Source organism: Labrus mixtus, chromosome 5, assembly GCF_963584025.1.
Source record: "Labrus mixtus chromosome 5, fLabMix1.1, whole genome shotgun sequence".
NCBI lineage: Eukaryota > Metazoa > Chordata > Actinopteri > Labriformes > Labridae > Labrus > Labrus mixtus.
This window is the reverse complement of record NC_083616.1, coordinates 12,309,557-12,597,914: the sequence shown is the minus strand read 5'-3', so window position 1 is coordinate 12,597,914 and position 288,358 is coordinate 12,309,557. Positions and strand designations below refer to the sequence as shown.

The 288,358-nt window shown below is 40.3% G+C and overlaps 12 protein-coding genes and 1 long non-coding RNA gene across 17 annotated transcripts; 4 read left to right on the top strand and 9 right to left on the bottom strand.

Moving 5' to 3' along the window:
- Positions 1 to 1,503: 1,503 nt before the first annotated feature.
- On the bottom strand, positions 1,504 to 12,967 carry LOC132974093 (versican core protein-like). Its single transcript, XM_061037901.1, has 8 exons — positions 8,670 to 12,967; positions 8,456 to 8,569; positions 8,193 to 8,306; positions 6,446 to 6,604; positions 6,105 to 6,187; positions 3,913 to 4,057; positions 3,629 to 3,811; positions 1,504 to 3,519 (listed from the first exon to the last, which is right to left on the bottom strand). The coding sequence occupies exons 1-8, from the start codon at positions 12,889 to 12,891 to the stop codon at positions 3,368 to 3,370; spliced, it is 5,172 nt and encodes a 1,723-aa protein (XP_060893884.1). The 5' UTR covers positions 12,892 to 12,967; the 3' UTR covers positions 1,504 to 3,367.
- A 27,855-nt stretch (positions 12,968 to 40,822) lies between these two features.
- On the bottom strand, positions 40,823 to 56,952 carry LOC132974774 (versican core protein-like). Its single transcript, XM_061039048.1, has 10 exons — positions 56,786 to 56,952; positions 55,275 to 55,338; positions 53,515 to 53,898; positions 52,303 to 52,477; positions 52,059 to 52,186; positions 50,319 to 50,612; positions 46,248 to 47,372; positions 42,456 to 42,656; positions 42,124 to 42,260; positions 40,823 to 40,942 (listed from the first exon to the last, which is right to left on the bottom strand). Exons 2-10 carry the CDS (start codon positions 55,336 to 55,338, stop codon positions 40,823 to 40,825), a joined length of 2,628 nt encoding a protein of 875 aa, XP_060895031.1. The 5' UTR covers positions 56,786 to 56,952.
- Positions 56,953 to 63,366: 6,414 nt separating this feature from the next.
- LOC132974097 (DNA repair protein XRCC4-like) lies at positions 63,367 to 92,989 on the bottom strand. Of its 2 annotated transcripts, none has more exons than XM_061037905.1 (8): positions 92,855 to 92,989; positions 88,536 to 88,677; positions 87,238 to 87,440; positions 71,576 to 71,742; positions 70,820 to 70,984; positions 70,440 to 70,540; positions 67,678 to 67,819; positions 63,367 to 64,134 (listed from the first exon to the last, which is right to left on the bottom strand). In XM_061037905.1, the coding sequence occupies exons 2-7, from the start codon at positions 88,672 to 88,674 to the stop codon at positions 67,686 to 67,688; spliced, it is 909 nt and encodes a 302-aa protein (XP_060893888.1). In that variant the 5' UTR covers positions 88,675 to 88,677; positions 92,855 to 92,989; the 3' UTR covers positions 63,367 to 64,134; positions 67,678 to 67,685. The 2 variants fall into 2 exon arrangements, with proteins under 2 accessions (XP_060893888.1, XP_060893887.1); XM_061037904.1 differs by having other exon boundaries at positions 63,367 to 64,032.
- Positions 92,990 to 92,995: 6 nt separating this feature from the next.
- tmem167a (transmembrane protein 167A) lies at positions 92,996 to 97,217 on the top strand. Its single transcript, XM_061037909.1, has 4 exons — positions 92,996 to 93,126; positions 94,777 to 94,886; positions 96,280 to 96,314; positions 96,427 to 97,217. The coding sequence occupies exons 1-4, from the start codon at positions 93,124 to 93,126 to the stop codon at positions 96,495 to 96,497; spliced, it is 219 nt and encodes a 72-aa protein (XP_060893892.1). The 5' UTR covers positions 92,996 to 93,123; the 3' UTR covers positions 96,498 to 97,217.
- Positions 97,218 to 113,201: 15,984 nt separating this feature from the next.
- On the top strand, positions 113,202 to 115,238 carry LOC132974772 (piggyBac transposable element-derived protein 4-like). The gene has a single exon (XM_061039047.1). It carries the CDS (start codon positions 113,202 to 113,204, stop codon positions 115,236 to 115,238), a length of 2,037 nt encoding a protein of 678 aa, XP_060895030.1.
- A 2,029-nt stretch (positions 115,239 to 117,267) lies between these two features.
- Positions 117,268 to 118,761, top strand: LOC132974976 (uncharacterized). 2 transcript variants are annotated; one of them, XR_009673175.1, is made up of 3 exons: positions 117,268 to 118,151; positions 118,196 to 118,568; positions 118,601 to 118,761. It is a non-coding gene; the product is annotated as an uncharacterized LOC132974976 (long non-coding RNA). The 2 variants fall into 2 exon arrangements; XR_009673174.1 differs by having other exon boundaries at positions 118,196 to 118,761.
- Positions 118,762 to 119,213: 452 nt separating this feature from the next.
- On the bottom strand, positions 119,214 to 121,923 carry LOC132974092 (arrestin domain-containing protein 3-like). 3 transcript variants are annotated; one of them, XM_061037900.1, is made up of 6 exons: positions 121,106 to 121,923; positions 120,946 to 121,006; positions 120,661 to 120,832; positions 120,389 to 120,476; positions 120,033 to 120,289; positions 119,214 to 119,586 (listed from the first exon to the last, which is right to left on the bottom strand). In XM_061037900.1, the coding sequence occupies exons 1-6, from the start codon at positions 121,362 to 121,364 to the stop codon at positions 119,458 to 119,460; spliced, it is 966 nt and encodes a 321-aa protein (XP_060893883.1). In that variant the 5' UTR covers positions 121,365 to 121,923; the 3' UTR covers positions 119,214 to 119,457. The 3 variants fall into 3 exon arrangements, with proteins under 3 accessions (XP_060893883.1, XP_060893882.1, XP_060893881.1); XM_061037899.1 differs by having other exon boundaries at positions 120,946 to 121,280; positions 121,422 to 121,923; XM_061037898.1 differs by having other exon boundaries at positions 120,946 to 121,923.
- A 330-nt stretch (positions 121,924 to 122,253) lies between these two features.
- LOC132974091 (arrestin domain-containing protein 3-like) lies at positions 122,254 to 126,402 on the bottom strand. Its single transcript, XM_061037897.1, has 6 exons — positions 125,721 to 126,402; positions 125,531 to 125,591; positions 125,285 to 125,432; positions 125,081 to 125,177; positions 123,516 to 123,772; positions 122,254 to 122,872 (listed from the first exon to the last, which is right to left on the bottom strand). Exons 1-6 carry the CDS (start codon positions 125,977 to 125,979, stop codon positions 122,606 to 122,608), a joined length of 1,089 nt encoding a protein of 362 aa, XP_060893880.1. The 5' UTR covers positions 125,980 to 126,402; the 3' UTR covers positions 122,254 to 122,605.
- Positions 126,403 to 127,743: 1,341 nt separating this feature from the next.
- On the bottom strand, positions 127,744 to 133,011 carry LOC132974090 (thioredoxin-interacting protein-like). Its single transcript, XM_061037896.1, has 7 exons — positions 132,699 to 133,011; positions 132,047 to 132,091; positions 131,843 to 131,903; positions 131,548 to 131,698; positions 130,306 to 130,402; positions 129,970 to 130,226; positions 127,744 to 128,741 (listed from the first exon to the last, which is right to left on the bottom strand). Exons 1-7 carry the CDS (start codon positions 132,958 to 132,960, stop codon positions 128,469 to 128,471), a joined length of 1,146 nt encoding a protein of 381 aa, XP_060893879.1. The 5' UTR covers positions 132,961 to 133,011; the 3' UTR covers positions 127,744 to 128,468.
- Positions 133,012 to 134,286: 1,275 nt separating this feature from the next.
- Positions 134,287 to 137,413, bottom strand: LOC132974089 (arrestin domain-containing protein 3-like). Its single transcript, XM_061037895.1, has 6 exons — positions 137,120 to 137,413; positions 136,599 to 136,659; positions 136,267 to 136,417; positions 136,058 to 136,154; positions 135,095 to 135,351; positions 134,287 to 135,012 (listed from the first exon to the last, which is right to left on the bottom strand). Exons 1-6 carry the CDS (start codon positions 137,370 to 137,372, stop codon positions 134,755 to 134,757), a joined length of 1,077 nt encoding a protein of 358 aa, XP_060893878.1. The 5' UTR covers positions 137,373 to 137,413; the 3' UTR covers positions 134,287 to 134,754.
- A 6,080-nt stretch (positions 137,414 to 143,493) lies between these two features.
- fam219ab (family with sequence similarity 219 member Ab) lies at positions 143,494 to 150,550 on the top strand. Its single transcript, XM_061037908.1, has 6 exons — positions 143,494 to 143,778; positions 144,982 to 145,081; positions 146,787 to 146,892; positions 147,404 to 147,484; positions 147,573 to 147,627; positions 148,785 to 150,550. The coding sequence occupies exons 1-6, from the start codon at positions 143,701 to 143,703 to the stop codon at positions 148,941 to 148,943; spliced, it is 579 nt and encodes a 192-aa protein (XP_060893891.1). The 5' UTR covers positions 143,494 to 143,700; the 3' UTR covers positions 148,944 to 150,550.
- Positions 150,551 to 151,486: 936 nt separating this feature from the next.
- klf9 (Kruppel like factor 9) lies at positions 151,487 to 155,154 on the bottom strand. The gene is made up of 2 exons (XM_061037907.1): positions 154,330 to 155,154; positions 151,487 to 152,621 (listed from the first exon to the last, which is right to left on the bottom strand). Exons 1-2 carry the CDS (start codon positions 154,730 to 154,732, stop codon positions 152,341 to 152,343), a joined length of 684 nt encoding a protein of 227 aa, XP_060893890.1. The 5' UTR covers positions 154,733 to 155,154; the 3' UTR covers positions 151,487 to 152,340.
- Positions 155,155 to 160,815: 5,661 nt separating this feature from the next.
- On the bottom strand, positions 160,816 to 274,178 carry trpm3 (transient receptor potential cation channel, subfamily M, member 3). The gene is made up of 25 exons (XM_061037893.1): positions 273,172 to 274,178; positions 225,766 to 225,845; positions 224,080 to 224,281; positions 222,491 to 222,704; positions 219,344 to 219,468; positions 218,052 to 218,223; positions 204,993 to 205,167; positions 204,329 to 204,452; positions 196,008 to 196,080; positions 191,254 to 191,354; positions 190,647 to 190,781; positions 190,336 to 190,386; positions 187,119 to 187,259; positions 185,627 to 185,656; positions 183,827 to 184,119; positions 181,978 to 182,206; positions 178,989 to 179,156; positions 175,943 to 176,083; positions 173,404 to 173,532; positions 172,550 to 172,801; positions 171,225 to 171,399; positions 168,955 to 169,105; positions 168,080 to 168,273; positions 167,801 to 167,933; positions 160,816 to 166,869 (listed from the first exon to the last, which is right to left on the bottom strand). Exons 1-25 carry the CDS (start codon positions 273,259 to 273,261, stop codon positions 165,249 to 165,251), a joined length of 5,199 nt encoding a protein of 1,732 aa, XP_060893876.1. The 5' UTR covers positions 273,262 to 274,178; the 3' UTR covers positions 160,816 to 165,248.
- Between the last annotated feature and the right edge of the window lie 14,180 nt (positions 274,179 to 288,358).

Below are 288,358 nucleotides of genomic sequence, written 5' to 3'. Positions count from 1 at the left end.
TCTACAAAATACATGAATGTGCCTGAAAATGTATGGCATACAATGAGCCTCACTTAGTTTTTGAGCTTGTTTCAGCTTGAAGCCATTATGTAGATAAGAAATTGAGACAACCACTGTGAGTTGCATTCTTGATTTTGCAGGAATAATGCTGAAAATTTACTTTGGTCTGCTTGTATGTTTTGAACCAATCAAATGCTGTTCTGAGTTTTAGCCAGTGTAATGATGCTACATCCCATAAACTTGTCAATCAATAGTATCCAGAGAGGGTAACTTGACTAGAGAAAAAAGTGAATGGTACACACTGCATCAGACAACAACATAATCTGAGGGGCCTGTCAAGCCAAAGCAGCAATCAGGAGCCAGGTTACCTTTAATTTCCAAAACAAACCTAGAAAGCTTGTTAAATCCCCTGGTTGAGAAGTTGAGGTTTTTCCGCTGATCACCATTAAGACATCTGCATTGCATGAGTCAAGAATGTGGGTAGACTCTTGCTGGCTTATCCAGGAGCTGCCTTTAATCACAAGCCAAGTCTTCTCTAATGACAGAATGGGCAGTCACTGTGAAAACCACAGCAACCTAACCTACATACAGATTATATCTACCGACTTCATGTAATTACCCTGGTAACAGTGCTTTATGCTATTAGGCTGGGATCTTTTTACTGCCATATACGGAGGCCCACTCGGAACTTGTTGAAATTCTATGCACTTCCGAAGCCTCTGTTTTTACACCAAGGTATTTCATCTGCTTCTTTAAGCACAGCCATATATGCATACCAAGTATTAGACATTCAAGAGGAGCCACCTGAGGCCATGCTACTGAGAAACATGTACTGTGATATAGTAATGGAGGTCCACATTTATGCAGCATCAGATGTACCATCCTATGTATTACTTTCCTCTAATCCTAAACCCATTTGTTGTGATTCACATTCACATGTAATATTTGCTTCTCCTGAAAGAACTACTGTGGCTTGTACAGCATGTCTGGTAAGGTTTTTCTGAATTCTGGTAAACATGCAAAACACTGCTATACTGAAAATTATACTCTGCTATGATGTATAATTGTAATACACAGAGTTGTGTTAATGTTTGTCACTGATTGCAGAGTTTTCATGAGTTTTATGAATATGTGAGTGCTTTGCAGAAGAAAAGAAAATATTTACCCTGCAACTAACACAAGCTTATAACTTAGTCAGACAGCACAACCTGCTGGTGAAACTACAGCACTACCTACTCATTAGTGTAAGCGGACACCTTCTGACTTGCATTAAAGAAATATGTATTGAAAGATTGTTACTCAATCAGAGCACCACAAAAAGACAGTCAAAGATTGAGAATCTAGATGCAGTCCGGCCAAACACGCATATCTTTGGAAATTCAAAGGAAACCACAACATACTGAGAAAACCTACACAATCTCAAGGAGTACATAAACAACACTGAAAAACTGTATAGCGCTGCCAACGCCTTTCTAAACATTTTTGTAAAAAGTACAGATTAAATATGATTTGTATATCATATCAATATATTTATTTTATTTCTTTGGTGATTTTAAGCAGGAAAATACAGTTTATCTTATCAAAAAATCCCAAACATTCACATTTTAAAATAAAAACTGTTATAAATATAAAATGATATTATATGCACATTGAGGCTTAAACACACACATAGACATTCACAGGCAGAGCGAAATCATTTTTCGATCAAAAAACAAACAAACAAACAGGAGACATACATAACCATCCACAATTTAAAAAAAAGTTAAAGTAACAGAGAATTATTGCAGCCAATTGGGCCCTCTATATTCTTTGGTCCACTGTTGGCATTAAAGGTGTAAAAATACATAAATCCATCGTATCATCTTCCCTTTCAACCAGTCTGTGACCGTGGCTGGTCTCCTGTTGTGCATACAATAAAAAAATACGTGAAGAGCACTGCTGGGCCAGTTGACAGCATCATATTTTAAATGTGAGTATTATCCAACTGAGGAGATGAAGAGCAGCTTGAAAATAAATTATATGCATCCTTGCCAAAACAGGCCTTACGTTCAAGTCTTTTGGTTTTGTTTCACAAAATACATTCTCTCACTGCTTGATTCCAATTAACTACAATAACAGATATGTAAAGTTTGCAGAAGAAGAAAACCATCATAAGCCAAAGAGCATTAGACGAGAGCAAGACTCTTTGATTCATTAATAAAAAAAACAGCATTACATGTGTTGTAAACATGCTGTAGAAACTAGTTTTAAGTTATGCACGGAACATACAAAAGCATAAAACACAGGCTTCTTGAGCCACACATCCCTTCTTTTATAAAAAAAAAAAGACAGACATCTTTTTTTATTTGACGATAGAGGCTTATCTCGTGTTTGATTGCTAAAAAATCCTACAAAGTTATATCAATAAATTTTAGATCGTGTTTATAGGAATCTATCATTGAACATTCATCCATTGGCAAAACTTTGATTAGGTGATCGTATAAGAGATGTTATTTGGACTTCCAGAGCTGCCAATCTACAATAATAAACTGAGTGATTTGGTGAGACTTCCCAAGACTTCAATGTGTTCGGGTCTGGAATGTGAATAACTTTCACCAAAAAAGCTATGAAACAATGATCCAGAAAAAATGGATTTCCATCTCTGCTGATGAGGCTTAAACTAGAGAGAGGAAGACATTAAGGTGTGCAGTTTGATAGGCTGTAGAAAATAAAAAAAAAGGCAAATGTAAACTGTGAGTCTTTGCATAATCCATCACTGCCACTGATGCCTCTTTGTGTTTTCAGATGCCATAACTGAATCTCTTGACATAGAATAAACAGTTGGAAAAATTAGGACTTCAATAGACATTTGCATGCATGACCATGACAGTTAAAGAGAGTTCAGCTTAAAACAGCAAACAACACAATGAGTTTCTTTACATAAAATAAGCGCTATAATTTCACAACCTTTTTCTCTAGGACTATGAACAGTTATGATGACTTTAAATAGCACAGTCAAAGTACAAAGATATTAGACAACAATCATGGTTGTATTTCTTGATGAGCAAAGGACAGAAAAGGAACTCTGCAGAAAGAAAAAAGAATTATTTTTTTTCCAGTAGCCAGCTGAAAGTATTTGATCCTCATTGGCACTGCACTGCCCCGTGAGAAGAAAAGTCATCAAAAGTATCAATATATATTTTTTTTTTTACTAAAAGGCACTTCATAAAGTTCCATCGTCATCCAAGATGCAAGAAAACTGCAGATCCATTTGGTTTCTTTTGTGAGTTTTCTCTTGTGCTTTTCCTTTGAAATCCTTTTTCTCTTTTCACACAAGCATCAACTTTGTGTCCTCGTTTCAATGAAGCTGTTCCATGTTTATTGGCACTCAGTGTCTCTTCCGCCTATGTTGAGTTCTATCTCTCCTTCCTCTGTAAAGCTGTAAGCGGAAGGCCTCATCTGGCCATCTCTTGAAGTTGTTGATGCTGTAGAGACTATTATGTTGATGTCTTCTGATAAAAGTCCTCTGATAGCTCGATGCTGTCAATGAACAAATATTAGATTTATAACAGTGATGGTGCTTTTTAAGGCTCATACAGTGATAGAGCAAAGTGTACTGTATGTAATCAAAACAAAACTCTATACTTACGGTTCATACAGCTGATTTTAGGGTCATCCCACTGACCATTCCCACGACAACGGATAGTTGGGACATGTCTCTGAATAAAGCCTGTCCGGCACTGGTACCTCACCAGTGAGTTGATCTCATATCTCTCACGCTTCTTTCCAAAGGTGCGTGCATTCTCCACAAGAGGAGGCTGGCTACAGGCCACTGAAAAACACAAGTGTGAATATTAGAGGGAGTATTTCTAAAGTAAATGAAGTATCTGTTGCATGTGTACTTTTTCTATCAAACTCTATTTGTCCTTTTACCTGTGCCCTTCTTGCAGGTGTAGGTGAGGTGGTAGTTGCAAGGAACATCATTCCATTGGCCATCTTCATGCCATATCATCACTACACAGTCCTCGCCAGAGGAGAAGAAGCTGTCAGGCTGGTTGGGCCTCCAGTTTTCATATTGCTAAAATAAGAGCAAGACATGATAATAAGTTGTGTGTCCTCAAGAGGACACTCTTTGAATCTAAATGTATATTATTATAATAAAACAGACATTCAAACCCTTAAAATCAAGATCAATGTATTTTGTTATTTTATAATCTCTCTAAGAAACAATGGTTATATGTTATATGTATCTAGCTTGCTGGGGAAAGTGCACGAAACCACACTCATGATGCTAAGAAGGGTGTTGGGCTTAACAAGTTTACATTGCTTTTTAAATGTGGCCTGTATCAGACTCCTGTGAGAATCCATTTATGAAAGTGGCCAAAATGTGATCGGAGTCACATAGGAGCAAAGAAATCAGGTCACTTTTGTCTGCAGTGTAAATACAGCCTTATTCATGGGATTCACTCAAGAAGAAGCTACATCATGTTCTATGTTGCCAATTTAAATTCACCAACTTACTGAACTCGTCCATACTATTTAAAGAGGGACCCATGCTCAAAATGACTAACACAAGGCAGAAATAACTTGTTTGACATGGGTCTATAATCTTTGCTCAGATAAGAGCCAGCTTACTGTGCTGTCAATGCAACCAGTGAGTAGGGTTTTTAATCAAGATTTGAAATCACATTGTTTCCCACTGCATGTTTTTAAAGTTTATTAATAAGCATCAATAGTTACTCAACAATACCACTGTATAAGAATGAAACAATCTTGGATATGCTACAAGTACTGGACTGGAGGTCAATTTAAAAGTTACCTTAAAACTACGGTTTATATCATAACCTCACACAGTAATCATTCCTAGCATTACACATTTAAGTCTGCAAGCACAAAAATCCACATGCACACACACAGATCCAGATTTACACATCAATACAGTATACACACAGCTGTAGTATTGTGGGGCATTTAGCCAGGAATTGATGCTACCAAAAGTCTTTCAGCATATTCTAGGTTCAAACAGGCCCTTCAACACTGTGATCCCTCACCCCCTTCCCCAAACTCACGCCCCAAGGCTCTGCTAGTCTGTCATTATGGTTAACAAACACACAGCCACTTCCTGTTCAGCTTACTCCAACTTAACAAATGAGTGACCTGTCAACAACAAAGCAGGCCTGTATCCTCCTAAAATAATCAAACAAACTTTGATCCCCCACACATAATCAAAAACACAACAGAAATTGGGTATTTCAGTCCTGATGTGATTCAAACTAATAACTTTTCTTTCAAAATCTCCAAAGGTAATTTTTTTTTACTTTTTTTTTTTTTTTTAACTCTAGTCTGGTTCATGATTATATTTTAATCCACTGGAGGTGACCACCCACCCAGACTCCCTGGGCTGCTTCTATCAACTGTTTCTCCAAGCACAGGTGCTGTCCATCTGTGTGTCTGCCTGCCTGGTGGCCATTCCCCCCGGGTGGCCCTGCCGGCTGGACCTTCTGATACATGTTAGGGTAGTCGGGGGATCATACCTGTCTACGCCTGCAAAATTCCCCTTTACAGCGTCACTCACACCCTCATCACCCCTCTATCTCTCAGCTAAGCAAGGATCTCCATAGGCTGCCTGTGCTTGCTTCTAACCCCAGGGCTGTCTCCATATCTCCCTTATCTCTGTTCCTGGACGATTATCTTTGAAGTGATACAAGCACATAGTAATTTGCCACTTTCCTGTCTTTTGAGGAAGCTGCAATCATTAAAGCAAACACACTTCCACTTCTCTGCTGTCTTTTAACTGTATTTATTAACAGTTTATATGTATCTCCCTTGCCCAGTCCTTTTCATAGGATTTTCGATCTTTGTGCGTTGTTACTGCACATAGATTTCTTCTGCTGGGCTCATATTGACTAAACAGCAAGTTCTACAGTACACTATGAACTGAGCCGTCACCCACCATGCTGTAGTGATATGAAGCAGAGGCATGTACATCGTGAGAAGGTCCCTCTAGCCCAGGAAAATAATTAATTAGCTTAGATGACTGCCTTTGTCATCAGCATCTTGTCCAAACACTATTTCTGTGTCATCTTTGTTAAGACATAAGAATGTGAGAAAGCAGCCTGTCTTACCATAGGCCTGCCATCAGTCCAGCGGAAGTCACTGTCATACATCTTATCATTCAGGCCGATCCATTGATAGTCCTGTCCAAGACCTGTCATACAGGATAGAGTTAAACACAGCAGAACAAGTTTCTTTGTTATACCATATGCAATTTTAAGGACTGGCTACAGAAAGTGCAAGGGGAAGATAAAGAGAGCAATGGCATTATACATGCCTGAATTATTATCGTGCATTGACAATATAACAACCTCTGGGTATTTTATATAGTTTATGTTAAATGTTTAAATCTTCTTCAGGTTAAAATAAGTTCATGTTCTTAGGATCGATGATGTAGTGCAATCAAACATACGGTTAACAAAGTGTTGCTCCTCATGGGAGAGAATGCTGGTGAGATGAGCCCCGTGCATGCGACACTCTCTCTCCGCTGTGTCCCAGTTTCTTCTTTGGGGGAAGTACTTGTAGCAGTGGCCCTGAAACTTGTGCCAGCCATAGTCACATGTCTCCGTATCTGATGGATCAGAAAAATAGGGAAAATGAGGATCAACGGACAACCTGATCAGAAACAGTTTAACATACATGAAATGGAAGGTTTTTTTAAAATGCAATAACTTTAAGCTGTAACTTGAATCCATGCATAACGAACCATAAAATAATCTTATTCTAACACATAAAACAACCAAACAGGCTACTGTTATCTCTGAATAATAACTCTACTCGGTATGAAAAAATACAAGTTGGATTATATCTTCAAGGCGCTAACAACAGCACTATGGATGCAAATATTATATTATACAGTAATATAATAAATTAAGCACCAGTGACAACTACAAGCTGTTTTATGCATAATCTGGTGTTGCTGTCCACATTTTGACATGACAAAATTCCAAATTCAATTGAATATGAGCTTAAGAGACTTAAGAGAAGATGGTATTTATAAGGGATCTGAACATAGTCAAGGTATCCTTGTCAGATAATAATAAAAACCACACCTAACCCTACGAATGTCTTGCAATTACAGAAACTCAGATAACTGTATGTTTATTTCCCTTCTCAATCAAGTATCCAAAGAATAACAGAAAAAAATACTTTTTCCAATGCTATTCCTCTTAAAGTTATTCTTACTGAGTCCTGGCAAATGTTTTAGTATAGTGGCTGAGTTCACAATCCACAAAAATTGGAATTAAAGTGAAGCACGACTTGCAAATCAAAGAAGTATTGTTATATGGGAACTAAATTCTGGAATGCCTTTATCTTGTATCTTTAACTGAGTGTCCTAAATGAATATTAAAAGATGTGACATAAAGTCTACCATAATTGCAGTACAGTATACACCACATCTGATGCAAAATTAAGTGCTAAATATCTCATGTGCCTACTGTCTGTGTGTCTAAAACTTAAAGAAAATTAAAGTTAAGGATGTTTGGTCCGCCTCCCACAGACTAAGGTTGAGTGATTGTTTTAAGTGTAAAAGCAAATTAAAGGAGATCTATTATGCTGATCCATTTTGAAATACATACATACGATGTTACAATGTTGGATAGCCATACTAAACCTATGCAAAGTTTCACAAGATACACAGTTGATCGGTATGATCCCCGAATGTGGTTTCCTGAAGCTCTGAATGAAATGTTACGGGAACTTCACGAGACTTGGCCAGAATGTGACATCAGGGTCTGCTGAAGTATTAGAGCAAAGCATGGAGAAAAGCTGTAGGACATACCTACAGCTCTTTCAAGAACAAGCCCACCCCAAAGCACACTCAAATTTCCCTGCAACTGCAAACAGAGCTGGCCAATTGGAGGAAAGTGGGCATGTGGGGAGGGGGGCCTTAAAGAGACAGCAGCTGAAAAAAGCCGTTTCTGAAATGAGGGGTTTTACTTTCACAAGTATTAGATAAATAAGGATGTTTTAGAGCAACAGATCTATCAACACTACTCAATAGGTGTACCAGACTGACATAATTCATTGTGAAAGTGAGTTTAATAGATCTCCTTTAACATGTGCAAGACCAGCTGTTTAATCAAGCTTTCATCAATCTGAACTAGAATACTCAGAAATATATGATCGAGAATCTATCAGATAAACAACAAACTTACCCTCCTCACAAAACAGCCCAGTGTAGCTAGGGAGACACACACATGTGATGGAAGCCAGCCCATCAACACATGTACCTCCGTTGAGGCAAGGGTTTGAGTGGCACTCATCAATATCTGCATGAGAAACACAGAACATGAGAAAAGACAAAAGCAAAAATAAATCCTCATCTATACCATATTAAAAGAAGTTTAATTGAATGCCTCTGAGGTGACAATTAAAGCAATGAGGTATGATGAGAAATTCCTATTTCACAATATCCTACCTGTTTCACAGCGATCACCACTGTACCCAGGAGCACAGCTACATGTGTAGATGCTTCCACTCTGGTAGCAAGATCCTCCATTCAGACAAATGTTTTCAGAACATGTGTTACCTTCTGTGTAGATTGAAAAAACACACAAAAGAAGTTATTATTAAATAATTTACTTCTTGTGCATTTTAATGGGTTCCATAGATAGTAATTTAAAGAAAAGTACCTGGAATTTCAACAGTTTCGCCAAAAACAGTGTGCCCCAATCCAATGTTCGGCTGCGCAGTTGTTTCCTCTGTTCTCAGGGGTGATTCTTCTCCAGTGAGTGATGGAAGTGCAGGTATGTCATGGTTCAATTTATTATTCCCCTCAGAAAAAGAAGATTGAGTTGAGGCTATGTCTGCAACCGACATCGTCCGACTGGGTTCCTGAGTCACTGTTGTTGTGAACTCTGTATGAGGCCTTATGGGTAATTCAGAGGGATGAGTTATATCTCCCTTACTAACAGAATCCATCTTTGAAGCTGTGGTAACATCTATCTTGTATACAGTCTTGATTTCACTCGGGGAAAGAGTTTGTTCCTCCATACTGTTTAGCTTTGGTTCATTTGTTGTTGACATCTCTTCAGACAAAATCTCAGAGCTGACGGATGTGCTTTCAGAACTGAACTTAGTGCTGAAATAATCGGAAGGTGATCTAGTTGTGACAGATAAATGTTTAGAAGTAATGTTCTCAACCTCATTGCCATTCAGTTTAACAGTGTCTGCTGTGGACATACTTTTTTCTGAGCTGCTGGTGCTTTTTGAACCACTCTCCAAACTAGAGGAGGATGCAACACTGATGGGAGCTGAGGCAGAAGGCAACAAATTGATGGCTTCTGCTGCCACTACAGGTAACTGTGTTTTATTTTCTTCTGAGCTACTGTCAATGCTACTCACTGATTCAACAGGATAACTCTCAGATCTTTGCAAAACAACAGGTGGGATGGTAGTAGAAACTCCTTCTGTTCTTGGTTTTGTATTTTCATTGAACTGTGGAGTTTCTTCTAATAAAATGTTTGGTGAGTCATAATCTGGGGGGTTATCCATATCATAGTCTTCAGAGGAAAGTTCTGTATCTGGAGTTGCTTCAAGCCTTATACCACTTGACACGGTTGATGCTGGAATGACTTTAGCTTCCATGGAGATTGGAATTGTTGTTGTCTTCCATGATGGTTCAACGGAAGTTTCTGAAGAGGTTTCAGCTGAGCCTACGTCTGTAGAAGATGAAGGCACAACAGCAGCAGTTTCTTCTTTCTTAGTCAAGTTGTAATTTTCAAGTTTTGGAGTAATGTATTCAACCCCAGGAAGCAATGTTCCTTTGGAATATTCTGATACATCTGTTGTTTTTGAAGGTTTTGCCACATCAGTTGATGTTTTAAGGACCTCACTGCCTTTGTTTGTGCTACCTTCAGCATAAGTTGAATCTTCTATAGTTACAGGTGCTTGGCTTGGTGCCTCAGCTGTCTTTTTTTCTTCTGACAGGGTTTCAACTCCGATATGGGTAGTTAAATCATTAGGGTTCACATGCATGCTTGTCTCCTCGCTGTGTACCATTGGGTTGGTTGTTGACAAGACATTTTTCTCATTGACGTTAATGTTGGGATGAAGAGTGAATGTGATCTCCGATCTGGCTTGTTGGAACAACTCAGATGGTGTAGTATCTGGTTCTGGAACAAAGGTGGTGACAAACTGAACCATGACATCAGGCTTTGCAGTGCTTTGTGAAAAAACAACTGGTGATGTAGAAATAAATGTTTTGTTAGAAGTGATTTGGTCCTTTGAGTTTAGTTCATGGGCTGGGGCTGATGTTGTGCCATCAAAATGAGATGGAGCTTTTACAGATGATGATGCTTTCTCTGTCTCTGAGGTTATCTCACTCTTTTCGGTTTCTTCCTCTTGTGTCATTGTGAGGGGGGTTTGTGTGGTGAACAGTGGGGCTGATATGGCTGTGGATGGAGAGGACATGGATTTTTCTCTTTTAGCTGTGCTGACCATATACTCTTCACTGGACACCAGAGTAACTGAGCTTGTGTCTAATTTTTCCATTAAGGTTTGAGAAGGAAAAGATGAGGAAGTGGTGAGCTCAGTGACAGACTTAGTGCCATCATCAGTGTCCTCGTGTGATAAATCAACCGGTCCTGGTTTGGTACTCGTCTCAACAGGGAAAACTCTCTGTGGTGTAGTAGAATCAGAGCTTGAGTTTGTAGACACAGCAGTAGTTGGGGTGGCCTGCAGTGTGATTGTCTCTTCACTGGATGTCTCCATACTAGAAACAGTGGATGGTTTTGTGGTGGACAGTAAATATTTAGAGGATGTTGATGTTGATCCTAATGACAAATCCATTGCTGGACTTGCATTTAAAGTTACTGGTGTAGGACCAGCTTTATCAGTCCCTGAACCCTCTGGTTCTTCTGTTACAATAAACGTTTGTGTCATTGTAACTGCTGTGACACCTCCAGCTTCCTCTCTCTGGATAGTGGGGTAAAATGAAGAAGATGGAACTATGACCATAGTATCTGCATCAATCATAGTATTATCCTTGATGACAAGCTCTGGAGTGGGGCTACCTTGCGTTATAGTGCCGGTAACTGTTGAGAATAGGTCACCTTCATTTTTTGCTTCCTCTGTAAATATGATGCTTTTGCTTGTTGATGGTTTAGACACATGCAGGACCATGGTGGGTGTTTGTTCAGATAAGTCAGTCTTTGCATGGCTGCCACTGGGGGTAATGATCATAACCTGTTGGTCTGTTACACTATGATATACAATTGAGGGTATTGGGGTGGACATTCCTGTGAATCCATCTTGCTTCTGTTTGCTGCTGGAACTTATGTTGATGAAGTCACTAGGGTGTTCACTAACTGAAGCTTCGGTTGTAAGGGGGGACATAGTTGTATAGGGCGATTGCATTATATGATCAGCTACAATACCGTCATTTTTACCCGTTTTCAAAACAGTAGCCTCTGTCATGTCAGAAGTAATGGGGCTCTCAGTATCCATAGTACTTATAGCCTCCTGTAAAGAAATATTCTCATCAGAGGTTGGGATAATAGAAACTATGGTTTCAGTTTCACCAGTTGCTTCTCCAAATGAGGTGTTCTCTTCCACTGATGGCTTTGCAGTAAAAATCTCAGTAGTTTGGTGAACCAAGCTCTTTCCTACTGTAAAAGTAGGGCCTGGAATAGTGGTTGATATTTCAGTTGCAGATATAGATGTGCTAACTGACTGGATAGGTGTGACTGCATATGCCACAGTCATATTTGGCATCTCACTGTTGTAGACAGAAGAAGCAGTTATAACAGAGTTTTGAATATCAGATATACCATCTTCATGTGATGCTGTTGTTTTAGGTTTCTGTGTGGTAAAAATAGTAGAAGTACTTGTGACTGGTACAAATGCAGTTGACCCATTTGAAAAATCTATATCTGCACTTTCTACCTCGTCTGCAGTGTCATCTGGGAAGACTCCACTACCCTGTTCACTAATGGAATTTTTAGTGCTTGTCATATGCGGTGATTGGGTTGATGACATGAATTCCTTAGTAAGCAGTGTACTGGCAAGGGTCGAGGATACAGTGTTTAGCATGCCTGATGTTCTGCCATTCTCATATATTTCAGTCTCTTCTGTGTTCACAACAAATTCTTTGACAGTATCAACTGATCCCTCTGCACCAGATCCATCTGTACTTGACTCAAAATCATACCCTTCATGTGAGTCACCTGAATTCTCGCTGTCAATGAAGGTAGAGGTTTCCTTTGAGGTAAACACTGTGACACTAGGGATTACAATGGGTTGCAAGGCTTTGATTGTATTGGAATTTGTGACGCTTAAAAATTCTTTAGTAACAGCAATTTTGTCCTTGACAAATGTGGCTGTAATTAATGGTTTAAAAGTGGGGGTGATTAATGTTGTTGTTTGCACAGAGGGTCCCTCAGTACCTGTTGTTTCTTGGGAAGTTACATCTGAAAATGGAGACGTGTAATCAACTTCAATAGAATCACCACGTCCAGAGTCAGGTACTGATACTGTCATAGTTTCAAATGAAGACTCCTCTGTTTCAAACAGCAGTGAGGATTGGGTCGATGAATGTCGATCAGGCTGGAATGTGTTAATCTTTGTTGTTATAATATCTATTGGGGCCTCGGTGCTGTCAACTGAAGATTTAGCTGTAACGTGGGAGGTTGTAGAGAACATGGTGACTGGTAATGTTGGTTGCTCTGTGCTAAACAATGAGGAGGCTGTTGGAGCTATAATGTCTGCAACTGAATCCTCAGATCTATTTTCTCCTGAACTCTCTTGCTCGGTTGTTGAAATGGTAGAACTCAACATCGATGTAGAGGACATTTTCTCTATCTGACTTGTGGTTGCAAAAACCTCTGTTTTAGTTGACGTTGAGGTTGGTTTCATACCGCTGGTGGTTGATGAGGCTGCAGGTAGAGTGTTTTTTGGAGAACCACGTGTTTCATACTCGAGTGATGCTGTTGCTGATGGTGCCTCAGTGCTATAGAGTGAAGATTTAGCTGTAACATGGGAGGTGGGAGAGAACATGTTTTGGCTTTGGTCATCTGAGATATCTTCCACTGTTGCTGTCATTAGAGAGCTTTGCTCAATCTTTCCAGAAAAAGGTGTTACTGCAGGACTTTCTGTACCATCTACTTCAGTACTGTCTTGTCCAGCAACTGGCAATGCTGTTGGTTTCTCTGTGCTGAACAATGAGGAGGCTGTTGAAGTTGTAGTGACTGCAACTGAGACCTCAGTTGTGTGATCACCTGAGCTCTCTTCCTCTGTTGTTAGAATGGTAGAACTCAACATCGAAATAGATGACATTTTCTCTGTCTGACTTGTGGTCGCGAAAACCCCTGTTTTGGTTGACATTGGGGTTGGTTTCACACTGCTGGTGGTTGATGAGGGTACAGGTACAGTGGCTTTTGGAGAACCACTTATTCCAGACTCCATTGATGCTGTGGGTGATGGTGACACAGTGCTTGATAAAGAGGAGACAGTTGTTGCTGAGATAAGTAACTCATCCGTGATATTAGTAGTGCTGTCTCCAGAACTCTCAATATCAGTGGTAGAAAGGAAATATGCTGATTCAGATTTTGTTGTTGAGTCACTGAATGAAGAACTTGATTGCATTGTTGTAGTTTCACCACTGCTACTTATATATTCTTCCTCTGAAACATCAGATGCTGTAATAGATGAAGTTGTTGTTGGTGCCTGAGTGCTATAGAGTGAAGATTTAGCTGTAACATGGGAGGTGGTAGAGAACATGGTTTGGCTTTGGTCATCTGAGATATCGTCCACTGTTTCTGTCATTAGAGAGCTTTGCTCAATCTTTCCAGAAAAAGGTGTTACTGCAGGACTTTCTGTACCATCTACTTCAGTACTGTCTTGTCCAGCAACTGGCAATGCTGTTGGTTTCTCTGTGCTGAACAATGAGGAGGCTGTTGAAGTTGTAGTGACTGCAACTGAGGCCTCAGTTGTGTGATCACCTGAGCTCTCTTCCTCTGTTGTTAGAATGGTAGAACTCAACATCGAAATAGATGACATTTTCTCTGTCTGACTTGTGGTCGCGAAAACCTCTGTTTTGGTTGACATTGGGGTTGGTTTCACACTGCTGGTGGTTGATGATGGTACAGGTACAGTGGCTTTTGGAGAACCACTTATTCCAGACTCCATTGATGCTGTGGGTGATGGTGACACAGTGCTTGATAAAGAGGAGACAGTTGTTGCTGAGATAAGTAACTCATCCGTGACACCAGTAGTGCTGTCTCCAGAACTCTCAATATCAGTGGTAGAAAGGAAATATGCTGATTCAGATTTCGTTGTTGAGTCACTGAATGAAGAACTTGATTGCATTGTTGTAGTTTCACCACTTATACTAATATATTCTTCCTCTGAAACATCAGATACTGTAATAGATGAAGTTGTTGTTGGTGCCTCAGTGCTATAGAGTGAAGATTTAGCTGTAACATGGGAGGTGGGAGAGAACATGGTTTGGCTTTGGTCATCTGAGATATCTTCCACTGTTGCTGTCATTAGAGAGCTTTGCTCAATCTTTCCAGAAAAAGGTGTTACTGCAGGACTTTCTGTACCATCTACTTCAGTACTGTCTTGTCCAGCAACTGGCAATGCTGTTGGTTTCTCTGTGCTGAACAATGAGGAGGCTGTTGAAGTTGTAGTGACTGCAACTGAGACCTCAGTTGTGTGATCACCTGAGCTCTCTTCCTCTGTTGTTAGAATGGTAGAACTCAACATCGAAATAGATGACATTTTCTCTGTCTGACTTGTGGTCGCGAAAACCTCTGTTTTGGTTGACATTGGGGTTGGTTTCACACTGCTGGTGGTTGATGAGGGTACAGGTACAGTGGCTTTTGGAGAACCACTTATTCCAGACTCCATTGATGCTGTGGGTGATGGTGACACAGTGCTTGATAAAGAGGAGACAGTTGTTGCTGAGATAAGTAACTCATCCGTGACACCAGTAGTGCTGTCTCCAGAACTCTCAATATCAGTGGTAGAAAGGAAATATGCTGATTCAGATTTCGTTGTTGAGTCACTGAATGAAGAACTTGATTGCATTGTTGTAGTTTCACCACTTATACTAATATATTCTTCCTCTGAAACATCAGATGCTGTAATAGATGAAGTTGTTGTTGGTGCCTCAGTGCTATAGAGTGAAGATTTAGCTGTAACATGGGAGGTGGTAGAGAACATGGTTTGGCTTTGGTCATCTGAGATATCTTCCACTGTTGCTGTCATTAGAGAGCTTTGCTCAATCTTTCCAGAAAAAGGTGTTACTGCAGGACTTTCTGTACCATCTACTTCAGTACTGTCTTGTCCAGCAACTGGCAATGCTGTTGGTTTCTCTGTGCTGAACAATGAGGAGGCTGTTGAAGTTGTAGTGACTGCAACTGAGACCTCAGTTGTGTGATCACCTGAGCTCTCTTCCTCTGTTGTTAGAATGGTAGAACTCAACATCGAAATAGATGACATTTTCTCTGTCTGACTTGTGGTCGCGAAAACCTCTGTTTTGGTTGACATTGGGGTTGGTTTCACACTGCTGGTGGTTGATGAGGGTACAGGTACAGTGGCTTTTGGAGAACCACTTATTCCAGACTCCATTGATGCTGTGGGTGATGGTGACACAGTGCTTGATAAAGAGGAAACAGTTGTTGCTGAGATAAGTAACTCATCCGTGACACCAGTAGTGCTGTCTCCAGAACTCTCAATATCAGTGGTAGAAAGGAAATATGCTGATTCAGATTTTGTTGTTGAGTCACTGAATGAAGAACTTGATTGCATTGTTGTAGTTTCACCACTTATACTAATATATTCTTCCTCTGAAACATCAGATACTGTAATAGATGAAGTTGTTGTTGGTGCCTCAGTGCTATAGAGTGAAGATTTAGCTGTAACATGGGAGGTGGTAGAGAACATGGTTTGGCTTTGGTCATCTGAGATATCTTCCACTGTTGCTGTCATTAGAGAGCTTTGCTCAATCTTTCCAGAAAAAGGTGTTACTGCAGGACTTTCTGTACCATCTACTTCAGTACTGTCTTGTCCAGCAACTGGCAATGCTGTTGGTTTCTCTGTGCTGAACAATGAGGAGGCTGTTGAAGTTGTAGTGACTGCAACTGAGACCTCAGTTGTGTGATCACCTGAGCTCCCTTCCTCTGTTGTTAGAATGGTAGAACTCAACATCGAAATAGATGACATTTTCTCTGTCTGACTTGTGGTCGCGAAAACCTCTGTTTTGGTTGACATTGGGGTTGGTTTCACACTGCTGGTGGTTGATGAGGGTACAGGTACAGTGGCTTTTGGAGAACCACTTATTCCAGACTCCATTGATGCTGTGGGTGATGGTGACACAGTGCTTGATAAAGAGGAGACAGTTGTTGCTGAGATAAGTAACTCATCCGTGACACCAGTAGTGCTGTCTCCAGAACTCTCAATATCAGTGGTAGAAAGGAAATATGCTGATTCAGATTTTGTTGTTGAGTCACTGAATGAAGAACTTGATTGCATTGTTGTAGTTTCACCACTTATACTAATATATTCTTCCTCTGAAACATCAGATACTGTAATAGATGAAGTTGTTGTTGGTGCCTCAGTGCTATAGAGTGAAGATTTAGCTGTAACATGGGAGGTGGTAGAGAACATGGTTTGGCTTTGGTCATCTGAGATATCTTCCACTGTTGCTGTCATTAGAGAGCTTTGCTCAATCTTTCCAGAAAAAGGTGTTACTGCAGGACTTTCTGTACCATCTACTTCAGTACTGTCTTGTCCAGCAACTGGCAATGCTGTTGGTTTCTCTGTGCTGAACAATGAGGAGGCTGTTGAAGTTGTAGTGACTGCAACTGAGACCTCAGTTGTGTGATCACCTGAGCTCTCTTCCTCTGTTGTTAGAATGGTAGAACTCAACATCGAAATAGATGACATTTTCTCTGTCTGACTTGTGGTCGCGAAAACCTCTGTTTTGGTTGACATTGGGGTTGGTTTCACACTGCTGGTGGTTGATGAGGGTACAGGTACAGTGGCTTTTGGAGAACCACTTATTCCAGACTCCATTGATGCTGTGGGTGATGGTGACACAGTGCTTGATAAAGAGGAGACAGTTGTTGCTGAGATAAGTAACTCATCCGTGACACCAGTAGTGCAGTCTCCAGAACTCTCAATATCAGTGGTAGAAAGGAAATATGCTGATTCAGATTTTGTTGTTGAGTCACTGAATGAAGAACTTGATTGCATTGTTGTAGTTTCACCACTGCTACTTATATATTCTTCCTCTGAAACATCAGATGCTGTAATAGATGAAGTTGTTGTTGGTGCCTCAGTGCTATAGAGTGAAGATTTAGCTGTAACATGGGAGGTGGTAGAGAACATGGTTTGGCTTTGGTCATCTGAGATATCTTCCACTGTTGCTGTCATTAGAGAGCTTTGCTCAATCTTTCCAGAAAAAGGTGTTACTGCAGGACTTTCTGTACCATCTGCTTCAGTACTGTCTTGTCCAGCAACTGGCAATGCTGTTGGTTTCTCTGTGCTGAACAATGAGGAGGCTGTTGAAGTTGTAGTGACTGCAACTGAGACCTCAGTTGTGCGATCACCTGAGCTCTCTTCCTCTGTTGTTAGAATGGTAGAACTCAACATCGAAATAGATGACATTTTCTCTGTCTGACTTGTGGTCGCGAAAACCTCTGTTTTGGTTGACATTGGGGTTGGTTTCACACTGCTGGTGGTTGATGAGGGTACAGGTACAGTGGCTTTTGGAGAACCACTTATTCCAGACTCCATTGATGCTGTGGGTGATGGTGACACAGTGCTTGATAAAGAGGAGACAGTTGTTGCTGAGATAAGTAACTCATCCGTGACACCAGTAGTGCTGTCTCCAGAACTCTCAATATCAGTGGTAGAAAGGAAATATGCTGATTCAGATTTTGTTGTTGAGTCACTGAATGAAGAACTTGATTGCATTGTTGTAGTTTCACCACTTATACTAATATATTCTTCCTCTGAAACATCAGATGCTGTAATAGATGAAGTTGTTGTTGGTGCCTCAGTGCTATAGAGTGAAGATTTAGCTGTAACATGGGAGGTGGTAGAGAACATGGTTTGGCTTTGGTCATCTGAGATATCTTCCACTGTTGCTGTCATTAGAGAGCTTTGCTCAATCTTTCCAGAAAAAGGTGTTACTGCAGGACTTTCTGTACCATCTACTTCAGTACTGTCCTGTCCAGCAACTGGCAATGCTGTTGGTTTCTCTGTGCTGAACAATGAGGAGGCTGTTGAAGTTGTAGTGACTGCAACTGAGACCTCAGTTGTGTGATCACCTGAGCTCTCTTCCTCTGTTGTTAGAATGGTAGAACTCAACATCGAAATAGATGACATTTTCTCTGTCTGACTTGTGGTCGCGAAAACCTCTGTTTTGGTTGACATTGGGGTTGGTTTCACACTGCTGGTGGTTGATGAGGGTACAGGTACAGTGGCTTTTGGAGAACCACTTATTCCAGACTCCATTGATGCTGTGGGTGATGGTGACACAGTGCTTGATAAAGAGGAAACAGTTGTTGCTGAGATAAGTAACTCATCCGTGACACCAGTAGTGCTGTCTCCAGAACTCTCAATATCAGTGGTAGAAAGGAAATATGCTGATTCAGATTTTGTTGTTGAGTCACTGAATGAAGAACTTGATTGCATTGTTGTAGTTTCACCACTTATACTAATATATTCTTCCTCTGAAACATCAGATACTGTAATAGATGAAGTTGTTGTTGGTGCCTCAGTGCTATAGAGTGAAGATTTAGCTGTAACATGGGAGGTGGGAGAGAACATGGTTTGGCTTTGGTCATCTGAGATATCTTCCACTGTTGCTGTCATTAGAGAGCTTTGCTCAGTCTTTCCAGAAAAAGGTGTTACTGCAGGACTTTCTGTACCATCTACTTCAGTACTGTCTTGTCCAGCAACTGGCAATGCTGTTGGTTTCTCTGTGCTGAACAATGAGGAGGCTGTTGAAGTTGTAGTGACTGCAACTGAGACCTCAGTTGTGTGATCACCTGAGCTCTCTTCCTCTGTTGTTAGAATGGTAGAACTCAACATCGAAATAGATGACATTTTCTCTGTCTGACTTGTGGTCGCGAAAACCTCTGTTTTGGTTGACATTGGGGTTGGTTTCACACTGCTGGTGGTTGATGAGGGTACAGGTACAGTGGCTTTTGGAGAACCACTTATTCCAGACTCCATTGATGCTGTGGGTGATGGTGACACAGTGCTTGATAAAGAGGAGACAGTTGTTGCTGAGATAAGTAACTCATCCGTGACACCAGTAGTGCTGTCTCCAGAACTCTCAATATCAGTGGTAGAAAGGAAATATGCTGATTCAGATTTTGTTGTTGAGTCACTGAATGAAGAACTTGATTGCATTGTTGTAGTTTCACCACTTATACTAATATATTCTTCCTCTGAAACATCAGATACTGTAATAGATGAAGTTGTTGTTGGTGCCTCAGTGCTATAGAGTGAAGATTTAGCTGTAACATGGGAGGTGGTAGAGAACATGGTTTGGCTTTGGTCATCTGAGATATCTTCCACTGTTGCTGTCATTAGAGAGCTTTGCTCAATCTTTCCAGAAAAAGGTGTTACTGCAGGACTTTCTGTACCATCTACTTCAGTACTGTCTTGTCCAGCAACTGGCAATGCTGTTGGTTTCTCTGTGCTGAACAATGAGGAGGCTGTTGAAGTTGTAGTGACTGCAACTGAGACCTCAGTTGTGTGATCACCTGAGCTCTCTTCCTCTGTTGTTAGAATGGTAGAACTCAACATCGAAATAGATGACATTTTCTCTGTCTGACTTGTGGTCGCGAAAACCTCTGTTTTGGTTGACATTGGGGTTGGTTTCACACTGCTGGTGGTTGATGAGGGTACAGGTACAGTGGCTTTTGGAGAACCACTTATTCCAGACTCCATTGATGCTGTGGGTGATGGTGACACAGTGCTTGATAAAGAGGAGACAGTTGTTGCTGAGATAAGTAACTCATCCGTGACACCAGTAGTGCTGTCTCCAGAACTCTCAATATCAGTGGTAGAAAGGAAATATGCTGATTCATATTTTGCTGTTGAGTCACTGAATGAAGAACTTGATTGCATTGTTGTAGTTTCACCACTTATACTTATATATTCTTCCTCTGAAACATCAGATGCTGTAATAGATGAAGTTGTTGTTGGTGCCTCAGTGCTATAGAGTGAAGATTTAGCTGTAACATGGGAGGTGGGAGAGAACATGGTTTGGCTTTGGTCATCTGAGATATCTTCCACTGTTGCTGTCATTAGAGAGCTTTGCTCAATCTTTCCAGAAAAAGGTGTTACTGCAGGACTTTCTGTACCATCTACTTCAGTACTGTCTTGTCCAGCAACTGGCAATGCTGTTGGTTTCTCTGTGCTGAACAATGAGGAGGCTGTTGAAGTTGTAGTGACTGCAACTGAGACCTCAGTTGTGTGATCACCTGAGCTCTCTTCCTCTGTTGTTAGAATGGTAGAACTCAACATCGAAATAGATGACATTTTCTCTGTCTGACTTGTGGTCGCGAAAACCTCTGTTTTGGTTGACATTGGGGTTGGTTTCACACTGCTGGTGGTTGATGAGGGTACAGGTACAGTGGCTTTTGGAGAACCACTTATTCCAGACTCCATTGATGCTGTGGGTGATGGTGACACAGTGCTTGATAAAGAGGAGACAGTTGTTGCTGAGATAAGTAACTCATCCGTGACACCAGTAGTGCTGTCTCCAGAACTCTCAATATCAGTGGTAGAAAGGAAATATGCTGATTCAGATTTTGTTGTTGAGTCACTGAATGAAGAACTTGATTGCATTGTTGTAGTTTCACCACTTATACTAATATATTCTTCCTCTGAAACATCAGATACTGTAATAGATGAAGTTGTTGTTGGTGCCTCAGTGCTATAGAGTGAAGATTTAGCTGTAACATGGGAGGTGGTAGAGAACATGGTTTGGCTTTGGTCATCTGAGATATCTTCCACTGTTGCTGTCATTAGAGAGCTTTGCTCAATCTTTCCAGAAAAAGGTGTTACTGCAGGACTTTCTGTACCATCTATTTCAGTACTGTCTTGTCCAGCAACTGGCAATGCTGTTGGTTTCTCTGTGCTGAACAATGAGGAGGCTGTTGAAGTTGTAGTGACTGCAACTGAGACCTCAGTTGTGTGATCACCTGAGCTCTCTTCCTCTGTTGTTAGAATGGTAGAACTCAACATCGAAATAGATGACATTTTCTCTGTCTGACTTGTGGTCGCGAAAACCTCTGTTTTGGTTGACATTGGGGTTGGTTTCACACTGCTGGTGGTTGATGAGGGTACAGGTACAGTGGCTTTTGGAGAACCACTTATTCCAGACTCCATTGATGCTGTGGGTGATGGTGACACAGTGCTTGATAAAGAGGAGACAGTTGTTGCTGAGATAAGTAACTCATCCGTGACACCAGTAGTGCTGTCTCCAGAACTCTCAATATCAGTGGTAGAAAGGAAATATGCTGATTCATATTTTGTTGTTGAGTCACTGAATGAAGAACTTGATTGCATTGTTGTAGTTTCACCACTTATACTAATATATTCTTCCTCTGAAACATCAGATACTGTAATAGATGAAGTTGTTGTTGGTGCCTCAGTGCTATAGAGTGAAGATTTAGCTGTAACATGGGAGGTGGGAGAGAACATGGTTTGGCTTTGGTCATCTGAGATATCTTCCACTGTTGCTGTCATTAGAGAGCTTTGCTCAATCTTTCCAGAAAAAGGTGTTACTGCAGGACTTTCTGTACCATCTACTTCAGTACTGTCTTGTCCAGCAACTGGCAATGCTGTTGGTTTCTCTGTGCTGAACAATGAGGAGGCTGTTGAAGTTGTAGTGACTGCAACTGAGACCTCAGTTGTGTGATCACCTGAGCTCTCTTCCTCTGTTGTTAGAATGGTAGAACTCAACATCGAAATAGATGACATTTTCTCTGTCTGACTTGTGGTCGCGAAAACCTCTGTTTTGGTTGACATTGGGGTTGGTTTCACACTGCTGGTGGTTGATGAGGGTACAGGTACAGTGGCTTTTGGAGAACCACTTATTCCAGACTCCATTGATGCTGTGGGTGATGGTGACACAGTGCTTGATAAAGAGGAGACAGTTGTTGCTGAGATAAGTAACTCATCCGTGACACCAGTAGTGCAGTCTCCAGAACTCTCAATATCAGTGGTAGAAAGGAAATATGCTGATTCAGATTTCGTTGTTGAGTCACTGAATGAAGAACTTGATTGCATTGTTGTAGTTTCACCACTGCTACTTATATATTCTTCCTCTGAAACATCAGATGCTGTAATAGATGAAGTTGTTGTTGGTGCCTCAGTGCTATAGAGTGAAGATTTAGCTGTAACATGGGAGGTGGTAGAGAACATGGTTTGGCTTTGGTCATCTGAGATATCTTCCACTGTTGCTGTCATTAGAGAGCTTTGCTCAATCTTTCCAGAAAAAGGTGTTACTGCAGGACTTTCTGTACCATCTACTTCAGTACTGTCTTGTCCAGCAACTGGCAATGCTGTTGGTTTCTCTGTGCTGAACAATGAGGAGGCTGTTGAAGTTTTAGTGACTGCAACTGAGACCTCAGTTGTGTGATCACCTGAGCTCTCTTCCTCTGTTGTTAGAATGGTAGAACTCAACATCGAAATAGATGACATTTTCTCTGTCTGACTTGTGGTCGCGAAAACCTCTGTTTTGGTTGACATTGGGGTTGGTTTCACACTGCTGGTGGTTGATGAGGGTACAGGTACAGTGGCTTTTGGAGAACCACTTATTCCAGACTCCATTGATGCTGTGGGTGATGGTGACACAGTGCTTGATAAAGAGGAGACAGTTGTTGCTGAGATAAGTAACTCATCCGTGACACCAGTAGTGCTGTCTCCAGAACTCTCAATATCAGTGGTAGAAAGGAAATATGCTGATTCATATTTTGTTGTTGAGTCACTGAATGAAGAACTTGATTGCATTGTTGTAGTTTCACCACTTATACTAATATATTCTTCCTCTGAAACATCAGATACTGTAATAGATGAAGTTGTTGTTGGTGCCTCAGTGCTATAGAGTGAAGATTTAGCTGTAACATGGGAGGTGGGAGAGAACATGGTTTGGCTTTGGTCATCTGAGATATCTTCCACTGTTGCTGTCATTAGAGAGCTTTGCTCAATCTTTCCAGAAAAAGGTGTTACTGCAGGACTTTCTGTACCATCTACTTCAGTACTGTCTTGTCCAGCAACTGGCAATGCTGTTGGTTTCTCTGTGCTGAACAATGAGGAGGCTGTTGAAGTTGTAGTGACTGCAACTGAGACCTCAGTTGTGTGATCACCTGAGCTCTCTTCCTCTGTTGTTAGAATGGTAGAACTCAACATCGAAATAGATGACATTTTCTCTGTCTGACTTGTGGTCGCGAAAACCTCTGTTTTGGTTGACATTGGGGTTGGTTTCACACTGCTGGTGGTTGATGAGGGTACAGGTACAGTGGCTTTTGGAGAACCACTTATTCCAGACTCCATTGATGCTGTGGGTGATGGTGACACAGTGCTTGATAAAGAGGAGACAGTTGTTGCTGAGATAAGTAACTCATCCGTGACACCAGTAGTGCTGTCTCCAGAACTCTCAATATCAGTGGTAGAAAGGAAATATGCTGATTCAGATTTTGTTGTTGAGTCACTGAATGAAGAACTTGATTGCATTGTTGTAGTTTCACCACTTATACTAATATATTCTTCCTCTGAAACATCAGATACTGTAATAGATGAAGTTGTTGTTGGTGCCTCAGTGCTATAGAGTGAAGATTTAGCTGTAACATGGGAGGTGGGAGAGAACATGGTTTGGCTTTGGTCATCTGAGATATCTTCCACTGTTGCTGTCATTAGAGAGCTTTGCTCAATCTTTCCAGAAAAAGGTGTTACTGCAGGACTTTCTGTACCATCTACTTCAGTACTGTCTTGTCCAGCAACTGGCAATGCTGTTGGTTTCTCTGTGCTGAACAATGAGGAGGCTGTTGAAGTTGTAGTGACTGCAACTGAGACCTCAGTTGTGTGATCACCTGAGCTCTCTTCCTCTGTTGTTAGAATGGTAGAACTCAACATCGAAATAGATGACATTTTCTCTGTCTGACTTGTGGTCGCGAAAACCTCTGTTTTGGTTGACATTGGGGTTGGTTTCACACTGCTGGTGGTTGATGAGGGTACAGGTACAGTGGCTTTTGGAGAACCACTTATTCCAGACTCCATTGATGCTGTGGGTGATGGTGACACAGTGCTTGATAAAGAGGAGACAGTTGTTGCTGAGATAAGTAACTCATCCGTGACACCAGTAGTGCTGTCTCCAGAACTCTCAATATCAGTGGTAGAAAGGAAATATGCTGATTCAGATTTTGTTGTTGAGTCACTGAATGAAGAACTTGATTGCATTGTTGTAGTTTCACCACTTATACTAATATATTCTTCCTCTGAAACATCAGATACTGTAATAGATGAAGTTGTTGTTGGTGCCTCAGTGCTATAGAGTGAAGATTTAGCTGTAACATGGGAGGTGGTAGAGAACATGGTTTGGCTTTGGTCATCTGAGATATCTTCCACTGTTGCTGTCATTAGAGAGCTTTGCTCAATCTTTCCAGAAAAAGGTGTTACTGCAGGACTTTCTGTACCATCTATTTCAGTACTGTCTTGTCCAGCAACTGGCAATGCTGTTGGTTTCTCTGTGCTGAACAATGAGGAGGCTGTTGAAGTTGTAGTGACTGCAACTGAGACCTCAGTTGTGTGATCACCTGAGCTCTCTTCCTCTGTTGTTAGAATGGTAGAACTCAACATCGAAATAGATGACATTTTCTCTGTCTGACTTGTGGTCGCGAAAACCTCTGTTTTGGTTGACATTGGGGTTGGTTTCACACTGCTGGTGGTTGATGAGGGTACAGGTACAGTGGCTTTTGGAGAACCACTTATTCCAGACTCCATTGATGCTGTGGGTGATGGTGACACAGTGCTTGATAAAGAGGAGACAGTTGTTGCTGAGATAAGTAACTCATCCGTGACACCAGTAGTGCTGTCTCCAGAACTCTCAATATCAGTGGTAGAAAGGAAATATGCTGATTCATATTTTGTTGTTGAGTCACTGAATGAAGAACTTGATTGCATTGTTGTAGTTTCACCACTTATACTAATATATTCTTCCTCTGAAACATCAGATACTGTAATAGATGAAGTTGTTGTTGGTGCCTCAGTGCTATAGAGTGAAGATTTAGCTGTAACATGGGAGGTGGGAGAGAACATGGTTTGGCTTTGGTCATCTGAGATATCTTCCACTGTTGCTGTCATTAGAGAGCTTTGCTCAATCTTTCCAGAAAAAGGTGTTACTGCAGGACTTTCTGTACCATCTACTTCAGTACTGTCTTGTCCAGCAACTGGCAATGCTGTTGGTTTCTCTGTGCTGAACAATGAGGAGGCTGTTGAAGTTGTAGTGACTGCAACTGAGACCTCAGTTGTGTGATCACCTGAGCTCTCTTCCTCTGTTGTTAGAATGGTAGAACTCAACATCGAAATAGATGACATTTTCTCTGTCTGACTTGTGGTCGCGAAAACCTCTGTTTTGGTTGACATTGGGGTTGGTTTCACACTGCTGGTGGTTGATGAGGGTACAGGTACAGTGGCTTTTGGAGAACCACTTATTCCAGACTCCATTGATGCTGTGGGTGATGGTGACACAGTGCTTGATAAAGAGGAGACAGTTGTTGCTGAGATAAGTAACTCATCCGTGACACCAGTAGTGCTGTCTCCAGAACTCTCAATATCAGTGGTAGAAAGGAAATATGCTGATTCAGATTTTGTTGTTGAGTCACTGAATGAAGAACTTGATTGCATTGTTGTAGTTTCACCACTTATACTAATATATTCTTCCTCTGAAACATCAGATACTGTAATAGATGAAGTTGTTGTTGGTGCCTCAGTGCTATAGAGTGAAGATTTAGCTGTAACATGGGAGGTGGTAGAGAACATGGTTTGGCTTTGGTCATCTGAGATATCTTCCACTGTTGCTGTCATTAGAGAGCTTTGCTCAATCTTTCCAGAAAAAGGTGTTACTGCAGGACTTTCTGTACCATCTACTTCAGTACTGTCTTGTCCAGCAACTGGCAATGCTGTTGGTTTCTCTGTGCTGAACAATGAGGAGGCTGTTGAAGTTGTAGTGACTGCAACTGAGACCTCAGTTGTGTGATCACCTGAGCTCTCTTCCTCTGTTGTTAGAATGGTAGAACTCAACATCGAAATAGATGACATTTTCTCTGTCTGACTTGTGGTCGCGAAAACCTCTGTTTTGGTTGACATTGGGGTTGGTTTCACACTGCTGGTGGTTGATGAGGGTACAGGTACAGTGGCTTTTGGAGAACCACTTATTCCAGACTCCATTGATGCTGTGGGTGATGGTGACACAGTGCTTGATAAAGAGGAGACAGTTGTTGCTGAGATAAGTAACTCATCCGTGACACCAGTAGTGCTGTCTCCAGAACTCTCAATATCAGTGGTAGAAAGGAAATATGCTGATTCATATTTTGTTGTTGAGTCACTGAATGAAGAACTTGATTGCATTGTTGTAGTTTCACCACTTATACTAATATATTCTTCCTCTGAAACATCAGATACTGTAATAGATGAAGTTGTTGTTGGTGCCTCAGTGCTATAGAGTGAAGATTTAGCTGTAACATGGGAGGTGGGAGAGAACATGGTTTGGCTTTGGTCATCTGAGATATCTTCCACTGTTGCTGTCATTAGAGAGCTTTGCTCAATCTTTCCAGAAAAAGGTGTTACTGCAGGACTTTCTGTACCATCTACTTCAGTACTGTCTTGTCCAGCAACTGGCAATGCTGTTGGTTTCTCTGTGCTGAACAATGAGGAGGCTGTTGAAGTTGTAGTGACTGCAACTGAGACCTCAGTTGTGTGATCACCTGAGCTCTCTTCCTCTGTTGTTAGAATGGTAGAACTCAACATCGAAATAGATGACATTTTCTCTGTCTGACTTGTGGTCGCGAAAACCTCTGTTTTGGTTGACATTGGGGTTGGTTTCACACTGCTGGTGGTTGATGAGGGTACAGGTACAGTGGCTTTTGGAGAACCACTTATTCCAGACTCCATTGATGCTGTGGGTGATGGTGACACAGTGCTTGATAAAGAGGAGACAGTTGTTGCTGAGATAAGTAACTCATCCGTGACACCAGTAGTGCTGTCTCCAGAACTCTCAATATCAGTGGTAGAAAGGAAATATGCTGATTCAGATTTTGTTGTTGAGTCACTGAATGAAGAACTTGATTGCATTGTTGTAGTTTCACCACTTATACTAATATATTCTTCCTCTGAAACATCAGATACTGTAATAGATGAAGTTGTTGTTGGTGCCTCAGTGCTATAGAGTGAAGATTTAGCTGTAACATGGGAGGTGGTAGAGAACATGGTTTGGCTTTGGTCATCTGAGATATCTTCCACTGTTGCTGTCATTAGAGAGCTTTGCTCAATCTTTCCAGAAAAAGGTGTTACTGCAGGACTTTCTGTACCATCTACTTCAGTACTGTCTTGTCCAGCAACTGGCAATGCTGTTGGTTTCTCTGTGCTGAACAATGAGGAGGCTGTTGAAGTTGTAGTGACTGCAACTGAGACCTCAGTTGTGTGATCACCTGAGCTCTCTTCCTCTGTTGTTAGAATGGTAGAACTCAACATCGAAATAGATGACATTTTCTCTGTCTGACTTGTGGTCGCGAAAACCTCTGTTTTGGTTGACATTGGGGTTGGTTTCACACTGCTGGTGGTTGATGAGGGTACAGGTACAGTGGCTTTTGGAGAACCACTTATTCCAGACTCCATTGATGCTGTGGGTGATGGTGACACAGTGCTTGATAAAGAGGAGACAGTTGTTGCTGAGATAAGTAACTCATCCGTGACACCAGTAGTGCAGTCTCCAGAACTCTCAATATCAGTGGTAGAAAGGAAATATGCTGATTCAGATTTCGTTGTTGAGTCACTGAATGAAGAACTTGATTGCATTGTTGTAGTTTCACCACTGCTACTTATATATTCTTCCTCTGAAACATCAGATGCTGTAATAGATGAAGTTGTTGTTGGTGCCTCAGTGCTATAGAGTGAAGATTTAGCTGTAACATGGGAGGTGGTAGAGAACATGGTTTGGCTTTGGTCATCTGAGATATCTTCCACTGTTGCTGTCATTAGAGAGCCTTGCTCAATCTTTCCAGAAAAAGGTGTTACTGCAGGACTTTCTGTACCATCTACTTCAGTACTGTCTTGTCCAGCAACTGGCAATGCTGTTGGTTTCTCTGTGCTGAACAATGAGGAGGCTGTTGAAGTTGTAGTGACTGCAACTGAGACCTCAGTTGTGTGATCACCTGAGCTCTCTTCCTCTGTTGTTAGAATGGTAGAACTCAACATCGAAATAGATGACATTTTCTCTGTCTGACTTGTGGTCGCGAAAACCTCTGTTTTGGTTGACATTGGGGTTGGTTTCACACTGCTGGTGGTTGATGAGGGTACAGGTACAGTGGCTTTTGGAGAACCACTTATTCCAGACTCCATTGATGCTGTGGGTGATGGTGACACAGTGCTTGATAAAGAGGAGACAGTTGTTGCTGAGATAAGTAACTCATCCGTGACACCAGTAGTGCTGTCTCCAGAACTCTCAATATCAGTGGTAGCAAGGAAATATGCTGATTCAGATTTTGTTGTTGAGTCACTGAATGAAGAACTTGATTGCATTGTTGTAGTTTCACCACTTATACTAATATATTCTTCCTCTGAAACATCATATACTGTAATAGATGAAGTTGTTGTTGGTGCCTCAGTGCTATAGAGTGAAGATTTAGCTGTAACATGGGAGGTGGGAGAGAACATGGTTTGGCTTTGGTCATCTGAGATATCTTCCACTGTTGCTGTCATTAGAGAGCTTTGCTCAATCTTTCCAGAAAAAGGTGTTACTGCAGGACTTTCTGTACCATCTACTTCAGTACTGTCTTGTCCAGCAACTGGTAATGCTGTTGGTTTCTCTGTGCTGAACAATGAGGAGGCTGTTGAAGTTGTAGTGACTGCAACTGAGACCTCAGTTGTGTGATCACCTGAGCTCTCTTCCTCTGTTGTTAGAATGGTAGAACTCAACATCGAAATAGATGACATTTTCTCTGTCTGACTTGTGGTCGCGAAAACCTCTGTTTTGGTTGACATTGGGGTTGGTTTCACACTGCTGGTGGTTGATGAGGGTACAGGTACAGTGGCTTTTGGAGAACCACTTATTCCAGACTCCATTGATGCTGTGGGTGATGGTGACACAGTGCTTGATAAAGAGGAGACAGTTGTTGCTGAGATAAGTAACTCATCCGTGACACCAGTAGTGCTGTCTCCAGAACTCTCAATATCAGTGGTAGCAAGGAAATATGCTGATTCAGATTTTGTTGTTGAGTCACTGAATGAAGAACTTGATTGCATTGTTGTAGTTTCACCACTTATACTAATATATTCTTCCTCTGAAACATCATATACTGTAATAGATGAAGTTGTTGTTGGTGCCTCAGTGCTATAGAGTGAAGATTTAGCTGTAACATGGGAGGTGGGAGAGAACATGGTTTGGCTTTGGTCATCTGAGATATCTTCCACTGTTGCTGTCATTAGAGAGCTTTGCTCAATCTTTCCAGAAAAAGGTGTTACTGCAGGACTTTCTGTACCATCTACTTCAGTACTGTCTTGTCCAGCAACTGGTAATGCTGTTGGTTTCTCTGTGCTGAACAATGAGGAGGCTGTTGAAGTTGTAGTGACTGCAACTGAGACCTCAGTTGTGTGATCACCTGAGCTCTCTTCCTCTGTTGTTAGAATGGTAGAACTCAACATCGAAATAGATGACATTTTCTCTGTCTGACTTGTGGTCGCGAAAACCTCTGTTTTGGTTGACATTGGGGTTGGTTTCACACTGCTGGTGGTTGATGAGGGTACAGGTACAGTGGCTTTTGGAGAACCACTTATTCCAGACTCCATTGATGCTGTGGGTGATGGTGACACAGTGCTTGATAAAGAGGAGACAGTTGTTGCTGAGATAAGTAACTCATCCGTGACACCAGTAGTGCTGTCTCCAGAACTCTCAATATCAGTGGTAGAAAGGAAATATGCTGATTCAGATTTTGTTGTTGAGTCACTGAATGAAGAACTTGATTGCATTGTTGTAGTTTCACCACTTATACTAATATATTCTTCCTCTGAAACATCAGATGCTGTAATAGATGAAGTTGTTGTTGGTGCCTCAGTGCTATAGAGTGAAGATTTAGCTGTAACATGGGAGGTGGTAGAGAACATGGTTTGGCTTTGGTCATCTGAGATATCTTCCACTGTTGCTGTCATTAGAGAGCTTTGCTCAATCTTTCCAGAAAAAGGTGTTACTGCAGGACTTTCTGTACCATCTACTTCAGTACTGTCTTGTCCAGCAACTGGCAATGCTGTTGGTTTCTCTGTGCTGAACAATGAGGAGGCTGTTGAAGTTGTAGTGACTGCAACTGAGACCTCAGTTGTGTGATCACCTGAGCTCTCTTCCTCTGTTGTTAGAATGGTAGAACTCAACATCGAAATAGATGACATTTTCTCTGTCTGACTTGTGGTCGCGAAAACCTCTGTTTTGGTTGACATTGGGGTTGGTTTCACACTGCTGGTGGTTGATGAGGGTACAGGTACAGTGGCTTTTGGAGAACCACTTATTCCAGACTCCATTGATGCTGTGGGTGATGGTGACACAGTGCTTGATAAAGAGGAGACAGTTGTTGCTGAGATAAGTAACTCATCCGTGACACCAGTAGTGCTGTCTCCAGAACTCTCAATATCAGTGGTAGCAAGGAAATATGCTGATTCAGATTTTGTTGTTGAGTCACTGAATGAAGAACTTGATTGCATTGTTGTAGTTTCACCACTTATACTAATATATTCTTCCTCTGAAACATCAGATACTGTAATAGATGAAGTTGTTGTTGGTGCCTCAGTGCTATAGAGTGAAGATTTAGCTGTAACATGGGAGGTGGGAGAGAACATGGTTTGGCTTTGGTCATCTGAGATATCTTCCACTGTTGCTGTCATTAGAGAGCTTTGCTCAATCTTTCCAGAAAAAGGTGTTACTGCAGGACTTTCTGTACCATCTACTTCAGTACTGTCTTGTCCAGCAACTGGCAATGCTGTTGGTTTCTCTGTGCTGAACAATGAGGAGGCTGTTGAAGTTGTAGTGACTGCAACTGAGACCTCAGTTGTGTGATCACCTGAGCTCTCTTCCTCTGTTGTTAGAATGGTAGAACTCAACATCGAAATAGATGACATTTTCTCTGTCTGACTTGTGGTCGCGAAAACCTCTGTTTTGGTTGACATTGGGGTTGGTTTCACACTGCTGGTGGTTGATGAGGGTACAGGTACAGTGGCTTTTGGAGAACCACTTATTCCAGACTCCATTGATGCTGTGGGTGATGGTGACACAGTGCTTGATAAAGAGGAGACAGTTGTTGCTGAGATAAGTAACTCATCCGTGACACCAGTAGTGCTGTCTCCAGAACTCTCAATATCAGTGGTAGAAAGGAAATATGCTGATTCAGATTTCGTTGTTGAGTCACTGAATGAAGAACTTGATTGCATTGTTATAGTTTCACCACTGCTACTTATATATTCTTCCTCTGAAACATCAGATGCTGTAATAGATGAAGTTGTTGTTGGTGCCTCAGTGCTATAGAGTGAAGATTTAGCTGTAACATGGGAGGTGGTAGAGAACATGGTTTGGCTTTGGTCATCTGAGATATCTTCCACTGTTGCTGTCATTAGAGAGCTTTGCTCAATCTTTCCAGAAAAAGGTGTTACTGCAGGACTTTCTGTACCATCTACTTCAGTACTGTCTTGTCCAGCAACTGGCAATGCTGTTGGTTTCTCTGTGCTGAACAATGAGGAGGCTGTTGAAGTTGTAGTGACTGCAACTGAGACCTCAGTTGTGTGATCACCTGAGCTCTCTTCCTCTGTTGTTAGAATGGTAGAACTCAACATCGAAATAGATGACATTTTCTCTGTCTGACTTGTGGTCGCGAAAACCTCTGTTTTGGTTGACATTGGGGTTGGTTTCACACTGCTGGTGGTTGATGAGGGTACAGGTACAGTGGCTTTTGGAGAACCACTTATTCCAGACTCCATTGATGCTGTGGGTGATGGTGACACAGTGCTTGATAAAGAGGAGACAGTTGTTGCTGAGATAAGTAACTCATCCGTGACACCAGTAGTGCTGTCTCCAGAACTCTCAATATCAGTGGTAGCAAGGAAATATGCTGATTCAGATTTTGTTGTTGAGTCACTGAATGAAGAACTTGATTGCATTGTTGTAGTTTCACCACTTATACTAATATATTCTTCCTCTGAAACATCAGATACTGTAATAGATGAAGTTGTTGTTGGTGCCTCAGTGCTATAGAGTGAAGATTTAGCTGTAACATGGGAGGTGGGAGAGAACATGGTTTGGCTTTGGTCATCTGAGATATCTTCCACTGTTGCTGTCATTAGAGAGCTTTGCTCAATCTTTCCAGAAAAAGGTGTTACTGCAGGACTTTCTGTACCATCTACTTCAGTACTGTCTTGTCCAGCAACTGGCAATGCTGTTGGTTTCTCTGTGCTGAACAATGAGGAGGCTGTTGAAGTTGTAGTGACTGCAACTGAGACCTCAGTTGTGTGATCACCTGAGCTCTCTTCCTCTGTTGTTAGAATGGTAGAACTCAACATCGAAATAGATGACATTTTCTCTGTCTGACTTGTGGTCGCGAAAACCTCTGTTTTGGTTGACATTGGGGTTGGTTTCACACTGCTGGTGGTTGATGAGGGTACAGGTACAGTGGCTTTTGGAGAACCACTTATTCCAGACTCCATTGATGCTGTGGGTGATGGTGACACAGTGCTTGATAAAGAGGAGACAGTTGTTGCTGAGATAAGTAACTCATCCGTGACACCAGTAGTGCTGTCTCCAGAACTCTCAATATCAGTGGTAGAAAGGAAATATGCTGATTCAGATTTTGTTGTTGAGTCACTGAATGAAGAACTTGATTGCATTGTTGTAGTTTCACCACTTATACTAATATATTCTTCCTCTGAAACATCAGATGCTGTAATAGATGAAGTTGTTGTTGGTGCCTCAGTGCTATAGAGTGAAGATTTAGCTGTAACATGGGAGGTGGGAGAGAACATGGTTTGGCTTTGGTCATCTGAGATATCTTCCACTGTTGCTGTCATTAGAGAGCTTTGCTCAATCTTTCCAGAAAAAGGTGTTACTGCAGGACTTTCTGTACCATCTACTTCAGTACTGTCTTGTCCAGCAACTGGCAATGCTGTTGGTTTCTCTGTGCTGAACAATGAGGAGGCTGTTGAAGTTGTAGTGACTGCAACTGAGACCTCAGTTGTGTGATCACCTGAGCTCTCTTCCTCTGTTGTTAGAATGGTAGAACTCAACATCGAAATAGATGACATTTTCTCTGTCTGACTTGTGGTCGCGAAAACCTCTGTTTTGGTTGACATTGGGGTTGGTTTCACACTGCTGGTGGTTGATGAGGGTACAGGTACAGTGGCTTTTGGAGAACCACTTATTCCAGACTCCATTGATGCTGTGGGTGATGGTGACACAGTGCTTGATAAAGAGGAGACAGTTGTTGCTGAGATAAGTAACTCATCCGTGACACCAGTAGTGCTGTCTCCAGAACTCTCAATATCAGTGGTAGAAAGGAAATATGCTGATTCAGATTTCGTTGTTGAGTCACTGAATGAAGAACTTGATTGCATTGTTGTAGTTTCACCACTGCTACTTATATATTCTTCCTCTGAAACATCAGATGCTGTAATAGATGAAGTTGTTGTTGGTGCCTCAGTGCTATAGAGTGAAGATTTAGCTGTAACATGGGAGGTGGTAGAGAACATGGTTTGGCTTTGGTCATCTGAGATATCTTCCACTGTTGCTGTCATTAGAGAGCTTTGCTCAATCTTTCCAGAAAAAGTTGTTACTGCAGGACTTTCTGTACCATCTACTTCAGTACTGTCTTGTCCAGCAACTGGCAATGCTGTTGGTTTCTCTGTGCTGAACAATGAGGAGGCTGTTGAAGTTGTAGTGACTGCAACTGAGACCTCAGTTGTGTGATCACCTGAGCTCTCTTCCTCTGTTGTTAGAATGGTAGAACTCAACATCGAAATAGATGACATTTTCTCTGTCTGACTTGTGGTCGCGAAAACCTCTGTTTTGGTTGACATTGGGGTTGGTTTCACACTGCTGGTGGTTGATGAGGGTACAGGTACAGTGGCTTTTGGAGAACCACTTATTCCAGACTCCATTGATGCTGTGGGTGATGGTGACACAGTGCTTGATAAAGAGGAGACAGTTGTTGCTGAGATAAGTAACTCATCCGTGACACCAGTAGTGCTGTCTCCAGAACTCTCAATATCAGTGGTAGAAAGGAAATATGCTGATTCAGATTTCGTTGTTGAGTCACTGAATGAAGAACTTGATTGCATTGTTGTAGTTTCACCACTGCTACTTATATATTCTTCCTCTGAAACATCAGATGCTGTAATAGATGAAGTTGTTGTTGGTGCCTCAGTGCTATAGAGTGAAGATTTAGCTGTAACATGGGAGGTGGTAGAGAACATGGTTTGGCTTTGGTCATCTGAGATATCTTCCACTGTTGCTGTCATTAGAGAGCTTTGCTCAATCTTTCCAGAAAAAGGTGTTACTGCAGGACTTTCTGTACCATCTACTTCAGTACTGTCTTGTCCAGCAACTGGCAATGCTGTTGGTTTCTCTGTGCTGAACAATGAGGAGGCTGTTGAAGTTGTAGTGACTGCAACTGAGACCTCAGTTGTGTGATCACCTGAGCTCTCTTCCTCTGTTGTTAGAATGGTAGAACTCAACATCGAAATAGATGACATTTTCTCTGTCTGACTTGTGGTCGCGAAAACCTCTGTTTTGGTTGACATTGGGGTTGGTTTCACACTGCTGGTGGTTGATGAGGGTACAGGTACAGTGGCTTTTGGAGAACCACTTATTCCAGACTCCATTGATGCTGTGGGTGATGGTGACACAGTGCTTGATAAAGAGGAGACAGTTGTTGCTGAGATAAGTAACTCATCCGTGACACCAGTAGTGCTGTCTCCAGAACTCTCAATATCAGTGGTAGAAAGGAAATATGCTGATTCAGATTTCGTTGTTGAGTCACTGAATGAAGAACTTGATTGCATTGTTGTAGTTTCACCACTGCTACTTATATATTCTTCCTCTGAAACATCAGATGCTGTAATAGATGAAGTTGTTGTTGGTGCCTCAGTGCTATAGAGTGAAGATTTAGCTGTAACATGGGAGGTGGTAGAGAACATGGTTTGGCTTTGGTCATCTGAGATATCTTCCACTGTTGCTGTCATTAGAGAGCTTTGCTCAATCTTTCCAGAAAAAGTTGTTACTGCAGGACTTTCTGTACCATCTACTTCAGTACTGTCTTGTCCAGCAACTGGCAATGCTGTTGGTTTCTCTGTGCTGAACAATGAGGAGGCTGTTGAAGTTGTAGTGACTGCAACTGAGACCTCAGTTGTGTGATCACCTGAGCTCTCTTCCTCTGTTGTTAGAATGGTAGAACTCAACATCGAAATAGATGACATTTTCTCTGTCTGACTTGTGGTCGCGAAAACCTCTGTTTTGGTTGACATTGGGGTTGGTTTCACACTGCTGGTGGTTGATGAGGGTACAGGTACAGTGGCTTTTGGAGAACCACTTATTCCAGACTCCATTGATGCTGTGGGTGATGGTGACACAGTGCTTGATAAAGAGGAGACAGTTGTTGCTGAGATAAGTAACTCATCCGTGACACCAGTAGTGCTGTCTCCAGAACTCTCAATATCAGTGGTAGAAAGGAAATATGCTGATTCAGATTTCGTTGTTGAGTCACTGAATGAAGAACTTGATTGCATTGTTGTAGTTTCACCACTGCTACTTATATATTCTTCCTCTGAAACATCAGATGCTGTAATAGATGAAGTTGTTGTTGGTGCCTCAGTGCTATAGAGTGAAGATTTAGCTGTAACATGGGAGGTGGTAGAGAACATGGTTTGGCTTTGGTCATCTGAGATATCTTCCACTGTTGCTGTCATTAGAGAGCTTTGCTCAATCTTTCCAGAAAAAGGTGTTACTGCAGGACTTTCTGTACCATCTACTTCAGTACTGTCTTGTCCAGCAACTGGCAATGCTGTTGGTTTCTCTGTGCTGAACAATGAGGAGGCTGTTGAAGTTGTAGTGACTGCAACTGAGACCTCAGTTGTGTGATCACCTGAGCTCTCTTCCTCTGTTGTTAGAATGGTAGAACTCAACATCGAAATAGATGACATTTTCTCTGTCTGACTTGTGGTCGCGAAAACCTCTGTTTTGGTTGACATTGGGGTTGGTTTCACACTGCTGGTGGTTGATGAGGGTACAGGTACAGTGGCTTTTGGAGAACCACTTATTCCAGACTCCATTGATGCTGTGGGTGATGGTGACACAGTGCTTGATAAAGAGGAGACAGTTGTTGCTGAGATAAGTAACTCATCCGTGACACCAGTAGTGCTGTCTCCAGAACTCTCAATATCAGTGGTAGAAAGGAAATATGCTGATTCAGATTTTGTTGTTGAGTCACTGAATGAAGAACTTGATTGCACTGTTGTAGTTTCACCACTTATACTAATATATTCTTCCTCTGAAACATTAGATACTGTAATAGATGAAGTTGGTGTTGGTGCCTCAGTGCTATAGAGTGAAGATTTAGCTGTAACATGGGAGGTGGGAGAGAACATGGTTTGGCTTTGGTCATCTGAGATATCTTCCACTGTTGCTGTCATTAGAGAGCTTTGCTCAATCTTTCCAGAAAAAGGTGTTACTGCAGGACTTTCTGTACCATCTACTTCAGTACTGTCTTGTCCAGCAACTGGCAATGCTGTTGGTTTCTTTGTGCTGAACAATGAGGAGGCTGTTGAAGTTGTAGTGACTGCAACTGAGACCTCAGTTGTGTGATCACCTGAGCTCTCTTCCTCTGTTGTTAGAATGGTAGAACTCAACATCGAAATAGATGACATTTTCTCTGTCTGACTTGTGGTCGCGAAAACCTCTGTTTTGGTTGACATTGGGGTTGGTTTCACACTGCTGGTGGTTGATGAGGGTACAGGTACAGTGGCTTTTGGAGAACCACTTATTCCAGACTCCATTGATGCTGTGGGTGATGGTGACACAGTGCTTGATAAAGAGGAGACAGTTGTTGCTGAGATAAGTAACTCATCCGTGACACCAGTAGTGCTGTCTCCAGAACTCTCAATATCAGTGGTAGAAAGGAAATATGCTGATTCAGATTTCGTTGTTGAGTCACTGAATGAAGAACTTGATTGCATTGTTGTAGTTTCACCACTGCTACTTATATATTCTTCCTCTGAAACATCAGATGCTGTAATAGATGAAGTTGTTGTTGGTGCCTCAGTGCTATAGAGTGAAGATTTAGCTGTAACATGGGAGGTGGTAGAGAACATGGTTTGGCTTTGGTCATCTGAGATATCTTCCACTGTTGCTGTCATTAGAGAGCTTTGCTCAATCTTTCCAGAAAAAGTTGTTACTGCAGGACTTTCTGTACCATCTACTTCAGTACTGTCTTGTCCAGCAACTGGCAATGCTGTTGGTTTCTCTGTGCTGAACAATGAGGAGGCTGTTGAAGTTGTAGTGACTGCAACTGAGACCTCAGTTGTGTGATCACCTGAGCTCTCTTCCTCTGTTGTTAGAATGGTAGAACTCAACATCGAAATAGATGACATTTTCTCGGTCTGACTTGTGGTCGCGAAAACCTCTGTTTTGGTTGACATTGGGGTTGGTTTCACACTGCTGGTGGTTGATGAGGGTACAGGTACAGTGGCTTTTGGAGAACCACTTATTCCAGACTCCATTGATGCTGTGGGTGATGGTGACACAGTGCTTGATAAAGAGGAGACAGTTGTTGCTGAGATAAGTAACTCATCCGTGACACCAGTAGTGCTGCCTCCAGAACTCTCAATATCAGTGGTAGAAAGGAAATATGCTGATTCAGATTTCGTTGTTGAGTCACTGAATGAAGAACTTGATTGCATTGTTGTAGTTTCACCACTGCTACTTATATATTCTTCCTCTGAAACATCAGATACTGTAATAGATGAAGTTGTTGTTGGTGCCTCAGTGCTATAGAGTGAAGATTTAGCTGTAACATGGGAGGTGGGAGAGAACATGGTTTGGCTTTGGTCATCTGAGATATCTTCCACTGTTGCTGTCATTAGAGAGCTTTGCTCAATCTTTCCAGAAAAAGGTGTTACTGCAGGACTTTCTGTACCATCTACTTCAGTACTGTCTTGTCCAGCAACTGGTAATGCTGTTGGTTTCTCTGTGCTGAACAATGAGGAGGCTGTTGAAGTTGTAGTGACTGCAACTGAGACCTCAGTTGTGTGATCACCTGAGCTCTCTTCCTCTGTTGTTAGAATGGTAGAACTCAACATCGAAATAGATGACATTTTCTCTGTCTGACTTGTGGTCGCGAAAACCTCTGTTTTGGTTGACATTGGGGTTGGTTTCACACTGCTGGTGGTTGATGAGGGTACAGGTACAGTGGCTTTTGGAGAACCACTTATTCCAGACTCCATTGATGCTGTGGGTGATGGTGACACAGTGCTTGATAAAGAGGAGACAGTTGTTGCTGAGATAAGTAACTCATCCGTGACACCAGTAGTGCTGTCTCCAGAACTCTCAATATCAGTGGTAGAAAGGAAATATGCTGATTCAGATTTTGTTGTTGAGTCACTGAATGAAGAACTTGATTGCACTGTTGTAGTTTCACCACTTATACTAATATATTCTTCCTCTGAAACATTAGATACTGTAATAGATGAAGTTGGTGTTGGTGCCTCAGTGCTATAGAGTGAAGATTTAGCTGTAACATGGGAGGTGGGAGAGAACATGGTTTGGCTTTGGTCATCTGAGATATCTTCCACTGTTGCTGTCATTAGAGAGCTTTGCTCAATCTTTCCAGAAAAAGGTGTTACTGCAGGACTTTCTGTACCATCTACTTCAGTACTGTCTTGTCCAGCAACTGGCAATGCTGTTGGTTTCTTTGTGCTGAACAATGAGGAGGCTGTTGAAGTTGTAGTGACTGCAACTGAGACCTCAGTTGTGTGATCACCTGAGCTCTCTTCCTCTGTTGTTGGAATGGTAGAACTCAACATCGAAATAGATGACATTTTCTCTGTCTGACTTGTGGTCGCGAAAACCTCTGTTTTGGTTGACATTGGGGTTGGTTTCACACTGCTGGTGGTTGATGAGGGTACAGGTACAGTGGCTTTTGGAGAACCACTTATTCCAGACTCCATTGATGCTGTGGGTGATGGTGACACAGTGCTTGATAAAGAGGAGACAGTTGTTGCTGAGATAATTAACTCATCCGTGACACCAGTAGTGCTGTCTCCAGAACTCTCAATATCAGTGGTAGAAAGGAAATATGCTGATTCAGATTTCGTTGTTGAGTCACTGAATGAAGAACTTGATTGCATTGTTGTAGTTTCACCACTGCTACTTATATATTCTTCCTCTGAAACATCAGATGCTGTAATAGATGAAGTTGTTGTTGGTGCCTCAGTGCTATAGAGTGAAGATTTAGCTGTAACATGGGAGGTGGTAGAGAACATGGTTTGGCTTTGGTCATCTGAGATATCTTCCACTGTTGCTGTCATTAGAGAGCTTTGCTCAATCTTTCCAGAAAAAGTTGTTACTGCAGGACTTTCTGTACCATCTACTTCAGTACTGTCTTGTCCAGCAACTGGCAATGCTGTTGGTTTCTCTGTGCTGAACAATGAGGAGGCTGTTGAAGTTGTAGTGACTGCAACTGAGACCTCAGTTGTGTGATCACCTGAGCTCTCTTCCTCTGTTGTTAGAATGGTAGAACTCAACATCGAAATAGATGACATTTTCTCTGTCTGACTTGTGGTCGCGAAAACCTCTGTTTTGGTTGACATTGGGGTTGGTTTCACACTGCTGGTGGTTGATGAGGGTACAGGTACAGTGGCTTTTGGAGAACCACTTATTCCAGACTCCATTGATGCTGTGGGTGATGGTGACACAGTGCTTGATAAAGAGGAGACAGTTGTTGCTGAGATAAGTAACTCATCCGTGACACCAGTAGTGCTGTCTCCAGAACTCTCAATATCAGTGGTAGAAAGGAAATATGCTGATTCAGATTTTGTTGTTGAGTCACTGAATGAAGAACTTGATTGCATTGTTGTAGTTTCACCACTTATACTTCTACTTTCTTCCTCTGAAACATCAGATGATGTAATAGATGAAGTTGTTGTTGGTGCCTCAGTGCTATAGAGTGAAGATTTAGCTGTAACATGGGAGGTGGGAGAGAACATGGTTTGGCTTTGGTCATCTGAGATATCGTCCACTGTTGCTGTCATTAGAGAGCTTTGCTCAATCTTTCCAGAAAAAGGTGTTACTGCAGGACTTTCTGTACCATCTACTTCAGTACTGTCTTGTCCAGCAACTGGCAATGCTGTTGGTTTCTCTGTGCTGAACAATGAGGAGGCTGTTGAAGTTGTAGTGACTGCAACTGAGACCTCAGTTGTGTGATCTCCTGAGCTCTCTTCCGCTGTTGTTGGAATGGTAGAACTCAACATCGAAATAGATGACATTTTCTCTGTCTGACTTGTGGTTGCAAAAACCTCTGCTTTAGTTGACATTGGGGTTCGTTTCATACTGCTGGTGGTTGATGAGGGTGCAGGTACAGAGGTTTTTGGAGAACCACTTGTTCCAGACTCCAGTGATGCTGTGGCCGTTGGTGACACAGTGCTTGATATAGAGTAGACAGTTGTTGCTGGAATAAGGGACTCAGCAGTGATATCTGTTGGAGTCATTAGAGAGCTTTTTTGAGTCTTTCCAGAAAAAGGTTTTACAGAGGGACTTTCTGTACTATCTGTTAAAGCTTTTTTTGTCGATAATTTTATTTTAGTTTCATATGATGTCACTAACGGTACACCAGTAGTTCCAGCTGTGGAACTAGAAGTTGTTTCATATTGGGATTTTTCTATTGTTGATTTTTCGGTACTCAGAATAGTATTGTCTGTTGTAGTTACTTTTGATGCCACAAAAGAAAGTTGACTAACATATTCAGTAATTGAGGCCATTGTTGACTTCATAACTTCGAAAGCAATGTCCAAGGTGGATGCAGTGATTGCAATGGATTTTGAAGAGGGAGTAGTCTCATCTTTTTTCCAGTCCTTCTTGGTAGGTGGTGATGTTTGTTTAGACTCACCAGTGACTGGGGTTGATGTTTTATATGTGCCTTCTTTTTGTTCTGTTTGCAAAATTATGTCACCCCCTAATGTAGCTTGATCTGTTACACTTAAACTTGACAATGATGTCCCAGTTCCTGTAGAGGTATATGTTTTTGGACTGGTAAAAATCTTAACAGCTGAAACCTCCTCCTCTGCTGTAGACATCAGACCAGCTGCAACTGTCTCTGTAGGTGTAATGGAAGGCATTTTGCTGTTTGCAATATCTCCCTGATGTGCAACTGTAGCCTCTGATGTTTGGATCTCTCTACCTCCATCCACATCTTGAGTTGAGCTCTGTGAGTCACTAGTTGTTGATGTCTTCCCATCACCATCATCAGAAGAGGGAGTGAACACAGTCTGTAACATGGGCCAAGTGGTGTCTTCAGCAGCAGGAGTAGCAGATGTCCGCAATGATTCCCCTGTGCTTTCCGCTTTATCTCTGACTGTGTAAAGTTTGGTTGAAGAAGTAACAGAGGTTTGGTCCTCAGCCAACTCTGTCTGAGTCACTTCTGACTCATTTTTGACATAAGTCGGAGTCCTCCCTGTCTCGCCCACCTCTTCTTGTATGGTGTTGATGATAGTGGAAGTTTTCTCAGCCTTTGTGGTTTGGGTTTCTCTAGGTGCTGTGGTGATCTGTGGCTCAGCTGGTGTAATTGTAAGTACCAAGTCAGCAGTGATAGCCGTGATATTACTCACACCCTCTTTGGCATCAGTGGCTGTTGGACCAGCTTCAGTGGTTTTTGCTGGAGCGGTGTCCTCCACTGTCGAGGCTGGTCCAGAGGTTAGTTCTTTCTGTGTTGGACCAGATTTGGGAAGCTCATCTACCTCAGGGCCTTTGTGATGAGTTGATGATTCAACAATTGGGATCATATCATCTGGGTTATATTTTTCAAAATCTATGATCTCTGTAGAGGTCAGTATTGATTCAGTGGAGCTATTAACAGGGAGATTGGTAAAACTATAATCAAATATTGTGGTAATTTCATTGCTTGCCCCCAAAGATGTCACATTAATCAAAACTTGGGTACCTTTGGCTTCCTTTTCCTCTTGACTCTTTGGCTCCAGTGTGATTTCATGTTTACCATTGATAAAGCTAACAGTTGGAGTGATGGTTGCAGCAGTTTGGGAGTGAACGTCTGGGTCGGCCCCATCAGCTATGGAGGGAGTTGGATCATCAGGCACATCAGGTATGGTATGAGACTGAGAATCTTGTGCTACAGCCTGGTCAACTGAAAGTCAAAATAAATACAAAATAAAGATTGGGTTGCAAAACAATAAAATAACTTCTGGCTAAGAATCATGTTAGATAAAGTTGGATTTAGGAATTCTGTCTCAGAAAACTTTTTAAATTGTAATAAATATTTTGTGAGAACTTTTGCCATTCCACACCATATCCTAAACAATGTTAGTTGATAAATGTGAACACTGCATATTACAAAAAACCTTTACAACATTAAGATATTAGAAGGTTTTAATCAAAACATAATTTTAAGCATGACTGTTCTATTATGTGAGCATTTTAATGTAAAATGTTTCATGTTGGGGCATCCACTCCCAGCATGATGTTTAAGTAGAAGTCCACAGACTGATTTCTGATAACACCAGCTGTCTGCTCCTTATTACAAGTCAAACGCAGAAGCCCCTTTCAGTTCTATTTACAACATACAACAAAAAATAAATAAAGGATTATTTTAAGGATGAAATACTAGGATGGACAGTTCCTGTACAAATTGCAGTGTGAGAGCTGGCAGCTGTGAGATTCAGCGTCTGCTGTTACGCATCTGCCTCCTGCAAGCTGCTGCTAAAGAAATCTATAAATCCTTGAGCACCACTTAACAGGGAAAATTATACCAACTGGTACAGACTTACATAGCAACCCTGTCAGTAAAATATTGCAGAATGTTGGTCACTGTGAAATAGTGTGTTTTCCAAAAAGCCAAAAAGAGGGTTTTTTTGCACCATGCTTGAATTTGTCAGGGAAATGCTGATAAGGATCGTGTTTATCGAGTTTCATTTGAAACAAGTCAATAGAGTTCTTCAATTAGCATGTTTAAATTTTAATTCAGTTCCCTCCTGTGGGGTAAATGGTATGTACACTTTCCCTTTCCTTTTCACTAAATAATCACTCAAAACAAACACCAACTGGGCCATAGTTACAAGAAATATCTCACATGATTTAGAAACATCAACTTTCAAACTTTCTCCCATTGATATCCAATTCTTTACTTTACATAAATTCTCTGATATGTTAGCATTAAGAAGAATAGCCTACATCTCCTGAAAGACCCGTACTTTGTGCACAGGAGAAGATCTGCACAAAAAGAATGTGTATGCAGCACAATGATTTTTGGCAGCCTAAAAATTGTCCAGACAAAAATGGACAATGGACATTCATCTCTGAAAATCATATGCTTCTTCCCGTTTATCACTCATTCTAATGCATTCCAGTTTTCATGCAATCACAAATGAGCAGTTTGTTCTAGGTTGTCCTAAATTGTTTGCCAGAGTTTTCATTATGTAGTAGAAGCATAGATGAGAATAGAGTAAAGCACACAGCAACATGATGTCTGTTGGTATACAAATTATAACTCTTCCCATCTTCTTTCTCTCTCTGCCCTTTGTCCCCTCTCTGTGTTTCCAACAAATGGTTATTAAGAAAGATTATTAGTTGCAAACAAGAACACCTGCACCAGTTCAGCTCTGCAGAAAGACATCTGTTTGAAACACAGGAAAGGCATGGGAACTCAGGCAATCGTCCCATCTGACTGGCCCTGTCGTCCATAATCCTCATAATTTCTACTTCTATTTGTCCCTCTCTCTCTCTCTCTCTCTCTCTCTATGTCACTCACTGACTCACTCACTCACTTGCTCACTCACTCTCTCTCTCACACACACACACACACACACACACACACACGCATGCACATACACTCGCAGTAGTATTGTATTGTATGCTCATTCTGTTAATTGCTATATGACATTTGTGGTTGAAAAACCTGAGTTTCAATATGTAAGTTACATTGACAAGTTGTATTGACACTTTTAACTAGTATATTCAATTATTTTCTATTAATAAGCAACATAACTCATGGATTTGTTTTCAGCATCCTTGTAATTTGCAGCCAGACAACACACTTTTGTCTGCTCTACCATATTTTCCAAAAACTTTCCCCCCACACACTGGGAGGGCAGAGAGAGACCTGGGTGTCTCAGCTGAGCCACATCACATGATGTAGCAGTGAAATTAGCTTTAATCACTCGCTTAAGCCAGGCCTCCAGCAATGCTAACAGAGAGGGAGCCTCTGTCTGAGTGATGACATCACCATTTTTGTTGGTGTCCAGTCCATGCAAAAGACAGGCAACTGTGCTTTCTCAGGTAGTCTGCCAACACAACTTTTTTATTGCCAGCCAAGCTGTCAGTAAGCTTGTGCAGTACATTTAAGACAAGGTATTAAGCCAGGTATTAAGAAACGTCTATTTTGTATTCCCCTACCCGTACAGTAATGTATATACATATTATACATAACTGCTAATTATTTTTATATAATGATGCAGATAATCATAACCTCATCATCATCATCATCATCATCATCATTTTTTATAATAATTTTTTAACTTGTATGTTTTCCAATTGTCCAATTTATCAGATCTATTCTTTGCATCAATGACACAGTATTGTAGCAACCATGGCAGTGTGAAGCAGTAAAGAAAATATGCAGCTGCCATTTGCACATGACATCATGTGCTGTTGACCTTAAAATCAAGGCCTGAATTTGTGTTTTATTTTCTCAATTTGGATATCTTGTCTTAAATAACACTATTTAAATAGACTGAAATGAGCATTTTAGCCATTCCTGGGTCAGGTCAAGTAAGCAAGAAGCACAGTACTAGTTAATGTCAATATAATGTAGAAATCACATCAATGAACTGTCAATCTAGATGTTTTGAAACTATATTCTTGCATAGATGGCCTGTGATTGAAAGCTTTGAAAGAAAATTAAGGTTGTCATTTCAATATTTAAAACTAAGATATTTGCTTCAAGTGTTCAATTTCCTTTTTTTTTGTGTTTTATCTTGAGTTTCTAAACGTATGTCTCTCAGATTTTCTAATTTGGTTATGACCCTATCAACACTCTCGCTACAACCATCTCCACGTGCATCTCTTTCCCTTTCTCTATCCCAACTTCTTAAAATGACTCTGCTTAGCTGGACTGACTGAGGAGACTTAAGAATCTTCAACTTGGTTCATGGTGGAAGAACTTACAAATGACTCACCATGAAAATACAAGTACTAGCACACGTAAGTGCTTATCAAATGAAAAATGAGGAGGAACAATCGTAAAAAATATATTTTTGTTGGAGGTCCTAATTTAAGATGAATTGATATAAATAAAGTTTTTTAAACTACCCAGCTGCAGAGCCACTTTAAAATACTTACTCTACTTTAATATGACCTCAGTCTACTTCCACCACTTTACATCGTCATTGGCAGAGGATCAAAAATACTTCTCTTGGCTTCATTTCAGCAACCTGGACAGCAGCCCCCCACCGCACCCCACCCCAACTCCAAGTTCAAATAATGAATAAATAAAAATTAAGAGACTTATCTCTCTGAGTATTTACCACACAACTGGTGTGACATCAATACTTTTTTCCTCTTTATGGTCGTTAAATGAAATCAAGACATAGCTTCTCATATTTGCACAGTTTCATGTACAGTATGATAATCCTTTGAATTGACTGTGCCAAGTGTGTGTGTCCAAGGTATTATGTCTTACCTGATACATTATGCATTGGCAAGCCAGAGGTCAATCGTTCACCAGGGCCCACTGTCTGTGAAGCTGTGGTCCTGACAGCTGAAACCACTGGAGCCGATGTAAAGAACTCTGTATCAATCTCTGCTTTGGTGCTGTCCTCTGTCGCATTGTCACTGCCATGCTCTGGTACTTCAGACTCATCAAAGACGTGTACACCTGTTGATGATGTACTCTCTGGCGGTTCTGTGGTGCTTATCTCCACCTCACTGCCCATGTGGCACATAAAGGTTGTGTCAGTGGTTATGTCAGTGGGAAAAGTTGTGTCAGTGGGAATTGTTGAGGGGATTGCTGAGGGGATTGCTGTTTCCTCAAAAACACCAGTGCTATCTGAGGGGCCGGGTGAGAAGACCTGTGTGGGCAGCTGAGCAGGTGGCAGACCCTCCGGAGCGTAATCAATGTCAATCTCTTCAATGCTGTGATCGTAGTCTGGGAACGATGTTGTTGAATGAAGCCCAGTGGTTGAGGGTGTGGTTTCTGAGGAGCTTAATGCTTCTTCGCTGGTCAGGTCAGTTGAATCTGTTGGTGTGTTGGTGAGGTCAGAGTCCATTGCTGTGGTAATCCCAGAATCAGGAATAGTTTCTTCAGTCTTTCCCTCAGCAAACATTGGCTCTGTGATTAGAGACTCATCTGGTTTTGGGACATCAGGTTGGATAGTTTTTATCTCAATTATAGAGTGATCGTCTGGCTCCTCCATGGGCTTGGAAACAGAATCTGTGGTATCACTGCTTTCTGTTGGGCTTTGGGGTGTTGTGAATGTGTCACCACGATAGGGAACAAATTCTTTATCAGTTACATTTTTGCTTAAGAAGTCATTAATGTCAAAGTCTGGTGGAACTGTGACATCATCAGCATCCTCTTCCTCTTTGATGGTGGGAGCAACTGTGGTTATTAACTCTTCTTTTTGGCCTGCTGGTGTGGGGCGTGGTGGAGACATACTAGTAGAGAACATAGATGGAACTGGAGAGTCTGGAGACTCTTCTGCCTCTGTTACAGTATCAGATGTTGGGCTTAGTGTAGTGGTAGTGCTCTCTAGTAATGGGATGGAGGTAGTGGGGCTGATGCTGGTGGTGGTGGTTTCTTCCACAGACACATCAACAAAAGAAGTCTGGTTGAACATCCATCTCCTTCCTAAAATAAACATGTTGACATATATTAATATGACATTTTCAGAAAGCTTTCTGACACATCACTGAGCCAGATATCTAGGATTCATCGTTGTTACACTTCCTGCTAGCAAAGATGCCACAATTCGATGAAGATACAACAGATAAAATGTGTTTTTATTCTAACTTAACAACGTTTACATATTCATGGCATCACGGCAAGCATATACAATTATAACCAGAAATACTAGTATACCTTGTAAGTCTGTGAAACAGACAGTGTGTAAGACAGGAGTCTGGCAGTCGAGGAGCAATATGCTACAGCTGCAATTACCGTGTGACACTTAACATTTGAGTTCAAAGTTTCTGGGACATTTTTTACTCTTTAAGTTGTTGATTACCAGCATTAAAATTAATTCCCGCAGTGTTTTTAAACACAGTACAAGCATTGCTTAATATGAAATAAAATTTTAATCTGCACATAATAACCTAAATTATCTAAAAGTATCAGTAAGGCCAATAATATCATGATTATCTCCCATCTGATAGCCTGTCTCCCATAACTGAAAAACAGATGTTTGTCAATGCCTTGCAAAATGTAGCAATCTTCAAAAGTTTTCAATTTCCTGTGAAACACCAATTGCACTTTGAATGTTTCTCTAAACATCTTCTAATTTTCCTGAAAGGGTTCACCTGATTGAAACAGACTAATTAAACAGCTCATAAGCAGAGAGGAACCTAGTGTTGTGTTTTTTAGAGTTGCCCTGATAACGCTTGACTTCTCATCAAGTCACCCTGTTCACCGTCTCTCCTTAAACAGTTCTTTACTGCAGCATTTACTTTTAGTTTGTCTTGAGCAACAGTCCTTGAATTCATCTTTTTATATCTCCTTGGTGGTCTTTAAATGCTGACTTGTTAAGTTTTTCTTAAAGTTTGATTAATTAATAAATTAACTAAATAAACTCAGTTTTCTCTTGAATCTGCCTTTTCATACACGCCCTTATGTCCTTCCATGATCCCTAATTCACTCACACCCATAAAAAACAGCATTACAGCTTCAGAAAGCTTTCCTCACTAGTGCAGACAGAATGTTTAAAAGCCAGCTGTTGACCATTACGTACTAGCCCCCTTTTCTTCATGAAACTATCTCTGATGTAAGGTGTGAGACACGTTTTTTCCTAACAGGAAAAGTAGGTCCTGCTCTCAAAGAGAGTGCATTATCTCACTGATGGATGTGAGCTGTTGCTGTTACAGAGACTTTAGTTTCCTTCAGGGCAACCAAGAGACCAATCAGAAACAATTATTCTAATATTCCCTCTACACCAACCTTCTGTCCCCCTGTCTTTCTGTGCAGTCTAACTGATATATATATATTTTTTAAATACATTAGGAGTGGGAAATCTTAAAAAAGATTGGATTGAGTCCGCCCAAACAAGGGTACTTGAAAGGCACTTAGATGGGGGCGTTAATACAACAGGACTGAGAGAGCTGACATGGAATACACAAAGCAGGAGATGAGGGTGGCCTGTTTGTGCGGCCTCTGAACTCCATGTATACTTATCAGTGCAAGAGTTAGCATAGCTCAGGGGCAGTAAATGGCCAGTCAGTGGCTGGCTTATCTGGTCAACCCCTCATTTGTAAAGATGGAAAGGCCAGGTCAGGGGTCATCGAGGATGACTGAATTTAGAATTCCAGCAGTAGCTTTGTCCATTATCCAAACGTCTGCTCTGATAAGTACAAGTGAGAATGACAGAGGGCAAACTCTGACAGCGGAAATAAGGTGAGAAAGGAAAAAGGGTGTTAGATAGTGAGACTAAAAAGGCTGACAGGTGTGTAATTAGTTACTTCTGCTCCATCTTTAAATGGCAACTGTCAACTGTCATGTTGTTTTGCCTGAGAGACACTGAGAAGTTAGGAACCCTCACATTTTAAAGGACTTATCCTGATTCTATTAAATTCCATTGAACCATGAAGTGTCATTACTTACGAGGATTGATAGCTATATATTCCCCTCCTCCCATGGTCAGCAATCAATGTGGTTTGCAACAAAACGCAAACCCATACCTATGTGGGTCTGGCGCTGCAAGTATGTAGAAGGTGGAATAAATGACAAATTTCAACACCTCCAACAACTTATCTAAGCTGATTTATTTCAAATCTGTAATTACTGTTTATAATATTGTCTAAAACGAAAAACTTAATATTTGGAAGAGCACTCAAGTGTATGAACTGTTTTTCTTAGTTTCCCATTAACACTTAGGTTAACTAAGGATAAAGCTTGAGGAGCCATTAACAGTCCAGCTGAAAGTAATAAAGAGGAGAAAGAAACACAGATATACTGACAGTTCAATAACTCTCCTGAAAACTATTGCTCATTAATCTCCCCATTAGAGTAAGATCTGCCATGTCCATTACTTTAAAGTAAACAGGATTTACTCTGATTATTTTTTTCTCCTTTTGGCAAATTTTGTGGCCAGAGAAATGGGTGGGTAACTTAAATGAGACAGTGAGGTCAGCTGGACTCTGCAATCTGTTTGACTAGTCTGGCACACAACATGGGCTACTCAGACGGTAATGACTCCTCTGCTTCTTACGACTGCTATTCCTGTTGTTCATGTCATTGGAACTTTGCAACCATATAGCAAAAAAAAAAAAAAAAAGTTGAGACAGGAGACAGTAAACATTTAAAATGCTGCTCTTGTTCAGATGTGGGAATGTGTACAGTGCAGTAAAGAAGCAGAAAGTCAAAGGGTGGAGGAGCAGAGTCGAAAAAGGGATGAGATCATAGCTGCTTACAGTAGAGGCCTGGTTTGACAGGGAATAGTCTGTGCCTTCAATCCCTGTCTCTAACTTTTTAAACCAAAATATAAACATCTGTACCATATGACCTAGCATATGCAAGTAACATATTGCTCCATGACATACAATAAATAAACGCAATACCAACAACGAGACCCTGTGAATAGTTTACCTTGAAAACAGTAAGCTCCAAGCTTCTTAGTTGGTTCTGGGAAGCCGGTCTGGTTTCTGTAACGGTACATGGTCCTGACACCTATCAGGCCTCCACCACACTGCAGTCGGGGTACTGCAACAGGATGCCGTGCACTTCCATCAGAAAGCCAGCCATAGTCACACTTGTCCAGACCATGTCGCCAAGCAGCATGGAGCTGACCAGGACTTGCCAGGACAGCTTTCCTCTTCTTACACTCTTCACTGGCCTCCTCAAAGGTCATCTTACGGGTCACAGGAGCATAGAACACTTCACCTAAAATACAGAGAGCAAAGTGCAACAATGACTTAGCAATAAGCACAATCATCAGTGAGCATGGTTAAAAACAATCTCAGAGGGTTCACTTGCAGTCTTAGCCAATTCCGAACATTGGCATGAATCACAGCTGGATCACTAACAGATGAATATATTTTCCATATTTTAAATATTTGCATTGAAAGAGAGGCTACACAGCCTATCATTTGGAGTAATTTCAAGCACATTGTGACATCAACTTGACCTTTCAAAATAGACTTAGCACAAAAAAAGCTGACAAAAGCCACAGCTGTGCAGGGCATGGACCCAAAACATCTCCCACCAATCATATTTAGGACAACAGTAGTTCATTCATTTTATTATTCTGAGGTGGGATAGCAATGCTGACAATGTGCCTGACCGGTCAATGAATGTGTCTGTTTTTCAGGGCACGGATTTCCCCTTCTGTCGAGTGATTCATATTACTTAATATGTAGCTTATATTTCCTTCCCTAACTTTGTTTATGTTAGGAACTTGTCATCCAAAAGGTAACGGCATTATTCCTGATTATGAAAATGTCTCTTTGTCTACAGGGTAACATCTCTGAAAGACTACAGAGAGAAAATATCTTAACTGAAACCACACAAAATCAAAACCGAGTTTGATTGGCAGACTACATGTTCTCAGCTAGTTGGGTGTAACTTTTTTATGTATCCCAAGTTGGTTTGATCACACTGATTAACTGTGACATTAAGATGAGGAGATGCTTTCCACCCAGTTCAATAACATGGTCAGTCACTTTGGCACAGTCTCTTTTTATTTGACATTAGGTTTGTTATTGGTAAACTCAAGTTTTACAACAACTCTTCTTGGCTGTATGTGTATACCCAATAACTTTAACTGTTAAGTAACCTACAATGTGTTTGTTTATTAAGAAAGGATCTACTCTTCCTGTACAATATGGTTTGGGTTGACATTCCCTGGTTAACAGCACAATTCTCAAAATATTATTAGATATCTTTATAATATCTTACAAATCAAATCAAACCTACAGAGGGCTGAAAAAAAGTTAAAATGTGTGAAGGTGGATGGTAATAAAGTAGTCAATAGATATAAAAATAAAAAGGCTGGGGTTGAGAATTGTGGACTTCTTATAGCCTGTGCCAAAAACATTTAAAACCCCAATTATCACATTTTTGTTGACTAACTCTTCTTTACACTCGATTCCTTACACCTGGTCTACAATGCAAGACATTGTTTGGTACAACAAATCATATAAAGCCCATACAATGTCCCCAATACAGAATTCAATACCACAACTGAATGAGTTATCACAGCGCTGTTATAATCAATTTCCTTTGGCAGTGTGATAATGTGAAGGGCTCACTATTTCAGCCAAAGGATGGGCCTCTAAATTAAACCTCATTACTTAGAAATAGAGAATCCTAATTCTGTGGTTGACTTACCATCAAGTTTGTCTGCATAACAGTAAACGTCATAGGTGTCCGTGGGCTTCCTGGTACCATACGTCCTAACACCAGGTTTTGTCTTCAGGTTACCATAGCAACCCTTCCTTGGCTTTGTAATTGGGTATCTGCACATTTAGACAACATGTATGTCATATCATTTAAAATACTCTGTACATGAATGAGTTGTAGCTTTGTTCATAAAGAATTAACCTCTCATCAGAAAATCTATATCAAGCCTCACCTCACTGTCTGGTCTGCAATCCAGCCAGCATCACATTGATCAAAGCCATCCTCGTAGGCTGCTTTCAGTTGTTCATAAGTAGCAATGGTTGCTCCAATATTCCGACAAGTTTGAATCGCCTTATGGTAGTCCAGAGTGTACCTGCTGGTGCTTGCCCGGTAGTGAAAAACCACACCTGGTCAACAAACAAACTCATTTTAGGGGGGTATTAAAAAATGTAACATAAGTAAGTTTTGTATAAACACATGAACATAGTGATCTGGGATTCATCAGTATAACTACACTGCTATAAATTATGGCAAATGTCTTAAAAGCACACACCACGACTCACTAATTGGGACTATCAGTTTCTTTGGAAAGGGATGAACTTTGCAATCAACCCAAAGGATAAACGAAATACTCAATACAGTTCACCACAAATGAACGAGAAAACTGCAGATGATGCCATGGCCCTTAAATCCCCATATTTGTGGACAGTAAACATACGCAGTAGATTTGATTGATGGCCCTAATTAACATTGCAGATAGTTGGAAAAGAGGTCGTGCAGATTGTAAACCAGAAAAAACCAAAACTATCCCAGCATCCCCCCACCCCACCCATGTTTTCTACATCCCCAAAACATGAGTTATAGCTCCCAGAATACTTCTTAAGTGAAATATCCCCCCAAACCCATCCACAAGGAGACTTTAACTTTTGGCTTGGATATTGGCATTACCGTATCCATAATTTAGCAATTGTGTGCATTTGATGAGTGATATTGAGGAAAACTGTTTAAAGACAAGTAAGAAAAAAACTTGATAGATTCCTCAAAATGCCCCACTGAGAGACAATTCTCCACTGACAAGGTGGCTCCCTATATGACAGTGATGGATAAGGTTATAACAGCTTTTGTTTTTCCTTTAACAATGTTGGACTACAATCCATATTTAGGCTCCAATGGCAGACAAAGTTAGCTGAAAGAACACTGGAACAAAAACATTGCATCATTTGGTATGGACAGGGACCTGATGTCTCATTGTGCCTTTTTTAAGAGTGCATTGCCTCTAAAATAAGAACTAAAAACTGTGGTTAGTCTGCATAACAACCAAGTAAGCAGAAGGGTGCCCAAAGTTCTCTTATGCAGTTTACATTTCCGTCACCACTTGCATTGCATTTCACTGTTATTAAGTCCATGCATCATCCTCCCTCTACATTCAAGGATTGTGTCTTACCATTGACATCAAGGTTAACTGTGTCCTGGGTGTCCTCGATGCCGTACATGACCTCACAGCGATAAGTACCTGCATCACTGGCACGCAGCTTGACCATTGTCAGTGAGGCATCGCCTACATCCTCGGGGTGACTGGGCACTGATACACGATTCCTGTAGATGGAGCCTATTTTGATCACCCCATTTTGTGCCACCAGCACCGTGGATTCTACTCCTCCTTCTATTTTGGTCCATTTGATACGCAAGTAATCTCTGCTGTAAATGGCTGTTCCATTGGGACTGATGACTGGTGCTGAGGTTGGGATGGTGGAGAAGAAGCAGGGAAGGTTCACCTTCCCTGAAAGGGACCCAGTGACTGGTTTTATTATTGATAATGTATTGAGGGCTGTAAGACAAAAAAAAAGGGTTTAATGCATTTCCAATTCATATGAATTTATTTGCTAGTGATACTTGTGTTTAATTTTTCTATTCAAACTCATGTCCCCCCCCCCTCCCATTCTGACCAGTTAAAGTTGACACTACGAACTGACCATTTCATTTACATTGACAGGGTGTTACAACTACACCCTGCCGAATAAAAAATAACATGCATCATGGCCTTAAAATGGCTCTTGGAAAGTCAAACCACCTCCTTAAAACGATGACTGAAGGAACATATTCCACACAGCATGTAGTGTATGTGCACTATGTTTGAATGAAGTTACAGAAAAGTGGCTAAAGTCATGGCTGCATTACTTCACATAATGCTACCGCTAATCATGTGCATGTTAGTTTCAGTCCTAAATTGATCTCTCCATCATTTCATCATAGTTCCTCATCAAGAACTAACTGATGATGACATGTAGAGAAAAAAAGGTGGGGGCAATTATCAGCATGCTGCACACTAGACAATAATCTTAATCACACTCACATTGGATCACAGGGTTGTTTTATGGTACATTTTACAACATTTTGAACATTGTAAACATTGAACGTTAAAAAGTAACACCACGGCTAAACCTTGCATTAACTTTTTTTTTTTTAAAGCAGACACCAGACAGGATGCCAGACAAAATAGAATAGCAACAGGCTGAATCACATGTAGCGCTTGTGGAGAGAAAGATGATTAACCACTTTGCTTTTTTTGTTTTTGTGAGTGTGTGAATGTGGATGGGTGGGTTTGGGGGTGGGGGTTCACAAGGAACAATGTGGGAATTGCTCTGGAAACAGTGCTGGGACAGCCCCAGAGGCATGAGTGTGTGTGCTTTAACACAGGGCCTTATTAGGATAAGGGGTGAAACCAGCTGTTGTTTCCCATCTAATTGAAAGGTGTCCCTCCATACTCAGAGACAAGGCCAGGGACAAGGGTGTAGCAGAGCCAGGGGGGCCAGAGGGGCCCAGGGGGCAAACCAAAGTTGCCAACACTGTTACCTTCACCCTTGAGTAAAGTCTTGAAGGTTTCAAAAAGAGAAGAATTGAAGGGTCTTATCACAGTTTGCTACATTAAGAGCAGAGTGAAGCCATAATGCTATGAGGCACCACTGACACATGAGCAAGTTTGCTGTAGATAAGCTGTAGAGTACAGACGCCAGTCATATGTGACTATGTCAAAAGACTTGTGGTAGGTTGCTTCACAGTGAGATGGACAGAGGAAAAGAATGCATGAAGGATAGGGAGATAAGGTACAAAAGAAACAGGGGGAGATGGGGAAAGGGGTAGGCACAGAGGAGGGACTCACAGAGACAGAGGTTGAAGGGAAAGACTTCACTTATTCAAACTTACCTGTTGCAGTCGCAGCTTCACAGACACAGTAAATCCACAGGATATGTTTTATATTTAGAATCATCTGAAGGAATAAAAAATATATTTTAGGAAACATCCCATACAATGTCTTTACCAATATACATTTGTTGAGGTAGAATAGATAGGTCTGCTTAAGATTGTTTCTATCATGTGTGAGATTAAATCATATTGTGTTATGATCTATTTTCTACATAAAATTGCAATATATATAGAAATACTGAAACGTGTATTTAGTGCATATAACAAACCAATGATTCACATATGTAACGATACATTAACTTGAAAGTATTTTTCTGGATAGCAAAGCACATTGATCTCACTCTCTATAAAAGCCTCTTCCAAACTTTGGAAAGACTTGGAATTTTACAGTTACCTGATATATCATATCCCCAGGGATATTATTTTAAACTGGTTTTTCCATTGATGGGCTTTTAAGACAAAAAATAATAATTCAATGATCAAGGCTCATGTTTTCAGGAAATTAGTGGGTGGCAGGGCTAAGATAAAAAGCTTCATGAGAGTTTTTGGAGACAGGCAGCAGCAGTGAGCCCCCTGTCCTTATTTCCACCCCACTGTATAAACACTAGTGGTGGGTCGCAGCGGGGGCTGCAATTTTCGCCCTATAAAAACGAGACACTCGTTTTATAATGACAATAGGCAATGAAAAAAAAATCCTCTTCTTAAATATATCTGGATGGGTATGATAGTGATTTAATGCCAGCACTCCCAAAAGTTTATCCCGAGTCAACGGACCCACCCTAATTGAAATTAATAATGAGACTTTGGGGAGTCGTTAAGAGAAATACTTCCAGGACCGATTATTTTTCATATGCTTCATATTTGTCTCAAATTTGGGAAGAAAACAACAGTCGGGGTGTGTTCATGGGATCACGTGGATTTCTAGGAAATTGAAGAAATTATAATTGACTTTTAAGCATTACACAGGCGTTTATCTTTTTTATTTTTAACGAGTGTCTTGTATATGTAGCTCTAGTTGTTCACTGTCACTACACGACATGATTTATGCAACTGGGAGCTGTAATCATATTGTAAAAAGGAGTTTAAAACGACTTGCTTTAGTGCCAATTTCATGATGTTTTCATAAACACCTGTTGCCCGTGGACTCTAAAAGACTAGCGGGTATGATAACATAATATTGATTAACATTTCAATATGAACTTTTAAAATCAGTGGAGTAATATAAAATCCGCAGCGCTATATTGTGAAAATGTGCATGCCTCAGTGAGTAGCGGGACACTCAGGTTATCTGAGGACAACGCGGCATCACTGGGTGCGTTCCACTTAAACTACAAGTAAACTGAGAAGTTTACAGACATAGTTTGATTTGTTTCGTTGTTCTTACATTTCAGCGATATGTATGACATATTGTAAAAAGAATCAGCAAACATTGCATCAATGATATGTCAATTGAGAAAAATGTTGTGTCAATACTACGATCAAGTCAAACAAAATTGTTTTTTTAAACTCACGTTTTAAGTTGTTTTATTCCATAAAATACACAAAAATCGAAGATGTCCTTAATTCCAGTTTGTCCCAGTGCGTAACATGCGTGCGTAAAAAGAGCCCAAATATGTCCACTCCACAAAACCGCGCAACAGCACTTATCTCCCCGGTGCGCCGTCCTCGTTTTGATGCTCCAGAGTTGTAGAGTCCCGCTCCGGGATGATCCTGGTTCTAAACAGCACGACAGAAACAGTGAAGTGCTGGCAAGCAACAATTTCAATTTTGCCTAACACCCTGTTGTTTTGTCACTGTGAGAGAGGAGGGGCAGAGTGCCCATCCGAAAAGTGAATGAGACACCTTGGGGAGGAGGGAAAAAACTTAATTTGGTCCTGTGCCAGAGAGGTACAGCCTCATCCAATCAGACCGCTGTGGAATCACGTGGGTTCTTTTTTGCAGGTAAAACATCTCTCAGTTTGGCCTGAGTGCATTTTCATTTCAGACCACATAACATGAGGTAGTAAACAGAAAAATCAAATAAAAACACATTAATACAAATTCAGACTTTTATTTAATTTGGGCAATATTAATCTCGCTTGCTGCTAAGGGCACCATATATCATCAACTTTCTTCGATAATGAAGTCTCTTGTTGATGCCATGTGTATAGCGCACCAGCCATATCCAAGGGTGCGCAATGGAAACAGGGTGGTGCAAATATGTCTCTGGTTGATTTTGAGTCACAACCCTCTGTTTGTTCCAACAACACATTTCTGTTAATATTTTTGGTGAGCTTCTTTTCTCTGAACGTTATATGAGCTGCAGATCTTAATGGAAGTTGATTTCAAAATGGCACAGAAAAACAGGTTTCAGGTAGCTCTCAGGTTTGCCTGAAGAATACACTGTTGCATTTTTACACACATTAGCTGAAGCGTGGCTGGAACCTCTGTGCTTTGCTTTTGCAGATGGGGGAGAGGCTGGACCAGTTTATCAGCTCCTTACTAATAATCACCCAGATTGGTTACTGTCAGATAAGAAGGACAGCCAAGCCTGGTGAGCTATAGTTGTCTGTGTGTATTTGTGGTTGAATGATGTATTTTGAATGATCTCTCTAAGCTGTATTCAATTGTACATGGGAATTGTATAGCATAGGCTATAACTTGTAACTTTCAAGGCCAAGAGATAATGTTTATTTTTCAATTCGTAGTTTCTCTTTTTTATGAGAGATGGAACAATTATTCCTTTTCCTCAGCATACCATTGTTTAAGCGTTCCTTTATTGAAAGCATCTTAAGACCAAAGCTTCTTCACATTAATTAAAACTGACATGTAGGTCTGGTTGCTGACTCTAGTGGGATGGACCATTTGTTTAAAATCATGGTGTTGCCTTCTGAAGATACTTACACCAGCTGAGACAGGAGCAGAGGTGATAAGCCTCTGACAGAGTTGATTGCTCCTGAAGCCCAAGGGCCCTTGTAAAAAGTCTTAGGTGCGTTTTCCCTACCTGCGTGCATTGTAATCATTTCAGGCTTCAGCTACCCACAGTACATCTTTCCTGTGCATGGCTGGACTGGTTTGGACAGCCGGACTGTGAGAAAGAGAGGAAGTGGGGAAGCAAAGGTTAGACAGAAGGAGAAGACTGGAATCTCCTAGATCTCCTATGTACAACTAGCCACTTATTCTCTTTTAAAAAAATTAAATAGAGACATAACAAGAATATGAATGATCCTCAATCTTTGCATTTTGAGACATTGGCCTCCAAAAAGACAGAGGACAGAAGTATCTATGTACTGCAATCAATAACAGACTGACACAGACAAATTGCATTCTGATGTCAAAACACAAGCAAAAAGGCATCATGATTTAATTAAAAAACTTGACAAAGAGCTCCAGCTGACCCAATTCTGGGTGGAATTTGCCACCTGATCCCAAAAATAATAAATAACTACTCAGTTTTAGAGATTCGGGAATCATTCGATAATTTTACAGCTTTGCCTCCTTAACTGAGTCATCGTTAAGTTGAAAGTTGCAAGTCACTTACTGCTGTGTAAAATGTCTCTACTGTATGTCTAACTGTGGAAGTCCTGCTGCCTTTCATTGCCCATAAATCAATGAGTCAGAGAACCAATCAAAGAGTGTTTGATCCTGGTGATCTGCTGTGAAGGCCCAAGGATAATCCACATATCACATGACCTATAAAGGTGGTCTACCTCCGGCCCCATGCCATCACAGACAACATAAAAAACAGGCATTCAATTTATTTGACCCCAAGGGATCTTCCCCACTGAAACGCACTACCCTAAAGCTGTTCTGATTTTAAACTGTTTTATTAATTGTATGAAGGACAGCTTTTACATGTCCAAAAAAAAAAACTTCAAACTTTGAACACTGAAACTTTGAGCTTGCTCTCAGATCAGGTTTTTTAGGGGAAGTTAAAAAATATCAAATATCTACAAGTATAAGCAGTTTTCAAGACTTGGATCACTGCAAAGTCATCGGACACATTTGACGATATATTTATTTCTGTTTCAATGAACTCAAATACAACATCCAACAAATGGTACATATCAAGTAAGAAAAAAAAATACTCGTACTCTTCTCACATATGCCTGGAAGAAAAATACATTTAACAAGCTAGGCTAAGTGTTACACAAACTGCGACCTGTCACATAAATAAACTGAGGATACAGAAAAACCCCGCCACACTTACTATTGATGTATGTGTTTTTTTGAGTGACCCTCCTGTTAAGAGCAGAAAATGAGAGAAAATGAAGTCCCTCTGGTCAGACATGAACCTTGATCATTTGGAACCAAGTGTGGAGGCCCCAGACTACCATGGCTGATCTTTTCAGCTTTAGTGAGAGGCCAAGAGAGGTAAGAGACAGCATAGGAACAGATTTTAAATGTTTCTGTAGACCAAAAGCAGGTCAATGTATGTTTGACTTCTTTAATTACAAACCTTTTTTTTTTTTTACAGATACAGATATAGATTTGATTTTTAAAAAGTGACGGTAAAAATAGTCAATCGTCTGGTTCTACATTTTGAAAAGAAAGCACTGAAGTTCTTCATGGAGGAAAAAAGATGCATTATTAGTATCATCCAATTATAATTTCTAGCCATGTTTGCTTGCATTGAGACATCAAAGTCATTATTTGATTGTGTGGTTGATATATGGACATGTAGGAAGGATATTTTACAGTTAACCATAAACATTATACATCAACATGACATGAGCTGTAAAATGAGCGTACACCTTTGAGAGTAAACCTTCAGTACCGAAAAATTCAAAATACTGCACATGCTACTCATATGTATGTGCCAAAATCAGGGATCAAGATTTGTATATCTGTATAGAACATGTAGAATATAAAACACTGGTTAGGTTCTGAAGGGGGCCCTTTTTCTGATGAAAAATTAAACTTTTATCTATGTTTTAGAAGAAGCACAAGAAGAGAGCAGCCATAGATTACTACCCTTTCCTCTCAGCCAAACCACACCCACTTGTTTCTACGACTTCCGAACAGCATACAAATAATTGGAAGGAAACAGAAAGAAGAAAAGCCTTCACACTGCCATTGTGAGGATAACTGCTCAAGTGGCACAACGGTCTGGAGTCCTAGGGTCCCAAGTGTCAATCAGGTGGGCACCAGGTGTCAGTCAACAGGCAGCTGTCAGTCATGGCAAGGACATCTGGTGGACTGTCTGTCGGTCTGAGGAGTGTTACGAAGATACAGAGGTTTGCCCTGCTGTCCACTAATTGGTGCCTCCAGTGAGAGCCATGAAACGGCTTCGCTTTATTTATTTCACCAGGTGTGCCCATTTTCACAGCACACTTATGTCTTCCCATTTTTACATCCCAGACTTTGTCTCAATGTTAGAAAATTAGCGTCTAATGTTCTAATATAGGTCTACGAGAGATAGCAGGCTGGATCCCAGTTGGGATCAAAATGATTGTTGACAAGTGTCTCCCTCAGGTACCACAGGTCAAATGTGGGCTGTGAAAGGTGAAATCAGAGCCCGGGAATCACTAATATAATGAGGCCCATCTCTTATTCTTAAATAAGACCTAAAAGACATGAATAAATCTTCCATGAGACTCAAACATGATTCCTGATGAAGATTTGATCAGATTGAGATTAAGCCAAACATCAGAGCAAAGCTCTTGTTTAAGGGTCTAGTTCCAGTGGTAACTTTATGAATCACTGCTTGCCCACCTTCTAGCAAACCACTTTAATCTGAGAAAATGGCAATGGATCAAAGAGAGAGGAAGTAAGAGAAGGGGGGGGGGGGGGCAGGGTTGATAATCAGAAACAGACCGCTCCCACGTCACAGACAACATATTGCAGGATTGTGGGAAGCATTTAATTCTGCAACCTCATCATTTTTGCTGTAATCAGCCTATACACGACCCCTAGGGACTATAGGTTCAATTAGGTTTTGGTAAGTGTCATAGTTGTCAACTTAGCACCAAGGTATTTAAACATGTGTGATCTGTGGCGTCTGTGCAGAAGATGTGTTCATTTAGTCCCCATCGTAAAAATTCCCAGGGCAGCCCTGCTTCTCACTGTACTTCAGCCAAAAGAGGGTGTGAGACAGTCAGTTATCAAGCCCTTCAACGATGAGGCCAACACGACAGAAGGCAATGTGGACAGCTTGCTGGTCCTTTGGTCTCAGACCAAGAGGAAGTCAAGATATGATCACATAATGCATTCCCAGACATGGGAGAAAATCAAGTCATCTGTAGAGTCATTTTGGTTTCTTTGGTTCCAATTAGCATTATAAATGATGTTTTGATAAATCTGCATTCAAATACTTTTCAGGTCATCCATTTAAATACTTGGGTGGCATACACATAATTAGAATTTCTTAGTGGTTGTAGTACATTACTGTACATTTCGATAGCATTTTCTGGTCATGCTTAAACATGAAAGCATGGGATGTTGATACAAGCCAACAAACCCAAAAGCATAATTTATTCATCTTAACAAGCCAAAATGTAAGTAGGATTTCAACCTTCTTACACTTAACTTAACCTTCTCTCATAAAATGAGTGGTGAGCTTTATTGTCAAATCTTAGTAGAATACTTCTATCCACTCATCAGTAACTGTGGAGGGATGGAGCAAAGGGAGGAAACACATATTTATGTAGATCACACTTAACAAGCGTCATGTGAAAAAAGAGAAAGTCTCCCTGCAGCCACTCCGCAGCAGGTCGTCATTATCATACACTTAATGTTCAACTGCCATCCTCTTATAAAAGCCGCAGAGCAATTGCTTTAATCCAAATAATGAGGCCAAACAATTTCACACCACCATCTCAAAGAGAAACCGCTCGTTATTTGTAACGATCAAAAGGCTGTTTTAATGATTGGGTTGAAAAAAAAAAAAGCAGATACTCCTTGCCACTGGCAAAACTTGTAGACCAGTGCAGAAAACACTTCATGACTGGAAGTGAAGAAACCACTAAATGTGATCGTCAAGTCTTTCAAGTAAGTTTATGAGTATTATTATCAGTGGCTATTACCAACGTATAAAATCAAATGCTGTGAGCACTTCACACTGGATTCTTTTAACATGGGGGGCAGATTGTTTATTACACCTCTGATCATAATTCTATATATCCCCAAATCTGTTTGATTCACACAACAAGAAGTAAGGCAACAATCAAAAGTACCTGTACAAGTCAACAGTTTGTCTAATATGTCTGAAGAGCAAACTGTCACATAACAAGAGTATTTTATGAAATATTCCCCAATACGCAGAAATCCTCCGTTTTCAAACATAACTTGTGTAAGGCCAAGTTGTTTCAGACATTACACTGTAAGGTGGGCAGCAGTGAGAGCAGAGTGCAGACGAAAATCACACAAAGGCCACTCTGTCTCACTGCAGGTCTTCGGCGGGAGAGCAGGAAGACTCCTGTCATTTCCCTCAATGTTGGGAATCCTACAGGTGCAGGTAGTAAGTGAATGACGATGATAAGCAAGAGACTGTATGTTTAATTTCAGCTTGGCATCGCCATCATCGCTCTTTCACAAACAGGTATTAACCTTTTATTCAGATGCAAGGGCTGCTTTACATGCAGGTGATCTAACCAGTGGTTCTCAACTGGAAGGTTGTTCCACAGTCTTGGAGCGTAAACGCTGAAAGCGTTGGAATAACTAAGAGAGGAGCTGGAGGATCTGAGGGGCCGTCCTGCTTCATAAACTAAAATCATCTCTGAGAGGCAGTCTGGTGCGAGGTCATGTAGTGCTTTATAAACTAACCAAATAATTTTAAAATCAACACAAAAACTAACAGGCAGCCAGTGTAAAGATTTCAAAACAGGTGTGATGTGTGATAGAAATCATATTTTTCCTATTTTATTTCCCTATAATTCTATTCATTCGAGGACTTATTTTTAACATTTCTTCATTCCAAATTCTCCTCTGTCCATCCATTTAAGACCTCTCACAAGTGAATGATATAACGTAAAAACATTTATTTTGACACATTACGGCCTCAACTTGAATTCTCTGCTCACTCTTCTTATCACAGTAGATGCTTATTGTGGAGGTAATCTTGTTTATATCGTGTGTGATCATGTGAGGTTAACAAAATGCTGAAGGCAAAGAAAACATTTCAATGTAACACATTTATTTTTGAAAGATTGAATTAACAGGACATCTTATGTCTCATCAGGCATTTCACAACGGATAACATTTACAGAATTGCACAAAATAGAGTATTCTTTTCATCTTCACATTTTTATAATATATTTCTTTACATTTATAAAAAAAATGAGTAGTTTATTTGGTCTTGAGTCATAACACTAAAATCTACTCATTGGAATTGATACATATGAAGTATCAAAAATGCAATCTCGTCAAGTTCATTCAAATAAGGACACAAAATAAACAAACATGTTATAGAACATTCTATATTTATTTATAAGACATGCTATTGTGGCAGTCTGAATGTCAAAAGACTGAAATATTCAGTACAAACTACCCTTATCCTCCCTCATGTGTTGCCATGCTTATCTAGTTATCTCAAGAAACTGATTTGGTCTTGGAGAAAGTGTGACATTCCTGCGGGGATTACAATACCAGCAAGCGCGTGTTGTGGGATTATCCTGGTGGCCACCCGTGGTCTTCAGCAGACATATAGGTATCATCAAAATCATAAAAGACAGCAGGAGGGTCCAGAAGTCAAAGGTAGAATGGTCAGACGGAGACCCTGAGTAGGTCCCCATAGGTTCATTACTGTCAGTGTGAAGACACACTGTGATGACCTCAGGACCTAAAAGTGGTAGCAGAGGCAGAGGAAGAGGTGAGGAGGTGAAGATGCAATCCTATTAACCTTCTGTGAAACACCCTTCAGGTGGTTTGGTCCATAGAACATCTACAAAACAAAAGGACAGATGAAAATGAGCGAGAAAGAGGGAAGTTCAATTATTGCAGACTAAATTCTAGTGTGGAAAGTGGAGATGAAAGAGCTGGGCTATAGTTTGATTTCATAATGAAAAGAGGGAGGAAAACACAAGTACGACATGATGAATAAGCAGCAGCAACCAAGCAGTTTGACTTCTCTGTGACACCCTGTTTTTCTGGGTGTAACCTGTTGTCCCTCAGTAGTTGTTACTCTTTCTTAAGTCGCAAAACAGATCCAAGGGGGCTTGGCAGGCCAATTCGAGCTGTGGGCGATCTCTTCAGAAATTGCTTCCATACTCCTGATCCAGATCCTTTATAGCTATCTCCAAGTCATTACCAGCAACGCAATCCATTCCTGGGGAAGCATTAAGTCTTGCCAACGTAACGCTCATAATCGAGTGTTTGAGAAATGTAAAGCAACATTATGTAGGAATTTGGTTTAGTGCTCTTTGGCGCCCACCGAAGGTATTTGAGTGTGACTGCACTGTCGTAAGAAAAAAACAGAGTGCTGTGATGCCTCACCCACTACTCCCCATCACAGACGACGTGCATTTGTTGACGAGAGAGTTGTGAGAAGTTAAAGACTCATAGCGACCGACAGGGTTCAGTATCATTACAGGATATGTTACAAATATGACTGAGCTAGCAGTTCCAGCCTGCCAACTTTTGGGGTAAAATTGATTTATTAATGTATTTTGTTTGTATGTAAGCCTGAGACTCTGTTGGGTAAGATGACTTTCTGCACCCAGTAACGTTACGTCCCAATCTGCTATGAAGTATATCTGCAGGGATGTACATCCAGCTTCTTGCTCGGTCACTCTCTCTTTTTCTCTTCTTAGCTTCATTCGTCACTGTTAATCTGCCAGTTGAAAGTGGTTGTACTATATGATTTAAAACCATTTAAAGATGGAAAAGTGACTTATTGCTTCTTTAAGCATGATTAATTGTTCATCTTTTTGTCTGAAAGACAAGAGACATGCAGCGAGTCTCTCATGAGAGTTGTTGCAGGCAGTCTTCACAGTTGAAGCAAAGCAGAAGGGATTGTCATGTATGGTCTCACTTTCTAGAAATAGCTTTCACAACCTGGGCATATCCAGGGTAACCCCTTCAGGACACTGTTGCCTGGCTGTCACTGTTTTGGTGTTGTGTATAAAGGTGAGGGTTGACTCGCCGAATGCAGCGTGCCACTTAGCTGTAGCGGGATCCCAAAAAAACTGTTCATTGACGAAGCCTTCAATTTAGGGCTTGAATCATGTACATGATGATTGTGGATGTCATCTACTCAGTGAGGAGGAGGACACAGACAAGACAGGGAGGAAGAAAGGTAAAAACAAGAATAAGCAGACAGACATGAGAGGAGAAAGTTAGTGTTGATATATAAGACTTTTACTCAAAAAATACATTTACATTTTTTTTTTATATATATATAGATTTACTATTTCCTGATTTCACTTGAATCAAAGCTGAAATAGTTTAGCATGTATTCCACCCAAGAAGCCAATGTTAGTTTTTTGGAGGGAGAAAATCTATGTTTGCATTGAAAGAATTCAAAGACAATAATGCAAATGAAAAAAAGAAGAGCATGTTTCTGGTGAACTGAAAGTTAGATTAGTCTGTGCTTAGTTGGACACAACGACGCTCCACACTGCAGTCATTTTCTGTTCTGTTTATTCGACAGCCAACACCCAGATGTAAGCTGTGGGAGGATGTTATGATGTTTTTAGATTTAAAGGAAATGTCTCAACAACAAATGTAGGAGAGGTGATCAAATGAATATCAAATAGACTGAAAGATTGATGACAACTGGGGGATGATATTATGTTCATAATGCAACCAGTGAATCAGGAGATGTTATTCTTTGCGGTTCCAAAAATTACTTTAGTATTTATTTTCGGACTAAATATGAAGCACATTATAATATGATAAATGTTGCTCTACAGACCCTTGTTTTAGTAGCTGGAGCATAAAAACAATGTGGAATGTTAGTCCGAACACATTTATGTGAGTCGGTACAGAATTAGATATCGTGCAGCTCTTGAATGAGATCCGACCTAACCACAGTCCATGTTTGTATGTGTGTTTGTTCAGTAGACACTTCTGCAAATCTAAACATTAACTGAAGCAGATAATCTCTTAAACTCTGGCAGACCCACCAGGCAGTCCACAACTAGAATATCCCGCTGCAGAGATGTTAATTCTATCTGGATGCCAAGGAAAAATCTGAAATGTAAAAGTAGTTATGTGCCAAAGATGATGTGGTGAAAATCAGAATTTGTACATTTTGTTTTAAGGCCAATTACATTTTTGACAGACCCAAAATGTCTCCTAACCTTTAACCTTTATGCCAAATAACCATAGAATGTAAATATTAATAGACGAAGCCTGAGTGATGTCACCCATCTGTTACTTCGGGAGGCTTGGGGTCTCATCGATGGCATTAGCCATGCTGGATATCCTGTCTCTAACTTTCAGTTAACCTTACGACAGACTGAGAGCTGGAGCTGAGGCTGGTTTTAAACATCACACCCAACTGTCAATCAAAAAAACTGATGAGATATCACAAAACCCTCACCCGTATAGTGTGTCGATAAAGACATGATCTAATCAGACCTATTTTGTTTTTTAAACCAGGCTGTAAACATGTTGATTTGTGCTGTAAAAACAGACTTTTAGACTGGGTGTGTATGTGACTTCAAATGCTTCTGCAGCCAGCCTCAAGCGGACATTGGACAAACTGCAGGATTTTGCATTGGCTTCTTTTTTCAACACTGGAGGTTTCCACTTAAAATCCATCCAAAAAATCCATCTTTTCTATAGCATATTGAGACCAGCTTCCCAGCTGAGACCAGTACTGTCGTCAGAGGGAGAAGGAGGAATGCTGGATGTCCTTAATGAGTAATGCAGACAATACTGCAAGATGTCAGATGGGTAAAACTAATTGCATAATTATGCAGAAATACGCTGGAACCTGAGCTGACTGTTAGATGCTGGGAAGTTAGCATGTCTAGAGGTTTTTCTGTTTCATTGATTATGACGACAAAGTGATGATTCAACCCTCTTTGAATCCGAGCAGTGGAGGGAATGGGAGATAAACATTTATTGGGGAACCCCACATCTGGTACTGTGGTGGTTCTTCAGAAGTTTGTCTGGGCGCAAATCAAGTTCAATGAAAGTTGAGGGGAAAATGTTTTACAGGGTCATTAAACTGTGCTTGAAATGATTGGCTTGCATGTTGTTTAACTATAGTTCGAGGCTACATGGAGCAGATTATTATTAAACTGAAAAAAAAAGAATGGAGAGGCATTGTGTGACATGATAAGTCTTTGTAAAATACAATTGTTTAAATCTTCCAATCTTTTCTATGTTTACATCTTGTTGTGCTGCTGCACATGAAGAGAGGCTCCAGAAAACAAGCTTCATTTCAAAATTTAAGTTATTCAGCGGAATACCTGAGCAAGAGCAATTTTGATTCCAAATATGGAAATGCATGGGTTGCCTTGGTGATGCGACTAACCTGTGGTTTTACTTCGATATGGAAGGTTCTGGGCTCGGCGTGTGAATAATCCTCCGCTTCCGACTTGGCTGTTCATCATCATCCTCATCCTCATCAGAAAAAGTGCGGTCCAGAGAGATGCCCTGGCACACCAGATTACGACCTGCACACAGGACAGCACATATCCACACAGGTAGAGGTAAAAATACAGAACATTTGACAGATCTTCCACTGATACCCGGGTCGTCCAATGCTCATTTCATATCAACAGTGACCCTTGACTGCTGGACTATAAATTCCTCAAATGCCTCTCTACACCTCTAAACTCTTAACAACCCTGATGTCTTGTCTGTTTCCAAATGTTTGGGGTTAATTTAGTGGTTTCATTGAAAAGGACCAAATTCTTTATCTTTATTGCTTAAACCAATTGCTCCATCTGTGTCATTTGTACACACTTGTGTCAGTTTTGAAGCATACTGCCTCATAACCTTTGCTAACCCTTGACAGCTCCACACCGAATTTCCTGTGAACTTTATCGGAAGAGATCTAGCATTCCACACGAGCCCTGTTCCCCTCGGATACAATCATTTATATACAGACAGATACACTTAACACACCTGTTTGCCCTTTAACACTGCTGCTAGCCTGTTCAAATTCAAAGATCTACAGATTGAGCAGATGTGCTAGATAAAATACATAGTTGAGCAGCTGATTGATGAGGAGATACCATTTTAGTGCAGATGCTACAATTAACTATACTGTAGATGGTTAGTATGATGAAGAGAAGTTAATTCAGCCTTGGATTACAGTCTATCCATCAGTTAAAAAGGCTGTATGTCATTGTATCTATCATCAATCAGACTCTCCCCCATCCTCTCTATCATACGGTCTCCTGCCTCTCGTTTCATTCTTCCTCCTCCATCTCTTATCTTGTCACCTTTCCTGACTGGTATGCTTCTTTTTTACAATCAGGTGGAAAACCTGGAGGAAAAGGTCAAAAGAGAGTTTCTTCTTTTTGTCTTTTATTCTGCGCTGTCATTGCTATCTCATATCAAGGCCATCTCATATGAAAACACACCCCGAGGCATCAGGGTTAACTGGGGCCAAGCATGTCAAAGGAGGATTGTGTAACACACTTTGTCAGTAGTTTGGGTACATTTGTAAATGCAGAAAAATAACACTAATTTGGTATAGTGCACACAGTTTCTGAACTGGGTCAAACTTTGCAAAAGCCAAATGGGTGTGGACTCTAACTAAACCCAACAAATGTCAGTGACGTCTAGAATTCACTGGAGTTTACTTGATTTAATTCCTGTATATGTTTACTAAAATTCTAAACACAAAAACTGACTGTATATTTCATGTCCTCATCAGGAAGATGGCCATGATTAATTGGTTGCTAGGGTTACAAACTTATGGCCAAGAGAGAAAAGGCCAAAGACTCTTTTTTGTTTAAGAGCTGACACAGAGTGAACAGATTTTTTTTTGAGCTGACTCAGAGTGAACAGATTTTTTTTTGGAAAACACACCGATAAAGTAAAAAAAAAAAAAACGACAATACGAGGGGAACATAGGGAACAATTAATCAAGGCTCAAAGATAAGAGATAAGTGCCAGGTAATTTTCACTCACAAGTGTAAAAGACAATAAAGCTTTGTGAAACTTTTTTGGACGGCTAACATTGAAGTGTGTGAGCCAGGACCCACACTGAGCAATCTACAATCTCCATCCATCTTCACGGAGGCCAGGATGGAAGCATGACAGGGTGTGTGTACATGTGTGCGTGTGTTATTGAGAGAAACAACAGAATATGACGATGCCACTACAACATCAACGTATTCTGCAACTATATTATCCTATCGGGAGGGCTTTAGTTTGGCTCTGAACACAAACACGACCATTGATGAGCCACTGCTGGGTTATCCCAGCAGACTGCAGCGCTGTTGTGCGGGGTGGGGGATATTATTGATGTGACATCAAGCCTGCTCTGCACAACGCAGGAAGGGAGACCACCTCACGGTCAGCCGTGTTGAAGCAATTGCAGCAGACTTCTCTGGGTGGGTGACTCACTGATGAGTGTTTTCCCAGAACCTGGCCACCCGAGGGTATACACTCTGCTTGTGTGTGCTTTAAAGTTAATGTTAAAACCCCCTGCTTACATCATCAATTACATTCAACTGTCAGGTTTATTAGACAGTAAAATCAGTTCAAGGAAAGCTAGAACTCAGGAGTTACACTTAAGAGTGTGTATCAAAACTGAGTCACATCTTGACCTATGAAGTCACAGCGAGTACCAGGAATGGGCGAAAGTTTGCCATATTCAATACGTTCACTCCCTGCTCCACCAAAACACTTAGCATGTGAATGTTAGTAGAATACCGTATGTACTCAAGTTAAATATGCAGCAAAAGAATACTAATGTGAAGCTTACACTACCATCAAACTCATGCACATTTGTTTGGTTAACAAATACAAAGCTTACTGCCAATTCTCATTATCTTATGAAGAGCATTTGTTGGGTCCTGCCTTCCCTCCTGGGGAAACCCTTTGATTTAAAATTCTGCAGAATTAAGGATGGATTGGATCTGGTTTTTATAACTGATATTAGTGTTGCAACATATGACCAGGATGAAAACACTCAACTTTTCTTTTTTTTTGCATTTGTTTTTCCCAACTGTTCATTCTATAGTAGGTTGATAATGTATTTTTAATTGGTTTGTTAGCAGTGTTACCCCTCTGAATAAAAAACAGCAACAAATGCACTGAAACACTAAACGTCCAAACCTGTGATGAGGATAGTGGGCTCCTGAGACGGATGAATGCTCTGGAGTGACTCGGCTGTGCGGTCCTGACTCTCATCTTCACCAGCACTTATGTCATTATCACTAAAGGAACAAAGCATTTCATGTAGAAAATCAGTGTACAGAGGACCGTTTGTTAATTTAGCTGCCTCAAAAATGTAATCATATGAGTTGGAAAGCACACTACTTGAATAAACTGTTAATGTCTATATGTTGAGGTAACATCGGGTAGCATTTCATCAGACAAGTTCTGTAATTACAACACATTATAAAAGCCAATTCTGTGTATGAGGCACATTAAAGAAAACATATTTCCCTGATCCACTTGAATATTAAAGTTGTAAAGCTAGCTGACCGACTAACCTTTGTCTCGCCTCCTCCTCTCTCTGCTGGTCATCAGCCTGCTGGAGGTGCTGCAGAGAATCCTGCAGGCCTCTGATCTTGGCCTTCTTCTCGTTCAGCACCATGACAAAATGTGAGTACAGCTCCCTTTCCAACAACTCCTTATCTTGAACATGCTTCTTCAGCCTGGTGGGAAAATCACAACAGCAAGTGCCAAGACATACATTGGACTCCCACTTAAACATACATATATATAGACCAACGCATGTTTCAAACGTGTATGGTTCTTTGTTTTCATTCTGAGAGCAATGATTGATGAGACTGATGCTGATGTCTCCACCCTGTACAGGCACAAGTCATTTTCATCCCTGGCAAAACACCAGTCATTAGACATGAATGAACAATCCCATTTGAAAAGAGGTCAAGAACCAGGGATGTATAAAATGAGAGAATTAGGAGTGAAGCATCTGATGTTAGTTCCCAGAATCACAGGCTGACTTTGCAAGACTGGGTGGAACCCTCAAAAGTCTCAAACCAGTGATGATGTCATACTGGGTGACTGCTGTGCATATAAACAGCTGCAAGCACAACAAAGGGAGTTTGCATGCAAACAAGATAAACAACAAACAAAAAAATCAGCTCTGAACATCTTGAGAAAATAATTAGATTCTGTCCGGGTTTTTTCCGAATAAGCTTGACATTTGCTCTGCAACACATTATCTTTCCCAAATACAAGTGAAACAAATCTCAGGGCGGCTGTCCTCAATGCGCTCTTACTGTCTAAGAATTCTCTGGTGCTCCTGTTTCAGTCGATGATTCTCCTCCAGCAGCTGGCAGTTGTCTGACTCCAGATCCTTGCTGTGCTTTAGGGACTGGCCAATCATCTCCCGGTTCAGCTGTAAAGGGTCTGGAGCTGGCTGGAGCGCCACAGAACCCAAGTGCACCTGAAGAGAGGAGGAGCAGAAGGGAAGTAGAAAATAAAATGCATATTGAGAGATTAAATCAACTGGACTTGTAAAATGTCAGTGGCATGGGAATCAGTGCATGTTTATTGCAATACAAAAATCTTCTCAGCAGATTGTCTGGCTTTATTATTCATTAACCACCACAGTGTAGCAGAGAAAGGCACCAAAAACCCTTTCTTTCTATCTTTGAAAATCCAACTTTTAACTCATTCACCAAATGTCAAGTGATGGACAGCAAAAGAATGAGCTGTTTCCATTTTTAGTTTTTTTAGCTCAGTATTATCTCATTTCCTCAGGATTACTGTTAAGTGATCACATAATCATATATAATAATGTAAACTAATGGGACATATCATGGAAATTAACACTAATCTTTAATTATTAGTGGACTTTGGTTATCTGGGTATTGATTAGTTTTTATACCCCCAATATGGATCTTTGATAGTTGCACTCCTTCCTACTTGGCAATTTGAGTGCAGATCACCAGCAGCCCTCTATGCAATGAGTGGGATGTGGGATGACCTCAACCACTCTTCTTCTGCATTGACAGGTGACAGTTGGTTCATGGCACACATTAAGTATAGCCTCTAGGTAGCTCCCTTTAATTTTTGTCATACTGGGAGGGGGGAAAATATTTAAGACTCCATCTCCCAGCAGTCCCAGGAGTACCTGGGGATCCTTCAGGAGCTGCAGACAAACAGAGCAAGAGAACTCAAATCCAAAGCCCTTTTTCAAAAGCTGTTTACAGTAGAAAATAAAATATAGAGTATGAATTTGCACATTCACAACATCCTACAAGGCTCTTCAATAAAGAGGAGCCACTAAATGACATCACGTTTTCTATGAAATGGGAGACTTTCCTCCTGAACAGGAGAAATACAGGATGCATTCATTAGTCACCAGAAGACTATGCAGGTGAGCACATAGTTTCCTCTCTGTTGCTTCTTGTCTGTGACTTTTTGGAATCACAAGCAGGCTTCAGATGTGATAAAACATTCCTCACTTGGTTTATTTGGCTGACTGTGCAGGGCTGAGGTAAGCAGAGATGGACACAAAAACTTGGACTTTTTTTAACATTTAGTTCAAGGCTAACATTCTTTTCTGAATTCCACCATAGCACCCCATTCTTAAATATGAAAAGAACTCTACAGCAAACAACTACATTCAAATACAAAATACACCAAGCACTGGAACACCTGTAGACCTGGAGTGAGTTTTTGCACATCATAGCTGCCACACCAAACATAATTTCCAATGGCTGGACAATCTCTGTTTGCCTGTTGCCAATGGAGATTCTCCCATGCAAACACAGAAACACTCCTACCTACACACACACACACACACAGGTACTGCCGCGTTGCACTGGGAAACCAGAAGGTAATGTGGTGCTAAATCTTCACTGGGCTGCGTCAGGGTCTCAGACCCACTGTAATAAAGCGGCCATCTTCAAAAGCTCTCATAAAATACTTGTCATTTTTGTCCCAGACTGATTCTGTCCTGGCAGGCCACACAGCTGTTTTTACCTCCACTGGTGAACCTGAACATGTTTCAGTGAGTGGACGTTCACTTCACATCACTCCCACAGCTTCACTGCCTTAGTCCGCCTGTCTGTTTTAAACCCTGATTAAGTGAATCTGTAAATTACACACTACCCATTGGAACAGCATGACCTCATTCAGCGTCATTTGGATGCAACGATATGCTCAACTTGCAATAAGATTGCAGAAGCTGGGTTCATGGTGATAATGGATTAAGATTTTTTTTTTCACCATTTTTGTAAAGTTGTACGTTAGTTTGGCTTTTTTACTGCCTAACGCCAAGTTGATTGTATTTCCTGGTTTGATAACAAACGCGTTTATGATAAAACACATCGGGACTTCCACTAGATCGCAAAGTGATGTGAGTAATTGAAAACAAGTAAAAGAACAAACAACAGTCAAAAAAAATGATGTTGGATTTATTTGGACCCTCTGGAGAGGCATAAGCTCTTCATTTGTAACCTGCAAAGGTGTGGTGACACTCCTTGTGAAACATATGCAAGGAAAAGAGAGACGGGGGGGGGGGGTTGCAATTTGTTCATCGATAGTGGATGGCAATCTTACATGGATAAAAAAGTAATTTAGTAAAATAGTCCCCACATGTACTGCGATTGGACACCCAGGTACCGTCTGTGTGTGGGAAACACTGGCAGTGCATCATCCACTTTAAAATCTTTAAAAAGAGAGGTAAAGGCAAATAGTGTCCTTTGATGTTTATAAAGTTGATTAATTTTGCACTTTACGGACTTGAATAGTTCCTTCTGTGTACTGATGTGAAACTGTCTTGTGAGGCACCGTTACATCTCTAGCATCATTCAACTCTGTAAAAAAAAAACTTTTTGCATTGTAACTTGCTTATTCAGTTTCAGTGCTGCAAATTACACCACGCCAAACAAAACCTGCAAAGGTTTAAACAAAAGTCCACCTCACAGCATCAGGACGCAGAGAAGACCACCCGGGACCTAAAGAGGATGAGTTTCCTAAGAACTCGTAAAAGTCTAGAGAGCAACATCGGTATGTCACAGTGATCCAGGGCAGGCTCGTCTCAGGGGTTTAAAGGGATACTGAGCTTCCTAAGTCGTGTTCAAGTTGGCATAGCTATCATTCGATGTTTGCACAGGACAGTCCACCATTATTAAGAGCAGTGAAGCTAGAGTAAATGAGTCTTCAGTAAAAATGGATGTTTGCGCTTGATCATCATGACAACTTTAACACCAGCATTCGTTTCATACACACATGAAGAGCTGACAGTAGTGGTGGTGTGTCAATCATGAAAGCTTTGATCTCCTCCTCCAAGCCGCTGCTACCTGTGCTAAATCTCCACTGGTCTTCCAGAGGAAAGTCTTTGAGCAATAAATCATCCCATGTGAAAAACAACAAATCATGTGAAGGCCAAAGACTCCGACATACTGACGTGACTGATACTTGCACACTTTGAAGAATTAAACTATTATAATAGCTGGGACTTTGTCATGAAACTTTTACCCACTGGTACAGTTTAAAATAATTAATCTTTCTGAACAGTGGGTTAACATGTTATTACCAGTTCAAATCCACAGATACAGAAATGTAGGCTGCTGGAAGCACAACACTTATTTACTGGCTTCATGTTGGAAACGACACTCAGCAGCTGTTTATGTCTTGTGCTCAAACGATTGGTGCCTTTACTTTCACAGTTAATGGGAATACTTATACTGTAGTAAACATACAAATTCCACATCACCAAAAGTTTAGCTTTATTTTAGTGTGCAGCATGGAAATAGGAAGGAGGCAGTAAACAAGATATACATCTGAAAATATACATGACCACCATATTCATTTTTAACTGCCAGTACTCAAATAGGAATCGCTATTCAAGTGATTCAATTCCTTGTTGAAAAACAAAGAGAAATGTTGAAAGGTTCAGTTTATTTTCTGGAGCTTCTGTTTCTCCCCTGAGACTCGGAGATAAAGTGAAAGGTCAGCCTCCAAACTGTTGCCAGCTTCTGCCAAGGTGTGGGAGGTCAGACTGTTTGTCTGTGATCCACAACCCACTTCCACATTTTTCTGCTGTGTAACTTGACTAAAAAGGAAATCAAATAAGCAAATTGTTTATAGCTTTTTTCTTTGGCTTCAGATAGCAAACAATGATGTGAAAATGTGGGCTCATTTATGGCAATAAAATAAAGGCAGCTGAAACGGCATTAGAGGACAAAAAGAGGCAGAAAACATCTAAAGGAGATGAGATGCAGCCTTCATCTCTTTGTCTTCTGATATAAGGTCAATGAGTTCACACAGCTCTGAAAGGTCACCTTTGGGATGAAACATACTGTATTGGGATACGACATCGTGTAGCATCATTAAGAAGCGAGACAGAGGGTTTAAAATCTTGGTTTCAGGATAATCAGGATAGATTATTCGGACTTTCAAACATGAGTTGATGTGCATGTGTGTGGTCTAAATGTTTGTTTGTGTGCCTGTCTCCAGACAGCCAACCAGACCATAAGGTCAGCCCCATGCAGAAGAGGGAATGTAGGTGTGGAGGCCAAAAGAACACAGTCACAGTTCCACCACAACAAACTTTGGGCACTGAGGGCACAAAGCCTTCCTTATCACTCTGTCCAACACATAGTAGGTTGACACACACAAGAGACAATGAGCCCCATTTTACGACAACTGATATTCAGTAATATAATAGTAACTCAGCATGATTTAAATTAAAGCTTAAAGACTCCTTGCACATTTATCTATCTCGTCCACACATTAAGTCAAGCTCAAGGTTTTTATATTCAAACTATTTCAGGTAAGGTCAGTCTTTTCTCTTTCCTTTTTGTATTTCAAATTCATTATTGTGTCTTTGGGCCCAGGGAAGTGGGTGGATCAGGAGTGTGTGCATGATGACAAAGAGACAGTGTTCAAGGCCAGGCAAGGTCACTGAGTATGAGAAGTGTGGGCACTGTGCAAAGATCAAACTGTGGCATCAGCTTCCAGGTCTGCCGTGCAGAGGCGTGAGGCCAGATAAAGAACCGGAAGTGAGAGGCGTCATCAGTGAGTCTCTCCAATAACATCCATGTTCCCATACACATAAGGAATGCTATGGCACGGTACCAAGTAGAGTGCAGATGGGGGGGGGGAATCACTTTTGGATCAGCTGATTGAACCTTGAGTTCAGAGATGTATGTTACAAGGCAGGAAGATATTATTAAGATAACTGATTTTATTATAGTAAACATCAGGTGGCAAACCTAAGTTCAGTAAATGACTACTTTGTGGTGGAGAGATGCGTTGGTGTATTTGAAGCTTAAATGCAGTCAGGATTAAAATCTGGTAGTCAGTCGTGCATCTTTTTTCCAGACACTGAGAGAAGAAAAACTGGTAATAGCAAATTAAATGCAAACAAGTTACTAACTTCTGTCATTTCTCCCTCAAAGTTTGTATGATAGCAGTTTCATCTGAAATGTATTTAACCGATTTTGTTCCACACTGGATCCAACATTTGCATCATTTACATTATATAGTCGGCCACTTCTGTTTGGGGCTGACAAAACATGGACACTGCTAACATTAACTAATCAATTAAATACTAAAGATGTGAGCCTTTATCTGGTGGGGGGGGGGGCATATTTTGTAAGTGGCCCATACGTTTTTAGTTGACAATGTAATATCTAAAAGGTATTTGAATAAATAATGAATCATTTCAATCCTTTAACACAATGGTTCCCAAAGTGGAAGTCAGGACGTGCTTTCCAAATACCAAAGTAAAATGTAAAATTGTGTGTTTTATAATTTTACCCGTTATTGTGAACATATACAAAAAAAGCAGGTCAATTAAAGGTAAAACTATAATCCTTCAGTGATATTTCTGCTGAAATGAAAGTAATCTGTACAAAATTGTTCAAATGTAAGGTTGCACGTGCCTGCAACAATGTAAGTGTCTGTTGAGCTTGACAAATAACCCCCCCCCCCCCCCCCCCCCCCCACACACACACTCACAGTGCTAAATTCTGTGCATGAAGATAACCTATGTTCTGCTTTGAGCGTTTCTTACAATAAATTACTTGTGCTAGTGTTTCAACTTTTTAGTGCATGTGCCAGACTGCTCAACTTTAAATGTCTTAACCACCACCAGGGGCAGTGGGGGTCCTCATTTTCTATGTCCCAGGCCAAGTTTAGGAACCCCTGCTTTAACAGACCAAAACGCCAAAAGACTTGCTATAAACATTTGAATGGTTCTTATACAGTAATCCGTTTTTTCTATTTTCGTTGGGTTGACTGTTGACCAAAGTATAAATAAAGTAATGTACAAAAAAGGAAGAATATTTCTGTTTTTTTATGGCAACTGTAGTGGAAAAATACTATCTGTCTGTTGCCTTCGTTTGACCTTCAAAGATTAGGATGTTCGTGCGTCATTTAGCAATTAGAAACTGTTTCTCTGTATGGCCTCGGTCTGTATCTCCAACAGGAACACTCCTCAGTACCTTATAGAAAGAAGCTTGCATAGATAAATCACCAGGCAAACTAGCAGAAGGCGTAGTCACTAGGGCTGAAACCAATGACGATGTATCACTCATGTATATGCAAAATACCTACACCCTGTGAAAGTATAAATATGCTCTGCAACCGGGACTGCCCCGGGAATCTTTGATGCACTTGTGACTGATGTTATTTTTGTAGCTGATTACCCCTTTTGCAAAATAACTTTTTATTATATGCAATAAAATACACAAAGACAAAAGACTTTGACTTGAGATCTTTCATTACCAACAGAAAAATCCACAACAAACTTGGTGTCAGAAGTGGGATTCCAGGCTGATCGCCGTATCCACGGCAGACGGTGACTGATCATCCAGGACTTTGAAAAAGATCGTCCTGCCTCAACCCTGAAAGTTTGAAGGTCGAGAGGACCGACTGCGGCTGTCACCTCGGAATCCAACGAACGAGAAAACCTCCTAATTCACGGTAAAAACATTCTGATCTCACAATTTAAAAGTCAAAGGTCACTGTGTATTCTAGGACAAAATTGAAAGGTTTCTATAACTACGAGGTAGTTAGAATAAAGGAAGTTCAGGTGACTTCGCCAGGCCCGGAGGAGTTCAGGTGACTCCTTGAATCCGGTGAACTTGGATAGACCAGTGTAAAGGTAAAAATTTACACAGATTGATCGGGGACGCCCGATAATCTTACAGGACAGACACCATGGAGTCTGCAGGGAGTAAGATGGACGGGGCTGACCTGCAAGGTCCAATTTTTGTGTTTATGAAAGGGAAATACGGAGAAAAATGTTTGTCATGTGTCGAATATTGGATAAACGAATGTGGATTTCCTGATAAAGGAAGTCTAAGCGTGAATCAACTGATACAGTTACAGACGTGTTTGAAAAAGAAGGAAGAGAAGGTTAAGTCTAAGAAAAAGATTAACAAAGAAAAGTTGGAGGAGATTGAAACACAAATGGAATGTTGGAAAATATGGATGACAGAAGCAGAAGTCAGAGATAGGAAACAGACAGGGAAAGTTTTACCAAAAATGAAATGAAAAATGATGAAAAAGAAAAACCAGATGCTTTCACTGATAACCCCACCACACCCCCTGTGTCTGCTCTTTATCCCTCTCTGAACGGTGGAGTTCGAGGCAAAGAAGACTGGGTTCCCATCTACATGGCTCCACTTATCCTGCCCCCACAGCAACCAGCAATCAGTCCGAACAATCCCTTCTCCGGACAATCTCAAGGGGCCTGAAACCGCCTTTGAAAACGTCATGAAAATGGCCTTTGGAGAAGGCCTGAGGAAACCCATCCTAGCCCGGGTCCGCTCCACCCTTGTGGGAGGCTGGGCTGAAGACAGACTGCAAGAGCTCCTCAAACACGCCAAACACGGTGATCAAAGAGAGAAAGAAAAGAGAGACAAAACTGCCAGACACCTAGACACTGCCACTCTAAAGCTCAGCTGGCTCTCACTTGGACAGCCGCCCTTTCAGAGGACAAGGCAGAGGCCGCGGACGCGGAAGGGGCCAAGGGCACGGACTCGAAAGAAGATATTCCCGCACATATGACCCCACCAAACGTTTTAACTGCGAGAAGCATGGCCACTGGGCCAAAGACTGTCCAGAAACAACCAAGAGAGGGGGACGGAGGAAACCGTCGCTGGGGCTGGCAGGACAACGAACAAGTTCCCTATGCGTCGGACTGACCATCAGAGAGAGGAGTTGGTAATGTACCCGCACACACAACACACACATTACACGCTCCACGCAATGAAGAGCTGATACACTGCTTGGCTTAGTTCAACAAAGAATAAATGTCCTAGAAACCCCTCCCAAAGGAAAGGAGGGTACTTATACCCGTCTCTCCTCTGAAGCTTATGAGAAAATGCCAATGATAACATGTAACGTTAAGGGACAGAATGTCAAATTTTTAGTTGACTCAGGAGTCACCCACTCAGTTTTAAAAACATCTGAAATGTCTTTGCCTGACAGTGGCCGTTTTTCATGGTCCACGAGTGCCTGTGGTTCTTGTGTAAAGGAAAAGTATGGGATACCTGTCAACTGTTCATTGGAGTTTGAGGGAGTACAAACAAAAGCTAAACATTCGTTTTTAATGTCCAGCATGTGCCCGGTTAACCTTCTGGGGAGAGATTTGTTGTTCATGTTAAAAATGTGCTGTGCTTAACCCTGCCACCCTCATGCCTTTACCGGGTGAGGGTGAACCCCATTCTTGCCTTGCAGAACTCCAACACACCTGCACCCTGAGACCGGACCTGAAAGATGTACCTCTCACTAACCCTGACCTCACTAACTAATCTCATTTTCCATGTTGATGGTTCTGCTTTCAGAGATCCTGCACGGGGCACGGCCCATGCAGGAGTTTCTGTTGTTGATGATGTTTCTGTTGTTTGTTCCTCTCCTTTGCCTTCTCATTACTCAGCACAAGCAGCAGAACTGGTGGCCCTGACTGAAGCCTGCAAAAAGGCAAAAGGCAAAACTGTTACCATCTACACAGACTCTCGTTAAGCGTTTGGAGTTGTGCATGATTTTGGAGCCCTTTGGAAACATCGCAAATTTCTCAAATCAGATGGTAAACCCATTTTACACCATCACAAAGTTGCAGCTTTGTTAGACGCCATCCTCCTACCAGCTAGTACTGCTGTTTGCAAATGTACTGCACACACCTCTGCCCGAGAGCCAGTGTCTCTAGGTAACGCTCGAGCAGATTCAGCTGCCAAAGCCGCAGCTTCCTCCACTTCTCACACTATCTATACACTGACTCAACTTCCTCACCCTCCCCTACAGCCTCCCTGTCTACTCCGGCCTCTCTCTCTAGCCCTGCAGAACGAAAGCTCTGGTCTCAAAACGGCTGCCTCTTCTCTGCGGGTGTATGGAGAGGTCCAGATGATAAACCTTGTCTCCCTCGTAGACTGATTTTGACCTATTGTAAGTTGGCCCATGGCCTAGACCATGTGTCAAAAGGAGGGATATGTGCTGTAGTTCAAAAACATTGGTTCACAAAAGGATTTTCTACATTTGCAGCTGATTTTTGTAAAAACTGTTTGATATGTGCCCAAAATAATCCAGGTAGGACCAGACCTCTGACACATCAAGCTGCACACCCAGCACCAGACAGACCATTTCAACATGTCATGATGGATTTCATCGAACTAACCCCCAGTGAGGGTAAAAGGTACTGTCTGGTACTGGTAGACATTTTCCAAATGGGTAGAAGCTTTTCCAGCCAAACATGCCACTGCCTCAGTAGTAGCGAAAGCCTTACTAACAGAAATCATTCCCCGGTGGGGAATCCCTGAAAAACTGTCCTCAGACAATGGCTCACATTTTGTCAACGAAGCCCTACAACAGCTTTCCACACAGTTGCGTTTTGAATTGAAAACTCACTGTTCTTATCATCCACAGTGAGGTGGCGCTGTCGAGAGACAGAACCATACTTTGAAACAGAAACTGGTAAAGTGTTGTAAAGAAACAAAACTCAGTTGGCCCAGGTGTCTGCCTATTGTCCTGATGTACATGAGAATGCGAGCGCGCCTGCGATGCAAACTCTCTCCCTTTGAGATACTGTTTGCAGGTAGACCAAATGTCGGCGTGGGACCTCCAGGACCTCCAATGGACACCGCCCTCTGCGAGGCGAGCATGGTAAGTTACTGCATATCCTTAACAAAATGTCATTCTGACATCAGAGCACAGGTAAAGGAGACACTCCCACCCTCGGCTGACACGCCGCTCCACGACGTGAAACCTGGTGATTACGTGGTGATAAAGAACTTCAGGAGGAAGTCCTGGCAGCATCAGCGTTGGCTTGGACCTTTCCAGATCCTCCTCACCACTCACACGGCTGTGAAAGTTGCTGAGAGAGCCACCTGGACACACGCCGCCCACTGCAGCCGAGTCCCGGATCCGACAACTCCACCAACTGACCCTGACACCTCCGGATAGATCCTCTGCTCCGGCTACCCTCCCCCGCTGTCATAGACTGAGAGACAGCCTACAGCTCCTGCCATTGACAGAGGCAGAACATCATGGAAAGACCATGCCCCTGGCACCCTTTCAGGAACCACCCCGGCCTTTGTGGGCTGAGAGGGACCACCTGCATCCTGTTCGTGCTGGCCGGCTTCATCCTGGCCCCCTGGTTGTGGTATCAACTGCAGGAGGATAAACTCCCGCCACTCCTCCCCCTATATTCCCTGCTTAACCAAGACGATGTCCCTGAGTTACCTGAACAACCCTCTTTCCTCAAACCTCACTCCTCTTCCTCCTCCTCTCGCGCTGATAACTCCTCCGAAGATGAGGACATGGTGTAATTGCATTCATATGTGTTGTACATACCCCTTTGGGACTTCATTTTTCATTCCTGTAAGCTTTGCACAAATTTTAAGATGTCTATGTCTTACAAAAAACAAATGCACTCCTACTCCTTTCTTCGTCTATTTTTATGATGTCTTCTCTTAAACCTACCTGGTGTGAGCGCACGGATGTTTGATGGACTCTTTCTTTGATTATTGTATGGTTTTGAAGTATGGTTTTTGTTTTTATATAGACATTTTAGTATTTTTATATTTCCTGTGGTTTTCAGGGTGATATTTCTACTGTTGTATTTTTCCATATTCTTTGTTGATTATTTGTAATCAAAAGAGGGGAATTGTAGTGGAAAAATACTATCTGTCTGTTGCCTTCGTTTGACCTTAAAAGATTAGGATGTTCGTGCGTCATTTAGCAATTAGAAACTGTTTCTCTGTATGGCCTCGGTCTGTATCTCCAACAGGAACACTCCTCAGTACCTTATAGAAAGAAGCTTGCGTAGATAAATCACCAGGCAAACTAGCAGAAGGCGTAGTCACTAGGGCTGAAACCAATGACGATGTATCACTCATGTATATGCAAAATACCTACACCCTGTGAAAGTATAAATATGCTCTGCAACCGGGACTGCCCCAGGAATCTTTGATGCACTTGTGACTGATGTTATTTTTGTAGCTGATTACCCCTTTTGAAGAACTTTTTACTATATGCAATAAAATACACAAAGACAAAAGACTTTGACTTGAGATCTTTCATTACCAACAGAAAAATCCACAACACAACCCATACACTGTATTGCTTGTGACCATTAGTCACAAGCAATACATGCCAGTGAATAGCATCACATTGATTAAGAGTCCATGGCTCAACATTCATTAACTCATCAAACAAAAATGTACTGAATGTATCTCGTCATTTACCACCATTATTCTTTTCCAGCATAAATCGAAAAATCACAATAAACTGAGCAGTACTTTTGAAGTACTTCAAAGCTCGACATGGGTTGATTATGTTTCATTGAGGACACTCTGGCAAGTAAAGCTTTACCACCACACATGGTGAAAAAGCTGCCTAATGGCATAAATGTGGACAAGAATGATGAACCTCAACCAAAAATAAGGAGATAAATCTGCTTACATTTGAAGAGGGGACACAAAAACAAGCCAATGAATTATAAAAGCAATAAGGACAGACATGCATAGGTCAGCGATTAGTGCGTTGGCCGCATTTCAACTGCTGTGTTTTTGCCTTCAGTCAACATTCTGATTTGCCATTTGTTATATTGTATTTCATTTATAGTGCTTAGCTTAAAATTATCATGAGCATGATTTGCAAATATTTGTGTTTGAACATATTGTATAATTTCACGCTTCACATTTTGAGATGATTCAATCTGAAGGAGAAAACATGGACTACTCCAGTGAAATTTGTGGCTGGCGTCATACTGCACAGCTGAAATCCCCAGTGAACCGTTACACTAGTTCTTTTTGGCAACACAAAAAGTAGAAACAATCAGTGTTACACTCATCCAGCCAGTCTCAGCCAGGATCCCGCGGTTTCATAAACCACAACTGTCAAGAACCAGAGTCCAAATCTCTCTGGTCTGAAGACAGAACTAAGCTCTGAGTGCTACTCAAAGAAAAACTGACATTTGGTATAAAACTGTCATGAAGGAGCTGAATAACCAATCGCATCGAGACAGGCCTTTCACTACACTGTCCCCGAACGAGTGCTGGAGAAAGGTCTGGTTAAACCCATCATAATTCATTATCGGGGTGGGGGGGGGGTTGGGGGGTTGGTAGTTTGTACCTCCATCAACAAATCACAATCTTCTTGGGTGGTTCAGAGAAAAGGCTTAGTGTACTCAGGAAATTCGGAATTAGTGACATTAACACGTGGAAAGACAAGACTTTATGATGGCTAAGTGGCCAAAATAACTGAAGGAACTTAGTAGGGCTTCCTTACTGCACCATCCAAATCTTGGTCAAATATTATCATATTCAGCAGCAGTTTACTTGAAAATCTATTCACACTGTCCACATGCTGGGGGACTGACCATCATGCAGCCTGTCACAGCACTTCATTGTTTATGGAAAAAAGGAATGGATTGTTTCATAAAGAGCAAGAGAGGCGACAAAGCCATGTATTAAAATGACTTTGGCTGAAGGTTAAAGGTGCACTATGGAGTTTTGGTAGAGAAATGTAAAAGTTGGAAAATTTACAGATTCTGTGGTATATGTTCATAACTATAAACACAAACTGTCCTCAGAGGAAAATTTGCTCCTTGGAACACTTTTTGAAGATAAAATGCTACTCAAGAAGTGAAGGTGGTTCGCCCCTAACAGTGAAATCGTAACTCTCCTGGTAGCTTTTTAGCTCCAAACTGTGTTCCAGGGACCCATTTTGTCCTTTGAATAAAGTTTGTGTATTTAGTCCAGAAAATATAGCATAGAATTGCTTCACTTCTCCAACTTTCAAATTTCAATACCAAATCTACATAGTGCACCTTTAAGTATAGTACAAATGTGTTTTCAACTTGAGTTATCAGTTCACTGATATAAGTCTTCATTAAAGCCAGGTAACCAGTTAGTTAGTGGCACATAGTTTGAATGCTGTGAGTGAAATGGAGGTCGTCCTAAAGATACTGTGACAGTTAGTCTATTAGTTAATCGAAAGAAAATACACTCTTATGTCAAAAACAGCCTGAATCTAGCTTCTTTATTTGTTGCTTTTCTTTATTTTTGACATTGAATAAAGAGTCGAGAGAAAATATGAAGTCAGGCTGTGCAATATGTCGCACTTATTATTGTGGCAAAGAGATGAACTCACATTTAATCCAATGTACATTTTGTGACATAATTATCATGAAACATAATAAAAAGGTTCAAATTAAAAGTTGGATTGGTTGGTCGAGAGAAGAATTTCACTTTGGATTCAGGGAATTCGTGATAAGAATTAATTTTTTTACAAATTATTAAACGATGACTTGATATAATTACCATGACCTTAACAGTAAGAGAATAATCGGCAGACATGCAGTATCTGTTCCTTTTACTTCTGCCGTAACAAAGAGTGTCTTTACTAGCACATGTGAGAACTTAAATAATGATTTTTCCACCAATGACAGATTGGTTCTTAAACAGTCATTAAGGAGGAGACAATGTCTGACTTAGCCACGTAAAACACCTGCTTAGTAGTACTTTTACAACTAACATCCAAATTACACTCATCATTACAACTTCTAGGGTCATATTCATAAAATATTAATGTCAGGTTAAGTTCAACACCTGTTTTTTTCTCCAGCCTCCTTTCTTCTCCTCCAAGAGGAAACTCGCCTCATTTTTGCTCATTTCTGAACCCTCAAATTATCTGGCTGGGAAAATATGTGCCACATTTTAACCTCTGTGACGTGTTGGGGGAAAAAAAGTGAACCCGTAAGAAAAAAAAGGAGGTGAAAAGAAAAGAAGCAGGTGTTAGACAAGAGTGGTAGTTTGCACTTCATGCAAATAGTCCTCGGGGATTCTTAGATTTCTTTTCTACCACACACATAGTGGCGCACACTGATGAATACTGTCAGCAGTCGTGTGTGTATTGATTGTGTTTTTCAGAGGAAAACTTGGGCCCGGACATAGATAGTTGGGCCGCTATCAATCATTATGTGTGGACTAGTTGCTCCCTCAGGCTACAGCTTTCCACATTCCAAACATAAAAAAGCCCACTACCACCATCACATGTGTCTACAACTTTTAGTCAAATCATCTATACCTGATGTGAAAATTACATTACTGAAACATGAGATTTGGTAACATAAAACAAAGTCAGATTCTGTTGAAATAATCATTAAGTACCCAAAAAAAAGCTTCCTCAAACATATGGTATGTCTGCACATGTCCTGACACTGACACATGCACACATAGGCACACTTGTATAAACAGCAAGCACTCACAGAGACAATAGAAAACCAGAGGGAGTCAGGGTATGAAAGGAAAAAGGCTCTAATCAGCTGTTGTTTAACATTGTTAGATGGGGATGGCCCTGTCCATAAATCTAGTTTTATAGTCTCCAAAGTGTTCCTAACCCCCTGGCCTTCTCCCTCTGGTCTCCTCTACCTGCACAGCAGTCCCAGAACCCCAAGTGACCTGCTCCCTGGAGCACCATGACCTATACTCCATCAAACCTGTCAGCTCTGGTGAACTATGTAAGAATCTCCCAGTGCACAATGTCTTCTTTAGCGTTTTCAGTTTTTCTTTGTCAGTGACAGTTGTATTAAACGTGTGTGTTTATGAGAGGATTTGATTGTTTACATTAACGCAGACTATCTCCCCCTAACCTTTAACGAAAACTTTTTCCTATAGTGTTTACGAGCTGTGGTCATTAGACGACTACTTTATACTGTCGCTCTGGGACGACTGGTTACAAATGATCCCTATCTGTGGCTTTTTTCCATAGCGGCCTAAAGGCAACCAAGCCTTTCTAATTTTGCCATAATGTGGGTAGACTATAAACCTTATCTTTTAAACAGCCCCCCTGTAAAACATAACACTTCCTTTCTATTTGGTTATACGTCGTTAGATGCATTCCTCCTGAGGGAACAGCGACAAGAGTGAAGAGTACGAGTTGTGACATCCAAGAACAACTGACACATCTTTACAGACAACTTTCTTAAACCACCTTCAATAGAATCCTCAGCATTTTGGTTTAAAAACTAACCAAGTAAGAGAGGAATTTGTTTAAACAGATTTGTTTGTGTATTGTCCCTGAACAATGATTTTGAGGGTTGATTGTTCATTGTTTGTTTGTTTTTTGCCAACAGCCCTATATGTTAATGTGCTTCAGGTACTAGTGAGATAAGGACAAAAATCTAGAGAATCTGTGTGCTTTGAAGAGCAAAATAATGAGTTGTGTCAACTGCAACTGTGAACATTATAATATTCATGTCACAACAAGTTAACAATATGGATTTAAAGTTGCAGAGATGTACTTAAATGTGCTTGAACGCCCTGCACTAAAAGTGTGCCGGGATCAACTTTTTTTATTTCCATTTTAAATTATTAGAGGAGACATTTTCTGTCTGAAGACAGCTTTAAAGTTTCCTGCTTGTGTATGCATTTAAGCCATAAAATAAAACTAAAATCCACACAAAGCCATTGCTCACCGAGATGTCATTACAGATCTTCTGATACGAGAGCTGGCAGTGGTCTGGTGTGAGTTGGAAAGAATACACGTTCTTGTCGCCCCCTCTCCTTCCTGATCCTCTCCCCTCTTCACCTCCTGTTAGTGCTCGAAGAAGGTCCTCAACATATTTTCGTCGTGTGACTTCCATATCTTTGGCCTCTTTTGTCACCTCGTCTTCTGAAACTGGACACAAAGAAGGCATTTCTTTGGCATTTTAAAGTCACATAGTTGAGAGAAACCTGACAGTGGGTAAAGAGGTGATAGCAGACACTAGAACAAAAACGATAAACATTAATTATGTAGCAATGTGTGGATGCACGTGACGGCTGATTTAAAAGGAAGCATGCAGAAAAACCAAAGGGGAATGTCATCAGCTGTTGCACAGCTGCTAACATGAGGTTGAGGGTCCCAATTAGCACATCAAACACAGAAACACTGACAACCCAGAAGCCCGCACATAGCTGTCACAACCCCATCTCTGCCTGTCAACTGTGCAGATGGACAGCAATAGAAAACTAGGGAGCATTTATGTTCCAGGTGTCCTTCCAGGGAAAATGTGCTCTTGGCATAACAGACACACGCACACACACACACACACAAGCGCACACAAAGACAACCTTGTAGAGTTTAATTTACTTTATACACCTGTAAGCTGTAGCACAATAGTGAAGAGCCACGATGAAACAAGGTCACTGCTGTCCCTCTGGTTAAAGGACCAACAGTTTCAATATAATGAGATGAGGTTCGGCCAGGTGCCTACATATGGAGAGTCTTAGAAGAGTAGTAGACCTGGTGACCCTGTCTAGTAATAGTCAGAGATGCAGGATTTGGGTTCAGTTACAACACATTTAATCTGAGATTGCAACAGTGTGAATTATTTTAGCTGTTCTGTAGATTTGCAACAATCTAACAATATGTCTTATGAGACTGAACGTAGGACTTAACACATCCTTATATGGTGTTAACTAGTTTGAAAAACACAATAAAGGTCACAGTAGAAATCTTATTTGAGGAAAACTGTCAAAGATCAAAGACCCCTATTAGGGTTAAATCTGAGAAGTAATGGGACTAGTATGGATTTGCATTGGAATTTACTTTAGGTCCTTTAATATTGACATTAGAACCTTTTATTTTTATGCAGTCTGATCAAATTAATTTGGATCCAACTTTACCAGAAAGAATGTTCCCATGTGCATGAACAAGTACAAGCATACTTCTATTCTTACATTCATAGTCTTTAAATATCAATGTGTTTTTATAATTTCTCTGAAAATGTACCTTCTCCAATCCATGCTGAGTTGCCATCAGTGAGAGCTAATGTGAAACCAGCGCCCAGGTCTATGGCCCAGTCCACTCGCAGGAAGTAGGGGGTGTCTGGATCGGTACTTAGATTGATCCGTCGGACTGTGCCGCTCATGACCTGCAGAAAAACAAAGATGTGGGATGCTGTTAACTCTCAAGATGCCATGATGATTCATTCTACCAGAACAAGCCAATTGTGCTGCAATATCTCTGAGGCCTACAGCTAGTATGTGGTCCTGGGACCTCTTTCGCAGTACGCCCTCCAACCAATCCATTTTGGTGTTGTGATACTGTGTTAATCTTGCACTTTCATCACTGTGCCTCATTGTTTCACTGCCTGGATTTAGTAATAAACATCCCTGTGTTTTTCTCCAGAGGAGGCCTCTCTGAGTCAGTGGAACCACACAGAGATTAACAGGTTTTGGGAGGTTTTTGTGTGGAAATGTGGGCTTTTCGAATACCAGTAAGGTAATCACACGCTGTTAAAAGATAATAGAAGAATATTACCAAACAGCTCTAGTTGTTGTCTAATGTCTTCAATGCCTACATTTTTTTATTTGAATATTCCTAAAGCAAGTTTGAATATCCTTTAGCCAAGATTCAAGTCATTCAAAAAAGACTTGAAAGTCCATTAAGAGAAGGTGATTCTCCATGATTCTGCAGCTGTAAAGACTGTTCCTTACATCATACCCATTTCGATTTTTTGGCCAAAGTTTGGGAGATTTGACAGTACCTGAAGAGCCATCACGTTTGAAAATAGGCAGAAACGATCAACCCAAAAGATGAGTGAGAACTGTTTTTACAGCCCAACACTTCTTAAGCTAATTTGTCCTCCGCTATGCCAGACCACATGAGCAGATACAAACCTGTGGCATCCATGGATCAGAATCACTTTAACCTAGTTAACTAAAATCCTATTTGCCGAAACAATATTGTTCAAGGAGTGAGCTGAGAGAGATCTTTGGTAATGTCACCTTGCCCTCACGCTTAAGTCTTGGAATACTGATTCACTGCTGCAGTTAAAGTCAAGTCTTCTGCCAGAGAGAGCCTACGATCAAAAGATCAGTTACAAAAGATGTTGATGTAAGGATTACAAAATGAAATGTCCTTTGGTTCACTGCCTACAAATCTTTTATTCCGTCTTTTCAAAGGGCTTGAGAAACTTTTACTTGATTACGGATGTACAGGCCAGAACATGTGATTACTGCTTCCACGTGAAGTGAGAGGTGAGTTGGATATCTTCCCTGCTTAACTACAGGGCAAAGTGTGTGGAGATGGAAGGAAAAGGACAGCTAAATTGGCAGTTAGCCAAGCTGGACATGTTTAAAAAATGAAAATGAGTGCCTTCGGATACAGTGCTATGAGTTAGAACGTGACAGCACTTTTTTTGTGTGTGTATTATTTCTTTGTATCATGTATGCTGACAAAGCAGGTGGTCAAGGTCATATAAAATTTGACATATAGCAAAGATCTGAAAGCGCTACACATGTGCCCACTCCGCAGATGCATACACACCAATGCACACACATGTGCACATCCACAAAGAGCCTTGCAGCATATTAAAGTTGACCCTGTGTGCTTCAAGAAGGGGTGTGGCTGGATGAAGGGGCTGAGCAAGATGAGGGAGCTGAAGGGTTCAACTTTAACCTCATAAAGTGAGCCCAGCTACTCATTAGTAACTGTAACATCTGTTGTGCAGCGATGATGAGCCTCTGGTAGTGACAGAAGGACTGTCCAATTAAATGAACAGGGCTGTCTGTCAGGTGTAGAGAACTGCAAACTGCCTTCAAAGTCAATTCAAAAGTCAAGTCACTTGATCGGCAGAATCAATCACTGGCTTAAATCATCAGGAAAAGCTTCTGGACAGTTATGACACACAGCTTCATCCAGCTTCTCTTGCTCCCTCTGTAATCTTATACTCAACCTTTTCATTGTCATTTCTTCTTAACACTGCTGCATGTGAAGCCCTGAGACAAAACTTTGTCAGGACATACTAAGTGAATGAATCACAAATAAAGCCTTTGCATACGGATCATGTTTCTTGACTGAGGTGTTCATGCAGAGAAGAAAAAGCCAAGGCAATTAACCGTCTCTTTAGAGGGTCAGTCTGGTCACTGTCCTTTCACTGGACTTTCACCTCATGCTTTCTCCAACACAAGAGTCTCAAGATGAAAATGAGAACACTTTGAGAGTTCAGTGCTAAGTCGTAAACAGTAGCAGCCCATTGCAAAGCCTTTCTTAGTATTCTATTGGGGTCTATTTAAGGCCAAACCAAGCAAATATAACACCTACATAAGTATGGTAGTATAAGTATAAGTATAAGTATTAGGGTTATTACTAATAGTATTAGGGTTATTAGTATTAGTATTATAAGTATAAGTATAAGTATTGACCTATATAAGTCAAAACACAAAGGCCTGAAAATCTGTCTCAACTTATACCAACATCTTGACAGTGGAAGAATAAGTTGTGTCAGCATAGGTTGACTGATGCAGGCCTCAACTTAAAGACCGGGTCTGGAAAACTACAGTAATTTAGCAGCTGACACGTTTCATACTTATAGCCCTGCTTGCAGAGGAGACTGAATGTAGTAGTAATGGGTTAGGGTCAAGTTCCATCCCATTCTGTTTTTTTTTATTAGAGGGGCATTCTCAAATGCAAAAACTGCCCTTTTCTGAAATCCACAGAGGCCCAAATACTTCTTGTCTCAGTAGACAAAAGAGTTGATGAAATGTGTCAGACTTAAATCTAAAATCTTTCGTCTTAAATGGATTATGTTGTCAAATATGGGTTAGTTTAAAAACTGTAAATTACACAAGTGATTTAATTGACTTCAGTAAATAACAAAATAAAAAAAATGGTTGTTTGCAAAGAAGCTGTATCTCTGTAATCTTGAACTAAAATGAGTGAGCTACATCTGAATAGTGATCATCACGTCAACTTTGGTTCTGCATTGAAATGATTGAAGAGATTACTAATTTTGACACAGGCCTGTCCTTTAAAACACATAGTAAAAGCCTGAAAGAGTTTTCCTACTGACCCCAGCTGCTCTTCTGAACATGTATAGCTTTCCAACCTTGAATCAGCTGCATCAAAACAGGTCATTTTGACATCTCTACTATTCACACAGGAACCAGTTACAGTTGTGACCTAACCTAAGCCAGCCATGCTGAGCCACTAACATAAGGCAGTTCTCATTGAAAGTAGTGGTTGTCCAAATAGCATAGAGATACTCCCACAATGCATCCTGATAAATTACAAATCTGATTATTTAATTAGATATTTAAAGTCATATTAATTGAGTTTATTGTATTCTGAAATGTAGCCTCAATGGGTCAGCAAACAATATAGAAAGCGTTATCAAACCAACAGGATTGTAAGTATGTCTCAAGTTAACATATGCTCATCTTTTACTCTTCTAAACCAGGCTACAACATTACGGAACTCTTGTTAAACCAAGTTCTCATCCACACTGTAGTTAAACATGCAAAACATTATTTATGTGTGGTTTATAATATGACAGATTTGTTCTTACATAGAGAGAGCTCTCTTGGAGTGTCTGGGAAGGAAGGGTCGAGGGGGATTTATGAAACATGGTTTAAATGCAATCAAGATGCTGCCATGGCTGCTTGTAGGGAGGGGATTTCATTGTGAAAACCAAGAGAGAAAAGTGGACCACAAAAATGTCACTCTGACGTCACAAAGAGGGATCTATCTATTCAACTATTGACAGATTAATAACAGTTCTCAACCGGGTTGAAGAAGCAACGTGTAACATGTAAAAAAACATGTTAAAAAAGACTAATCTTAATTAAATGTTGAATGTTCAACTCTTAAAGAGAATTCACCTAAATTCATTTTTTTATTAAATGGACAAATTTAAGTGTACACTCACATTTTCAAGCTGGAACCATTAAATCTAGACATATTATCTTATATAATCAAATACATTCTCTTTTGAACTGTACTAGATAACTCAAAGGAATGTGCATCATGATACAGAGGTTTACTTCCTTGTCTTTCCGACATAATGTAGGCACATCTATTCACATCTGTTTCACCCTGTGCTACTTAACAATTATCTCCCTAACTAGTTTACCACCACCTTCTTCGTTGAAGTTGGCGGTGTACGTACCAGGTACATACTGTACACGCCAAGGCGCCTAAACTTGCTGCAGCAGTTCCCGCCCTGCTCGCATTTTAACAGTGATTTCCTGCAACAGTCGGACCAAATTCGCTTGAATTTTCAAGTGGGGAAAAGACTTCACGTATGTAGTTTTCTTTAAGACACTTACGTTATTGTGTGGGCTAACTACTGCGTTGTCCACACTCGGTATTTATGAACTCAAACTGAAATCACTGCGGCTCCAGCGGCTCTCTCTTGTCAGCTTTCCTTGCCAGCAGGCAAACCAACCTTCAACTCCTTCGCTCTCAGCCAATCAGCAAACGAGCTTCGGCAGAGCGGCAGAGTAGTGCGTAATGACGTTACGTAAACGTCATTGGTTACGTTACGTAAGTTCCAGAGAGAGCAGGAAGTGTGATGTGGCTTTGACTCAAAACAAAAATGGTAAGTTTCTTACTTATTAAGGGCTTTAACTTTTAACAGCACATTTAAACGTTATATATAATGCGCACCCTACTGCTAAACCATGTTGGCAACAACTGTGAAACCATATAATGCTACCAGACAGTGCGGAGCGGGACGTAATGTGAATGCTACCCTGCGGAGCTACCATTGGCTAGCTTTAAAGGCTAAAAGTTTAGCCAGTCACTTTATGTTTTGGTGATACAATATCAATGTCTTTTAGATCTACACAATTCATAAGTCGTGTATAAGCGCAAATAGATTGATTCCAATGAAAAAATGTATCAGTGGTGAGGATCACGATTGTAAAGAGCATCGCAGTGTTTTGGTGTGTGTGCCACGTAGCTCCACATGAAGCACCACATGAAGCTCCACATGAAGCACCTACACAGCTCAGTCATTAACGCCTTGTTGCTTATGAGCTTGCATAAATATGGCAAACAAATCACATGATTTACATTTTAAGGAATACTTTATTCAATTAAGACATTCTTTACAATGTTATGGTCAAGCAGAAAATAAATAATTTACTGGATTTGATTTCATCTGAAACAAAAAGCTGTAGAAACAACATGTGCGAATAGGAAAGGTAGGTAACTATTGCAGTGAGCAATCAAATGTAAAGAAATAATATTCCAAAAACGTATGTGAGATTTAAAGTTTTACTTATTATAACATCAGTAAATGGAATAAATGTGCAGTAGAAGGAGTTTGTTTAGTTCCTCATAGATACAAGACTAAAGTTAGATACATCCTTAGTTTATGCTCCATAATGTGTTTTTTTTTATTATCTGTACATGATAATGTTGAATTTTTATGTTATGTTGGTATATAATATTATAGATTACATTATTGGTTCTAATTAAATAAATTAACTGCAGATTTGTTGTTTAATGAGGTTCCCTAAATTCACAAGACATATATCTATTCAACAAAAAACCTACACGTGAATACCCAGACAGAGAAGGGCTAACTTGTACATGATCAACTTTAGTTTCGTTATCATCATTATTTAGAACCTTACTATAACAAATCAGTCATCGTTATCTCAAGACGCTTTACAAAAAGCAGGTAAAAGACCTTACTTATTGTAAAGTTACAAAGTAAAATGGGATAGGGGGAGATGGGATAAGATGCAGGAAGAAGGAATTATGAAGTTAGTAACATCAGCAAACACAAACACTCAGAAGTGGTGTAAAGCTGAAAGTCGTGCTTTCAAAAATGACATTTCAATACTGAATCTTAGATCTGCATTCCGTCTGATATGTTATAATTTTTTGTGAGCAGATGATGTGCTACTACATTTTTTTTAGCATAACAATAAGGTGCATAACTTAAAGCAAGGGGGGGGACAAGTTTGAGTTTCTGTTTTTGCACATGACAGCATAGGGATTTGATCCTTCCTACGCCACAATACCTGTTGACATGTTTAAGCTTGCACATAAGTATTGGTACTGTAATGTACACACTTAAAGGTTACAATTTGACTGTTTCTTTCTTCTTAAATCTGTAACACTGATCATGATACAGACAATGAACCACCTTAAATGAACATGTTCTTATTGTGAACACTTATTACTGGTGAGCAGCACAAGATCGTGTATGTACTAATGCTCTTTTTTTTCCTTGCAGTCGGCCATTTTCAACTTCCAGTCACTGCTAACGGTGATTCTCCTCTTGATCTGTACCTGTGCCTACATCAGAGCAATGGCTCCCAGCCTGCTAGACAAGAACAAGACTGGGTATGACTAGATACTGCCTTAGATACTTGCCAATGGAGCAGTTTTGAGGTGTTCTTAGTGAATAATGGACCCCTTCAATACCTGTCTCTGTTTTTGAATGTGAAACATTATCAGACATTGTATGCAATATCAAATCAAATCAATGTTACCACACTATGCCATGTGGTTTACACTAGCACCTCAACAGATAAAACACTAAACAGCCATTTAAATCATTTTTGTTAGAAATACTTGTTCATATTATTAAAAGTATTTGTTCCTATACAGTATATTAAGTGTATTATTTTAGATAACAGAGTCTTCCTGTAAGCCTCAGGGTGAAATAAGGACACTTAAGAAACCCACATACAACCTTATTTTGCAGCCCCCTTGATTTTCCGTCAGTGCCAATCAGAGCCGGCTACTATTTAGTGTAAAGGCAAATTATCCTTCCTCTGTAGCTTGGAAGGATAATTCCAAGCAAATACCAAAAAAAAAAAAATCAAATTTTTACATCTAATAAGAAGCTCCTCAATGAGGCGAGTAAAGTAGCAGAAGGCCTAAATTTTCATCATTACTGAATCATTATTATTCTTGGATGTACAAACTCCATGATTCACTTCTAACAAGTCTGGCACAGCTGATGCAACTGCTACACACACACACACACACACACACACACACACACACACACACACACACACACACACACACACACACACACACACACACACACACACACACACACACACACACACACACACACACACACACCATCTGAGCAGGGAGGGACATCCTCTTCAGACAAACACATGAGACTGAGGCTGGCAGATGGGATGATTTAATACATTTCCCTCTTGATTGATTTGTTGACTGAGGCATGAGACATCATTTCTGTTGATTTGGTTTGTGTGTTAGGGATGTGCCCAGAAAATGAGGAAAATAACACATTCAGGCAAATTCTAAAAGTATGTGTTTTGTACAGAAAAACATTTCTATGTTATTTAGAAAATAATAATTTTCTATTTTGCAGAATAGAAACTTAAAACAACAGGGTTCATTTAGGTCAATAAAACGTGAAATTCCAAATGGGATGCTGACACCATCTGGTCAGTATGAAAGTTGAAAGAAATGAAGGCCTTGGATGCCACCTTTTTACCCCAGCTGTCACCAGAGATGATAAGACTCGCCTGCTGTCCCCCTCTCTTCCATTTTGCACACTCCATACATGGACATTTGATGACTCACTCACTTGGCTTTATAGATCAGTTTTCACAGTTCTCACATTGAGTTTTGATTCAGGTCTTTAAGTAGTTGTGGGAAAAATGAAGTCTATACTAAATTGTCTATACTAAATTGTCTATACTAAATTGTTTCTACTTTTATTTTGTTTTATCATTTTGTTTTCTCTCAGGATTCTAGGAATTTTCTGGAAGTGTGCCAGAATAGGTAAGCAGGCAATTTCCCCCTATGTTTTACATTTACTGAGTATGTTCTGTTAATCTTTGTGAAATGTTGCAAAACAATGGTGGCAAGGACTTAAAATCATTTATTTTCCCAGGTGAGCGGAAGAGTCCCTGGGTGGCGGCTTGCTGTGTCATCATGGCTTTTAGTATATTGTTTCTACAGTAGCAGTCCCAAGGAAACCACACATGGAAACATTGGAGAAATAAAAGGACAAGTCACAGACATAATGATCCTAGAAGCACAACAGGACCTCCTGTGGTTGTCACTTAGATAATGTAAAAACAGAGAGCTATCACCACTCACTGATGCCACGGAGAGAGAAAATGTGTCTGCGTAGGGGGAGGGGGTTAGCTGATAGCCCCGGAGTGTGTGTCTTGATCCCTCCTTGGACTTCCAGGTCCTGTCCTCGTGTGTTTGCTCATGTGGAATGTTTACTGGGGATGTATGTGTGTGTGGGGGGGCCACTGCGTTCTGTTTCCTGCCACTCCATCTAAACGAAAGAATTCAGATCGTGGCATTATTTCTGGGATCAAATAATACATTGTTTGTCTAAACATTTCAAACACAGTCTCTCCTCCCTTAGAGTTTGTCTCAATTGCATTGAGCTGTTTGGGATTTTTCCGCAAAAAGGACCGTCATAAATGTTCAAGACTCTTGTGCGAATTACACGAAGGCTTGTGACTTTATATCATCACAGTATCTTTTTTTTGTAACCTGTGCCCTGTTTGTTCTATTGAGAAAGCGTGATCAGATTTCACAATGAACAAAATGAAAGTATGGGTCTTCTAATGATCATACAGATTTGCCTCGAAGAGCTGCTGATGTTTTTTAAAGTCAGTCAGTTTTCCGCTATTTATTAAAGAACCATTTTTGGAAAATTGAAAAGTCTGATGTTTGTCTTTTGAAATCAACCGTTTTAAATAGTGTTTGCTGTTCACACATGTTAATGTCGATTGTGATAATGCCTTACTCTCATTGATTATGACTTCAAACTCACAAAATACATGTTGATGAATTTATAAACCTGTCGTCAATGTTCTCTCTTTAAGGAATGCAGAGACAAAAAGGGTTTAGTTAGGAGGAAACTGTGACCTGAAGGATTGCTGTTGTAGTTCACATCTAGAGTGTAGCGCTCCTCATAGTGGATTCCGCATGGAGTGAGATGGACAGTGAAGAGTTTGCGATAACCTCTTCCATAACCTTTGCAGTCGCCACTCATCCTCACAGGGATTGCTGTGAAGACTTGTCAGCCCTACACGCCACAGTTGATATGGATGAAATGCGGAAAACTTTGGAGGCTATCCAGAATGTTTTTGGAGAAGTTAGAACCATGTGTTAAGTGCTGATTTAGATGTCAAAACCTTTACATTTCATCTTCTAACTGGAGAAGCTGTGGCAGCATAAAAGCAAAACAAATTAGTTTCAAATAGCTTGACATCATTTATATTTTCAGCCGTGAGGTTCTCAGGATTTGGGGGGGGGGGGAAAAGAAGAGACTTGTTGACACACTCACCTTTGATACTCTGATCAATGTTGAGTGTTCAGATCCTAACACCCCCGCACACAGCCCCTTGTTAGGGAACGTGGGTACCATATTGGTGCACATCCGTTTTGGCACACCCCAGCTGAGATAAAGCATCAAGTGAAGGCTGCCGGTAAAGTCGTGATTATCAGGCAGTGACGCAGATACAGGAGACACAGAGGAGCAGGAGACTCTCAGTCATTCACTTCTATCTTGGGAAAGGAGATACTGGCGGGACATCACTGGACAAATGAGCCGAGCTAATGTCCTTGGTGATGATGAAAGGGAAACAAGAAGGAGGAACTGCAGTCACTTACTCCAGTAGGTGATAGTTATCACCAGTCCCATCCTGGTTCTTCACACAAGAACACGAGAACGAAAAGCACATAGTCAGTTGTGAATTGTTGTGAACAATAATTCTGCAAAACATTAGGAAACTAAACAGATGGTTCCTGTGTCTGACTTCAGGGCCGTTTGAGGACAAACTCAAACGTTTTTCTCTCTTTTCAAATCAAAATGATTACTCTTAATCGTCCTTAAACTGCGGGCACAGTTCAGATGACAAAACACAATATCTGGCAGCAAATCAGTGACTGGACACCGAATGAAAACAACATTTGGAAGCTTTCTGTTGTTTCTAAATGACTTAATGCATGCTCTGATTTCTGTGTTTGACTTGGCTGATCATGATCTACTCATGTTGAAGCCAAGTGGCTTAGGGACATTAGAAAATGTAACTTTTTCTTTTCATTGTGTCAGATCTAGGCTTAGCATGCAACTGATATGAAGTGACATGATTTAACGTCATCATCAAAGATTTTTTTTTGCCTTAAGTCTCTGGTCAAAGCTCGCAAAAACTACAACGTAACCGTGCTTAACTGAGTCTAGAACTATTTAGGTTACCTTCATAGTCAAGTAAAACTGCATCAGAGACTTCATCTTGCTCTGACCCTTAGATGAAATTACAATGTTGAGTAATGATTTCCTTTCACATTTGATAAATTGATTTGAACAAGAACAAAATGATAACCAGCTGTATAAGGAGGTCATGATGGATTTATATAAAAAACAGGATGTCAAGATTTCGTTTGACATTTCCTTCAGTTTGCCTGCTCTTTTATTCATTTATTTCAAAGTCTTCCATTTAAAATATAACACTTACCTGTAGTTGGTACTGTAAAAAGTCTTGTTGTTGGATGAAATAGTAAGGAGGCAGTGCATGTTGATAAGTTAAGCTGCATTGGGGTCTTTACAGGAGGATACATATATGACTTAGCTCACTCACTACTTTAGGTTTTATCCAAAGCTGTCTACATGTTCCACTGCTGTAACTCTTTATGCTAACACAGACATAATATCAATATTTCACACAGAAAAGGTACACGTGTGTCTGTATGAAAAAATGGGGTTTAAAAAACATTCTGAGCATCAATTTAGAAAAAAAAGAATTGGGGAAATGTAATTTTACTCGTTACTAAGTTAAAAAATGAAATGTTTATGAGACTTTACTTTTGGTATTTGTTCAAAAATAGCAGTCATAGGGTTTATGACGTCAGTTGTAAAGAAGGTCAACTTGACAATCACTGCAACCTTTCTTCAACAACCCCTCTTACCTTCTATGCAGGGATTTAAGAAGCAGCCAACAATATGACAGCATGAAGTGGCACTACATTTAGGCATCTAATCCAGAACACCTCATTGAACAGGGTGTGGTACTCCATGCATCATTAATTTACAAGAACAATCACAGCAAATGTCAGCTGTGTCGTAAAGAGGTTTGTATGATTGATGAAGATAGTCAGGAGTCATGTTGACCTTACAGATTGGTACAATACGGAGCTCATTCAGTTTCATTTCCACATTAATTTTGTTTTTATTTTATGCTCCAGTGATGATAGAAAATGATTCTCAGATGAGTGATACGGACATTTAGGCAAAGCAAATGCTTCTGAATTGTACTTCGCATTTACAAAATGACCCTTAGGGGATAATTTGAGATGTGTAATATTCCTTAATAAACGAGTGAGATAATAACCTCCATTATTCATATGTAACTGATTTATGCCTTATGCACACAATCATCATCAGTTATATGTCCTTGACGCTCTCTTCCCTCCTTTGATCAGGCAGGAGAGTTTCTTGCACTCGTTTTGAGGACTTCAAAGGCGATCAGGCTAATAAAGTCACTACCACCTCCTGCTGAGCGCACCAGAAGTGGCCAATCAGACCATGACCCTTTAAATGATCAATGGAGCCTGAGTGAATCACTACACTGGCTACTGCTTTTGGAGGGAATGAAAGATGAATGGAGGGAAAGAAAACTGCGAAAGACATGCCTGTGTAGAGAGAATGTGAGAAGGATAATGAGAGGGACACTGGGAAAGAAAACAGCCTTAAAAAATACATGAATATAGTGGATTCTAATTATACCACTGGTGTGTCTCAGTGATCAGCCTCCAAATGACCCCATACTTTGCTCCTCGGATATTTATTTATTCAAAAGCTTGCGGCTGCTTAGTTTCGTAGGAGGGCAAGTTCTCTCTTGTGGGTGCTTTCGGCCACAAACCCAAACTCCTCTTTAGACATAAAGGATTACAAAGGCCACAGTATGAGAGATTCAAAGTGCCTGACATCACGTTCATATACTGTAAAGCCTTTGTTCTGTCCTCACTTCCTCATTAGGAACATGCAAGCACCGTTTTCCGCCTTTTAGGGAAAAACTGCAAGAACAAAGTTGCCAGCTGAAAGAAACCAATATCCTCCAAAATTGTAGGTCGCCTAGCCTGTTGACAAGGTGTGTGAATGCTTTATAACAGACACCGGATAGCTTTAACAGGTACAACAGCTTATACTTACTCAACCTGAGTCCCAGTCCTTTTTGGGTTACTTTAACTCCTTCCACATGTTATCTTTACCAGAACTTTTATGGTAACAAGAGAAATCTCTAAACTACATCGTGGCAGACAGCTCCCTGTGGCCACAAAAACTGGGGCACCGTATGTGTCCTTTGAGGTGGCATTTGCAGATTGTTACAGAGGACATCTCACTCCATGCTCATTAGCCCGAGGCAGGAGGTGTCTCTGCGTAAGAAGGCAGTAACACAAAGCTGAAAATCCAGAGGTCTGTGCCAGAAGGGATTCATCAGTGGTAGAAATGGATAGTGATCAAAAGGCATCCAATGATCTAAATTAATGATGAGAATGAAGAAAATGTGGACACTTTGTATTTTGGATTTGGTAGCTATAGGCCAATGAGACACTGAGGGCTCAAAACGTTATGGTCCACACATTGGTTATTGTTACTTATAGATGGCTTCCCAACACTCATCTTCCATTGTGTCACTGAATTCACTGAAACAATTATACATACTAAAGTTTGATTCAAGAGGAAACTGTTTTGATTATGGGCTCTTTAGCTCTTCCTATGATTCCACTGTAGGTGGCCCTCCTACAAAACTTGTCTTTCATTCCAAAAGACATCACAATAATACGACAATAATCAGCAAAACATTTTATCTGTCAGCTGCTTGGCAGGGTAAGGTTCAATTTCTTTTAATTTATTTTTATTTTTCACCCAACTCTTACCATATTGAAACACTGTAAATAGGTGAGACAAGAATCATTCAGATTTAATAATTTCAACCTAAACTAAATTCATCAGTTGAATTTAGTAATTAAAGGTGTAGTTCAAGTTTTTTTGTCATTATAGCCTTTAGTTTGAAGATTTATGGACCCTTAAAATCTTTTTGATTAATCATTTAGCCTCGGGTATTCTTACAGGAATTTGGCAATCAAATGTTTTCAATAATACAAGTATACTCACTCATTGTCATTAAAACCACATGTGGTTTGTGCAGGTTTTCTTCTTGAGTTTGAAGACAGCCACAGTTTCTCATTGAGTGTTAGATGACTCAGCCACATTTGGCACATACTGTAAGTCAATGGGAAAGTGTATTAGATTAGGCATTAGTCATCGTCTCTGCTTCATATCATATCTGAATCAGAAATACTTTATTAATCCCAGGGAGAAATTCGGTATATCGACTGGTGATTTGTGTGATTAGTTAGGACAAACCTGTTTAATATTGAGAAAAATGGCATTTTCTCAAACGTATATGTTTGAGCTGTCATATAAACACAGACACATACCACACACTGCCACACACCATTGGTAAATGTATCTAGCTAAAGCTTATGTCTGTACAGTCAGTTCTAGAAAACAAAGCAGGCATGTATGTGGTGAATAAACACAGACTGTAAAACACTCCAGTGGTAAGTCTTGAAAATGAAAATGAAGATGAAGAATTACTTTGTCTGACCACACATATCGTTCACAAAACCATTCTACATTTCTCTAATTAGTGTTTTCAATGCAAGCTTTCTACATTTCAGCGTCCATGTGTGCCTTTGTCGTGGGAAGTGTCTCCGACTACCAGAATTTGAAGTTCCTCTATCACTTCCAGGAAGACCAAGGACTGTTTCCACTTTGGCAGCTCAAATGGCCTCCCGAGTGCTGCAGGCAGGTTTCCAGACATGAACTGGGACGTGCTCTTCTCTATTTCATCTCTAGGAGCTGCCATAGGAACAGTGCAAATGTTGGGAAAACACACATACTGTAACCGCTTCAAATTGTGAAGCTGGGTGACGTCTGCTGACCAAGAACATTAATATTGGACTTCAACAGTGAGCATGAATTAATCCTTCTGGCAGAAGCTGCACCAACTGGTAGATTGATATGCAATCAGCCCAAACATAGAGATTCCTAAACACCTAAACATGAATGTACATATGTAATCAAATGAAAAGACACAGCTCTTACAAGAATGAAACGTTATACGTTTTGCAGACTTTTTTCTCAATTCTCCAAGAAAGGTTTTAGTCAATAGCCTACTTCTGATCCTTTTTTTTCCATTTCAGAGTCATGGGTCAGAATTGAGTGGCCAGTATTTAATGTTTAATAAATGACCTCTATTAAATTGCCGTATACATTTACATTTCAATTACTGCAAAACAATGACATGCAATCCAGGCCTGTATCATATGGAAACGAACAAAGATAAATAAGTTAACAATCATGGCTTTTAAGATGCTTTTAATAAATCGTCGATCATGCGCCAAAGCAATCCCTAAACCATCTTCTTTCAGTCAGATTAAATTTGCAAAGTAGCGTTTGCGTTTTTACTTGTTCCAAAGGAAGACTCCCTGTAAATATACTTGATTTATCATGACTCTGCCACATTACCATAACTCCCTTTATTGGTCTGTGATCCTCTCTTCAGGGACACATCTCTCTCAATGTTCTGCTGCTCTAACTTTGAAGCATTTGTTTCATCTGTTTTTACTATTCTCTATAAACACAGAGGCAATGCAGTGTAACAGTAAGAATTGGACAGACCCACACTGATGTTGGTGCGATGCACAGCATACCCAGCGTTTGTAGACTTCAACAGGCGTGTCCTGGGATAAACACACACATGACAGCATTGCTAACAGAGCTGTGGCAAGACACATTTGGCCAATGTAAACATGCCAACTGGCTCAAACTCATTAGTTAAAAATTCTGTCAGATGCCCATCTTAGAGTCAAGCTCGTGGGTGTAACCTCAAACTGAGAAAAAAATGACCCGAATAATCTGTGATAGCAGAGACTGCACACAGCGCAGAGGGTCTGCTGGGATTTAGAGCATAAACAACGTCTGATGACAGATTAACACATCAGAAATGTTTCCCATTCATCTACAAGTGTATCTTTTGTTTTAATGTTTTGACAAATGTTGGCACTTTAGTTCGATTTACAGTAAATGCTCCCTTGCTTAATGATGGAAAGAGCGCTGATGCAACGAAACAGTGACGTCGTATTGGACCACAAACAGGCAGATTTTCACACTCGGCTGACCACAGGATTTGGGGCTGTGAAAAGAAAAGAACACTCCTCTCTGTTGAGAAACAACAGCCATGTTCTGCTCAGGCTGCTTGCTTTCTGAAGAATGATTGTGAAAAAAGTTTTGTCAGTCAATTATTTAATGTGTAAAACATGTTTTTAGATGTTCCCATTAGTCCAACTCCTTCAGTGAATTAAGAACTAAACTAACACCCGACTTTTTTTCTCAACCTCCATGACAGTTCCTTGGAGTCATTTTAAAGGGCCATTATGAGACACTTCATAATGATTGTATGATCCCATCAGATAAAGCTTTACAATGACAGGGTTTCTATGATCCAGATTTTGATGGTTCCATCCACTTTCATTGTTGTAGTTTATGTTTGAAGCATAACGGACTAAAAGAGCACCTTCTTGAATCTCTCCCATTACCTCAGGTACCTGTACAGCTCATTGTGGAAATGTCTGATGGATATCATTAGAGTGGTGCCATGAGGTTAGGTTTAGCACAGGGGCTGAATCTATAGTCTGAAATATGGCCAGGTGTTTTTGCAGTGAGTCAACTCGTCGACTCACTGCCTGTGAGTCACTGGCGAGCCTTGAAATGAATATGAAATGTCACTGTAATGTGTCTCTCTGTTCAATTTAACATGTCTCCTGGCAATAGCAGGTGAATTACAGCAATCTTGCTTTAAAAACTTTTTCTGGCGTGCTCAGAATATTACACTGCTGTATATTTGATTTCTGGTCCACCACTCCATGCATAAGGAGTTTCTCAGTTGCACTCACACTCTGACAATTTATTTCCTCAAACTGTTTATCAGTGCAGAACAAATGGTCCACAAAATGAATCACATCCACATGACCTTTCAACACATGCCTGTCATGTCACACAAGCAATGGGGTGAAAAATCTGCCAAAATGTAAATTGTATTTATTTTTATAAACATAATCGTCCAACACTAAAATGTAGATCGGCGTCCTTTCACCCCTGAAACAAACTCTGTTACAGGACAGCCTCAGCATGGATCGATACAATCACACATTTAAAGTGTAGCCACAGCACTGGTTTAATAGTGAATGTTGAAACATGTTTGTACTGTGGAAGATGGCAGGGAAGTGGTGCGGTGATGTGCATCTGCTTGGAGATAAAAATGACAGATGTGTTACGGTTTAAATGATCATATCGGTTAATTCTGATATGTAAAGTCTAAACTGGTCAAGCTGGAGATAGTTTGACAGTAACAGTTTAGATAGTTTGGTTCAAGGGAAAAAATCTGAGTCCTCCCAAATGGCCCAAATATCCACTGATTTGCTTTCTAACAGTGTGTTCATATTAAACATGTAGCTGCTGTTGTGTGCAAAGTAAGATATTTGTTACTGAAATTGACCTGATTTCCCAGAAAAATGGCTTTACGTTGCTTTTTATTGAAAGATTTGAAAGTGTTAAAGGACTGCAGGACTTGTATGTTGAAATGTTAACATACTTCCTACCTACAGTAGTTCATTCGACTGGAGCGCTTACCCCAGATTAAATAGTGTCTATCTTCTGTCTTCTCAATTTCTCTTATGTTTCTTAAACTTACTTCATAATCACCCTAAAGTGACAACATGACAATATTTTTTGTGTTGCATCGGCTGAGAAACAACCCTGTTGCTCCGTCGCCACTCATTTATTAACTTCAAAATAACACGCTATACTTCCTGTCTCTTGATCACATGACTAAGACAGTCTTTACAGAATGGCAACAAAACTTCAAAGTCAAATACAGGAGTTGGCACAGTAAATATTCAACCAACAAATATATTCTCTTCTATAAATTATATAATACAAACAATATTAAACGAACATAATATACTTGAAAATAGCACTTTCACTTGGTGTTCTAAGAGAATAGTTCATTTGTATGGGAAGCCCTACACTGATATACATAAATCTATACATTTTATTTGACTCCGTTTTCCCATAGTAGCATGTACACGTTTTCTCAAGATCTCAACTTATTTTCTTAGCATAATGCAAATCTTTCCGTGATTATAAGTTAATTCCAACTGTTTCCTTGAGATCTTGTGAAATCCGTCTGTTATCATGGAGCAACCACAGCGGTTCTATCTTAAGATGACAAGATAAATAAGTCGGAAAATTAAGCTAGGAAATGAAGCACAATAAAGTGTCTTGATACATGTCCGTGTAGGGCTTCCATAAATTTCCACACTTGTAATTACCTCATTTGTTTGTGTCTATTCAGTTGCTCTGATGATCTCCTAACCACCATTAGTTTTTATGTCCATGGGTGTGACTAGTATTTCATGTAATGACGACAAAGAGGTTCAAAATGCTGAGTGGAGAGGAAAATCCATAACAAAATGGATGGTCACAAATGGTCACAGTGGTGTTGCTAACCTCTATTTGTACACATATTGGAGTGTACAGAGAAGCCTTCCTCTTTTGTATTTGTCTATTTCTCAGAAATATCTTTCATCTTACACTCCATGTCCTCAAGTGAAGAGAAAAAATATTTTTACTCAGATGAGACAAGTTGTTCAGATGTGGGAACTGAGAGTGCTACAAAGGCCTCTCTGTCTCCTCCTGGTTTCTCAGACATGAGTCAGGCGGAGAGAGGGAGATGGTGTCTCGTAGAAATAGTCTTCCCTGCTCTTTGCTATGATGCCACAACAGCAACAGTAAGAAACACAGATTTAGTCATTGATATGTACAAAAAAATGAGACGAAAGAAAATAGAGAAAATCGTCAAAATGCGAAGAGATCAAATAAAGTGAACACATTGGTAAAGTTATAATGTCATGTGTGTGGAAAAGCTTTAAAAAGCCTTAGAAACAGGCTTTAAACACATCCTGTACAGTCATTTATCTCTTCTGGAGGTGTTGCTTGACAGCTTGAAACAAACACTGCCACATGCAGATGTGTTATTCACTCTCTTAAATGCTTCTACTCTTAAAACATTGCCCTGATTTAAACTGGTGAAAATAATCACCTTTGGTTTACATAGAGCTCAGGAAAAGGTTTGTTTTCAGCCCAAACACTTGCTGAGTTTCTTCACTTTGACATATTTGTCCTTTCCTTTTTGTTTGCTGAAGTTGTGAGAATGTTTAGTTTCGGACTCACAAATCTATTCATTAATCACTTCTATTTAAAAGAACCCGGCCGTCACCTTTGGGATCCCATCTTCAGCCATGTTTAGGACTGCATGATCAGAAGACATTGCTTAAGCTGAGTGATGGTTGTGTACCAGGATTTCAGAGAACTAGAGTGTCCATCACACACACAGACACACGCACACACACGCACACACACCCTCGTTCTGTGACCTGACGTGTGCCTCAAGGGATGGTAACAAGGTCCATATGTGGTCATTTCCTCCTCTGCTACTCTAACATGAGGGGGCAGTATTAACAGGAACACAGAATCCACTGATTTACTCCTGAGAGGAAGAAGAAAGACACAAAAAAACTTACAAGCTTCCTTCAAGAATAACATTCTTTGACACATGGGATGTGCATGAAGGTGCATACCTGAAAGCCTTCATGATGCATTTTGATAAGAGGTCATTTGCTTTAGGTGAAACTGAGCCCAAATCATCTCTGTAGAACCGCTCATCAAGACAAGGATACCACAACCAGACTGATATTAAATGTCTTCCAAATGTCTACAACAGGCAGAGTTGCCAAACCAAGGCGCATAGGATCGTATGACCTTCTTCATGATGTTGAGTGTTAGTAATATGCATGGTTAGACATTTTCCTGGCTGCACAGAGCCTGACCATGCCTGTTTCAGATTCATATGTAAATGTAGTCAAGCATTAACAGGTCAGATTTTATCCAGAGGTGACTTTTCAGATAGGTAAACAATGACAACCTCTGACCAAAGATTTAAAGCAAAGTCTTGTTTGTGTCATTTAAACCCAGTGTTGAGACATTAAGTTGTCAAAGGGACGTATGTGCTGCAGGTTATCACTTAGATTTTATATCAAACAGGCATTGTTGGTTAATTAGTGCAGGTGTCTAAGCATGCAAACATGAGACAGTGATAACAGTTGCAATGACTGAACACACTGTTGTCCTTTGGTTGGGTTATTTACAGTTGTTGGTTAGGAACAAATCCCTGTGGATCTTCCTTGTGAGTCGCATATGGACAGAATGCATTGTTTGTTTCTTACAGCACTGATAAATGATTGTGCTCAACACCCGCAATCCATTTGTTAGTATTTTTCCCATCCAGGCCATTTGGATCTAATTAAAGGCAACATGTAAACAATTCTTGTAATCTGAGAGACCACGGCACAAACATGAGATTTATTGTTAATAATAAAAAAATGACAGCAGAGCATTGAACTGGAGAGGATGAGCCCATGATCAGCACTCTGCATTTGCTGCCACCGCCCCCCACCGCCCCCCACCCCCCTATAAAGATCATGGTGAGAATTATATGTTAGAGGATGACAGACACATTCTTCAAAACAATTGTTGTATTTGTTTGTTACCATCTGAGAGGGGTCCCCGTCATTCTGTGTATGCAGCAGACAAAACACTGTTGCAAAATCCCCAAATCCCTTTGAAGTGTCATTGTGGTAATCTGTCACATGACAACAACAATAATAACACCCATATGCTGTAACAGAGGTAGATGGCAAACACATGATTCTCTGAGTGAAACTTGGAAACATAAAAAACTTGATTCCTGCAATGGGAGACATTTCGTAACATAATAAATAACTCATAAAGCAGTTATCACCCTCTTAACAATTTCCCTCCTCAGACATTGTCTGCTCTTTAACTTTATGTGTCTTGATAAGATAGTATCTAGGAGGCACTATGATGTCTTTATTAAAGCACAGGCTGCTTTGAGGATTCAGATGACTATAAAATGGTCAAATGGATCTTAAAGACATTTGATTTCCTACACCTCAGAATGTCAGCCTTCATACCAAATGTAAGGGTTCAGTCACAGAAGGTCATGTCATTAAAGTCAAACATCTAAATATGTGTTCCTTCTTCAAGCATGAGCATCTTTAACAACATACTTGCTAACAAGTATGGACCACTAGAATAAAATAGGACACCTGCTGTAGAGTTGCATTTGATTGCAGCAAAAAACAAGCAACGCTTCTCCCAAAGAGTTGAAATGAATCTGTTTCTCTCCTCACCACTAGCTGCAGATTACATTTTGTGCAGGAGAAACAATAGGGACAAGTGTTTGCTTCCAGCATGGTATTTATCCATCTAAACCAGACAGATGTGTTTAACAGGGATGATAGCCAGAAAGCCTATAGTCAGTGGTTATGTTGCGCGCCACATGTACAGAGGTTATAGTCCTCTGGCCCTTTGCTGCCTGTCGTACCCCACTCTCTCCTCCCAATGTTTCTTCACAGCTGTCCAATCAAATGACGGCAAAAACGGCCCTAAAAATATTAAATAAAAAAAAACAGTGATGATAGGACATCAGTTGGTGACAGTGAACAGTCCAGGATGTAGAAGCACACATAAACAATCTCATATCCAACACAAGATAGTAACAGATTATTGGAAAATGTACGACTGTTATATTGTGCATTTGCATTCTTCACAATAATAATCTTAACCTTCTTAAATTCTCTTTTTCAGATCGGCTGTGAGCCAACTGGAAAACAATTTCTATATTAGAAAGGTTAACATTTAACCTGGATGTAAGATAGTTTCGAAAGAATTTTGAGACTTTCAAAACTTAGAGTGTAAGACAAGGGCCTCTCCCTGACCAGGTCTCAGTCCAGAACCACACACATGTAAATGAAGAACGAGTGGTGTCACAACCTGGAGCCAAGTAAGTCCCATCTCAGGTCGTTGTTGTTCAAGAAGCACACACAGAGAGATACACTTTTTGTACAATATTCTGATCCCCTGCTTTGTCAGGACAACTGTGTGCACATAGAAAGCATAAATATTGATGTTTAGTGTGGTCACAGTAAGATTGTGTTCCTGTCTCTGTATTCTGTCCTCTCTCTCCATCTAGTGGTTAAGAATAAATCATGTTCTGAGAGCTGCATCTATACTATAGCATTACCTGTTGCCTACCACAGAGAACTTCTTCATCTCTTATTCAGGATCTAATAATTGTTTGTAAATCCTCACCATGTGCATTTTTGGGATATTAGTAAAGAAAATAATTATGCAATAAAATAAAATACCATTTAAAAAACACTGGTCAGTGGAAAATGGCCTCCAGATTCTTTTCAGCACAACACCAAAACAAGTGTTTGCTCTACGGTAAAGAAGAGCATAAAAATTGTCTATTTTGTTAGCATCACATACTGAACAATCAGACTAGTGATTCGATGCGCGGAATTAAACACACATCATGAAACACTGAACATTTTTGTTCAAACTTTTCGGAAGTGCTTTTGAGCCATTACTTTGCTAAAACCACCACAAGAGGGCAGTGTGCCATTTTTGCCTCTGATATGGCACAAGAACAGTTTCTTCCCCTCTGCTGACAGCCTCATTAATAATGACCTGTCCTCCCCCCCCTTCCCCACACACACACACACACACACACACACACACACACACACACACACACACACCACACATGACATGGAGACCTTGATCTAGCTCCATAGTCACTAAACAGTACTTTAATTTTAAGCCTCTCGTTCAGACTTGTACGTTACATTAATGCGACTTAATTAATGACATTAAGTGATGTCTGTTTATACTGCACACTGTATTTCATTCTACTGAGATTTTGAGATGAACAATGATCCTGCACATAACTGTACAGATTTTCTATTGCTAATATTTCACATAATTTGTGTTTTGCTTAATATATTTCTTTTTTTTTAACTGTTTATTTACCGTTAACTAGCTTTAAATTCTTATTTTTATGATAAGATTTTATCTTTGTTTTCTGCACCAAAAACATCAAGATAAATTCCATGATTGTGTGAACGTACTTGGGAATAAACTTCTGTGATAGATTCTATTGGAGGAAAGGGGAAACCTCTTCAGTTCTATCCACCACGTTGAGGGATGTGATTGGATTTCTTCATGTAAAGTGAGACAGACTACTACCTGTTTTTGTCCCATTTGTCCTAACAGGCAAATTGTTTTACTTTCATAACACTCAGAAGTCTGTTTCACCAATTATGTGAAAGAGTAAGATTACTCATCTATTTAGAAACAGCTGATATGTTAATAATAGCAATAGTTAGTACTTGTGATTTGCTTTCTAGCATAGTCTTAAAAGACTAGGTATGCTATCAGTAATGGGAGGGTAGAAGGAGACATCACTATTACTGTTAGGAAGGATCTCACTGACACACACACACACACTCTCTCTTCCTCTCTCTCTGTCTCGGGGACTGACAAAAAGAAGGGTTGGTCTGTCTTTTGCAGGGGCTGCAGTGGTTGCACCATTTGCTCACATGCTGCCAGATTCACACACGCACACACACACACACACCCACACACGCTAAACAGAAGCCATCTCTGAACTCATCCATGAGAAAAGGATCTGAGCTGTGGAGAAGCTGAGTTAGCCGCACAGTCACACATCCACACAAGTACACACATATACACACACTGAGCGCCTGAGCCCCCATTGGTCGGCGTCTCTCCACCCCACCACGGGAGTCTCAGAGGGGTCTACTGCAGCACTCTGCTCCAGGGGCCTGGAAACGCTAGAGTGAGCCATTTTTTCACTCTTACTTCTATTTTTGGGCTGGATATCGGAGGTCCACAGCCTCCCTCGTTTTCCACTGTTTTTCAAACACACTGGTTCCCAGTGTACACTGCTAACACTGCTCCACTGCCTTCTCTGCAGATACTAACAGCAATAAGGCCTAAAGCGCAGAGAGGCAATATGATACCACTGAGACTACAAGGATCTGTGCAATAAGCGAGTGAGGAAGGACGCATAAATTGTGCCTCAGCTGCAGGGCCCAGGGGCAGCAAACCAGTGCTCAGCCAGCCATGTAGACTCAGGCCACAGCTAAAAGAATTTAGGAAGGACCCTTCCTGTAGCCCATCCCCCCATACAAGAAGACATGACCTAACTAGTCTCCACCCAAGCAAGACAAGGAATCCACAACCAGTGTTCTGATGAGTCAAAACCAGAGATCTTGTTCTGTATCTTTTAAGGACTGTTATGAAACTGACCGCTAAGCTGATTATAAGAGCTTATTAAAAAGAGTATAAATCTCTCAAGTATTCAATTTGTTATAACATTGAGATGATAGAAATATATAAGTAGAAATGTATAAAACATATAGGATTGGTGTATTAAGACATCACACATCAAATAGGCTCTTTAGATCTCCTGTTATAACAGGGATCATCTGAGGGGATAACCTGCTAAAAAAAAAAGAGAAAGGGAATAATAATGTCTCATTTAATTTGTCAACATAGGTGAGACAAACTAAATTGTCTTGTAAAAAGATGCATTATGGAATTCAGAATTATAAACAATGTTATGACAGATGAAATGTTTCAGGCTGACCACTTTACATTTTCTGGTGACCTATTGGATCTTTTGATGGGAAACTTAAAGTCAGGCTGTTACACTGAATATCTTAAGCATCTGCAGGCACAACAAGCAGAGGATCAATCAAGTTCATCAGGGACAGCTCCTCACCCTCACTTCTGTGATAAAAAAAAAAAAAGAGTATCAGCCCACATTCAGAAAATAGAGGGAGGTCCCTACTTCCACAATAGCCTATAGGGCTTCAGAATCATGTAAGAACCTGTCAGAGGGAAGAAGCATGTTTATGAATGAACAAGCCCGAGTTCAGTGTGAAGTCTGTTTAGCAAAAGGGGGAAATAAGTCCTGTGATGTGGAGGAATATGTCATTGCTTTTTAATCATGCTGCGTGCCTTTTACGCATTTGTTTATTACGAATGCATAAATAAAACTTTTAATTAACTTAAATTGCATCTTGGGGTAGGCTACAGAGGATTGTTTAGGGTACAGTTTTGCAGCTGTGTACAGTGGAAAGCCTATTCAAAAGTTTTCACATCGGCATGTGTCAGTAAGACAAATGATTGACAGTGTATGGTTTTGATGTTTGGATTTTACGCAGTGGTTTCTGTATCTCCGCGGCCTCAGAGATGGGTATCCGGCTTATTGATAGTACTGAATGCCAGCGGGCATTAGAACAGCAAGCGGCCATCTGCCAGCCTAGCGAACTAGCAACCCCACCAGCTGCAGTCGCAAAACGCCCTACAAAGCAGGACATGCATGCAGCTTCTGACGTCTGCGGCCACACTGCGCTACAAAGCCCAGAAAACCCAGGAGCGGAAACAATGAGAATCAGGCTTATAGACGCCGCATAGGTCCGCGAGCAGCAAGTTTTTGGAGAGGAGGCAACCTTTAAGTGCACATCAGTTCATTTCGGATGACCAATTTGTGCGATTATTCCCCCACGTTGGAAAAATATACATAAAAGACTCATGCAGGGGCACTTTAATACCCCGACATGGCGACGGCAAGAAAAGGGAGAGAGCTTTTTACTATTTTGGAAACTAGCGCGGACACAGAAAGTACAACGGTGTGCGACAGTCAAGACGCTCCGCTTAATCTTTCAGCCGATGTGAAGTGGTTTGAAATTCCGTATAGAAAGCCAGACTCGGACGAGGAAGACGGAGTGCGGGAAGAGGAGGAGGAGGAGGAGGACGGCGAGGGGGAGAATGGATTCACGAGCACAGCGGCAGCCGCGGCGGAGGCTGCAGACGCGGCCAGCTTCATCGCAGGAGGAGGCTGCAACATAATTCTGGTCACCGGGAGCAATGGGCTCAAGCACGACGAGGAGGAGTACGCAGAGGACTGTTATTATTCCACCTCCACTAACTGCTCCGATAGCAACTCAAACGACTCGGATATAGATTTCTCCGATTTGGAGGAGGAGGAGCGCAGGAGTTTTTTCAGTTTCGAAGACGACTTGGACGAGGACTGCACTTCTCCGGACTTCTGGGGCGAACCTGACCAGGTAATCTCGATCGAGCCTTTCTCTGCTGTCAGCGGCCCTCAGCACTCGCTGGGGGACGATGCTGACACCCGTGACTATTTCCGGATACTCTTCCCAGATTCTCTTTTTGAACACATGGTGGAACAAACAAACAAATACGCCCTCTATCGGCAGAGGAGGAGTGGGAAATCAGACCCCCACTGGCATCCCACTGATGTGAGGGAGATGAGAGCTTATGTTGGTCTGAACATTCTTATGGGCATCAATCAGCTTCCGGACGTTGGAATGTACTGGGCGAGTGACATTTTCATAGGAAACGCAGGCTTTAAAAAAACGATGACAGCCAGGCGCTTCGAGAAACTCACTCAGTACCTTCAGCTGTGTGACCGTGAGTCTGAGCCTGTGAGAGGTGAGCGAGGGTACGACGCCCTCTTCAAAGTCAGGCCTCTCCTTGATGTGGTGGAGAGCACCATGTGGGATGCATACACACCCAATCGCTGTTTGACCATAGACAAGTGTGCCATTGTGATGAAGGGACGCTTTTCCCCTACCCAGTACATGCCATCTAAGCCCCTCAGGAAGGGGCTTACAGTGTGGATGATGTGTGACTCCCGCTCTGGTTACTGCCACAGGGCCAAGATCTACATAGGAAAGCCCGGCGATGACGAGGAGGCCGCCACCCTGGGCTACAGGGTGGCGGCCTCCCTGGTGCGTGGTCTAGAGGGTCAGTTCCACCACATCTTCATGGACAGCTTCTTCACCTCAGTGCCCCTCCTGCAGCGGCTGCTGAGGGAGGGACTCTACGCCTGCGGGCCCACCCATCCAGGGAGAAAAGGTTACCCAGAGGTCCTTCACCCTCGTAATGTCGGAAAGCTTTCCCAGGGTGAGTTCTACCAGTGCCAGCGTGGAAATGTGGTCGCTACTGTGACTAGGGATGTCAAGGTGGTTAGCTGCCTCTCTACCAACTCTGCCCCAGGGATTGTAGGTATCAGTCCAAGCCGGCAGCAGCGTGAGTCAGAAGGAGAGGGTGAGAGCGACAGCATGGAAGGCTCAGGTCTGTCTTTTGGCGTACCTCGACCTTTGCCCTTGCTGTTGTACCAGGAGAATATGAGGGGCGTCGACCTGTGTGACCAGCTGAGGGATTGCTACCAGGTCGGCAGGCCATGTAAGAAGTGGTGGCGCTACTTTCTGTGGTTCTATGTTAATCTGTGCATCGTGAATGCCTACATCATCCTGAGGGAGAGCAGAGGGGGAACGCCGCCAGCAGGCTTCAATGGCAAGCAGTTCACGCAGCGTCACTTCCGGGTGCGTCTGGCGCAGCAGCTGATCGGAGACTACCAGGGGGCAAGAGGCATGGAGCGGGCGGCACGCAAGAGACACGCAGATTCACCCATAGAGTACGGACACCGCCTGGAGCGCATGTCAGAGCGCTCCCGTCGCTGCAGAAACTGCACCAACAAGGGACTGCGACATGAGAGTGTCTTCGGCTGCAAGATATGCAACGTCCACCTATGCAGAGGAGGGTGCTTCTCTGAGTTTCATAAATAATAACAAGCCGATGTTTTTTTGTTTTTATATCCTTTGTGTAATCGAACAACTTGTGTCAAGGGATTTTTCTAAAATTATAACTATTTGTAATTCCAAAGGTTACCACTACAAGTGCACAACATAGTCACACACTTTACATAGAGATAGTTTTAGGATAGAATTTTAACTGCACGTATAAAAGAGAAAATAAACAAAGAAACTGTAGATTATTTGAAATTAGTGTAGAATGTTTTGGCAACTTGCCTTCTGTAAAACTGACAGAATTGCCTTGTGTCACTTTTTATATGTTTAAAATTATAAGAACGTTTTATATGAAAAAGAAGAATCAAACTTTTCTGCACTTAAAGTAGATGAGAATTGTTTACTATGGGAAGTTTATCTTTCTCCTTTTACAAAATAAAAACTTCCGTTTGATGTACTTAACCAATTTTCTTGTTGTTATGTGGTATGAAAGCATGAACAACATGTAGTTCACATTAAAGGGGAAAATATGCTAATGAATCTGGAACAAGGAATGAATTTGATGTGAAATAGGCTCAGCTTTGGATACTCCTGTTCTTTCAGGCACAGAGAGAAATCTGTGCTTCTCTAGGCCTTCAAGGGGACACAGCTTGGAGTAATTAGAGAGCAGAAAAAGCCCCTCAGTACTCTGCAGCCAGCGGACCTATGATGCCATCTTTTTCTCCAACCGCACCACAGACCCACAGCCATCTGTGGCTCTATTACACTCAGTCCAAACCCAAAAAGTGGTGCTTGTTACTGACATGATTGAAGAACAGAAGAAAGATGGCACAAATGCCATTTTGAGGGTAATCTTTATCCATTATTGGTAAAAGGTTGGCACATTAATTTGAACTGAGTCCGTACACTATAATTTAACTCAAAAGAGCAGAGGACATTTGAATTTAGACAGTGACTAGTTTAAGCACTATGTGTATTAAGGCTTTTGTGTTCACACTGTTACCAGACCAGCGAGCTAGCATCTGTAAGGCAGAGATAGGCTGCTTCACGAGGTCAGACTACTCGTCTCCTGCATCGCCTCCTGAGGTCTCCGTCCTTCCTCTTTCTCCCTCCTCCTTCAGCAGGCTGTCTATCTCTCTTTCCCTTCTCAGGCTCTGCCATCCTACCGCATCCTACACATTCTTACACACACACACACACACAGAACACGGAGACACACAAATTACAAACACACAACCTCCCTTCCCCTCCACTCGACACTCCCGCTCTCCCTCAGCCGTTCCCCAGCTTGGAGAGGGTTAGTCAACTGGACGGCCGTCCCGCTGATCTGCGGGAGCCCCTTTGGGGAGTTACCATGGCAACCATGGCTGATGAAGACAGGGAGTCGCCAGCAGGCCCGCATGGTTGTCATGGTACTACTCACTCTGGTTATGGAGGTGGGAGGTGCCAGAGGCCACACCTCCCTACCCCGTCTCCAAAACTAGGCAAGTGTGTGTGTGTGTGTGTGTGTGTGTGTGTGTGTGTGTGTGTGTGTGCGTGCGTGTGTGTGTGTGTGTGTGTGTGTGTGTGTGTGTGTGTGCGTGCGTGCGTGTGTGTGTGTGCATGTGTGCGTGCGTGTGTGTGTGTGTTTGTGGGGAGAGAGCTGGCTGGTTGACAGCTTGCACACAGTACATGAAGCCAGACTGGTTACCAGGCAGGCTTTGCTTCAGCACAGCCAAGACGACGCCTGCTGCCAAAAAATGAAGAGTATGACATGTAACTGCTGCTGTAGGGACGTCTTCGTGCAGGTGTAGGATTCAGGGATTAGAGGAATCTGTCACACTCTCTTCTGCGTCACTACTACACATCACACTGAAAGTTTCTCTTTTCATTAAGTGACTAACATGAACCACACAGCCACACTGCAGCTTGTAGATATCTCTATGCAGGTGTAGGAGGCACAATGAGCTAATTCTGCACCATGTACTCTGACACATGAAAACACACGGCACATTTCTATCCTGATCTTATCTAAATCACACAGAAAAAGGACCCTGTATTTTCCCCTAAACATAGTTATGTCCCAGCTGGCAGTCTCCATTTAACCACATAGTCATTGTACTATCAAAAGGATTTCAGTAACTGATACATTAGAAGCTGTTTCCAAGCATATTATTTGTATTACACTTCATGTGCTTCTACTCAAATATTAATATGTTTTCTAACAGGCTCAAGTGACACATGATGACAAGTCAATTGTAACCATGAGTTACATTTTTCATTTCCCTCATTATCTGTGCAGCAGAACAGGATAATCTAAAGTCTTATTTTGTTAGTTAGTTTGTATCAGATCGAACTCTCTCTCTCTCTCTCTCTCTCTCTCTCTCTCTCTCTCTCTCTCTCTCTCTCTCTCTCTCTCTCTCTCCCTCTCCCTCTCTCTCTCCCTCTCTCTCTCTCTCTCCTGGTAGTTGGGTGTGCTCTCTGTGGTGTCACAATAGCCAGATCTAATGTTTCCAGGATGGATCCCAACCATAAAATGCTCTGCTCTCAACATGTTCCCCTCCTGGGCAGAGAGAAATCACTGACTCTCTGTCAGGAACATCGGCCTGGTTTCACTTAAGAGCCACTGATTGGGCAACATATGGACTGTTAAAATCATGAATGTGCCTTTGTTCAATACTTCCCTCTGTTACAAAATTAGTCTGTGGACAAGGATGAGCGTGAGAATTGCAAAACATTGAACTCTCAGCTCATACTGATTCATTTCCTACTCTCTGCTGGGATGTTTGAACACCCATTTCCAGCAGTCATGATTAGGAGGAGGAAATGATGAATGACTTCTTAAATGTACTTATCTTTAAGACAAAACTTGTTCAGCCAAAGATCAAAATTGAGCTTTACATTCTGTCAAGTATTGGGTGTTAATTTACATACACTGTATAACTATTTGTTTATTGAACAACAACAGTTCATGTTGCACAACAAGTTTTGCTCTGAAAATTTTGACAGGTTACAAGTTACTTTTTAGGAAACAAAAATTAAAATGAAAACCATCCAGTAAGCTTGATAGTGTATGTATGCATGATTAAAGACAAAACCAAACATTTTGACTTATGATAACTTACAGGAAAACAGTCATGTTTAAAGCCTTGGAATTTTGTTAGAGAAATATGAAAGTTGGAGAAATTGTACAGATTATATTGTATATGTTCATAACTCTATACCCATACTATCCTCAGAGGAAAATGTGGTCCCTGTAACACTACAATTCTACAATTCACTTAGCAGACGCTTTTATCCAAAGCGACGTACATCAGAGAGTAAGTACAACACAAGCAAGGATCTAGAAAAAAGGGAACAATGTCAGTAAGAGCAAACGATCAGCTTTGAGTCCGATTGGACATACAGGTGCTGACAGGAAGTGACCAGAGGCAAAGCACAACATTGACAGCAGTTCTTGAGAGCTCTAATCAGTATAGAAACCATCTTATAAGTCATTGTTACACTGTTTGAAGATAAGATGCTACATGAGAAGTTGTGGGGGGGCCCGCAACAGTGAAAGCGTAACTCTCCTGGTATCTTTTTCTTATCTCCAAACGATGTTCCAGGGACCCATTTTTTCCTTTGAATAAAGTTTGTGTGTAAACATAGCATCGCATTGTTTCACTTCTCCAACTTTCAAATTTCACTACCGAATCTACATAGTGCACCTTTAAAAATATAAAACCCTTATATATATTTAACAGAAAACCAAGTATAGATCAGGTAAAGAAAGTAGAGATAAGTAAACTTCTTCTGTTTAAAGAAGTTAAAACTAGCTCTGCCTCAATCGATTGAACAGTAAAACACATTCATTCATAACAATTAGAAAGCAATATATTACATTTGATCATTTATTAGGAAAGGAGCTTTCACTTTTGATTAAGTACATTTAGTTGTTGCACTTCTGTCAGTATAACTCAGTTCTTGAAAGACAGTTATAGTTGAGCATTTTCTTGATGTGATGTTGAAACTTATGTGAGGGACCAGAGTACATCAAATTGATCAATTGTTCCCTGTTTGCTCAGTAACACATACCTCCATCTAGTGGACAAAGAAATATAGTAGGCAAAGCCTCTGCCCTTGAAATCATCTATAAGTAACATTCCCTCATGGTTTAAAAGAAACAACAATAACAGGAACACTTTATGGTTCTGTGTTGTTAAATGAGTCTTGCAACATCTCAGCAACATGCAAGCATCAGCACAATTACCAATATCTATTCATCTAATTCATCCTTTTAACCAGGGAGCTTTCTGAACCAGATGGATCTCTTTGGTTTCTGTTGATGTAGTTTTGGTAGACCCAGCAGAATGACCAGAGGAAGTTTAATCTCAGCAGCTTTTGCAAGAGGAACATCGAGAGTGACCTGTAACCACAGAAACACACACACACACACACACACACACACACACACACACACACACACACACACAAGTTTTGCAGCTTACTATCATTGCTTTTTTCTGGCTCTCTGTCACTACACCAGTTTCCAGAAAATTCAGACTAAACCCTTTCTTGAGCTTGTGGTAAAACAGAACAGGTTGGGCTGTAATACGACACCTTTCCTACATATATCCTCACCTGTGTGCAGAGAAGCCACGAGGGCTGTCGCCTTGAACCCTTTATTCCCCTAAACACGCCTCCCCCTCATTCAGCCACTAGGTGGCATTATACTTATCTTGAATTCTCTTTTTTTGCCTGACACAGTCTTGCACAGTATTGTTTCTGTAGGAGGGTCATTGGTCAAAAATGATAAAAAATTAAAACAATTATTTTATCATTATACTGCAAATAAGAAAAAACTATAAATACCTTGAGTCTGTACTCGAGCCTCATCATGCTGCAGTTGAAGAAGGTCGGGTGGAGCTGAGGTGGTATACTGATTACTTTGGTCATAGTCCGATTGGTATGAGCTGGAACAGAGTCTCCTGTCCCAAACAGAGTTTCATTTGTGTGTACTATCTTCTGTGACCTAGCAGCAAAAGTCTGCTCCTCACACAGGTAGAATTTGGGAGTCACTGTGCGAGCTGATTGATTGAAGACTTCTACAGAGACCCCCAGTGCTTCACCTATTTATAAATAGGAGGGGGGGGGGGGGGGGGGGGGGACAACATTTTTGCTCTTCAAGCCATTGAAGGAGACAAAGACATTCTTAGTTAGTTGTTTACCTTGCTTAACTCCCATTTTTTCTGAAGTAACATTCATAGTAACTTTTTCGGAGCCATGAAATGAAATCCTGGTGGCATGTTGTTGTTCCTGATAAATAAAGGACATAAACTGTCAAGACACCAAATCTCTTCATTTCGGTCTGAGATGTTGTTATCTGCATTTGATGTTATACTGTTTGAAAGTGCTGGATACGATTTTTTTTTAACTTAGCAGGACACACAAATGGATACTGATACCAATCATGATTGAAGTATGAAGTAAAATCAGTTACCTTGAGTCCAATGATTATCATTTCTGATTTGGAGGCAAAGGGGAACTCAGACTTGGTCAGGAAAGGAAACTCAGTCTTTGATTTGTGGACACTCCAGATCGACAGAGTTAGCTGTGCTCGCAAACTATACGTAATTTTGCCCCATTTCCCCTCATAGGATGAAGGTATATCTCTGCAAGGAAATTATCAAAATGAATAAGGGATGTTATTTCTGTTTTACCAGCTAGTAAGAAAGTGATTAGAGTAATTCAGTGTGTCATATAGGTTATATTAGCACACACACACATGTTTGGAATCTCAAAGGCGAAAGGAAACACATTTCTCCCGGGGCTGATGATTTCAGAACCTTGAAATGAAAATAATAAAACAATTAAATGCACAGTCTTCAATTTGTCATCACACTCTTCATATTGATATTTTTCTTTCCACAAGAGGCAATACCAACCATCTCCTTTGTTTTTATCCTGCAGAATAATATGTTCAAAGTAAAAGTAGATCTTCTTGTCACTGTGCGTCTCTTTGTTTTGTCCTTTATGTTCAGACCATATCACCTTAGCTTTTCCTTTGGTTTTGACCACAAAGCACTGCACTCTGGTTTCCTTGCTCATCACCACTGTCACCTTTCCAGAGAGGGTGTCCCCAGGAGAAAAAGTGCCGCGTTCATTCACCTTGTTGTATTCCACCGAGAGATGCTTCACAGTCATGATAAGACAACATCAAATAAACTTCCAAAGGGATGTAAAAAAAAAAAAATCCAATACTTAGAAGCAGGTCTGAGGTGATCCAACGAGCAATTGAAGTGGAGTCTTTCGTTAAAGAACAATGATACTTCAAGGCTGGCACATGCACTGTTAGCTGCTGACTTCTCCAGAACCAGTATCTGTGTCACACATGGTCAGGTGATCACGTGCTGCAGGTGTCATTTTCACACAGGTAACTCTAGCCGGCAGTCTTCAAGGCTATATTAGGGCAAGTTTTGAGACTGACATCATGGATGCACTTTGACAAAAGATTGTAACAGTTGTAAAGATATGTCAGAGTGCCTTGCTCAGGGACACGTTGAGGGGAACTCGCGCCTCTCCAGCAACCAGAACAATTTCCATACTTTGGTCCGGGACTTGAACCATGAATCCTCAGGTTCCCAACCCAAGTCCCTACGGACTGATGCAGCTTGTACTTTAATTTACGAAGAAAACATTTCTGTAAATGTAAAGCACAAACCCTAAAATGACATCCTACTTATAAACTTTAGACATATTTAAAATGTGGTGTTCATATTTGTGCAATACACTGTGAATTAAAAAACAACAACATTGGAATATTATTGAAATTATTAAAAACATGAGTTACTTTGGATGGTTCCTTCAATGATGACGATAGCAATCCAAACGTCAAGCTAGTTATCTCACAGTAGTTAGTATGTGAAGCCTTATTAGGCTCAATAAAAGAAGAGATGGCTTTCTCACTGTCTTCCTGTGTTATTGCTTGACAACAGCCTATAGCTAGTTGGTTTATTCAACATTATCGTGACACAGTTTTAGTTCCTGCTAACAAAAGCTTACCCGCTAAATTTGGTAGCTTTTGGTTAGCTTTAAAGATTATTAGTTCATTTTTTCAGAATTTATCAATTGGAAGATTTATTCCACAATTAAATAATATTGAAGACTTTGGTTATATATTCAAAGTTAGAATTAAGTCTTTATTTACAATGAGGAAAGGAATTTATGTTATACAAGATACATTCATGCATTTTTAATATATAGCCTACAATACATACACAGTGGATTGACTCCTCTAGTTCAGTGAGAATTGGCTTCAAGTGCAACATGGATTGAAAATGGGTTGTCACTAATTTTTAATTTCAAAGTTTGAAAAAAGATTTTAGGGAGTAGCACTTGATACGTGCACAACATTGTAGGTGTTCCAGGAAAAATCAGAGTTGTATTTAAAATGTATTCTCATATCTGCCATAATCATTCAAGGAGGGGTATGCTGCTGCTGCTCCATATGGAGGTGGGAGATCCATAGGGTTGGGTGCTACTTGTTGCGGTGGTGGCATTCCCCAGGGTGCTGGGTTTGGGTTCCCGAAGGTCTGAAATCCAAAGCCAGCAGAAGGAGGCGGTTGTTTAACAGCAGGACCCTCGGAAACAGGGAGGACGACAATGGGGAGCTTGATCTCTGGATCTGTAGCACATTTGATTTCTAGATAAACCTGTGAAAAAAACAATATCTTTTTTACTTTTGGATTTTACATTTATTTTTATATCACAAAAATATGATGCAGTATTATGTAGTTCTTCTGCAGTATTATTGACATCCTGTGAGCATCACCTGCCTGTTTGGACACCATGAGGGCGTGATAGGTTAAAAATCTCCAGATAAATGTTGGCAGTTAAAATTGGAATGATTTTGTATCAGTCTAGTTGAAGCCACTAGTCTTACTAGATTGTTATTCCGTTGTTTTCCACTAGAGGTCGCCAGTAACTGTTAATTTTCCTGCGCTTGAGGTTAAAATAGATTAGAGTCCATTAGTGTTTAGAAAATAGTCCTTGTCTTGGTCATTACCTTAATACTTAATAATACAATATTTTTTTATTTTAGTTGCCTTTGATTGATTGATTGATTGATTGACTGAAATTTGTCTTCCATCACAGCAGCTCTGATCCTTATCGATTATTTTTAATATAATGGTAAAGCAGAACTGCTGAGCTTTCCTACAAGAGATTTGTTTATTATATTATATATATATTATAACTAAAAGAACAGACATTTTAGACGATGAAAAACAATTACACTGAAAAGGCCTACAGTAGCTACAGAAATCAACAAGCTTGAGAAATGAAATGTAGGATTACCTTCAGCCTGTACTCCAGCTTGATGATGGCACAGTTCAGGATGGAAGGAGGTAGTTCCCTGGGGATGCTGATCACCCTGGTCACGGTCTCTTTGTCAGAGGATGCAATATCCTTGATCTTGTCCTTAAGGATTCTATTTGTGTGAACTCTCCTACGACCCTGTGCAAGGAAACTCCTTTTCTCGTACAGCACAAACTTGGGCTTCACTGAACGACTCGAGCGGTTGCTGATTTCAAGTGTGACCTGCATAGCCTCACCTAAAATCAGAAACAAAAGCCAATCTTCAGACAAAAGTTGAAAGCGGGAAGTATACTCCTCCTCTTTAACTCTTGTTCTTCTCACTCTTCTCTCTCAATGGGCTTTTAACTCTAACTCTTCTTAATGCAGTAGCTCAGTCTGTAGGGACCTGAATTGGAACCAGGGGGACACTGGCCGATTAGCCTTCATCTAACACTGTTCACCTCCCACCTCACCCTCACCCCACCCAACATATCCGACTTGTTGACTCCCTAACCCTTCTAAAGCATTTACAGTGACTCATCTCTTACGCACATCAAACCCTGTGGGTATAAACCATTATAGACATGTCTCTCTCTCTGCTTTGTTGTAATACACTTGAGTATACTGTCTTTACCAACTCTCTCCAAAAGCTTCTTGAACCCCACCAGGACTCTTAACTGAGACTGCCACACTTGCTGCAACGGACCACAGTGCTAATGCAGCCGCACCCTTTGTTCTGTTGATCCTGCTTGACCCTTTAGCAGTGCTTCACATAGTGAACAACCAGATTCTCCTCTTCCCTCTTATTTGTAAGTCTCAGGCTCTGTTCTCCTCACGCACTTTGCACTACATCTCACCTTGAGGGCAGCACCTAGGGGATAACTCTAAAAAAAACATGTGTCTGAAAAGTAAGACTTCTCTCAGTGGACATCTGCTTATCCACAACAGGAAGAATCTACTCTTGGTTCCAGGGTGGGTATCTCCTGTCAGATACCTCTGCATTACTGTTGAGGGTCTATGGTTCTAATCCTGGCTCTTGTCATCAACTCCATCCATGTGTGTCTGCATCTGCCGTCAGACCTGCGGCTCATCCACAATAAGATTTTGCACTTTTCTCTCCCACAACTCACAGCTAGTTTACACCCTGCTCTGACTACCACCAGCTCTTAATCAAAGATTAAGATTAAGATTAAGATTTACTTTTATTGATCCCCGCAAGGGGAAATTCTGTTTTTACACTCTGTAAGTCATGCAACACACACGCTGAAGTATACACACACACATGCACAAACAGGATCCTATGGACATGCACTAATGGAGCGATGTCAGAGTGATGGAGCCGCCCCCGGCAGGCGCTCCTGAGCTGGTGGTGGGTTTGGTGCCTTGCTCAAGGGCACCTCGGCAGTGCTCAGGAAGCGATCTGGCACCTCTCCAGCAACCAAAGTAACAATGATTATCCATGCCTTTACTGTGTAAAACCAGATATACCTGTTTCCTTGTCAAACAGGGAGAGACCATGTTTCATGAGCATTCTGCAGAATTACCTTTTCAGATTAGATTATTACCTTGAATGTACCCCATCTGCTTGGTGTGAACATCCAATGAAACCTTTCCAGAGCCGAACACTTTCACAGATTTATCCTTGCAACCATACTGAGGGTCCTAAAAGATCAGAAATCATCAAGTGAAAGCAGTTTGCTGTTTCTCTCTTCTGCTTGAACAACACTGAGTGATCCATGTTTGCCATTTAAAAAATATTGATGTCTTACCATAAGTCCTGGGGTGTCCATGTCTGCTTTGGATATGAATGTAAAGTGTTGTTTAGCCCTCTTAGTCAGCTTCATGGACTGTTTCAACTCTGCCTTTAACTTGTGAACAATTCTTCCTATGGAGCCTGTGAATGTTGATGGGATCTTTCTGTGAAGTAAAATAGTAAAAAACAATGTTCAACTAAAGTAAAAAAAAAAAAAAAAGAAAAAAAACTCTTAAATAAAGATAAAGTAAGAATTTGGCACCTATCAGGAATTGTGAAGGAAAAAGGAAACACATGTCTTCCTTTTCCGATGACTTCAGTGCCTAGACGGAAATGTAAAAATAAAGCATCATTCTTTAAACCATTAACTTAAAATGGCCAACAATAGAAAAATGATCTGAATTAGCTACAGTCTTTCAGATACCAATGATCATAATAATTTCATACGTTACCATCTTGTCTTGCTTCTCTCAAGATATGATGTTGGACTTCATAATATTTCTCACTAGACCTGTACACATGATGTTGATGTTGCCCGTAATATTCACTCCAGCACACCCGAGCTTTTCCTTTGGCTATGAAAATAAGTGCCTGGATTTTGGTTTCCTTGGAAACCTCCACGATGATTCTTCCATTTATGGTATCTCCATTTGTAAACGTGTTCCTGCTGTTGACCGCATCATATTCTATCGAGAGTTCTTGTATGGTCATTATTAACACAGAAGAAACTTTAAATCCCCTGTAACACCCGAAGCAAACTCGAACTTTGTGAACTCTAAACAGCTTCCTCCTCTGCTTTTATCCGATCACGAGCACACAATTCCTGTAGAACTTGTTTTTCCAACTTGTTTGCACACAGATAAAGCAACATAAATGCAAAGTGACAATGAGTGGAAAAAGCCTTGAGCCTCGCAAAGTTCATTACAGTGTTCTAAAAAGGGGGAAACAACATATCAAAGTGTAACTGTAGGATCACAATCAAAGCTGCAGTATTTGTCATTTGCTCTCTGTACAAAAACCTGAGTGGGTGTTTAGTATTCTGTTTAGTTAGGCTGGGGTTATGACTGTCACATGCTATGCTATCTAAATGTGTCATGTAAAAACAATTCCAATAATGTCAAAGCAACTTTCCATTAACTATGTTTTCCATGTGCTGATTGACATAATGGGAAAAAGAAGAAATAGTAATAGGAAAAGTCAACGTGATTAACCATCAGATCCATCATATCTTAGCAAAATCCATTGCATAAAGGACAGCATGTGAACCTAGCCTTTGTATATATTTATATTAATTACATGTGCTGATTGGTATTTTAGAACAAAGCTAAGGGTATAGTAAACACCCAGACTTTGGAAGAAAACTTCTCATGCTGTAAGTGACTAAAGGGATCCAGTTTTTTAAGATTCATGACATGCTTAGTTCAAACAAAATACATAAACACAAAGAAAAAGAAAAAACAGAAGCCATCTTTACCTATAATTGTGTAACAGTGGTGAACTGGTGACAAATTATGAGTGGAAAATGTGACAAATACCACCTATTATGAGCAACCAGATGTTTCAGCATCTCTTCGAAATGTCTTTCAGAGGACCTGCAGTTAACCTGAAAAACCTTCTACCCTTAAAGCTACAGTATTACAGTTTACAACACATTATTTCATTCAAATTTTAGTTGAAATTAAATATTTTGATCAAAGCCTATAACTTAAAATATGTTATTGTTGGAAATGTAAGTTTAAGATATGTGTATAAACTCTGCAGGCCTAGTAGTCATACTCTCAACAACAAAAAACGTTCAGTCTGAATCAAGCAAACCAGTTTGGTTGATTTGCTTGTAACTAGCCAATCACAGCATGTCTGGTAGTGCTTTCACACTTACAGAAAACTCCTGAAAAACTCCTGATATTTGCAGGACCAGCTGTACCCGGAGTTTATCCTTCCAGCCCCCTACTATTTCTTCGGCATAAAGTTTGAGGGGCCTGATGTGAAAACACAGCAGGATATTATACGGAGAATTCACCTCGAGCAAGTGTAAGGCCAGGGGGAGTGATGTTTATATCCAGAATTCTGAAAACTCTTTATCATCTTCTAACGCTTCTTTCTCTTCCAAAATCATTTCTAAGGACTTCTGAGCAGAGAATCTTATCAGCATCTTCATCAATTGTAATAAATGAGCCACACAGGCAAAGTATTTGTTACACCCTACCCCCAATTACTGCCAAGCCAGCCACTGCTCACTTTTACATGTTCAAGCCAGCCGCTCCTGAATTTGAATTGTTCTCATTCTGATCTCTATGAAAAATGCTCAGCATTCCAGTGTGAGCAGGAAGTTTGAAAACATTTTCTTTTACCCGTTCTTCACAGAAAATAAGCCATGGCCAATGCGTCTAAAAGTTGAAAAAAATGATCACATATATTTACTCTGGGCCCCATAGAGCCTGGAATAGAAGGAGCAAGCACTTGAATATAAGGCAATTCAAACACATGATATACACACATTTATTGTAAGGCTACATTATAGAAATATACAGGACGATAACAGATTAATTCATTCACAAGAAAAATGAACAAGAACAAGAAACACATGCACAAAAGGAGTATACTCAAGAAAATACTTATACTTAAAAATAATAGGATAAGTAATAATTTCAAGGTTAGACAGCTGAGCTTGTTTTTTGTACAATATGAAAGCAGTTTTTTGAGAGAACATTCAAGCACATGAGAAGATGCAGGGTGTAGGTGTAATCCAACAATCACAAATCTGGGATAATTGAAAAATATATATTTAAGGATAAAAAGAATGACAGCGGCTGAAGTCAAGACTTCCTTACTTTCTGTCACTAGTATAATTCAGCTTGAAATATATAGGACACTACAATTCCCATAATGCAGCTGAGCAGCAGCTTTCATAAGACCTTTCCTGCCTTTTGAATGCCCTTATCTTGTCCGTTGTACAACATTAAGTCTATAATGAATCCTGAGATGACAATGATAACTTCAACACATTATTAAGTCAGACTATGCAACATATAAATATTTTTTACTGTTTTTCCTGGCAAAGTTGTAGTAATGTGATGCCTTTAAATAAAGAGGACAGGCATCATGGTGCATTCCATTTACCCTGGAAGTTGAATGTCAGAACTGGGAATGAGTCACACCGGAGCTACTCACACATTAGGGGGCACTATTTGTTTTACAGCTTATGTTGGTCGCTGATAGACGTTACCAAAATCTGACAGAGGTGGGTACATTCCGTACGCTCCATAGGAGGGTGGAGGATCTGCAGACTGGTGTGCTGCTGGTTGTTGTGTTGGTACATTCCCCCATGCTGGTGGGTTTGGATTTGCAAACGGTTCAAATCCAAAGGCAGAAGCAAGAGGTGCTGGTGCAACTGCAGGAACCGGAGCGGCTGGCAGGATGACAATGGGAAATTTGATATGTGGGTCTGAAGCATATTTGATGTCCAGGTAGACCTGCAGAAAACATTTTTGCTTGATTATACAACCATAATTTAAATATAGCGACAATCATGTTTTTTGCATTGCAAACTCTTTTGGTAAACACTTCCTGGTTGTGCAGTTGTCTAAAGAAACAGATTTAATTTCCAACCAACACTTTTATCACTCATATTGTCGAGTGCTTGGTGGATGAATTTTGGGTATCTATAAATAATATCCCATAGGGAATGGTCCAGACCCGCTCTTTAACTTTTTTGTGTGATTTGGGGCTTTACAAGCATGAAACGTTTGATTGATCAAAGGGTGAGCCAGCTTCTAAGAAATGCACTTACCTTTTGGTCTAATTTTTCTGATGACATTTGATGAATGATACATGATCAATAATGTAGATTGCTAGATTATCATCTTTGTAAAATTGTTAAGGTTTTAGAAAACTGTCTAGAAGAACAGTTTGTGGAAAACTTGCCGAGTTGTCTATAAAAGAACATTTTCTGGAAATGTTAATTAAGTTGATAAAAATCTAAATTTTGTCCCCAGAAAGTCTGAGGGAGCACCAGGATATTATCAGGATAATTCACTTTGAGCAATTGGGAAGGGGTGCTGATGTTTATTCCCTGGGCACACAACCACTATGATCTCCGTGCACATAATTTAACTGCTGATTTACATTTTCTCTTTGCAACTATGTCCTTCTCCGCTCTTTTGTTGTTACTGTGATTCTGTGTTAATACACATAGCAATGACATTAAGGCAAATATTCTCTATAGCGTCTTATAGTGGTCTCAGTTGCTTCATCGGCCACCTGTCCGACAGAGATAGTCTCCCACTGTGAGGTGCATGTGTGAACAACCGGATCAGGATCAGGAATATGTGAATTGGGAAAGCGACTACATAAGACACAATGAAAAAAATCCACACACCTCTGTAGTAGCAACATATCACCTGGGGCCCGTTTCTGAAAGAAGGTTGAACAAACCCTCAGTCTAACCCTGAGCTCTGAGTTGATTTACTCTCAGATGGGAAACTCTGAGTTTCTGGTTCCAGATCTGAGTAGGTCCACTCGGGGTTCAGCGCGTGCACCATGATGATAAAAAGCCAACATGAATGGAACCCTGATCCTACGATTCACCGTGGCAACAGGTGACAAAAAAGAGATCCTCCTACTTTAACCATCTCGATAGCCTATCTTCATGCGGACTAAACCTTCTTTCAGAAACGGATCCCTGGTTACACTGATGCTTACCCTGAGTCTGTACTCTGCTTTGATGTTACTGCAGTTAAGGATGGATGGCTCGGCATCATGGGGGATGGCGATGACTTTTGATACCTTCACACTAGTAGAAGCAGGAATGGGCTCTCCGACTTCTTTCAGGAGGTCTTTAGTATTGACTCTTCTGCTACTGTTGGCAAAGAAGCTGTGCTTTCTGTACAAACAGTACTTGGGCTTGATCTCTCGAGATGAGTTGTTGTCAATGCAGGCCATAACTCTTATTCCCTCTCCTGTTAAGTCAAACACAAACATCTAAACAACCTTTTCGTAAGAGACTTGAAATGTCATTATAACCTTGGTGGTTCTTACCTTGGAAGAAACCCGTTTTCTCAAGATTCACATCCATAGCTACTGATCCTGATGTGAAAAATTTCATTTTCTTATCCTTTGCCTCATGCTGCGGTATCTGAAAGAAGATCAGAGAAGTAAATGCATTACAATTGTACAAAAACATATCAAAATTTGAAAATCACTTAAACCTACAAGCTTTGGGAGTCTCAATTGTACACGTCCAGTTTCTGGTGCGCTAAATGAGCCCACGTGTACTTTTTATGTATCAGTGAGATATCTCTACCAAGAACTTGAAAAACATGGTAAACATTAAATTTCAGTTTGTGACTGAAGTGTTGTTGCACAGGCAATGGTGGATGCTGGATTCTGGATGCTGATAATCAGTCAAATAAATATTTTCTGGGACTAACTTCAGGTTATGCGTATGCTCAATACCCTTCTGTGCAGGTTTTAAACACGGGTTAGACTTCAGTCATTGTGCAGCCTTCAACAGGTCAAGCAGATTGGTTCCCCTGTAAGAATGATCGGAATGCAGGGGTGGAGCAGCGATTTTAAAAGTGCGGGTGTTCTGATGCTAGTATATTACCACCCTCTAGAAAATCAACACATTCTGTTTCATTTAATGTCCAATAACTAATGTTAGCTGACACATCATACAACAAGACAAAGTTACAAAAGATAATTAGACACTAACTTCATGAACATCCATTGTGAGTAACCCAGTTAGCTCTAAAAACGAGATTCAAAACTGCTCTGTGATGCTTTTATTTTGCTTTTCTTATTGCCTTATGCCTCAGTCTCTTTATTTCCGGTCTTCATATAAAATGTGCATTTTATAAAACTGCAAAGGGGACTTCCGCTACATCGTAAAGTTACGAGAGTAAATGAATACAGCTAAAAGAACAACCAAGAGGAGAAAATGTTACACTAACGTTGTTTTGTGAGGTGGGTTTATCTTAAAAACATCTGTTTGGGTGACTAACTCTCTTTCAGAAGGATGCTACATGTTGTGGATGTTTCCATTTGTTATCTCTGAGCTCTGACTCAGTGATGAGTGACAGGAGGATTAAATGCACGTAACTTTACCGTGCTTCAACTGTAACCAAACAGCTATGATTGGCTTAATTGTCACTTAATAAATCTTACTTGACCAATAAGTTTTCATCAATGACTCCAATGACGTTTCAGTGAAAGTGTGGGTGACGCAACACCCACGGGTGAGACGCGCCTGTCGGAATGAAATCATAAATCAGCACCTACCATTAAAACTGGGTCACTGCTCATATCTGCATTTGACACATAGTTGATGTTGGTTTTATCTTTCTGGTCAACCCTCATTGATCTGCTCAGTACAGCTTTCAGTGCGTATGTAATTTTCCCCACAGAACCTTTAAAGGAGGAGGGCATGCTCCTGAAGGACAAGAGCAGACATGAAAATATTATGCATTGAAAATGAACAGAAAATGCTAAACCTTTGGCCGAGCTTTTAAAATATGCAAGTATCACATTTAGACATTTTGTTTGCTTGAATATTGCAGTATGTGACATCACTTACTGCAAAGGGACGTGGAAGGTGAACGGGTAAACATGGCATCCTGGGGCAACAACATTGCTGTCTGAAAAGCAACAAAGGACTGTCAAACTATTTAAAATGATTTCCTTATATCTGTTATTTATACCCCACACCACACACACACACACACACACCACCATCACCACAAAAAGAGGGCTTCACCACGGACTGAGACAGAATACTTACACGTGTCTCCATTGTGTTGGGTGAGTAGACTTTCATTGTCATCTCCTGAAGAAAAACCAGAACATTTATTTCTCAGCTGATTACTCTGGAGATGTCAGAAAACAGAAAACTGGATTAACCATTGCAATTTCTGTAAAATGTAACAATAACACGCCAAAGATGAACTAAAACAGTAGAACCCATAGAAACCCTACAATAACTTCAGGTCAATTTAATCTTTTTATCTTATATCAATGATAACCTTCTAAAAAAACCATGTTATTCTATATTTGTTAAATTGCGTCATTGAGAACTTCCGCTCATCTTATGCAATCGGCTATTTATTTACACTTTTCTATTTACTAAGAAAGTTACGTCACCTTGCCCGAGATTATTATTATTATTATTATTATTATTATGTCTGATTTTGCATCTCATCTTAGACCAGTGAGAAAACATGTAGGATAAACAACGTGTCAACTTAAAAAAAAAAAATTTTTAAACTCCAAGAGATCAACAGGAGAAGGTCGAACTGGTTTGGCAAGTTTTCTTCTTTTTCCCTGTCGACTCTCTGCAGACACATCCTGCTTCTAAAAGCGCTGCAAAGACTTCGTAGAGGTCTTACTCTAGGGCGGAGCGCAGTCATTTACTGAAGGCTTATTTATCGACTTACCCTTGGCATTTTTGTCTCGAATAAAGTAATGTTTGATGCTGAAGTACTTGTCTTTGGAGTGGTACACAACAGTGACTTGACCGTGCCTCTCGGTCCACAACACTTCAGATTTCCCTTTGAACTGGACCATCAGGGACTCGATCTGGCAGTCTTTGGCCACCTCCAGCGTCACATGTCCAGACACACAGTCGCCACTGGTGAACGTATTGTTCTCGTTGATAGAATTATAGGTGACTTTGAGGCTCTTTACGGTGGTGGACATCGTGTACCTAGTTTAGAAACTAACCGGGAAGAGGGAACTCTGACTGTAACCCGAACCAGACTAATAAAGACCACCCCATAGGCTCCTTCCTTTATGGGTGTGTCCCAATCCTGAGAAGGAAATGTGTAGGGCCTATAAAACTCCTTCAAAACTCATATTCTCATGTTGGCCCTATTTAGAGTATTCTTTTAACATTAACATTAACATTAACATTTTTCATTTAGGCCATTTAAACCACTCTCATTCATTTACTGTTTTTTTGTTAAGTTGTTATGGGTTTTTTTCAAAGCAAAAATCACAAAGATTTCTCGTGTTATCGGGTCTCTTCTAATTGAATCTATTTATAAATGTCAAAAAAATTTCAATTAACCTTTCTAACTCTTTTTATATTTTTACCTTTTTTTTTATTTGGACATATTTTCAGATGTAATAATTTCAGTGATTTTTTAATTTTCTATTTTAACGTTTCTTTTCTTTCCTCTGTCATGATGCTTTTGATGTCTTGTGTGAAGCACTTTGAATTGCCTTGTTGTTGAAATGTGCTATATAAATAAACTTGCCTTGCCTTGCCTTCGGCCACAAAAGCACCACTCATTGGGGTTTGTCTCTAACATGAAACATTTAATGTCTGTAAATGGAGAGATTACTGACACATGTATTTGTTGTTTTAGACTGCATAACTCAAATGCACTTTCAGTTCTGTAGGACTGATCATGACAAACTGTTAAAATAGGCCTGCTGCCCTTAATCAGGGCTGTTTAAAAGCATGCTTGACCATACAAGTTATAGGAGGGACATTTTGGTCATGGTTTGAACCTTTGTTTTTCTATTTGACAAATAAATGTCTAATGCTCTGCTCGACAGGAACCCCAGTAATGTGTCATACATACACTTGCAAGAAGATACACACACAAATTCATATTCATCTGGCATGCAACACTGTGGCATGATTTAACCTGATCAAATTTATGCTTGCTGTGAAACTATTTCCAAGCATTGATTTTTCCTCTTATCGTGTGTAGGCTGCCTTTGAAATTCATGGTTTTATAGTAAACTTGTGGCCCAATGTTGCCCTTGAACCACAGTTGTTGTATGTAAATAAACACAAAATTAGTCATAAATCAAACACACCTATTAATGTAAAAGACAAAAAAACTAATTGTGATGGAGATGCACTTTGGTGGGAAATGGGCAAAAAACAAGGCACTGTTCTGGTATACAGCAAAACCATCTATTTAATTAGATAGTTCAGAGTTAAAATGCTAAATACAAAGACGAATAGGATGGAAAGGAAAGCTGACTTATAAACACACAAAGCACTTTGGGGATTTTTACTCAGCTTGTTTTTAATTGTTAAAATGTTAAAACTTGAATTGTTCAAAAGTGATATGTTTTTTAAACATTTGAGGGCGCTGCAGTTCAGCTTTAAAGTACTGTCACAGGCCCAGACAAGCCCACACCCACATCAGCCCGATTCAAAACCACATTGTTCATGACGTATGTAAATAACTGACGTAAATGAGTTTTACTTATTGAACAACACCGACAACACAAGATCAAGTTAGGAAAGACATTTACTGAAATCATATCATCCCATTCTGCCTGGGAGATAACTAACTCCACAAAGGAGTAATATTGTTGTTTATTTATTCTTTATTTTATACAAGACAATCTTTACACTCCCATAGTTCTTTTCATTATTCTGGAAAACTAGGATTTATCAAAACATGTGTGACTCTAGTGTTTGTTCTTAATACAGAGTCATTTTTCTAACTGAGATTTAGCAAATACATTCTAAGGCTTTTTATCAAAAACAGCCAAAGAGGGGTACATCTCGTATGTCCCATAGGGTGGAGGTGGAGCAGAAGGGCCTGTGGATGGTGGAATATGTAGGAAGTTGTTGCCTCCTTGCTGGTCGTAGTTTGCAAACACACCAAATCCGTAGCCAGGGTAAGCAGGCTGCTGCTCCATTTCAGGCCCCGGTAAAGCTGGTAGGATGAGTATGGGAAACTTGATCTGGGGGTCTGAAGCATACTTGACATCCAGGTAGACCTGTGGTGGAAACAGTCATAATTACTATCATGCAGCCTAGTATGATAGTTATTCTAGTATGTACACAAAGAGAGCTACACACACTGAGCCTGTACTCTGCTTTGATGATTTGACAGTTAAGGATAGACACACACGTGTCAGGCGGGATGGTGATGGTCCTGGTGACAGTCTGGCCGGCTGAAGGTGGGATGGGTTCACCCACCTCTCTTAGGATGTCCTTAGTTTCAACTTTCCTCTTTCCACTTGCAAAGTAACTGTACTTCTTATACAAACAGTACTTGGGCTTGATTTCACGAGATGATCTGTTCTGGATGGAGGCCACAACCTTTATGCCTTCCCCTGAAAAACAGATTAGCACTTAATATACAAGAGTTATATCAGCAATACAAATCATGATGCTCAGATCATGGAATTTTAAAGCTGTGCATAAAACTGTCACAGATGTTCATAACAATTAAGTTAAATCCACATTGTTATTTGAAATGACAGCACTTTAGTTTGTCAGAATGCTGTACATGAAATGTTTTACATTCTTTACACAACTCGTGCCTCTTTTTACTGTTGTTGTTTACATCTCTGGATTATATCCAAATATGAAAACTGATTTTAAAGGTATATATACCTAAAATTGTAATGATGTAATAATGGCAGGAGTGGAAATGGATTACAACGTTTGTATATGGACTCAGTACTTCCAGTTATACCACAACTCAAGTATCATTTTGCTGATCACAGCCATCCAAGGTGCTTTTGAGGCGTATGAACTAAACTTTTTGGCGGGTGATAAAGTTTAAGTTCAAAGTAAGTTATTTCTGAATTAGATTTATGACATAGATGTATGTGTTTTCAAGTTATTATCCCTTTAGCCTAGAAACAGATTTGGATTATCTGATTGCAGTTACTCTTGCTGCATGTCTAAATTGGTGCTTTCTTATCTGTGAACATTATACAAGTCAGGGAGCAAAGGGACTTTGAGCTACACATGATGTGAGAGTTGATCTTTTTCTGCACTCCACTGTCAAGGTAAAACATGATTGAAATGTACCTTGGTGGAACCCTGTCCTTGTGATATTTACATCCATCCCTACTGTTCCTGATGTAAAAAGCTTCATTTTCTTGTCAGTGGCCTGGTGCTGAGGAGCCTGACAGGAAAAAGACAAATCAGTGAGAGACAGTGTGACTTGTCATTACTGCAGCAGTGTCAAAGTCAAACAGCAAGCACACAGATGTGCGTGTGTGTTGTGAGGTGGGTACCATCACTAATGGATCACTGTTTAGGTTCCCATTGTAGATAAGAGTGAACTCAGCCTTGGCTTTGCTGTCCATTCTCATCGACCGGCTTAGAATTGCCTCCAGAGTGTAGCGGATCTTTCCATGGGAGCTTTTAAAGGATGATGGCAGGTCTCTTCAAGAAGGGAAAACATTTTTATGAATTTATGACACCTCTTCAGTAGCAATATACGAAATCGGTCAAAGGCTGATACTCACAGAGGATAGGGAAGAACTACATATCATTACAAATGTATACATGATTAATCACAATAAAGTATAGTTGTGGATTAAATATTTGATTTGTGAAAACTTACTGTGCAGGGATTTGAAAGGTGAATGGGTAGACATGACAGCCCTGGCCCACAATGTTGTTACCTGAAAGGCAATAAAATTACATAATTTAGCTTCCATTATTTTTAAAGAGAGGTTTATTATCAGTTCATTAATGAATGCCTCTGGGAAAGATTAAAACTCTGCAAAATAATCAGTATGACAAAAGTGGAAAATTGAAGGGCAAATAGTTTTTGTTAAAAACCTGTTTATTATTTGTTATACACAGTTAAAAGTAAAGAGCAAAAAAAAAATTCCGACATAATGTACAATATATTTGATTAAATTACGATGGTTGGAAAATTGTAATAACTTTGCCACAGTCAAATCAGAAAATGACCTCCCCATGTTTCATGTTGCAAAGCTACAGAGAGCTGAATATAAAATCTTGACAAATGATGTCACAGAGTTAAAAAGGAGGGCAAACTATACAGATAGAAGATATGACCCTACTCTAACCCTAACCCTATGATAGCATAAAAATGAATTTAAGCAGAACACTTACCCTGGCTTGCCTGAATTACATCTTGCTTGATGCTGAAGTACTTCTCTTTCTTGTGATAGGTTACGGCCATTCTTCCATAATATTCTGTCCATTTGACTTCTGCTTTTCCCTTCAGCTTTATACCAAGGGACTCTATTTTGCATTCTTTTGTCACTTCTAATGTTATTTTTCCAGTGATGTAATCCCCACTAGTGAAAGTGTTACTTTTGTTTATGGGATTATATCCCACTGAAATCTTAAAATCACTCGACATAACAAACTCTGTGACCACTCAAGCCAAGTGCTCGGTGAGATAGAAGGGACTGAGGTTTTATGTGTCGGGAGGTGTGTCACATGCTGCTGATAGTCACTCTGGCTTGGGTATTAATATAGCAATAAATCTTGCTCAATGTGTAGAACTTGACTATCAGAAAGTCAACAAAAAATATTGTTTCTAGGAACATCAAATGCTTATGAGAAAGAAAAATGCTGTCTATTTAATGTAAGAGTCACCTTGATTAATTGGTGAGGCAGTTATAAAAATTAATTAAATGTATGCTCAGTCAAGCATTGTTTGCTACCACAGGTAACAGCTTGTGTGGGCGTGTCCAACCCCTCTGATACTAATGGCATAACAAGTGATCAAGGGTGAGGACGTGCTTGGAAACAGTATTTATACAGCACCATAAAATGACAGTTCAAGTGCCGGTGCAGACCAAATCTGGAAGTTGGTCTGGTAGCTGGAGAGGTGCCAGGGCAATTCCTGAGCACTGTTGAGGTGCCCTTGAGCAAACTGCAACTGCTCTGGTGCACTTTCTGTTTAGCAGCTTGTAGCAGCCCCACTCTGACATCTCTCCACTAATGCATGTCCACAGGTCTTGTTTCTGCATGTGTGTGATTCGGGCCTATGTGTGTGAGAAGCATGTCCTTATAAATAACAGAGTGTATACCGAATTTCCCTCTGGGATTAATAAAGGATATCAAATTTTACTATCCAGTCTGGAGAGATTAATCCTATTTCTTTGTGATCCATTTTAAAACCCCAATAAGGCCCACCATGGCAACTTTAGATTTAATAAAAAGCACTTCATCAATTAAAAGGGGAAAAAGACTTTCAATAGAGAGAAAGCTTAAGAGGTAGGTAAATTAAAGGCAGGTTGCTCCTCACACCATCAAACTGTGAGCCTCCTACTGGGAAGAATAGTGATCCCTGTTTTCGGCCAAGGGGCGCTTGTAAAAAAGCGAGATCAGTATGTTGTATAAGCCTAATGAAACAAAACATTTTGATGCAAAACCTCAACATTTGATTTCACTTCACACAAACATTATTCCTATCCTTTAAAGTTAGTCGGTATGCACAACAGACTTGGCAAAGCATTAAGTCAGTGAATATGATAAAAGTTACAATATTGTCAATTATTTTCACATATTTCACAACAATTCATAAATCTAATTTTGCAAACCCTGAGATAATCTGAACACACAGTTAAGTTGTAAATTTAAACTGTAAACAAAAGTCTGTAAATGGATATAAGCATGGGCTATTTGGAAGAAACAAAAACCGCCATCAATCTTACATCTGTGAATATTCAGAGCTGTAATAAAGCTGAAAAGAGTCAATTTAAGTTGCATATTTCTTTATTGCAGTAATGCTATGTGAATACACACACTGGACACCAAAATTTCACCATAGCAGATTTAATGTGTTAGTTCAAAGGTGTCATTTCAGCAGAACTTTGTTACAGGGCTGTTGCAGAATCGCAATCTGAAAAGGGCTAAAGATGCAATCTCTTGTGTCACAATGTCTTCAAGTTTGACACCCAGATAGCAAAAACAAATACCATAACAGGTCTCATTAATGCACAGTTGTCATGAAAGGATCTGAGGTCTAATAAAATGTGAACAATTTGTTGGTTATAAGAAGGGCTACTTCAATGAAGGTACCAAAATAAACACCATTGTGCAATAACAAAGGGAGCTAAAAAATGTCTGAAGTGGCTAAATGAAAACACACTGAGAAACACAACATATAAAAAGAGGTAGAATGTGTAAGGAAGAAGAGGTATGTATATAAACATACACAAATCAAAACACAGCTGAAAATGTTTTCTTATCAGCCCCAGAACTGAGTCAGATTGAAAATATACGTTATATACGAAAATATACGTTACATTACTGGATATGTTAAAAAATAATTTAAGATATTCAAACATTTACTCACAAAACACTTATGAAAGTGTCACAAATGATGACAGGAATCAGCACAATGAGGTCAGAGGTCTTGTACTGAGGCACACCTAAAACAAGCACAAGAAAGAAAAGAAAAAACAGACTTGAAATCCATGATGTGGTTGTATCAATTTACAATGTTATACTGAAAATTGTGACTGATAACAGGGAGACATCATGTTTTAATGTATAAAAATATAAATGTAAAAAATACAAAAAGAAAAGTTACAACAATCTAAACGAAGACACAAAACTGGATTGTTTGTCACACAATTGGTCACCCACCTTATTGAAGTATTGAACTTCCTGGATGCCGCAGCTGGAGGCTGATGGCCACATAAAAGAGGAGATAGTATGATCTCATTGTGCATGGCAGAGGTGTGAGCTTTGATGGGATGTCCGGTTATAAACACCAATTTTTGAATGTAATTGTACTGTGCTTCTTATTGATGGTGTCGTAAACTGGTCTCTGTTGCAGTTCTACCTTTGGAGTCACTGTTTGAGATGAAGCAAAAAAAACAGACACAGTTTGGATGTGGTTAACTTGATTCAAAGACTAAAATCTCCACTTTTTGACTTTTCATTACTACAAACAACTGTATTCTGAATGTAGCAATCATGTCTCTGGGAAGTGAAGAAGACGTTTGGGATTACCAGCACCTCATAATCATGTGCAATACTCCAGCACTTTAACATTCCAGCACTTTATGCACCTAATTCACTTTAACTCTGAAGGTCACTTTATCCTGGTTTGTTTGGAACAACATGGCACAGCCACTTTTTATGCTTGTATGTGTCTCTGTAAAACTCAGGTACAGTTGATCATGTTGTGTGATCATTACTGTTGTTTGTTTTTTGCCTGTCATTGTTATATGTTAATTTGTATATGAGAACAACCAACCTGCCACAGGACTACAGATGGAAATTAGCCTATGGCTACAATCTGCCATATTTACATGTTTATGTTTATTAATATGCACTGTCCCTATTTTAAATAAATGAAACGTCAGCTCACACTGTACGACTGAATCATTTTCGATTCAGTCGTACAGTGTGAGCTGACGTTTCATTTATTTCAAATAGGGACAGTGACACTATCAAAGCTCATGATTTATGGCCACAATGTCGGGCACGACTGGATAGCTCACATTGTATGAGTTTCATTTGGACGTAGCATTCACAATTTACTATAGATGTGTATTTCAGTTGTCTCTGGCTCTTTATTAGTCATTATTAAGCACTTATTAGTACCTTATTCAACATGACCATAGTCTATAGCTAATAGGCCCTTACCTAAAAGTTTGCCCTCAATATCCTCCTAATAAGTGCTTACTGATATTAGGTTAGGGAGTCATTGAACATGAATTATAATCTTGATATGCTTTGCTTATTTCTACCTTATAAAGGCCATACTAAGCAAAGCATATTAAGACATCAAATAATATAAAAATAAACAGTTATATGGATGGATGACCACAATGTAACAGAACCAGACAGATAAAAGGACCCAAAATGCAGGCTCACACGAGGCATAGTTCAGTAGTAAAGCAGACTTTAATCCAGTACAGGTCGGTACACAGGTAATTATAAACGGGAGCAAACAAATCCAAAAACGGCAGGCAAAAGACAAAAAACGAGAAGGCAGGCAAGGTGAAAAACACTAGAAGGCTCACTGGAAGGAAAAGGCTGGAACTAGGCGACACAAGGAACATACTACTAACTGGCAACATGATGGCGAACACACAGACAAGGGTAAGAACAAAATAAAACAGGAACAGACAATAATACTAAATAAATGGGTAGAAACAAAACATGACCTAGGTAAATTTATAGGTTGTGACACAATGTTAAAATGACAGATATGTTGAAGAAGCTGCCTCTGAGGGTTCCAGGAAATAAGAAAATAGTGCCATGGTGGAGTGAGGAATGCGGTGTTTGTGACACCATTAGAAAAGGAAATCGTGCTCTTAAAAACCTCAGAAATAATCTTAATATACAATCAATTAAGTTGAATATTTAAGAAAGAGAGCTCTAGCTCATAAAATAAATAAAACAGCCAAAAGGATACCTGCAGAACGTTCAGTTCCACTATTGGAAGAGAGAGAGAGATATGGACCTAGTGTTAAATATGTTTAAAAATATGAGCAGGAGAAGAGTAACCAGTAAAATATCTGAACCTTCTCGTTGAGACACTGTAGCAAGAATAGATTTGGTAAAAGCTAATCATTTAGGAAGAGTATTTGCCAATGTTCACAGTGCAAACCACCTTAATGTTAGGTTAGTTATGTTAGGTGAAACCAATGAAAAGGTGAAGCCAGCTCAGAGATAGATATGAAATTCACTTCATGGGAAAAAAGGGGGCTGCACGGTGGAGCAGTGGTTGGTGCTGTCCTCTCACAGAGAGAAAGTGCCTGGTTCGAAATATGCTCATTATTGTGTGGCTCTAAATTGTCCATATGTGAATGTAAGTGTGGCTTCTCGTCTGACTCTATATGTCGACCTTGTGATTGACTGGCGACCAGTCCAGGGTGTACCCTGCCTATCGTCCAATTTACAGCCCCCCCCCCCCGTGCAGAGGTCACGGCCAACTCCTGGCCTCCCTCTAGCTGGCTTCAAATGACCTCTGCCAGCATGTAAGGGAGGTAAACTCATAACCAAAGTCATCAACCTGGAGGGCCAAAGCAGGCGGCAAAACCTATGTATAATAGGACTGGCAGAGTCTATTGAAGGTGGGGGCCCTAAAAAGTATTTTCTGGTCTGCTGTGCGAGGTGTTTAGGAAGGCGACAATGAGGTCCCTACCAGAGATCGACAGAGACCACTGCTCACTAGAAGCTAAACTGCTGGGGACAGAGACCGAGCCCTGTCATTCTCTGTCCGCACTGGTACAGAATAAAAGATCTTCTGATCCCTAAAGCCCTACAATGAGGGGAGGTGGAGTACAGTGGTCAGCAGATCTGTGGTGGAGGACTACAACATCTAATGTATGTTGCATAAAGCAACTTAAAAAAGCAAATGACACTACCGCAGTTTGCAGTTATGTTTGTTACAAAGCTACATGTTCTTCTAAACAAAATTGGTAGCCTGTTGAACTTCTTGAGCTGGAACGTAAAGGGTTGAATCATCAAGCAGAGGGCTCTGACACATCAAACAACTTAGAACGGTAATAAGCTTCCAGCCAAATGGAGTACGCAGCTTGTATTCAAAATGAACTTTGTCTAGACAAACCAAACATTTTGATGCCCCCAGAATCAGGAAAATAATTCATACATTTCAAGGCAAAATTCCAATACCAATACAATTCTTATCAAAACTCTAACGTTTCCAGAAACACTTCTTAAGAAAATGTGCAAATATTTCCATTTAATTTCCTAAGAAAATATGATGAAAATTCCAAAAGGTTTCAAGGGAAATTCTTCAAAATTTCCTGAAAATATCCCCCAAAAATCTGTGAAAATATTTGTAAAATGTCCATGAAAATTTCATTCAATTCCCAGGATGAGTAACAGAAATCTTTCAACTAACATTTCCAAATGTTTTCAGGAAAGTCAAAAAAATATCTGGAAAAATCCCTGAACATTGCCAGGAAAATTACAAATTCCTGAAGGTTTCTGTGAAAATAAACTTTTCTGGAATAAATAACATTTCCATGAAGTTTTTCAAATATTTCTGACCTCAAACTCCCATGAAGATTTCCGTATAAGTTTCAAGTTCATGTGGACCGTTTGGGGAATAGGCTACTATGGAATATTTTGACACTTCTTGAGAATTTCCAGGAAAATCCTTCACAATTCAAGGAAAAATTCCTGAAAGTTTGGAAGATTTCCAAAAATAAAAATAAAAATATTTCAGACTGAAATTCTCCTTATGTTCAATGAAGATTTCCATGAAAGTTTGACTTAACATGTAAAAAAGAAAAAGAAAAAGAAATGGGACAGAAAAAAGTAATATAGACAAACAATAGGCTACTTTAAGGCTATTTGATTAGGCTACATCATGATAGGCCTACAAAAAAAAACCACTTATTAACATAACAATATCATTTGTAATGTTTTATTATTAGATTTTATCACATTCAATATCGTATCCATCCCCCACTTTGCTGTAGACTAGACTGGTCCTCTTCCAAAGGCTGCTTCTGGGTCCCCGGACCCTAGATTGGGGTGCTCTACCCGGAAGTGGGTGGTGGAGTCGCCGTCACCAAACTAGTCACATCACCGTCGACATACTGCCTGCTGGGATGAAGCTCGCCAGCGGAGAACTACAGAGATCGTTACGAATCTAAAATCAGGCAATCTCGGCGACATCTCGTCGAAACTCCAACTCAACAACATTTAGTTTGTAGGAGAAGGGAGGACAGAGACGCGTGGCCAACATGATGGAAGAAATAGACAGATTTCAGGTGCCGAGCGCCGTGCAGGAGGCGGAGATGCAGGCAGAGATGCAGCCGCTGGTAAGTCACATTCAGATCATTTATCGGTGTTTGCAGTCGCGTCTTGAAATCAAAAAAGGTTATTTTGATTATTCCAGGAGGCATCTTTGCGCGAGGCCTGCTGGTTATAATAGGCTGCTATGCTTTTGGGGTGCCGACAAATCCATCACCTGCATGCCATGCGTAATATCGGCTGAGAAAGCAATAGAGCATTTTCCAAGAACTTGTTTCGCCCAATGCTCAAAGATACATCAGGACATGTCAGAGCTTAAGATTTGCTTGTAGACTGACGTTTTGTTGTGTAATGTAAGCAGCGTCCGGTCTGCTGCGTAGTGAGCAGCATCCGTCGTGTCTGGCGAAAACAAGCGTCCCATCCCAGCATTCACTGCTGCTACATCCCCAGCATCCATGCAGCAAGGCTCTCTGGATTCGACTCAACTTGTGTCGCTATGACGCGGTTAGCGAGCGGTGTTTAATAGCTGAAATGTGGCAGTGTGAACTGGAGAAAAAAAACTTCAATCTCTTGATGAAAAAAATAAATCAGTGTGCATGGTGTGGCTGTGCGCTCTGTGGCCTGTAGCGGGGCCCCGGGTTACTGCAGCCTGCAGGGCGGCCTCTGCTGCCGCTACAGAGCCAGAATAGACCCACATCAGACTGACCTGCTGTCTTCAGGCGTCCACATGCCTCCATTCATCAATGTGCCTCTTGTTGCCATTGATTAGTGAGACCATTTTCGTCTTTTGCTTTCACCTATGGATGTTAATTTACATTTTTTAGGAATGTTTCTGGGATCCAGGGACTCCCAAGAGTCCTCCCAGAGAGCCCAGTGTAACATGAACAAAGATAGGATCATTTTTAGATCAATATGTTGTATTTACATAGTAGAGTGGAAGGTATTATAATTTTCATAAATTCTACCTTATCCATTGTAGGTATATAAAAAGTAAACGTTTATGTTATTGAGTTCTTAGTAAGTATGAAAGACTGATTATTTGTCTAACAAGCCATCCCTGTTATGCTTCATACCCTACTATCCCTTTAGATAAAACAGGGCCCTCTTCCTCACATGTTTTATGTATTTATGAATCGTTTTATTCACATAGACTGGGCATAGTACGCTCTATTGTGCATCACAAACAGACATTAATAATTCATTGATGCCCCAGTAAGGCGCAATTCAGCTCATCATTCTATTCATGCCGTCTTCCCTTCCTTCGTTTTCAGGACCCGGCCTCGTCCACAGCATCCGAGGCGGACTCTGACACCAGAGAGGGAGAACCTGTCACTATCAACTACAAGCCCTCTCCCCTGCAGATGAAAATAGGTGAGTAAAAGCAGATAGTGTTTGATAATATTGTATTTGTCGTCCAAGTGACGGCCTGTGAGATTTCTTGTAATCTGCTGTTTATTTGTGAGACCTGTAAAAAAGTAACTGTTTCGTGCAGATGTGGAATATAATTAGAGGAAGTGTTAAGAGATGGTGGACCTGTGTTTGGGCAAATTATTTCATATGGTGATGGAATCTGAGCTGTGAAGATCAGTTTTCATAGTGTTCCAATAACAAGGCAGAGCAGGAATATTATGGACTGGTATGTTGTGAGAATCATCCTTATGTGCTTCTTAACCAATGTCAAAAAAGTACAGTTATCGGCCATTGAAATTATCCAAAAATCTTGAGTTTCCAAAATGAACTGATCCTAAAGTTCTACATTATTATTTAATTTTTTTTATTAAAAACCTGAAAACATAAATTCCCACATAGTAAGGCCTTGGAGTAGCAAAGATTTGGGATGTCAAGATGAAAAGTAGGTTGAACAAAGAATCCATCAGCAAAGCTCATAATTAACTGACTGACTGATTGATTTGGCTTTACTTTATTTTATTGTTAGGCTCATTAGTATTCTGGTTTATTTATGTTTATGAATTTAGGTTTCTTGTGTAGGCTTTATGAAAAGCTTAAGTCCTACAGACACATTTCAGGACCTTGGACAGAGTTTAGTATGAGTAGCAGCGATACTCTATTATTTTACTCTCACTGTAATACTTTCATTACCAAAGCCTTCAAGAACCAAGGCTATAAAAAAATAAATTTAGAAACACAAATGAACAAAAAAAAAATATATATATAACCCCAGAATCCATAAGTTTGATACAATGTAAATTTGTTGCTACTTTTTTATTAACTACTCAGTTCATGCAGTTTTTTCCTCAGCCGTTCATGTTGATACATTCAATCCTAAAATCCAGAACATCTCGAGCCAGCAGGGCCAGAAAGCAAAAGTGTAGAAGGTTGTGTAGATGAGTGCAATGGCCTGGCCTGTGCTACATAACAACCAGTACATTTTGTTAGTGGAACAACAGTGATGACTACAGTTTAACTTCACAAGCTGTTAAATCTCAAACGTGTCTTATCCTGAAAGTAAACTCTGTCAGAATGTTATAGTTTGACTATAAACACAATCTGAGCATGTTTCTGTAATTACTCAAACCTAGTCAAAAGAAAAGACTACATTTATATTAAATGTAATCTATTAAACAGTCTGTTGCCTGTGAATATTTTGTCTTGTGCTTTCTTAAAGAGGACATATTATACCCCTTTTCCACCTTTCAATTTTTTCTAAATGAAACATCTGTGCTGTGCTTTGGTCAAGATATAAATGGTGAATTATAAAAATGGCGGACCTGCTCAAAAGTTTTGCTCTAGGCTGGGGGTGGAGTCCATGGGTGGAGATACCAGGGGAGGGGATGGTATTTTTTCTACCAGAATCCCACTGTGACATCACAAGGAGAGCAAATTTGAAACGTAGCATTTTTTCTTGTAAGACTTATGCAGACCACAAAAAGAGGACTGGATATCACAGCTCTTGATGAGTTTCAGTTTAAATCTGAGCACCTTTTTATAAAGAAAAAGTGGATATGTGTTTTTATCAGCAAAATAAAAAAGGTTATTACATTAAGAAATGTGTTACAGTTAGTGTGTCCTGTAAGTCTTAAAGGAAAGGTTTCTGTTTGTTTGTCCTTTTATGCAGAGAAACAAAGAGAGCTGGCCAGGAAGGGCTCATTGAAGAATGGCAACACTGTAGGAAGTCCAGTCAACCAGCAGCCTAAGAAGAACAACGTCATGGCCAGAACACGGTAAGGATTGGAAGTTGTGGTTTTAAGGTTCTTGCAAAAATGAAACATTTGTTTGCCCATCATATGAGTTTAGGGCTGTGTATAAATGTGCACATTAGGTGGTGCTTTTTTGAGGAATGGCATACAAATGCTAGAAAACAATCAATTTGAACTTGTGCTAAACAAGATGGATTTTACTCTAATGTCTAATTTCTATCAGTGAAGCTGAGATGAGAATATATTTTATTGATTGAAGTTGTGTAAGAGTTAGGAGAGAGAGCTCTTTCATGATGTTGTTGCTGTAGTTCAGATGTGATGTTGCCTCCAGGCCCTGCCTGTCCTTTTCTTTCAACATCTCTGTTCTAACCCACCTCTCTGTTTTTTTTTTATCTACTTCCTTTATCCACCTCTCCTTCCCCTCTTCCTGTCATATAATGTTACTCCCTTTTTTCTGATGATTCCTCCTCTCTTACCTCCCTCTCTCTCTCTCTCTCTCTCTCTCTCTCTCTCTCTCTCCGTTTCCTCCTCATAGGTTGGTAGTGCCAAATAAAGGCTATTCCTCTTTAGACCAGAGTCCTGATGAGAAGCCCCTGGTGGCCCTAGACACAGACAGGTGAACACAAACACCAATACACACACTGAAGCATTCACATCACAATCACAAACAAGTTAAGTTAACTACTGTTTTGTTGTCATTTCAGTGATGATGACTTTGACATGTCAAGATACTCCTCGTCGGGATACTCCTCGGCAGAGGTGAGATCTGTGAGAGAGCGAAAGCCTTCTTCTTTACCTCACATTTATGCTCTCATTCCATCGCTGCTTCGCCTTCTTCTCTTCAGTTTCCTTGACCGTTGAGAGGCCAAGATTTACATCATTTTATAAGCCAGTCTTGAAGTAAACCTATTTACAGTTTATCCTCCCACACATCCATAGTAATTCTATAGGTGTGTATAGTGTTGTGGTTTGAGTTCAAACACACCTGCACACACACGTGTATCAAACACACAGGGAGGATATAAATCAAATATCATCTCTGGGTGTCTGCACCAATATAAGTATATATCCCCAGAGGTATTCTTGTTACAGACCTTTAAAGTCTTTTTAAGGCCTTTCATATCCTACATTGTAAGGCTTTGGATTCAGAGTGGATGAATGCAACTTTGTCAGAAACAATTATTATTCATTACATGTTGTAATCCAGTTAGACTAAAATAACGTCTTTCTTAGTTCCACCTAACAACAGCAAGTTGTGAGCAAGCAATACACTGTAGCATCAGTGTAACAATAAAAAAATACTTGGATTTTGAATGAAGACACACAAAAGAGAAACAAAAAAGGCATGGTAATATATCACGAGGACAGTATTCATCTTATTCCAGCTCTAGGGATGATCATTTCAGCCGTCTGTGAAAGTGCCATCACTCAGTTTGCCATGGTTACAACTTCAAAATGTATAAAAGCTCAAAATTATTTAACATTTGTAAATAAGAAAATTATCAGTCACATTTAAACTTCTGCCAGAAAACCAATTTCCATTTTCCCCTGAAATTGCCTGTTATTTCTGTCTCACTTTGTCTTACATTAGTTTGTTTATTTGTTTGTTTTGTTTTTTTAGCCAGATAGAAACAGGACAACGCTGACAGAGTTTGAGCTTGAAACTGAGATAAGACTTATTTAAACCTGACTGGTGCTGTTAAATCTGAGACCAGAATTCAAACTGTGACCAAAATATTTGATTTTACTGTATTTCAGTGGTTAGCTAACCAATAAGCTAGCTAGCTTGCTATAGGCCCGCTGACCTGGCCATGGATGGGTCCAGTTTGAAGTGTACTGTAGTCCGCTTCTGGCTCACAGCCTAGTTTGGGGAACACTGCTCTAACTCAGGAACCTTTCTCTCCTCCCTTCTCCAGCAAATCAATCAGGATCTGAACATCCAGCTGCTGAAAGATGGTTACCGGCTCGATGAGATCCCTGATGATGAGGACCTGGATCTTATCCCGCCCAAATCAGTCAACCCTACCTGCATGTGCTGCCAGGCGACCTCCTCCACCACCTGTCAAATACAGTAACCCCACCCCTTCAACCCTTTGCCTCTCCCTCTTCCCACACAATATAACCCCCAATCTTCATCTGCTGTGAGTTTACATTGCTGCCAGAGCGGCGCCGATGATCGTTGGTAAAATATTGCAACAACAGTTAAGTGCTATGATGATACTGACAATGAGGAATAATCAAATTAATATTTAAAAAAAGGTTTGGTTTAAAATGTAGTAGATGAAATACATATTCAATATGTATTACAAATAAGTTAAAGTGGTGGTTTCCTCCTATGGTAGGACGAGCACTTGTGTTTAAGAACCTTTCTCCAGATGTAACGATGATATTAGTAGACAAAACAAAAAAAGTGTTTCCCATCAACTCGAAAACTACAAGAAATATTGTCATACCTGCTGACTCAACTGTTCTGCTTTCCTGGATTCTGGGTTGCATTTCACCTCTTAACTTAGTTTTATTTTTTCTAAATGCTTGTGTTTTTTTTAACCTGTGTTCAGTATGATTGTATGTGTTGATGTGGAGATATTTTAGAAGCTTGGACTGTGGTCTTGATTGCCCAAACACAGGCTGTGCTGTAGAAATACTGTACTGTACAGGGTTGTTATGTAGCACAGGCCAGGCCGTTGCACTCATCTACACAACCTTCTACACTTTTGCTTTCGGGCCTGCTGGCTCGAGGTGTTTCAGTTCTGGGTTTTGGGATCGAATGTATGAATGGTCGAGGAAAAAACTGCACGAGGAACATTGAACTGAGTGATTAAATGGGAAATAGAAAGGTAGATTTGTTTGGCCTAATTTCTGTTGTGAGATCACATGCTGCTGTTATGAAACTAGCCTGACTTGTATTGTTTTGAATTTGCACATTTAGTTGTTTTTAAATTTATTTCTGGGCCCTTACATATCTGTGAATCCTCCCTGCAACGCAGTGACAGTGTCTTATCTGAAATGAACTGTGTCAGAAGGGAAGATGAAAAATGCTCACTCACATATATTCATATATATGATCAAGGCCAAAGGGACAGTGGGGGGGTCTCCAGATAGATTTTTCAGCACACTGTTGTGTTACCCCCCACTATATCTTCTTTTCGTGTCAAAAAACGTAACCCTCTATTACATTTTGTTTTTTCACTTCAAAGATAATCTAGGGTGCACACAGGTTCAGACACGAGAAAGTTGCACCACCTCCTGTCTTACACACACACACACACACACACACACACACAGCCACTAAAAAGGTGCCATAGCATCTCTCCATCTCTACTGACTTGGTTGGAAATTGTTTTGTGATTGCAACATCAGAGTTGATCGACTCGGAGCACTAATATCATCTCCCTCGCTTAAATCAGCTGATTATTTGCAATTAGAGTATGCCTTAATAAGTACAGAGAAGTTTAAAAGATGTGTGTATTTATTGCCATGTTGATTGTTTAGTTTATTCCAAGAACATTCATTATTATTTTATTTTTTTTACATTTAGGGTTATTGCGGGTGATTCTTCATTTCTTTGGTTTGACTATTTGAAAATGGTTTTCTTGTATTGTAAACATCTCCATTACAGTATTTAACTATGTTATTGTTATGTGCAGTGTATGAAAACAATAATAAACACAAAGCTAATGGAGCCATGTTCTGTCTGAGTGGTTATGTTACGTCTATATCAGTTGTCATGACATTACGGAGAGGACTTCTTCATGGATAATATCGTGCTATATGACACAGGGATGAAGAGCACATGTTTAGAAAACAAATATTTTAATTTTAAAATTGTTTAGCAGTAATTATTACACAGTCAGGTTGTATACAGGGATGATATTGGGTCTGCATGGGCAGTCCCTGATTATGGAACAGTAGCTTCAGAAGTAACGGCTTTAGCCTGAAAGGCACCAACATCAAATCACAAATGTCTAAATGCCCCCCTCCCCTCAACAAAAAAAACCAAAACAAATGTTTGTAGTTTGTGTCCTATGGGAGAAACACCTCAATTTACAGTCTTATGTGGCATGTATAAAAGACCATTTATGATATAAACAATGTTTCTGGCTTCTGTAGTGGATCTAGTTGTAAGACCTCTTATCTCATTATTATTATTATTATTATAAAAGACTACTAGGCAATTAAAAAACATTGTACCAAACAGAGACATACAAACATGCTGCGTGATGAAGTTCACTGATTCACAAACAAAGTTATCAACAGAGTATGTCTCAAACGAACAGAATTCAAAAAGGTTGATATGAACTTCCGTTGTGAGATATGTTGTGCTTCCACGTCACCACCAGGGGGTGTGATTTAGCTTGAAATGACGATGCACCACATTATTCCCTGAAATGATGCAGTCCAGATTGAGAGTAAACAAAAGTTTTGTTTCCATGTGCAGCAGCCGGCACTGTTGGCATACGAGACAGTCGTTGCTATTCAGCAAAAAAAAAAAAAAAAAATCGGACGATGTTCATTTAGGTAGATTATCCACAGTTTGAAAATGTAGAAATTCATCTCTGGTACAAAACCCTTAAAGGCACAGACACATGTTTACCGTTAACAGACTTGTGTTTCTAACCCCCGAAAAAACTTCAAGTAAAGTGTTGAACTTGACTTTGAGTGTGTTTTACCCTGTTGTGTTTGCTGCACATGTGTGTAATGTGGTCTTCCCAAAGTATTGTAAGGGTATTGAGGTGCAAATATTAGCAAGTGTATCATGATGTGACAACATTAAGGTTAACACGCTGCCTAGACCTATAAGTTCACAATATACCTGACTTATTAAGTCCATAGCCAAGCATATGACATTCTGTTTTTTCTCTACATAATAGCTTAATCTTAGTACTATAACATTTAACTACAGTATACTGAGTATATCATCCATCTGTTTAATCTATTGACATGATCATTCTGTTGCTATACTGTACATTCACCTTGTCCTTGACCGGAGAGTAACTATACAAGTATAAATGTATGTGTGCAACAATAATATTCCCCTAAGCAGTATTCCCTGTTCTTATATTGCAAATGAAGTAGTGTGTGCTGCAAAGTGAGCACATGTAGTGTTTGTGAAAACTAGATATGTACACTAATGCCTTTTTTCAATTCAGGATGATCCGGGAACAACAAAATACACAGCAAACAATAAAGTTGTACAAAAGGGCAAAGCAACTAGAACCTGCGACACAGACCCTGAATACTCCTTAATTTATACCAATCTCCTCAGTCAGGTTCTCGTGAATTTACCCATTTGCCTTTGCATCCTCTTACATAAACAAACTTTTTAAATAGTGGTCTAGCTGATGTGTGTCTTGACAGGATTTATGTAAAGGGTGCACACACAGGCACATGTGGGTGTGCCTATGTTTGTGCATGACTCTGTATCTAATGCATGTTCCTTTGTGTTGTATATGTACAGTATGAGGGTGTTTCTCACAGCCCAGCAGGGCTTTGGTCTCCGGAGTCAGACGAGGACACGGATACAGAGCAGCGGCGTCTCTTGGCCGTGCCGCATCCCTGTAGCATGCTGGGATGAAAGCCTGCGTGTCGTCGGGCATGTTTGGTCAGGTGGTCACTCCTCATGAAGCACTTGTCACACAGCGGACAGTTGAAGCGCTTCTCACCCGTGTGTGTGCGGTAGTGGCGCGTCAGCTCGTCCGAGCGGGAGAACTTCTTGCCACAGTCTGGCCAGGTACACTCGAAGGGCCGCTCACCTGAGGAGACACAGACACACTCATTTAATATCAGCAAACTTTGAAGTACTTCCTTTGATTGCATAATAAGTTCAACCTTAACCCGTTGTGATTCGCTGATATTGGCTTTCCTTCTTATTGTTCAGGGACCAACAGACCATGCTGCGTTATTCGTAAAATAATAATAATAACATCAACATTGTTTCCTTTAATATTATTCGTCTGCACATTATGAACATGGATATTATCTGAGTGGTAACTCTTCACTTGTATTATTTATTTTCTTCCATAGTGATTACATTTTTTTTAATTTGGGGTCAATTAGACTCCTGCCCTGAGGGCTCACTCTCCTTAAATGATTTTTTGTTTAATATACTGTTCCATTAACAGAAACACAGTAGACTTATTGGAGAGGGATAGCACTGTGCCCAAAAAATTATGACATAAAGCACGGATAAAGAGCAAAATTCCATTGTATTAGACTGTGTTTCAAACGGGGTAATCTCTAAGTGGCCTAAAAGAAGTCATGCAATGTGTTAGTCTGATTTGTGTCATCAGTTTAAAACATTAATTGTTTATAATTTTCAAAGTGTACAAAGTCTCTGCATCCCAAAAACATCAAAACCATGTGTGCAAGCACTGCAGAGCATTTATTAAGAACCAAAAACTTAACCCTAAACTCTTGTCAACAGATACAAAATAAAGCAAGAGAACGAAGGAGGAGAAAGTACAGAGTTTCAAAATAAGATCTACAATTCCATGGAACATTTATAAAAGTGGAGATGGCCTGCATAAGCAACTCTGTCTTGGAACATTAACTGAAGATGTTGATGAAGAAAAAAAAATGCGTCGTGATAAGAAATAAAAAGCAAAGAAAACTCATCCCTTCCGCTCTCTCCTCCTGCACGTGCTCCACTGAACCACATGTCTGCCCTTGTTTACAACCCGACGCGCGGGGGGGAGGAGGAGGAGTAGGATGACGTATGAGGAAATAGTGGTGCAGAGAGGGTTACCTCAGGACAAGAACATGTGGGGACAACAGTGTCGCAGTGACCTGCAAGTGAATCGTAGATGTCGACAAGACTGTCACTCGCTGCTAATACAATAATACTAATGTATGTCAATTTAAACTGTAATCTCTATTGTTCATAACCCGCGATTATAAAAGTGTTGATTACTAGGGCGTCATTTGGATGATATCGTGTCTCGTGGTGCTTGTGGATGACTTATTACACCTCAACAATCTTTAATGTGGATCGCAAATGGGCGGCGGCACGCGGTGTTCCCGAATCCCAGTGTGGGTGCGTGTCCAAATCACATTAATACACAGCAACCCAACAATCTCCATTACCCCCACCAGTCCTCCACTAAACCTGCCCCTGGGCCCCTCAGTCACACCCCCAGCAGAGGTACATTTCACAGGACCGCCTCTCATAATGTGTTATTCATTACAGGAACATGTGGTCTCTGCCTCATGTCACATCACACTGTAACATACATACATACATACTACAAGCCTACTTTGTCATTTCTAATATTACATTTATTGATAATTAATCATGATTGTTTCTTGTATGAGTTGTTGTTTTTTTTTCTTAAATGTCATATATAAAGTTTAAAAAGTCATTTCAACATGCATCTGAAGTAAAAGTAAAGGACGAAGTGACGCACACAGTGAAGCGGTCTACAGGGGTTTGGTTGGGGTGTAACTTGCAGAGGCTCCACTTACCGGTGTGCACCCTAAGGTGGGCTTTGAGGTGGGATGACTTGCCATACATCTTCCCACAGCCTGAAAAGGGACAACAGTGTCTCTTCTCGGGACACTCCTGTCTAGAAACCACCGCCGCCGCCCTCTTATTCCGGGACTGCTTGGGTGCCACCGAGCCCCGGCTTGGGCTGTCCACGGCGTTCAACCGGCAACTCCCCCGCTCCACCTTCTCCCCCGAGCCGGCATCGCTGCCCCCGAGACTTCTGCTGCCTCCTCCGGTGTTAGGGCTGCATTTGTTCAAGTCCAGTAAAATCATAGCCACCATCAGTAAAGTCCTGTTCTCGGGGGTCTCTTTCAACATGTCCTCTGTCCGACCCGGTGGTCTGCAGGGGACACAGTCGGCAGAGAGCTCGACCTCCGACATCACTTCAGCAGATCCGGATAAAGGAAAGAGAGAATTGATCTACAGCAGCCCTTACTTAAGAAATAATCCGATCAAATGGATAGTTGGAGGCAATCAGCCTGCAGTCCTCACAGGAAACTTGTGGTTCACCATCCACACGTGTCGTCTTCAATGTGACGATTCCGCAAAGGCTGCGTTTTCTTTTTCAGGTTGCAGGGTGGAGAAATAAAAAAGCCCCACGGACAAGATAGCACTTTGAATCGCTCCCGGTTCTTCCTCTGAATCTTTTTTTTTTTTTTTCTTACGCCAGATCAATAAAACACGGCGCTTTTTCACTGAGCTTTTGTGTCTTTGTTTATCCCACCTTACAGTGCACTGCCACACATGCGTCAACTTGTCCTATTTTACTGCGAGCAGCACATCTCCAACTCCAAGAAACAATTTCGCGGAATCCCACGGTGTCACGAGTGAACGGGTCTGTGATTGGCTGGAAGGAAACATGACTCATATTATAGAACTGCCTTTTGGAAAGAGTGATGGAATCCTAAACCAATCACAGGCAGGAATTGATGAAACGAGGGCGGGACTAAACTGATGCCGCGTTCAGGGACCAAACTTGACTGGGGATTATATTGTCCAGAACAACATTTTTTTTAAAAGGCTATCTTTATTTCGAAGTTTTTTTTTTTTTTTTTTAGAAGATTCAAAATAAAAATCAACAAATTTTACAATTTCAATTGTAAAATGTAGAATGAAGTAGGCCTATCAACTGATTTCCTTCTTCTGTCCTACTTCTACTGACCAAGAAATGGAGTGAGTCAACAACTAATTCATACGTTTTTGGGGGCTATTACGAATGGAATCCAAGTTTTAGCTAAAACAAAATAGTAATACAGGCATAGAAACAGGTTTGAACAAACCAAATAAATGTGTAGGCTACCATGCATGTATACATTTTAATTCAAGTCAATCACATTGTATTTATGTAGCCTCCTTTATCCTTTATTTTCTTGAACAACACAGTGTCAGTGCGTTTACATGGGATAGCTTGATAGACTCCTTTACCTTTACCCATAGAAAGAACCCAGAATAAGAAAAGGAACAATACCCTTCCCAATGATAAATGAAAGACAACTCAGGAAGAGCAACAGAAGCAGTTTACATTTGGATGACAAAAATGCTTCTTCCAATGTGCACTTTTAACTAATTCATTCCCAGATAACAAGAAAAAACTTTCACTACATATCTTCAATGCTTGCGACCATATCCAATTTGTCTGCCGAATAAAGCTCAAATTTACTCCACGCTATGAAGAGGCACCCGAATGCAGCATCGCAGCACCCTCACATGAACTCAGGATGCCACGCCCCCAGACCCACACTGTTGCCTCATGCTGGAGAATATACATTTGATACATATAGTGCTGGAGAAGCCTGTTTACTGCGGAAGTTAATGGATTGTATGTTTTTCCAAAGACAGTAGCCTACACCCCGATATACTTTGTTTACATGTCTGGAAAATTGCTCGGATGTCAATAAATGGAATGATTTCCATTGACAAGGCCACGCTGGTTTGCAAGATAAGGGGGAAGGGGAGAAAGACAAGAAACAACAACATACATGAAGATCGCTGTTAAGCAGCAGATCTGCACGTGCGAGTTGAAACCATTGAGGTTAGTTTAAAGTGTCATCTTTCATTGCGAACAATTAGATTACATCAAATGACCGACTATGTTGTCTGTGTGTGTGTGTGTGTGGGGGGGGGGGGGGAGGTCTATTTGATAGTTTCTAAGAAACCAGTGGCTACTGGTGTAGCTGGATGTCCCGCCTTCAGCTGCAACACCATTTATTGAACAGCACAGGTGTCAATCAGTGAAGGTCAAACCATGCAAGCAAACACAAGGCAAACAACAATGCAGCTGTTCACACCAGTTCATTGGGTTTGAGCAGCACTCATAAGCATACTAGCCTACTTCATTTTTATATTGATTGCATCCTTTTTCCCCATGTAGTTTTATTATATTTTTTAGACAACATATGTAGGCTACTATCTAGAAAAAGTAGGTACAATCGCATACTTAATAACCCAATTTATCTGTACTTCCTACTGATTTGTTATGTTATGAGCACCTGTAGCAAACAGGATTAATAAAGTATTTCTGATTCTGAATCTGATACAAATTGTAGCATTTGACAATGGTTATGCTACATTACTTTTTAGACAAGGAATGTCCAGTGTTACAAGAAATGTATAGCATTTCAACAATAGTTAAAAGGGGGGGGGGGGTCTCTAAAGGTGATATAGTTGTTTGTGCTTTATGTTTCAGCTTACTAGTGAATGGGCAGAGTTGCAGATCTGTCAAAAGAAACGAGTAAAGGCTCCCAGACTTTGCAGAATTTCTTGGTTGATCCTCTAAGAAAGTATTTGATATTTTAATTTTTCAAAAACATCATCATCAGGAAGCCACGATGATACCTTTGATGGTATAAAATATTTCAATTCTAAAAGTATTCTCCTTCGAGCTGTCATGGTTGCAAAAGCAAGAACACTTTCCTTGTTTGTGGATATTATTTTGATTGAATTCTTGAGAGAAGAATAAACTGGTTGAAACAGGGTGTCATCTTTGGGATTTCTGTTGGTAATATTCACATGTCAGCATAAGGGCTTACAATCATGCAGGGCTTAACACACAAGTCTATGTCATAGACATGTGTTTTTGTTTTCTCAGAATGTGAAATAGGCCACCCTCTGTGACCCATAATGCTTTAGCTGTAGACAGGTCTCACTTTGTGACCCTGATCCTGATTTAGCGCAGTCCTCGACTGTCCTCAGAGCTGCACTTGAACTCTCTAGCACAAATTTGAACTCTCTTGACCCCGTGCATGGAGGATATCCATGTTCCAGTATATATTTTTAATGTGAGATATGAGGTATTAAAGCCATATAAAGTTCATGAAAACTTTAAAATGTTATGGGGTCAGTTCTGTGTATTATGTCAAATAATAACAGGAATGACACACTATGAAGAAATGCAACAACAGACCGCTATATAATTATGCATCACAGGCCTACATTACGCTATTTCTTGACTGGTTATTGATCAGGTATGAGCACTCACGATAGTAACTTATGTAATAGTAGAGTTATAGCCTTTATGACTGCTCTGTGTAAGTATATGTAAGTTACTTTTTCATTGAATTTATATATTAAGGAATATTTTAATTGTGAAAAAGTATTACAAAATTTCAACTTCGATGCATATGATACAATCGAGTGGAGTTTCAAAGTAGATAGGCATGAAGAGTTCTGCAGTGACTCATTTTTTTTGAGGTATGAGCCAGCCGAACACAATGCGTATCTTAATCCTGCAAAGCCAGTGTTCCCACTCGTTTAATTAGAGATGTCCTTTCAATAAGGCGTCAGTTATATTTCCTCCGTGCGTCAACACGCCAGGGTGGTGGATTTTTGCATGCTTTTTGTAACACTGGAGTGTTTTGTCTCCTGCACCGTGTGGTGTTTTTCAGTCAATTCAATTGAGCACAGACGATTGCCATGAAGGTGTCAAGCCAACACCAAACTGTCTTTTCAATAAGGTTACAAGCAGTAAATGTGTGCTCATAATAACTTAGAACCTTTTATGGAAAGAGGCTCCATATAGACTTATGATGCAGCTGCATGTGTTATAATGCATAAGTGTTAAGTGGCCCTGCTAATCCTGTCTGACTGACAATGCGCATATTTACAATCCTATAAATACAACACTCTGCTATAGAGGCTGTAATGCAGCTATAGTCCACCAAGTGTAACAGGACCCTTAGCTAAGGGAAAAAAAGCAGCTTCAAGTGCAGTGGGCAGTTCATTCATGGGTGAAGTTCCTAGAAATCCTACTTGGCTTTGGGGGTGCATTGAGCAATGATGCCTCCTCCTCTTGCATAAATTGAGTGGGCTACATGTTGTTCTCCTTTGGATTGTTTATATGTGGGAATAAAGTGACTCAGATAAAAGTTTTGACACCCATAAAAGGAGGTATTTTTTCCGATTTTAGTGGCGCATTACTCAAAAAACAAATCCCCGTGCGGCCCTGTGTTCTTCAAAGAAACCTCGTGTTAAATAATGACATGGTCACGCTGTATTTCTGCTCACTGTGGGAACGTCATGCTGCTGAAGCAGTATTTCAAAGCAGGCAGTGAGGAGCACCACGCCTCTCCTCTTCAGTTAAAGTTCAATCCTGCAGTGAATCACCGCCTACGCGTAGATTTAAAGTGATCCCTATATGCTCTCACGATATTAGAGACAAGAATCAAGAGAGACGGTTCGAGTAAGACTGCGGACAAAGTCCCTGTTTGAGCACAACATATGTCGTTTAAGGCAGAAAAGGGCAGCAACACCTTTTTCCTGGAATATCCTGTGCGGGGACTCCACCTCCGCTTTCTCTGCTCGGTGGCAGAACCCCCAAGTTTCCGAGAAAAAAAAAAAGAAAAAAAAACTCTGGTTGAATAGTTGGTGCGTGGGGGCGCGTTCAGCCGCCCTCCGGCAGCTCCTCCTCCGGCGATGCCGAAACAAACATTCCCTGGAAGAGGAGGCGCTTCTTCTGTGCCTTCTACGGCTGCTGCTCTCTTCTTGCCTTCTCACTCAAGTTCAAAAGTGCACACGGCGCTTCTGGGTCATGTTGTTATGCTTACATGATGTGCTGATTGTGTCAGAGTTGGTACGGTTGTTTTTTTGGTGAGCGAGCGCGGGCGTGTCCTGTTATGGAGTGGAGGGAGGGTTGCACGTGCGTAGTCTCGGTACAGGATGTTCCCTCACACAGCTGACGCACCGCGACTGACCAGCCCACTGAACCACTCAGCTTTAGTAACTAGCCTACTGGTTACACCACAGAAACACTCCCTCCCCCTCACACATTACATTATAATGTAATATATTGATACAAATCAAATGAGCTATTCGTAGTTCAAATCAATAGAAACAAACACATTGAAAATGTCTCATTAATGTAGCCCAAAGTTGATCAATGACAATATTATTACAATGTTAAAGCAGGCTCAGGTATAGGCTATACAGAATATGTTTCTATAAAACCTAAAACACATTACTCCAATACTTTTTTTTGACACCGTATGTACATTGAGTTGATCAAATGCTTTGAATAAGATAATGTGTTTCATGTGTGTGTGTGTGTGTCTTCTAATGCATAAAGAACAGTGTATTTCTATAAAATATCTATTCTTCAATAGTTTTTCTAATCTTATAAAACAAGTGTCAGTGAAATGTGGATTAAATCCCTATACGGTGTTTACATATGACCAAATTCCATCATTCAAAGGGATCTAGTGTCAAAGGGTGTGCACCTTTATACCTCAGGCTTACTATACAACGCAATGTTATTGAACTATTGCCTCAATACTCAATATTTTGTTGTAGTGAATCAACATGCAGTATCAAAATATTGAACAGAACACTCATTAATCACAAGGCTGTTGCAGATTATTATCTGTTTCAGGCACAGGCAGTTGTGTTATTGTGTGGATGATGCAATATCTTTGCAAGTAACATAAAAACAGCAGCTCTGTTTGTTTTTGTTTTTGTTACAGACGTTGTACAAGGGTGTTTTCTTATTCTTTTTTTTTTCACAGACTAAAAATACACCCAGGCAGGCAGAGCAAAGGACCAGATATGTACCTTGAAACAAATGTATTTCAAGAAAGGTGTGTGTGTGTGTAAATGTGACTTGTCTATACATAATGTTTCAAATGTATACAGCATTACCCTACATTTAGAGTTTTTCCTCTTATGGGACCAGTTTAGGGCAGTTTGCGAAAAAAGTTTTTAAATCAGCAGCCAGCCAGGCATTACCTGTCTACTCATCTCACCATTTCAGGTATTTGATGTTTTAGGAGTTCTCCAATGAAGAGTACAGAAGAGGTAAACAGCTCTCTGCTGACAGGTCAGTAAAATAAATGATGTTCCTTATGTTTGTATACAAAATTAACTGAACTGCTGAACAAAGTTAATCACATTTGTCGAACAGAAAAAGCTTCAATCTTTTTTTTTTTTTAAATGCTTAAAGATTCTGATGTAGTAAAAACAGGCAAGACACAGAGTACCAACCTATTAAAATTTTTATTTAACAATGCATGCCAGACATGATCCTATTCACATTGAAGAATACAGATTTGTTTTTGCATCCAAATACTCACTAATTTAAATTCATATAATAATCTCTCTCTAGCTCTCTCTCTCAGTTGTCATAACAGGTTGCCTCTGTACACTCTGAGGGGAAGAACTGCATGCATTTGAGGACATTAAATAACGTGTGACCAGTAGAGGGATATTTCCCTTTCAGTTGTAGAAGCGCAAAATCAGCAGTTATTGCAGGACAAAACATGTGCATGGAGCGCTCTTTCACCTTTTACGAGACACAGGTTGTCAGAGGAGAGAAGCAGACCTGTTGATTTTATTCATATGATCCTAATTTCAGAAAAGTAAAGATACAACTTTGGAAGAAGTTTTAAAAATACTGTTCATTGACGTTCTGTTGGGTTCTTTTGGGTTGGCATGACTCCCTATTGTTGGTGTCACCTACATGTCTGGGATCACACAGTTTATGAACACACATCCACGCAGGTTCGCACGCACACTCTCTTCCGGTCAGTATCTTCAACAACTGCCATGTCAGCATATTAAAAACCCAGTCACGGGTTTGTTAAGTTTAGAATTAACATTGACATTGTTGTCTAATATCTCTTACTGGTCAAATAAAACGTCCTCAACTTTCAGTCCGACGCACTAGTCTCTTTTCATATCCATTTAAAACTCAGTTAAACTGTATGACCCTTGCTTGGTTAACCCTTTGTGCCACAGCTGTGTAGACAACAGGTCAGCAGAGCACGACACGGCTCATTTCCATTTGGTTTGTTTAACTTTGGTTTGGTTCTGAGCCTGAGAGTCAGCTGTGTGTGACCAAAGCCCTCTCTAATAATATGCAAGTCATGAAGTTTAGATAGTAAGGAACATTAAAACCTGTCTGTGAACAAAGTCTGTTGGTCAGGTACCAAGACAATCTTTCATTTTTCTATTGCCATTTCATAAGACATAAGACACAAATGTATAGATTTCCCTACAGTCCCCAGAGATCCCTAGTTAGACTCATAAAGCACAGTGATTATTATGTAGCCTGCAGCTGAAGACAAATTCAAATCTCTCTTTTTTTCCATGATTCCAAGACGGTCATGTTTTCTTGCATCACTTCAGTCCCTGAGCATTGACTTCGGGTCAAACTTCCTCTTTGAAACACTTAAGTCTGTTTATTTATCAAAGAATTTGAACTGGTAAGAACATCCTATTAAATGCAAGAGTGTAACTCCCAATCTGCCTGACCTAACGATTCACTACTGAGCATGAGTCCACAATGCAATTCATGAGAGTAATGTCATGTGTTAGTGGAATGGAAAATCCACACATTTTACAAATAGGCCTACATGTCATTTTACTGGTGTTGGGAGTACTTTTCAGTTACATAACAGGGGTGATGATTCGTCAACAAACAGAGGTGTAACAAAGTTTTCTGTTGGGTTGAATTTCAGGATCCTGTGTTTTTTTAGGCTTAGCCCATTCTTGGGGCAAAAAGTCATTATAGCTAACCATTTGTTCCTTCACTTTCAAACTTTTATTTCCAAAATATATCACTAGAAAGTCTCCCAACTTTGTGGAGAATCAATACTACATTGCTTAAGTACTTCTTTAAGGTCTAAGGTTGGAGTCAAGATAATGACAAATTGGGGACGTCAAACAGATTGGTCACAGAGTTATTTTCTTTTCATTATTTCTTAGTTTTATGTGCAAATAGATTTTTCTTCTATTCAAATATGAAACAATTATTCTGAATTCGATTTTTTTTTGGTAGATACAATTACATTTCCATAAGCAATGATACAGCCTTTATATAACAACATTTCCCCCACTCTGTACAATAGTGATAATAACAAAGGTCTATGAGTGGATGTAAATGCTGTCTATTAAAAAATAATCACAGAAATTTGGGGGGGGGCGGGGGGACGGGACTCTATGATTAAAAACAAACATAAACATTTCGACAGATTTCTGATTCACTTCAGTCCCCACATACTCCATCCATGCCCCAAAAGGCACCCTAAGTGTGGTTCACTGGCAACATTGTGCTGTGCTGCCAAGTCAGCTTTATATTAGAAAATTCCTAAAATCTGATTGATAAAACATACGATAAAAAACTACTTTAAATATGATTGAAATGTACAGCATATCAGACAGTTCTATATTCAATAAATAATATACATCAGCATTTAGTGCATGTTGATGGTCATCTTTTATTAAATTTAAAAGCTTAATTAGAAAATACTTAAAATTTGACAAAAATATCACTGAGAAGATATAAATATTGATTTCATAATTCAAACAGGCATTTACTGTATTTGTCAGTGATGAGCAGGAAAATGTCAATAAACAGAATCAACCTCAAAATAAATGCAACATGATTCAAGAGAATCGTGATAATGAAAAGATATACAAACATAAAAAAAAATCAGTAGGTATTCCAGTGTTACTCTCTTATCTTTACAAGGATAGAGAAGAGCATCTTCCCCCCAAGATGTTTTTCATTAGAGTAAAAAATAATGTTTCAAACACTGATCTGGCTTTCATCTTTTTCCCATAATAACCCCATGTTTCCCAACTCATGTCACATAAAATGCATGATAATCTAATGTGTCATCTAGAATGCATATACATACTTTTATTAACCTTCTTAAGGAGAAAGACCCTCTCTGCACTAAATTAGATTTTTAATAGGCTTGGAAATCGGGCAATAAACTTCCTTTTAAGTCTATTTTTGCACTTGCTTTCTTTCTGAGCAGTTAAAGAAATACAGTAGAAAAGCAAAGGATTGACAGTTATGAAATAGATGAAGGACGGATCCATTAGGTGGTGGTGGATGTTTAACCACTTTGAAATTATGTTGTTGTCCAACCCTGTGTAAGGGTGGCTGGTGTTTAAATTTACAGAAGTGCATTGCATTCACCAAAGAAAAAAAAAATTAGACACATTATGAGAAAAGACCTCATAATTAGGAGATCTTATCTCCTAATTACGAGATAAGAGATAATGTGTAAAAAAAAAAAATTATTTGGTGAATGCAATGCGCTTCCGAATAAATTAGCAAGAGTTTGTTGAGTGTAAGTTCAGGTGTTGGGGCAGGCAAAGAAGGTTCAAGTCAGGTACACTCAAAAAGTATTTCTTCTTAAGTATACCAACAGCGCCATCTTGTCCCAAATGTTTGCACTTGTTACACACTAATTGATCAGGCCTGAAATGAGGTTCATTTTCTCAGTTAGATTTTAGTGCCCTTGCATGCGTGCAAATTCTCATGCATGGTTACGTGACTATGCATGAGCATTTTAACATGCACTGTTGCTTGTTATAGATTCACTGCCCCAAAGAGAAATCGTCAAAGACTGCATTCATGTCACATTTTCTTCATGACTTTTCCTTGATAATGTTTGGATTTTTCTCTTTGTACATGTGGCTAATTAATCCCAGTGTTGACTGTTCCATTAAAAAGCTATGACTGGAGAGACATGTTACTGAGTACTGGCCTTATGACTGGTGTTCAGACACTTCTTTCTTTTTCTAGATAAACTGACAAGTAAAAAGGAAAACAGTTACAGTATATGTCTATAAATAAGACAATAAAAGGTTACTCTAATATGCTGTAAAAAAAAAAAGATACATTTTGATTTTTCAAAGGTGTATTTGTGTGTCCAGAGGTAAGTTGTTGCCTTGTTACTGCAATCATTTCCTGTGCAGCCGAGAGGGGTTAATAGTTCTTGATGGTTCCAAAGCCTTCAGTGATTATTAATGAAGTAACCAGAAATATTTCTGTTCGCACTTTCTGACAGGGTGGAGCTAAGTCTATAGGAAGAGAGGACAATGTATTAAACGCGATAGTAATGACTCTTTGCTGCGAGAAATAAAAAAAATGAGTGGGCAGTTTTGTCTTTTTTTCTACCTTTTTGTCTCTCAGACTTGAACGTTTCTACTAAAAAATGCAGCTAGAGGTAACAGCTTACTTTCACTGACTATTGTGACTGATATGTGATGGAACACAGAGACAGATGTCTACTTGACGTAAAGGTGGTGCATGGAAGACATACAGTACAAACACACCTTCCACTGCCATAACACCCCATTGAGAGTTATTAAGCTACAAGAGGAGGTAAAAACTATTCTAGATTCATAGCTCTTTGTTTTTGACTGGTGTACAGTAGGACCCCTTCATCTCTAATCCTCTTCCCCCTCCTCCTGATCCACAGTGAAGTTGCCCCCGAGCACTGACTTTGAAAAAACTTGTAGATTTTCTAACCTAAAACAGAAGTGAGAAACAGTAGATCGGGTCCAGATCAGATCTATGAGCAACTACACCCTGCTTTAACTTCGACCTTTGACCCTCTCAGCTTTCCTTTCTGGTCCTGTCAGTGTGTGTGTGTGCTGACCTCTGTTCTTGTCACGTGTAGTTTTGCCTATCAAAGCTGCAAAAAGCTGACGGAGTTGCCAACTTCCTCATGGAGAGGCTGTCAGTCTTTGCTGTTTCAGGCCGTGCTCCAGACTTGCTTCTTAGGAAAGGGTTTCTGGTTCCTGCCAGACCCCGGCCCCCCGGCCCAGGCCCCCTGTCTGCTCCCAGACCTGGTCCCCTCTCCATCCTCTCACTCACCGACAGGCTCTTCCGGTGCGGAGGAGCCAGTGTGAGGGAAGGATGGGAGTCATCTGAGGAGCAGCTGTTTGCTCGCTCTAGCCTGGAGAAGGGGGAGCAGAGAGGGGCCCCACTTGGCCCGCTGAAACCCCCTAAACGAGGGGTATCAGGGGCCGGGATCAAATCCTCAGGGTCCTCTGGATCAGACTCAGTATGACTAAGCTCCGCCTCTCTCTCTGGATGAGAAGAGCTAATTTCAGGGGGTTTATCAAAGGGGAATGAGGTGGACCCTCCGGGGGAGTGAGAGCGTTCTACAGGGGTGTACGGAGCTGAGACGCAGCGTGTGTCAATGCAGTCTGTGATGCTGGTGTACTCTGCAGCTTTCACCTGGACTCCAGCCCCCAGACCACTGTAGCAGCCTCGTGGTGTAAACATGAGGCTGTGGGACTTGACCAGAGGGGGCTCATCCAGGAACCCAGTGCCTGCAGTGGAGAGGTAGCGGCTGCTTTTGGAGCGCTCAAGCAGCCCTGCGGAGGGAGGTGGGGATGGTTCCATGTCCCAAGGAGGTAAAGTGGTGTCTGGTAAGAGGTGGGCGGAGCACAATGACAAATCTGCAGCAGCGCTGTCTTCAAACATGGCTCCAGCTGTTCCGCTGCTTCCTGCGCCGCCGTCCGAGTGTCTGTCGCCCATACCGCTGGTGGCGGCGCTGCTGAAGTCCCGGCCTCCCGGCAGCACCGTCTCCATGATATCTGACTGCAGTGAAGAGTCTCTCTGGAGCTGTGGGACCACACGGAGAGGATTCAGAAAGACCTCCGCCGGCCCCACCTCCTCAGATGCGGAGACATAGATATCTATGCATGATGATGGACGGTGCTGCTGGGAGACTGACAGCGTCGCAAGAGGGAGGGGCTTAGACTCCTTGGTGGCGGCAGCTGAGGACACTGATTGAGAGCTGTTGGCTCGGTGGAGACTGAGTGATCGCTCCTTGAAGAAGCTCTCAGCTCTTTCGGCTCGACTTGCACGTTCAACCCCACGACCACCTCCAACATAAAAGGAGTGGCTTCTTGTACGTGTGGCCAAGGTGGTGGGAGAAGGAGGTGACATGGAGCCCTCAGCTGTTCCCTCCAGCGCCTCTTGCAGACGGTATGCGTTCCCTTCTGTGCTGTTAAAGCTGCTCTGACGAAGGATGTACGCTGCTTCTGCACACTCACTCTGGCGGAGTATGTATGCTGAGTCTGTGCAGTCAGATGAAGTCCTGGAACGTGCCTTGTTGACCTCTCCTCGCTCAACACCGGTTACACGCTCCAGTGCCACAGCAATTCTGCCGATCAGCTCCTCCATTTGGGCAAGACGAATATCAACAGTCTGCAGTGATGCCTTCATGAAGTGTTCCCTTTCATTGACTTCTTCCAGACGCATTGCCATATTCTCCACCCTGAGAAGAAAGGAAAGACAGGACTTACAGCAAAGGGGGAGAACTGTGGAGAGTATGGATGCACCGATTGTGAAAATCAAGGCTGATACCAATGTTGAAAATTTAGCATATTGCAGATCCAACACTGATGATTTTTCATTACTTCTTTTGGTATAAGATTCCCACAAAATTCCAACATTTTCTCTCATGTTTGACCATGAAAAAAGAACAGATTGTCTTCTTCTGCACTGTAAAAAACTGCTCTCTGAATCAGCAGTTATGTAGACTAACTGGTAAGATACCAGCGTTCGACTGATATGACACAGCAGACAAACATCGGCTACTGACATCAGTTTATGCCACATTATTTTCCGATGTGTCGATATCTGTGAACAGGCTCGATATCGGACAATACCGATATTAAACCGATGCATCGCACATTTCAAGTAGAGAGAAAAAGAGGCAAAGATCTCGTCACCGAGAAAATATACTTAAATTAGGAATCCGTCGAGGAACGAAGAAATGAAAGTAAGCCAAAACAGAAATGCTTTTATATGCACACACAACACAAAGTAACTGTTCACGTGACACAAATAACTGAACAAACTGTTGAAAAGAAAAAGCTGAGAAGTCAATCATACTATCAAGCGTCAAAGTTGAGGTAAACTATCCAGTTAAACTTTGTTTTCCTTTGCTTGTATAGGCAGTTCACACCAATTCTTTGTGGTTATTTGAAAAATAAACAGCAGCAGGAGTCTAGTACGTTGGTGTTGATCTTACTGAAAGCTTTTAAGCTGTGTTTATGCACTGCTTAAAAATCATGTGTGCTCAAATAGGACCTTAAGACTGAGGGTTGTGTTTCTGCCAGACGGGGCACAGGTGCCAATTTTTCATAGGCAAAAAATCTTGAGGTAAAACGCAGACAGAAGTTTTCTGCATAGCTTTTTCTGACCTTTCAGAAGTGACTCTGATCCTCTCATCGTTGGAGGAGTGGAACCTGTCATCTTTTTCTCTGAAGTACTCCTCTATGCATTGCTCCTCAAAGTCATGGACTTTCTTCAGCTCATCCTCAGTGATAAAAAGTTCTGTGGATGAGAGGGTTTGACAAAAAGTTAACGATAGCGTTATTTGTTATTTAGCTGTTTTACGAATAAAACAACTTTAGCACAGCACTGAAAATATTGCCGTTCATGCTATTTGTCAGGCTTGTTTATGTTTATCTGCCACTCACTCAGCCCATAGTCCCGCTCGTCGTCGTCATGCTTGCGCCAGCGACAGCACAGATGTTTGAGGACCATGGTTATGTGACTGAAGATGATGAGGGGAGGAGGAAGGACTGGGCGCTCATGGAAGGTCATAATGAGCTGGTAGCGCTGGAACTTCCAGACCTGGTTGGAGATGGACTTCACCTCGAAGAACGTGTTACTGTGACGATGGACAGACACAAAATGCCACACTTACCAAAATATATCACATCCACGGAGAGCTCAAATAAATGGAATCAGGTCGGTGGCTGCACAACAAAGATCATAACACATGGCATACAGACTGATGAACTAATTCCCTCACTTAGCTTGCTGCTGCATTGCAGAGTGAAGTCTATATGTTGAGAGAATGTAGAGATAAAATAAATGCAACAGCCAATGGTAATCAATGGTTACTTACTGCAATGTTTAAAGTGAGAAAAACTTCAATGTAACCGTCGTTTTTTACACATTTTATGTACTTTCTGCAAATTACTTTTACAAACACGTAGAAGAGGATGATCTTTCCTGCTACAAAGATTATTGAGTACCCCACTAACAGAACATTAGTATATAAATATATTGGAGAAAGAAGCACTATCCCATTCTGTTTAGACAATTTGCTTTTCCTTACCCATACATCAAGACAAGTTCAGACAGTTGTGTCTGAAACAGCGCTAATTGGATACTGCTAAGTGCAAAAGCCACATCTAAGTGATGTTTTGTGGGAATGTGGGAGGAAAGCAAAAATCTTTTATTTATTTATTTTTTTAACACCATGCTGTCAAAAAAAAGTATCTCAGGTCCGGAGCTGTCTGTAAAGCAGTGGGTTGGAAAAGCTAACTTTAGACAGCTTACGTACTTGAACACAGCTATGAGGAGGTTGACGAGCAGGATGTTAGCGACGAGCAGATAGCAGGCCATGATGGCTGGGACAATCCAGGCACCCGTCTTACAGGGAGGCAGCGTCACTACCACCCCGTCCTCTGCAGTGATGTTCTGCCCACAGGGGGCTGCAGGATACCACAAAACAAACGCACACAAATACAAGTTAATACGAGGTTCACTCCGTCTATGGAATCCTTTGATATTTTAGTAGAAATGTGTAGATGTATAACAACTTGGAAAGACATGCAGACATAACAAAACATCAACAGAAGGTACAGAATATAGACAAAAGTAAAAAAAAGCAAAAAAACACACTAAAGTATAGATTGTACTCTGAGTTTGAAGACAGAAAAAAACAATGACACATGAAAAGAAAAAAAACACAACTTCATATTCTGCAAACAAACAAGAAGCATAGCTTGTGTTTATGCTTCTTAGATAAGGGGCTGCAAAGAGTGGACATTGTGATGGGGAGGACTAATGTTCAGAAATGTGAAATCTGAAAACAAAGTAGACACAACAGATGCATACATCACATTTCATCACAATTTGTGTTCTCAATATATTTAAACATGTCGTCAATGTTTCAAATATATTGCCACATATGTGCGCCATAGCTTCATTCAGCAATGGTTGATTGTTTCGAATACATCGAAATGTATTTAGGATACATAGTATGTTTTTCCATCTGGGATGGTTCAGTTGCTGTGGCTTATCTGGGGAACATTCAGCATTTGTTCTTGGTTTGTTTGCCTTTGAGATTCATTCTTGTCATGCTCATTATTGCCTTCATGTTCAATTGTTTCACACGATGCAGCCCAAAGACAGAGAACTGAAGTAATTTTCTATTTTTTGTATAATTACCTTCAAACAAATTTGGATTGAAAACTCTGACAACTGAACCACTTAAGAAAAACAGATTATAGACGATGAAGGAGGCTGTTAAATATATTTTGATGTGGGTGGGTGTGTTTTATTTTTATTTTTTTTAATGTATAGTGTGGATTGATATTATATTTACTAATGTAAAGTGTTGACGATGCAGAAATATTTTAGCAGCGTTGCAATTGCTCCAGTGAGAAGCTGAGCTGGGAGGGTGATAAGTGCCAGACGTTGCAAACATGGCAGGGTCACTTCTTCAAATGAAACTACTTGAAAAAAAAGACAGATGGGTGGAAGGGACACCAAGGAAATATCAAAGTTCGTAACTTTGATATTTCCTCTTGATGTGACCAAAAGCAAAAACCCTTCAAATATTAGGATTCATTTGATAAGTGCTTCTGCCATGCAAGAGCCAGTGCCAAAATTAGCAAGGTTGAAGTTGCCTCCATGAAAAAGCCTTAGGTGGGGCTCCTTTTTACTTCTTCCAAAAATGGATAGATTTTTTGCTTTATTGAAACATGCCAATCATATGCTTTACATTTCTCTAAAACAAGCCTCTGCTTTTTTAGAGAAATCATATTTAAATACAAAGGCTGACCCAAGATCCCAAATACATGAGGGCAACTTTAACCACAGAGCGCATGGAGCTGCATGCACACTTGTGCCTCCAGTGGCCTCTAGTGGTCAGAGTGGGCATGACATGGTGATAATGTGAGGATGATGAGGGAGAAGTGGAATAGGTTAATGTAGTTAAATTGAGGCCTATATATATGGATTTACTGGGAGTTTGACTGCACTGGGCTGAGTTGGATGGACCATGACTACGCCAGCTTCCATGTGTTCGAATGTAATTATCGACCAGCCAGAGTTTTTCATTCAGCCTGTGCTGTAACTTCCTATTATGCTTATCTGAAACAAAGAACGAAAACATTATTTCAGATCTCTTCTCTTTGGGCCACTCCTCACATTCTGGACACACCATCATATATACTACTATACAAAAGGACAACAGAACAGCACATGAATCCGCTTGCATTCTTAAAACATTTGCGTTCAGACACTGCTCACAAGTGTGATTCATTGATCCGTTTCTACAGGGTGTTAAATCATTTAGGGACAGATCATAAAAAAAATGGCATTAAACATATATGGGCATTCAAGTAACTTGACATAAATATTTAGAATGCAATTTATAGTAAGTCAAGTCTAAAAAAATGGAGGTATATGTCAGCCCATGGAGGAATGTCTGAGCATCGAGTTAGGTGTGTATTATTTGTATCTCTCTCTTCAGGAACAATTTTTCTCAAATTAACAATAATGAAGCTTATTTTAAAAGTTCAAGTGTTTTTTCCCTGAACTTACGGTCAATCTGGTCGGCAAACACCTCTCCGTAGATCATCCAGTAAGGCATGAAGAAGATATTCCTCGCCAGCATCCAGGAAGGGTCTTCATTCGGGTGAAGGATGGCCTGACGTGCCACCCCAAAACTCATCAGCACCACCAACATGATGATCACAAAATACATCATGTCGATCATCTGACAAAGGATGGGAGGGAGAAGGAGGATTGCCAAAGAGAGAAGGGAAGAGGTAAGTTGGTAAGATTCTTAAAAGAAACAGTGATAAAACCTAAGGACATTAATAAAGTAAAGGACGTGGGTATGAGGTGGAAAATGCGGCAACAGAAGGGAAGTTTGTTGGTCAGATAGAGCGAGAAAAGCAGCTAAAAATAACAGATTGGCAATGTTCTGCATTTACTTTTTTTTAATTGCCAACCCTCCCAACATTCCTTGTTAGTCAATCAAACCTCAGTTCATTTTTCTTCTCAGTATACAACAAGTGCTTAATTATTTTAATTCCAGATTTATTGCATGGTCACACATGCCCGGATGCTAGCTGAAGTTATAAAGCCAAGGTGGGCATACACTTCCTCTTGGCTAATCTATATTCCACAAACTTCAGTGACACTAGCTCTTTTGTAGTTTTTAAGGCTTCAAATCATCACATCTCTGTAAAGTGTCAACACATCAAAGATATATGCAACTATGCCAAATTAGAGCTACAGATATCATTGTAATTATCGATGCTTTGTTAAAATCACAAGGTGAAAACAGATTAACTTTCAACATTTCTGTAAAACTGTATTAGCTATGAATTTAGAAGAAAAGAAGGTGGCCTTGGTGAACAGTGGTATTTCCTGTAGTAGTTGTTACAACATCCTATACTGAGATGACCCTACTCTCCCCTCTCATTAATTCTTTGGTCTTAACAAAATGCAGATTTTCATATCAAAGACAGTTCATGCGCAGAGGTACACAGCCAATGTCAAAGACAATTGCACATCAGACAGATACCGATTTGGGCTTTTGATCCCTTCTGCTTCACATGTGCACCAGAGGCTCTCTTCATTAGCTCTTTGACATCAAACAATGAGGTTTCAGAGGACACAGGAGCTTATTAGGATCCAGCCTCTATACCACATACAAATGAATCCCTTGTTATTTTAGGATTTGGTAAACTTATAATCAGTAGATTTTGTAACGAGTAAAGGTCGAAGGCAGACAAACTAAAAAAATAAATCAAGAATATAAAATGAGGAAAGAAGTGAAAGAGACGCTGAAGACACCAACATATACGCAAGCTTACACTATACACACACATCAAGTCACAGCCCCTGTCTCCTCTCACCATCTTGCCAATCATCATCACATAAGGACCCAGGTACTTGTTGACCCCAAAGATGTCCAGCAGCCGAATGTACCAATAGATGATGTTAACACAGTAGATGACCCGCCCGTAGCTCATGAGCGGCGGCTCCTGTAGACGCAGAACCATGCCGACGGAGAATATGAGGATGGCCATGAGGTCTGTGATGTTCCAGTACTCCTGAAGCCACACCTTCACCTTCTGTAACAACTTCCCCGGCTCCGACATCAGGATCTGGAAAAGGAATCAAGGAATACTAGTTAAGAAAGATGAGAAAAGATGACGACGGTGGAATCAGCCTCAAAAGTGATTGAAATAATAGAAAGGACAACAAAAATGCATTTTATCATGGCTGCCATAAGAGGGCAGTATGTGTTCACCAATCAGGGAATCTTGCAGATGTCAAGGGAAGCATTGTTTCGCAGCTGAGAATGATGTGACATAATGATTTATGCATTTCATACACTTACAGTAAATCCACAGAAACAGAGTAAGGCTGAACCCCATATTCTCATGCAGCCACATATTTTCAATTGACTATTTTCTCTTTTTTTTCTCCACATCTCCTTCTAGTGTATTAATGTCCACCACACTGTCCCCTTTTTTCTTTATTTCTTTAACTCTGTCTTTAGCTTTCACTATTTATCATGAGCCATTTGATGATGTGGAAATGATCTTTAGTCTCTGCCCTCCAACATTAAACTAACTGAATTTAACCATATAGGCAACATCACAGTGGAGGTGTTTGTGTGTCGTAAACACACATGTGTGTGTTTAACCCTGTTGTGCATGCATGGTTCACATTTGCATGTTGCAACCGTCATGACAAGCTGTACCTCTCTCATCTTCTCAATGCCGTTGGTGAAAATGTAAGCGATGACGATCCACTCCTGAGGAGAGGGCTGCAGGTCCATCTTTACCAGGACAATGTAGTTGAATAACATCAGATAACCCACGTATGCCATCTATGTAAAAAACACAAATACAGAGGGAAATGAGGATAAACATTCATGGATATGTGCTTGTGCTTGTTTGTGTGCCTCCAAGCAAAATTGCACATCAATAAAGTTCAATCATGGCAACAAATTGGCTTGGAGGGCTTTGTGTGTAACGGCTCAAATTAGACGGTTAGTTAGTGAATCACTGACCCTCATTAACACCTTCTTTTCATGCAGTTTTTCAGATCTGATAATGGAGATTTGATGTCAAGCCACCTGATTGCTGTACCTTCATGCATGGCCCGAGAATGTCGATTATGCGTCTCCTGTGGCTTTATCTATTTAAATGCATGACAGCTGTCCACTTTCAATTATTCTTCATGTATACCTGCACTGTGGCTCATCATGATCCACAATGCAAGTCTAACTATCTAAATATTAGACAAGAGGGCAATCTACTAACGTATTAAAATCTATTTCATGTTTTTCTTATTAACACGATGACACATTCTGGCTTTTAATCAGATATCTGTTGACTCAATAGGCGTTTTCGGACCAAGGAACCATTTTCAGTTCTAGCAACCGTTGGAACCCTCCTCCTTTTTTATTCCTTCCACACCACAGGAATTATGAACTATTTTAGTTTCTAGAACCCCCGTTTAGAGGAGCCTTTTTAGCTCCTGCTTCAGAGTAGGTACCATGGTGGTGTGCATGCAGACAGATTAAGTCCCCATGGTGTGTAGTTCTCAAGGAACTCCCAAGTGGATAGTTCCTCTTCAAAAAGTCCCCAGAACTGTTTGGTCCGAAAACACCTTTCATCCTCTGAGATCATTTAAACTGCATGATCATATTCACCAGAGATTTAGACAGCTGAGAAAAATCCTAAAGAAAATACACTTTTGTATTTGAAACAAACGTGAAAAGCTTTAACATATTAGAATCATGAATTATAATAACAACAAACAGTCTGTGGATAGTTTCTCTTCCACTCAATGTTTAAAACAAGAATTCAGGTGCCGGTAAAGAGATTACAATCACGTGACAATTTATTCCCAGACCCACAATTGTTTGATGCAATAAGTTTGACATGAGGTAGGTTTGAAAACAAATCTAGGGCGGGAGAGTCCACATTTGGACCTTAGAAAAACCCCAGCATCTTTTCTTGAAGCGCAATAATAAAAATTCACAGTGGAATATTTTTCTTCAACGTGAAGGGCAGATAGGAGAAGCGAGGACAGAGGACAAGGAGGGGAGTAAATAGCCGGAGAATAGAAAACACGATAAAACAGAAGACGGTAAAGATAACTGCTCAGCAAAAATAAACAGTGCTGGTGATGTTAAAGAGATGTTTCAACTGGGCAAGAAAATTGAAGGAGCCCAGGATGTGGCATGTGAAACAAAAGAGCAGCTTAATCAACATTACGGTCATGCTCACCAAACAAAAGCTATACCAAGACTTTAAAGACACCTATAGTTACAGAACAGGGCTGTGTAGAGAGAGCTAAAGACACACATTTAAAGAGGACATATTATACCCCTTTTCCACCTTTTACAACCGTCCCATGTGGTCCCATTATTTATCTGTGCTGTGCTTTGGTCAAAATAAAACATGAATCAAGCAACAGAGGAGGTTTTTGACCCTGTATAAACCAGCTCTCTCAGAGCGCTCCGTTTTGGTGTGTGTGTCTCTTTAAATGCAATGAGCCCCCCCTGAATTTTCCCAGTAGACATCACTCCTCTGTAGCGAGAATACAAATGGTGGATCTGCGCAAAAGTTTTGTTCTAGGCTGGAGGTGGAGTCAATAGTTGGAGTTACCAGGGGAGGGGAGGAAATTTTTTTACCAGAATCCCACTGTGATGTCACAAGGAAAGCAAAATTGAAACGAAGCATTTTTCTCTGTGTTAGACAAACAAAGGACTGGATGGGTTTATCTCACATTTTGTGGGTCGGTAGACACTCAGGTTACCCAAATAAATGTTCAAAAACACTGTGAAAGTGGATTTTTCATAATATGTTCCTTTTAAAACACACATACACACTTTCCCACACATGTAAACACTCCATCATAATATTTACTTGCTGCAATAGTCGTTCCAACGACAACATGCTGTGACTCAAAGGTTTCCGAGTTTGTTTACACTCTGCCAATAAAAAAACTTTCTCTACCTTACTCCCCTGTACTTTTCTCACCATGATGATTCCAGCGTACTCTCTGCTAAGTGAATTGTATCTCCTTTACAACAAACTCTCCCCCCACACTAAGGCTGGGTAATGACAGGGTGGACCAGGAGGTTAATAACAATATAGAGGCACCCTGGCAAGAGGAGCTAACAGCAGGGAACCAGAAATAGATGCGCTTGCAGAAAATACAGTACGCTCTGACAGTGCCAACAGGAAGCGGAGTGTGTGGGTGGTGCTGCTGAAGCTGACACTGACCGTATGGAACCAGAACTTCACAATTGGAGCGTTGTAGAACTCGTATATCTTGCGTCCCATGGGTATGAGGCGGTGGCGTTTCTGTACCTCCTCGACGTCCTTCTTTCTTGATGTTTCTGTGGTTACCTTACCCAGCATTGCCTGGGGGAATGCAAACCCCGCACGGAGCGAAGGAGGAAGGAGAGAATGACGATGATGATGGGAGAGTGCGAGTGGAAAGAGGGAGAATGTGACAGAGAAAAAAATAGAGGGAGGTGTAGGGGAGACGCAGCAATAGATGGAGATGAAGACAAGTGTGGAAGAGGTGGGATGGGAAGAATAGAAAAACAAAGGGAAAAAAAGAAAAAATGGATAAGGGGGAAGGAGTTACAATATGGCTACTGCACAGTTTAACACCATCATCATCAAAGAAGCAAGCACAGGCAATGTAATCATTCCTTTATGTGAAATGTGTGTTTGAGGTGAAGTGTTGGGTGAAGGCTGGTAACACAGTATGACACAGACACTCATGGATTGTGTCTCAGACAACAAGGAAGCAACGAGAAAGACACAGTAACAAAAGAAAGAAGACAGAAATGAAAGGAAAGATAGAAAGATAAGACATAGATAATTCAATTGGGTCTGTGACACATGTCCTTATCCATGAGAAGGGGTTTAGAGCCCAATGTTTGTATGGGTCATGGCTTTAATGTCAAAGCAACACCAGACCTCTGAGGGAGTTTATCATGGGATTGTATTGCACGTCAAAAGTATTCTGTCCTACAAAAGCAAAATGCAGTGACAACATTAGTCAAGATTGTGTTGTAATAACTTGTTACTGATTGTCTTTTAAATTGTTATAGGCTTCAAAACTTCAAAACACACCTAAAACATGGTTTTGGCTTCCTAGCTTGACAATCTTTGTGCGAAAGGACTTGTCAAACCATTAAAAAAAAACCTCTGCCTTATAAAGCAGATAACCTGGCAGCTTCAGGAAAAAGGATATATCAAGTGGAAGCTGGATTTGAGAGATAGCTGAGGTAAGCCCTAGCTAAAGTCTAAGCTCAATTTAGTTATGGGTTTTCTTTTTTGTCTCCTTTAACCAAAGAAACGAACACTTTCAGTAAATTACATTTTGATTGTTAAGTTGTTGTTTTATTTACACCCTTTAATAAAGCAGCAGTGTAATCAATACATAATGGAGAAGAATGACAAAAAGCAAAGTCTAGCACATCTGAATATCTGTTGAGTTATGACTCTAGTGAATTTTGAGTGATTGCGTGACCATAACATTGAATTCACAAACCTTTTCCTATTTAGTTCTAAATTGAGGTACTGTAAATCATTTATTTTGTTACATGTGGCAACAATTGTTTGGGTGAACGTACATTCAATTTGTTATATATTTTTCTTTTTACAGTCATTGTCCGGGCTAAAATAGCTGATGCCTTTTATCCATTATGTCACTGCTAATGTAGTTACTGTGCTCTGCTTTTGTTGACAGTATACCAGACCTGGGCAAAGATTTAATGTGGGAAAGTCTGTCCAAACATTTGAAATACATGGTCTGGAGTTATTTTCAAGTCCCAGGCCATTAAAAAGGTACAATAGGGCTAAAATCACTGAATGACTTCAAACCAAACAAGACATCACCAAGTTATCAAGGGATTCTTTGTTTCTAAATATGTGGAACATATATAGCCAACCTTTGGAGTGAAGAGATTTAAATGCCAGTGTGCAAATCACACCATGCTTTCACTGTAACCAACATGCACTTTATGCGATCAGCAAGTGGACGCCAGCTATCACACAAGCTAATACATTCATCACAGTGTGGTTTATCTAAAGCATCTGAGCCTAGGACAATACAATCTCCCTCTGTGGTGCACCAGTCCGTGTTAATCTGTATGAATCTTTGTGTGATTCATAGATTTCTGGAAGTGCATTTGTACAGTCAGAAGCCAGGGCACAGAAAGGGGCTCACTGCAGATGCATCGCTGGCAGAAGGGTTGTTTGTTTAAAACACTGCCTCAAGGACTGCATACGCAAAGTGGCCCCTTTGGTGAATCTCTGCGCTGGCTTGCTGGCTATGCTTTGTGCAAATGGAGGGTATGTACAGTGGTGCTGAAAGGCGTTCAACCTCAGTTCAATCAGGTAATGGGACAACCTTAGATCCTGTTTGTGTATTAAAATTCCCTTTCCAGTCCTGATTTTAAAACTCAAACTGGATCTTGGTTTTGTCTCCAGACTTGATTGGACTGTAATGGAACGAGTCCTAATCCAGCTGTACATCCATGTCTATGCAGATGGACCGTCTCTTCCACTGTGAGCAGGGAGAAGGTGCTCAGACTCTGCATGATTTAAGCTCTGCAGCAGCAGGCGGACATGGTTATATAATGCAAAAGCCTGGGCCTCCCATGCTCAGCAGCAGCCGACATGCTGAGTGGTGTGCTACAGCAAGCCATCACTGATGGAAGAGAGTGAGGGGCAGCAATCAGCTCGCAATACAGTACTGTACCTCAACCAGAACTGAGCTAGGAGAGAAGGACAAAGAGAGACAGAGCTAGAGAGGGAGAGGGAGAGGGAGAGGTAGCGGGATGCGAAAGAAACAGAAGAAGTAAAGATAGAGCTGGGCAGAGAACGAGAGGGACCAGAGGAGAGGCAGAGAGAAATAAAGGAGATAGAGAGGGAGAAACAAACACGAGGGAACCCACAAGCAGCGACAGACTGAGACGCTACAACTCCAAGACCATGTCTGTGCTAAGACGATGAGAAACAGTCATGGCCGATTTTTCTGGGAAGGTCCAGCTGGCCAGAATAGAGAAACAAGTATGTGTGTGTGCGGAGAACTGTGTACGTATGTGTATGCATATGAACATGGTAAAAAAAAAAACTTGCCCATAAGAGACACAGAATCATAGGTATGTGTTCATTCATCAGTTTCTTAATCTAAACAAAACATATGTGTATCACTTAAAGTTTGATTATGTGTATAGATTCTGAGATGCGGGGCTGAGGTGGGTTCTCTCACCACGGAGTTGTACTGCGTCTCACAGTAAGATCTTACTGTGAACTCCATGTCTTCCTCCTCCTTCTCCTTGGCTGGCTTCTCAGGCTCCTCCTCCTCCTTCTCCTGCAGGTATGCCTCTTGATCTTGCGGCATGTAGGACATCTCATCCTTGTTCTTGAACTCCAGACTCAGGATGGATGGTGGCAGAAGCAACCCCAAGATTACCTGGGCGGAAGTTGGGTTGGAGGAAGAGGAAAGTAAGTGTTGAGCGGAGGAAGGGACAGAGGTGATTAAGATGTGCAGCTTTGTAAGGAAGCACTGAGGAAATTAGAACAGACGGACCTTTGTAATCCTGTTGTACCACAGCACATTTAAACTCACATATGTTTACCCTTAAACCTCATGCACTGGCTTGCGCAAAGCTAAATGATAAAGTTTATGACTGCACAGGCGATGGTTCTCATTTTGGAGGTAGATTACTAAAGCATTAGTCCAGACAGGCTGCAAGGGTGCTGTGCTGCCAGGATGGATGAGAGGGAGACACACCCACAGCATGTAATGGAAGCGAGTGTGGTGTATGCACTTCATAAACATACAAGTCACACAACAAATGCAGAACAGTGAAAAGGTGATGGAGGGCAGTGTTATCAAGGGCCTTTAGCTGAATTTTTACATTGACCTGTTCCTTAAATTGACAAGCGGAGGTGTGACTATTGAGACAATTCATGTTATAATGTGATAAAAAACTGTCCTTAAAGTCAGATGACTATACAAAAAGATTGAAATATACAATAATGACAGTTACAGTCTGACACAATGGGGGATATTGACCAGTGAAAAATTAAATTACCACCACAGCACAGAAAGTGATTTCTCCGCTTCCTCTCATCAGTCATGTCAAGAGGTCGACAGCAGATATGTCACTAGTAGCGACCAGCTGATGTGTGAAGGAATCAATGCACTCACTTTGTTATTCATAGTCCTTTTGTAGCCTCTTAATTCTACTATGAGTGAGATTTGTAGAGGGTGAAAGCAGTCAGCCCTCACAGCTGTAGCAACTCTCAAATTTTGACGATTTTATTTGCTGTGTATCATGAACTCCAAGGGGCAGTGGTTTTTTATTTATTTCGCTTGTGGTTTCCTTCTCTGTCTTTCTGCTCCAATGAGCCTGTCTGTGCTCAGGGCTTTATTCCTGCAAAGGCCAAACACAACTTAAAGCCCTTTGAGCCTCCCCTGCCCCTCGTCTTTCTTTTTTGTCCGAATTAGCGTGAACCCAGACGCTCCTTTGGCAGCTCCTGGGGCAATTTTTCATTATAAATAAATGTAACCTCTCTGATCCAAGCAGCTGCATCTTATCACACCGAGACTGGGAAACCCACATGAACAAACACTGCTCAAAACTCAACCACTGTTCTTGAATGAAGGCTCTCACCTTGCCTCCAAAGGATTTTCACCACATGAGCCAGGATATTTCAATGTTGAGCACCATTTCCAGGTGATCTTTAATAATTGAGGTCAGTTCTTCTGTCCTTTTTGATTGAGGATCAAACTTTGTAGGGTTATGCAAATGAAGCTTTACCTGGTGAGCAACCTTGACACTCATTACACTTCTAAAGTTAACTGTCCAATAAATCTCTTTCACTGGCTCCTCCTCCTCTGCAACATCTCAAGCAACCTTGACTGGCAGTACAGTCAGTCTCAATGCACAGCATTTTATCTTCACCTTTATTATGAATCTGCTATCAAAAAATCTTTGTACAATCCTTTGACGCTCTTGGTAAGGAGTGAAGTTTGTGCATGAATTTAAAAAATAAATACATTTTAAGCCAAAAAGACCCTGGAAGAAACTTAAAACAGTGGACAAAAACTTTCAATTATTAAACAAACCAAACTGCAGTCGCTTGTTCAGCGAAGATTAGAGAGAAAACGATCCAAGTTTGAAATGTAAATGTAAACAGACCGATAATGTCTGTTGAGTCCTGGCCTCCCACAAACTGTCGGTGCTGACCTGTCTACTTTTTACACTCCAGTGCTCTCTCTCTCTTGCTTTCTCTACATTATTGAGAAGTGAGTCATCATGTTCACACCACAGTTAAAACCTCTCAGACTAGAGACCTTGAAGCTTTAGCTTGTTAATTCCTAATCGCCAGAACTTTGTTTGAATAAAAGCTCCCCTTTTTCAAGAGTGCACTGCAGTGTTGGTCGAATGTATTAAAGAGGATAAATAGTTATCCACTGTACAATAGATGAGTTATCTGAACTGAAGGTCGTTTATTCAATACTTTTTAAGGAAAGAGATTCAGTAAGGACGTTGCTAATTGTACTGTATCTGTAATGTTTATGTCGCTTCTACTTCGGTGCAAACTGATCTGCATTATTTCGTATCACAACCTGATGGGTAATGGATTTCTGAGGCTAACGTTAAAGAGAGATGTATTTGTGGATATATTAAAGATATGCACTTATTTGACATATTACAGCTGAAAAACGAACTTTCAGTGCTTCTGATGGGAGGCCTACGCGTCATTGTTCCAAAATCCCATCAGTTGGTACTGCAATTCCTTGTTGTGTATGCCAACAAACAAGCCGATATGGTTTGTGTACTGATATATTTTGGTATGCAAATACTAGTCGGCTTGCTTCCATTATGGGTACATTATGTCCAAAGTTACCCTTGAATCTTAAGATGTTTTCTACAGAAAAGCAATCAGCAATCATCTCATTTTTCACACATCCCTACAATTCTGCACTTAACACCTGGGAGTTGTCATGTATAACCACTCTCCGCTTTTCTGTGAGCCACTCAGCAGACCCCCACTCAGCAGGGTGATTTGGGCCATATCTACAGCAGTTTCTCAGGGGGGTAAGGGTTGTTCTCATTACTTTCCCTGTCCAACTTTTCTCAGGCAGTCTGAGGGGATACATCTTTCTGGTACAACACCGCCTCTCAGACACCTAAGGGGCTGTGAAAACATTTTAGAAAGTTATGCAAGTACACTTTTCTGTACCCTCAGGTTAATTCAAAAATCTGGCCCATTTCTTTTACCTTCAGGCCTGAGTTCTTGCGCATGCGCAGGCGTCCCATCCACATGTCGGTCAGCAGCATCTGACTGCAGGTGTGAGCGATGAAATCTCGGTGTTTGGCTGCTACCGCCAGCTGCAGACAGGTGGCGTTGCTCCAGTTTTTCAGCTCGTACGTCAGGAGCTTCATAGCCATCTGCTCGTCCTGTTTATAGGACTGGTCTAAGAGTTCCACTGCCAACTGGCCAAACTCTCTGGGATGTGATATACAGGACATATACAGGCACACAGAGGCATGAACAGAGACAGTCAAACACTTTGTTCAAATAAACTGGTCAAGGAAACTCCGGCCATCTGGACGGACTCTACAGAGATTAAATTAGCATAGAAAAATGTTTCATATCAACACAGCATGCAGACGTGGTCAATGCCAAACATGATAAGAATATCTGATTTCTTAATGAAATGCACACACAGGTACAGTGTCCAGGGTCTAGCTCTCACTGGTAATATTTTTTTGTATTTTATTATTTATTTTACAAGGTGAGAGATTTAGGAATGCTTGTTTTTTGTTTCCTAATGTTTTTTTTTTTTTTACAACATGCTGAATTATGAATTATGACATGCTGTTTGGGGACTACAAAATATTGATCGTAGCACCAAGGGGTTAAAATTAAAAAGAAAAGAGCCTAAAATATGAAAAAAAATCTTAATTTAGTGGCATAGTATGGCTAACAAAAAACATGTACATACAAAGACACACAGTACCTAAGCACACACAAACATCCCACACCTTTCAAACTGTAAACAAACATAATGCACCATCCCTTCCAGACAATATGAAGAAAATCAATTCGCTAAGATGTTGTTTCAACCCAATTTTAACTTCTGAAAGAACTTTCTCCATAACACACTCAAAACCCCAATTACCCTAAAACCTTTTAGAACAGTATTTCACAGTACACTGGACGCTATGTTTCCTGTGTGGTTGAATGTGGACTGCTTGAGAATTAATAAAACAAGCACTCATAACACCACAGATTCAGAGCAAATGTTTCTGTTTCATGAAATATGAAAGGTAGATATTCTAAAAGCATTTCTGCTTTTAGATATCTTGGAAAGTAAAAAAAATAAAATCTCCCTAAAGAATGTCGAAATTGCTGTATGTATGTCCACAAATGATAAATAACCCAAGTTCTCGTATTCATCCCTCGAGTTACTACGTACAAACACACACATGCACACACACACACACACACAAACAGCACAACCACAAATTAAGATATAAAATGTATATAGTTAAATGAGCCCTTGCATGAGCACAGCTATATTCTCTGAGGAAAGCAAACTCAAAATAAACCAGCTGTAGAACTATGGCTGGCCTTTGAAACTCTGTTAGATGGTATGTTTGTATGCATGCATGCGTGTGTGTGTGTGTGTGTGTGTGTGTGTGTGTGTGTGTGTGTGTGTGTGTTTGTGTGTTAAGTGAGTTGAAGTTGGTGTGGCTGCACACAGTCATTTCCATTACCAGTATTTCATCCCTCGATGATTACCTTCATCTCAAATGCATATTTTTAACTAACAATGATGCATGTTATTAGATTTCTGTATCTATGTCACCTAAATCCTGTGGGATAGACTAAAACAGGTCACTTTGCAGGGAAGAAGGCATGCTAGAGTGTTTGGGTTGTGTATATATATCGCTATATGTGCTGGAAGACGATTGCCTGTCTAGACCTGCCACTTAGATTTGCATAAATCATGAAGTGCAGAATTGTAACCCATATGGCAGGTCTTAAGAATTGCACAGTATTTAAACATCACCTTTAAAACAACACAGCTGGATGGATATGTGTGTACTTTCTGTGACCCACCTGGAATTGTGGTTGAGCTCCTGGGAGATGTCGTCCACCATGTCGTTCTCCGAAGCTTCGTGCGCCATGGCCTTACAAAGCTTACATGCCACCAGCGCCTTGGCCATGGCCTCCTCGCCATGTTGCCAAAAGAACAGTGCCATTTTCTGACGTTTCATGAGCACGGCCCACACCATGAGCTCATGGAAGGGGAAAGGAAAGTGATTAATTTCAGGGTCATCCAAATCAATGTCCACCTCCTCCTCGCGTTTACGAGTTGTCTTCTGGCGTCCTCTGCGGATTGGCATGTCGTCCTGATGGAGATCAATAGACAGTGAGCGGGGGAAAAGATGGACATAGCTATGGAACAATTCATATTTTTGGGTGATTTGTTGTGGATTATTTGCTTTATTTACTTTTTATGAACCCTCACCCTTGCCTTAAATATAGTACCACAGGACAATGTGTTTAGGTTGATATTGAGCAATATTTGGATGCACTCAGTCAAATCTTAGGTTGTCTATGATTATTACAAGCAAAACCCAAGAATCTGGATCATATCCACTTCTAAAACCTAGTCTCTGACAGACTTGATCTCTGCATATGTCTAAACGGTCCGATCACATGGCAAGCATTTTCAGAATGTATGACCTAAATTGTTGAACCACACATGATGAAGAAAAGCCAAATGCAGAAGCAAAATCAGACTTTGGAAGACACAGTTGAAAGGGTCAAGTTCTACACACAAAAATGCACCTAATAAGCAAAGTCTCACACTTTTAAAATAAAATATTTTTGTGAAATTATCTCTATTTATTCAGTTTCCCTTTAATGCTGAGCAAAAAAAAAAAAAAAAAACAAGTCTCAGGTTGTCTCCCTGTCTCTGCAGAGATCGATACTGCAAGTTAGTGTCAAAATCGCATTTCAACAGCATCAGCATTGATCTCCAATAATTTCACATTTTAACAATTGAGGACTTCTGACAGCTGTTCAATACTCGAGAACTGACAAATTGCTTTCAGTGGCTCTTTAATTTGTGCTTAGTTTAAGACAGATTATGTGAATGTATAGATAAATGATACTAGTACAGCAGTGTTCAGTTATAGACAATAAAACAAATATTTAAAAATCAGAAGCTACGTTAACAGCAATTTATTCAACGTATTCTGTTTCATAGCCAGTCTGCCATATTGACTTTATGACAAACTGAATCACAAAAAGAGAGACATCAAGGTAACTTTAACAAACAACAACAAAGAGGGAACAACCACAGACAGGCAGACGGATGTGTTTAACAGGCAGACATACGGATAAATGGACGGCCATGCACGTTAGATGTGAACACCTCAGAGAAAACAGTAGACACATGCTTTGATAGAAGCTTTATGATGTGGATGGATCACAGTTTGTACTCCATAGATACGTACGAGTACACAACACATGTATTATGTAAATCTGTTAGGTCAGTCATTACCTATTCAGCTGAGTGGGCTGCTCTGACATGTTACATTAAGAGTTGTAAATGTTTATACTGTCTGAAGCCTTTGAACAACGTTTGTGTTTCAATATGAGAACAATTTTAATTGAAAATAACTCTGAACTAGATTGTGTGAACTGCACCATAAATTGTGATTATTACCAGCCTTGAATTGGTTCATTATCAAGGTACACTGCCTACTTCACTGGAAGATACAGATTGGCTTTACACTGGACACTATGTGAGAGAGACTGTTTCAGACGTGAGAGAGAGAGAGAGAGAGAGAGAGAGGGGAACAGAGAAGGAATGACTGAATAACAGCTTTGATGAGAGCAAACACTCACCTCCATCCCCAGCAGTTTCAGGGCTTTGGGCTAGAAAAGCAACAAAAACATAAACAAACAGAACAAGACTTTGTCGGATGTCATTTATAGAGTAAGTCACTCTATAAGCACAACACAGTGCACACTGACAGACATTCTAATGTGATGAGAAATATTCACTTCCAGTTTAAGGGTTTTTGTTAAAAGGGTAACAACAATGAGGGGTGTTACGCTCATGTGATTGACAGTGCGCTACATACAGCTACAATCTCATACGACTGCATGTTGGCATCGATTATAGCAGAGTGTGTTTGTGCATTTGGTACAGTGCTCTGTATCTGTATTAAAGCAGGGCATGTATGAATTATGTATTCATGAGCCATCATCTGACTTGATATAAATAGCACAGGTCTCCTGTGGGGATTTTGATATCTGCATCTATTTCCAAGCTTTGTTCTTAGTTAGTATGTTTGTGCATGTGTGCGTGTGTGCATGTGTGTGTGTATGTGTGCGCACATGGAAATGTGATTGTTCATTTATTTCATCACATTTAGCCTCTTTGTTCAGTTTCAGCACCTTTTTTTTGCTTTTGCTTTATCTGTGTCTTTCCAGCTGCTTTGTTGCTGCCAAGGCAGACATACAATGAGATAAACAGGCACATGAAACCCACATACACACACTCACAAACGCACACACTCTAACAAAATACAAACATTTAGGTGCACCATCAAGCAAAAATATTCTCTCACACCTGTGGCGGTGTGTGAGGTGTTGAGGCAGAATGAGAACAGGAACATATACATTAGGATGTGCAGTGTGCGTGCTGTAAAACACACCACACTACAGCACAAGATTTCAGTGATTAGTTCCTCCTCTTTTGATGAAGGTCTTCCAATCAGTGAGATGAGTGTCTGTAGTGGTTGTAATGAAGTCTGTATATTTTGGGGGCAGAGTTATGATGGCACATGATGAAGAGTCGCTGCTATAATTGATGAATGATTTGTTGCATCAAGCTAATAATAGTCTGTGCTGTGCAGACACTTGATATTGATATGAAGGATAACAGATGGACCGCTCTAGTTCTGACCAGCAATGGATCGTAGGAGCAAATGATACGTAAGGATATATAGAACACTTTTCTTTTCATGGTTGAATCTGACCGTTCAGCTGTCAGGGCTGAGATATGTAGATTTTTATTCACTCCTAGTGCTACTAAAGCTAGCAGTTGCCCCTTCCGGACAATCATAAAAAAAGATATTGAATACATTTCCTGCACATTCAGCCGTGTCACAAGTAGAATACTGTTTGTAGACCTGCATATATACAGATTGTGGCAAGGTGAAGTTTGCCATTGGATAAATAATATTTATTCATTTTGACCTTATCACTGTTAATTTGAGCAGAATTTTTATTTCACTAACAGTAGTTGCTTAGTGAATTTAATTTTCCACCCATGACTGTTTATATGCATTTAATGTTGAGGTCTGTGTCCAGGTGAGATTCAATCACTTACCCTCTTTGGTCCAAAAAGGTTGTGGTATAGAGTTCTGAATCTCTTCCTGGTGTAGTTACACCGATAAGCTCCACCCATGAGGTATTCAATGACCAGTCCGATGTCGATGAGGCTGATGCGGTAGTCCGGTGGCAGGTTTCCCTGGAAAACCAGACAGTGTTAACAAACAAGGACCAACGCTGAATGATTTGTGAGGGAGGATTAAAAAGACAAACAAAGGAGGGGTAAACACAAATTCAAGAAAAATCACACTGTCAGACACGCTCACTTCACAAAATCCTTATCAAACTGTTTTTGGCTATGAAAGAAAAAAAAACGTGATTATCGGATTCACCTTGAAGTAGATCCAACTGAACCCTGGATATTCTCGCTTGGAAAGAACACACAATGTCAGTGAGTAACCGGCACGATAAGCAAGAGCAGGGGAAATGAGACACACAGAAACTCTCGGGCAAGATCTCTCTTCCAGCCTCTTATAAACATCGTTATCTCAACCAGACTGTGGTACACTTTATGTTTCTGTATTTTAAGTTTTTTTTTTTTTTTTTTTTTTAGAACTATGTGGATCTGCATCTTGAAATGTGGACCTATTCCTCCCAAGTGTGTGAACCAAAAAGAAGTTTCAATTAGGATAATAGTCGTGAAAGCTCTCTACAACCCAAATCTTCAAAGCTATAACTTGTTCTCTTGTAGAGGAGTAAGAATGAGGAGAGACTAAAATCTTCGGTGTATTAGGATTCATAGAGAGAATAAAGTATCTGAGGACAATTACAAAGAGGTAAAAAAATGTAATGATTTCTCGTAATTTTCATTCAGCAAATTAATGAGATCTTCTCAGTGAGGTTCAGTGCAGTCTTGAGGAGAGGAAAAGAAGGATAAGTGGTAACATCACATTAGCCTGGAAGAGAGGGGCATGGGGGGCAGCTATTATTGCTGGAAGGGAGAATCATTAATGTAAAAGATGTCTATTCACCTGCCACTCCTCATCATGCCCTCAACATCAACCCCAGATCCTGCAGTCATTACCCTGACCCCCGACTGTTTCTTTCAGCTACACCAATTACCCGACATGGCGTTACACCTTCTTCTAACTCCACTCAGATGTGAGATTTTAGGAATCCTCCCTGACCTCCTCATCCTCCGTACCCTGGCTTCCTATCCAAAGACTCAAGGTCCTCGGTGGTAAAGCCTGGCAAACCCCTGCAGGCTAACTGATCCACTTTGAAGTATGGTGAGAGCCAGATGCTCCTTGTCTCTATACATCCACAGTTTAAAGTGAACACACAAGCCTTCACCTTCTCATGGTTCTGATATACAGTTGAAAATGCAGCAGTCAGCGGTCGGCTGAGCCCTCTATGAAGTCCCTGAGGTGGTGAAGCTCAAGCTATTGAGCTGTTTGTTTCCAACCTGTGTAAATAGACTATTTTAATGGGGAAGATGATCTACAGAAAACTAATTTTACTCTTGCCTACATATGCTTTATCTCTGGCATGTAAACCACATAGTCCAACTAGTCCAAATAGTTGTTTTAATTGAGGGGCTATCTGTCCGCCAAACTTATTAAAGCTCATCAAGCTATTACGTCAGTACACAATGTTAATCTGTAATGAAATGTACACTCAAACATCAGTTCTTGTGTGAGCTCATGAAGCTACAGTATCATTTTAACATCTACACCGTACACACTGTACATTCCAAGAGCAAAGAAAGGGAAATTAAATCTGGGAACATGTGGGTTTCCTTCTTACTTTTGAGACTCCGGGCAAAACGTGTGTTACTACCAACTTTTTTTTCCACAAAACTGCATTGCTCACTTCCCCTGAAGGAAATTCCATTTCTGCTCTGACAGCTGTAGTCCACAAGCCATCTCCATGATTCCCTCCTATAAAAACTTTCCCTTTCATCACACAATCTAATAAACAGGCTAGACTGAACCTGAGCACAACATTCACTGGCTCTCACAGCTGCTGCCTGACACCTACATCAGAATAAAAATTACTTATGCCAACTCCAACCATTACTTCTACCGAAGAGAATGAGGAAATAAGAAAAGGGCAATGATGTATGACACATGACCCCACCCGGGGAGAGGAGCTCAATCTAATTAGCATCATACTATGATACAATGACAACACAAAAAGCACTTGGCTACACTAAACACACAGCTTTGGATGAGGATGTTATGCCATGCACTACAGTGTGTGTGTTTTGAATGTGTGAAAGCAGCATGGTGATGTTTGCTGAATATACCCTGTGTATTCTCTCTGCAGCAACTTGATTTCATAGTTGTGTTTATAGACAGAGTGGATGTAGAAGAAGAGTGATTACAACATGCAGCCTCTTTAGTAACTCCCAGAGGAGCATGCAGCATTACTCTAATCAGTAACACTTTAATTAATGAACACCTCTCAATGCTAATGGTGGTGCTGCTGACCTCTCCATCATCCCCCAACACTGGGATCACTACTAATTGGCCTGCAGACAGGTATGTAATATTGAATCTGTTTTTTTTCTTTGCAGCAATCACCAAGGTGTAATAGAAGATTTGCAGGAAAGATAATGAATACTGCATACTTTTTGCTTAAGTGCAGTTAAAGCATATACAGAGAGGTGATTTCACAATTGTACCATTGTGAAGATAACCACACATCAGTATAATCCAAGGGAACACCCAGTTTCACCACTAGTACCAGATGATACAGCGTATCAAAAAGAAAAACACTTAAAAGTGATATTAAAGATGCAAATAAAAACAGACATGAATAAATAGTTGGTATCTACTGAGTTCTTTCTTCTCAGCCTCACAGTAGTTCCACTAAAGCCCCAGCTGGCACAAACTCAAGTTCTGTGGATAAAGTGATGTTTAATACATGTAGTGTTTGTTTACAACGGCAGTGCATGCCTTAGAGAAAGAACAGAGTAAATTGCAGGAGATTCATGAGAGGGATGGAAGTCGTGCATAGCTCTACACAGCCAGTGCAGCCTGCAACTCCAGCTGGAAAGAGAAGAGCCGGCCTCTATCAGCAGTTAATGGCAACTAGGGCAACCCAAATGTAAACCCACAAAATGTACACAAACAAAGAGACAACGCACACTTCAAAAAAAGCAACTGGAACTACTTAAACATTTCTCCTTTAATACACACATTCAAGCCAACATTCCCATACAGAGTGCCTGAACAGCCATGGAGCTAAATGGACGGCAGCGATGGTCATACCTTTTTGACATCTCTGACGAGGTGGTACAACGTGTTGGATGGTCCATGTCTCTGAAGGAGGGGGGATATCAAAGATAAAGTGTCAGGATATTGTAAATAGTCACTGACAACAAATGAATTCACCTAGGGCAAAGACTTGACCTAGCCTGCTATGATGTGCATAACAAGCAGCATGCTATTTGTGTAATTGTGTTAATGAATGATGAATTAATGAATAATGAAGTATTTGCAGAAGGAGGACGGTCCCAAGTGTTGTGCAAAAATGTAATACCACTTGTATTTACAACCAATTCATGTGCATTTATTTGTACCGTGTTGTAGAGCTCCTCCAGTCTGGAAAGTGTGAGAAAACGGTGCATACTGACTCCATTTTCAATCAGCAGCTTAACAAAGTCGACTCTGTCCAGAACTAAGGCATCCAGCATCGCCTGCTCCAGGGAACCGACCTATGGTATGCGTGGGAGGAGGATACATGAAATGGTGGCACCATATACAACCCACACTACATAACACTAACTGTACAGTAGCACTGCAAGGAAATGAATAAACATAAGCTGGGTTTTTGCGTAAGGATATCACCAAAAGAAAAACATGTTAGTGGAGCCAAACTTGATATGGTAATTTCAATCTTGATACTCAAATATTGGCAGCACTTCTATCTACCTTTTCATCTGACACACATTTCATCATCCCATTTTATCATTAGTCTTTGTAGATTATTCTGAGCTGCATATTAGTTGTTGTTTATAATATTCGCTGTTGATGACCATAAATCATGTTTTTTGCACAAGCCAAAACTGAGGTAGGCATTGCAGTATACCATACCGTTTACTGCCAGTGAGAATGCACAAAGGCAAAACTTGCCCCATGTATTTTAGATCAATATTTCTGCTGCAGTATGTAGGTTAAAGTTCTTACAGGCCACTGCTGTCCGTATATGAAGATCTGACTTCGGGCGATGTCCACTCTGTTCCAAGCCAGAGCCAAACTCAGCTGGTCAGGAGCAGAAGCATTGGCACCTGCAAGAGGATCCCAGCAAGAGTAAAGACAATGTCATTTTTCTGGAAAAACAAGGCTTCCTGAAAACTGTAGTGTATACTTTAAAAAATGGAGTATTGTTTTAATGTTGAGTATAACCTGGCTTTACTGCTTATTATTCTCTTCAAGTATTCTTAGGCTCCTCCTCTGGAGCTACTGTGAATGCAAATCCTTTAGTACTTGAAAGTATATAGGCATGAAGTTTCATCTTATCTGTTATGTTCAGTATGTACAGTGTGTCACACTGTTCATCCCTGATGTCGTCTCCATTTTTATGGTTAACAGGCTCAATACAGAGAAGAGATTTAGTACTTTGTGGCCATTTCAACATACGTGATAGGAATTTTGATTGATCAAAAAACAGACTTAAAAAACAGTAAGCAAAGGTGCACAACCACCAATGAAAAAAATCAGAAAAGGAAATCCTTGCTTAGTTTTTTTCTTTAGCACTGTTGTTGTGTTGTCTGTTAAGATGACCCCTATAGAGCTGAGAGAAGATTAATTATGGTAAGCTTTATTTATTGGGACTGCAGGGGCTTAATGTAACTTCAGGCTTGGTAGATCTTTACTTTTTACTTGACAATGTGTCTTGCCTGCTTTTCTGTGTTTCTGTAAGCTGATGTCTTCAAACTGAAGAACGACAGCTTGGTTTTTCATGTATCACTTTATTTAACGCTCCGTCTCATCCCTGCATAAAATACAACCGTTTCTTTGATTTGCTGTGTCAGTGAACATCACTTATAGATCTCTTCCTGGAAGATAAACATGACTGCAACATTATCAGTGTAAGAGGAAAAAAACTGAACACTGAAAACAAAACAAAAATTCTGGACAGATCTGATTGCTTTTTATAATTAGATGAAGAAAAACACAAGTTGTTTACAGGACTGAAGGGCACACTGATAAATAAAGTGTTGGATGGTATTTCTGGATAAAAACAGGACACCTCTGTCATGACTGTGAAAGCTTTGCTGCATGTCATTACTGACAATAAATTGACACATTGGAAGACGTAAATCTGGCGAGATGCTCAAGCAGGCTGCGCTAATTTATCTGTCCAGTGAGTTTCTTTAAAATGTTCTTTCTGACCTTGAGTCATTTTAGCACATATCGTTATTCATGTTTAATTGAAGAAAACAACCTGGAGTCAAAAAGGGAATATTGTTATGAGTTTTATGATCCTCTTAGCCTAAAGACATTTGTGAAATGGGGCCCTGGTATGCACAGAAATAGGTCATACAGCTGGTGTTCTTCAAGAATCCTAGACAACAGTGTAACAATGTTTGTTGGTTTAAAACTCAGAAGCAGAACAGCTGAAATGTGGACAGAAAAAAACTGTACATTTTAATTAAAGCTCTCTTTTCTGACCTTGTTAGTGATATATAATCCCATGTAACGACTGTAAACATGATGATATATATGCAACATGAAATACAGTTGACCAGTGAGATCAAGCACAAAAACACAGACTGCACTTCCAATTGATAATATATCTGCACACTGGGAGGAGTTAGACAAAATGAAAACGATAAAGCAACAATTGCCCTTCAGAGCCTTTAGAGAAACACACTATAATTATAGTATAATAATAATCCCCCGTGTGTTTACAAGACTGGGATTTTTTTTTTAATATGCACACCGGTATCATCACGCTACACAGTGCTCTCTATCTTAAAGGCCTGTGCAGCATTAGTGCAGCTTAATGTTCAGACACAGAAAGGCCTGTTAATGAGATGCAGAGCCGACTAATAAGGGCTTTAGAGGAGGTGTGTGTACATTAAAAGGCAGTGTGGTCTTGCTTTATCAAAGGCCTGTGGCTTCACTATGACTGCCTGCAGGGAGGTTGAACTCCTGCCAACTGACTTTATAGACCTAATCTTCAGGACATTGACTTCCACAGACAGCACATCATCAAACTCCCCCCTCTGTTACACCATGCTTCTTCAGCTGCACTTTCCTTACTGCCCTGTCTTTACCCACATCTCTAAATCTCTCCCTCAGTCTCTAACTCCGAATCACACACTCCATCCTTTTTTTATTCTCTTTTTTCTCCTTCCAGCTCTTCCTCTGTTCTCCCCTCACCACGTATTCCTGACTGTGCCGTGCCTTGTTGAGCTTCAGGCTGTAGCTTAGTTCTCCTACGAAGGAGTCTAATCCAGCGTTTAAAAAAAGCAGCTCTCAGGCAGGATGTGACTGATTTCATTTTACACTAAAAGCCTTAACGGGTCTCATTGACGCAGCAGCAGAATGAGACCTGCATGTGAAATGACCCTCGTGCTGCTTACCACAAAGCATTTTCCACCCCTTTTCTCATCATTCCCGCATATTCTTTCTCTTCTGTGCCCTCTTTGCTTTTGTTTCCTTGTTCTCGTTTTCTCTACTCTACTCTTTCTTCATTTGTCAATCCTCTACATGCCATTCCTATAACAACGTGAAAGGAGTTGAATAAAAATGGATGAAAAAGTGAGCAGAAAAACTACGGTTTGACTGATGGAGTTGACAGAGTACATGATGGAGACTTGTTTACTTAGTGAGAGTTACAGGGCAGTAGAGGGAGTGTCTGGAGTGATGCATGGGCCAAAGAAATCATGTATCTTGACTGCTACACATCAATTATGTAAAACACTCTCCCTCTCCAAACTCACTTATTCAGTCTCTTTCTCACCCTCTGTGGAATGAAATGCTTCTCTGAGGAGCGATCCTTGAGAGAGTCAATCATGTGCATTGAATAGCTGAGCAGTCCCACAGGACTCGCTGTCTTTTTGCACACACGTGTGTGTTCACATGTGCCAGTGTGTGTGTTGGAGTGAGAGCGTGAGTGCAGAGTTGAGTGGGCCTTGCTAACGTCATATTCCTTAAAGAGGCAAGAGCAGACACGATCAACAGAAGCAACTGAACAACCTATCAAAGGTGTGGATCGATAAATCATGTGAGTGTGTGAGAGAGTGTATGTGTGTGTACGGAAGAGTGGAAAAAAATGAAGTGGGAAATAAGATAAAGGAAGAGGAACCATGGTACTTCAGTTAAATCATGAGGGTGGCACTAGACATTTTCTTGATTTCATAAATTTATTTAGTCCCATTCATTGCCTTTATTGGTTATTGCATAACAATATGTTACAGAATTAGAAACTGCAGCTTATGCTTACTGAACATTTTTACTCTATATTCTCTTACTTTGTCAATCCTTAGGTCTGCCCTGCTCCACCATGCTGACTGATTGTGTTGCATTGTAACCATAGGGGCGGAAACTGGGATAACTGTGGATCATTAGTTCACTTGTGTGCAACTACTACAATGGTTGTGTAACATACCCGGTAAGCTGAGTGTAAAGATAAGAATCAGAATTCAGTGGTAGCCACACTGTTGGATCTTGTGAGGATGAGAGGTATGCAAAAAACAGAGTGTTCCTCCCTATGTGTTAAAAGTGATTATTGGCCACAAGGGCAATTAATTTGACAAATGCCAATTAAAATAAAACATGCACTACAAAAGACATGTACATAAAGACACAATACAGTTCATAATTCATTGGATCTGTAATTATCTGTCCCTGGCCACAGTTAATGAGCAGCAGCGTTCATGCTAATCAATTATTCTGCAGGTGTTGCTGTGTTTCTATTAGCATAAGTAGGAAACCTAGAAATCACTGGAAGCTCGACTGGAACCTGCATACACACTTACACGCTGGCTTGCCATGAGTTTACATAAAAATAAATGTGCTGTGAGAACAAGCAACAGAATAGGTCAGCTTAGCACAAAAAACCGTAAATAGCGAGAAAAAGCGAAAAACAGGTGGTTGTGTACCAGACTTGTTAGACAGTTATTCTCTTGCTTGTTGGCCTAGCTAATGAATACTGGATTACATTGGATAGCAGTAGCATTTTTAGTTGCAGCTTGTAAACAAAACATTCAAACTGGCTCCCCCTCCTGGACTCATCGCATCAAGAAGTGGACACTCACTGCAGGATGTAGTGTGTACGTTAACTGCTTGTACCGACACACACTGCAAGCTACCGTACGCTAGCACAAGCTAACCACAGCTGTTTGGCACCTGCCTGTCCAACAGATTGTCTAACCCTAGTGAAAGGCTGAGTCTCGTTTAGAACGAGCTTTATCTGTGATTATATTTTCTCTTCTTATCCGCTCCGTCCTCGTCTATATCCCCTCGCTCCATTTGCATCGAATCACTGAATTGTCAACCAAAACAAAACATCAAAATACTGGCTGAGGACACCAAACATATTTGGAAGCCCCTAAGTGATGATTGAGCGGCATTACTTTTGTACAAGTCTATATTTAATTATTTCGGAAAAAGCTACTGTGTCTATCTTTAATTGAACTCCCCTGTGAGGCCCATGGCACTCTGTTTGTGCTTAAAATGTAAGAAAGTGATTGATTTATAATCCAATTTATTATCAAGACTTAATGAAGAAAGTTTGCTTTGGAGCCTTCTCCCTCTTTAGTGATCTTGAAACCTAACCAGTGTGAGTAAAAAACATAATCCTATACGCTGAACATAAACATAAACCTCATTCAACGTATAGAAACCTCCAAATAACATCCAAGGAGGACCAGAGTGAAATGGAATTCACTTTTTGTACACTAACACACAGAACAACAAAAAACACCCACCTTTAAGTAAAGCAGTGAGGATGGCAAGGTCAATGTCCTGATGACCCTCCGACCCCATCCGGAAAACAGTTATCTGTGAGACAATAACAGAGAGCGACAGTCAGACAGATAGGAGAGACAGAGGGCAAGACAGACAGACAGACAGACAGATAGAGAGAGACAGATAGAGAGAGAGACAGAATAGCTGCATTTATTATTAACAAGTCAAACTGTTTTACAGATGGGTTCATTTTTTATCGTAATTCAGTCATATCCCGAGTGAGAGCTTTTATTAATTGCTTGATAAAACTGCTTCACTAAAAACTGTCTCTGTGATGCTCAGAGGGGGAGGCAGAGAAGAGTAGAAGGAAAGAGTGTCATTGCTCTGCTGTGATGTACTGTATCTCCTCTTAAAAACTGTCTCTGTTTTTTTTTCTTGTCTCTTGTTCAGAGGAAACCACAAACTCTCACATCGGGAATGATCACTGCAGAGACTGAATGAAGAAATCAGCTGAGAAGGCAGTTGAGCAGAACGAGAGTTAAAAACAGGACATGAAAGAGAATTCAAATTAATAGCAACTAATGGAGTTGGAACATGTTTTTCCTTTTTTTGTTGCGTCAAACATACTTGAAGTGGCATTTTAAAAAACATTTCACTCTCAGCCAATTTAAGGTCATCAACTATGTAACTTAACATGTGTTTAATCTGCATTTTGCATAAGTGGCATGTGGTGAACGAATGATACGTTGGAAGAAAATACTGAGAGGGAAATTAGGAAAATGGGGCATTTTTTCTTTTTTTTCTGTTATATGTGTTAACATGTGTGTGGGCTTACATGCGCAAATGTGTGCACATGTGAAGGGCACCTTGTGGGAGCTGTGTACGGGTGAATGCGTGTTCTGAATGCCTTACGAGCTATTCCTCTAATCCTTACATCCACCCACCCATCTCCTCCTCCCACCTCCCTCTCCTCCCTGCAGCCCATCTACCCTTCCCATCTCCCCCCTCTCTAAATGGCTTCATTCTGAGGAGCTTCAGGAATCTGCTGTTGCTGTTCCTTCTGCTGTGGCTTCCTTCCCTTTGGCAATGCTGCAATGTTTCAGGCTCCTCTCTCTCTCTCTCTCTCTCTCTCTCACTCCATCTTTTTCTCTTTTCACTCAAGCCCAATGAAAAAAGTAATCCAATTCACATTGATGATTTACAGCAGCTATAATGTTGGTTCATTCATCATCTGTATACCACATGCTGATGATATGTTGCCTCCTGCCTGAGAGAGGAAAGAGGAGTGGAACATGATGTAACGCCTAAGACCTGTGCCATGCATTACAAATACAACCCCTGACAAGTGAAGCGACTGAGTGTTTGCCCACATTGTGTGTGCATGTGTGTGTCTAGTGGTCACTATCAGCCTGTGTAATCAAAAGATCTATCTCCAGGTGAAATGGAAGTGCAACGGGATGTGAAAGTATCGATTGAGTTCCTCATAAGCGAGGAAACCAATGATTCACTGGTGCAGTGTGTAATTGCATGTGCTCTGAGTTAAGTTATAGTGTTCTGCTGCTTGTGTGGGACTGTTTGTGTGTTAGAATGGTACAGCCAGTGGCTGGATTATTATTTGCTAGAATGCATCTTTGCCTTTAGACTAATAGATGTTAACGTCACGTTTAGGGAGCCATCTGCTAAACACGCATGCAGATCTATGATCTAATCAAGTGTGTGTGTTTAAAAGGATGACTAGTCTTGTGTGTCCTTATGTAGCGGCAGTAAAAGGTCAAACTGTATGCATGCAAAGCTTTCTAACAAGATCAGGCTAGGGAATAACCAATCAGATGGACATAGAGAGAGAGAGAGAGAGAGAGAGAGAGAGAGAGAGAGAGAGAGAGACTATAATATTTAATTCTGTGCTTATGTGCAACACCTTATTTCATTCAATCAGTACAGATTACAATTTGTGTTATTTGTTCAGTATACCCTCTATCATTAGAGTAGAATGGAAGGATCCCTTACACACATGCACACACGTTTGGCTCTTGGCTGCCGTAAGGAGCAAAGATGGATGACTTTGTGATAAAGAAAAGATGTTGATTACAGAAGATGTTCTCCCAGTTTCTATTCTCACCTCTTCCTCCAGGCCTCACCGCCTCATCCTCTCCACTCCCTTTTTTTCCACCAATCACCTTTCCACCCCCTCCAAACTACTTAGCTTGCAACAACCTCCCAACCTTGCTCCTCCTCCCCCCCCCCCCCCCCCCCCCTCATCTTTTCCGCTTCCTTTCTTACTTCTACCTCCCTCTTCCCTTTTTCTCCAATCACAGCCCAAGGTGACCCTATGGATATGCACCACCTGTTATCACAGAGGCTCTACAAAACCTAACAACACAAGCGATACGAGAAAGCAAGGCTGCTAATTCATTTACAACAGTCCCACAGAGAGTTATGGATAGGTGTGGTATAAGAGTGAACAGATGGCTTCTTCTCCATCTATTTTATCAAGTTGTACAAGCAAAGGTACTCTCAAGTCTCACTGTGAGCAAACAAGTTCAGTTATTGTTTTTCTTGTTTTAAGTCATGTCAGAAATGTTCCCATCACATGCAGGACAAATATTCAGTGTGTTAATGGTAGGTCTGCTTGTGTTGTAGCTTGAAATATTTTTGAAATGCTGTAAAGACTTTTGACATTTCCCCTGCTGCAGAACTGACAGTTATTACCTCAGGGGTCAACGTGCAGAGAGACAGGGCACTGACTCGTGTCTCTCACACGCCATCTCTGTGTTGACAAGAGTACAGGAGAGAGGAAACGAGCGGAAATGATAGAGAAGAAGTGGAGGCAGGGGCTGGAAGGGTTGACTGGGATTGCAGGAGAGAGGATAGCATGTGCAGAGCAAAGAAAGACAGAGGATGGGAGATTTGGTGCTGGAAAAATCCAGAGAAGACACTTATACTATATGAAAGAGGAAGAGCAGTGGGATCTTCCTCAGTGATTCTGGGATCTGACGAAGGATTCCTGCATCTTCAAAGACGCTAAGCGACATGCTTAGAGGATCAGAAAAAATGCTCTTCACGCTGCAGTGATCCAAGATGATTGGAAAACATTCATCTTCATTTAACGGGCACTGATGCTGCTACATGTACTGTACATACAAGGTACATGGCAGCCACACACAAGCAGACTGAACAGACAATCTAAGAGCCAATAGAGGCTTCAAAAAGGATTTACTGAGTCAATAAATCCTGAAGTGTTGAAGTTCTGATCTGACACGGCTCTGGTTTCATCTGTGGCTTTGAACATTAAATATTTAGGTGTGTATTTGCGACTTTGTAGTTTTAAGCATCATTCTTCAGCTTGGCAAGAAAATTGGGTATAAGAGTGAAGCAGGTTTCTGTGTTTGTGAAATTTTAAATTGATTCATTTCCCAGCTGGTAATGGACTAAGCAATGGTCTCTTGCAAGACATATTTCCTCTGCTTGTGGCACAAACTTTGTACTGTATCTCACACTCACATTTGCTCTGCACCCAAACAACATTTGTTTCCCTTCTCTTACTTCTTCTTCCTCTCTCTCTCTCTCTCTCCCTCCATCTGTCCCTCACATCCTCCCCCTCCCTCTCTCTCATGGTCCATTTAAGTCCCTCTTTTGCTCTCCTCATCTTCTTCCAACTCGTGCTAAGTCTCTCTTGTCAGGGAGGCGGAGGGAAATTGCAGCTTGGTGGATCCTCTTCAATATTTAATCCGAATTAAACGTATAAGGACTATTCTATACTCAATTATTCATACAAAGCTGGGAGATACCAGCACTGTCATATTGCAAACCCCAAAAGAGAAAAAACAGACACTTCTCTATTAATTAGACCCACGACTGGATTCCTACAGTTTTAGCCACGGAAAAAAAAAAGCAAAAGAAAAAAAGAGTATGTCACTGTTTTCTCATGCAGCCTTTAGTCTGTTAAGTGCGCTTGTTTGACATTCACATGGAATTATTCAAGCTTTTAAAAGAGATAAAAGAAAAAAGATGCAAAAAATGTGCATATTAGAAGAATAATGAGCCTCATCATCAGCAAAAATCTGTACAACTGTGTGGCCTCTTCTTTCTTTAAGTATTCCCTTTCATTCAACTTCTTTGAAAAAAAAACTCTCTTCATTGTACATACATTACCAATTTGTAAAACTCAAGAGCTCGCACATTGTCCAATGATCATCTTTTTAGTCATTCCCCTTCCCTTCTCTCTATTCCTAACAATCATCTACCAGAACAGATTTTATTCACTGAGAAATGAACTAGCTCAATCATAAATGAGTCTAAAGGAGTATATGCTGTAATTGTTGGTAGCTGCAAAGAGTGAGTCTCTTTCTTATAATTCAATGTCTTTCTAGCTTGAAAGAATGTTTTTCATCTGGCACTTTGAATGACGATATTAGAGTAGAAAGTTTTTTTTTTTTTTTGTTTTTTTTTTCACAAGGAAACAAAGTTAAAATCATATTAAATATAAAGCGCACACAAAAGACAAAGATAAGACTGCAAAATTGTTGACTGTCATTGTAAAACAAGCAGTCCTGAGTGTGTGAAGATCAGAGGAAACAGGGAATAAAGTAAAGCAGGATATGTCAGCATGAATAAAGCAACATGGAAAAGGAGACACCTCCTTTCAAAAAAGAAAACTGAAAAGAAAACCAAGCTTTCCTCTAAAGCAGACACACAGAAACCTCTCAATAAATAATCATAGCCAGTCTTTTTTTTTAATTTTTCCTTTCCTCATATTCTTTGGCTTTCCTGCTGCAGATGAGTCACAAAAATGAACGCACCGGTGCACTGGCCAACAAACAAATACACAGTCTAACTGCCTCTCTCTTCTCACCCCTTGTATACTGCTTCAGGATAAACCTGCTTTTTTTAAACTGGTGTGTGTGAGCCAACAAAAGTGTTCTTTGACACGGCTCCTGACCTTGTTGTTAACATGCGTTTGATACTCCTTGGCTCTGTTCTACAAAGCTAAACACTGGTTTGCATAAATTGCGAGGGCATGTGGCACAGGAACTTTGGAACTACCATTCCCAGCATCCTCAAAGCAGGAAATAAATATTTTAAATCTAAATTTAACCCCATTTGTTATCAGTAGAGATATCTGAACATAGTTATGGAGTAAGTGTGCGTTTAGGTTGACAAAATAAAAAAAGAACTTCTCATCTCCTTCAATGTGGGTTATCTCTGATTTCCAGTGTAAGTATTGCAGCCACCGGTTTTATCAAACACAAACTCATACAACTCACATTGTTAAACTACAGCTGTATAATTCTCTGGGTCAACATGGATGTGTTTGGAGCTACACTCATACAATACCCACCAGACATTTGGCAGAAATAAAACAAAAGCATCTTGCAAAATGATCCAATTTTCTACCCGTGACCTGTTTGTGATATTCTACAGATCTGGGACTTGTTGCTTTGTTTTTTTTAGTTTGTTTGTACATGCACTGTTTATGTTTTTTGGCAGTCATCTCAGGAATACCTCCAGAGCAGTTCCAGTACAATATGTATCAAAAACACAGCACACAACAACAGACAGCATGCTTGTAGAAATGAGCTCAAAGGTAGGCATCATGATGGGATCACAAACACGTTTGGAAATCTGGTCTCAGCCCAAACATGCTATGCTCCTGTAACCATGATGTTACTGTACGAAGGGGGTGTGCTGCATTTATCAAGTTGTCTTGAAGCATTTGAATATTTTGGGTTTTAAAAGCGCTTACGTCTAGTCAGTTAGGATGTTGAAGGGACAAAAATAAAGCCTTCAAGACTACACATTTATAAACATGTCACTGTAGATCCAAATCAGGGTATTTGAACGACCCTCTGTTCTTCTATTAAGCTAGCTGATAGACCATACTGTACATGGGCTGTTTTCTCCGATCTAATTGGTTTAGCACATCAGAGAAATGTGTTTGGTCCGTTGAGTTTTTGAGGGTTTTAAGTTGAGCCATGACAGAATGTTTCAGGCTTTAAATGGAACATTGGCAGTTCTCTGTATTGCTCATTTTTCTTCTCCTGCAGTTACTGCAATCCCACACACACACACACACACGCAGACATATGCGCGAACACACACACACACACACACACACACACACACACACACACTTCAATCCATGTCTGATCCTGTGGTGCGATCAGGAGGGAACCCCTCTGATGTCTATCAGCCTGATGAATACGAGGTTTGTGACACTACCCTCGTAAGTGAGAGAGAAAGGGGGTGCCAGTTGGCAAGTGACATCTTCATATCTCTTTCTTTTTCCCAAAAACTGTAATCAACTTTATTTTGAGACTCTCAATGTGTCCTCTGACAACAGTTTTAATGGGACACTAGAAGTTAGAAGAATGCCATCACTGAATACATTTATGTCATTTGGAGATATGGTTTGGGTTACAATACGGAGATGACTATTTCTTTCAGATACAAACACATTGCATTGTACATTTGTACTTTATATAATAGAGCATCCTGGATATATAAAACATATCCCACAGATTTAACAGCTCTGCACTCTACATACATATTTATCAATTGAACAAGTCTTGTGTCTGGAGATAACATTTGTTATGAATTGGCACTATACAAAAAAAGATTGATTGATTGATTGATCCTTTGGCAGAAAATTGAATGAAACCTAAATGGTCTGTTTAATGCCAAAATATAATAATTCCAGGTGAAGCCAGGAATTGTTGGATATTTAAAGCACTGCAAAAACATATTTTGGGTTCTGAGTTTCAATATATCAGAGGCAACATATTTCAGACAGAGGCAGCATCAGATTATCTGGCCTCCACAGCTGCTCCTGTTGAATGATTCACAGCACATTGTTCTGCTGTGCTTTATTGTGCTCAGAAGATCCATCAGTGTGAGCATCAGTCAGCCACTGGAACCCCACTGAGGATGCAATCAATCCACTTACACGCTGCACAGCCATGACTGATGCTAAGGCTGCCTGCAAAATACTATGTGTGTTATGCGTGTGTGCAAATGTGCATGTTTTTGTGTGCTATTATTTGATTTATCTTAGGTTTGAGTCAGTGTCTTACAATCAATAAATGAAACACAAAATAAAATTATTAACTTCATTTGTTTTACAAACAGAGAAGATGTTCACATAATGAATACCTGTTTTTTTGGGGTTTTTTTTTTACCTGCCAGTAAATACGTTATAACAGGCTAAACTGTATTCTTGTTTATCAGTTTTACTTCAAAAGTTGTTGATGTGCGTCTATACTACATATCACACATTTATGAGCAGAATGGCACTGACAGCCTGCAGTGCAGACCGTCACTGATCTGGCAAATAAAGGCTCTATGTAATAAAAGCCGTTGTACACTCTGTCGAAAAGTGAGTTGAGACGAGAGCAACCAAGTGGTAAATAAGTTTGTAATGCTGCAGAACTATTACATAGTTAAAGCTGCAAGCTGTTTGTTGTAGCATAGTGAATGTGGTATATATTCATATTGTGAATGTGTGTGCATGTATTGTGTGTGTGGGTGTTTGAAAGAGCACTGAATGCACTGCTTTGGTACTTCCTTGTTATACACTACAATGACTATGGCACGAAGGAATCACGTCCCCTGCCAGGATCAAATTTACTATTACACACACACACACACACACACACACACACACACACACACACACACACACACACACACACACACACACACACACACACACGCAGACACATAAACACATATTTAACTTACGGACAAATGCAGTCAGGAAAGCCACAAAAACACACAGTCACATCAACACACATACCCTCCACACAGACGGCTTTTAACAGCGTTAATAGAAGGTTGGTTTCATGACTCTTTCGTGACTGACAGCGCTCCAAAGGGACGGAGACTCCACCTCGGGGGGGGAGTGGGATGTGTGAGACAGCCGCACTTGACATGATGTGAGCCTTGACATGAGCACTTCCAAAGGGCTTTGGACCCCAGAGATGGAAGCCATTTTGGTCTCAAACATCATCTGAATACATTTACATCCACTTAACATTACATGTCATGCATAAAAGATGGGCTAATAATTGCTTCCTTAATGACAGTTTCATGATCGCTTCAATCCATTTTGTTCATCCTTCACACTGTTTTACTCTCCAGGATATGATATACAGTAGAGACAGCAATGATAATCTGTGTGTACAGTATGTGAGCATGATGCACATCTGTCTATCAGAGTCTTTTGGTGCTTCACTGTTTTGTGTATGCATGGATCATGTTTGATCTCCATGCATCAGCAAACACACTTGCTCATGTGTTAATAGGTGCATGTGTGTTTATGTACATTTGAGAAACTGAGACTCACCAGCTCCTTCTTCTTCATGCACTCCATAAGGATGATGAACAGATGTTGGGCCTGTGTGCGGCTGTAGGTGAAAGTCTTCTGTATGGTCACCAGCAACTGGTCTCTTAGAGACTCATTAATAATGCTGCAGAGGCAGAGAGGTGTAGGGAAAAAAAGAGAGCGTGTCAGGGAAGGGGTCAGATAGAGGTAAGAAGATGGTAAATTAGATTTGTTTGTCACTTAGTGAAACCAAGGTTGACTGGGGCCCAAAGCGCTGCTATGGCTAAGTACTTGGTAAAATGTGATGCTGTGAGTGTACCTCCAACTGTTACTGGGTTTATTTAAGCTATGCAAATTATTTTGTTTTACCCAAAGTAATGCTTAGGCACATTTCTGAGTCATTTTAAGTTTAAACCCCAATGCCATATATTTGAATACAAAACAAAAGCTGCTGCATTTATGTTTTCTGCCAAATACAGTAAACATACAATCATTTGCTTGTTACATCTAAAGCACTTTGATAATTAAAAACACTAATGATAGGAAATATGGATTACCAGTGATGTTAAGGAAAAAAAGTCTGCAGTCCAACGTAATTTCCAAACTGTACTGTAGCTAAAAGTGTTTGCATGAGTGTTTGTTTTCTTACTACAGCATTATGTGACATGATGTTGTAAGCACATACCCTCCCTCCTCAGAGTATTTGTGTCCAAAGGCCAAGATGTCTGAGGCCCTGCCGCTGCCGTCACACACCACCACAGGGACCGGGGGCGTGTCCCTGAGGTATTCCAGCACTATGGAGATCACATTAGGGCCTCCCTCAACGATCAGAGCCACCACCGGCACTCCCTGTCCGATACCTGCAGATGAAAACAGGTGGGAGCAGCAGAAAGAGGGATGGAGAAAGAAAACCAGGCATAAACGATACAGAAAAAGGGCAAGAATGTAAAGCAGGAAGAGGAAAGTAAATGATGTAGAAAAGAGAAAAGGAAAACAAAATAGGAAAGATCCTGTGAGAAATACTTGATGTACTGAGGGGAAAAGAACGCAACACCTCTGACGCCTCATGATTCTATTTTCAGGACACTAATTGCTTTCTCATTATAAGTAGAGGCCCCTGCCAAAAAAATCCAGCCCACCTTGTGCTTTGTGCTCAGTTTTTTTGACAATGTCGTGAGTGTCCGTTTGTGTGTGTGTGTGTGTGTGTGTGTGTGTGTGTGTGTGTGTGTGTGTGTGTGTGTGTGTGTGTGTTTTATATGTGCCTGTGTGGGAGACAGCAAACTAAGCCCCCTACTGAGTTTCACCAATAAAATGGCTCGTTTCTGCTTATCATAAACTATTCAGGGTAATTATCTATAATTAGCAGGGGGTAAGAGTGTGAACAGGAGTAAGTATTGTAGATAGAAAAGTTATTGCCAAGCTTTGAAAGGGATTCTTTCTGCATAATTCTTGGTTGCTTTTTGCATACTGTCTTACCCACTGAGCATTGCATTAAAAACACTACACAGGAAAACCCTGCAAACCCCAGAGTTCAATACTCCCCTTATTCCCCAGTGTGTCTTTCCTTTGTAGTGGTCTCAATCCAATCCATTCTTAAACCCTCCCCCTCCTCTTAAACCCTCCACTTCTTCTCTACGTCTCACTTCTTGTCGTCATTCCTCCGGTCTTTCTCTCTATAGCCACTCCATTCTCATCCTCTTCCTCCCGTTCTGTCATGTGGAAGTGTTTTCAGCAGGGTATTTTTGACTCTTTCGATTCAAAAGCTGTGTAACAGCCTGATCTTCCCCGCCCTGCACCCTCATCCTGGTCTGCATAATTCACAGAGGAGAGCGCCTAAGTTGTCTCTCAAACACGCAGACGGCAAGGAACTACAGATGAGTGCTTAAACACTGTATTCACACACACGCAAACACAAGCACAAGCACACACGCACGCATTCGGAAGTATACTCGCCACCCTTACGTTTTGCCTACCACAGCCTCGTGCGCCCCTGCAACAAGGACAGTTACATAAGGAGAATATTTTTGGGGCTTTGCCTACTTCAAAGAGGTGAAACGTCACAGTGCCACAACACATCACACGAACATACATCAACAGAGCTCTGAATGAGAGAAGCAGAGTAATTAATAGTGTTTGAATCTTATTCTTCTGTGACCTGCATGACTTTATGCATGTGTGTGTGTGTGTGTGTGTGTGTGTGTGTGTGTGTTTGTGTGAGCTTGTGTTTCTGAAAGAATGAAGCACTGATATTGAACACTAGTGAGGTAGTGAGATAGTGTCTAAAGCAGATTATTGTTCAACTGTAACCCTGTGAGGAGCAGAGAAGGGAGGGGAAAGGACAGCTGTAATGGCTAATTGGTGGGAGAAAGTTTTGTCACGCACACACCCAAAAACCGACACACACACACACACCTAAGCTAACCACAAATTAAATGTAATTCTCTTCTGCCTGACTACTCCAAAACATTGGTCAAATTTAAGGGTTGCCTTTGACCTCCATTTCAAGTCAGTTATCTAATTAACAACAGCCTTAACTACTCCACTTGCATGGATTAAACATGGATGAAGAAGCATAACCCTTTGTTTCCAATTTAGGAGCTCAACTGAGTCACACGTTCAAAAAGTTTCACACTTTTGTTAGTTTTAATTTTAATTGGATCAAAGAGATGCAGATGATCCCCGAGTGATCTGTGAGTGTGTGATGCTGAGGAAACATTCCTTTAAGTTTACAGAGATCGGTATTAAAAAAAAAGTATTGAAGTTTTATTTTTTTAAAGTCATGGACACAATGTGACCTGAATTTTGATTTGGACAGACAAGAAAAACCTCCCACACAGTTCAGTGCTGCCACTAAAGGGTTGAATATGAAGTGAAGCCCTCTAAGCGCTTTGCTGCTCCTATTGAACATGAAATGTTCTACTTTTTTTTCATCCTCTGATTGTCAAATAGATTAGATTCTTTTGAATTATTTTATCTGTAGAGGCAGGTTTTTGGGGTCTGAAATTTCTTTACATAACTAATTAAGAACAAGTGTTTACACACATGCGGTGTGTTTGCATAAGATGGCATTTTTCAAACAATACATTTAACTCGAGAATGAAATGTAAGCTTATACAGTAGCTTGAGAGCTAATCTGTTACAGTTTAAAGTGAAGAAGCTACTTAGGCCCCGTGTCCACCTAGCGTTGTTTCTGGGCAGAAAAGCGCCGGCTGTGCGCTCGGAAGCGAAAAGAGCTGCATGTCTGTCCTGTCTCTATGACAACAATCTCTTGACAACGTATGACCGATCACTTCTCAGTTACTTTTTACTGCACGTTTTATTATATTTGAGATCGTTTTTTCCCTTCACTTTGCGCCTCAATCAGTATATTCTCGCCTTCTTACTTTGCCTGGATGATGAGCGTATTAATAATGGCGGCCCCGCAATCAGACACGGAGCAAAGAGGATGTGGGAAGGCTACAAGACACTATCTGTAGGCACCACTGTTGTTCAGAGCACTGTCCAAGATTTCTTCATTTCTCAAGAAACTTTGATTTTTTTTCTTTACAGTTTTCTATGTTCTTGTGCTGATCCAGAAGGAAGAACAAGACTATGAGAGGTTCCTTTAAGTGAGGCAGTGCAAAAAGGACAGTTAATAATTAAGGTGGAAAATGCATCTACATGTGTTTCTGCCAATGCCAATGTCTGCTTTTGTGATTTTATCAACTACAGCTTAAAAGGGACTCAACATTATTAGCAGTTCATGATTTACAATGGCTACAACCAGCCAGGCTCTTGAAGGCCCTCTGTCCCCATTCACCTTCAGGGAGTTTATCTGTGCTCTGGATGATACATGCTGTTTTTCAATACATCATTAATACAGGTGAAATGACTCTTACAGCACCTGTTAAACGCTGTTTTATACTGTATAAAAACCTCCTCCTGATTAAATCACTCCAACAGAATGCATGCAGTAGGACAGATAGGGTGATAAAGCTGCTTGAATTGATAAGTGAAGTGCCAGTGTGTGGTGCAATTAAGCACAGACATCAAAGGTGTTTACCCTGATTAGATAACAAGTGACACCTGGCTGCTACAGTATAACCACACACGCCTTTACACACACCAGACAGGACGGTTATAAATATGATATCCTAACTCAACTATTTTTTTGGGGGGGAGAGGGTGGAGCCGGGGGAGAGATATTGAATAACTGAGCCCCATTAATCCAGTGCGTCATGACCTCCTTTTCAACTTTCTGAGCAGATTTCCAAAGCAGAACATGTTTCATTCTTAAAATGTAGCAGTGCTGACTCACATTAAGGATGTGACGCCTCAATGTGTGTTTATCTGCACAGAAGTATAATTTCCTGAGGAAGCGTCCTTTCATTTGTTAAGTCGTTGTTGTCACACATCACTGTGATTGGCACAGCTGTTACAGAGCAATGGTGTGAGTGGCTGAGAAGAGAGCGGATTTATTAGTCATCACCCAACTGAGCCCTTTTGGACTACTTTCACTGCTACTAACACCTGAGCCAAAATAGCACAAGTGTTTGAAGACACCCACACAGTCTGGGCTTTTAATAAGAATTGTACCTGTTTTTATTCAAAACAAACCTTTAACTATAGAACTTAAATGAACAATGACTAAAATAAAGATAATAGTATATTTTCTTCTGTGGATATGTGAATTGAGAAGATAAATCCTTCATTCTTCATCCTACACACTCTGTACTGTGTCTTTCAACCCCTCCCCCCCTTTCTTACACAGTTCCACATTTCACACATTCCAAAGCATCAGATAACTTCACTGTCAAATCCCTACTCTCTCCTCTCTCTCCCATGTCTCTGTAACTCACGGTTTTAACTCAGTGCCCACACCTCATCTGTCAAAGGAAAAGGTGTGAAAAAGCAGAGGCAGAAGAAAAGAAAAAAAATGGGTGGACAATGAGAGTCTGTAGACACAACTTTCTATATTTATCCAGGCTGGGGAATGAGGAGGAAACAAGGAGCAGAAGGTATTTAGGAGGAAAAGAGAAGCGTGTAAGCGGGACGCACATAATATGCTTAAAATGTCCTAATTATGGATCCAGCAATGACTCATCCTTTGTGTGTGTGCGTGTGTGTGTGTGTGTGTGTGTGTGTGTGTGTGTGTGCTTGTGGTGTGTGTGTGTACTTTTAGGTTGGACAAGTGTCTGGGAGTTGATCTTTTTGTGTGTGAAATTAGTATCAGCAAGACTGGAGCAGGCGTGCTGCTGAATGTGGGTCATTGTCGCTGAACAATCCTACCCAAAAATAAAATAAAATAATATGAATTAAAATGAATTATTAAAACATTCTCATACACACTAAAACAAAGCAAGCTAGCAACAACGTAAAAAAAAAACAGGAAACATCAGATCTGTGTTTGTGTGTGAAGGCTGCATGGTTTGACATGACTTGACATGCTAGAAAAAAGCAAAGGTCAGGGGGTACGAGACATAAAAGGGCAAAGTGTCACTCGAACTTTAAATTTTCTGTTCTGAAGTGAGATCATGAGGTAAATCAGATTTAACCTGGCTGTTAGTGACACATTTTCCTTTGAGTCAAGTTGAGGTATAACCAAGGCAGAGTGAGCCAAAGAAAATGAACAACAAATAGTGTCAATAGGAAGAAAATATCCATTTACACATGGTAGTCTTGGGTTACGGGGATGTAAGGGAAGATCTTCTATGACATTATTGTTCATAAGATGACAACTTACCTGAAACAGAACAATCGTGATGTCCTATTAACCCAGGAAAAAGCGTGCACCAGAATTTATGGGATTCTTAAAACACTCAAGCATGATATGACATCAGATTCCCACTGCATGTCTTATTCCTGGACAGCCATTGATTTCTACCATGTGCCAAAGACTATGACAAATCTTTTCAGAAACTACTTCCAACATTTGCAATACTCAAAATGCCAAAGTACACTACTTCATGGCGATCTCTGCGATTAGGAATAATGACAATCTCTCGCCTTCATCGAGGCCATAGAACTGATTATCTGTGCTGCTTGTTGGTTGTAGGAGGAGAACCAGCAGTTTGGGCACCTACTTTCGACATGACAAACTGACTACCCTGATCTCAACAATAGCTTGCACCAAAAGCTGCTGAAAGACTGAACTCCTATGTAAAATAGGCAGGAATGAAGTTAAAATCCCAAACAATCCAGAAGCAAATCCGTCAAAAAGAAACTCAGATATAAGAGGTTCTACTTCAGTTGAACACACAGGGGGGTCCGGGGGGAAGAGTTTGGAGCGGTGGTACACTGCATGCCTCAAAGAATCAGACCAGAGTGAGAAGCTGAGGCAAGAAACCATCAAAGATTTCAGTAGCATAGCCAAGTCATTAGTTCCTGGCAAGTTGAAACTGTTGGCTGCCTGTAGTGAGGACTTACCCACCTGATGTGGCCTATGAAATCCTCATCAAGTCTTAAAGCTGCGAACTGTGAGTACTTTCATTCTGACATCAAGAAATGGCTTGGACTCCCATGTTGCCTCAGCAATGCTGGCTTGTATGGAAAGAGCAACTCTAGAACTCACCCTTTATAAAGAGCTTAATGCACTCAGGTGAGGATGGAAATAACCCTGATCAAGTCTCAAAACACTACAAAAGGAGAAGCTGAACCCAGACTAGTAGTTGGGAGGAGATGGACCCAATCTGTATCCGTACAGCAAGCAGAATCTGCTCTTGGACATGGAGACATTGTGGGTAAGAGGCAGCATGGAAGACGTGAGTTTGTTCTCAAATCAGGTCAACCTACGTAAGGTAACATTTGCCAGGTAAATAAAGGTGGGGGTGGTGGAGGCAGAGCAATGAAAGGCAGATTGACAGCAACGCAAGGTCAGGTTGTAAAATCTGGAGCACTGTCCAAGAAGCCTGCAGGAAATAAGCAGGACCTTTAGGAAATTTAGGATGCACTCACATTAAGCAAAGCAGTTCCATACCGTGCAGGAGCTGCTCCAGGACTAACTGAGTATAGTTACCTCTATATAACATTGTAATACAACACATGTATGGCTTTACATAATTATGAAGTGTGCTTAGTTTGAGTCCCCATCTTCACATTGGAGAACAACACAGAGAATATGAATTCATTAGCTCTTTTGCTTACTTTGAGTCATTTAAGTCAGATACAGCAATAACACTCAGATCTTTTTGATTATGGAGGCTGGGATTGATTATACTTCACGTTCACGTTGTGTACCCGTGCTTGAGATTGTGCATGAGCAACTGTAACGTGCCAAAGCACACCTCTTCCATCTGTGCCAGGACAGAGGAAGTGTACCGTGCTTCAGCACCGATTGGAGAACTCACAATAGTCAAACGAACTGGACTTTGGGGGTCAAACGTGCTTGGGCACGGTATGGATTGCCTAGTGTGAGTGCGCTCTCAGTGTCATTATAACACATTATAACTTCTTAATATGTCCTTCACACTCCCAAGAACCTAAGCGAGTGGCTTGGTGAAGATCCAACAGACTCACCAATCATCAGATCATAAAAATCCATATCAGGTCAAACCTGGTCTTGTGATCTATGCTGCAGAAGCTGCTGTACATTGTAAACCTCATGGTGACATGGAAGTCTGTCTTTTGGGTTTCAAAACGTTGAACTCCAAAAGGCTGAAGCATTCACAAATTGGATAAAAGGAAGTATACCAAGGCTGGAGAACACAGGTCTTTCAAGTGGAGGTCAGACGCAGAGGCAGCCACAAGGCTACTGCAACAGATGGGTGTCCCGGGACAGGCCCTCTGACAAGCCCTCAAGTCACTGTCAGTAACTGTTTAGTGAAGCAGCTACTGCCTGTGGCTAAAGAAACTAAATCAACTGGGCTGCAAAATGACCATCAGACAGCAGACTGGGTAAAAACCGAGGGTGCACTTGAAAGTGTTGCCTTTGAGCCCTCTGAAAGTCTTGTGGGTCAAACAACAAGACACAAAAGGAAAGAGGGTGCCCACATGATGACCCCACTGACATTTTTAACCCCTTGCTACCTCTCCAGATATAAATGATCTAGAGATTATTTCAAGGGAAAATAAAATCAGGTTCTATGAGCTCAACTCTGTCACTTAACTGTTCAAGTTCAGAAGTTCATGAAGAACAGTCATTTTAAGATTTAACTGGTATTTTTTTATATCAAAATGTATTCGATTTTATTTTCTCATTATGGAAATACATACAAATAAACACCAGTGAACCCATTTTGGGACGATAGAAAATAACTACATGATTCATACAAGGGTATAAGAATAGATCGTATATTCTGTGGCTGCAATATTTTTCAACCTTTCTTTGGAAAAACACATCTAAACACGCGTAAATGACAGCCTTTAACATGTGTTAAAGAGTCAAAGTTTACATTTATTTTAGCTCTTTCTTAAATTAAGTTTGACTTGTTTTTGCCTGAACACTCAGGTTTCAGCTGGCATGGCCATGTATCAGCAACTAATGTGACATGATTTACTTTTATTCGTTGGGCTGATTTGAACAATAATAATAACAGCAACAGAAAACTTGTCATCACACCATGAGTGTGAGTGCTACGATTTTCCCTCTGGGTAGACACTGTAGTTTATGTCTTTCATTTCAGCCAAACACTACCCTTGGGAAATGCTAGAAAATATGCACTGAGTCTGGTTAATTAGTTAATTAGTTAACCAGACAGAAATAGAAATAAAAAAAACTTCAAATTGTTTTTTGTATTTTCCATAATTCATCTACAGGACTTTAAAAAATAAATACATTACATTTCCCATTAGCAGTCATGAACTAAAATTCCCACAGAGCACATCACATCACACGTTGCCTTCCATGCACATCCTCAACCTGGAACTATTCCATGAAATCATACCCACTACTGGCTGTGTTATCTCTGCACCACAGGGCTGAGCACTCTTGCAGTTAATGTTTATCATTTTGACATGTATTTTGATCCATTCAGCCCACGAGAGTCAGAAGTAAGTCAGTTCAGCATGTCATCAATGCTGCACCACCACAAGTACCAAAACCAAAGACCAGAGAATAGAAAGAACATAAAAATTTTAATTTATGTAGCTCACAATATTGATTGTTTCTAAAACTGAATACAGTTGTTAACATTGAAATTGAATCATAATATCTTTCTGCTATTTGTATGTTGTTTGAAACAGTCACATTCAGCAGAGGGTGACATTTCAAGCCAGATTCACACTGTAGCTGTGTGATATGTGTAAAAAAAAGAGCCTGCTTGTTCCAAAGGTGGGTAGCAAAAAAATGGGCAATATCATAAGCTATATCCCCATAAAATCAAGAGTTTGTCCAAGCACTATAAGAAGAGTATTACAACCCTCTTGAATTCCAATGTGTCCATGCTTAACTGTAATATCCTCTGTATGGGGAACTACTGAGTGGAGGTCACAATGTCAGAGCTAATCTGCAATGGAAGACCTTATGGCTGGATTCAATTACCCAAGCTTACTTCATCCTTTACCTATGCTGTGATTAATGAAATCAGCGCCATACGAGGGTCATTGAAGGTTACACAACAGACACACATTTAAAACACCCCCACACACATTCCAACATCTCTGCACACATTCAACACACAAAGTACCTACTGCATGTGCACATTTTAATATTCTGAGTAATTCAGGTGAAATTGAGGAGAGGGCACACTCAAAGTGCATTATTCATTCTTGCGTTGCTTATCTGAACTTGTGCAAATTAATTGCTTTTACTTCATTTGAACCTGGCATGTGCATCCCTGTGTTATATTTTCACATGTGCAAAACAAACTTTGAGGTAATAAGGGTTGAAGGTTTTTTCTTTATTCTTCCAGTTCAATTACGAGAGAAAACAAGACACATTCAGGGATGAACTCAATCAAGCCATTTTTCTTGAGGCCTTTCACTATTTCATCACACTTTTTGTTGAACACACCTTAAGGTAATATCGCGTCCCAATGCCTGCATCCTCCTCAGCTGCATCACTTGTCCTTCATGCTTTATATCATTTTGTTCTTTATATAATTCTCCGCTCACCCCCAATCCCTTTTCTCTCCCTTCATTTTCTCACTCTCCCCCCTTCCTCGTTCACTTGTCACCTCTCTGAGGCAGGTGTGTGATTAAAAAGCATTGTGGCTGCAGCTGGAGACATATCAAAAGAGCTGTGCAATGGTTGAGTGAGCTGTGCTGAATAGTGCCAATCGTTTTATTGATTTTCTTCATTTTTAGGCTTGACAATGTCTGCTAACTTCAGGAGTTGCCTCGGAGTAGTTGAATAGGGAATATGGCCCTATGTGTTTGACCTTAAAGAGTCATATGAGAATGTGTTATGATAAGGAATACAGTTTTTAAAGTAGTTAGTAGTGCAATATATTTATAATCACTGGCCCTATGCTCTGTCCCTCTGTTTGCATGTGAAGCATCCCGTGCTGCCTCCCTGTCACATTAATCCAGGTTCATTTGCATATCCCGCTCTAGTTAAAGGTTCTATCAAACTAGACCATGAACGGCTGAACAAGTCTCATGAGAGACATGTATGTGCGTACACGGCAGGGCATAGTACTGAGTGTTCACCCTAGCATGCGAACACTCTGGCACCCATCCTTCATATTTACAGCGTGCCAGCAGCCGCAGTTTCCTGTTGTAAGACATTTATTTCTTTTACCACTCATTCACAGATGTCCCTTGGATATTCCTGTCTAGTATTCCCTGAAGAGGATCCAAAACCACACATTGCAAATGCCTCCACGACATCAAATATACAACAGAGACCAGAGGGAAAAAAGTAAGCAGTGAGAATGCAGTTCTAAAAGGTGCCAAAAGTGCTCCCATACGTTGCAATGGAGATGTGTAATGTGCAGAGTGATCAGAATTTACTCTTTTTTTTGCAAGGTTTCAGAATTATCATCACCTAGATTTGATTATTAAAGTGAAATAATGTAGAAAAGCCAATACATCTGCTTAATTTAAATGATTCCCATACTCAAAGACATGTGTTAAAATGGTGGGGAGCCAATTTGATTACTAAAGCATTTCTGGCAGTCACATGATGATAGCCATTGCATAAAAAAATTGCATAGAGTACAGGCACAGTAGGATTAGCTGCTGGATTGCCCATACATCACAAAAATACCACAGGGGGAGATTACGCGTATCTCTCCACCTCACTTCTTTCATCTTGTGTGCAGTGTGTGACTGTGCGTTAAAAGAAAAATATGGAGTTGTGGTAACGCGTGGTCAGCAAACCATGTGTTAGGCCATTCAGACTAAACTGCCTTTTACTCTCTTTACTTTCTTTATTCGCCTTCCCTTGACAGGACGTCAGGCTACACTGGAATCCCAAGAGAGTCCTGCTGCGAGGAAAATTTATGTACTCCTCGATTGACCGTGGACAGGTAATCAAATCAAGAAATGGTCCTTGTCTGCCCACCCTACAGCACAGAATGAGGAAGTAAAGGAAACACATGCTCAACTAGGTACAGTACAACAGACACAAACATACAGCAATGGCACTCTGGTGCTGCAAATTCACTTGCAAAATGGTAATAGCAGTTGTAGCAACAGTCGTAATACAAAAAAGGAGAAATGAGGCGGATTTGTCAAAGATATCAAACACCAAATAACCTTGTACTTTTAATCAATATAAGCAACTTTGATTGGTGCTACAGATCCATATTGACTAATATAGCACTTAAAGACAACCCAAGTGATGTGTTATAAAGCTGAAGCTTGTTATCAGTGAGACTTCTGACAACACTAAGGTCTTAGGCTTAGTCGGAAAAAAAGTCGGACAGGGATACCTCTGTATTAAGGGTTGCTCAGTAGCACATATATTACTAACATTGTTCCCTATCTTCCTGTTGGGTTACGATTGTATGTCTGTCTATTGTCCCAGTGACTAGATATTTCTGTCTTCTCTGTGAATTTTGTGTGAAATGTTTTCATTTAATCTTACCAATAAGCAAAACCCACACAAAATACCCTTTGCTGTATTGTGACATCCAAAGCAGCATTAATGCTCACCTTGTATCATGCAGTTAAAACTAGTGAATAAGTTGGGAAGGACGCTGTGCATAACTATAACATGGATGGTCAGAAGCTTATATGACGACTGGGCGTCCCTTTGCCTTCCCAGCCCCTTTTGTATGATTCCAGGCATAGGATGACAAAGGGAAGTCCAAAGGTCACGTGACTTGATGACGAACAGGGAGAGAGTAAATGTGTGTATCCTCTCAATCCAAAGAGGAATTTCTTAAATCCCTGATGTCAAGTTGATAGGAGGAATAAGGAAGCTAAAAAAAACATTCATTCTGAGTGTCGTTCATCACCCCCACATAAAGTCCCCATCAGCTAACATCAGCACTAGGTCAGAAACTGAATACAAAAGGTGCTGACACGGTAAACATTTGAGGTGTCACTTTGCTCTTGACACTGTAAACATGGATTTGGTAAAATTGTTTTCTCTATAGCCTCTGTTTTTAAACAGGATTAGATGTAACAATCATTGTGCATTCGTGTCACAAGAGCCCTGAGGAAATGATGATCATATAACTTCATGATTGCAAAAGAAAGTAATTACTAACAAATCATTGCACCAAAGAATACTTCTTTGAGTCTTTGTTTGTTCCCGACCCTGACAATGCTGTGAGAGGCAATTGAGAAATGTATTTAAAGGTTTAAGTTAGGTATGTGTGTTTGTGTCTTTTGTCTGTGTGTGAGAATAAGAATAAAGGAACGAGGCAGAAAATGATGGAGAAATGCATTTTGTATTCATGCAAATCCATTTGGTTTCTAGTGAGGGAATAATGTGGGAATTGAAAACGGAAAAATGCAGTGACTAGGTCTCATCAGCTGAAGAACCCTCCACACAAAATTGTCTTATGCATATGCAGATACCAATTCACATTACGAAAACATTCACACCTAAGTCCTTGGACTAACAAATCCTCATTGTATTGAATTGTATCAGCACATAATGCACTTTTGATGCAACTAATTTTTAAAATGACAACACAAAAAGCGATTTGTAAAACAACAATGTCTTAGGAATTACAAAAAAATGAGGCCATCTTGTCCTTCATGATACTAACCCAGTGTTTTAAAACGCCCCTTATGGTACCATGTTTGGATTGGTTTGAACTTTAACGTAACCAAAAATGAGAGAACACAAAAAAGTAAATAAGTAGTTACAAACATCTGATGTGCTTTCTGTTTCTTGTACTTAAGTGAAACCTAATGTACTTTAAATCAGCAGTACACAAAAAAATGTGTGTACACATACTGTACATTGATTTGTTTGCTGTCATTATGTCCGTGTTTGTTTGCTCGTTTTGGCAGCTTGGTGAGAGACAGAAATGATCAGGCAGGTTCATGTGAGGAGTTCATCTGTGTTGTCAGGAAGCTTTAACAGTAAAATAAATAAATAAATAAAGCCCTCCTGAAGGCAGGAACACTTTCAAAGGCTTGTGGAGTGCTATCAAAGCAGACTAAAAATACACTGTCTGACAGCATGTGTTCAGTAAAAAGCACATAATGGTAATTTTAGTCTGGCTGTGGCTATTAAACAGAGTTTGACCTCAATTAACCCCCAGTGTTGTCGTTGACAATACAGTGATAACGGTTTCTTTATGTGCTTATCACTCACTCTCTGTGTCATTTAAAAAAAAAAAAAACACCTTCTCTAATAAAAGGTAAGTAGGTCAGCCGGGTAATAGTAAGAGCCATGACAGCACAAACAGGAGCTTCCACTCACGTGTGTTGATCTTCTGCAGGGAGATGTGTTTCTCTAGCTGGCGTCGCAGTTTGACCTCAGCGCCATACTTTCCAGTGGTGCCATTATCTGCCAGGATGAAGTGGGAGTGGAGACTGTTCAGAACTGTCAGCTTGCTCATAGGGTTGGACATGGTTTGGTATGGACGCACCACCTACATAAGAGAAGATGACATTTAACAACAAAACAAACAACTAAGAAACCCACGCTAGATGTGGCAACCTAACAAAGAAAACACATAATGACAGGGTATTTTTCCTCAGGAATGTAACCAAGGTTTACTTCAAAATGTAACCAAGGTTTACTTCAAAATGAACAGTTTTTATTAAAGGAACATACCATAGTTTTTATATCTAAAGATCAATTCATTTCACATGTAGAGGGCTACTCCAGAATAGTTGTATAATGGTGTGTTTGATTCTAATGGCAACCTTAAGGTACAAAGTACAGCTTACATTTTGCTGGCAGAGATAGGATTAAGAGGAACTAGTGTTGAGAGAATGTTGGATTAAGCACATCAGAGCTTGACTCATACTTGGTAGTCGAAGTGAGGATGTATCTGCACACATGATGACACTTCAAATATGTCTCTTGCAAGTGGTTGAGTTTTTAGAAGTACAGTACTTTATATAGCTCTATCTTCACAAAATTGTTAATAGTTACGACTCTCTTTTTTACTCAAGGATCTCATGAAGAGATAGCTTGTGAAGAAACCCTGATACATTCACACAATCCATCATTTTTAACACCTTTATTGTTAAGATATACTTAATTACACTTCAATGTTTTCTCAGGAGGTAGGACTTGGATCGACTGGGGAAGAGGCCGACAGTCTGAGGTGAACTCTTCTGATCATTAGACATACAGTTGAGACCAATGAAGCATATCAAGGAGCTCCAGCACTTAATAATCTCATTTTAGCCCGCACCATCAAATGGCTCTGCTTGACTTGTTCAGCTGTACACTGTGCAGCACTTTGTGATGAAAATTTAACCATAACACAACATTGATTCCCGAGATTTGAACGAATCAGCATGTGCTTCCACCAGCTGTCCCACTCACTTTGAATAAATGTTTATCAAGGACTGAAGTGGCTTACTCAGCATCTCAGTTAATAAACCCTGAACTGCAATTTAGAGGCTTTGGAAACTGTGGACTGCACCTGACAATTTTCACATCTTCAGTACACACACACACAAAGGGCTAAAGCATGTTTGCAGTCACTCATATTGTTACTGCTTAATCTTCCTCTGTTAGTGTTGTCAGAGACTCACATCTTTGCCAACAAGATCCTCTTGATTTTCTACGATGCCCCATGGAGCGATGCCAATGGTGCAGATCTTCCCCCTTGACTTGGAAGCGTGGTCCTTTAGCGCATCACCCACATGGCGAATCACCCCTGTGTGTATGTTGTGGGTGTTTGCATAAAGATTGTTTGCAGAAGGGAGAGATAGATGAAATCAGTTTTGTCATGATCAATACACAGCCTAAACATGGTAAATGATACACTCTGCTGTGAAAGATAAACAGAATCAATTAGGAACAGTTGTGTGGCAGCCTGTGTGAACGTGTACGCACACATATACACAGATACACACAAACATACACTCACACACACAGGTTTAAAACGCACACAGGTCGTAGTTCCAAGTAGTTGTCATTCTCTGGGGAGCAGCAGTCCTGAGAGCCATCTCATCCAATCTCTCCTGATGACATTCATTCTTTCTCCACCTCCACACTCAGTCACCGCTCCAGTTGATCCCTCCATCCATTATTCAGACCTTCATTCATGTTATTCTTCCTATGCACCCATTCTGTCACTAAATCTTACTCTCTGTTGTTCTTTCTGTATTTAAGGGTTGGGAACTGTACAGTATCCAGTGCTCCATTATTCTGTGCGTCTGCCTTATAATATTGAAGGTTACGAAGGTAACTACGGTTCTATGAACCCTAGAGTTCTTCTCTGTGGATATCTACATCTCGTGCAGGCACATGTCCAGTGTTTTTATCTATATTGTCAGGTGTGGCCTCAGATGACCCCTGGACAGGTTTAACTACTGGTGTCATCTGAGCGCTCATGACCCACAGAGTATTATGGCGTCTCATGGATTCCGAGTTACTAAGAATTCTGGCAGTCATCCAGGGTTCATAGAATTGTGGTTACCTCCTAGGGCACCCCTCTAAGAATCGCCCCTTGATGTGGAGACACTTCTGGTAGTGTGACCACAGATGATAAGGCCTGGCCTGCCGAGCTGTAAGCATTGGTGATGGCCTCAACAATCCAGTGGGGAAGGCGCTGTTTGGAGCGCACCCCTTCTTAGCACCACCATGACAGGAATAGAGATGTTCAGCTGCTTAAAGCACATAAGCGGAACAACAGTCTTGCCTGTTACCCTTCTCCCAATGAGGGGTCAAACTTTGCCAACTGGATAGGCTGGTCAAGGTGTGAGCGTGTAAGGAAGGAAAGCTGCATTTGGCAACAGAGTAAAATTTGAGCCATCTGAATTCCACCTCAGACACAAATCACTCACTGACAGGGCGTTTAGCTCTCCCAACCATTTTAGTGTGGTAAAGACAAGGGGAAAAGCAGTTGTCTAAGGGTTCTAATGGAGACACGCATAAGGCATCCAATAGCAGGGGTAAGTCACAAGCCAGTGTTTTTGGTGTCTCTAGGGGGCGCAGTCTCCCTTCAAGAAGAGGGACACCAGCCTAGGGACACCAGCCTGTGGCCGCCTATAGTGTGCTGTACTGTTTCCTTTTGAAACTCGTGAGCCAGAGCATCCTGGTCGTGAGGGCTGGTGTTCTCTCCCAAGGAGAACCAGAGTGGGTAATGGGTTGTCTTCTCTCAGGCCCCAAAGAGGCCCAAGATGCCCTGCACCAACTCTGAAACCGCCACTCTTTTGACAGGGGCTTTTGTTGGGAGAGGAAGTACCCAACCTGGTTCTGTTCTCCCGGTAGATACATGTACTGCAGGCTGACCAGGTGGGGGCTGAAAGAAGACCCAGCAACACCTTCAGGAACAGTGCAGACCTAGTACACCCTTGATGGTTCATATGAAACACAGTACACATGTGTTGTCCGACCGTACTAGCATGTGTTTTCCTCTCAGATACGGCAGGAGGTCCTTTAGTGCTAGATGCACAGCTAGCAGCCCCTGAACTGTCCTGCCCTGCCACACAACACCCCAAGGCAGGCATCTGTTGTCAGCCTCTCCAGCAAAACAGAACAGATTCCAAGGGGAAACCCCCTGACAGAAATGTCCTGCTCCTCCAAGTAGACAGAGCCTGGAGGCTCTTATCGATCTTAAATGACTGAAAAGGCCTACCTTTGAGCATACTGGGCATCACTGAAGGGCAAACCTTGAGCTTTTAATAATTAAGAATGAATAGACTTTCAGTTAAAAACCACTTTATTACTATGACAAATCACAAATAGTTTGAGCGATCATATACTACACACTTAAATCAAAGCAGCACATGTTTTCCTTTAAAGTTGCTTTGGTTTTAGGTCAACATGAAAATCTTTTCTCTAATCAGGGGTTGTCTGACACAATTTCAGCTCAGATTTAAAATCTTGACAGGGTGAGCTGAAGCTCATTTCTCTGACTTAAAAAGTGTGAGAGTGGGCTATAAGAGGTTAAGAAAGAAGTAGGTGGCATAACTGTTCAATTTCAAATGTTGAAAGTGTTTATCATAAAATTGGTTTTGAAAATAAGCTGATTTAAAAACAAGAAAAAAGGAGAAAATCATTGTCCAACTTTTTTAATTTTCTAAAAGTAATTATTTTCAATTTATTGTACTTTTTTTTTCTTTATTTGCATGACAGTCAGTTGTTGACTGCCTACGTACGTACATAGAAGTGCTATGCCTCTACAATATAAATGGTACTGAATCGTATCACAGGTTTGATATTAGTATCATCAGGACCTTTGCTTGAGAAGATTTTCTCGAACCAGACCTTGTTGAATTTAAATTGAAGACCCTTGTTATAGACTTAAAAATACACAAATATAACTATTAAAGTGAAAAATGTAATAGTTAAGTTAATATTCTGTTATTTTAAGGTACTGTAGAACACATACAGGAGTAGTCAAGTATTTTCTAATTTCACAACACTCCACTAGCTATGGCTTACTGAGATCAGAAACACAGGGGGGTTCAAGTTTCATCACAGAAACTACTTCCCAAGGGCATGATAACTCCATACATTTGTGCATTATTCATGATCTGCAAGTCAGTCAGCCAGCTTTCTTTTTTCATTTTCCCTATATCCATTTCAACTTTGTCACAAAGAACGTTACTCAATTTCCATGAACTGCTTTTACACCTCCAACCTTCAACTTAATATGTTCAAGATCCAGTCCATATTGTCATACATATTGTCACAATATTTCTGCACAATATGCACAATTTTCACTTCACCTGTGTTGACCCCTCCGGTGAAGATCCAGGCTCCTGTTGTCATTGCAGCCTTAATGAGCCCTTTGCCAAAGACCTGTTTGAGTTTGGGCTGCAGTTCAAAGTTCTGCAGGCCTCCGTGGACTGAGATGAGCAGCTTGGGCAGATCCAGCTGCCACTCCTTGGTCATCAGGTGCAGCAGCAGGTCAGGCTTGGTGTCGTATGACACACGCACGTACTGAAAAACAGCGGGGTAGGTGTCAGTGATTTATAGTAAAATATCTGCATCCTGCTTAGGCACCTGATGACTCAAAGTCTGCATGTGCCCGAGACACCCGCATAAACCCACAACATGTTAGAATTTATTGATACATTGAATAGATAGTTCACATTTTTTAAACAGGAAAATAATCTGTAAAAGTAAAAAATAAAAAAAGGATCTCTGTTTCCGACTAGGCTATAGATTTACTGCACAGATGTTTGTTTTGACTGAGAGCCACACGCCTTATGTAGCATCTGTTTATCTTATTCATCGCCACACAGCCAAACTGCCAAACTGCCAAACTGCCGTATCTGAATCAGTAATTCAGCTGGTAATAAGTTGGAAAATATTCAGTCTCAATCATCTAAATTCCCTGTATGCTACGCTTTCTGTGATGTGATTCTGTCACCGTGGTTACCATAGTGCACAATCAGACTACTTTAAGGATGGATGGATTAATCAAGGAAAGTTTTTATTGCTGCAGTCTCTAGACACTTAAGTCACTTAAATCGATAATTAAATGTACTTTCATATAATTGATTGATTTTACTGTAATCTTAATGCATACTGATATGGTGAATTTGATAATTATTCATGTGTGACAACTTTAAATTTGATTAACACGATAGCCTCACTGTAATCTGAAGAGAATGTGGACTAAGGTAGCTACACAAGCACTGTGAAGGAGTCTTCATTACATGTCATTTCCATCGAGAATATGTATGAAATGTATTAATTGACTCAAACTTGGCAATCATTGGACTATTCAACATTTTCCCTCCCTTGGTATCAAAGTGCCATCCATACAAAGAGGTGAATGTATTTCTGTCAGTTAAGGCTCAAAACACTTTCCTCTTCTGGAACGGTTTGCTGTCAGTTTGTGTCAGACTTCTACAGCTCAGGAAAATATCTACAAATCACAGTAAATAATGTTTTACTTTTTGCTTTCACTGCTTTCTTCACAAGCATTTTTTTATTTACTGCAATACTTCTTACAGTATATTCAGCGAGGAACACAAGGTCTCTCTCTGTTTAAAAACAACTGGAATTTAAATCTCCACGTAAATGTACTTTTTGTTGACATTCATGGGGTATATAACTCCATTTATGTATCCTTTATCCCAAGAAATTTCACATTTTGAGCATCAGATTGTGACAATTTTTGGGGGAAATTGTGCATCCCATACATGCATTCTTCAACTTTTTTATGTCACTCAAGAGAATGCTTCCATGAGATAAAGTGTCACAGAATTTGTGTAGTTTCAGGCATGATGGAATTCAATTCGAAAGCAAGGTTTCTGCAGGACACTGACACAAAGCAACACTGTTGTTTTGTAATGGGAGTCATCACCATGGCTTTGTTGGAGTGTCCTCCTCCCTGGAACTCGATGGTACCGAAGGCGTCCGTCGGGCTGAGCTGTGTGTGTTTGCTGATCGACCACTTCTCCGACAGGCTGTCATTCTTGGCCAAACGATCCGCCTTGTCATTCTGACTGGTTGAGATGCCCGGGGGCAGGCCCACATGCTGACCTATCAGACGACCACAACAGCACCTGATCGAGAAGAAAAAGATGTTTTACAAAGTATGACAACTGTTCTTTAAAAAGACATTTCTGAAACTTTGAAAGCCAGTGTCCCAAAAGAAGCTACTGTTACAAAGAGATTGAAAAAAAGGAAATTAGGAGGGAGATTGCATGACTGAGAGAGAGAAGAGGTGAGATATGACACTCTCGTGTGCTTAGAAGTGAGAAGCTGAAGTGACGGCTTGTCATCTGAATTTCAACTCCTGTTAGGGAGTGTAGGGGGAGAGTGATCTGCAGGCCTCTGCCATCTTTTATTAGCACTCTTTCTTTTGTTTTTGTCGCTCTCTACAAACCTCTGTATTTTGTCTTTCACTCATTCTCCTTCTCCTTCTTTCTCTTTTATATGACTTGTAGTATTCCTGCATGAGTTTGCTTATAGAGATGCACTGAAAGCATCTTTCATACTCTGCATTTTAGCCTCACAGGATGCAGTGAGAGCTCCAGAAAGAAAGGGAGTCAGGAGGCTTTGATTATCACTTCATGGTTCCGTCATCTCCTACCAAAGGTACTTTGCCTCCTTCTGCCTCACACGTTAACACAAGTGCTTTTGACTGAAAAGAAAAAGGTTGATTTGATTCTGAGGAACATCCTTTTTCCTCTTCTCCTGGCTTCCACTCGCGTTTCCTACAGTTATGGTAATTCTGTTTACCTAACTAACAGTGGCATTTCCTGCGTGTGCTTGAGTGTGTTTGTGTGTTCATGAGGGTGTATGAGGGCCGGAGGGAATTAAACTCTACTTCTCTAAGGTTGTCACCCTAAGCAACAACAGCAACAGCAGCTGTAGTAAAGATTTGCATAACGTCACAGTGGAGCAGGATGAGAGGAAATTCTAGATATCAAGTGCTAAAGTGTCTCTCAAAACTGAATTTCATTCAACTAAAGTGCTCTTATGATAACTATCATGTCATAGTATAAGTATTTAACAGAGAATTCCCTCGTAAGTTTATTTTAACAGTAACACTTGCCATACCAATAGACAGAAGCTCCTGTGAGTGTTACTTAAATTAATAACCTTTTAAGATGATGTGGAATATATTACTGTTTCCCTGAACTGACATGGCCCTGAATCTCACATTCATGGTTTTAAAAAGTATATTTTTGGTGTTTTAGCTCATTAATTCAGAGCTGCTACCTATGATGCAAATAGAGGCCAGCGTGATATTACTGCGAGGCATGTTTTAAAAGGTCAGTGGTAAAACAGGGCACTTCATTTGCAACATTTGAGGTGTGTCATAACCGCTGATTAGCTAACTTGCTTATAAGAGGATTTCACTTTTAAAACAATTAAAAACACAGTGAAATCCTCAACATGTGGATGTTTTTCAGCTAAAAAGATCAGGCCTTAATGTTCGTCTTGATGTCTTGCTCCTCTCACACGTAAAACCAGAATGATACGTTTTCTTTTAGGGTAACGTATGCATAATAATCAGAAGCTTTGCGATTTTCTTACTCACCTATGGGGGTCTTTGGCGCTCACTATGATATGAACACATTCTCTCTTGCTGAACGCTCTTTCTATCCACGATTTCTGTGCCTGCAGAAACAAAGACAGAAGAACTCAGTTAGTCTCGGTGACATAATGGAGCTGTGACCTGAGCGTGCAGAAATGACAGTAGACAGACAGCAGAAACACGCTCAAATAATGAACAGGCTTGTGTTTGACAGATGGATTCACCTGTAAAAGAAAGAACGATTATGTACATGTTAAGACCTTTATTATATTGATGAGTCTTTTTTTACACAGTCTACTGCTCTGCAAGCAACAGCCCAGTTTTTGGGATTGCAAGTTTAGCCAACTTTATCTTGTTAAAGACATCTTGTCTCAAAAAAGATTTTACAAGAAAAATAAATAGAAAAAAAATCAACGTTTTTGAACTCACATCTGGTGTAAGTGTAAAACTCAAAGCACTTCAGACCACCCAAACATACTTAAACAAACACACACACACACACACACACACACACACACAGTAGATGCAGCGTCACTCATGCACGCATAATTCAAACAGTGAAGACACTCTGACAGGAGAATTTATGTTATTCACAGACTGCAGCACCAACCGGATGAGATGAAGCGCCGGGCGAGGGAAAGCGGATGCTGAATGCAGTGAGGCAGTAAATTATGTCAGAGTTCTAGTCCTTGGAAATTCTGATGTGCAGCCTGCTGTGTGTATGTCTCTCTGCAGGATGTGTTCTTTGTCTTCTTTTTTTTCTCATTTGTACAGTAAGGACTTCTTCAGAATAATGTAGCGAGGAATGGGTTTTTAGTGACAGTCTGATGCTCTGCGGTCGTATCTGCTGCAGGTCTGAGTGACAGAGTGACTAATGAGAGGCAATTATCCTGCGACAGACATGGACAGGAGAACCATGTAGCACCAGAGAGCTGCCCAGAGATAAACATGTGGCACAGGATTAGATTCTTAAACATGCATGTACATTCTGTTTGCACATACAACACATTGTTGGTTTCAACAAGGAGTCAATGTGCCGTAGGCATGGCAGGAAATCCTTTTTTTTTTTAGAAGAAAGGGCACTTCTATTTCGAGCTTAATAAAAAAAAAGTGGTTAAGAAAACCTGTTTGTTTTATTATGATACTAATCATAGGACCTGTCAACTTATGTCCCTCTTTGATTTGGTATAATTAAGATATAGATTATTTGAATTTGCTTGCTCCATTTCCTACTTAATTGTGCAACTATCCATGAGTAGATCAAGAGTAGGAAGAGGCATGGGTATTTGCTTTCCAGAAGAAGAAGTGGAACCTTGTTGCAAAGTTACATTTTCAATGTCTCTTAATGCAAGGTAGAAAGTTTCTTTGGGTTTGACAACAAAAAACAGAAAAACTGTCAATACAGTACCATTCCTATATGTGCATATGTATTCATAGAGTTTTTCTACAGCTCCTCAATGTCATGTTTATAGTCCCAATTCCTTTTGTACAAAAAAACATTGAAAACAATAGGAACAACAAAAAACATATCCACTGTATGCTTTTCTATATCTGCTGTCCACCAACCCTGACTTGATGTTTTGTTTTATTTAAGTTAAATGAGTGTGGATTCAAAATCCAATTTGTCCACAATAGCAATGAAAAGCATCCTGAATTACGTTACTTTCAGTTTCTGTGAACATGACAGGTTAGCCCTTTTGCATTTTAAATGCACTACTTTCTTCTCAGCACTTTTTGGTTCAAAGGTTTCACTTCCTGAGTTCAAACCACCATTCAGGAAGTTGAATATGTCTGTATGAGGTTTTGTTACCACAGAGCAAAACGGCAGGGGTCCAGAATAGGACCCAGTGTCCCAATGGAACAGAGACAGACAACCAGGAGGACACACAGTCCAGACACAGTTACCCTGAGCAGAGTGAACACAACAGCCATGACAACAAAAGGACTTTTTTTTTTTTCCAGCCTTTTTTTTCTGGGAGAGCAGCCCCATCTCTTCTCCCAGCTTGTACAGGGCTTTCCCCGCAGCCACAGCTACAACAACACACGCACCATCCGCCTGACTGGCCCTGTCACACCACGGCACGCTAAAACCCACGGCAAACTGGCCACAAATGGGCTCGGCCTACACACAGGTACACTTACCCTTCCACGATTAACCATTACTCTGGGGGGCTGGGGGGCTGCTTTTAGAGATCACCCTGGCCACGATGACTCAGCGGGCCACAACAACGCCCCCAGCCCCATTCTTTCACCGACATGCTGGAACAGTGTATCCATCCGCCAGCCCATGCTGGGACAAACTAGACCCACCCAGTGCTAGCAGCAGCAGCAGCAGATGTTTTACGATTTGATCAGTATGGACAAGGTTGATGGCTTAATCACAAACAGTCAAGTATTTAAAGAGCTGTATGATGCTATCCAGAACATCCAAGACAAAGATTAACTTCCCGCTGTATATTATTTTCTGCTTTACACCATGTTTTCCTGCCTTCCTTTCCTTCCTCCTGTGTAAATGTGGTCTGCACATTTCTTCTCTCCCTCTGTCTCATACTGTTGCCGCTCTTCCTCTCGGGCTCTTGTGGGTTGTTTATGAGATTTGACATGGTATGATGAGATGGCACATGGCCTGCACTCCATTTTATAATTAAGATTTATCAGTGTGGCACACACACACACACACACACACACAAACAAATAGCTGTGTGTTTGTGTGTCTGTTTTGTGTGACTATGCGGTTAGTGAGCAGGATCTGACAGCCCGTTAGAGGTCTCAACTCCATTACAGTCACTCTCCAGCACCTCTCTCCCTGTCCTCTCTTTCCCCTCCTTTACTATTGTATCTCCTCTCTCTCTCTCTTATTGTCACTGGCAGGGAGGTGAATTGGGAACCATATCCAATCAACAGCTTAATCCTTTTGCCTGCTCCTTTTTTTAGCCCAGCTTTTATACAGGACTTTAGGTGAGTCTATATGTAGCATGTAGAATTGTTAAACCATTAAATCAATTTTCTTCATATCAGTTAATCAAAACGGAAACATTGCCTATAACTATAACTATATAATGCCAGAAAATGTGAACATTTACATTTATTTGTTTTCTGCTACATCTATAGAACAAATGATTCAAGTAAAAAAAAAAACATCCCCTTCCCGCTTGTCTTTATTTCCCCCTCTAGTATATAGTTGTTTTGTAGTGAATTTGGTTTTTACTACCATCTCACTAAAAGAGGCACAAAAGACATATAACCCTTCTGAAATGCATTTACATATTCCGCATTTTGTTTAGTTTGACTTAACAGGCTTGAAGTACGTTATTATTACTTCTTTATAGAATGTTTTTACTCCACTTATGACAGCAGTAAGTGAGCACTTTCATTATTAATCAGGCCGGCCCACGATAACACGGCAATTTTTGAGTGAATATTATAAAAAATGTAGTCTTTTTATGACACATTTTATGCACATTTGGGGTTTAAAAAAATAGTAATGAACAGAGAGGGATATTTTATTATCAAAAAAAAGTGTTTAAATTTGATCTGTAAATTTAATCATTCATTTAAAAAAGGTGAAAACACATATTTTTTTCTCAAATCGAGACAAAACACTGTCACAGAAACATGAGAGTTTGAAAATACATCATGAAAAAAATAAAGATTTAGCCTGAAATCTTAACAAAAGTAGCAGTATATAAATATATAATAAATATATAAATATACATATAAAGCAAGATTGTTTTTCAACAGATGGACAGACGTATTAAACATAAAAAGCAGTCATATTAATTAAAAATCAAAACTGTGACATTCTTTATGTTTCCATGACTCACCTGTATTATGTGACGGGCTTTCTGGTTGCATTTCCTTCATAACCATGGTTTATGTTTTTTGTCAGAGTTACAATCTTAACACAAAAAGTAGAATGAGTGAATGATCAGATCTAACCTGATCAAGCCACCTCTCAGTCCGCTGGCATCTGGTCTACTCTGGGACTATTAGGGCTGCAGGAATTTGTGTGTGTGTGTGTGTGTGTGTGTGTGTGTGTATGTGAGTGAGCGTATGTGTGGGTGTACGTTCATGCTGCTGAAGGTACACACTGAGAAAGCCCTGAAACAGCGCTTAACTACTCTTTATCTATCTTTCACATTCTCCTCTTGACTGCAAACAGTTGGAAGTGCATATCAGCAGAGAAATAAATATTTCACATCACAGCCGGTCAACTATCTACACTTACTGCAACAACAGCGTCTGAACTGCTGAGATATTGAAAACTCAATCGCTTTTTACAGAAAACAAAAAATAACCTGCAGTCCTCCACTTCTAAAAAAAGCAACTCATCTTTATATTCAAATTAAAGTTGAACTGTCAGGCTTTGTTAGTGTCTGTGTGTATGTGTGTGTACGTGAGAGTGCATGTGAGTGTGTGTATGAAAGAGAGAGTGCGCTATGTCCCTGAAGCCCCATTTCTACCAGAGATCAAGGCCAAAGGGGGAGTCTGAATGACATGGGAGCCAATTGGGTGGAGCAACATGATATCCATCCAACCTGCTCCTCATCCTAACTTTGTCCTCAGTGTAACAGACACACACATGCTCACACATGCACACAAACATGAGTATTTGTTGTTGCAAATGTACTTTCCTACCTGTTTCTTTAAAGGGATTAACAGACCTCTACATAATACGGCATGGGTTTAATTAGCAGGAACTGAAGGTGGAAACTAAGTACATAAGATTGTAATCTGAACTAAATGAATTCTCAAAGCACACAAACACAAAAGAAAGTAAAGAGGAAAAAGTGCACTTCCCCCAAGAAATTAATCCTGTTTAATGTAAAACACATATTCAGATGCACGAACAGTAAAATGTGACAGTAAGCGGAATCAATTGAAGCAAACTTAAGTACACAGATGACGAGAAAATGGAGTTTTAATGTATTCAGTGTCACAAAGGACTTTGGATTCTTTGAGGAGTGCAAATGATTCCAGGCAGGCCAGATGCTGCAAGGCACCAGAGCCAGGTGTGTGTGCACACACAAACAGAAAGACACTTAGACCTATGAGCAAGCAGTTAGGATAACGTTACAATTCCCTTCAAACATTTGAAGAACGATAAACTCACTTAGTATTTGAACACAAACATTCTGTGTTTGTCTTCAAGGACATTCACTCACATTGTACAGAAAATATGATTTAAAAAAGTATTCTCAGTGTATGCTTGATATTATCAATCATCAACACCCCTATACATTAGCAATAAGTACTGTAATGTACGATGAACCCGAGGATGAGTCAGAGGTGAATAATGTGGTTTATTTAGGTTGAACTTGGGATATAAGAGATGATGCATCATTGAGGAAACATACAAGCATCATTAGGTGAAGACCTCTTTGTAATTTAACCAAATTATATTTAAAAGAATTTAACGATGTGAAGTACAGGGTGTTTTCACATTAGGCACGATTTGTGTCCTATTTTGGAGTGTTTTTGCTCTGTCTCTGTGGACTGTACTCAAGTACACATGAATCGTGCCTGAGACCACTTCTACAAGTTCACTCGGGCATATTGGCCCGAGTACGGTACATTTGTGTTCACACTGATCAAATGAAGCAGACTTCGGGGTCATGCGTACTTGGTTCCGGGCCCGTTACCAGTATGTGAAACCAACCTAGGCAAATTCAGACCATTAAATAATAAATACTCAAAAATATTTAAGGTTTGACACCTGTTGTTATTTGTGCAGTTATATGATATCAGATTAAAAAAATAGACTTAAAATATGTTTTTTGTGGGGCGCTGGTGGCGCAGTGGTTGATTGCGCGTGCCCCCATGTATGGAGGCTGTGGTCCTCCGGGCGGGCGGCCCAGGTTCGGGTCCCATCTGTCGCTCCTGTCCTGCATGTCATTCCCCACTCTCTCTCTCCCTGATTTCCAACTCTATCCACTGTCCTATCGCTCCAATAAAGGCAGAAAAAATACCAAAAATAAATCTTTAAAAAAAAAAAAAAAAAAGTTTTTTGTCATTAGAAAAATAGATGAAAGTCATGTTTCAGAAGTCGTTGGTCTTCCTTATTACAGCCAAGCCTTTATAACAATATGTTATGCTGATCAGTCCTCTGGGTACACTGCAACACTGAATCAGAATGATAAGCATGCACCAGATGTTGGCTCAGTTGTATTTTTTATACACATGGGTAGAAAGAGAATTCTCCAGCCATATTCAAGCAAATGTAGACTGAATATTGTGTTATTGATTTTGAGTGTATGGTGTTTCTCTATTGCCAGTTAAGTTAAAAAATAAGCTCACCCTCTAAAGCAGGCAGCACTATAAATCTAAACTCTGCATGGAGACAGAAACATCTGTTACTGGTAATAGGCGGTTAAATAGTAATTTACAAGCCATTTATCTTAACAGTGTTTGGATGAGAAATAGAAAAAAAATGACACTTGAGATCGTGTAAAGGCGCCTTGTGCACTCAATATCCTGTTGATCCATTGATCCATGCTGTTGGTGCAGCAGGTATTAAATGATTATTGAAAATGAAAAGATGCTGTCGGTCTTGATGCAGGTCTTTTTGGTTTTAGAGCTGAATTACTTAGCTGCAGTAAAGTAACATGCTACCATTTATTATGTGTAAGAACTCTAAAGCATGTTGTGTTTTTTCCAAAATAATACTTGATACAAACACATTTATCATTTAAATGATCGACTGTGCTCCTGAGCAGTGGTCGACTCTCCCCTCCCATGCTGAGGGTGTTTTCAAGTCTTACCTGTTGGTTTTGGTTAAACAGACTTAGCTCAGTTAGCTCAGTTAGCCCGGTTAGAACATTCATTTGGGCTTGAGTGAAAGCTGTGAGTAAAACCCTTATGTGGGCAGAATAACCAAACTCAGAGGACTTGAAAAGATGGGACTTGCCTGCTTTCAAGCTGACTCTGGTCTGACTTTAATGTATTTTATCTCTTATGTCTCTTCCTGTTTGTCATGTACAAGTAGTCAGGTCATTTGGCTCTATTTGTAATCAAATACTTTTAATAATTATGACTGACACCAAAGAACATAAACGAATATCAGAAACATTAAAGTGCAGTATAAACTGATGTCAGACACTTGAATTTGATTTCAAACCTTCTGTTAAACTACATGTTAACTTAAACTCACATGACTAAAAGTCAGTGTGATCAGGAACAGTGTGAGTACAGAGAGCCTAATAGATGTGATCTAAATGAATTGAGCCCTGATAAAATTCAGATTGAAGAGTATAGGTAAGACAGCACGGTGATGCAGGAAAGCTGCATGTTTAAATCATCTAGGGTCAGGGGCCTACTGTATTTGTGTCGAGTTTGCATGTACTACCTGTGCCCACCTGGACTCTCTTTGGGAACTCTGGACTCCTCCAGTCCATGCTCCTTTGTTTAATTGGTGACTCTAAGGTGTGGGTGTGAGTAAGTCTCTATATGTCAGCACTTTGATTGACTGGAAACAGTCCAGGATATACCAGCCTGTCTCCCTACGGCAGGTGAAATAGAGTCTTCTGCAATCCTTAACAGGATGGCAGTCAGATATAAATAGATTGGTTTGGTTAAAATATGGAAATTGAATATGATCTGTTGTTTCAGAGGACTGACAGGTATGCTATAAGTTTGAACCAAAGCAAATCTAAAGTCCTAAAGATTGTTTCTGACTGGCTAGACTGCATATTTCTTACTCAAATCAATCATACACTGTGAGGGGTTTTTAGGATTAATACCAAGGACATAGCTTGGAAGTTTTAGTTGAATTTATACTTTGTTTTTTTGACAAAGGCTGGTAAGAGCAGACTTTATCTGAACTGCTCTCAAGTTAAAGTACATCAGGATGGCCAATTCACCTTCCATCTCTATTCAAATTCATTTTACCCTTAATGTACCTGTGTCTCTGCTTATCCCGTCTCTCTCCTAACACACGCTATCAAGTCCATCTGTAGCCTGAACAACAGCACCTGGAGACAGGAAATATTATCTCCAACGACCTTCACCGAACAGCCATCTTGAACAAGCTATTGCATTAGTAAACAGCACTAAAATGTGACTTGATCCAGACCACAAAGACTAATGCCAGCTTCATGTAGGCAGTGCATTACCGAGAGGTCAACGCATTTAAATGCAATCTTGTCAAGGAGAGGAATCTCTAATGCAAGAAAATAAGCATTCGTTGACCTGAGCACACACACAAACACCAAGGTGAAGGTAGCTGGCTCTCATGAGTAAGAGCCACACACACATTCCTGCTTTCTCCAACTGCTGCACATACACCAAAACCACACAGCACAACCAAATACACACACAAACACACACACACACACACACACACACACACACACACCCCAAACAAAATGAGTTTTCCACTTGTTCCAGGATTTTGCAGCTTAAGAGAGATTTAAAGTATTAACCAATAATCAGCAACAGAGCTGATTTACAGGAACGACTCTTTATTCATTTGTGAATGTGTGTGTGTGTGTGTGTGTGTGTGTGTGTGTGTGCTCTCATAGGTCAAAGTACACATAGGCAAAGTGTACTTTGCTCGACTCTAATAGTCAGTTTAAAGTACTTTCGAACAAAATGATGAAGACTCAGTGTTGGTCTACTACAGTAGTAGGGAACAGCATCAATCTGGTCAATTGTAGGCAAAACCAACCGCTCTTAACTCTCTATACGATAATAACAGTAAAGTTTCAGGTAAGCATAATTCAAAAACAGATGTAAGAATGTTGAGATATTTCATGACACTGGTGACAGAAAACTAACGAAGACATCATGAGTGAAGACTGATTTCTCCGGAGGCAGTTGCCCAAAATTTCATCATGCTCTCTATGTCGTCCAATAAGAACCATGTAACAACCAAGTTTTTGGATTAGTATAGTTCACTTCAAACATTATTAAGTAATTAAGATACACATTGAGCTCTTGTTTAAATCCTTTAATTTGTTAAGTGCCACCGGGATCCTCTCCTTCTATCTTATACAAAACCCAAATTCAGCCTGACAAACTAAAGCTGCTGAAAGACAAAACTTTCAATGGTTTTCTTAAGCACTTTACTACACACATTGTTTCATCCACCTGCCAAACATAGGCAAACCAGGCACTTCACACTACATTTATTACATTACATGCTCAATCTTTAATGGACTTTCCAGACAGCTTGAGATTTGACTTTTTTTTCCCAGAGAAAGTCTTTGGGTTGACCAATGTTTGCAGATGATTTAAATACATTCACAATATCAATCATCTGATCAGTAACTAGTGTCTGACCCGTTAACTTGATGGCCTTGATGAGACCTTCACTGAAATTATCTGGAATGGGATTTCTGCCGTTCCTATGGCAAGCTTTATGGTAGGTTGCACTTAGATTTATGGAGACACTTAAAGCCTGTATAGTTTATGGACTCGACTGCAGCTATATAATACCCTATAAAACAGAGGAGTATAGAGTAAAGCCCATACAGCAGCAGTTCTTTGTTGTGTGTTGGATACAATCTAATTTAATTAATATCCATAAAATCTCTCTAGAAAATAGATCACCCACCTTGACATTTATATCATTCATACAATTTTCACATCAATGGCTTTTTATGAAATAGAACCAAGAGCACTTCCAGGATCTGAGTCATGTCCTCGGTAAGTTGTTATAAATCAGGGCACACTATAAGAAGAATAAAGAGCAACTGTCAGAAATCCTGCGATGAAGTTATGCTAGAATGGAGGATAGAAATGCAAGAAGAGAAAGGGAGGTCAGCAGAGACTGGGGGTTAAAAGGAACTGTGTGGCTGTGTGCAAGAGTCGAACACGTGTAATAGCAGGGACATGGAGTCATATATCATAGCATTACTCAGCTGTGGTAAGGATTTAAAATGTTCATTTCAATGTTATCCAGAAATTCAAAGTTATAAGTGACAGCCAAGGTATCAGTTAAGTATGCTTTGCAATGTAAGCTTCAGAATCTGTCTGAGAAAGAAAAGTTCAAATGCACCTCTAGCTGAGTTGTGTTGAAATCTGAAACAAGACATTTGCACTTTGATTGATAATATGAACGCGACACAATGTTTGCACATAGGGAAGTATTTGATTAGTTATCCAATACTTAAGCGGGCTATTAAAGAACAACAGCAAATATTGAAAGCCAATGGAAAAAATTGTTTCAGTCCCTGTAATATCAATAAGGCTTACAATGAACATATCTAGTGATGCAAGTATACTGCATCATTCTCAAGATCCATGCTCCGCAGCATTGGGTCATTAACCCACCAGCAGAATGAATTTAGAACCCAGCATATTACACCGAATGCAAAATGCATGAGGAAAAGACTGGTCTGAGTGCAGGTCTTTACAATGTGCTGGCTCTTGCATTTGTTTTCTTCTTGAGTAGACTGTTGTGTTTTATGTTGTGTGGTAATGCGCATGTGCTGGTGCGTTCAATGTGTGAGTGTAATGAGAGAATGCTTGCTTGTTTTAGCTCCCGTCGCTTTCAATCCATCTCCCGAGGCTAGAATAAGCAGCTCTCTTTCCCACAGGCCTCTGCTAAGCCCAGCTGAGGATCTGGCCATGCGGGCGCTAATCAACACTGGCATGGCCATTCTGTCTGTGACAAAGAAGGGGGGGACGGGGGACTTGTGTCAGCAGGAGAGGGGATGAGAAGGAGGGAAGGGGTTAGGTAGACAGTGGAGAAGATGGAGGAAGAGGTAGGTAGTGGGAGAGATAAGAGGTGAGCGAGAGGTTAAAAGTGGTGGTGAGAAGAAGAGTGACAGGGAGAAAAAAAGGGGGGTGCATTAAGAAGGTGGGAATGTATGTGGCATGTATCAGTTAATAAGTGTCAGAGACTGTTTAAGATGAGCAGAGGCAGGAGAGTGCAGGAGAGAGTACGCGGAACAGACAGTAACTCTGGAGAGTACACGAGGTGGAAAGGACTGAAGAGATAAAAAAAAAATAGAAGGAAGCTATCAGTCGTAAAGGTGCTAGGTCCAAACAGATTAGAAACTCTAAAAAGGAGACAGTAATAGAAAAAGCAGCAGAAAAAAAAGTGGAAAGAGAGAAGAGGAAAGGGAGAGAGAAAGAAATAAGAGTGACAGAGAGGAGAGATAAGCCGGAGAGAGCAGAGAAAGGGCAGAGAAGTGAGAAACCTCACATCAGAAGAAATGAGAAGCCAGCAGAGAATGATGAAAGAGAGACAGAGAGAGAGAGGGGAAAAGGAGCCACAGTGAATGACAAGGGGAGCGACCAGCCAGTGAACTGAAGACAGCCTAATGATCACACTGTGTTTCAGGTAACCAGGGTTTGATTGACACCTGTCGTGAAGCATGTAGGAATGTGGATTAGAAATGGTGGATTTTATAACACAAAAGAAGAAAAGAAATAAAAAGAAGACATAAAATGGTTGTGTGACACATTTTACTTAGATAGGTAAGCATTTATTGTAACTGTGTTGTACTTGAGTTAGTGCTGATGTTAGCTTGTGTTTTTGTGTGAAATACAAGCATTGTTTTATTAGCTAATACTGTCATCAGCCATGAACTTTTAATGAGATTATATGTTTATTTTAGTTTATCTGTGTGCAACTTGTAATCGATGATTTCATAATCCTATTATGATTCATAGTAGGCCCGCAGGATAGAATACGTATGCAATGTGGGTTTGCATTATTGTGATTCCAATATGAAGTGTGATTAATGTACAAATATTGAAGTGTGCACATATAAGCTTATACTCAGTTTTGCCGTCCTTCATGTTTTACACAATACCTGTGTTTGCAACCGATTCTAGTGAATCCAAATTCAATACAAAAGCATTGATTACTACTAAATTGGCCCCCAGATTCATCTCAGGGAAGCTTATAGCTAGTATGAGCTTCATGTGACTGCATCAGAATGGTGTGAAAGCATGGCCATTACACACAGGGCTTCATTTAATAGCATATGCTGTTCACCTAATTAATAATGATTTATGCTCATAATACAATAAGAATGAAATTGTGATATTTTTTGTGAAACCCTAATTTAGAATTCTTCTGATATTATCCATCCAGTCTGACATAGAGTCAATAATCCCCAACACTATTTTGAGATAGAAAAGAGTTACTTTCATAACTAGCTAGTAATGTCATCTATGTATTTTTTGCCACCATTTTCGGAGTTGCTGAAAACAGCTCAGATTTGTCGACCGTTTCTACAACCTGTGGTAACAGACGTCAATGGGGATGATAGAGCCGTTTAAAATCCCTCAACAAATAGGGATACAGTTCAAACAGCTGCAAACAGGTTTTTTTTTATTTTTTTTTATCCCTTTGCACATGTGCTGGTCATATTTAGTGATTTTCATCCTTTGTGTGCTGATAAGCTTCAAACTGTATCCCCACCTGTCCAGCACTGATGTACCTCTCATTACTCTATGGCTAGTGCTGTTCCACAAAATGGTTTTATGTTTACCAGACCACTGGCATCATGCCTTGGACACTGCATGTAACCACCATTATCATGAAGTAGCACATTCGGGGCTACAACATGAGCTGTTGCACACCATTGTGCCGCACAGCAGACCAGAGCTTGTGTACCGAAATAAAGTTGTAGGTGCTCAAGTGGTTCAGGCCAAGGGCTGTGAAATTGCTTCTCATACCACTGACACATTGTAGCTGAAAAGGAGAGTGAATGTGTGAAAGAGAAGCAGAGAGAAAAGGACAGTGAAAAGCAAAGACATTGTGCTGGTTCTGTGAAAGCTGCAGTCAAATGATGTGTGTCATAAAGGCTCATGTTCTCCTCCTTCACTTCTCACTCCGCCTTTGAAGTTCTCACTCTTTTCTCTATTCCTGCGAGTCATGACGGAAGTATTTCTTAGGTCAAGCGTACACGGCCAACAACTCATTTATAATATCACAACCGGCTCAGCCCTCCCACAGTGATTCAGATCGGGCTCCATTAACAACACAGCTCACACCCTCACTGTGAGGGCATTGAGTCAGATGTTACAGTGCTATTATAAAGCAAAGAAACTTTCTTTTTGACTTTGTCATCAGAGGGTGTTTTACATTTAACAGTGCATCATCTAAAGATCACTAGTTGTGATGAAATATTAAATGTAACTGGACTTAATGAAGGCATTAATGAGAAAGAAAAGATGTTTTGTTCTGAAATAACTGGAGTAGAAATGACTTATTTTCACTACAAAAGTGCAATATGTAGCTCGCGGCTTTCTAACAGAACAGAACTTGTGTTTGTGGTTACTGAACTGAGCCAGAAATGAGATGCTTAATCCATTTATCACAATAGCAGACAGGCGTACACAATGTGGTCACACAAATATACCGCATACACAAACACACACTGACACACAATATCTGTGTCTTTTTCTCTCTCTGTCCGTCTCCCTGTTGTTTCCAGCACAGTAGGAACAGCTGACAAGTTTCCTCTTCTGGCACGCCACCAGTTTTATTTCACACACAGAAGAGAAAGCCCTCCACAAAATCTATAGCATACCCGAGCTTCACTTTTACAACACAAACCGAACCGTTTGCTGTATCAGAATCAAATCATTACCCAGTATTGAACTGTTGGTATCCCTCTCTGCCTGCCTCTCTCTGGAACCCCTCTGCAATCGATAAGCAGTTTGACCCTTGGTAAACTCAATCTGACTCCCACAATTAAGAGGGACTAAGAGGCTGAAGCCACAGTGAGGTAGACAGGAAGAGAGGTGGGGAGAGGAAGGAAGTCAGAGCTCCAGCCAAAACGCATAGTGCCAGTGTTGGCCCTGTTACCACAGAGAGAGAGAGAGAGAGGGAGAGGGAGAGAGAGAGAGAGAGAGAGAGCGAGAGAGAGAGAGATATGTAGGGATGCAAGAGCCATTTATTTATTGTGCAATGAACTTACAGGTACATGCCAAGTCACTGAACCCTGTGAGTTTGTCTTCTTCAATATCACTCCCATAATCCTGCCAATGTCAATCTATTTCTATATTTCAGGTCTTTTTTTCTATCATTTTTTTTGGATCTTATATACTTGAACATAATTTGTAGTTTAATGTCTCATTTTTGCCAGATGTCATACTTCTTTTTACACTCTAAATGTCCAGTTTTTGCCTCTGTGAATCACTTTGAATCAATATGAATGGTGCTTTATAAATAAACTTGCCTTGCCATGACATTTACCTACTCGCTACAACTCAAACAACTACAAAACACTCCCTCTTTTTCCTGATTTGCATCATCATTTACTTCTCACACCTCTTGGGTTTCTTTGCCTCCCCTCCTCAGTCTCTCCACATCCCCTCTCAGAACCACTGACACAGATCCTGGCAGGGCAGGATGGTGTTACCATGGATACTGAAAACTAGGAGGAACACCCCCCTCTCTCCTTGCTTCCTGTGCCCCCCTATCGTAGCCCCTCAGGCATACTTGGGTACTGGAGTGTTGATCTCTAGAGCGTGCCCATGTGCTTGAGTGAGCACAAACACACACAAACAGGGAGAGAACAAGGAATTACTACATATATGACTGACAATATTTCTCTCTGGCAGGCACGGGGGAAATTTACAAATCAGAGAAGTGTGAATATTAATAAGAGGAAATGAGAAGCTATGACAGTGGATCGCACCTTTCTGTTTATCTCTTCTTCTGTCCATCTAACATAATTCTTTATGTCAGGAGATATCAGACAAGCCTGGGAGGGACAGCGCAGCATCACACTGTTAATCAGTTTTCAAAAACTGACACTGATTGACTTTGAGGGAGCAGGCAAAAAATGAAAGGTTAAAACAACTAACTCACATGTGTACACCAGAAATCATCAGTTCTTTTGGTTTAGAGGTGCCTTAAACATAATATTTCCAGTTTATTTGAGAAGAGAACATTTTAATTTTACAAGCTGGACCTGGATCCGGATTGAATTTGCTTTGCTTTGCTCTACCACCTCCTTACAATACAGTGTTAGAATGACTGTATATAGCCGTTTTCACATAAGCACTCCTGAAAATATCTAGATCATTTCAGGAGGACTGCTCTGGATATTCTCCCGACCTGGCTGTTCACATGCGCTCCTCACAGCGGGAGACTTTCCGTGTCAGATAGGAGGGGCGGGCGGGGGGGGGGTCACCTGAGGTAAGAGGTGATGTAAAAAAAAAAAAAAAGGAGTGGAAGTAGTGGACGAAGCAACAGAGTCTGCTATACGACCCTATAATGCGAATATTTGCCTTTATATCAGTGCGTGTAGTTTAAGGGAATGACACTTTCAACAAAAGAGCGCAGAACAACATACTGATGAACAGAAAACCTAATGCAGCCGTTTAATTACATGCACGGAGATCGTAGTGGTTGCGTGCATACACACACTCTAGGCACCGTGCAGCAGCCACAGGATATAAACCTCACTCCCCCTTCCCATTGGCTCGAGGTGAATTCTCCTGATAATATCCTGCTGCTTTCTCACATCAGCTCACTCGGACTTGCTGAGGAAAAAATACACAGGGGTCTGGCAGGAGAAACTCCGGGTGAAGTCTGATCGAAAAATGTGGCTGTTTGCGTTCACACACACAGCTCCTCCTGGAATTATCAGGAGTTTTCTGCAAGTGTTAAAGCCCCATATGCCTCACAGCTTAGGAAATCATTGTTTGATGACATTTCTGAGGCATGCTCTTGTCTCTGGAAATGCCATCATGTGATGTTTTGTTATCAGCCTGTTGGTTGAGCTGATAATAGATGACGTTGTCTATCCAAGTCTGAGTAGTATAGAGTTGATTTTGCTTCATCAACCACATGTCACAAATGAGCTTTTTCTAAATTTGTAAAGAAGCAAATGTATTTAATATAGAACTCATGTAGAATGATACAATACAGTGATTCAAATGATGAATATGTCAGGAACATCTTACACAAATTGAAAAAATGAATAACCATTCTATTTACTTATACATGTTTTATTAATGACACATGTAGTTTAGGAGAAGTATGCTTACAGTGAGTTCAGAGAATTTATCTCCCGCAGAGGCCTGTGGCCAGAAAGTCATTCTTGTGAATCAGATTCACTGTGTCTGTGTCGGCAGAGACTCAGTTATGTATCTGTGGTCAAAGCTACTCTGATACAAAGCTCTTCACTCAGACCTCAGTCTTAATCCTATTGTCCCTGTCCCAATCTCTCATTGTCTCTCTGAGAGTGCATTGCCCCTTGTCTAACCCCGCATCTTCTTTTATGTGTGTCTGTGTCTGTGTGTAAGGCCGGCATCTATATATTCTTTGTATGAATCCTAAAAGCCAAATTGCACCCTTAAGAGACGGAGAAACAAAGAGAGTAAAGAAAGGGAGGCAGTAAAAGTCTAAAAGGCAGCATAGCAACACTATGGTCATCTAAGTACTTCTTAGTTTTATAAAAACAAAAATGTATTAAGCACCTAAATGAGTATGAACCAGATCAACTTTTTAGTTGTTTGCCAGTGCTTGCTCACATCATGTCTTGATTGCAAACACAGTATACACACACACACACACACACACACACACACACACACACACACACACACACACACACACACACACACACACACACACACACACACACACACACACAAGCCAAACACTCAGACTTTCTTTTTTTCTGCTTTGTATTTCTAGCAATGTACATCTTCTTTTGTTCAGGAACTTTATTTGGAAACTTGAAAAAGTAAAAATCTGACAACCACCTTAAAATATCTTTCTCTTTGTGTCCTTCTACATATTTAATGTCAATAAATCAAATTATGAAATATTCATTAGCAGGTCTGTTTGTCCAAGTCTGATATAGCATGTCTCGTTAGGAAGTTGGGGAAAATTTCACTTCACCAAGAGCGGTTGTGTTTGTCTGTCAGCAGTGCTACAGTGGAGTATGTCTCTTTTTTTTTTTTTTGGGCCAGCAGGCAGGTCACATATACTGTAGCCTTGCTAGATAAAAAAAAAGCTGTGGTCACATGTCTCTTGTCTTGCCCACAAGCTGACTGTGGCATGTACTTTGGTGAAGGGGTCCAGGTGTCACCTGTAGCTCCTAGAAACCGGTGAGTCACATATGGCTTACTTACAGTAGCTCCTCTGTTTCTCATAGCCAGATTTCTGCAAAGACTCAATGTTTGAGTTTTTTATTCTATAAGCAGGCAGTGATGTAGGGGCCAAGTCCAGGTCAAACTTGAGCTGAAAATATAATCTCCAGAATCTGGGTTGTAGCTGTTGTAATGGCTCAGAAAAACTGTTATCCAGTAAGGACTTTTATGAAATATATTTAACATCTTATAGGCAGACCTTTTGTGTATGGCAGAGATGATTGCATTAAACTGGCTGTTGGCTGCCAATTTCAGGCCAACTTCACACCTGTGTCCCTGCTGCTGTTTCTAATGAGGAAGAGGTTTGAGAGGAGACATGCAGCTGAGCTGCAGCTCAGATTGATAGGGTTCTACCGAATTTCAGAAACACCATATTGTAGGAAGTGAAGGATGCAGCTAAGGTCAGGCCCTATGTTGTTCTTTTTGACAAATTCTGTCTTATTTTTCCCCTAATTGCATTTTTTTTTCCTCATTTTAATTATTTCTGAATTCTGCTTTTTAAAATGTGTTCCAACGGATCGGACCACAGATTTAAATTACAGATCATTGTATCAGATTTATTAAGACCGAAAAATGATAAAAGATAGATTTGACAGCCTTCCTTTTTTTAAAGGTAGTAGTTGCCCCGGTAACCCCTGCTCCCCTCTGGAACCGCCCTGCATCTCATCATTACAAACTCAAAACAAAAATCATCTGTGAATAATAAATTTGCTTTCATTTACAACACTGTGTTTTTCAAAGTTTAACATGTGACATAAGCAGACCATTCATTCATCAGATGTGTGTGTACTACTAGTGAAATGGGGGTGTGCATTCAGCGTGCAGAGCTCTTTAACAGACTCTTTGTGGATAAGTTCACAGACTACAGCAGGCTGTTGGAGAACGTTATAAGCGATTGTTGATAAATACAGACACAGTGAGAATGAATGACAAACCAACGAACGGATCACAGACTGTTGCACTAAAAGCAAGCAGCATGTTTTTATAAAAACACTTAGATTGGCAGGAAGAAAAGAATACTTTTTATAAAACACACCCACAGTTTGGCAAATTCCACAAGATTCCACGTTTTACAGTTAATTCCATTAAATTGTAAAATTCCATGACTCCTGTTCTCAGCATCGAGAAACCATAGGGCCCTAATCTGAGACAACATGGCTGGATTGTCTGAGCAGAAGTGTCTGTTCTCGGGGCGCAGATGGCCTGGCAGTTGTGTACTGCCCATGTGTGGAGGTTGTTGTCCCCCAGGGCGACCTGGGTTCGAATCCGGCGCCTTTACTGCATATCATTACTCACTCTCTCTCTCTCTCTGGTTTCCTACTCTATACACTATCCTATCCAGTAAAGGCAAAAAGCCCAAAAATGAAGCTAAAAATAAAAAAGAAGGGTATGCTCTCTTAGCTGTAATAAGCTTTTAACATTTCTATTTCACGAGGACTGCCCCTGAGCTTCCTGATTCTCCTGATCTTGTTGATTACACATGCACCTCACAGCAGGGGATTATCCTGATCAGAGAAGAGGGGGGTGGAGGTTCCCTGAGGCAAGACATGACAAGGCAGGCAAGGCAATTCCGTGTGTAGTTTGACGGAATCACAATAGAAGAACATACTCGAGAACAGAAAACATAATGCAGTAGTTTAATTACATGCACAGAGATGGTACTGGTCTAAAATCTATTGTCTTGCAGTGGTCGTGAATAAACGTCACCAACCCCTCCCACTGGCTCAAGGTATTTTCCCTTGATGATATCCTGCTGCGTTCTTGTATCAGCTCACTCTGACTTTCTGCAGAACAAATACCAGGAGGCTGGCAGGAAAAACTCTGGATAAAGTCAGAGTGAAATATTCGGCTGTTTGCGTTCACACATACAGCTCCTTCTGAAAATATCAGGAGATTTAAACCACGCAACCAGACTCGTCAAAATAGCCATGCCATCAGGCACATCTGAACAAATGACAGAAATACTCCTTCAAACTTTCAAAGACACAAGCACAAGTGACTCACATCCTCTTTTTGTGGTTTCACTATGACCCTATGATAGGAACCTCACCTAGAGTTAACAGGTACGACTCCGCAGTGCGAGCTGTAGGAGAGAAAGTAATCGAGTAGAGTCGAGAGAGCCCATCTCAAGCTGTGTGGAAAAATAGCTTTACATCTCTGGGTGTTACTAAACCCTTTTGTAGTTTTCTGGCATCAAACCAGAAGCATGTGGACATCAATGACAGCATGCAGGTATTATCTGAAGAATCTGCCAAGGCAGGAGGGCAGTTAAGCTCCACTGGCCTGGAGAGATGGGCATCAGGTAACTGACTGCAGGCACCACAGAAACCTTTACATCCAATATCAGACAAATATAAAGCCTGCAGATCTCTCTGCAGCCAGCAGAGAGATTGGAGGAGCAGAGCACTATACTGTAGATCACTGACTATAAATCGGTATTGTGGAGCCTTTTCTTGCAGCACACATAATGTCAACAACTATGTCTATGTTGGACATAGGGGTGAGAACTCTTAAAAAAAAACAGTATCAATACGATACTACTCTTATTTGTATCAATATCAATACTTATAGGTACTCTTATCAATACTATTCTTTTTTAATTAGTGCAAAAATTAGAGACATAGCATGAAAAGATCTCATGAAATAATTCTGTCTGCTGCTTTAACACCTGAAATAAATAAAAAACCTTTCCAGAGTATTAAACCTAACTCTCAAACCTCACATAAAAGTCAAACATGAAATACATAATTAGAGATTTCAGCACAATAAGGGGAATGATTTTATGTTTATGTTGGGAAAAAAACATTTTTAATTTAAAATTACTTTATTTTAAGGTGATACTCTTTGGAACTAAACGCCTTTTTCAATGCACTCCTCACACAGTTTGCTAAATGTGATGCAGTGATGCAGTCATGATGGATTAATATTCGGTCTTTGAACATAATAACAAAGAGTAAGGTCTTTTACCTGATCCTTTTTAAAGTGTCTGAAGAGAACATTTGTTGTGAATTGGTGCTATCCAAAAAAAGATGAATTGATTGACGGTTTAAATAACCTTGGAAACTTGACTGAATAAAAATACTGTTAAGACTTTAACGCCGTGGTTAACCTTTCATTTTCAATATGTTTACGTCTATAATGCGTCCTGTAATGAGTCTCGCGGTACATCAGGGCTTCCTACCACTTACTAAAACACTGACATGTTAAGAGGTTAAGAACATCTTTCTACTAGAACTAATAGGAAATCGAGACCGTTACTCCTTCCTGGACTGAGCACGAGGGAGAGAGGAAGGGCTTGCATGGATATTCACAAAAGCAACATGAAAAGGTGTTCGATTTATCATGAAGCCTGATGTAACTCAGTAGGATATATGAAGGTTGTTCATTGACGTATTAATTCATTAATCTCGTTAATGTCAGCATGGCGCGTTGGGGACATTTTTAGGCGTCATAATGTTGCCTTTGGTGTTTTCTGTTTGATGTGAAACGCAGGTGAGTGCTTCTGAAATGTACAGGAAAAGTGCTCTGAAAGTTGTTAATCATCCGTATAAGATCCAGTTCCAAAATCAAATCCATTCTGCCACCTGCTGACCTGGAAAAAGTTATTAATTCACTGATCTTCTCTTGGCTGGATAACTGCTACTCCCTCCTCTGAGGTATAAACCAAAAATCACTCTCCTGCCTCCAACTGGTCCAGAATGCAGCAGCTAAACCTCTTACTGGTTTTAACAGATGACGTCACATCTCCTCTGTCCTTGCTGCCTACCTGTATCTTTTAGAATTGATCTAAGATTTTACGGATCAATTTGAAATATCATCTTCGTCCTGTCCTCAATTCTGAAATGCTGATCCCTTATGAGTCATCTCGCGACCATAGACCCTCAGATGGGCCCCTTCTGGTCGTTCCAAAGTCCAGACTCAAATTTAAAGGAGCTCACTCTCGACTTTGGAACGACCTGCCTGAGGAGATACGCCTTGCACAATCAGTGATATCTTTTAAATCCTTTCTTAAAACTAAGTATTATAGACTTGCCTTTGTGTGATGTCAATTTTTTTATTCCTTTATTAAAATCGTTTTCCATATTCATTTTATTGCTCTTGCTTCATTTTGTTTTTTATTTCCTGTGATGTTTTCTTCACAATCTTATTATTTTGAATACATTTTATCTTCTCTTTGATTTCTTGAGTTGTATTGCTTTATTGTTTGAACTGCCATTCGAGACCTGCCCGCTGTATCTTTTTTATCCCATTGTTTGTCCTTGACCTTATCTGTACTTTCAATATTGACAAATCATGCCCCCATACCAAAAATTACTGGCTCTCCATACCTTTTAGTTGACGAGTTATAACACACTTCCTAGCATCTAACATTTGTGAAGGTACATTAACACACACAAACACACACTCTGTGTGGGTCAGGCTGACTTTTTGTTTAGACGTTTGTTTGCCTGTGTGTTCATTCTGTTTAGTGACAGAGAGCCCATCCAGAACCAAAAATATGACCAGCTGAGTTTCCACTTCTCCTGAGCTAAGGAAAAATGGTTGGTATGTATAATATCCATTCTATTAGTGATGGTTAAATCTAATTGGTATTTTTTTTCCCCTACAGACTAGTGCCTAGCCCCAATTCACACATACTCTGTGCGCACCACAGTCCGTCAGCACCGCGCACTACGCCATACTTAGCTGCCATTCTAGTCAATCATTGTGTTCACACAGGGCGCGCTGCGGTCCGTCTCCGGAGCGTGCCACCAACGGTACCGATTTTCTGCTCCGTTTCATATACGCAGCAGGTCTATTTTTGCCGGAGTATGCTGCAGGCACGCGTCAAGCTGGACAGAATATGACAGCCCGGACAGGAAGTCAGACAAGGAAAGAGCATCCGGTCAATTTCAAAATAAAACACAATATACAGACTCGAGATTGTATTTTTCATCACTTTATCAACATTACGTCAAAACAGGAACTGAATTAACAACAATGCATCCTCAGAAAGACAAAGCAACATGTTTGCATGTTTTTCTCTTTATTCCTGCGGGATCTTGTAGTTCTCCTGTGATGTGTCATGGGTGCGCTGACGTCCCAGAAACGGATCCAGTGTGAATGGGCGCGAGCCGTCCGACGGAGCAAAACTGTGGCGCTGACGGACAGCGGCACGCACGGAGTATGTGTGAATTGGGGGTCACTCTTGATTTTCGAAAGGCTGGATGGTGATTTTGTAAATGCCATTGTGATGGAGACTTTTTGAATTCTTTGTGTGTGCTGGTTCTCAAATTGTAAACAACTTCAGAGACATGTGGTGTATAAATTGTGGAGTTTGCAAAAGAAACTTGCAAAAAAACCAACAACTGCATTTTGACAAGTGCTGTCACAAACCAGCTAGATCTCAGGTTCTGAATACCTGGAAGATATTCTCAAGGAACTACCTGCCTGAATAAAATGGTGCTGGATTTTAAGTGAAAAGTAGCTTGGGGATTAAACTTTTGAGTGACTATACGTTCACACGTTGCTAAAAGAGGAGTTTAGAGACCTCAGAAAGAAAAAAAAAGTAAGAATGCATTTATCCTCCCTGGTACTGAATGTCCTGGATGTCCCAGCTTGGCTGACATCCGAACGAGCCTAACACACCTTCAGTGACACAAGAGATCTTTCCAACATTGAGTTAAACAACTCATAAGGCTTGTTGATAAGTCGTGTAAAACCTGCTGTCTATACTGACTATTGGGACAAATTGTCTCTCAGAAAATGGAATGATGCTTTATGTGCCTCCTTGATGGAAAACAAGCCAGAGCTATTGAAATATGATTGATATAGTTGCACACAATTATTCAATTCTATGACATGTTCCAGGCTGCTATAAATTGAAATGTGTCCTTTATATTTTGTTTTCCTCACTATTATACATTATATAGCCCTGGTAAGTGATAGAGCTTTCAGGGTTATCTCAGATTAGTTTTTTTTCTCGTCTTTGCTGTGACAAATGTTTCATTAAAGAACATCAGCAGTCAAAGCCTCGATTAGCAGATTCAAGAGCTCAGTCCATTGTACTCTGTATTATCCGGGGGTGGATTTCCTTTTCTTCCTTATGGATCAGGGAACCAATCACTCTGTATTGAGCCATAAAAAAAACCTGACAGCAGCCTGTCAGCTAAATCAAGATGAACCCTGGCCTTAAAGATGGGCTTGGAAGTGAGAGGAGGAAGAACAGCATGGCTCATTAAAGTGATTTGTCCCTCCTACTCTCACAGAACAATGACTTTTAAGGAGATCAAATGGTTTGGAACAAAGAATGAAATTAGCAAGAATGAATGCAAAGATAAAGAACTGAAACAAATTGTGTCCTCATTATTTTTGCACAACAACAAAGTTATACTGAGCTCCCCTCAGCCATGTCAAAAGTAGTTGCCTAGTGAAAATAGACTCCGGATAAAATGGCTGGAGTCCCAAACTGTACCCCCAAAGCAAAGCATGACCTCTCCAGAATCACACACATGCATTTAGTCAGAACATAAGATCAAAGTTTATTTTGATACCCTGAGAGTTTTCAAATAGGTTTCATAAAAGATGTGTACACTCCACATTAAAAACACAGCGCATACTTTTACATTATAATCCTACCAACTATTAGGGCTGTTGAAATTAATCATTTAATCGATGCATCGCGATGCAGACTAGAAGATTAATGCATCGATGCAGGCACAGGACGTACTCGATGTTAACGAGGGTTAGAAAAAAGCATCTGCCAACCGCTAAATGTGGTTGTTTTGCGCAGCGTTGAGTGACTTTGTTTTACCTAAACACACACGGTGGTGTGTAATGAAAGTAACGTAGGCTAACAGAGGGATTTGTGACAGAAAACAATGTAAATTGAGTCCCGGTCCTGTGCTTGCTGACTTTATGAGCAGAGTCAGCTGGTCCTGCACGCTCAGACCACAGAGCTCCGCTGTAGGCTGAAACGGCTTGACTTTGTGTCTCTTTAGCCGACCGCAGCACGGGTTAGCATCTTCATCACAGCTAAAGGTGTGTTTAAACTGATGCCTCGCTGTCTTAAGTTTAGGATAACTAAAAGAAGGGGGCTGTGGCGGTGACTCGTGATAAAGTGAGCGGCTGTAAACAAAGCTGACTCCTGACACAGCGTCATCGAGAATCATGTATTAATTTTAACTTACAATGTAAAGATATTGATAAAGACATTGTTGTCTAAAGCACATTTTAAATCATACAAAAGGAGTTCATATTTATAAGACTGTTTTTCTCTGTTTATGAAAAAGTAGCCATGTGCAGTAATATAGAAAATTGAGGATGCATCGTCATGCATCGTGATATCGAATCGAATCATAAGACCAGTGAAGATGCACAGCTCTACCAACTATACAAAGTTTTCTTCAAGTAAAAAACAACAACAAGAACCTCATATCCAACTCAGCAGATCCACTATGATCTAGTCCACTCTAAAACACTTTTGCCTTTTGCTTTTGCATGAACGTCAGATTGCATGACAGTATGGCTTCATGCTATTAACTCATTTGAAAAAGTAGATGAATCTAATTGGTGACCAAAAAAAAGGAGGTAGAGTTTTTAACCACGCAACCAGACTTGTCACAATAGCCTGGCTATCGGGCACATCTGAACAAATGACAGAAATATAATTGCACAGCAAATAGGATTCATTATCACCATTAAGATTTATTATCAACTGTGTGTGTTTGTAAGAGAGGGGTTGGAAAGCAAATGAAAGTTTGATATTATTGCCTTGCAGCTCCTGCAGGCTACTTATTACAATAAACATGAAAACCAATCAAGCAAGACTCAACACATTATGTAAAACACCAGCCAGCGCTCGACAAAATCCTGGCAGTGATATTGTGATTCCCGCTCACAGCAGATTTAGCGCTTGATCAACTAGTGTCTGCTAGTAAAACTTTCAAAAGGAGCTTTTCTTGGGGGGGGGGGGGGGGGGGAAGCTGGATGAGGGACAAATGTGTCTCCCTTGTCCTGCCTCTGCTCCATCCTCTTCTCTATCTCTATGATTGTTAATGGACTGTCTGTTTCTGTGTTAATGGTGGTGTGCTGCTGGTGACGGAGTCTAATTGGACAGGCACGGGAAATGGTTTGTTTTACCACAGACATGACAGAATAATGAGGATAAAAACATGGCCCAAAGTCACCTTGTACCTTGCCTGGAATAGATCACACATAGCACATCCCAGTATAAACACACAAGAGTGATGCTTGCACACAAGCGTTTCCTTTTTGGAATGATTGATATTCTTTTTCATTTCCATTAGGTCTCACTATCAATGATTTATGACTAACAACTAGCCAGCGGGTTACCACAGAGATAAATGTGTCTCACACACATTTCAGACTAACACATGTTCTTACAGTTTTTGCTGAAATCAGATTGTGGATGAGTTAAAACGGCTCAAACCTCATTGATTTTTTCCCATGTGAGAGACTGAAATAAATTCAAATTAACGTTCAAACCACAAGAACATTTCTCCTCCTTGCTCTCTTTCATGTATCTTTCTCTCCTAATCTCAGTCTCTTTATCTCCATTTGACTCGGGCACAATAAAATATGTATTTATGGGGGAGAAAAAAATGTGTTGCATGATGACGGATGATGCCATAAATGATCTATATACTGTATGTTGGTGTGGATGCGTGGGTGGGAGGATGACAGGGTGGGAGTTAGGGAACATGGTTTTGACATGTCCTATCCAGGCTTATCTCAATCCTCGTCACACAATCGTCATTTCTCAGCCAGCAGCATCTTGCCTGTTTTTGCTGATAATTAGCAGTTTGTGCGCTATTTGCTCATGCTCAGCAGGGATTTGTGTCATGTCCTCTAATTGGACAAAGAGGAAATGGATGGTACTGTAAATGGCCTGCATTTACACATCATTACTTCAGCAAGAAAAAAAATCTCCTGCAGTGCAAAACAAACATACAGTACAAACGCCTTTTGATTAGTGAGGCAAAGAAAAAAAGAGAGGGAGTGAGATAGAGAGAGAAAGGTAGAAAATACAGGTATATATAAGATGAGACATGGACAGCTTTAGAATAAAAAACAGATACTTCATATATTTAGTACTTGAATTCACACAAACTCACACAGAGTCTATATGTAGTTGCAACATAATGATCTGAGAAAACTCAAATGAGTCTTGGCTCCGTCTCTTGGATGAAAAGTTGAACGGAGAGTTAGCAATCAAATATGATGTTGCATAATGTACTCAGTTATATAATACCTAAGAGGGGTTCTGGCTTTATGGAGGTGCAACATTAACATGAATGAATGCCATCCCGTGACAAATTAAAGAATACACTTCAAAGTTCTAGGAAGTACAAAACCATTTGGAGAGAGCAGAGTAAATAGAGAGAGATGATTATACAGCCCAGACGGAGCCGTTTGCATGGGCAGGGCTCAGTTGAAGCTGTAATGGATGGATCAGCAGGTCAGTAAATATTAATGGTTTGTTCACTTAGGTTTCTTAAATGGGTACTGATTGCCGTAAATCAAATCAGCCAAATTAAGTTTATACTGCTGGAAACATAAGGAAAAGCAGAATTTTTTTTGGTTTAATATATGTAACTTAAAATCTAACGTCAGCGTAAGAATCGCCATTTATATTTATCAGCGTGTATGTGTGTCGCTGTGGCATGCAAGCGTCATTTTGCTGGGATTAATATGTCAGGTTAACTTCAAGTCCAATGAATTGAAGCGTCAGGCCAGCTGGTCCAGCAGGACAGATCCATTAACTACATAATCAGCCAATCAGAAAAGCCCCCAATCACATAAATACACACACTATCAGCATGGCTACGGTGATGCAGCAGGTGTTGTATAAAACATTTCTACCCCCTTTCTCTTTCCTTCTCTCTCATTTTCCAATGGATCTCACTTTACATAACCTTGCTTTACATTTAGGGTCAGTAAATCCACAACTATTGAAGTGATCACCTGCTAGTCTGTCAGCTGAGCTGTGCAGCAATGTCCCCTCTGAATGTACAAAGACATGCTGTCTTCTATACAGAGATTTGTCTTCATATCTTTCACTGACTACAGAGTCCTTTTAAAATGAAGCATCTAATGTTCTATCTACGCCCACAATAATACTTTTCACCCACTATTACAATCCAGAAAAAATACAATAATGGCTGCAGTCTCACAAGTTCTGTGCAATGTAAAAAAAGGTTTGCTGTTTTGAATTATTTTAAAGAAAAGCTATGAACTGGGGCTGCTTGATAATATTCTCTCTTGTACCCACAGCTTAAATATCAGGACTAAATTAAGACAGTTTCACAGTAGACACAATATTTCTGTTGAGATGTATCTGAAGGTGAAAATAGCAGTGTTATACATAAAGTTCAGGGCCTTTAAATAAGTGAGACATGGATCCTTAAAGACGACAAAATGTATTAAATAAAACAAAAGAGAGCAATTGGGAGACTTTATAAATGAAGTCTCATCATTACATGAACCATTAAATGATTATCGTTGTAATTTTCTACCTCTGATTTGACAACAGTGGTATTATAGTGAGATAAACACAATTTGTCATTCAGGTGGGCTTCAGTCAGCACCTCAGGGACACACAGTAACAACAACGCAGGCAGGCTAATCTGCAACAGATGGGCCGACAACAGGACAAAAAGAACTCACAACTTATACAACAGAATGTCAGTCGGAGAATGAATATGTCAACATCTTATGACTGTTTGTATAAGCTGTGACATTTCCCCTAAGAATAGTGTTTCAAATGATATTATAGGTAAATCACAGTCACTATATTTTGAAAGAAAATGGCAATGCAGAAACAAAGATTCACGTTGCTCCTACTGTTACCTGTTCCAATGACATTTTCCACTTTCACATCACACACTTGTGTTGCGGATAGGGAATCTCATCTCATCTAAATGTAATTTCCATAGGGACTTTTAAGACTCTGCATTCACACCCTTGCTGCACACACTGTGCACAAGACACTATCGCTCCCCCCGCCCTCTCTCTCGCTCTCTCTCTCTATCTATTTCTCGCCCTCATACCGTGCACAATATCTAATTTCAAATGGAAGAAGAATGATTCGAAAGGCTTTTATGTTGATTTTTCACGCCTGTGTCAACTTGAAATGACATCACATAGTCCGATGGCTTTTACCCCTACGCACAAGGAAATGGCTTCACAAACTCATCATCCATCTCATCAATGTCTATCAGCCAAAGTCACACTTGCTAACACCTACCGCAACACAAAGTGTAGAGCATACAAAGAAGTAACTACACATTCACACAGTAACACACACAGTGAATGGGCCAGATAAGTGACCTTAAACACAAACTACATGTTTGAATGGGACTTCATGCACATAGGGTAAGTGCAGTTTTCATTGTAATTTACATGTCACTAAACAAGCTTTGTATTAAATGTAGTGGCACTAATGAATGCGTGCATTTAGAAAGCATACTCATCAGCCTTCCTTCATGCTGCCAGGGGGTGAGTGCAGCTGAGGTGCACATGCATTATCTTTTTTATGGGTGTGTTTTCATGCATGTGAGTGTGCACACTGTCAAACACCTTCCCTGTGGAGACACTCAGAAGGGCTGACAGTTTGCTTGAAATAGATATATATTGCAATTTCAAATCTAAAACCTTGTCTGTATGCTTATCCTTGTCTGTATCTCATGTCCGAAGTGCCAACACGGACAATGTGATGGACTCTGATGTGATCTGGACTCAACTTTTGATTCCTTTTGGCTGAGTCTGAGGCATACAAGTGCTTGTGTTTGTTTTTTTTGCGTGTCCTGTCTGCCCCCGATCTGCACGCAAATCTGTCCCTAAATCCAGAGATGAAGGGCCTGTGGCGCTGGCAGCCGACCCCTGAGCTGATAGGACGGGGTTAGGGGTTCATTCCAGGCCGATAGGCAAGAGCCAAAAGTGCATTGTGGGTATATGTTTTTTTTTTCTCCAAAGTCTGGACAAGCCTGATAAGGCAAAAAAAGAGAGTTGGCTAAGGATCAGTACGAATGAAACCTCTGTTCTTCTCTCTCTCTCTCTTTCACTCATTAGTTTTCTCTCCCCATTTCTGACATGTCTCCCTATCTCTCCCAATCCGCTGCCCTCTCCAGCTCTCGGGCTCTTTAAATAATCACACTGTTTCTGTTCTATTTCTGTTGTTTTACTCTGTCTTGACTTACTGTCTCATTCTCTAAGCAACTCATTACTGCCTTCAGTCTTTGGCCTCGTTTGTATTTCTCTTCTAGCTAAAATAGATTTTTTTTTTACCTTCCTATTCTCTGTTGAAACAGTTCATCACCTCCCAGCTCCCAACTCTTCCCTTCCCCTTTCTGTGACTTTCACTTTCCTCTCCTCTCTGGCTGTCAGCCTGTCACCCCACAGACATGTTCCTGCAAGACAAACATTGAGGAGTCGGGACATGCGAGGAAGCTGGAGGACTTGGGGCTGGTGGCAGCAGAACACGATGGAGGGTATGAACTTAGGACGGATAATAATGGTAAACTGGTTTAATATACTGTTTATTCAGGGTGTTTAAATTTGACCTATTTTTAGATACATTCTAATACTTTTCTTGATATATGATTAAAAGTGGAATAATCATCAACAAACACCTGGGTCATGGTGGATGTTAATCATCATTACATCATTGTCTTCCTATCAGTGTCCATACTGGAGCTTCAATAAGCAACAAGTATTTTGCCCGATCTAAAACCTCTGATTTGTCATGACTATTTTCAACATCCCTTTAAGAGTACAGTTAGTTATTTATGACTTTCAGCTTTTCTTTTCTTTTTTTCTATTGGCTGACATGTTGACACAGCATTTGTGTTTGTAAGACATATTATCTCATGAAACAATACTTTGTTATATTAGAAGGGCTGCTCTCTGCTCCTTTATCAATCTATAGCAAATCTGCTTTTTGTTACCAATTAATTTGAGGATATTTGTTAAGAATATCTGGGTTACATCTGATCAGCAAAATGTTCACATGCTGCATTGAATGCACGACTTATGTAAACAAAATATTTTGTCCAGTTGGCTGTGATTCAGGCAGATTGATTCAGTCTTTTACATGACTTATTATTGCACCTGTTCATATTGCTGATTTATATAGGCTATGTGAATATTTTTGAGCAGCCCTATTGCACAGAACATCTTGCTTTCTAGACAGGGTTCTTCCTCCTGCCATCTGCAACATGTCAGCCCCGGTGAATAAACGTTGGAGATAAATATGTAAAACTCTGCTTCCTTAGCAGAGTCTGATTGCACATTAACATGAATCCTGACCACATGTTCCCAACTCTTGTGCTGTGTCGCGGCGACACATCTCGTGGTGAGGGGCTAAGCGTAATTAAGCCGGGGACTGACTCTATCCGTGCTCTGTTGCACTGCCACCATTTGACTGCCACTTTAATTGCTTTTCTTCCCCCTATTCCCACCTTGCCGAGCTGCCCCATTCTATCAATCTATGCAATTCCACTGGGAAAATGGCTCCATACAAACATGCAAATATCAGAGCGATAGAGAGTTAGTGTCTGTGTGAACAGGAACGCACACAATCTCAACTCAACAAACACTATCACACACACATACTATAGTGTGTGCATATTTCTCAGGGGGTGTGTACTCTGCATGAGCTGGTGTCTGCACATGACATGAATCATACATGTCTTTCTGTTCACCTGTAGTATAGAGCTGGGGAAGCGAATGAGCTTTCCCCAAATAGCCTCTCTTATTGCCAACCTCTCTGTGGTCTATTCTTTCTTTGTCAACCTCCCCTGGCAGCAGCTACAGTGAAGCACCTGACCGCCTTTACAAGCAGCACACTGATATGCATTACACTTCTTAGAAGAAAGCTGCTTCTTCAGAGCGCGTAAAACTGAGTACGCACTACGCAATGAAATCCACCAAGGTCATGGGTTCAAAGGTTGACGTTGAGTCATATCTGAAAACATACAATATGGATAAGCTCTCACGGGGCAATGAGTAGCCCAAGATAAAAGCATACATGGATACCACAAGGGATGGCAAGAAATAGGCCAACACAGTGTGTTACTGGCTTTCAGCATTCCTCATGTGTTACACACTGCTGACCCAAACATGAACTCTCCTGAACAACAGGTTATACATTTTTTTTTTTACCCTGTCCTCCTGACCCTGTGACTTTGAACTGAAATAGTGCCCTCAAAATGTGTGTATGAATGGTGGTGATCCTTTGAAAGTGACACAGATGGCAAAGGGGCATCAAAGAGAGCGACTAAAAGTACTGAAATAACACACCATAGCTATGCAACTTGTATACAGATCATTTAAGCATTGTTGTACACCACCTGGGTACCCGAAGCAATGTGTCAAGTTAGAACGAGCATCACAATATATCACGTTTCACAGAACAGCTCAAAGCTCAGCATGAAGTCAGTGTCTCATTAAATGGAAAGTTCTACTTTATGGATTCCTACCAATACAGCACAGCGTATCAGATCAGCTGGATAGGTCATTCTATAAAAGAAATTTAAACTATGATGGAAATGAAGAAACATTGTACACTTTTCATACAAGAGGATACTTTTATGAACCAGTGGAGAGGAACTAATGATTTTTTCAATCTGAGATGGACTGAAAGTGAGACGGACAACTACATTGGTTGACTAAGGGCTTTCTTTTCTTAAATTTGGGTATGGCAGAGTTCTCCAGGATGTGTCTCTCTGGATTACAAGGGACGGTTTTCATCGTCTTCTGATCGCTACTAAATGGTAGTTGTCTCTTTGTTGAATGTTGATGTTCACAGTCAGCAGAGTTAGCCACAGCTGTATGAGGCTTTTATTACTCAACAGAACACATTAAATCTACATGTTGTCTAGAGCACTCTTTTTTTTGGACAATTAAAAAAACACAAACATGCACCATCTTGAAATCTTAAGAAAAGTGAAGATTTATAGCTCATCATGGCAATTTCTGATCAAAACAGCTGATCTGAGGTGCAACAAAAACAACATCCCTCCATGGTGAGAGGAGGACAAGTGGACAGCCTTAGGTGTGAAAACACGTCCTGAGGACACAGACCCGATCACTCAGGCCACATAAGGAGGTGTTCTGGGGCACGTTTGTCCACCTTGGTTTGGGAAGTGGGTACAGTACATTTGTGTACATAAACACATATCTATCATGTCTGTATTTATTGGATTGGGCAAAATGAATTTAATTTGAATAAGAGACGATCATGTGTTGATAAAAGAGGAGGGACAGACGGTAGAAGTCATACAATGATCTGTCTGTCATGCTTCATTCCTGACTCCATTAGAAACCTGATATGTGCTTTAATTCCATTTCTCCCCCTTTCTCTGAATTTTCCTCCACGGTGTCATCTGAAAATCATTTATTTTTATTTTTAATGTCATTCCAGCAGGTGAAGACGCAGTTAATGCATTAGAGCTGGGTGTGCGTGAAAAAATCAGGATATATGTCTGTATTTATCTAGTGAGGAAGTAGGAGAGGATGCATGTTAAAGATGTAATCAAAGAGTAGTTTAGCATAGTTATGATCACGCATTATAGAGATAATAAAGGTGTTTTGTGTTAATGAGAGTAGATGAACAGATATGAACTCTGATCTGTTTTTCATGCTCTGTCTCTTACTGCATAACAGGTGCGACCTGTCCTCTATCTCTGTGCACACCCTGATAAAATGCATGAACAGTGCCTCTACATGATGTGAATTATGAACACAGAGGGGTTACTAGGGTTTATAATAATTCAGCAAAGCTTTGAGACATAACGTGGATTTGAGTATTAAAGAGCCCATATTATGCCCTTTTTGGGGTTCGTATATTTAATCTATGTTCCTACTTTTGTACGTTCACAATAGCTAAAGTCCGAAAAAAGTGTCTGTTTTCATGTACTGCTCCTCCTTGCTCCCTCTACGCTCTGAGTCCGTCAGCTACACTCTGTTGAGCCCACACTGTTAGACCCCACGTGGGCCAAGTCTGCTCTGATTGGTCTGCCGATCCGCTCTGTCGTTATTGGTCAGTTGCTCAGCACGGTTCTCGGAAATGTCCCGTCTCTTTTACCATATTGGGAATGCAGCCACTGGCTCCGTCCAAGTGGAGCATAAACATTAGCACCTTAGCACTACTGTGCTACCACAGGCTACGGCATATCGTGGGCGTGCTACAGAAGTTAACGGGCGTGCAACATGAGCTGCTGGGCTTGCCACAACGAGCCAATGGGCTTAGATCAGTGATCTCACACTGACAATGACGTCGGACTAACAAATTTTTATCGAGGGGGGCTAGAACCGAGCGTTACATGCAGCTAATGCTACAGCTAACAGGAGGACGTAGGAGAAGCCGCGTTTCCGCGGACTTTGAAACATGCACAGGACACTTGGAAAACACACTAAAGAGCATATAAAATCAGAAAAAGCATAATATGTCCTTATTTGGGCCTTTGGGTAAACATTGTACAAAATATACAATATTCAATGACAAAAAAACACATATTATAGAGTTATATGGAGCTTTTTGATGTTTTTCCAAGTCTATTGAAGGCGGATGAGGCTCCATGTTAATTTGCATCTGAGATAGGAGAGCTAGATCCGATCACTGGAGACATATTTGGAGTCGCCTGTTGATGCAGTGTGTATGCTCGTACTCAGAGCTGTCCACTAGATCCAATCACCCCTGGAACTGCAAGATTAGGTATGAATATATTCAAAATATATTTCCCACTTAACCTACTGTTGAACTGTGTGAACTGCAACCAGCTTCTCCAAATGGGGACTTCACTTTCTGCTATCCATCTACACTTACTGCTGATAACTGCCTTATACAACCCTTCTACAAAACTCTGAACCATTCCTTTGCTTTTACTGTTAATCAGTTGTGCTCATAGAGCTTGTAGTCAGCTTAATTCAAATCTTTAGAAAGCATTAAGTAAATTGACCTCGTACAATAGTATGTGTTTAGAACATTGTTGTACTTTTTCTGGTAAGTTTCAAAACACACCAAAATGTAAAATAATTAGAAAAATAGTTCACATTTGTAATTTCACACTCTAGTGACCTCTTGAGTATTGTAGGGCTCTAAGCAGCAGTCGTTATGCATTTTGCCTATTAAACAACTGGCACTGTGCTGTAAGTAAGACCCAAGGACGACCAGAATGTTTCATTCCAAACTCAATCTGCTGTAAGTCACAGTGGTCAGCACTTTGCACTGATTAGCATATTAATGATCCAGCCACTGAAACAGAACCAACCTTTAAAGTCAAATGCACTAAACCAATGTCACTATTGAAAAAGCCATTTCTAAAATGAATCCTTTTTTTAACACAATTGTTTGAACCCAAAGATTGAAAAAAAAATGAGGAGCTGAGCAAGGCAGTCCTACTCGTGTTTTCAGTTAATGATACCCAGCTTGATATTTCTTTATGGCTCTCATACAGGAGGAAGGCAATGTGCCGCTGTACCTAACCCTCATGCAGTGACAGAGATGAAGTTTCATTACATAAGGTTGCTGGCAGGACTGGAGGAGGTGCTCAGTGCCACAGCACCTGCCAACAATCCCACGGTACATCAGGCACACATTCATCATTACACTCACTTCCTGTATACATTTTTTCTCTCCCTCTTTCGGCCTGTTCATTCATTCATTTATCCTCACATAGTTTTCTTTTCTCTATTGACCCTATTATAGTTTCCTGGCATTTTCTTCCACTTTCTATTTTTGGCCTACCCCTCCTTATTGCTTGGATCCTACTTTCCTCCTGCGTTTTGGGATGAGACTGAAATGCCGGCAGAGGGAGCAGCGCTGTCTAAGTCTCTGGTTGTTCTGATCGAGTGTATAATCCTCTTGATGTCGTGCCACTGTTGTTGGATACACTAGAGGGAGGCACAGTGTTGGAACATCACACTGTATGTAAGAGCTGTACAAAGTAGCAAAGACCAGAAGGAAAAATTATTTGGAGACAAATGTCACAGCTTTAACTGGGACAGCTACACAGAGTAACAGACAAGTATATACAATTATGTGTGGATTACACACAAGTGTTCACGCACATATTCTTCTCTACTTTTTGCACTTTATTTTTCTGTGTGCGCAGCCATACACAAAACACACTTTTCATACAGTGTCTACATGTTATGGTTCAACTATATTTCATTGTATTCTGTCTAAAAGACCACAACCTTTGACCTTTCTGCCAGAGTGGCCCTGATTCCTTGTATTTAATTCATCTCTGACGGTAGCAGAAACTGAATTTTTAGAGACACTGATTAATTTACCATAGCTGAGCTGTCTACTGTAGAAATGGATATTGTAAAGATGAAAAGAGTTGAGGTAAATCCTGCATAACCATTGCAGAATATTTCAAAATAATTCTCCTCAGGGGTATAACAACAGTGCTTCCTCAGCACAGTGCTAATATGTCGTGAAAAATAAGCTAGACTGCATAAGTAAACATTGTAAAATAAATATGGGAAGAACTGAAAACCTGGCTTTGGGTACAAAGTCTTTGCAAGGCACTCCTATGTGTGGAAATTATTTAAGAGAGTATTGCAGAGTTAATTTTAGACTGGCTGGTGTAAAAACTGCACATTGCAAGCCAAAGTGGAGCACTGCTATAATAACCTCTTAGATGTGAAATGACATTCATCCCTTCAGGGTGGCGGCTGTAACCACACATCTAAGACGGAAGTGTGACTGGTCTATAAGTGATAGGATATTGAGAGTGTGGGGACTGGTTTGGCTGTGTTTATATGGCCACAGATATATCAAATATATTGGACAGGAGGAGAAAAGGACAGATGACAGGGAGAGGAAAAGAAAGGGAGGAGAAAAGTTGGGGAGAAGGAGGGAGGGGGGGGTAGAACTGGGAGAGCGTGAGAAGGACTGAGAGATGGATGGGAGGACAAAAATAGCTCTGTGTGGCCATGCTGTTCACTTTCATTTTCCATGTCCCAATATCCAATTTACAGCCCCCCACACACTCCACACCCTCCTGCCTGATACACACACATATTCACACATCACTCTTTAATGAGACCGCACTTACACAATGTTGGCCCAAATTAGACTCGTACAAATGAGCACAAATGCACATATAGAAGCTCACACATGCACACATCTTAATTACCTTCATGATCAAATTGGTCTATTCTCACATTCTTTTACACCTCCACACCTGCTCCTTTCTTCAGTCCTGCTCCCACCATGTTTCTACAAATTTCCAATAGACAGTTAAGTTGTGGCTCAATATGCATGGGGAAGAAATTTAGACTGAAACATTGGCGGACTAATGCATGCACATGTTCATGCACATACACTGACTGCAACTGGTAGGACTCCCAGGGGTGCTGTCCTATAGATGTGCCATGAGATTTGTAGCTATTCATCCCATTTAAAGGAGACTAAAGACATAGTGATAGATTGTAGGAGGATGGGAGGACAAAAATGGAGAGAGGATCATTTTCACATGTGATCTAAATTCCTCTGAAGCAGGTTGTGCCACATAGGAATCCACACATTTCTTCTCCAGATTTGAAAATTGTGGCTTAATGTTACAGCTGGTCTTCAAGGACCTGCAATGCTCTTGATGAATCACGTGCAGTTATGTCTACAGCATGTGTGTGCATGTGGCTGTGTGTATTATTTCCCATAAGATGAAAAATCGTAATTCCTCCACTGTGTCCACACTTCTCATCCAATTCCTCCATTTAGCAGGATACACTATCATCACAACCCTCAACCAGAGAGAAATCAGGCCAACAGCATACACAAAATAATGCAACATTCTCTCTCTCTCGATTACCTGTTTAAGATGCCTGCAGCCATGTGTGCCTGTGCATGTGGGTTGATCTAAGAATAAGCGGCTGTATGCAAATGAGAGTGTGTTAAGTGTGTGCATGATGTTGGCAGCATGTGCATTTAGATTTTCAGGTAACTGTACAGTATGCGCGTATGCAAGAAAGAGAATGTTTTTCTACGAGACAATTGAGGGAAGTGCCAAAGCATGATTTAAGAAGCCACCAATCACTGCTAACGACCCGAGTGAGATCACAGAGACTGAAACAAAACACACTGTGAGAACTGCAGAGCGGTGCTGACAAAGAGCCCATAACAAAGGGAAAGAGAGCGATAGAGGACTTTACAGAGAGAGTGGGAAGTGATGGAGGAAAACTTTAACTTCATTGTTATGGAGAGGAAAATCAACAGCCAGGTTTGACATCCCTCTGAGCAGACATCATATGCAAGAACATGGATAAGTGGAAATATGCTCCCATTGCACTTGGTTGAAGGCTTCCAAGCATTTGTTGAAGACATATTGATTGCTGATAAAAATGTGTTGAAGGCCTTTAATAAATAATTGTAAACAGAGACAGAGGCGATCATTACGGTATTGACAAAAAAATGAGTGAATGTGTGTGTGCTTGTGTGTATGCGTGCGTGCGTGCAAGTGTTGATCTCCCACTTGCCATCAATGCAATCTGCAGAAGTTAACTAGAGCATAATTAGTTCTAAGTCCCAGATCCAAAATGCCTATATAGAGTGATTTGAGAAAAACAAATCAAGTCTAAAGATGAGGGTCAGCTACAGACTGGAAGCAAAAGAAGACAACAAGCTCGCTCAGTTTGTACAACACAAACAGAAAGTTAGAAGCGAATAGTTGGAATCTTACAGGGACTTAAGTGATGCGGAAAAAAAAAATGCAGCCAATTATTTCAGGTTAACAGCCAACCAGCGGAGACATTGTGCCATGCTAAGCTAAACTCACTATTTTATTCAACATGACATCAGCCGTCAAACAGACAGATTGATGACAAAGTGATAGAATTTAATAAATTGTTCGTTTTTTGGTTTGAATACATACTGACTGAGACTGGTTGATGATGGGGTTGTTTTTCTTGATTGATGGATATGAGTCAAAGTTTTTGACTGTACTTATCACATTGACAATGACGATCATGGATGCTGAAGCAGGGAGGGAAACATTTAGAATGAGACGGATAGAGAGGCAAAGATGGAGCGAGTGACGAAACGCGATATTACATAAGGCAGGACAGGCGGAAAGACAGAGTGCTCAGTTCCAATGCTCTCTCTCACATCAAAGCACTTTGTTAAAAGACTCATCCTGTCACGAAGAATCTTACTCTCTTTCAACACTGTTCATGTTGAAAAAAAAAAAAACTTTTATTCACTCCTTTTCATTTGGCTGTCACACTGCACCACCAGCCCACCAACACAGCTCATAAAGTGCTAGATATGCTGCTATTTTCTGGAGATCATTAGCAAATAGCAACCAACCACAAAGTACACCCTACATCTTTTTGCAACAAAGCCTGATATTACTTTTTCTTTTTTCAGTGTACAGTTTAGATTGAATAAAAACCTTAACAATGACAAATGCATAGTCTGCAAACCTGTGAGGCAGAAACACCCTGTGTGCACTGTGCATGCAACCATTAAAAGAAGGAATACGAGTTAATTAAAAAACACTCTGTTTTATTTAGCGCTTTAAAATGAGAAAGGCCAAACTGCTGTAACTTTTAATGCAACTGGTAAATCTTTGGGCCAATAACAATAATAATTCAGAAATATGCAGTAGAGTGAAAATAATTATATTCAACTGTATCAGTCTGTCTTATTTAATTCATGAAGGCTCCTTGATTTGAGAGACCAGGGATTTTGTTAGAAAAATAAGAAAGCTGTACATCGTCAGCGTACGTCAACAAGCTGATGTACTGCTGTCAACCAGAAGCTCGTCTAGGTTTTTATTCGAGGTTAGAATCTGGAGAAGTTATGAGTCATGACTCAGCCTTTTTTCACACGCACAGACAACATAATTACCAAGGCTGTATCAATTATTCACACACTAACATGCTCAAACATCAACAGACGGGCATGCCCAAGCTTCCATCCCCCTGAGTTTGTCTGAGAGTTAAACAGTCGACACTACATTAGGCAGATTCTGGATTTGGAGGTTGCTATAACTGAAATCAAATGTGAGCAGAAAAACAAACCAAACTCAACAAAGATTATTCTGAGTCAAAACACCTCATTGAGTCTTGACCGCACTTGTGACATTGGTGAACAACAGATTCCCAATGAATTGAAAATGTAACCATTTGTTCATATATGAAGCTGTTGACACCTTGTGATACTTTAATCAATGAAGCTTATTGATATTTAAAGATACAATTCAGATATGCGCAGCTGAAAGTGATAAGTTAGTGAATGATTGATTACCTGAATCTTTTTCAAGTAAACAGAAGACATTTAGTTGTAAAATAAGAGGATTTGCGTCTTTCATGAATTAATCAATGATATTATTATTATTATTATTATTATTATTATTATTATTATTAATAATTATTATTATTTCCCACAAAACGATTAATAGAAAGAATAATAAGGCAATTAAATTGCTGTGAGTTGTGACCCTTATAAATAAGACAGACATTACAGAATATATACATATATAATAATTAAATCTCAGGCCTCCCTCTTCAGTATTAGCACTGTGGGCCTAAGAATCTGTGCAGTTGCTGTCCATGGTGCTGATTTTACTTCAATTGATTTGGCTCCATTTCACCACATACAGTAGGACTGATTGGTTGGCTTCTGTTCAACATGAACAGCCTGATTGATTACACATTCCTCAGTTCAGTAAAATAGGGCTTCAGCACTCTTGATTGTAAGGGAGCCTCATTTTTTTTTATCTCCTGGGCTCGGTATTTGAATATTTTTCACCATCCACCCTTCAAACCGCAGCGTACATCAGCTAACAGCCTTGACATTAATATATGAGAGTGATTAAGTTGAAAGTATTGTTTTGGGAATATGTTGATTTATTCTTGAACTATTGATTAAATTACATTCCATGCATATATGAATCTGCCCTGATGCACAACAGACAACCATAGCCTATCCTGAAACACAGATAGTCAAAGGAAGCCCACACTACAACAGAGTCATTTAGTGAAAATGACTCTTCCACCTGTTCCTGCCTCTGTTACACTTTATAGCTTAAATGATACATTGAGATATTTTCATAGAAGTTTCGGGACTAACTCCTTACTAAGTAAGTTTACTTCAATAATTCTGTTAAATTACCAACATTTAAAAGCCTGCTGTACTCGTTACTTAAGGCTATGTGAAACAGCCGATATCAACACCAGCTTAAAGTTTATTGACATATTGACATTAAGGCCAGGGTATGCTAACGTCAGCTTGGTAGCATTGTGATAGAAAGAACTTCACGTGCAGTAAAGAAACACAGACAGGTGAGCTTTCTGCTTAGTTAACTGCTTGAGGGAAACAACAAGAATACAGCAGTGAGTTGTCGTCTAAGAACCTATCACCGAGCTAACCAACAACACGCTTCAAGAGAGCCTGGTGCTGCAGACACCCGAGACCAAGGTGCAGCTGAGTCTGAGGGTAAGTAGGACAATGTGCCAGGTGTAAGATGAAGCCGTTTGGCAAAGCCTGCAGCTTTCCAGACAAAACTGGTTAACCATTATTCGGGGGTAAGCACACTTAGCACCCAACGTCCAAAAATGTTCAAAAACTGAAATTACAAAATCGTCCAAACAGTTGGAAGGTAACTTGTAATACTTTTAGAGAGACGATATTATGCACATTTAGTTAAGCTAAGCTAACCTGTGCAGCTTTACATTGAGCTGGCAGAAATGACAGGTGTATTTTTATCCATCTCTTCTTGGCTAGAAAACATACAAGTAAGCTTTTACCTACTTGAAAGATTTCCTTATCGTGTACTTTCCCTACTAATTCTTCCAAATTAAATGTTTTTAGCTTTTGTAGTTGTTAATAAAAAGTCAGTTTTCCCTTAGTTTTCTTATCAGCCATGCTTACATGCTCCGGATTGATGGTGATAAAATTCTTCAAAGGTTAGGTCGCGCAATATCGCACTCAAAGAGAATGTAACATGTGGGTTTGAAGTAATATCTCAAAGCATCAAGCTGCCCATAGAATAAAAGCCTTTACACACACAAAAAAAACCCGAGCAAACATGAATGTATACTATAAATACTCCTGATACCACGCTCTCTACACCAGAACATAGTGTTCATAAAGCATATTCAGAGGATTCCAGTCCTACTGCCCTTATATACAGTATAATTGCTAGCATTAAACCCCCTATTACTGCTATAGGTCAAAGGTCAGTGTTCATAGTACATTACTCTCCATTGGTGTAATCCATGCTGCTACCTTGACTACAAGGAGAGAGTTGTGGGAGGAAGAATATGGATTCTGCATTTGTGTGTGTGTGCAACGGCTCTTAACATACAGCTTGTTAGAAAACTCCACCGAGAAAGCTTGACATGGTTTGCCAAATTACACATTTTTTCTGACTGCAGGTCCTTTCTGCATTGATTTTCATAAATGTTTCAGCAGCAGAGTTATTCCGTTCTATCTGTTGAATTTGTTCAGAAACAAAGTACAAACAGCATGACAACAGGTTGTTTCCTCAAGCTGGCTTCTCGTTTAAAGAACAAGATATGTTAGAAGTCATTTTCAAATCACTTGTTCAAACCACTTCCCATGATGTGTGTTGGAAGCATGACAAATGGAAAATCTTAAGTCTTTTTGTGACAGAATAAAGGAATTAGGTTTTAATTGGCAGCTTATGTTCTCGTTTTGCTCATTAGTAAGACACTGTTTTTTAATTGAAATCTCATAAATATGGTATTTGCTGCCTAATTGAGACAAAAACAAGAAGGATTTGAGACATCCTGTGACTTTGAGGCCTGTGCACACAACTAGTGAGTTAGTGTGTGCGTGCGAGAGAGAGAGAGAGAAAGAAACAAAGCGAAAAAGGCCCTCCCCCTAGGTGTGATAGATAAACATTGTTTCCTCCAGTTTCATCCAACACTCAAGAAGAATTTATTCTAGCATGTTGGGATCTGTCAGTGAGAGTGGGAGAAAGAGAGAGAAAGAGCGAGGGGTTTCTGGGAGGAACAAAATTGACCTTGAACGCACTGTATAACTCAATTCAAGAGCCTGCAGAATGTTTGAGCATAATGTTGGACGGATGAGCAGCATGTTATCTTTGCACATGATCTGTTCATGTGAATAACCGTCTACATAATGAGGTTTAATGTTTGTATGTAAGTTGTGTCTTTAATCATGATTCATAGTTTACTGTTCTATTTGTGGGTCCTTTTGGTTTGTTTAAATAACAATGTTACGTAACTACGGTGGCTGGGAGGTGTCAGGCGAATGCATTTACAAAAACGCTTTGCAAACTCTAAAACAAGAATGCAAAACAGTCGCAACACGAATGCAAAAGATCCACAACGGATGTTGTGTCACATAATATGAAAATATAAAAACAGTTAGTCAGAAACACATTCATGTGTCCGTCTATAATAACGGTCCTTATCAGCAAAATGCACAACAATGGAACAAGCGTATTAGGTTGTCGTTATGTATTATTATTATTATTATCATACGACTTGGCAAATTTTGTCAGATAATCAGCTATTTCTGAGAGCCTGGTAATTATAACAATCCCTGCTGTCCCAATCTTAATGATTTATCAGAATGTGTAAATGAAGCCAAGCATCTGCTGAATAAAAAGAGACAAACGCAAAGACTCAGCACAAAAAAACAAAATCTTTTACAACACTTTAGCTGTCGGTATTTCATCTGATTGCCAGCTAAAAAACACTAATAGGATGTATCAAATGAAAATGACTAGAGATAAGCAGAAAATGATCATCATTGCAGGGAAATTAGAAAAGATAAATTAGGAAAAGTGTACTGCATTACTGTCGACTGATGCACTGGAACAAAATCAATCATTTTAAAAGACCCAGATTCTCATGTGATATAAATGTGATGAATGGAACAACAAAGGTTCATACTTAAGGGAAGACGCGACTTTCATCACTGATTCCTAATATGTACCTGCTTTTAAAATGTTTATACTACAGCATTTTTTAATCATCTTCACCTCGATGTAGATAGAAAAATGGGTGATGCCACCTATGGGTGACAGAATGTATTTTGATCCTTGGCTGAACTGCATATTTAGGTGTAAGAATTCACATTGATGATCATTTTTGTGTGATTGCTATTTATGATAATGTTCAAACCCTGCAGCTTAACAAGATGATATAAATCACTGCAACAGACAATCTTTTTATGTAACACTAATGTATTTTTAGCATAGAGTGATCTATTTATTTTATAGCAGGAGCAGCATCCTGCCACCCATGTATTGTGCATAAGAAGGGATGTTATCCATGCTTTATGTTGAATAGAAGTGAATAATTTAAAATCGGTAAATAAAGAAACAAATACAAAGGAGGCTGGCACAAAGAGGACAATGAGGTGAAAAGACTGGACATGACAGAGAAATACACAAGGTAGATTCAAGAGAGGGAGGGCCGCAATCGAACGACTTGATGAAGAAAAGCAAAGAAGAATTACTGCTGTGTTCACTGTATGCGGCATTTTCTTTACACAATTACAGCACTGCACTGCAGAGGTATTAACACTGTCTGATTTCCTAAAAGGCTGAGGAGATGTGAAACACAATTCCCCTGAAGCTGACAGAGAGGAGGCAGCTAAATAACTTCTATTATCTCAGATATGATGATTCCAAGTAAGACACAAAAAAAAGGACACAGTACACATGTGGAATGGAGGTGAGGGTGAAACCTTTAAAAGCCAAAGACAACAGAGCTCCATTGGGGGGGAAATTGAGGTTCTGTGAATATGAGAAAAAGTCACCAAGAGAAGATGAAAGAAGACAGATTTTCTTTTTCTGGTTCTCTGTCTCATATTGTTTCCCTGATTCACACATAATCCTGCCGATTCTGTACAAAATCCTCCCAGGCATGAACTTCCTGTCAATGTTGCAAGCAATTATTTCAGGAACAAGAGCTCTGACAGGGAGGACATTTTGATGAAATCTACATTGTCAGCCATACCCAGCAAAGTGTGAGAGAGGGAATTAACTCTAATGAACTGCAAACTGTATGACTCCAGAGTTTCTGGCTAAGTTTTTATACAAACACATGATGAGAGCTCACACACCAGAGTGAAACCCAAAATGAGCTTTCTCCATCTTCTTTAGGTGTCCTAGTTAGGGAAATACCTTCACCCTTTGTCTCGCAGGGATACCACTCCTTTTATAAGTCGCACTTGACAAATTGCTTGCCATTTTAAAGGCCAAGAGGAAGGCGTTGTAATGAATTCAATTACGTGTTGAACTCTCCTGTCAGGACAAACTTGATTCATTGTCAGTTTTGGATAATTGATAAAGCTGAGTTAGTGTAGCACCAAGACCCCTGCAGGCAGACAAGTATTTGTGGGGAAATCTTTAACTTGAGCTTATTTCATTCTATAAAACTGTACCGTAAAATCAAACTCTGTCAAAGGTTTACCGTAAATCCAACAATCCTCAAGGACAGCTGCACACTGACACATACATGCACACACATCTTTAAACAACGTGGGCAACAGTTCTCTAATGGATAAGACATCAAACAGAGTCAATTTCACATCAATGCTATGAGTCTCTGGGTCTCCTCATTGTGTAAATGATATCTTCGGATGATCAATCTTTGAGCAAGCTTCATGTAGCACGCACACATGAGCTTTCACTTGTGATGTGGTCAGCTTAAGGCTAATGGAGGTGGGTAAAGAAGATGAAGCAACTGATAATAGCTTTTTGATTGACTGCATGAAACAAAAGGAACTCTGCTGGGAGCAGTTAGGTGGTTGTGTCTGTTCTTTTTCTTACAGAACATAAACAGTAACAATCCTTGGCGAATTATTAAATATTGCAATGTCAATTTAATTTCAAACATGAATGCTTTTATGAAAAGTAGCTTTTGTAGCTGTGTATCCCACTCTGATCAGGGCACAGAGTTTAAATCATGTGCTCACAGGTGCTTGCAGAGTATAAGCTGCAATGTGCCTGTGGCACTGCATTATAAATGCACATACTGATAGAAAAGCATGTGCACAGACACAAGCACACACCTACGCGCACACAATCTGTTGGACATATTTTCCTGCCCAAGGAGGACAGGAAACATCTCTGACAGCCTATAAATTGTAGTCACACTAACACACACACACACACACACAAGTAAGGGGATGGCAGCAGCAAGCAGGTAATAAGTTAGAGAGACATGGGAGGAAAGTGCTGCTTGTGCAGAATTTTCCAATAATAATGACAGGCCTATTAGGATAATTTCACACTGACAGCCTGATTTCTCCCTGGGAAGATTTGCACCGCAAGAACAGTTTCAGGACCCATAGTCCTCTGCAGCTACATGCAGGGTGATAAAACAGACAAGGCTGTGACAACCGACACCAATAATTTATTGTCAAAATAAAAAATATGCTTCATGCTTTCAAGAAAAGATAATTTTAATGACAGTTCATATTATTATTGTTATTTTGACGGTATTAAGCCACTGATTTTTAAGGGTAACCTGAAGCAGCTTAGTTAACCACTGTTGGACGCAGAGAGGGAATATGTTTTGAAGACGTTTTCCTTTGACAGCTAGAGGCCCTTAATTAAAATAAAGTGTGTTTTTGGGTAGTTATGAGCCCACAGAGGTCATAACTTATTTAGTATAAAGGCACTAGATCTAAAAAGTCTCACTTGATGACATCATATATTAAAGATGCTCACAGTACTTAGAGAGGGAAAACACTTATGCGGTCTAAAAATGGCTTTAATTAGTTCATGGCTACAATGTGAGTAGTCATGTACACAGTATGCCTGGCCTTTAGGTTGGTACGTCTGTAGTACACTGCTGCTTGGCAACATGGATGCCAAAAGATCCCCCGGGGAGCAGTTAATGTAATGCAGAAAATGTAAAGGTGAAAAAAAGCAGAAAAAACTGATGAGGCTGCTTCCACATATTCCTCAGATAAATACAATCCTACACATACAATTCTGCATTATCTATGTATGAACTTAGAAACATCTGAATAATTAAATCCCTTGGCTGCCACTATTTCTTAAAAACTACAGTAAACACCCAACACGTAAACGCTTTTCACAAAACACACAGATGCATATCATCGTGTTAACCCACACAGAAGAACACATACACACAAACACACCTACAGCACATTGAATCACGGACAACAATGATATTCATCTAACAAGGCTTTACAAATGCAAATTCCTGACATGTGAGCAAGTGCACTCAGGTGGTGTAGTTTCACATCACAGCAACACTTTGATTAAGGCAGATCAAAGGGGGGTGAAGAACAGGCATTCAGGACCTCCAACAATAGTCCTACTTACAGAGAGCCTGTAACTGGCTTATGAAGCACATGAATGAATAAAGATGAGGTTCAAGAATACAAATGACAGTAAACAAGTAGTATATAGCTCCCCTGGATTCACAGAGGCTGTAAAACGCACAAACACAAATCCAATCCAGTGCTCTGATAAACTTGAATGCTGTCACATAATATATTATACAACTGTGCTCAAGTGACATTGGGTGGTCTGCCTACTCAACCTGGCTAACTTGGACAAAATGAGGTCCAACAGGAGGCTGCACTTTCTAAGTCATTTCTGAGAGATGAGATTCAACTTTGCCATCCATTTCTTTCCTAAACCTCGATCCTCTCAGTCATCTCCAACACACTCATCCATTCCTTTTCATTCCTCCCTTCTCTATTATTCTGCCTCTTTCATCCAGGACCTGTACCTTTCCCTTCTCTCATTTCTCACGCGTGGTCTCTTCACATTCCTGGTTTATTCAGCCTCTTGCTTTCTTCCAATCCTGGAACTCTGTAATCCACTCTCACCACATGATTTCTTTTAGTGTCTCTTCCTTTTCTTTTTTTCCCTCAATCATTTATAAATCTTTCTCTTTCCACACAATGTCACTGCATCTTCTATTTCTCGTTTTCACGCTATGTTCTTCTCTCTGACATCATGCCCCTGCTTTCCCCCTGCTCCATTTTTGTCTTCCCCTCTTTGCGCATCCCCCGACTTCAAGAGCTTTATGTTCCCCTCCAAGCGTTCTGCTGGCAGTTTTGCCACACTTCTCTTCATCTGTGACAACATCCTCTCCTTCCTCAATTCTTTATTTCTATCTTGCATCCACTGGATATTGCACTCAGTACACTTAAAGCAACCAACAGATATGGAATAGCAGCCTTTTCAGAATTCATTTGTAGCTTCACACAATTTTTCCTCTCCATCTTTCTTTGGAAAGTAACAGGATAGCAAAGGTTTGCCTGACATAGTTTACTACACATCTCGGGGGAGCACCTTTTTTTTGTTCATTCCCAATCTCCCTTCCCACAAGTTCCTTTACCTTTAGCAGGCGTACAGATGGCAAGAAGGCTGCATGGCACAGTTTTCTGATGGTCCAGTTGAGTGGCCGTGGTGCATCCAGCTGGTTCATGGTGCCCACTCTTCGCGGTGCAGCCACTGGTGCCTGGCGGCTTTTACCGGCACCAGGATCAATGCTGCCCCACTAGGGGGGCAAGAATGGGAAAGGGTCTCCAACTCCAAAAGCCAAAAATCACACAAGTCCCAGGGCATGACCCTCCACGGAAAACCATCAATCACTACCGCTGCTGCCAACGCCAGCGCCTTGAAGCTTTAACTTCCCCGGCAGAAGAAGCTCTCACCTGGGCAACTTCCTGCCCACTCTCTCCTTCTTCCTGGATCCCTTCTCTTCTCAGCTCACACAGATCCAAAGTAAAGCCAAACCTGAAGCATCAGGAGCATTAAATCCTCCTTCACCAGCAGCCAGGGTACACTCAGCTCTGTTGCGAAAATACCCAGAGTGTACAGGATTTTCCCAAACAATGGATCAGAGTGTAGAAATCAAAGAGAAAATCAAGAGACTGCAGACTGAGAGAGATGCAAGTGGAGAAAGAGAGAGAAGAGAGGAAAACAAGCAGGAGAGATGGAGAAGTGAGGAGAGACGAGCAGTGCAGTGCAGTACGGTGCAGTATAGCGCATAGGGGAGAGAGGAGAGGAGAGGAGAGAAGCGCAGAGCGCATAAACGGAGCAGCCTGACAGGCAGCGGCTTAGAATTGAGGCTGCATGCACACTACTGTCTCTAAGATGGGAGAGTGAGAGAGCGAGGGAGAAGGGGAGAATGAGAGATAGAAAAATGGAGACAGTAAGAGGATTGGGAGACATAACATAAGATAAAATACAAATGATGAGCAGAAAGTGAAACTATGAGAATTGGATGCAAAAAAAGGATTACTTCTGCGCACAAGAAAAAAAGAGGGGAGATGGAGAGAGAGAGAGAGAGAGAGATGACGAGAGAGGGTGCAAGATGGAGAGAGTGGAAAGAGAGTGAAGAGGCACTGTATGGTGTTTAAAAGAGAACTGGGTGAAGTGGAGTCAACGATCCACCTTATAGAGCGTATTCAGATGGAAGCACATGAAAAAAAAACTTGGTGTTGTGACAGCGGAAAGAAGGACGACCCACTTACTAATTTGAATGTGTTCAACATTATATTTAGGCAGAAAAAGCACCAAACTAGTTAAGAAAGAATTCTAAAAAAGGTAAACATGATAATAACATACTACATGTGAATGTCACCTAAAATAATGTCTATGAAATCATGACTGAACAGTTGAGATGATAAGCATCGTTTTATTTTTAACCCATTTTATTTCTAATATATAGGTTTTTTGTTTTTTTTGCCTATGTTAGAAAAGAGAAATTCTTATCCAGCACGGCTTGGATAACTATAGACAATCTGTTGCAGGATTCGTGCAAACAGAGACCCTCATTTTCCATGTTTTTAAAGTCAGGTTTTATGAAGATTTTAAAAAAAAAGATACTTTTTATGAATTTATATGTACATTTTATTTTTATATTTATTACCATTTTACAGACAAGCATCAAATGGCCCACATTAGAGTTTTACTGATATCTCAACCAGTAGAGGCAATGCTTTCAACATAGCATCACATATTTGTTTATTGTTTAAAAGGATCCCCATTAGTTGCTACCAGGCTAGCAACAAGTATTCCTGGGGTCTACCCATTTGGCAATAATATTATTCAAACAATATCATTTTATGCTTGATTATTGTCTTAGTTTTCAATAGTTAATCGCGATTAATCGCATCTTTGAAATTGTATTATTATTTTGCATTTAAAAGTAAGAATTGTGAGGCTTTTATTTTTTAATTGTTGTACTGTCTTAAGCTAAGAGTGCTTTACTTGCTGTCTGAATTCAACCCTGCTTTTATTTTGAAATAAAGTAAGGACCTTCTGGTAGATTGAAGGTTACGAAAATACCTTAACCACAGAAAAAATACTTTGTTATGGATCAAAAGTTAATGAAAACAGCTTAAAAAAAAGAAGGAACAGTAAAAAAGTGAAATGTTTGATGTGATAAGATGGATATTACTTTTGACTCGTCAGCTGAACTTAGTTTTTTCAAGTGAAATAACTCATAAAGATGCAGCAGTGTCGTTCTTTTCATCACCGTGACAACAGGGAGACACTGTAAAAATGTATACACGGTGCGTCTAAGGGTACAAAATGTAATAAATCTAAAAAAAAAGAAAAAAGGAATGCATTCATTTCTGATCTAAAGTAATAATAATAGTAAATACTGATAGCCTAATAAAAACCCTAAAAATCTATTTTTTCCATTGTACTAAAGCCCCACTCCTGTGGGGGCACTGTTGGTGACGCCATAATGCGATTCCCGTTGTGTAGAGGCCCCACTTGAGAAAAACAACATCTGTAAAACACGTTTTCAAGTATGTTTTTTCTAAATCAATCCAAAAAATGCACACATAAATTAAATTTCCTAGGTATTTCTGTCATCAATGCGTCTTACTGAATTGATATTGAAGCATATTGATCAATATGGAATCGAGTCGATATTGAATCGTGACCCAAAGAATTCAAATTGAATTGTGAGGTCCTTGACAATAACCAGCCATCCAAACAATATTTGTGTAGAACAGCATTCAAAGACTCTAAAGCTAGAAAAAGAATCATAATGTACCGAAGAAATTCAGTTATTTTTATATATTTCTTGGTGTTTAATATTTTGTAAATCTATATTCTTCTTCTGCTGTCATCCAAATGTGTGTCGTAAAATGACATAAGAAATACACAAATGGACAGTTCTCTTTGTGATGGATTTGGCATATTTGAGCTTGTTTTCAGTGAGATTTAATTATCTAGTAGAATTTAAAAACACTAAAGGTTTAGAGGTGCAGATTGTACCACATGATGTCTCCTCTTGTGTGAGACTGTGCTGAATATTAAAAACATGGTTCAAACAAATGTTCCTATGAATGGAGCTGAGACATCAAAATATATGAATGGACCTGAGAACCACTTTTATCTTGGCTGAGACAATTCAAATCTGTGCCAATAAAAATGTTAGTGTGGCTCTGTCTTATTCCAAAAAATGTGCACACAAACCGCAGAGCTGGAAAACATATGAGTGACGCGTGCTTTATAAAAAACTCCAGTCCAAGTTCTACGTTTCAATACTTTACTGAAAGCTTTATATGCAAAAATACAATCAAACAAAATGTAAAGCACGGTCAAAGACCAGTGTGCTACTGTAGCTCCACAGCTTCTAATAAAACAGGCAAGCCAGTACTGGCAGCATGCTGCGAGCTTTAACCAATCAGCAGCCAGAGTTGACTGGAGCCTTAATTACCTTCAATTAAGCATGCGGCACTGGCATGATCTACTTAAAACTGCAACACACAAAAGATATACTACACTTACGTATGTATAATTGGCTCTAACAAAAAAGTTATGCTGATATGTATACAGAATACAAAGAGGACAGTTTCTTTGATAATGAGCGCCCACAAAAGGAAACCTTGACAAAAATGATGCTTAAATATAGTCAAAAAAATGCATTTAGCTTAGACTGACTGTTGGGGTTATTCTGCAAGCGGAGTTAAGCAAGGAATGGGAATTATCTTTGTTTTCTGTTTAATTAAAGATTGCTGTTGCAATGCAACAGGATATATTGCTCTGAAACGTAATCTTTCTGGCAAACAATCCAAAACATAACTGGTATTGTATCTTATGTTTGCAGTGTATGTCCTAATGACTGTCTTGAGCCAAAACCTCACAGTGTGAAGGTTTTTTGGCCTGACAGTTGAGGCTGACATTAAGAATATCCACCTCACTGACCACCAGCTCCCCCTAGGGACCTCCCAGAGATCTATCTGTCAACCGTAAATCTAGTCACTGTGGAGATGTGTGGGCATGTGTATTTGTAAGGAGGGGGTGGTAGGAAGTGAGTAGCTCCTTTCTCTCCTAACCCTTTCACATCTTACTTTTCCATCTCATCCCATACACCAGTTCATCAAACACTGCAAGGTCAGTGCGTCACACTACACTGTCTGCATATGGACAGCAGATGGCAGCCTTCTAATGCACAATATCCCTCTTAGCCCAAGATACATTTTTCAAAAGGCTGCCCCATATATTAATGATTCGTCATCAAACTACCAGACTTTGTACTACAATAGAATCAGAGTGATGCTCTTTTATTTGTCAATGCATCACGATGGGGAGCAAATAAAAATCAGGTCTGTATTAGAAAGCTGTAAAGGAAGCTACACACAATTCAATCACCAGGGGGCAGCAGATCAACACACCTGCTGCAGACGGAGAAAGTCTCAGTTTGAGCCTCTCACTCTTCTTGGCTACACTCATTATCACAACGCTAAAAGGTATTAAAGCACTGGCAAAGAACAAGACCAGACAAGAGGAGAATTAATTCTCTCACAATGATTCATTTCTCCCCATGGGAGCCTAACTTGGTGGATCAGGGAAGCAATTTGCTGTGAATAACAAAAGTGTTTCAGCACTGAGAGCTTCTATCAAATCAGGAAGGCAAAACAATAAAAATGCAACAAGATTTTTAATCATTCCTGTTTTCAGTTTGAGTGAGAAAGGAGTATGATAAAGTTATTTATCTGAGATAAAGATGATTTTTTGTTTTTTTATACATGAATCACAGCAGAACCCACTGTCAACTTAAGCCTACCCTGCACCCTGTAAGAACAGTGTCAGATAAAGTCCTTCTGCTCTGCTTCCTGAAGATCTGGATTTATGAGATATTATGTAAATTCAAGAATGTGTAAATATGTGTGTGCCTCAGTCGAATGTGTGAATAATTGACTCACGACCCACAAGAAGTCCTGAGTAAAAAAACCCATCTCGTTATCTGCTGTATGTACAAGTGACTGTCAGAGCAGGTTTATGTGTGGGGTAATAACGTATTAGTGGGTGTTCTCTGTAACCCATTTCTTCACAGAGACATCCCCGCTACAGGTAGACCCGGTGACATCTGCACTCTGACAGGAGTGAGAAAGAAGCCCATTTCCACCTGTCATTCAAGCAGAGCCAGTAGTGCAAGAGAAGCTGCTCTCTCAAAGAAAATGCGCTCACTGTTGGTATTTGTGCGAGAAAGTCTTTTGAGAGATTGGCAACCAGAGATCGTCTGAGTAAGATGGATTGGACTCATTGTGTATTGTTGTTGTACTCTACTCACCAGAATAAAATTGAAGTCCTTGCAAATTAAGAAATATATTAATTGTACCAAACAGGCTGAACTGAACATGGTAGAGAAAGGAAAATGTGTGTTTACCAGAGCCTGCACTTAAAGTCAAATTGAAATCAAATTGCATATTCTCTTGAAGTGCAGACACATGCTTTCTCTGTTAATCACTTATTCTGTGTTCTGCTTTCAGAAAAAAAGCCAGAATGTTTTTTTGTTTTGTTGTTGTTGTTTACCATGGCGTCCCCTAGTTTAGTTAATGTGATAGAACAAGTTGCAGTACTTCTGAACGAAGACCGACAGAAACATTCAATCAAATATTGCACGTCAAAGTCATGTTAGCGTTGGACTTAAAGAGAGGCAAGACAGTTGGTAAACCTGAGCAGGATCGCAGCCTGCTAAACAAAACAAGAGCACCACACTTTCAACAACAACACATCTTATTGTCCTGCACCGTAGCTCTTTGTACGAGCATCAAAAGAAACATTCACCAGCAGTGACTAGTTCACTGGCAATGTCAGTTTGCAATGGGGTGAGGTAAAAGCTGCTCAGCTGCAGCTCATATAACACTTTGTAAATGCTATTTGGTCTTGTGCTATGAGGTTGATTGTTCAGATTGCATGAAAAAGAAAACTCTACAGGTTTTCTGAAATTAGATTCAAGAAAGAGGCTTGAGAATTGAATCACAATATTTGTAATAAATTGATTTGTAAACAGTCTTGAAACACAACCCTTCAGTCAATACAGAAGAGAATGATGATTATGTGAGTAAAGCAACATGTGCCTTTAAAGTCAACATTTTTACGTGAGGTTCTCTCAACTAAATTTCAACTGTAAAGTCTTTCCTGAATAATTTATATGCCAAGTTAATCTCAGTATGTTATGTTTTAACTGAACCTTTTGTGCAGGAAAGCAACCATTTGATTCCCCTCAGAAAGCTATGATTCAGTTGAGAGTATCATGCCGATTCATATCCCATCTTTAGGCCATCTTAACAGTTCTACATAATAACTAAGTTTTTCACTGCAGAGACAGCATCAGGTGCACCCTGTATACTTCTCCTACACCCTGTATACTTCTCCTATCATTTGCGTTCTTTCTTTGTGATTACAGGTTCAACTCTTATCACATTCAATCTTGATGAAAAACAGTACATGTTGTACTTTCAAGTGATGCTGATCACCACCACCACCAAGCAGACACAGTTTACACAGACAGCAACCCTGTCATTTTTTCAGTAAAACCAGTGAGTGAAGGTATGGGATAACAAAGTTATTAGAGACTGATGGTTCCAAAAGCCTCGATCTAATTTGGCTTCCTTTTCTCCCTCTGTGTGTTGCTCATCCCCTGGAGGATTCTCTGTAAGTGACAGTTCAATACCTCGTACACCAAACTCTTTCATACACACATACACACACACACACACACACACACACACACACACACACACACACACACACACACAAACAACATTACCCCCCCATGTCCCTTGCCCTGAGGAAGCAGGAAGCCCTCTGCTGTGTTGGGTACACTCTTCCATCTGGAGACAGGCAATGATTATTACTCTGAAGGATGAAACCACAAGAGAGAAACGCACACTTACACACAACCGTTAGATCTTGAGAAGTTTTATTTTCTGTCTGTTTTTTTTTACTACTTCACGATTCTTCACTCTCAGTCACTGGCCTGTGTGTCACAATAACAGTTTGGTTAATGTACACTGAAACAGCAGAAACAAGATTTTAAGATTTATTTTTGGGCCTTGTGGACATAGGACAGTGGACAGAGTCAGAAACGAGGGACAGAGAGAGAGTGACGACATGCAGGAAAGGAGCCACAGGTCAGATTTTGAGCCCTGGCCGCCCGTCTTGGGGACCACAGCCTCCGCAACAACCTTGTGGCCTCCAGCGCCCCCCAAACAAGCCGCCCATTAAAACCTACGGAATGTTAGTCATGTCTCACATGTAGTAGTTTTAGTATCTGCCTCTTATTTTCGTCTCTGACTACATGAAGGCTTAAGCAGAACAAGTGTAATTGGCAGTTTCAAACAACTGTTGACAAACAGCAGTGGTATCAGTTCAGTCAGAGGTAACAGACTGAGAAGAGGCTTGTTAAAAATAATTACTTCAGTCAAGTCCGTTCAGCCACACCTTATCACAGACTCACATCAATTTTGTTCAGCTGAGTAGTTTATTATTTCGATCTGTCAGCCTCAGTAAACTCCCATCCAATAAATTCTAAGAAGTTTAATTTGTCATAGATAAGTTATCCAACCTGACCTTAGATTAACTTAAAGCATAGTACTAGTCAGTTAGTAAATAACTGTGAGGCACTCACTCTCTGAGTGCTTAAAGTTTGTTTTGCAAATAAAAGCCACACAACTAACTTATTACAGCACTTTTAACAGAGTCATACAGCCGTCCAGAGTTGGACAATGGCAGACAGAGATAAAAAAAAAAAATAATCGATTCACTACAATATTGTTGTTTTCTTTTTATTGATTTTCAAAGACAAAACAATAACAGCTCAGTGCACTTCAGCAAAGTAGTTGGACCATAGTTGGTCCAGTAGTCACATTCAGCACCAGTATAGTAAACATGTGATTAACAGTGATGTTGTACAATAGCAAGATAATCATTCAGGGATCATTATGATAAGTTGCACTTAACATTTAGAAGATTCAAAGGCTTCTCCCATTTTCTTTTAAAGAGATGAGTCTTTCCTCTGATACAGTATCTTAACTTTTCTAACATCACAACATCAGATATCAGAGATTTCCACAAGTGAACAGTAGGGGATTCATCCCCAACCCATTTTGTCATTATAGCCTTCCTAGCCAACATTAAAAGAAATTGGATTATGTCCTTATGTTCCTTCAAAGGGTTCGGTAGACTTCCTAGGAGGCATAGAAGTGGGCCAGGAGGCAGTTGTTGTCCTATCACCGTGCCTATTTCTCCACATACTGCCTTACAAAATAATTGAATTTTTTCACACTCTCAAAGACAATGCATTCTAGTTCCAGTATTAGCTTTGCATTTGGAACAAATTGGGGAAGCTCCTGTTGTGAACTTACTATAAACATATGGCTATATAAACATTATGTAAGATATTGTACTGCATCTCCTTATATCTATTACAGATTGAAATCTTGGAGGTTAACATCAGAATTTCTTCCAATGTATCTTTATCTATTGCAACCTTCAGCAGCGTCGACCATGATGTTAAGGAAGCAAGTGTATCCAAATACAAACTCTGTAACTCAGAGTAAAACCTTGATACAAAATGTTCATTTTTTGTATGATCCAAGAAAAATCTTTTTTTGTATTGCCTTCTTCAATACATAGTACCTGACTTGTAGATATTTGTAAAGGTCCTTGGTAGGTATATTGTACTGACCTCTCAGAGAGTCAAACGTTTTGAAGATCCCATTACTGCAAAGATCATGTACCCCTTTTAAGCCTGCTTCCTGCCATTGTTTAAAGTTAGGCCCTGCCCCCTCCACTGATAAATCTGGGTTGTCCACCAATATTGCAAGTGTTTTCCTTAAACATTGCCTTTAAGCTTCTCCACGTCTTTATGATATTGGTTATTAACAAGTTGTCCTTAACTAGAATTGGTAGTTCATTCAGTCGTTTGTCTAATAACTTTACAGGGGAAAAAGGTTTACACATTATGGCCTCTATTTCAAGCCAATGCAACCCAGTGTTTCCAACCACCCATGAAGATATAATCCTGGCATGTATTGACATAACATAATTTTCTACCTTAGGTAGACCCCACCCACCTTTTTTTTTAGGGAGTTGTAACTTCTCTAATTTTATTTTGGGTTTCCTTCCTGCCCAAATGAAGTCTGATATTGCTTTATTAATATCTCTAATATCTTCTGTCCTTAAAATCACAAAAAAGCATAGATACAGGATAAATTATCTTAGGGAGAATAGTCATCTTAATGAGATTGATCCTACCAAGAAAGGATATGGGCAGATTCCTCCATCTCATCATATTTTCTTTCAAGTGCTTAATCAAGGGGTTAATGTTTTCACTATACATTCGATTGAGTTTTGGTGTGACTTTTATTCCCAGATAACTGAAACCATCAGGGGCCCAGCGAAATGGTCTAACAAAACCAGGTTCAACACGCCTATCGCTCACCAGGGGCATTACCTCAGATTTGACAAAATTAACTTTGTATCCAGATATTAGTCCAAATTCTTTAACACATTCTATGACAGCAGGTACTGACATACTCAGGTCTGTTAAGGTCAACAGGACATCATCCGCATACAACATCATTTTATTTTGCTTTGTACCAATTATTGTTCCTTTAATATTATTATTTTGTTGAATAGCTATTGCTAACGGCTCTATAGCCAGGGCAAACAGGAGCGGGGACAGAGGACTGCCTTGGGCTGTACCTCTTGACAACTTGAAAGGTGCTGAAATAAGACCGTTTGTCAGGACAGAAGCTGTGGGCTTCTTGTACAGAAGTTTCACCCAGCCTAGAAAGTTAGTTTGAAAGCCAAATCTCTTCAAAATGTAAACATGTATTCCCATTCAACCCAATCAAAGGCTTTTTCAGCATCCATCGATATAATTGCTCCAGGATTTTGGCAGTGATTGAGATAATGAATAATGTTAAGTAAGTGTCTTGTATTGTGACATGATATTCGGTCCTTTATAAAAACCGGTCTGATCTGCATCCACTATATGAGTCATTACCCATTCAAACCTGCGAGCCAATACTTTAGATCAAATCTTAATGTCCACTCCAAGTATACTGATTGGTCGGTATGAGGAACAGAGTTCTGGGTTTTTCTTTTTCTTTAATATAAGTGTTATATTGGCCAAATACATTGATTCTGGGAGTTTTGAATCCTCAATAGATGTATTGAAAACTCTAAGTAATAATTTATTGATCTTATCTTTTAGTGTTTTAAAAAACTCAACCGGAAATCCGTCCGCCCCGGGCAACTTTCCGGATTGGAGTGAGGATCTGGCTGTATTGATTTCTAATAAGGAGATGGGGCCTTCCAAAAGATTAGCCTGATCTTCTGATAGTTGTGGGATTGTCAGACTGTTTAAGAAGAGCCCTTCCTTGAGCTTATTCACATCGTTTTCAGAACTATATAACTTTTCATAGAACCTTTTAAATGCATCATTAATCCAAAGGTTATTTGTTTGTCGTTTACTATTTTTATCCTGTATAGCTGAGATTTCTTTCTTTCTGAAGTTCTTTATTGGGGCATTCCTTGCTAGGCGTGCTAGTAGGCGGTTTGGTTTGTTGCCAAATTCAAAGAGTCTTTGTTTGGCAAAGAGAATGTCCTTTTCTGCTTTTCTTGTTATCAGATTCTGCAACGTTATCCTGGTTGCCTTTAGTTCAGTTAAGACCTCATCTAATTTAGTTCTATAGTAGTTTTCTTCAAGCTTTTTTATTTTATTTTCGATCTTAGTTTGTTCCGCAACCCGCTCTTTTAATAATAATAATAATAATAACTTTATTTATAAAGCGCTTTAAATCAAAGTGCTGTACAAAGCAATACAGTTAAAATACAGGAAAAAACATACAGCGAAATCATGACACATACTCAACAGTAAACAGATGGGTCTTTAACTTTGCTTTAAAAACCTCAACAGAACAAGCCTGCCTCATGGCCAGAGGTAAACTGTTCCAAAGTGTCGGTGCACAGAAAGAAAAAGCCCGCTCACCAACTGTCTTCTTTCTGACCTTTGGGACACTCAGAAGACCCGTCCCCTGAGAACACAGGGCTCGGGCAGGCACATAGGGGTTCACCAGGTCGGTAAGATACAATGGTGTGCTACCATTTAATATTTTAAAAGTTAGCGGCAGCACCTTAAAGTCTGCTCTGGCATGAATAGGGAGCCAATGAAGAGAGGCCAACACCGGGTAATGTGTTCATATCTGCAGGCTCCGGTTAGAACACGAGCTGCAGCATTCTGAACCATCTGCAGACTTCGCAGACTTTTCTTTGGTAGACCTGACAGAAGGACATTACAATAATCTAGCCTAGATGACACAAAGGCATGGATGAGGACCTCAGCATCCTTAAACGACAAGATTGATCTGATCTTGGAGATGTTTCTCAGGTGGAAAAAAGCAACTCTGGTCACCTCCTTTATGTGTAATTCAAACAATAGTGTCTGATCGAAAAGCACACCAAGATTCTTAACTCGGTCTCTGCGATTGATTACACAATCATCGAGAGACAAAGTAATAGGATCAAAAAGATGACCCAGTTTCGCTGGTCCGATAAACATCATTTCTGTCTTAGCAGAATTAAGCAACAAGAAATGTTTTGATAACCAGCTCTTAACAGCTGCAAGACAGGCCTCAAGTTTAGCTGTATTGTATTTACTTCCTACACCTAATGGCATGTACAGCTGCAAATCGTCAACATAACAATGAAAAGCAATCCAAAAAGAACGCAATATCTAACCCAGTGGGGATAGGTAAAGTGAGAACAGCAATGGACCCAGTACAGACCCCTGTGGAACCCCGTGCCTAACAGCACAGGGCTCAGAGAGTATGTTGTTTTATTTCTGACAGGTAGTATCTTAACCACTCCAGAACTTGTCCTGAGATGCCAAAATAGTTCTCAAGCCTATCCAGTAGAATACAGTGGTCCACCGTATCGAAAGCAGCGCTAAGATCCAATAACAATAAAACACTGGTTGAGTCTGAATCTAAAGATAGTAGCAAATCATTCACCACTTTTGTAAGTGCTGTTTCTGTCGAATGATTTACCCGAAAAGCAGACTGAAATGGCTCAAATAGCTTATTTAGTGATAAATAATTTGGAAGCTGATTTGAGACCACTTTCTCAAAAACTTTTGACAAGAAAGCAAGGTTTGAAACAGGTCTATAATTGGTCAGGGAGTCTGTATCCAAGCTAGGCTTCTTTAGTAAGGGTTTTACCACAGCAGTTTAGAAGCAAGCTGGAAAAACTCCTGTGAGGAGGGATGAGTTTAAGATAGATAAAACATAAGGTCCTAATGTAGGCCAAAGCTCTTTGACAACCCAAGACGGCAGCGGATCAAGTGAGCAGGTTGTACATCATGCCACCATTACAACCTTAGTCAAAGAAGCCAAAGAAATTGGTTCAAAATCAGAAAAGCCTTGTCCTGTACAAATGGACATAGCAGCAACACACTCTGCTTTGTCATTGTAGGACTGGGGTATTCTGACTCTGATGTTTTCAACCCTGTCATTAAAAAACAATAAAAAATCATGTGCAGATAGGTCAGTACCAATGACTGCCTGATCACGCTGTGCGAGCCTAGAAACAGTATCAAATAATAGTCTGGAATTATGCCTATTATTTGAAATCAAATTTGAATAGTAGGCTGCTTTTGCGACTGACATCCTAGATTGGGAGGTGGTCAGGCTGTCTTTCCATGCGTGGTAAAACACTTCAAGCCTTGAGTGACGCCACTGACGTTCAATTTTTCTGCAGCTCTTTTTAAGGATTTGTAAGTCCTCGTTTATCCAAGGGGTATGGTTCTTTATAAGACACCTCCTAGTTTTTACTGGGACCACAGAGTCAAGGAGGCCCCGAAGAGCACTGTTAAAGTTAACAGTAAGGTGGTCAACTGAAAAAAACTTGATTAAATAACGGATCGACCACATCCGGCAACCCCATAGTAAGATCATGTAAAGCGATCGGGCTGATATAACGAGAAGATCTTGTGATCCTTGTTTCTTCCCCATGGGTAAGTGAATTTGGAATTAAAATTTCAAATAAAATTAGTGAGTGATCTAAAACAGGTAACATGCAGATTTCATTTACCGAGACCGACAACCCATAGCCCAACACTAGATCAGGTGTATGTCCATGCTGATGTGTTGGACCAGACACAAATTGTGTGAGATTAAACAAGATTTTAATAATCATACCTCTCATATAGGCCTTAAATGCCTCCCATACAGTTCTTGGGTCTGCCCCATCTTTATCGTTAAACTCTAAAAATAAGTCTGTTTGTTCTTCCAAAAATGTAATAAAGTTGCAATCCATGAATAATAAAGTATCCATTTTCCAAGAAAATGAGCGTTCAATAGGTCTTAGAGGTTGCATTAACATAGTGACAGGTGCAGGGTCTGAGAGAGCGACCTATATCTGAGTGTTCTATTAAATTAGATAAACATCTGGACACAAATATATAGCCACTACATGACGCTGAAGAATGGGGAAGAGACTGAAATGTGTAGCCTTTTGACAAAGGATTAAAATGCCTCCACACATCTATAAGATCAAATTCCTTAATAATGTTCAGGACTGCCCGTGCATTACTGGACTGAGTGTTTTGAGGTGGAAGCCTATCCAATGACGGAGATAAACTACAATTAAAATCTCCTCCTATTATCATATTTGGACACTCCATTTCAGCCAGCTGACTAAATAACAGAGCAAAGAAAGCTTCATCTTGAGCATTAGGGGCATAAACATTTCCTAGCAAAACATCTTCTCCAAATAATACCCCTTTAACTAAAACAATTCTTCCTTCTGCATCTTTGAATGAAGCTGTAGGAGTAAATGGCAAATTTTTGTGTAGTAATATAATCACACCCCTCTTATTTGTTGAACAAGATGAACCTGACCAACCCACTCCCTAAGATATGTTTTGTGTTCCTCATCGGTTAGATGCATTTCCTGTAGAAATGCTACCTGAATCTTATCTTTTTTAAGCGAGTTCAGGACAGATTTCCTCTTAACAACATTATTAGAGCCCCGGATATTCCATGTACATATCTTGATACTCATTTACAACTGGTAAAAGTATGTGTTGTGTTCCAACAATAACTGCTTCATATGATCCTAACCAATCTATGACTTTAAATCGTGTGCGAGCTTCAAAAGAGAACTAGCAAAAACTGAACCTGACACTAACAATCCTGAACAGTCCAGTTCCAAAAGGGAAAAGGGAAAAAACAAAAGAAAAAATAAACAGAAGTCTAAACTTGTCATACTCAAGCATTGCAAAAGTATAGCTGGGGGGGGGATGGTGACAAGGAGGAAAGGTAACACAAACTATCCTCCCCATCTAGGTTGTAGTAATGTGGTGCCAGTAAATCTGCAGCTAAGGTTACCACAATAAAACAAGAAATATCAATAATGAAAACATCTAACAAAAAGTTGTTTTCCTCAGGGATTTGCATTCACAACTTAAACTTAATATGGCTCGACTGACTCACTATTGTGTACTGATGTTAAAGGAGACTCGTCCACTAGGTGTCAGTAGAAGCCAAATAGTAAGATCTAACACTGGTCGGTTAACGTCAACACAGCTAGAATAACCTTATCAACATACTCGCATGTGATGATGCACGTACCCTTATTCATCAATAGATCTTACCCAGCTCATCATGGAGCTGGCAGTTTTTTAATATAGTCATTAATTTCTTCCATGCACAAGAGTGACAACATCTTCCCATTGATGTTGGTTATTTTAATCACGGCAGGATACACAAATGAGTATCTTATACCAGCCTCACGTAGCCTCCTCCGGGCGCTTGCTGACTCCTTCCTCCTTTTCACTACCTCAGCGGAGAAGTCCTGGAAGAAAGATACGTCCTGGCCTTCCACTTTAATCCTGCCCTTGTTCCTTGCCGTATACAAGATTCTCTGCTTGTCGGTGTAGTTGTGTAGCCTCACCAAAACAGTTCTCGGACCATCTTTGCCGCTGAGTGCGGTGGGCTCTCTCGATCCGGATTCGGTCTCCTAATATGCCCAGAACTTCTGGGATCCATTTTTCAAAGAATCCCACCGACTCCTTTCCCTCCATGCCTTCCTTAAGTCCAACAATTCTCACATTCTGCCATTGGCTTTGGTTCGCCATCCTTTCAATACGATCCGTTGCTCTTCTCAGTGCAGTCTCCAGAGTATCCACTCGCGGTGTGACCAGAGCTGTTGTATCCTCCAGGTCCGAAACCCGTTGCTCAACAGCGCCGATCCTCTCAAAT

Coding starts and splice junctions, on each gene's coding strand:
- LOC132974772 (XM_061039047.1), top strand. CDS start 113,202: ATGGCGACGGCAAGAAAAGGGAGAGAGCTTTTTACTATTTTGGAAACT.
- LOC132974097 (XM_061037905.1), bottom strand. CDS start 88,674: ATGAGCGGCACAGTCCGACGGATCAATCTAAGTACCGATCCAGACACC. Junction 70,985..71,575: donor CACCAGAGAATTCTTAGACA/GTAAGAGCGCAT, acceptor TTTTCCCACCAG/GCTGAAGAAGCATGTTCAAG. Junction 67,820..70,439: donor GCCCACTATCCTCATCACAG/GTTTGGACGTTT, acceptor TCCTGTGTGCAG/GTCGTAATCTGGTGTGCCAG.
- LOC132974092 (XM_061037898.1), bottom strand. CDS start 121,364: ATGACTGTGAAGCATCTCTCGGTGGAATACAACAAGGTGAATGAACGC. Junction 120,477..120,660: donor TGATAATCATTGGACTCAAG/GTAACTGATTTT, acceptor TTTATTTATCAG/GAACAACAACATGCCACCAG. Junction 119,587..120,032: donor GGCTCGAGTACAGACTCAAG/GTATTTATAGTT, acceptor CTGTGGTTACAG/GTCACTCTCGATGTTCCTCT.
- LOC132974093 (XM_061037901.1), bottom strand. CDS start 12,891: ATGAAACCAACCTCAACGTCAACTAAAACAGAGGTTTTTGCAACCACA. Junction 8,570..8,669: donor CGAAACTGTTGAAATTCCAG/GTACTTTTCTTT, acceptor CAATCTACACAG/AAGGTAACACATGTTCTGAA. Junction 3,520..3,628: donor TAAAATCAGCTGTATGAACC/GTAAGTATAGAG, acceptor GTTCATTGACAG/CATCGAGCTATCAGAGGACT.
- tmem167a (XM_061037909.1), top strand. Junction 94,887..96,279: donor CTAGACAAGAACAAGACTGG/GTATGACTAGAT, acceptor GTTTTCTCTCAG/GATTCTAGGAATTTTCTGGA. Junction 96,315..96,426: donor CTGGAAGTGTGCCAGAATAG/GTAAGCAGGCAA, acceptor TTATTTTCCCAG/GTGAGCGGAAGAGTCCCTGG.
- trpm3 (XM_061037893.1), bottom strand. CDS start 273,261: ATGAACCAGCTGGATGCACCACGGCCACTCAACTGGACCATCAGAAAA. Junction 190,782..191,253: donor TATACGGACAGCAGTGGCCT/GTAAGAACTTTA, acceptor CGCATACCATAG/GTCGGTTCCCTGGAGCAGGC. Junction 184,120..185,626: donor TGAAACTGCTGGGGATGGAG/GTGAGTGTTTGC, acceptor GATCTCCATCAG/GACGACATGCCAATCCGCAG.
- LOC132974089 (XM_061037895.1), bottom strand. CDS start 137,372: ATGTCGAGTGATTTTAAGATTTCAGTGGGATATAATCCCATAAACAAA. Junction 136,418..136,598: donor ACCTTTCAAATCCCTGCACA/GTAAGTTTTCAC, acceptor CCCTTCTTGAAG/AGACCTGCCATCATCCTTTA. Junction 136,155..136,266: donor ACAGTGATCCATTAGTGATG/GTACCCACCTCA, acceptor TTTTCCTGTCAG/GCTCCTCAGCACCAGGCCAC.
- LOC132974090 (XM_061037896.1), bottom strand. CDS start 132,960: ATGTCCACCACCGTAAAGAGCCTCAAAGTCACCTATAATTCTATCAAC. Junction 131,904..132,046: donor CCAACACAATGGAGACACGT/GTAAGTATTCTG, acceptor GTTGCTTTTCAG/ACAGCAATGTTGTTGCCCCA. Junction 128,742..129,969: donor AAGCAGAGTACAGACTCAGG/GTAAGCATCAGT, acceptor TGTTTTCTGCAG/GTCTACCTGGACATCAAATA.
- klf9 (XM_061037907.1), bottom strand. CDS start 154,732: ATGTCGGAGGTCGAGCTCTCTGCCGACTGTGTCCCCTGCAGACCACCG. Junction 152,622..154,329: donor CCACCTTAGGGTGCACACCG/GTAAGTGGAGCC, acceptor GTGTCTCCTCAG/GTGAGCGGCCCTTCGAGTGT.
- fam219ab (XM_061037908.1), top strand. CDS start 143,701: ATGATGGAAGAAATAGACAGATTTCAGGTGCCGAGCGCCGTGCAGGAG. Junction 143,779..144,981: donor AGGCAGAGATGCAGCCGCTG/GTAAGTCACATT, acceptor CTTCGTTTTCAG/GACCCGGCCTCGTCCACAGC. Junction 147,485..147,572: donor GTGGCCCTAGACACAGACAG/GTGAACACAAAC, acceptor TTGTCATTTCAG/TGATGATGACTTTGACATGT.
- LOC132974091 (XM_061037897.1), bottom strand. CDS start 125,979: ATGACCATACAAGAACTCTCGATAGAATATGATGCGGTCAACAGCAGG. Junction 123,773..125,080: donor GCAGATGGGGTACATTCAAG/GTAATAATCTAA, acceptor TTCTGATTTTAG/GTGAGGCTATGCAGGTCACA. Junction 122,873..123,515: donor AGCTGGAGTACAGGCTGAAG/GTAATCCTACAT, acceptor TTTTTTTCACAG/GTTTATCTAGAAATCAAATG.
- LOC132974774 (XM_061039048.1), bottom strand. CDS start 55,338: ATGATTCTAAATATAAAACATATCCTGTGGATTTACTGTGTCTGTGAA. Junction 53,899..55,274: donor TGAAGCTGCGACTGCAACAG/GTAAGTTTGAAT, acceptor TTTGTCTTACAG/CCCTCAATACATTATCAATA. Junction 42,657..46,247: donor TTCACAGACAGTGGGCCCTG/GTGAACGATTGA, acceptor TTTGACTTTCAG/TTGACCAGGCTGTAGCACAA.